The sequence below is a fragment of the Elgaria multicarinata genome, chromosome 5, assembly GCF_023053635.1.
Source record: "Elgaria multicarinata webbii isolate HBS135686 ecotype San Diego chromosome 5, rElgMul1.1.pri, whole genome shotgun sequence".
Taxonomy (NCBI): domain Eukaryota; kingdom Metazoa; phylum Chordata; class Lepidosauria; order Squamata; family Anguidae; genus Elgaria; species Elgaria multicarinata.
The window spans coordinates 33,242,776-33,492,649 of record NC_086175.1 but is presented as its reverse complement, the minus strand read 5'-3'; the positions used below and the strand labels follow the sequence as shown (position 1 = coordinate 33,492,649).

Here is a 249,874-nt window from a genome sequence, read left to right as displayed (position 1 = left end):
ATTATATATATATATTTAAATCCAGGCATCTACCAGGCATCTACAGTACAAATCAAAGGAAAGAGCCCTGTCATCAGGGAAGAGTTTTATGGCCCTTATCCAGCACCAGCTGTATTTAGATTACAAAATCATGGAATATCTTGTCAGGCTGTATATGGAGGAAGTGGCAAGTACTGCACTGTGCTTTTGTAGTGATGTCTGTTCCCTCTTGAGATAGCCAGTCTACTATGCAGTGGTGCTATCAGGGCAGAATTTTATTTTTATTTATTTATTTTATTATTTATTTATTACATTTCTATACCGCCCAATAGCCGGAGATCTCTGGCAGGTGGCCAGTGCCAGACTCAGCAGAAGGGTCCCCAAATGTGGCTTTACGTTGTCTTGCCATATTTTGAACGAAGTGAATACACTCAGTGGAGACTGGTGGCTCCGATGTCAGTGGGGTGGTGAATCCGCTCCGGGTTTCATTCAGAACTCTAAAGTAACTATCCAATGTACAAAGCATGACCTTGACCTAAACAAAGCTGCCTTTCGTCTCATTAATCTTTTGCAACCAGTTCGATCAGCACCAATTACTTTAATTGTGTAATAGTTCAGCTTGTGGGTGTGACAGAAACGCATGATAATTGGTTATCCAAGAAAAGAATGCAATTATAAACTAGTCAAGTGCTGTTGTGAACAACTTCACATTTGTCTTGGAATCCATGCAAATACATGGAAACCTACTGAGGGCAGGATCTAAACTAGAGCTCCTTTCATAGGCAAGTCACCACTATGTTTGTATTCCCCCCCTCCCAAAATGCTCTGAAGGCACACACTAATGAACACACTCATGTTTATGAGGTGACTGATTGCTACACACAAATGCACAGTGTTCTAATTGCAGGAGAAGTAGGAGAAGCTTGAAAGTGTTCACACGCATTTATATTTGTAGCATGAGCACACATGACACAAGCCTCAGTATAGTGCTGCAATTATGGAAGAAATGGGGGGGGGGCATGCTGCCATTTGTTTCCTTTCTCTCTCTTCTTCGTTTTTTAATGTTCTCTGACTATATGTGCACCTGCTAAAAAAAAAGGAGGAAGAGAAAGACATGAGGGCTGAGGAAGAAGGTGGGGGGAAATGGTGCAAAACTAGTTCTACAGCTTTAAAATCACTCCTACAGGTAAGAGTTATAATACTGCTTGGTTTGAACACACGTGTATTTATAGCACATGGAAGCTACAAGTACTAGAAAAAAACATCATAAAAGTAGTTTGGGAAACAACAAAACCTTGAGGGTGAAATAGCATCTGCCCAGTGGCCTCGTGCATGAGTCAGACATCAGAGTATCACGATAAAATGTTCATGTAGATTAGCCCATGGTTAGGTCACATTTTGATTATTTTGGCCTTCTTTATAAAATACTTGAGAAAGAATGAAAGCTCCATCTGACGAGTGTTTTATTGCACACCTGTTACTGGGCACTCATGGAGTTTGCTCAGGTCCCTCACATGACGTCGTCTGCCTCCCCCGTGCCTTCTGCCCCTTCTGGCCTTCCATGTGCGACAAAAAAAACACCCCTCAATAAGTCTGATGTTTTTTTAAAACTTTGAATTGCTGCTCTCTCCTGCTGTGTCCAGGAGAAGCAGCACCATTAGAACAGCGGACTCAACGGGCCTCGCGCTAGTTATGTACTTCCTCTTTTGAAAGAGGAAGTAACCTGAGGAAGGAAAACACTGGTGGAGAAGCGAGGTAGGGAGCATGTTAACCCCTGGTATGATGGAGCTTTTAGTGTGATTCTCTCTACCTTTTGATCTATACCTTTTTCCTTTTTCTGTTTTGTCCTTGCAGTGCAAGGTGAAAGAACCTTAATATCAACCAATAACAACAACAACAACAACAATAATAATTAATAATAATAATAATTTATTTCTTACCCGCCTCTCCATTTTGATCGAGGCGGGGAACAACAGTAAATATAAAATACTTAAAACTTATAAGCACAAAACACCCAAGACAGCAGCTGAAGTTTATTTTCTGCCTCTAGCCAGCTCGCTGGAGAGATTCTGGGAGCTGTAGGACTTTTTCAGTCTAAACATGCATAGGATTGCACCCTAAGGCAGGTTTGGAAATAGACACTTGCCTTTGTTGGCTGTGGTAAGATTACACAACCATCCAGGGAGGCTTTTATCACATGCTGACAAGGAAATGTGTGGGTAGGTGGGCTACTATTTCCCCCTCTTCCCTCCAAACTCCTTTTCCTTGTGTGTCATGTCTTTTTTAGGTTGTAAGCCTGAGGGCAGGGACTGTCTTCTTTGCTAATTGATTGTGAGCCACTCCAAGAGCCTTTTTTGACTGAGGAGTGGGGTAAAAATATGATAAATAAATAAATAAATAAATAAATAAATAAATATTTGCAAGGCTGAAGTAAGGTAATAGCTTGTTGTAGAATGATCTGGCCATCAAATGTGGAAGGGAATATATCTTCTCAGCAGGGCTGGCAGTTGAACCTTACTTCTATTAGAATGTAAGCCTATGTGGTAGGGTTTTGCTATTTTATTGTTTTACTCTGTACAGCACCATGTACACTGATGGTGTATATAAATAAATAAATAAATAAATAATACTTCAATACTACTAACATGATATACTGCTCCATCACATCACAGATGACTAGCTAGTTTAAGGAGTGCAGGACAGGCAGAGTGTCATACAGCTTTGTCCTCCAAGAGTGGAATGGCTGGAGGACTCAGGAGGAATAGCTGGATGGCTGCCCCGGCTGCCCCCTAGTACCTCCTCACTTGGCCTAATGAAAGGGCTGGTCCTGCCTCTCAAGGTACTTGTCCTTTAGCATGTTGAGGTGTAATAAGCAAGTTTGTTGAGAGTTTATGAGATTGTAACATCATTTTATTTAATTCCACTTGTACATCCTGCCATTAAATGGGAAAACCCTAACAAATGTATAATAATTATATATCTATCACATGCATCTAAATTGCATAGTAGCAATCTTGATGTGAAAATTCAGAATAATATAGCAGCATGACTTAACCACTGGGCAGCAAAAACATTTAGTTTGAAGTTATCAAGTCAACTGCAGGCAATCTTCTTGCATTTGCATGCAACCTACACAGCATGATGCACTAAGGCTGTAATTTACCTGGGAATAAGCTTCATTGTTATAAACTTCATTCTTATAAATCCAGGGCATTTTCCCTCCACAGATGGGAGGTTTCAGGGAGTAGGACTACATTCCCACCACAGTCTATTCTCCCATCTTTCCCTTCTGTGCCTTTTAATAACAATGCTTTTTAATACTGAGAAATCCCAGTCCTTTTTTTCCATCCAGTTAACTGCTTATTTACCTGACTCCCTTTTTAATTTCTACCTGTTTTTCTTTAACAGCTGAGCAACACAATCACCTGTTCCTGAATAAAATCATCTCAGATGAGTTGAGGGACAATCATTTTTTAATCACCCATCACTCAAATAAAATGGCTGATATATCTGCTAGCCAGGCAAATACCTTATAAATAGCAGCTAATTACCAGTTTAGGGAAAAGGTCCCTCTTGTTACTACGGCCTACTTCTAACACCGATTTCCTACTGCTGTGCTGGCACTAAGTCAACACTATGGGGGCAATATTCAGGAAATCAGAGGATGCATTGCAGTTTCTGGCATAAGTTGTGTATTACATTTCTACAGGTTTCTGAAAAAAAAACCTGATGTACAATGATATAGATGCCATGTTTGAGAAGTGCAATACCACTGGGGTTACTTAACCAGCTGCTTTTCTCCTGGCAGCAGACAAAATACAGCTGCTTTTCATTATCAAAGTCAGCAGGCTGTTACACTGCTGTGCAATGGCTAGTTTAGCCCTAAGTTTCTCCAGCGTTTTGAATTCTCTCTCTCCGCCCCAACCTGCTAACTATCCCGGAATGCCTGCTCTGTTTCCCCGCCTCCCTTGATATTAGTAACTCGCTGGAAGGACGGGAGGATCTAGAGAAGGGAGTGAATGACAGACTGATTCACAGATTTGCAGTTTTATGGACATAATGTACTAACGTTTATTTATAAAATCGACTCTTCCTTTCCAGGGGATGCTGGGAATTGTAGATATGAGGGGGAGGGAAGGATGTCTGTTACCGATCCTAGCGACTCACAAAACTACAATCCCCCTAATTCTTTGAGGGTAGAAGTATCCATTAAGGTAGTATAAATCAAATACCACCGCTCTAGGAGTCTGTAGTGAAGAGAGAGAGATTGACTGATTGATTCATTCTCCAATGCTATAGGTTTTAAGTGGAGACCATTTGTTCCTGAAATGTTTTGCAAGTCTTTGCCCACAATGGTTTTTAATGAACCACTGAACGGGGGGGGGGGGGGGGGGGCGCGCGCCACACACAAACACACACACAATTTTTATTTTTGCTATAGAGCCTCTGGAGACTGGACACCTTGCAACACTTGCAAACAGCTATGGATCAAAAATACTCGTGATTGCAGCAGTGTTTTCTTTCTTTCCCAGAGTAAAGGGGAAACACACATCTGTTCGTTGCAGGTGCTCTTAGGAATTGAACCTCAAGGTCAATGGCTAGGAATTTTCGCATTGGTTTTTCTTCCCAAATCTCGCGAAACAGCGAGAGCATGCTAATCAAATTGCCCAGAAAAGGTAAAGGGGAAAGCGGGGAGGGGGAAGCAAAGAAGGAACGGAGCGGGGGAGGGGCAAACAGCTTAGCCCCCTTCCCTCCGTTTCCTCCAGGATTGTGTGGCAGCCACCTAGTCAGCTGCGCCTGGCTCCGCCCTCTTCCGAATGGCCCAGGGTCAATAACAAGGGAGGGGCAATGTGAGGTGGAAACATGTAGGGTCGGCAAAACAATAAAAAAAATCAAAAAAATCCAAGCAGGACCGCTGACATATATAACACGCCTTTATTGGGACCTACAAAGCAGCGAGCTAGCTTTCGAGTCCCACAGAAATCTTCCGCAGGAGTCTCGACGCTATTTTTTTTTTTAAGTGTGTGTACCGGGGGTGGGGCGGGAAAGGGGGATAGTATGGGTGTCAAGGCACTGTGAGGAGGCGGGAGACGGCAAGCGAGTCGCCCACAGCCGCGGCAATAGGTCCAGCCGTCTGCGTGAAGAGCGTGGCCCCTCCTCGTCCCCGCCGACGCCGGACAGAGTCGGCTCCGCCTTCTCCTTCCCACCCGGCTGTTCTGCGCGCGCACGCAAGCAAGCCTCCGTCCGCACGTTCCTTCCGTAGTCCGTTGGTAGCCCTGGTGGTTTGGGGGCGAGGAGGTGCGGAGGGTGGCGGTGTCGTGGGTGATGGTGCTGAGGTGAACCCTTCCGTCCCTGGAACTGCCTGAAGGAAAGGAAGGGCTCGGGGGGGGGGGGGGTCAGCGGCGCAGCAGCAGCAGCGCTGCTTCTGCAGCTTCCGTCATCATGGCTCACTCCCCGGTGCAGCAGCCTGGCCTGCCGGGGATGCAGGTGAGAAAGCAGCTCTGCCTCCCTCCCCCTCCCTCCCTCTCCCCCTTCTCTCTTCCCCTCACCCCGCACATTTCTCTGCTTGGGCATGAAACCCCCAAATTAGAACATATTGATGGGGCGACGGGGTGTGGGGTTTGTTCCACACACTCTTCCCCCCCCCCGCGCCGCCCTGGAGTAGTTTATTGACATACAGGGGGGTTCTTTTCCTCCTGGGGTTGCTCTGAATAGGGGCAATTGGAGAGGGTTGGGCAGGGTCGGGAGGGGGGAAATCTGTGAGTGGCTGAAGGGGTCGATGGAGCGGCTTAAGTGAAGGGAGGGGGCAAGGGGGTGCTTGGGTGTGATGGAGTAACACCTCTTCAAGCAGCCAAGGAGAGGTGGATAAGCATTTTGCCCAACTTGCTCTGCTCAACTTACATTCCAAATAGGTTTATTTTTAAATTAAGGGACAATTCCTCTCCTCTTCCCCCCACCCCCCACAACACTTTAGGCGATTATTTATTCGGATCGTCCCCACTCCTGGGGACTTCAAGAGAGGCTAACAGTAATTTAGGATATATAGGGCCCCTTTCTTTTAAAGGGCTCTCCTTTTTTTGATCCACTATAGTCAAAAAGAATAGTTGACCTTCAGGGTGTCCTGTGCTGCCCATTTGGGTACGTGTGGGGGTGCTGCATGAGGAAGATGAAATGATTCTAATACAAATATAAGCTTATGGTGCATATATGTGTGTGTGCATTCCTGTGTGCCCCCCCCCCCCCCCGCTGATAGACAGAATTAAGAATTTGGATCTTTAGTTTTTCTCATTTGTTTTGGGGTTGTTGTTTTTGTTAGCAAAATCCAGATATGTTAAGTCAGCACTTTGAAGGCATCCTTGAGGTAATGTTTATTGTGGAAAAGTAAATGTACAATTTAAATGTTGCTGTTTCATGAATTCCTCTGGTGTTTTAATAAAGGAGTTTGGCTTTGATATCACTTTCAGATTCCCATGACTTTTTCACCCCGGGGTTCCAATAGCTCCCTATTATTAAAAACTTGTTTCGTATGTTTGTTGTAAATGTAAACACCTATCATGAAGACTGGATGACCAATAGCAAAGTTGCAGTTAAAAACTGTAATGTAGTTGTTAGTCTTCACTTTTACCTTGTATTCTAGTACATGCTGAATCCAGTTTCTCAAACTCTAGAGCACTGCATTTTTATGTGTTTTGGAAGGTAGGCCCCTGAGGATTGCAAAATTTGTGATAGTAAAGGCCCTCGTGTTCTGGCCTGCTTCATGCACAGAGAAAGCTGCTGCTGATGTGACTTAGCAAGTGGTGTGAAGAGGGCCTACATTCCACCAGGTGAGGGGATAGTGGCTGTTTAGGTAGGAAAAAATAACTTTGTTTTCACCAGAGCTGAGTGTCTGAGTTACTTGTGTAGTTCTCTGTCCTTCATAGTTTGCACCAATATGAATGGGTTCTTGGCTGATCTAGTGCGAGAGTGAGGTTACTGTGCAAGACTTGCCCAACTAAGACAGAAAATGCAAGCTGAGACTGGGTTGAGGAAAAGTGTGTTTCCTTGTTTTGGACATTGTGTTTATGGTGAAAGCATGAAAGGGGAGGGGTAAAATATTGATGCTACACTGAAGCTTCGGCTATTGGGCGGTATAGAAATGCAATAAATAAATAAATATTAGACCAGGCTGTCCTTTGGAACAGACAGTAGGGAAGAGAGAGTGTACTTGTAATGAACTCTAGGATTTATAGTTTGGGTAACAGAGTCTTGTGCCTTCTTAAGTGACATGCTTGCTCAAGAACTACATGCCTCAGAGAGGTTAGCAGGAATTAAGGAATTTCCTATGCATAGGCAGGAGGAAACATCAGGAGGAGTGAGAGAAGCACCATAATTATCTGGGTCAGTGGGGATCAGTTCTGCTGAAATCATCTGGGTGAGTGTTCTGGGACATGTAGATCTGGAAGAAGGGTCCTGCCAGTGTTTGACTATGAACTTGAACTTCTGAAGTGGAGGGGCAGATGCATGCTTCATGCTTTCTTCTCCTCCAGTGCCACCTGCCACTACTTCAGTGACTTTCTCCCCCACACTTTAGCTACACATGACGTGATGCTGGCCCTGCCACCTGCTCCATCTTTCCCTCTTTTCCCCACATTTAGCACTTAGCTTTCACCATTGACTCCATGATTCCTCTGCTGCTGAACAGATGAGTGGTGGGCTTAGATTTGGCTAAGGGGAGGAATGCGGTGGCAGCATGGGCATCTGTGCAGGCCGTGCAAAAGGCCTCTGAGGACTGTGGGTGACACACGTGTATATAAGAATTGATGCTAGATCCCACAGTTAAGGAACAGTGTTTAAATGGCAATTATAAGTGCACTTGTGTATACATAATATGCATACATGCCACATAGCCTTGTCTGGCTAGAAATACATATCAGGCAGCCAGAAATGTAGGGGATTTAAACAAAGAAGCTGAAGAGCACCAATCAATTTTCCATTTTTCAACATAGAGAGGGGGTTTGGGGGTAAGATGGAGAATGGAAAGGGGTTTTCAAGTTTGTGTTGCTCAGATATTCATGACTAGACTTTGGGAACTGTTCAAGGGCAGCCCTTTTTGAATGTCCTAAGTCATCAACATCTTGTGATCAACTGGATTAAAGACTGCAGAGGATTCAGCAGGATATAGTTACTCATTTTGAAATGTAGGTGAAGTTATTGACTAAAGCGAGAGTTACACTGGTTGGAGCGGAGAGAATTTCTGGTGTCCAGGTATAAAAGGTGTAAGTAGAGAACCATAGGTCTACAAACACAGGCTCAGTTTATTGAATGAAAAAAAATATTTTTTATGTTTTAAACCTATGAAATATTATCATTCATATTTAGTACATTGTGGCATATCATCATGAAATGGGATCCAAAAAAGTGACAACTATATGCAATATAATCCAAACCCAATTTCCCTTAATTTAGGCATCCTGTTTTGAATGGAAAACAAATTATAGCAAGCTTTAAATAGCAATATTTCTATTGGAACATTCTGATTATATCTATTCCAATACAATAGAACTCTGTACCATTCTTCTTGTAGCAAATCTTTATCTTATCAGCATTTTCCATATACTTGTAAAACCTAATCAAGTGTGTAAATTTCATCATACATAGCATACTCTAAATTCCTTCTAACCAATCCTCAAAAGGGGGCCTTCAGAATCCTTTCACTTCATGGCTATTCCTCTCCTTGCTGTTGCGATCAGGTTACAATATCTCTTTATATCTTTATAAAATTATATTCATGTATTGAGTTCACCTGGTTTATTGTTTGTTAGTTGCTTGCCTAACACAAATTTATATTTTCACCCTCTATGCCCCTCAAGGGCTGGTAGAATAATTTTAAAACTGAAACCACCAGTGCTGTAAATCCAAGGAAGTTACTTGTCCATATTTTTTTTTCTCCTAGCCTATCTGCCCATGTTAGTTATTTGGGATCGTAAAGGCAAAACAAACCCAAACAGCCCCAAATTTTGGAAAACTTCCCTAATTAGTTGCTGGGAAGAAATTCTTATTCACCACAGGGAACCAGATTAGTTGAAAACTTGAATAAAATGCACATAATTAAGGATTATATCTTCTCATCATTAATTGCCCTTTCAGTAAGTTACATGCGTCTATGTGATTCTGTATTGCTCTGCTGTAAAACTGGAATAGAAAACTTTATTGCTGCTCATAATAGAAACCTTGCTTGGCCAAAGAAGTTGTGAAAGCTGGCATTTTATTATGGTCTTTATCTGTAGATATATTATTAGCTAACTAATACTAGTTGGCCCATACTAAAACTTGGATCCAGTCTTTATATTCATACTCTTATGTTGCTAGGTGGGTATATGGGAGGCATGGATAGATTTCCCATTCCCTGTAGCACCCTTTCATGGTGCTGGTGTATATGCCTGTGGGTTCACGCTGCTGGGATTGGACCTTTATTGAACCCTTTTGGACTCTTCCATATGTGGCTGATGCTCCAATGCGTGATCAGATTGGAACCCTGGTATTTTTTTTAAATAAGATGCAAGATTGGCCCCAGAGCATGGTCTAAGGGTATGTAATGCAGGAAAGCTTGCTGAAGCTAAGCAGGCTTGGTTTTGATCAGTGCCTAATTCACCACCTTAAATTCTTTGAAAATTATAATAAAAAAGTTGAATCTAAATGTAATAAAATAGGGAAAGGGAACTTCCAGTCCATGGAGGCTTGAGCTCCCTTCACAGGCACCCCCCACCTCGCCAAACCGTGGCCCCTAAGGCTAGTGGGGCTTTGTGGGAGGTGAGTAAAGGAATCCCCTCTGTTGTCTCTGATCTGCGATGGGAGATAACAGTGATGATTCCCTTGTGTGCTTCTTCCCCGCCCAATTTGGAGGCTGAGTAGTGTACTAAGGGCTTCCCTGGCTGAGGCACTGAGTGGTGAAGCAATCTTCCACCTGGCACCTTGGCCGAAGAGGCTTTGCTTTGTCTGGGCTTTCTCTTGCTACCCTGCGTGCAGTGAAGCTGGGCATGGAGGGGACTGATTGCCTTGCCGAGGCTTTTTTCTTGGCTAGGGAAAGCCCAGGTGGCACAGAGTTGACCTGGCTCAGTCCCTATTGTTCTGTGAAGGGAACGCAGGGGATTGAGCATTCTTGGCTTTGCCCACCCATGTCCTCCTCAATGGGGAAAGAAGCGGGGTGGGCAAAACTATCCTGGCTGTATTGATGGGCGGATGCTCTACCTGGCACCTTGGCTGGGATGGCTTTGCTGCACGCTGGACTTCCCTGACAAGGGGAAGAATGGCCCCTGACCAAAGCATGGAGGATCTTGCATTGTATTCAGATTTGACAGATTGGATTTTTTTGTTTGCCAATATGTAAGGAATGTCAGTGCAAAAATCCATTAGACGAGGATCCTATTATTCATAGACCTGGTTTGTATGTAATGGCAGGAGTGAGCTTTCCTCCTCTGGTGTGCTTCTCACTTCCACTTTCTGTGGACAACCTATGATTGGCCCATTTGTAGATTGTGATTTTGATATTCAATCCTGGAGTGCTGGGTTGTAAATAACCCAGCAGTTAACCCATGGTTTGTTGTAGGGTTAACTGCTGTATTTTTTAGCCCCTAAACAACCCAGTGGTCTGGATTTACATGTCCTACTCAGAATCTATGAAAAGGCTGATTGTGGGTTGTTTATTGAAAGTGAAAGTGAGGAGTGCACCACAGGCAGCTCACTTTCACTCATGCCCAGTAAATTGCGGGCTAATTAACCCACAATTTGCTGTTACGTGTGAACTGGACCAAATAGTCTCTCTTGTGGCTTGTATTATAAAACTAGCAACTGCTTTTGCAGTTTCCCGCCTCTTCTAAACAGTTGAAATGTCTCTCCGAAGGCTTAGTTACATTGATGGTGCTATATAAATAAATAATAATAATAATAATAATAATGACAGTAAGAGCTTTAAGTTAAAATTTTGCTTTTGGACCCACCTACCACTGGAATACGGTCCCTATGAGATTAATGTGGTCCCTTGCATAGGTAGCTTAATTGTGCATGTGGGATCCCAAGACTGGGTTCAGGCAATGTGATGGTTTATTTTACCTATGATAGCTGAGCATGTTGTCTATGATCTCTTTTCCCACCCATGGTGGGTTATTTCCTCCAAATAATTCACCCTGGGAACCCACGGTCTGCAGTAAGTGTTATTTTACCTGTGGTGGGTTAGCATGTCATCTGTTGCTCCTGTGTGGGTTACGGAAATTGCCTGCGGAGCCACTCAGGAAGAGCGGCTAAAAACGCTGCTGCTGCTCTTCTCCTCTTGAATGATCTCTGAGCAAACTTGTTTTCCTGCCTCTAACTCCAAAGAAGTCTCCCCCGCCCCACTGCATTCAGTTCCCAAATGATTTCACATGTGGATACATCATCTCTTCTTCATGAAAATGTAAAGCAGGAACCCGTTTATTAAATTTTGTCCCATTCATGCAAACTTTCAAGAAGTTGAAACTGTCCCTCCTTTTTTGGTGCAGTATAATCATTCCTCCATTCTAATCAGGCCACCCTTTCTCAATTTAGCAGAACAGGAGAAGGTAGTAGTGGGAAGAGAAGCAAACTGTGTATTTCATATGTGGATAAATCCTCACATTTCCATGAAAATGCAAAGTCCTGCATTTATCCAGTGGCTCCCCATAAGGAGAACCTGTATATTAAATTTTGTTCCATTTCTGCAAACTTTCAAGGAGTCGTCCCCCCCCCCCGGTTTTGTTGCACATGGGTGGGAAAGGCAAAGGCTTATAAACCCGTAAAGGAAGCTGAGATGCTTCCCCAGCTAGGCGGTAGGACTGCAGGGGGAAGAAGGACTAGGAGGGAAGGAAATAAATTATGCTACATAGTTTATTTGTCTGATTGTCGGGACACAGTAGACTATTTGCAAAATAAACGACTGTGCATAATTTATAAACCACCATGGGTTAACATGATGCATGAAAAAATCCCAAAGGTTTCTGGAGAGGGTTGTTGAACAAGGGGTACCAGCTTCTAAATGAGGAATGTGAACATCTGTAACTCCTGCAAATGTAGGTGTGAAGATATCATTGATAGTGGGTAACACCTTGATATAACAAAATATGAAGGATGCCTCTTCAACATAGCATTAAACATGGAATATTTTACACAATAGATCACGGTCTACTGACTGGTATTCCAACCCCTGTTGTTCGCGTGCTGTTCTATATAGAATCCACATTATTACACTGTATTTCGTTTCCCATAATCTTGGGTGGTTTTTAAAAATAGAATCTAGACTATAGCTGTCATGATTGTAGAACAAAGGTTGTAAATATGTTCTTAGTGTATGTTGAAAGCTCAGTCATCCAAAATAACAGAGGGGTTAGAGTTGCAATGGCTAGAGCAGAAAGATTTTTCTCCCTGCATCACAGTCTTTTCTTCCCATCACCCATTGACCCCTGTTTCTGGCCTCTTGCACTCCCAACTAAGTTTTCTGGTCTGTTGCATTCCTAGCCCTAACATATATTTTCTCTGTATAGTATCTTAGTTCTGCAGCCCCGCAAATATAATAGTTATATAATTTAAGTAATTGAATGCAAATTGGCATTCTGTTTAAAAAAAGAATAATTTTAATGTGGCATTTTAAACTTTTTACTATTTCAACTTTTATATTCACTGCTGCAGAATTTGCTTAAGACATGGAGCAGTATACAAATGTTGTAAAATAAATAAATAAATACATTTCTCTAATTCCTTCATTTTATTTGACACAGAACTTTGGTTTCCACAGTGCATCATTTGGATTCCTTTAGATCTGGGTTTTCCTGCACTTCTGCCCACTGTAGTCTACATAGGGCTCCATTTTTTACCTTCAAAGAATGGGGAGCACAACCAAATTGCAATGGGAGAAGTCATTGGAAATAGGCTAGAATAGCATCAATTTTCCCCATTTCTGGTTGAAATAATGGTGGTGATATGAAAACTGTCAGCCAAACTACTTGTAATAAACTGTAAGCTGCATTGTAAATGAAAACATTTTAACAACAACAATAACTTGTTTTTGTTTTCTGTATTTCTGCCAGAATCTGAAAGCAGATCCAGAAGAACTCTTTACAAAACTGGAGAAGATTGGCAAGGGATCATTTGGTGAAGTTTTTAAAGGAATTGACAATCGAACTCAAAAAGTTGTTGCGATAAAAATTATTGATCTTGAAGAAGCTGAAGATGAAATAGAAGACATTCAACAGGAAATCACAGTACTGAGTCAGTGTGACAGTCCATATGTTACCAAATATTATGGATCCTATTTAAAGGTAAAAGCCTTTCTTGATGTTGAAAGATCATATTTAAAATATACATGATTTATGAATCAAGATATTGAGGTGCCTTGAACTCTAGACAAAATGACTTATCTTTTCTAAAAGTTGTAAGAGTTAAATGGAGAGTGTTTTGTATGTTTCTGATCATAAGTTAGAACAGTTAATGTGCGTGTTGAATGTTGAGCAAATCCAAAAGTGATGTACTTACGTTTTTAAGAAAATAGAATATGCTGGGTGTGTGTTATACATAATCTCTATCTCCTACACTGTTTTTATACCAATTGAAATATATCCCCGCCCCCCCCCCCCACAAAAAAAATCTAGGGAATTGTTATTTTGGGAGAATGCTGAGTGTTGGGTATCCATGGCTCCCTTTACAGAAGTATATTTCGCAGAACTCCCTGCATACAGGCAAAGACTTAAGAATTATGAGAGTAAAAGACTGATTGCACACCTGGGATTTCCCAAATCCTCCCCACTGCAGCATTGTGTACCATCCAAAGCCTCTCCTGGTGGTGGGGTCCCTTGGGTAACATTTAAGATATAGTGAGGGAGAACTGGCAAGAATCAGGTGAAGGCAGCTTGGAGAAGCACAGCTTGATTTTCATATTCTCACATGTAGGGGGTATGGAAGAATTACTAGCTAAGTTTGTAAACAGGGCTATTTAATATTGGTTTCATGGGTGTTATACAGGTACTAGCTCTCCTCTCACAATCTGCTTGCATTTGATATATAGAAATTTGTGATGTTAGAAATCCAAGTGAGGAATTGTTTCTGGCAACAGGTTCTTTTCATGTCATTAATGATGATTACCCCAACATGATACAGCTTGGAGAACTGTCACTTTTTATTCATCTCTTTGGCTTAGGTTTCTTTTGAGTGGTTGATGTTCAAGGCCTTGAGGCCTTGATTCAAATATGTACATGTTTCTTCTAAAAGACAAAGTGGAGCAAGTTCTATGTTGCACATTCAGGAAGTGAAACCTGAAACAGGAAAAATAAAGGAATCCATTGGAAAAGAGAGAAAAAGACTTGGTTCGAACAACACAATAGTCACCAGTTGCTTAAATAATCGACCGTTGCTTAAATAGTGCACTGTTGACTATTGTCTGTTGAGCATTTTACACACAACGGTTGGTTATTTCCCAGAATTGAATTCCCACAATTGATTATTGTGTCATGTTGCGGGCGTTGTCGAATATTTCACATGCCTACAGAGTTGCGAGGCAAGAGTGGCAGAAACCCCTATCACTCTTGCCCAGCAGGGCCCTATAGGTATGTGTCAGCCAGCCTGGAAAGCATGTGGGTAGACGCCAATTTGTATTTATATCCTGCCTCAAAGTGGCCTTATACAATTTAAAACGTATAAATTTTAAAACCTACGAATAGAAATATACAAAAGTTTAAAATATATTCCAATATTAAAACATTAAAAATACACGACAATTTTAAAAGACATTAGCACAGACGGAGGCCCAGATTAATCGACAAAGGCCTGCTGGCACAAAAAATATTTTGCCTGCCTCCGAAAGCACATCAAGAAGGGAACCAGTCTAGCTTCCCTGGGAAGAGAATTCTAGAGCACTAGAGCAGCCACTGAGAAGGCCCTCTCCCGTGTTCCCACCAAGCATGCCTGTGATGGTGGTGGGACTGAAAGAAGGGCTTCCCCTGAAGATCTCAAAGCATAGGCAGGCTCATAAGGGAGAATATGGTCTTGGACCTGAGCTGTATAGGGTTTTATAGATCATAATCAGCATTTTGAATTGTGCCTGGAAACAGACTAGAAGCCAGTGTTGCTGTTTTAACAGGGGAGTTGTATGTTCCCTGTAACCAGCCGTGGTCAACCATCTGGCTGCAGCTCTTTGAACCAGCAGAAGTTTCCAAACACTCTTTAATGGCAGCCCCACCTAGAGCGTGTTACAGTAGTGCCAAATGGGATGTAACTAAGGCATGTGTCACTGTGGCCAGGTCTGACATCTCTAGGAATGGGCACAGCTGGTGCACTAGCTTTAATTGTGCAGATGCACTCCTGGGCACCGCTGAAACCTGGGCAACATTTATATCCTGCCTTTCCTCCGAGTACCCCAAGGTGGTGTACATGATCCTCTTCCTCCTCTCCATTTTATCCTCAACAATCCTGTGAGGTAGGTTAGGCTAGAAGTTAGTGACTGGTCCAAAGTCACCCAGTGAACTTCATAGAGTCCCAGTCCAACACTCTACCCACTGTACAACACCGCACAGACTTTTATATTGCCAAAGATCTTTTCATATAACAGAAGGAAGATAGAGAAGTTTATCAAAAAAAAAATACTGTATTACTTGCTCTGTATCAGTTAATCTGTAGAACCACCTAGACCACAACTACTTGCATCAAATTACTATAGATGCATGTGTAGGTCTGAAGATATCACTGCAACTGGCTGCCTTAGAAATATGGAATGTCTGACCTGTGCCAAGTAATAGGTGCTGCCATTTTAGTAGCTTGTTGTATGATCAGGAGAGATTGGCTCAGAAGGTGGCTCACTTGTTTACAGAGACCTATTTGCCACTTAGGTAGGTCCCATTGCTTTTGGGTGCTCTATGCTGTGGCTGCTTTTCCTGTACAGCACCATGTACATTGATGGCGCTATGTAAATAAATAAATAAATAATAATAATAATAATAATAGAAGGTGCATGCAGGACCCACAGTTACTGCATTGCCAGTCCTCAGTAGCAGCCCCAGTTTCAGACTTTTTATATCTTTGTGTCACTAAGAAAATAGTTTTTCACAGCCCCACAGTACATTTTAGTGCATGTTTTCAAAAAATAATAATTCTTGGGGCGGATCCAAACTTGACTGTATTTAGAATTTCTAAAGTCCCATTGATTTCACTCTAAGTATGGTATAGATACTTGTACTACAGAAGAATTGTTCTCACTGAGCTGGATTTAAGAAATCTCTTTCTTGGTACATCAGATTAGTAGTGCTATTTCACCACTAGATGGCCCTGAATTGTCAGTATATTTTGTGCAACAAAGATATGACCCCCATATTATTGACCGGTTAGTTTTCTTTTAAACTCGATGGGCGGTATCCAATGCTGCGGGTGCTCCCATGGACATGACAGAATGAGTGGCGGCACAGTAGCAGTATTGAGATACTGCTTGGTTTATGCTCAGAAGGAGAGGAAAAAATCCTGATCTTTCTGTCCTTTCTTAAGTTTTAAAAGGAGTAAAATATTTTAAGTGTAACTTGTAAGTTATGAAAATTAGAAATTAAAACAATATAAAATTCCAGTAGATCTAAAGCTCTAGCTAACTGGAGCTAGATGTAACACCTATTTGAGAGGTTTACAGAGGGGGGCAAGGTAGAGCAGTGACACAGTTTTAGGATGGGAGAAAGAACCAGGGAGAGTGTTTCTTTTTTGTGAGTTGAGTCTGATACAGGGATGGTGGCCTTTATTAGAACTAATTTTCTTAAATTAGTATTTTTGTAAAATATGGGAATAAAGGGGAAATGTCTTGTCAGCCATTGTTCAGTCTCCTGTCTAAAGCATCTTTTTTGGAAAGAACTCGTCACTTAACTCTGGTGATGGATGCCCTTGAATAAGTGACATAAATAAATTACTCCAGTTATTCCTTTCTCATGAGTTGAGCCCACTTTGAAGTAATTCAATCAATTCCTACGTAGACCTAGTTTGCATGTCATGGTAAGCTACTATGGGTTATTTCACCTGTGGGGCTCTGAAACGCACGCTGGTCACCTTTTGGAAAGTACAAGCCATGGTGAAGGCACACCGCGGCTTGTTGTGTCGTGCAAACCTTGTCTTTGTGGGTTATTTGAGGGTTAAACAGCCTTAGGATAACCCCAGAACAAGCCATGAAAAGTCTGAAACTGGGGCTGTTACTGAGTACTGGCAACAAAGTAACTGTGGGAGGAAGTCTTGGTCCTACATGGGTTGATCTAGGATTATTCAAGGGTTATTTGACCCATGACGTCTGGGTTCGCATAACATGACAAGCTGTGGTGCACTCCTGCTGCAGCTTCCGTATTCAAAATGGTGGCGGGGGCAAATCTCAGAGTATGGAAACAATTCTGCATTTAGCTTTCTGAGCCACTTTTCTTCCTGGCTCCAGTTGGTGGACTTTATGTTTTTGCAAAAAAAGCAAAGTAAAACATACAAACCTAAAGTCTGCCCACACCTATATTAGTGACAGATTTCATGATAGTTCTGGTGACCTTTTCCTACTACTGTCAACCCCGTGTTGCCATGGGGGCTAGTAGTGTGTGAATGATTGGATAAAAATACATTTGCTTGTTTCCAACTGGAAGAACTGTACACTTTTATCTGCTACAAATAAACTGGCAAAGGTAAAAACAAACAAAAAATCTTTTTAAAAAGAGCATTTACCATTTCTTTAAGTTGAAAGGATAAACCTCCAGAACCACAATTCACAGAGTTCCTTGTGTGTCCCTTGGCATGGGATTACTCCCCGCCTACCAATGTGAATGGTTTGGGGTGGGTGGGTTGAAGCTTGTTTTCTCCTTTCATAATCCTCTCGCCACCCCTCAAAACTACAACTCCCACAGTTCTTTGCACTTGCTCCCTCAGACTGGCCCTGGACCACTTGTACCACAACTCTAGTTTCTCTTCCAGCTGCAGCTGGCCTGTAGTGGCTGCTTTCTTGGGGGCCTTCCTGTTCCAGCTGGGCTGGCCTTGAGGCTTTGGGGTAGGCCTGATCGGGTTTGGAAAGGATGCACTCTTGTTGCTGTGCATGTGTGAATGAGGGCAGCATATGGACAGAGCTCCTCTTCAGTGGGTGCAACCCTCTCTGACCATGCACCGTCTTATCCTAGGACAGTCTCAGCAGCAGGAGGGAAGCCTGGGTGGGGCTCATTATGATGGCTATGGGCGGCAGCAGCAGCAGCAGTGATGGGAATATGAAGGGTATCATGAGACTTCCATTTCAGAGGAATAGGAGACTGTTTGGTGTGGGGCCAAGAAACATAATGTTTTGCTATTAAAGCTCGAGCATTGAACGTTTTCACAGTTTCAACATTTTCGGCACAACTACACTCTCAAGCTTTAGTTTAAACAAAATTAGCAAAATTGATCTCGTAGATCTTGAGTAATAAGCCTTACACTACCACATTCTTATATAGATGCTCCCTCACTTTAAATTAAAAAGTTCTCTGCAGTATGTGTCTCAAATCTCTGTGGCTGTAGGTTATGTCTTGTCTTGCGATCAAATTGCTGTTACCATGCCTTTCAAATTTTCTTCTTCTCCAAACTAATCAAACCCATCTTCTTTGGTCCTTCCTCCTAATAGTTTTTTTTAAAAAATACTCCAGGTGTCTAGCCTCAAATGGATGTGACCAGAACCAAATTTAGTACTACAGCATAGATCTCAATTGTGAATATCATGGGAGAATTAGTGAGAGTAATCTCTTCTGTCATACTTGAAATAACACGGTGTTGTATTGCTTCCCCTCCAACCTTTTTTTTCAGGGGGGGGGGAGCTCAAGTTAGAGCACACATATTTTAAGGGTCCCAATTCCTCCTTGTAACATTTTCAGGATAAAGGACACTTCAGCAGGATCTACACTACTGCTTTATAACGGGTTATAACAGTTTTGACAACTGTTTGGGCCCAGGACACATTATATATACCATTTTCAAAGTGTTATATCCTGCTTGGTCTAGATCTGGCCTTCCTGAACCCTTTTTCCCCGGCATCATCATCCTATTTTGAGAACAAAATGTAGAGCCTCTTCTAGAAACAGCTGGGCTCAAGAACATATTGAGCTGCTAATAAGGAGGCTGATTTGATTATTAGACCCCAGTCTCAAATTTCTTCTTTGCATTCATTGAATAACAATAAGACATCCATGGGGTCAGCTGAGGTGGATGGTTATAGATAAACTGAGGGGGATAGTTAGTAGTAAGCTTATCAGTTGCAAATAACCTTTCACCCATTGACTGATTTTGGCCTCCTTCTCATGTAATGACAGCTCATGGGTTGTTCGGGCCAAACAGCTTTCTGAAACAACCAGTGAGTTCATTCTCTGGGTTGTTTAATCCTCAACAAGAGTACCAGGTTTGGATGTCATGACTAATAATCCAGGAACATTCCTGGATTGTTCAGGAAAGCAGGTGCAAAGCAGAAGTGGTGAGTGTGCAGAGTGCTCCTGTGAGGAAGTACTGTACTCCTGCACAGCCCTCACAATTCATAAGTTGTTCAACCCATGAATTGACGTTATGTGTGAACCAAGCCAGTGTATTCACAGACTGATAATATTCTATCCTTGACAGCAAAGCTTCATAATTCCTCCCAAGAAAGATGCATATAATAATTTAAGTGTATGTTAAGCAAGTTATTATATGTTTGCCCTCAGTGTTGATTCAAATGGATGTAGGAGGCTATAAATATATATACATAAATGTTCATGAACAACAGTGGTATTTCAAGTACATCTTTTGGGCATGAGACCACCTTTAGATGCATGCAGTAAATGGAAGTAATCTCTCCCCCCCCCTTTTTTTTTCTTTTCTGTTTTGAAATTGACAGCCTTGTGCTTGCTTTGTGGCTCCTGGAGAATTTAAAAAGCATGTTGTGGAGGTCAGGAACTGTGATAGGTTTAAAAATAAAAGATAAAAGCTCTGGACATGTTGAGTGGGTTGCATACTCTCTGGGATTGCAGCCATTGAGTTTTCCGAAAAGCCTTTACTTCTGTGATTGGAGTGAACGAATTGCAAGGTGACGGAAGTGCTAATGCTAAGCAAAGATTTATTGGCAGTGAATTGAGCTTGGATGGTATCTATCTGCAGGGTTGGTGAATTGAGCACTGTGGGCTGTGTTGAAGGAGCATCCTAAGCCTGAGACCTGATATTAGGGTCATGTGAAACAATATGCATGTCATCTTGATAAACCTATTGGTTTGCTGTCAGTGGATTCTAATCCAAAATTGTCTCCTGCTGAAACTAGCTTCTTCAAATACGAAAAGTCCTTAGTCTGTCTTAATGGAATGTATCAAAAGACAATAATATTGTCATAGTTTTAATTTCTGCAGTCATGAAGATCGGAAACCAATTAGAACCCTCAGAGTCCAAGAGAGAGTATGTAGATTTCACAGCAGTGTAAGCCTGTGCTTAGGAGTCACTTGCAATCACAGAGACAGTTTGATAATCTCACTTTCCTCCCGTGCCATGGCAAGGGAAGGAAGAGGTTCTGACGAGCAGGAATGAGCTTTCCTCTGTGCCTGGTGGGCTGATGGAGGCAGAGCGGGTTGACGTGCCTCGCCCCGTCCTCTTTGGCTTGGATGATGGGCAGAGGCATGTTGGGTTGCTTTTGTGCCTGTGGGATGCGCTAAGCTCAGAGTGTGCATTGGGTGCAGAGGCAGAGCAAACTCTCTGTCCTGCCCCATCCAGATCTGAGCTGCATTTGAGACATTGCATAAGGGCAGGTACAACACACTGTTCCTTGTGTGGGGGATGATCCTGGCAATAGCAAATATTTGGTTGGCTATTCTGACCATATCCTTTGTTCTGGCAACTGCCTGATCCTGCCAAAGTGAGACACAAGTGGGCCATGTGTTTAACCTTGCACTATGGTTTGCATGCATTTAGAAGCAGGTACAGCTCTAAACTGAGAACTTTTAATCCAAAAATTATGGAAATTTGTATGCCAATATTTAAGTAAAGCTGTCCTGAAATACTCATTTCTGGCACTCCTACTTTTGTAACGTATATAAAAATTAATGGTTAACATGATGTATGGAACTTAATTTATTTCATTCACATTTAATCCATAGAATATTACATAGTCAGACTTCGTACACTCCAGGTAACTTGCAGTGATATGGTAGGTTTGGAACAAGCACACACTTAATTTCAACATATATTAAAATAATTAAAAACATAATGAACTTGAATATTTTACTTTAGTTGCTAAACACATTCTAAATTACCAGACAGGTGGATCTGGAAGATTATAGTATCTTACACACATGCTGATGGGGTGGGTGGGAGGGAAAGCCAATATGGGTTATTTTGCTTTTTTTATTTTTTTAGAAATTCAGCATGTCAAAACATGATGCATCCATGAGAATATTGTAATTAAATGTGCTTGGTGAACTGATCACTAGTAGATGAATCAATATAACCAAAGCCATTACAGGATCTACTTCTAATGGGTGTTGACACTTTGCAAATGTTTAGCTGTTAATTACTGCTTTGTTTCTACTAATTTTAGTGCATGGTACTCTACATTTTTTAGAGCTCACGAGCTTCAAGATGAGCTTGCAGTTACAGTTATACATAAAGTAATTCAATAGCACGAGGAATGAGCACGCAATTTACTGGAAATACGTCTTTGAACAAATTATTGGAGGGCATGGCTCTGCCCTCTGTGGAAGAATTTGCCAGCAAATTTTCAGCAAAATCCATGACTATGAAGTAACCCTTCTGTGTTGATGTGGCATGAAATTCTGCAGTTGGGGTAAGGGGTGCAGGGCTTGTTTTGGTGCTTGACAGGTTAGGGCAGTTCTTCTAATACCAAAACAATTTCCAGTTTTTCTCTCCATCTCATAGATGGCAGCCTATGATTGTGTTATTATACTATCCCACATATGTGCTGTTCTCTGGAAAAGGACCCTTTCTCCCGCAGAGGGAGGAGCAAGCTCAGAGGTTTTGGGTCCTAACCTCTGCTCAGTAATATGTGCTCAGCATGGCACATTCTCCAAGTGTCTGTAAATTCTCTTTAAGAGTAAGTAGAGAACCCCGTCCTCTTCCACATACACTGGGTGTGTCTGTGTATACACACACATGCACAAATGGGAGAATAATCCTGTCAAACTGGGTGGAGCTCTCAACAAAACATTTTTGGGATGGGGAATGCCAAATTCCCATCTTCCCTCCCATGTGTTTTAGAGGTGGTTTCTTTCTTAAGTAGCTTCATTGTCTGCTCTGATAATCAGAAAGTGCAAAAGTAAGGAATACTTGATATATGCAGGGATGACTATTTATGAAGAGATGTGAGAGAAAGTGGTGCAACACTGGAACTAAGCAAGCTAGAAGCAGGTGTAACATGTGAAAATGCTTTCTGTAGTTTGATCTTGCTTTCTCTTTTTTGTAATTTACATATTATTTGAACAAAATATGCAAACTTAATTGGCTGTTATAGCAATTAAAACATTGCTGCTCAGAAGCAAAAGCTTTGATCATGCAGCTGAATTGTATTTTGCACTACAGAATTATACCTGCTTACAGTGAAGGAAACAGTTATGAATCTAATGGATTTCTCTGTACTAGAGATATAAACTTTCTGGAAATTTTGAGGCTGTGGGGAAAAACTGCATTTTTTTAGTAGGGGAAATGGAAATTTGGTGGGAAATTAAAAAGTAAGAATTTTTTTAGCCCTCTTTACAGATATGAAATCACTTTCCTGTTCTAAGACTGACTTCCCCAACCTTGTGCCCTTCAGATATTTTGGATTTAGGCTTGTTTAACCCACTGTGGATTATTGTGTTGTCGGTTGGGAGTTGTTTAACCTAAGATGGCTTATTTGGCCAAAATAACACACTCTGATAATCCATGGTCTGCAGAATGAGTTATTTAACCCATCGTGGGTTATCGTGTTTTGTTGCAGCCACAGTCAGTTATTTTGGTCACCTACAGAGTCGTTTGGCAAGAGTGGTCAAAACCGCTTGCTCTGCTCTCCTCCAGCCGACAGATCTCTGTTTCCATGATAGCCTAGCAACTAATTGTGCTTGTAGCCCAACCCCACCCTACTCTTTCCCGACAGTGCACTCTGCAACCTCCCCAAGTGCCAGACACTGTCTTGGTCAGGCAGAGGCAGCTGTGCTGGGTTGTCATTTTGCCTTGTGTGCATCCTTGCCAGGAGATGCTGTGTATGAAGTTTTGTCCCTCTCCTGCAAACATCTAGGGTGTTATAGCCGCCACACCTGTTTTTGGTGAAAAGGTGCTTTCGCATGTGTGGCTTTGTCAGTGTGCAGGATTTTCAGTGGGCCTCATGCACATCCCTGCTAGGGGAGACTGTGTATAAAATTTGGGCCCAATCTTGCAAACTTCCAAGGGCCCCCTCTTTTTGGTGCACCCAAGGTTTTTGCTCTTTTGTGTGTAACCGCGCAGGGTTTTGGTTGTGCATTGGGCGTCTCCTGACTATGGCAGGCGATGTATGAAGTTTAGTCCTGATCCTGCAAATTTCCAAGGGCTTATCCGTTTTTGGTGTACCTGGGGTTTTCACTCCTTTGTGTGTAATTGCATAGGGTTTTGATGCTGTATCAGGTGCCTCCTGGGGGAGGCTGTGTATGAAGTTTGGGCCCTACCCTGCATACTTCCAGCATTTTAAAGCTGTCATTCCCTTGTTGGGGAGATACTAGAAGCGCTGAATTAACGTCTCCCCTCTCACTGGGATATTGTGGAAGGATAAAACCGACTGCTGCGACGGGTGAACCAGTGCCAGTGCTGGGGCGGGAGGACTGCAGCAGGACAGGACAGTAGCTAATTTGTCTGATCATGTGATGGACCACAGCAATTTAGTTTAGCTTATTAACCCATCATGATTTAAAGTGACGTCTGAACACAACCACTTAAGACTTTCCAGAAGCAAGAGTTTTTAGTTAGTGGGCAGAAAAGTGTTTCGCCATAAAAGTAATTGGGTATTCTCTTTGGAATCGTAAATGTTCATTATTTGAGATTTACTTATTGCAGAGTTTGGGTAGAGAACATAATACAAGGTCCCCCAGGTGAAAATGGATGATGCTTGTGTGTAGTGCACTGGGTCCCTTGAAATATGCTTATGCTGATATGCCAGCTGGTCCGTTAGTCAGTAGGAATCTCACAATAATCTCACACCTTATCACTTAAATGATGACTTGAAACGTGAGACTAGAATAGGAGGGCAATGAAAACTGCGAAGTAGATATGAGTAGAAATTGTTCCTTCTGCATGCAGGAATTTACTTTTCTCATGTGATTGGTTTGATTATACAACAAAACTTATTTAATCCCTTGTTTGTCTGAAAATGTCACATTTTTTGAAAAAGGGTTAAAAAGAAATGTGCTATTTATGGCATCATTTGTATTTTAAATATGTCCTCCTTCGCTTCTCCTTAAGTATGTCCTTCTCCAAATTTTTCATGTGTCGTTACATACAAATGTAAGATGAAAGATACAAAACCTAGCCATTTTTTCTAATGATATGAAATAATGATTAGAATTTCTATCACTCTTTATGGAATTTTGTCTACATTAACAGGATACAAAATTATGGATAATAATGGAATACCTTGGTGGAGGTTCAGCTCTTGACCTTGTAAGTAATCAGATTTTATTGTATTTAAATATTCATAATTCATCTGAATTTGTAAATGATTGTTCTTGTAAACATGATGGCAACAGGAATGCAAGCTTCAGAAATGTATGGCAACTAATAAGGAAGTGAAATAATATACTTGAAGCATTAAAACATGATTGGCACAACTGTGTAGAAAATTTATTCTGCTGCTTGTGTAATAAATGGCAGCAGTTCTACCAGCCGAGAGGCTACTTCTCTGGAAGAGGCTGCATCTTTGAAAAGCAAAGGAGATGTTTGTAGGATTATGGGTTTGAATTACAGCTTCCATCATCCCTGGTGGAACATGGCAATGACTGGGGATGATGTTATTTGCAGTCCAACCTTCACAATCCCAGATAGAAGCAGATACCACAATATCAAGGCACTAGAAGTGTCTCCTTTGCTTTTCAAAGAAGCAAATGTGGGAGAAGAGAAGGCTAGCTGTCCTGTCCTAGGAGGAGCTGCCACATTGCTGTCCGTTACCCCTGAGGTAGGTCCCTCCCCCTCGGATGAGCTCCCCCTCGGGATTCGGATGAGCTGGGAGGTGATGGGTACATGAGCTGAATTGGGGAAGGTGGTCTACTTCAGGCAGGCTACTTTGCCCGCACCACAACTCTACTTGCAGAAATGGAGCAGGAGAGGTAGCCTATATGACAATGGGCAACAAGCCCCCCAAAGATGTTTTTGTAGTTTGTGAAGTTGCTTATGTATCTAGTTCTTCTCTCCTCTGCATGGTTATCCTATTTAATATCTATCTAATAAGTATACTTTCTGCATCACTTAAATTCCTAGAGAGCATTAGGAAAACTATAAATAAAGGTAGAAGAAAACAAGACATAAAATAATGGACTTTTTTTCATAAACTCAAGATTTATCTTCTGTATTTATGTGGCATTTTTTCCTGAAAATAATCAGTTGTGTTTCTTCTAGTTAGAACCAGGCTCTCTTGATGAAATCCAGATTGCTACGATATTAAGAGAGATTCTGAAAGGACTTGATTACTTGCATTCAGAAAAGAAAATTCATAGAGATATTAAAGGTAAAACTGTAGGGTCTTTGTTAATATTTTAAACTTTTCAAGCTTAAATATTCAACCTGCACATTTCGTTTAAAAAATATTTTCCAGCTGCTAATGTGCTGCTCTCTGAACAAGGTGAAGTCAAATTAGCAGATTTTGGTGTCGCTGGACAATTAACTGATACACAAATCAAGCGAAACACCTTTGTGGGTACACCATTTTGGATGGCGCCAGAAGTAATAAAGCAGTCAGCTTATGATTCAAAGGTAAGATTAATGATCTACTTAAAAATTTCTGGCACTACCCTGAACCCCATGCCTGGACCCCATTTGCATGGCCATTATTCCTCACGCAAGTGCTTAGTTAGAATAGTTTTCCCCGCCAGAGAAATTGTCAACATATTTCAATATTGTAAACATAAGAAGTAGATTGCTCACATTTAATGTTTACTCTGTTTATTTTTAATACGTAAAATTAAGATACAGAGAAGGATGTTCTTGTTGGTAAATGGTCAATACATTGAAGGAAAGATTTCAGTTGGTTTCTGGGGATGGTTTCCAGATGCCTTTCTTACTGTAAGATTCCTTGTGTGTTACAGGCAGACATCTGGTCACTGGGCATAACAGCCATAGAACTTGCAAAAGGTGAGCCACCACATTCAGAACTACATCCAATGAAGGTTTTATTCCTGATTCCAAAGAACAATCCGCCAACATTAGAAGGAAACTACAGTAAACCTCTAAAGGAGTTTGTTGAGGCTTGCTTGAACAAGGACCCAAGCTTTGTAAGTTATTTTGTTCCCCCACCCCTTCATTGTTTTGTGGCATTTTGCTTACTTGGAATACATTGAATGGTGTTTGTACTGCATATGCCATTTGAAGTAACAGAAGAACAAAAAAAATGTATTCTGACATTACCCTTATGTTTAATCCTGAAAATATCTGCCTTCCTCTTTTCCTTTTAAGATAAATATGGCAAAAGATTTTATACTAGGTATTTAAGTTAAACAACAAAGTAGTGTTCAAGGGGTTGTAGCAACTCCCGTATGTGGGAAGGTTATAACAACTGGGATTGTTCAGCTTGGAAAAAAGGAGGGTAAGGGGAGACATGATAGAGGTATACAAAAGTATGCATGGTATGGAGAATGTGGATAGGGAGACGTTTTCTCCCTCTCTCATAATACTAGAACCCAGGGTCATCCATGAAGCTGATCAGTGTGAGATTCAGGGCAGATACAATGAAATACTTCTTCATATAGCGGATAGTCAAACCATGGAATTCACTACCACAAAATGAGGTGATGGCCACCAATTGGGATGGCTTAAAAAGGGGGTTAGATATGCACCAGTTACAGGGGAATGTTGGTGGGAGGGTGCTTTTGCACTCATGTTCTGCTTTTTGGTTGCTCAGCAGCAGCTGATGAGTATGCTGCATTAGATGGAACCTTGGTTTGATCTAGGATGGCTCTTCTTATGTAGCAGACAAAGTGATTTTCACCTAAAGTGGTGCAGAGGGTATACGCTCTTCAGGGCCTGTTAAGGGCCTTTCTAGTTTATATCAGTTTCTAATATTTGTTCACACTTTGTCCAGGTTGAGTGTGATATTGATGACAGATTGGAGCTACTTTCACAAAACCATTACAGTGCAATCCTTTGTAGGTCTACTCAGAAGTAACTCCCATTTACTCCAATGGGACCTTCACCCAGGAAGTGTATATAGGATTGCAGCCTTAGCTACATTATCTGGGAACTAAATGTTATTGAGAAATTAGAGAAATTACCTACATTAAAACAAATTTGTTTCTAATCTCTCTGATCCTTCCATATTCCTAGTTGAAAACTTCTGTTGCTGTAGAATTACTTGGTTGGGATGAGGGATTGCAGTCAATGTGCTGCTTACTTTTAGCACCTCTTCCTTTTCTCTCCTTCCATCCTTAGCTGCCTTATCTTCTCTTCTTCATGTTGCCTGAAACGGTATTTTCTGGAAAAGGGAATGAGGAGCTATTGATTGGCAACTAGGGGTCCCCTAACTGTGTTGTACCCTGTGATGTATTGATAAATCCATATCCATAAGTATGAATGAATCTGTACTTGAAAGCTAGTATGGTCCATCTTTCCACTTAAATTATTTTAACTTAAAGCTGTATGCTGGGAAGAAAGAAAAGGAATATAGGAGTAACAAGTCTTCATTAGCCTCAAATCAACTTTTTTTAAAAATACCTTGTCTGATGTCTGTCTGCTGTAACTGCATATGTTTAGTCGCTTGGTAGCTGAAGTGTATTTAGTAAAGAAACTTATTTTTATTTTTAAGAGACCAACGGCAAAAGAACTCCTGAAGCACAAATTTATAATACGAAATGCAAAGAAAACCTCTTATTTGACAGATCTCATTGACAGGCATAAAAGATGGAAGGCTGATCAGAACCATGATAACTCCAGCTCTGAAGAATCAGATGGGTAAGTGTGAGAACAGGGGTGCCCTTGATTAAAATAATAATAAAGGAAAGGAAAGGAACCTCTCTTGCAAGCACTGAGTCATTACTGACTCCTGGAGGGCCGCCGGCTTTCACTGACGTTTTCTTGGCAGGCCTTATAGCGGGGTGGTTTGCCGTTGCCTTCCCCGGCTGTTATTACCTTTCCCCCAGCTAGCTGGGTACTCATTTTACCGACCTCGGAAGGATGGAAGGCTGAGTCGACCCGAGCCGGCTGCCTGAAACTAGCTTCCGCTGGGATCGAACTCAGGCCGTGGGGAGAAACTGCTGCTTTACTGCTCTGCGCCACACGAGGCTCATAAATGTAAATATAAATAATAAAACAAATGCATTAAAACACACTTAAAAACACCACAGTAACAGAAAAGCAACAACATCCAGCCTTACACACCGGCTTATATGCCAAAAGCCTGCTAGAATAAAAAGACCTTTGCTTACCGGTGAAGGGGCAGCAGAGAGGGAGTGAACCGAGCCTCTCTCAACAGGGGAGTTACACAGCCTGGGAGTGGCTACAGGGAAGGCCTTCTTCCGTGTTGCCGCCAAACATGCCTCTGAAGGCAGCAGTCTCAAAAGAAGGGTGTCCCCTGATGATCTTAAGAGCCAGGCAGGCTCCATATGGGAGAAGGCAATCTTTCAGGTGGCCTGGTCCCAAGTCCTATAAGCCTTTATAGGTCATAACTAGCACTTTGAATTCTTCCTGGAAACAGTCCGGTAGCCGGTGATGTTGTTGTAACAAGGGAGTCACATAACCAGCCCTGATCAGCAGATTGGTTTCTCCATTCTGGACGAGCAGTTTTTAAAGGCAACTTCAAAGGTCTGTTATTAGCTATGCTCAACATTAAGCTGCTAAAAGTAGTCTATTTTTAAGAGTATATTTTTAAGTAGTCTATTTGTAATTCCTTTTTTAATACTTTGGATAACCAGGAATACATGTGCTGTGGAGAAGCAGTCAGTGTAATATAAGAGGGGTAATCTGTAACTTGATTGTGTGAAAAGTGTGGGTCAAGAGAATTACAGGGAAACACGGGAGTGTTTCCCTGTGTTATAGGCAATCAGCGAAAAGAGCATTCCACCATGTTAAGGCCGAAATTGGGGGTGGGTCATTCTGACGTTCATAAAATGGAAAATGTTTTACCAATCTTTCTGAAACGGAGACCTACCAGAAAGAAATGCAGGTTTTACATACCCTGCGCATTTCAAGAAGATTGGTGAAATATTGAGGGCAGGATGGCAGTTCAAAGTACCAAAATGGGGAAGACCTCTCTGGCTCAAAATGGCTTTCTATTTCCGGGTGGCAACGATTTTTTTGTTCACTAAAAGCTCTGAATAGGGACCCTTACCCTTCAAACCAGTGGTGGGATCTTGTCCCCCTGTCCTTCTAGTTGGTGGAATGGCTTTTCTTTTTTCAAAATTTGCTTCCATTGTTTTTTAACTATGTGGGTCAAGAGGATACAAGACGTTGCTGTTACTACGCTTTGGAGAACTATAAAATCATGTTTCATTTACTTAGAAGCCCACAACCTGTTGAATGCGCTTTTATAGAACAGTTAAGGGGGTGGTACATGTTCTACCACTCTGCGTATCCCTATGGTTCCACTACAGTTCTGTTGCTGTTCTCTTTATGGAAATGATACAACTAGATGGTTGCCCAGCATCTTCCTAGGTCCTTTTGAAAAGGCAGGCCCCGTTATTAAAGGTGAAGAGCCCCAAAGGCCAACTCATCTCTGATTGCTTAGCAGTGGAGTTTAGATTGTTGTTAATTGCTTGTTTTCCTTCGCTCACAAATATCTTTACAAATGTCAGATTTCATCTTGAACAGACAGATACTATATACTAATAAAAGATCCCAAATAATGATGTTAGAGTAAACTGATATTTGGCAAACTTGCTTAAGTTCACAACAATGTGCACACTTTAGTTTGGTTTGTTATAGACTGTTGAGCTGTATAAAGGTAGAAATGGGCCATGGAGAGGGTTTGTAATATGAGCTTAAAGGAAGTAGTCCATACTCCCAATTATTGGAAGCTCATTTCAGACCACATTTTCTTTCTAATATAACTTAGAAATTTGCTATAAGGTTATTGCTTTAAAATAGTCACGATTGAGTTTGCCAACTTTGTATTATTGTTAATAAGCTGAGTGAAACCATTTTGTAATAATTCCTAAACGTATTTGTGTTAAGTGAAACAGATGGCCAAGCCTCAGGTGGCAGCGATTCAGGTGACTGGATATTTACAATCCGAGAGAAAGATCCCAAGAATCTAGAGAACGGAGCTACACAACTACACGAATGGGAAAGAAACAAGGTATTCTTTATATTAGAGACATTTCAGGAAACAAGAAGCCATAATATTTTAAATAGTAATATGTGTTTTTCAGTTTTGATTGTCATAATGTGAAGTCTGTTCTGAGTTGTGCACATTTTGTGTCTCTATGCACATTTAAAATTCTAATGTCCAAATAATGTGCCACCTACTAAGTCTACAGAAATTGCCCTGAAATGAATGGTAGCAATGCAGCGTTAACACTGGTAGGTTGTTGCACGTCTTAATATAAATATACATAGCTGTGCAACTTCTGTAATTTAACTGCAGTGGTGCACATCTTTTGTCAAAAGTTACCCTGTTCGTTGCAAGTGGGGACCGACGTAGCCCCCTATGTACTAATTAGTAATCTTTTGGAGAATGGATTGTTACCAAATTAGGGATGGAATCCAAAGAAATGTGAGGCTGCTTCTCTGCAGTCACCACAACATTTTGGATTCCTTTTGCCATGTGAAAAGCCATTCAAGAAGTTCAAAGGAATCACTTGTTCAGCATCTGACATGGTGTGAGGAGTTGCAGATGGAGGCAAAAATCAGCAAACTGCACGTTGCCCTTGGGATCCCATGTTAGGGTGTACTGAAGCAGCTATCTTTCTATTGGCTGAAATGCCTTCTAATAAGTTGGGTATGTGAGAAGTTCTCAATGCTGTCCCTACAGGTACCCTCTCTTCCCAAATCTGTACCACATAACAGTGTTGACAGTGATAGCATTGGTAGCAGTAGTTACTGTAGCATTACAGTATTGTTGATGTATATTCCTGAGTTGGCATGTGGCCCTGGTGCAGCAGTCGTGTGCCATCCTCAAAGTTTATTTGCTGGTTCACTAGCGTGACAAAGTCTGCATGCACATGTTTTCATGTAATTACTTTCCATGCTTTGTTTCTCATTCTTGTTAATAGTAAACCAACTTCAATCAGATATACATAATTGAATTGATTTGATAACGTAGTTAGGATTCTAAAATGCACTTTGCTACACAAATAGTTTAGTTGCTTATAACACATTTATTTAGAATGACTGCATTTTTGGGGGGGGTAGTATAATTATTTGGTAGATAATGTATTCAGGGAGCCCAGCTTCTTAGAACTCTTATTCCACCTTAACAGTGTTAATTTAAAAGTTACATTAATGGATACTGCGGAGACATGCATTTGGATGTTGAAAAATAATTGCAAGTCATTTGGCTGTCTTGTTAATATATGTATTTTCACTCTATTGTGGAATTCTTTACCTTTCTGTCTTTTAAGGAAAATACCATTCAGAGGCGGCCTTTGTCTCGGTGCTTATCTACAATTATATCACCATTATTCACAGAGGTAACTTATTTATTGTCATCAGTTTAGAGGTTGTATGGAAATGATGGAGGAAAAGAACGAAAACTAATGCAAGTAGGCTTGCTCTTATAAGAGCATATATCAAATAAGCTGAATGATGTTTGAAAAGAGAACTTGTTTAGTTGTATTATTTTTATCACTTCATATTGGAACAGTAGTAGTAATAGTATGCATATAGCGCTTCCAGATGTTCAAAGGGTTTCTCATGCATTATCTTGTCCTTGCAATAGATCTGTAAGAGAGATCATTACTATTTTTCCTTTATAAGAGATGGGAAGTTGGGAATGAGAGAAAGCGGCTTGTTTAAGTGAGTTCATGCCAGAGGCATAATTCAAATTATGACTTTCTGATTCAGTATGTTACACACAATGGCAGCTTTCTTCACCCCAGTGCCCTCCAGGTGATTTGGACTACAGCTCCCAGCATTCGTGACCATTGGCCATGTTGGCTGGGGCTGCTGGCAGTTGAAGTCCAAAACATCTGTTTTGGGGAAGGCTTTACTATGGTAATAGCAGGAATAGACCTGCCATCGTTGAAGTGTTATGCTCCCCTTCCCCTGTAGGGGGAGGTGGGAGTACACAAGACAGCATGTAGTTGCTTAGAAAAGGAGATCCGTCAGTATTTTAGCCTTTAGCTCCTTTAAGGCTAGAAAATGGGTAGAGAGCCATTTGTGCAAGCACCATTGTGAAAGTTTGCACTTTCCTTGATGTGGGAATAAAACCCTACTGGATGGCTCTTGGTGGGAAACCATACTGTGATGGCTGTCACGGACAGGTTCTGTCATTAAAGTACTGTGTGGGTGTGGGTGTGCTGATTTTCCACAGACAGAAATGCAGTGCTGTGATGACGGCATTTGTTGCTTCTTCCTTCCCTTCCCTCTATTCTCTACTTCTTTTCTGGCATTAAGACCCAAAGAGAACGGGGGTGTGGGGGGATACTGGCAGCTGTTGATAATGCCACATGAGAAAGCTTACAATAATGGCAGTTGCTATAGTATAGCCTGCATTTTCCCTATCACTGTTGTAGGGAGAGTGAGGAGTGTGAATGAAGCCAACTACCCCTGTCACACACATATGCAACTTTTATTTTACTGTTATTAAACTGCTGACCATGCTGAACTTTTAATATCGAGTGGGAAATCAATAGATGTAAACCATGAACAGAATTTCCATTATGAAAAGATAACCTTTAAACATCTTTCTGTTGCTCATGATAGGAAAATTTTACTTTCACATTTAATAATCTTTCCACAGGCATGATCCTGTTGTTTGAGGGCAGCTTTTATTGCAAATTTTTGTTTAATTTTTAAAATGTTAGTGGGATGTAGTGCAAATTCCTAGCATGCCTGTTGACTCACTAGATATGTTTCATTGCAGCTGGATCCAATTGCTTTCCCTTTTCTGGCATAGCAGCCTCCCTGTGTTGGCACACAAACCACATCTGCAACTTCCCAGTGCTTTTAAGAGGAGCTTGTAATGCAGGGAAAGTGGTGGTGCAGGGTGCAGGATGGGAGAGGCTGTTGTGTTAAAAATAAAGGAAATGGCTCTGTTTCATTTAGCTTTATAGCATGCATGCTCGGAATTATGATTGTTAAATCCTAGAGTTGCCAAGTTAAAGCCTTACTCTTGCCTAAAGTTTCATCAGAGATTCATATTTTTCTTAGTTGGATTCACTTGATGAGATAATATAATCGGAGTGTATTATATGGTTTGTTTTTATTTTATACACCCCTATACAGTCTCTGAACCTAAAGTGCAGTGCTTGATTTATTTTTTACACTTACGAGCCATTATATTGCATAACTATGTCAGATTGTTACATAACTAATATCCTTTTTAATTGTTTAGCTGAAAGAGAGAAGTCAAGCTTCTGGAGGGAACATGGGATCCATAGAAGAACTGAGAGAGGCTATTTATTTAGCTGAAGAAGCATGTCCGGGCATTTCAGATACCATGGTGACAGAGCTTGTGCAGAGGCTTCAGAGGTATATAGTAAATAACATTTAGACATAGAGGAGACTTCTGCAGAAATGTATATATTTTTCATAAAAGTTTTATTTTTATGAAGTTTAATAACTTCCAAGGGTGTTCTGGGTGGGGTGGGGTGCGGGTGGGTGGGTGGGTGAGAGAGAGAGGTTTAATATAGAACCCTCCTCCCTTGAAAACCCTGGTAAATAATATAGCCTAAAAGCAATTGGAGACCCGGACGATGAGTTGAGAGAAAGAAACCATAATGGCTTCAACTATCTGTCAGGGATGCTTTAGGGTGAATATTAAGTGGAGAAAAGGCATAATTACAATAAATGAGTTTGAAGGAATCTGGAAACAGTTCCTAATATTTGTGTTTACTAAGGGAAGTGGGAAACCGCCAGCAGAAGAAACGATAAGATTTTGGAATCAGGAATAGATCCCGAGGTGGGGGGTGCACTTTTATGTTAAGAATGATTATGCTGTGGTATGATATTTTATAGTTAATATCTATTCAACATATATGTATTCAATATCTATTTAGTATGTATGTAGTAGTTGTTTGATTTTTTTTTATTATTGTAATGTTGTATGTATAATTAATGTAGAAAAAAAAAGGTCTTACTTGAAATAGTCTTTATAAAACTTCCTAACTACAGCAATTGAAGCAGCTGTGTTATTGACTCTACAAAATATTTTGAAAATGTTTTTTGATTTTAAGAGACTCGTTTTTTTCTCCATTCAGGTATTCAGTAACTGGAGGAAACACATCATCCCACTGAAGTCCTTATCATGACATTTTCTGCTTCAGTGGGGCTCCTGTCTGCACCTCTTCTAATGTTGGTCTCCAACTGTTGGACAGTGGGGTGCTTCAGTGTATGGACATTCCTGAAGGTGCAGCAACAGAAGTGGGTGTCTTAGCAAGGGCATTGTTTCCAGCTCTGTATAGTTTTTTTAAAAAACAATAATGCACATATTCAAAGGAGGTATCTTTTTAAATTTCTGAGATGTATATTTAGGATTGCAGTTAGGAAACTAAAGCTATTGTGAAATCTCAGGTATCTTGCTTTAAGTCATTGGCCTTCACCTAATGGATCCAGATCAATAAGTGTTTTGTGTCTCAACCTACAGTGGGTGCACTAGTGGCACTGCCACCATTTTCTTCATTTTAGGGTTTTATTTTAATAAAAAGAGAAAGATGGGAAGAGAAATGGAAGGTGAAATTAACTGGGTACCATATTTCAGGTTAGGATTTAAGATGGATCTTGGGTCTGAAAAGGTTGGAGGCAACTGCTTTAAGTTGATGAATCTGTGAATTGGAAAATGTACTATTGGCTCTCTGTACAGATTTGTGTATAGTCACTTTTTTTACTGAAATCTGCCCAATGTGCATATGGAATCCTTCTGTACAAATTGCCAAGTGCTTCTGTAGATGATACTAGTGAGGTAAATATTTTGGCAGATCACAACTGATTATTGGCTTGGCTTTGTTATTATGAAAATTTTGAATTGTATGGCAACAGGTTTGGCTTGACCTTGTATTTACAGGTCAAAATAATTAAAGCTGTGCTATAAAATCTTGTTTGTACCTCAGATGCAGAATTTCCTCTTCTTTTGTTACACAGTGGTGTTCTTTGTATTAATCTAATGTTGGGTCTGTAATCATGGTACGACATTGATTATTTTAATTTACTGCATCATCTTGTTTAAAGTTCTCTAATTTTTGTTTTCTTTAGTAGTTTTATATGTGTTAAAATTGTGCCAATCCAAAGTTTGAATTCACTTTTACTAGTTTTATTTGAAACTACTTTGTAAAATCTTAACATCTCATGTAACTAAATTAAAGAACAATTCTCTTCTGAAATACCTCCTAGAAATCCTGGCTGAATAACGGCAATTTTTATAGAGACTGGTCTTTAAATTGATTGAAAAGATACCATGCTGTTATGTATATGAAAACCTTTAATCACAATCACTAAGATAAAATTTTGGTTTTAACTTGATATCCAATATCCTTTGTTGGGTTGAGGTAGAGGGGAGAAATACATAAAATGTCATCAACATTTAAAATGGAAATTCTCACTGTTGTGGTTTTAGTTAAATATCTTTATATATGGTTGTTGCATATCTTTGTGGTTCGTCTTTTGAACTTTCTCTTCTGTTGGAAAGAATTAGTCTCTTTTCTAGTGGCAGGACACATTTTATTAATATGGTATAATTATCTGATTGGTAACCAATTTGGATTTTTCTTAAAAAAAACTCCTGGAGGTGAATGGAGTATACAATTGAAAATGTATAGTTAAATTATAAAGATATGATTTACTTAGAGTTATTAAAAGGAACTTGTTCTTTCTCATAGAAGCGCACATTTTCGTCATTTACCTTGAGTGAACGGAATATCTTTAAGTTTTCAACAAAAATGAAATACAACTTAAAAGTCAAACTTATTCCGGAGATCTTACCCTTTTGAGCCAAAACATTCACGATCAAACCTTGAGTGAGGATTTTCTTCGTGACATTCTTTTGCTAAAAGCATAGAAACGGGCTAAGGATGTGTAGACATATAATGTCAGTGGTCAGATGTGCTGCCAGTATTTGTATCAAACAATACCCTCCTTAGAGCAGAGCATAGGGTTGATTGAGGCCACCCACCCACCCTTGCAGTTTTTAAAGTTTTAAGACAAGAAATCCACTTTTTAAAAGTGCTAAATACATGGTTAAGCAGATAATCATGCAGTTGGGGGTGGGGTGGGGTATATGGATGGGATACGTAGTGACATGAACAGCTTTCAGTCTGCTGACTGGATGTACAGAATTGAGGGAGAGTTTACCATTCTTGTTTTCAGGTATGTCTGTATGTAGCCTAATGGCATGTTCCAAACAGATTGTAGAAATTCTTTAGTAATGATCAATTGCTGTAAGAATAAAAATGGGAATTCCCTTCAGTTCGAGATTTCTTACATGAGAGGCAGAAAACTCAGTTTTGAGGATTTGGCCATTAGTCCACAAGAGAGAACTGTGCTCTAAAATTAAAATTTGAATTATTATGCTTTTGGTGCTATTTACATAATTCAACAGATTTCAGATATATCTTGTATAAAGGTAGGTTTTAAGAAATGTTGAGTTGGTTAAAACATGCAACAAATTTGCATCCTTATCCTATGTATGTTTACTCAAGCCTCACATTGAATTCAATTTACTCCCAAGTACTTAGGATTGCAGAACAATAATTCATTGTTTGTTATAGGGGATTATGTAAATGACTTCCTGAAAGTAAAATTACCATTCTTTCCTGTTGTAAATTCCAAACACTTAATTCCAAAGCTGTTACATTCAAATTCAAATCACTTAACTCCAAAGCATTTTTTTTCTATAGAGATTTTTATTTTGGCCTTTTAAAATCAGTGTTTATGATCCTTTAAATACTATTTTAGAACTGTCCTCTTCTAGGAAAATGCATAATTGTGCATAATGTAGCTAATGCAGCTTTTTGTCCCTTGACTAAGATGAGGGTTCTGTCTTAAATATTTTTGCTAGGGAGCACCAAACCTTTCCATATAGATTTGGAGACATTTCCCATATCCCATATTCAAGATTTACCATAATGAAGGTGCTAAGTAAGCTATAAAAATAAACCACATCTTTCAAACTAGAAAGACTTCCTATTTATGTGTGTCAGGTCACGTTTCAAGTATTTAGTTAGAAATCTATTTCTATTGCAGTTAACACTCCCGTAATTGAGCTAGAAGGTAGATGGCTGTTGTGTTGGTGCACAGAAGACCTGCTAAAATAGTGAAAGTTGCTCCTATTTTCTCCCTCCTAGGTGCCATGGACTTTTCAGTTCCTCAGTAGTTGGTTGTCTTGGGAGTTGCACTTGGTCTTGTTTTCATGTAGCATTTTGTAATTTTGGTACCTTGCAGCACTGATATTTTTGTAACCGTTTTAGGACTGCGGTTCAAATGTTTGTGTTCCCAGTAATACCCTACATGCACCATAGCAGACAGTGGGATTGTAGACCCATCTCTGCATATAGGTAAGGAATATACAAATGGATAAATGCTTAATTAACCTGATTGCCACTTCTGTTCTCCCTCTCCCCCTGCCCCACACCCATTTTGAAGAGGAAGGATCATGGCAGCTGGGTTGGTGCATGATGTGCCTTGCCATGTGTAGGTAGTTGGCAGAAGCAGAAACATCTGAACTGGCCCTTATAATTTTCTTCTGGATTTGCTACAAATGCACAATAAAGTGGTAAAAGCAACATCTTGTGGCATCTTAGATTTATTGTCACAGAGGTTTTATGGGATAGGGTCCACTTCATTTATATGATGAAATGCTATTAGTTAGCAGATCCACACACACACACACACATACACACACACACACACACACACACACACACATATATATATATATATATATATGAGAAAAACTGTAACCAGTGGGGCTGAAAGGCCATGAAATGTAAGCGGTAGCTATAGCTTGCAAAACAAGTAGTAGGACTTCTAGCTTTTTAGATTATGCACAAATATACCTGGCTCTGTTGTGTAATGTCCTTTTGGCCCCATTGGTTAGTTTTTCCTTCTGTACTTATGAGTGCATGCACATGTATGCTCCCCACCCACCCCAAATAACAATTCATGCATTGATGTAGTGGAAGTCCAATGATGTGAAGAGGAAATCTTTCCACTTCTAAAAATGTATTGTTTCATAAAATTAATTTACAACGTAATACATTGATAATGCACTAGTCAATTAGGCAGTTTCAGAGTTGTTAACTTGCTTTCAGTGGCTACTCCTGGTTAAAGGATGCATGCATATATAATACATAGCTCTTTGGATGCTTTCAGTGCCTTCATTTCCCCCACTAAAATGTAAACCATATAAGGTGCTTTATGCTGTTAAGTAATGTTTTAAAAATGTATATTTATTGGAATACCTATACATATTTTAAGTAAAGCTTTGCATTTGTTTTAATATAACATTTAAACCCTGTTATGTTTCCTTTATCTCCCCACCCCCCAATATCAAATATTTCAGTTCAACTATATTTGGCTATTGGAATTTTTTTGGGATATTTATAAAGTCTCATGGGTTGGATACAGGATCTGCCTTCTGTGGACAGAAGGGCTCCACACTCAGGTGTGTCTGCCTGATTTTTAGGAATTACTCTACACGCATGCACACACACACACACACACACACACACACACACACACACACACTGCACTACAGTTCACCCCATTCAGCAGGGTCTCCCAACCCTCTGTGTAACATTTTCAGTAGGCTGGAGGGGTGTTTATGTAGAGGAGGCAAAGAAGTGCTTTCACCAGCCTAGTTGCACATGCCTAAAACTGAATACAATCCCATAGATTTAGAGTGAATCATGTCAAAAGCAGATCCCAATAAATTTAGGGTATTGGAAAATTCTCCAGAAAATTTTCTGGAAAACTTTCCCATTTAGTCTTTCAATAAATCACATCACTGATATAGTCCACAATACATCTATTAAGATGCCACAAGACTCTGTTTTTGCTGTAATATGTTAAGACAGCTTTCCAATGCAGTCTATTACAATGAAGGAAAAGTATAATTAAACATTCACTAACAGTACAATTCTATCTGTGTCTACTCAGAAGTAAGTCCTCTTGAGTTTAATGGGGCTTATTCCCTAGTACATGTATAAGATTGCAACCTAAAGGTCTTTGAATATGAATTTACTTTATGCGGAAGGCAGAACTTAACATATCAGTCTATATGTCTTATCCAGTATCATATACTAAGGACATATTGCCTATAAGGAGCAACCACTTATCTGAGGAATTTGCAGTATCTTGGTCAAATATAATTGGGTTGCTGTCCTCTGAAGTATATACTGGATTATTTCTACAGATAATGAAAGCCCAGAATTTCCTTGCTGGATCAGACTAAATTTAGTCCAGCACTCTGCTGTAAGCATTAGCCAGCCAACTGCCTTTAGTGAATGCCCAAGTGTAGCATTCTGGTGATAACTACCCTACTTTTCCCCAAGCATCTGGTAATTGGGTATATTTTGGCTTGGTACATGGAGGATCCATTTTTAGCTGTCGTGAGAAATACCCAATGAAAGACCTTTCCTTTTATCAAGCTGTTTGTTTCTTCTGTAATATTGCTCTCTATTTACAAACCTGTATAAAATTTGCTATGTCACGCATCAAGCTATTCTCAATTCCTTGTACGTTACATGACACAGAAATAAAGAAATGCAACAATTTTGTTGTGTGGTCAGTGAGAGTATTTATGAGAGATATTTTGCAGAAAAACACTTCCAGAATTTAACAAAACCTGGGAGGGAAGGGACAATAATTGTTCTCTTAAACAGACTTTTGCAATTGAGATTGACCTGTTGTAAGTTTAATATCATTTTTATACAATAAAAACCATCATTCATGAGGATTGATGGAAAATATCTGATCAAAGTTGCTCAATTGTGTATGGCCAGCTAAGAGTTTTGAAACCTGCAGTCCTGCTTAGGCCAGATGTCTAGGTATTTGAAATACATTTTTTCATCACAAAGTACAGGTAAATTCAAGGGGATGTATCCAAACTTACACCTATTGAAATCACTTTGAGAAGACTGATTAAAATTAATGGGTCTACTTATGCATCTGGGTCCAACCCATATTCATTGTTTTTCTGCTCCAAGTCATTTTATGGATATTTCATACTTGCAAGTTATTAATTATCATATGGGAAATTGGAAGGGATCATTGCCCTAAGAGATGGGAGCTTGTAATGCTAGCAAAAGATGGTGAGAGTCCATGCATAGCAAAATCACCAGATTTCCTTGTTTTGTATTTTTGGGCTAGAGGTTAACTTTTGTTTTATTAAAATGTAATGCGAACAGTCTCTTATCAGCTAACTGAAATGTGTTCACCTAATCTGTTACCTAAGTGAAAAATCCTGGGGACAAGGAAATGGGCATGTCCTAATTAAGATGGGAGTGGAAGTAACTTCGCTAAGCACAGAAAGAAAACTTGAGTGGAAAACCGAGTAGATAGGAATGTCACCAATTGTACCGCTTGCTTAAACTGGGAGACTGCTTAAACTTTTCAACTACAAGTGAGAAAGCTTCTCAGGGTACCTTCAGAACCAGCAGGGATTTGTAACGTGGTTGTAATAACTGTTCTTAAAACAAAAGTAACCGCTGGTATTGCATACTTCTAAATGTAGGAATGTAGAAATATGTATTTTGTTATATCTGCCCAATAACCAGTGTTCTTTGCAGAAGATCTTATTCCAAATTATAGTATATTGACTTGCAAACTTGTCAGATGGTTTTGTTTATGAATCTGTGTGTAATAAAATGAGGGATTGTTTGCCAGTGGATACTGGTATACCAGCAGGTTCCAGCCTATTCTATGTGGTCTAACCATATCTCCTTTGCCATAGTGCTGCAGTTACTAATTTGGGAACCACTAACATAGCATTAACAAGGGGTGGGTGAGTTTTCACAAAGTGAAGTAACTTAACTTCCTCTCCCCTGTTGCTCTGAACAGTTTGCTAGCCTTAAATGGTTTAGGCCCAAGCTACTTGAAGGACTTCCCTCTTCTTACCAGCCTGCCATCCACAGAGGCCCTTCTCACTTGCCTGCCACCAAGGGCTGTTAGGCTGGTGAACACAAAGAAGAGGGTCTTCTCACTGGTGGCCCCACATCTCTAGAATCAATTTCCATCTGGGGTTTAAGCCCCTTCATTGCAGATCTTCAGGAAAGCTCTGAAGACTTATGTCTTTCACTGGCCTTCCCTTAAGTTTGGGCTGTTGGCGTTTACTGTAAAGTTTTATCTTGTTTTTTATGGATTTTATCGGAACATGTGTTTATGATTTTTTAAAAAAATGGTATGCACTTTGTGTGGTTTTTATCAGGTATACTGCATTGAAAGAATTCCACCCGTAAAGGTACCCTTGAAATAATTTTAGATAGAAGGATGTAGCTGGTAGTTTACAGAAAACACTGAGGATTGGAGCCAGAATCTGCCTTCCTTCAGTAGTGCCTCTGCCTGAATTTGGGTATCCACCCACCCACCCCGCATCTCGGCTCACTCCATTCAGCAGATCTGACCCTTATGTAGCATTTTCTGGAGCTAGAGGTGTTGCTGTAGGGAGGTGAAGGCAGGGAAGTCTTCCAACAGCTCAGTGGCACACACCTAAATCTGGATGTGATCCTGAATATCTAGACTCGGGGCATACATTCAGCCCTACCTATGAGAATCCTGTTTAACATGGCACAAATGGCAGGGGGTCACCAATAGTTTTGTGCCTGCAGCCACATTTGGAATGACTGCTGTTGGGGAGGGACAGCCACAAAACAGTCATAGCAGATGGAAGTAAACCCCTTTTGCATAGAAAAGATAAATATTTGTTCTAGTAAATGGCTTGCCATGAATTTTCATGATTTTTTTTTTTTTTACATGGAATTCCTTCAAACCAGCAAATTAAATGTTGCTTGTCAGTGCTACCAGGGCACAACAATATGGCACATGTCTGGAGTTTTTAACACAGGATGCCAACAAAGCCACCATCAAATTAGAACACTGGAAAGAGAGGTGACCTGTGATTTGATGTGGTTTCGTACCACAGCAGTTCTGGCAACACACCAGATGCTGGTTGTGAGGGGGTGGAGTATGTAAAAAGCATGCACATTCAGTAGAAGCCATTTTAATTCTATGGAATATATGATCAATATCCCATGCCATGGAAAAACACAGCAAGGGAATACACAGGCTTGCTTTCCTGTCTCTGCTTTCCCTCTGTGTGTTTGGAGGGGGGGGCAGGAAGCGTGCTTCCCTTGGCATTGGGGTGCTCTCTTTTCTTTCTTTTGATGCAATCTTGGAAATGCAGGAGCAGACTCTCAGCCAAGGAACTTTTAGTTGCAACTGAGGACAGAACAAGGAGTTTCTCTTCCTTGCTGCTGCCTTGCCAGGTGTCTCCCAGACATTTCCTGCTCTAATATTTTCTTCTTTCCTTTCCATCGCCTCCCTCTTTCTGCCCCCATCCTTTCACTTTGTCTGTTGGCAGCTTTTGAAGAAGCAAATCACCACCATCAAGCAGATCATTCCCGCCCCTGTCCCAAATTTAAGAAAAATCTGGTCTCATCCCACTTTCAAGTCAGGTCCGTAACTTAAAACTTGGAAAGTGTGCCTGAGCCACAGAGATCAAAGTGCATCCTGGGGAATGTAGGCCCATGGAAGGGAAATTAACATGCCCACATCACTTTCAACAGGTAGTGTGGGAGGAGGAATAAAAGTGTAAACATCTTGCTCTTCATAAGAATCTTGGAAGACTTTGCAGGAGGTCCCACGAGCATCATGTTAGGGACCTCAGACCTATTGGGTATTAAGAACCTAATCTTATGTATGTTTATGCAGAAGTTGGCCAATTGAACTTATGGTAAGCAAGAATGCATAGGATTGCAGCTATAAGTACACACACAACACAAGGTAGGTAATAGCAAAATTCAAACTGTTTGTCTTACCCCCCATAGAGTTAATAGCATTTGTAATTCATCTAATTCTAAGAAATGCAAACTTTTTAAAACAAAGGAAAAGAGACAAGTGACAAAGTTTTATTACCATAAAAGTAGGGTGTTTTTAAAGATGTTGAGGTATTTTATTTCCTGTTTAATAAGCAAATTTAAAACCATTTTTACATGTTGTAGAAAGGGGAAATCCTCTAGGACTGACAAATCAGCTACTAAAGCAAGATGGTGGTGGTTATTCAAGAGCCTTACAGTGTAACCCTATACAGACCTACTCATAAGTAAGTCCCACTGGGTTCAATGGGGCTTACTCCTACGTGAGTGGGTATAGGATTGTGCTGTTAATTCTCTTTGCATGATGTTTAATGGCTATGCTTTCTTCAGTTTTTCCTAAATGGCGGAATGGTAAATGTGGTTGAAGTCATAATGTAGATAATAAGTTCACAAGAAATGTATTTCAGCTACCAGAATGAAACCCTGTATTCTCAGTCAAATTCTCTTTACAGTATTGAGTTTTCTGACTGGGCTAAACTTGATTCCAACATAGCAAATTTCGATTTCTTAAGGATGTATCTAATTGCTTCCAAATTTGCACACACACATGAATTGGTTTGTAGTACCACTAGTAATAAAGGTGCAGAAACATACTGTATATTGTAACAAAATAGTAAAGAAAAAAGCAATTCCTCAAAACTCAGATGCATTATGTCTGCACCTGAAACACTAATTAGCTGGACCACAAATTAGCTCCACAATTCTTGTTGCACAAAGGTATTTTGTTAGACCAGTTCCCACAGCTTTTGGATTTCCCTTCTAAACCTTCAGAAGTCATCAGTATTCTAAATATTGCACGGAGTAATTGTGTAAACTGTTCACTTTGCAGGTTTTAATGTCTAGACATAATTTTCACCCAGGAAAAGTAGAGAAAACCTGACAATATTTGAAGTAAATAATTTCAGCTTCTAACAGAGAGATGAAATGAGCAAACTACACATTTGGTCGGTAGTTTTAATTTTTAGAAGCAAAATGTGTAGAAACACCAAGAATCCAAGAATAAGGTATGAAAGATAACCTCCTTGATTTCAGACGGCTTCTTATGCATGTTTATGTTGAAGGGTCTTAATGCAATACACAGGAAGTACATTTTTTTCAAAATAAAAATAAAAATCAGCAGTCTACTCCTTAATCATTTTGAGGGTTTGACTCCTAAAAAAAATGCATTTTGCTTTCCAGGGAAATACCAAATACGAAGTTACTACAAATTGTAATCTATTTCTGGTGCAAATCTTTGAGGCAAGGAAATGTCTTTTGGCATTTGGCACTCCAAGGACAATATTTTAATACTGGCACAAGCTAAAAAACCACACCGAAGGACAAATACGAGACATTAAACTGTCACTTGGCCGATAATAGTAAACAACCCTGCTGAGGCAATATTACAAAAAGCTGCTCCAAAACAATTTTTAAAAAACAAATTTGTTTTTGTTTGTGGTTTTTTTTTTTACTAAACTTTAAAAGGAGAAAATAAATTCAAATGTCCTCTAGAAAAGCAGCAACTGCTGGAATGAAAATTTGGAATTCAGTCATCAATAAACATTTGATTCTTCGTGACTTAAAACACGGATTCGTGAGGCAGGGCTAGTGGCACTTCGGATCACCTCCATCCACCTAAGAAACAGAAAGACAAAGGCCAATGAATTATCATACTGCATGCATGGGCAACGCTGGGCCTTTCCAGCCCACAGCAGGACACGAAACCCTTAAATTCCCCTCCATGTCTGCCACTCAGCTGTTCAGTGGGCAGGGCGAGCAGGATTGGGATGGGGAGGAGGTACATGGGGAAAATGTTCTCAAAGACATTTATTGGGCTGAGTACGATTCAGCTGAGGAAGACCTGTGGGGATCATTTTTGCACTTCCTCTCCATCCCCATCACGCCTAGACAGCCTGCCAAGCATCTGTAGGATGTGTTGAGAGTGGTCTGATTGAGCAGAGATGACTCTCCCCATTCAAACTGCACACTTCTGTCCTCCAACCAGCTAATTGGTCCCAAGGAAGAGCTCAGCATATAGAGACCTTCCGTATCTTCACATGCTGAGATAGGGGCCGGGAGAGAGAGTCTACGTGCATGTGTGCCTCTCGTCAGTTGGTGTATGTGTGTGCATGAGAAAGAGTTTGAGACTGTGCGTGTGAGTGGGGGAAGGCTGTTTGTATCTGTGTGTGAGAGAGAAGTCCCAAGTGTGTCCATGTGTGTGTTATCTGTGTGAGAATGGAAGGCAAGGGGGATGCGAGACCTGGCCATGCCCACCATCACCTTTGGCCATGCCCAGCAAAGGCATGTGGCCCCTGACCACTTGTTGCATGTGGCCCCTGCGGCAAAAAGGTTACACTGCAATGTACATTTGAATCACGGTTTTCAATTTATTTTGCTACAGAAAGATTCCTGTTTCACTATGTAAAGCTTGAAACACTCTATAAAGAAACCTATTTCTCTATGTGTTGTGCATCATGTGTTTGCTTCATGGAATGACTGATGTGCTTTAACTAATATACATATAAAATAATGTATAGAAATAATATATTTATCTACAGGTATATAGGTAATAGGCCTGTTTATAGGTAATAGGCCTGTTTAACCAACAACATCTATCTGTGGCCTGATTCACACATGCATGCTTATCACTTATTACAGAATATTTCCCTTTTGAACCGTGCACCCCCATTTCCCACACCTACTTAATGGTGCTCAAGGAAGCACAAGTAATCACACATTAAATACCACAGACAGAACTGTCATCTCTTCTGAAATGCTATGCTTCTCAATGGAGCCAGTTCACACATTTAGCTATGAGAAATCAGCTTCTAAGTCATCAAATAATTCACATGCATGTGTGACCTGACCCTCTCTCTGGACTGGTCAACAGATTTATCAAAATCACAATGGCATCGCTTCTGGACGCTACCAGTTTGGGCTGAAAGTGGAGTGTTGCATTTCAAGAACTCGTTACCTATAGGAAAAACCAATGCTCCTAGCCACACCACAGTCCCTTTTCCCCAGAATTCAACGTATCACAAAAAATGGACATACCTTTCAAATGTATATTCACTCTCTGCCCTGAAATAGTACACATGGGATTTGAAGTGTAGCTTAAAGACATAGTCTTTGTGAATGTTCTCAGATTCAGAAGGAATGGTAAGAGAATAACCCAGCAGGGGAAGGCTAGCTAAAGGATGATTGTCCTAAAAATAGAAGATGAAAGTAGCTATAAGAACAGCATTCCGTGCAACGGACCCTACTCCATAAACTGACAAGCTGTGTGTAGGGACATTTAAATGGCCTTTGTCCTCTTAAACCAGTTGTCTTTTTAAATACCAAATATGGTCCTCGCTCCATACCCAGAAAACTGCATGCTGCAGAAGGCTGTTCTCAATTTCCACTGGACTCTTGGGGTCTTGACAGCAGAAGCTTCTCATATCGCCAGTGAGCTCTGCTGTCAAGGGGAAACGGGGCACCTGGATGCAACCCAAAGGACCTCCAGACCTCTTCTACCATGTCAGATCAGTATTGTGAGAGGTGTCTCTCAAGGCCACATTGAGTTCTTTGTTGGACCCAAGGCTGCACTCCCTGTTGCTGGAGATGTATCTTTCCCCGCCACCAGGAGTCTGTCATACCCATTTTAGAGCAGTTAATATGAATGGGGCAACTAAACCAAAATAATCAGGAATGCATTGCTAGCCTCTCTTCCGCGCCCCACTGTGGAGTGTCTACTGCGAGCCTGCTAATTCCCTCAATTGTCCATACATTACCATCTCTGCACCAATTTTAACTTGGGCATGAAATTTCAACTGATCCTTTGTTCCTTAAGCCTACCTTTCCACCCCTCAACAAAGTACACCCTCAAAAATAGCTTTGGAGAGGAGGGCTGGTTTTTAAAAACCTGAGACTCAGCAGAGGTTCGGATTGCAAGGTTTCATTTTGTTGTCATCCATCTGCAACCAAGAGATGGAGTAGGGAGTATTAAGCACGCATTTCCCACTTAAAGGGTCTAGTGGTTCTGAAATACTGCAGCAATTAATGCCCTCAAAACACCCATCAGGTGCCTTTGAAACAAGCAGTAGAATTCAGCATTAAGCTTTTCTCTCCAAGTTAAAGTAATAGGCAGTGGTTATATTAATGAGGTTATTTTTCCCCTTATTAACCCATACAGAGCTGACCTTTTGACAGATAACACTGGGATGGGTCATTTGCTGCAGGAGGACTACTTGTTTTGATCCAAGTGTCTCTGGGCTCATATTTGCATGGGGAACTGAAGGGCATGAACCAAAGATTCTGCTGATACAGTAACAGCTTCCAGACGCAAACATGACAGCGTATTTTCCACCTCTCCTTTGTCTGCAGCCCAAAAGCTGTGTCTATATCCATGGTTGCTACGATTCACAAGCTTCAATATTCTCCATAGATGCATCCTTGGGGGTCAGTCAAGGTGCATTGCAAGGAGATGTTTGTAAACTTGAACACAAGGATTTTCTTCTGACCTTAGAAAATCAGTTACCTGGTGGGATTTGTAGAAAAACATGCAGAAGTTGGTGAATACCACCCAGAGCTTCTGCCACCCATTACTGTTTTTGAACTTTCTCAAAAGGTTTCCCGAGAGTTGGTTCTGAAAATGAGAGAAATAGTGCAACAAACTAAGTAAATCACATGCAGATCATAAAACTGGCTGATGGAAAGCAGGCAAGCCTCATGTAAAACAGTAGTTTTCTGTTCACACTGGGTGACTTTTCCCTCTTTTGGTAATTTTAGTATTCACTTCCAGATTCAGAATTCCCTATAATTCTTTAAATGAGGCTTGCTTGTAAATTGATTCTTCTAGGGAAAACAACAACAACAAATCTGCTGTTACCTTATTAAATGAAGAACTTATATTGGGATGGAAATGTTATGCTAAACTAGCAACGTCGTCACAGGGCCAGGTTTCTACATAATGTTTTAAAACTCCACAGTGGCCCACCAGTTGTTGCTGGACTGCCTCACTTCTGACTATGCTGGCTAGGGGCTGATGGGAATTTCAGTCCAACAACATCTGGTTTAAATCTATACAATTGCAGCTGTTTAAAACTGCAAGTAAAAAATGAAAGAGCTTCCTTTAAATTATGTATTTGGCTTTTCCGCTCAACAGGCCTGGAAGGGGTGCACTGCGGCTTCTGTGGGCTGGCATTTTTACTGTCAGGTAGTCCCCACATCTACCTGCAGCAACTTCTGCTCCCCCCCACTCCAAATTTCTTGAGGGAAGAGCTGGGAAACTCTGCTAGGTCATAAACTGCCAGGGCTGCATCAATCCCAGTACCTTGGGTTGGATCCAGATTTAAGGTGAATCAACCGCACTGGCAGAAGTCAACTTCCCTGCACCCTCCTTCCCACAGCAGCCCCTTCAGCTACCTGAAAACGCTGTACAGAGTCAGGAGACCCTGATGATTGGGGCGCACTGTTCTATGTGTGGGGGTAGAAATGAGGGATCCCCAAGAGTTGGGTGGGGAAACTTTCTGCAAGCTGAGCCCTTCCTCTCGCAGAAGGCCTCAACCTCTTGCGGAAGGCAGATCCTGGATCCAACCTCTCGCATTTTGGTTTTTTTAATTTTAATTAGTTTTCGGAGCTTCTTCTGGCTGAAAAGTGAGTTATAATAAATGCACATGCGTGGTAGTTTATCTCTCAAATATAAGCACATGAACTCCCTTTTTTTGGTAAAGGAATGAAGGAACTGACAGCTAATTTGAGGTGCCTTGGATTAAAAGTTGGCATATAGTAACTCTGGAGGGATGGTATCTTGTCTGATGCTGAAACATATGATTTATTTGATGTATTATGACAAAGGAGTGATAAAAACACACATTTTAACTTGAAAAGCCTGCACTGTCTCTGTGGAAAGTATTAATCATTCAGCTATTAGCATGTTTTATTCTGCTTGTGGTTTAACAACATCGTAAGCTATCTCCAATAGAAGAAGCGATATACATTTTCTCTTATCATCAACAATTAGCAATGCACCAATAAGCTTTTCTTGTTTTATTTTTTTATGCCTTCACTTTAAACTAGCCCAATTTTGAAAATCAGACAGGGTGTGCTCCTTTGAGTATTCCTTTAAATTTTCTAATTTCTCTTATGGTTACCTCATTACTCTGGAAGATATCATAAAAGGACAGGCTTTGCATTCGGTACCAGCAGACATATGAAATGGAAACAGACCGCTGATCACTGATCAGTCCAGCAGGTAGAGAAGGACAGTCACTGATAGTGAGAGGATCTTCTACCACAAGAAAGAAGGTGGGAGCGAGAGAGACAGAGAGGGAGAAAGAAAGGAGGGAGAGACACAGAGAGAAGGTATAAACTATAATGCCCATGTGACATTACCTAGAGAATTAGGAAAGTATGATTGTACTTTGCCTGCCATGGGGACAGCTGTGGAACTGAAGACAGATGTGTAAAGTGTGGGATCTGCTTCTAGGTTGCTTAATAGTTCGCTCTGATTATTTAAACTCTAAAGAGTTTAGGCACAGGGGAAAGCTTGCTTCAAAAAATTTAGCCGTGCTTATGAGGTAAGTATGCAGTCTAAGAGGAATATTTTTGTACCTAAAAGATTTAGTTGATTAGCTCTATTGAACCAGTAAAGATGCACTGTAGCTAAGGCATAAATCTCTTAAGTGTTCCTAGTAGCCCCATTACACAGTGTAACTAAAGCAACCTAGAGGCATTTTCTGAGGAAATGGGTGTCTGCAGGTACCTTGAAGAAGCTAAACCAATTTACAGTTTACTTGAAGTTCCATATTATCCTTTCCTTTATAACAAGTTTTATTGAAGAGATATTTGTTTTACAAGAAGTGTTTGCTCATTCCATTTTTAACCACATTGATATAGTCTTATTTTATGGAGAAGGCCTAACAACAGGCCCTTAATTACCATCTCTTCAAATAGCCTTTTTAAAGTGGTGGAATTAATTGTTGAAGTTCCAGATGAAAGCTGAAATTAGCTGTTATTAAAATGTAATATTGTTGCATGCATTCTGCATTTCAATGAGCTAGAGATGGAGCATTTTGATTCAACATCCCACTGATTTCTGTAAGATTGGTTTAGCTGTAGTCAAATGCATCATTAAAAATACACACAGACATTTCCTGTGATAGAGAAAACACAAGTGAGGAAGGCAGATGACACTGAGAAGAGAATATCCTAAGATTCCAAAGAAAAAGAAAAAAGCCTATAAGAAAACTGAGTTGCAGTAAAATACAGATTCCAAACTGCAGCAGCCAGAGTCAGGGTCAACATCCTTTCCAAATTTACTGAGGTAAAAGACTACTAATAGCAATAAAATTCTTGCAGGAAACTCTATCCTAAAATCTGGAAATTAATTTAGAAGTGTAAAAAAGAGAAAGCCACACAGTTATCAAAATGATTCACAAATTGCTAAGTAAAGATTTTTTAAAAAATGGTCTCATGTTTAATATATCATTTGAGCCAGCTTAATGCCATCTCCCAGTGACTGATAGTTCCTGCCTGTCACAGAGGAGGCAGAAAGGAAATTGCCCTTGAAGAACACTTCTTTCTGGAGCTGCAGTCCAGGTTGTTCTGAGGCAGATACCTCCACAGCAATACTAAAGTCGACCATGGAAACGCTGGTATTTCGGTGCCAGCAGACGTGCACCGTAGTGTTGCCACGGTGAGGAGCTTGACGTTCAAGCGAGGTGCGGGATGCATTGAGATCGTCTTCCGATTCCTGGTCTACAGTGGATTCCTCAGGGGACTCTATGAAACGCAGGGAAAAACCATCTCTTTTTTCCCCTTGAATTGAAATATATATGAAAATGTTAAGCAAAAGACTATCTCTGATCAGTGTTCCAAACCTGTGAAGTGGCATTGCTTTGCATGTGAATGGGTGCGAGAAAGAAACTAGTAGGATATTCCCATATTCCATAGGAAAAGACAAACTATGCCACAATCCAGCACAGAATTGGGCACTTCAGTCTGCTGCTTTCTGTAGGCTTAAGCACATGCAATTCTGTGCTGCAGTGCTGCCTTTGTAAATAAAAGCAACCCAGCATTCATTTCTTTCTTTTCCATATTTGGTTCTTAGATTTTTTTAAAACACATTTTTCTATAAAACCTCATGATAAATCAGACTGAACCTGTATGGATCATGATTGATTCTGTTATTCTGACAGAATAAGATCCTTCATGGACCTTATTCTGTAGTTACTAATGCTATGTGGGCTTGGGCCATTATAGTTCTGTGTTAAGTTTTATTTTGGAATATTTAAGGTATTTTTGATCTGATTCACACGACAAGCTGGAGTTCGGATTGAGTGTGGGATGTCACTTAACCATGGGTTGTTGTGTTGTATGAAACCAGCCATGCTAACAAACCATGGTTTATTAATCACAAAGAACACACAATTCACAACCCAATAAAAAACCAGGAGTTTTCTTCATGTGTTGTTCCTGGTTAACAAACCATAGTTTGTTAGCACTGCTGGGTCCGCACAACACAAGAACCCATGATTCAACAACAATTCACAGTTCAATGACAACCCACACTCAACCAATACTTTGACTTGTCATGTTGTGTGAACCCAGCCTTCCTCTCTAACTGCAGCATCTTCCTTCCCTCAAATGCACATTGGTAGAATTGTTACAGTTAATAAAAACTGATGTATTGCATTGAAAAACAATCGCCACACACTCTTTGGCCCATTTCACATGTATCGATAACCCATGGGTTGTTTAAACTATGGGTTGTCAGGAATGTGAGCAAGGGAACAATCACAATGACTCCCATGTGCTTGCTAATTCTGTTTTGAATCAGCTTTAATCAACAACCTAGGAATGCTGCAGTCATGGGATATTTGATGTGATGTCTATGTTTTTTTGCTGGGTTAAGTCTTGGTTGTTTTAACCCTACAACAACTCAGAGTTCTGGGTTCTGACATCACATCAAATAACCAAGGAATAGGATGTTCCTGAATTGTTGATTAAAGCTGACTGAAAGTGAAAGTGACAAGTATTGTGAGGAAACACGCTTGCTCCCTTGCTCGTGGCCCCACCAATTTGTGGGTTAAATAACCCACAAATTGGTAATATGTGAGAATAAGGTCTAACTGAACTGAAATCAAATACAAAAAGATAATGCCAAGGATCTGTTTTTTGAAAAGGACAGTTGAGATATTTATTTATACCTATATTGATAAGTGGTAAGATTTTATTCCACTTAATTATGTTTTCTGCATTCCACAGCCTTTCCTTGTTCTGTACTTACTAGTATCAGGTGGGCTACTCCCTAGGAACTCCGGAGCAGGGCCATTACAATTCTCTGCCAAATCAATTGCCATCTGTATGTCCTCAGTCCACTTGTCCATTTCCGTGCGGCTGCTAGAAAAAGGAAGGAAGACCTTGTTCATTTTACTGAAGCAGCGATGAGCTTCAGGAGTCTGTCACAATTAAGCTGAGCCTATTTATCAGCCCATTTTCTTGTGCCACACTTTATCTAACCAGGTTAAAAATAAAGTGGCATGGAAAAACATAGCCACGTTCCTTTATAATACCTAGTCCTCGTATATTGAAAAAGATGATTAAAAGTGCATCAGGAATAATCGGGATCATCTAATCTGGAGTAATTCTTTCACGGCACCTCTTCTATGGTGTGTGTGCCATTCTCCCAAATCTGTAACGAGGTGTACACAGTACAAATTACTTACCTTGCAGCGACGACAATGGACTGGTGTTGCCCTCTCAGCGTAAAGCAGTGAGGAACCCCCCATTCTTCTTCACTTTCTTCTATCTGGGGATACAAACATGAGAGGGAAGGAAATTAGCTGACACCCATATGACAAGAGTCTTTGAAGGAGTACAAACCATGGAATGCCGCACTATATGAAGACAGTAGCGGGTGATGTTGTTTCTGGAAAAACTAGGCTTGAAGCTAGTTTTTCCAGAAACAACATTGCCTGCTGCGGTCTTCAATACTAAGGAAATTATGGCAAGAGATATAACAGGATCAGAGCAATCCCTGTTTGGAGCCATGTTGTTCTACGGTTCTTAGCCATTCCTGGTAACTTCACAATTCCAGAGATTCAGGGTTACCCCAGATGGGAGGAAACACATAATTCACAGCTGCTGCTGTTGCTGTAGCAAATACTACATTTAGATCTAAGTAAGTCCATGAGGATTGAAAATCACAATAAAAACAAAACAATAATGTGAGTATGTGCACCACAAAATCCTATTAGCAGACCTCTGGCAGTGCCACATGTCATCTCTAAAATTAGAATGTATTGCTGAAGAATTCTGTAGTTTGGGGATGGGCAATGCATGATCCTCCATATGTTTTGGCCTACATCTCCCATCAGCCCTGGGCAGCATAGTCAATGGGGAGGAAGATGAGAGTCTTGGGCCAAAACATCTGGATGGTCCCAAATGGCTCACCCCTGCTATAGGTTCTAAGCCAATCTTCTCCAAGCTGGTGTCCGCCAGATGTTTGGCCGTCTACTCCCATCAGCCCAAGCAACACAGCCAGTGTCAAGAATGCTGAGAGTTGTTGTTCATAACATCTGGAAGGCACCAGGTTGGGGAAGGATGTTCTAGGCTTTGCTTGGTCTTTTTCATCAACTAATTCCACGTGGTTCCCAGTTGATGGAGCCACCATCTGTACAGATTCCTACTAATCAAAAGGATGGCTCTGATTTAACTCAAATCCACTAAAGTTTCAAGCCACTCAATCCCTGAGAGCAGCATGTCAGATTTATTTATTTGTTCTAATTTCTAACTTTCCTCTCAAAAATGCTCAAGGCAGCTCATGCTTCAAAAACCATAAACAAACAAACAAATTAACCACACCCTCTTACAATTTGAGAGTGATCAGCAATAGTAATCAATCAACTTACCATCATACCATATAGAGTAAGCTGCCCATGGACTTTAAACTGGTTTGATGCTGTTAGGCCTCTGCTTGTATACAGCAAGACATCATTGAACTAAAAGACAAAAAGCAAGAATTAATTCAACTTGGTTGAAACAGCAGATCTAAAGTCTGTTTCTTAGTGTTAAGGCCAAAACAGACATGATCTTAAATATGTATCTAGCAGCTGCATCTTCTTTTTTCATTATTAATCTAGAATAGGGGCAGAGGCATTGATCTGGATTGGGACCCCTGCATGTGGGTCAGGGGGTGCATTTAAGATCCAGATTGGACCTCCTGCATCTTCTTTAGAGTAAAAATGAAAGGAAAAAAGCAGCGATGCTGCTAGATATGGAATTAAAGTAACATCTGGACATAGCATAAAGGCCCTCAAATATGTTCACCACTCTGCATATAATGCAATGTATAGTAAATAATTTTTGTATGACCTACTATATGTTCCTGCAATCCTTCAATCATTTATGCCCAATGTGGTGACATGCAGGCATATGGGCTTGCATCCTGGAACATGTACATTATTTCCAGTGGGATAATCACATGACCCAGTACTTAAGAGTGTGAAAAAAACATCCAAACAAATAGATCCAAATTGATGTGTTTCTCCCTTTCCTTGCCTACAATAACCCAAATGTCTCTCAGCTTCTGCAGTGGTGATACTAGTTAGTATGATGCCTCAAAGTTCATGAAATAAATCTTCAGAAAGAGCCCTGTCAGCACTCACTAGATCCTTAAGGGCTCGTCTCTAAAGGAAGGGTTTTTGTTTTATTTAAGTATTACATATTAGCTATGTAGCATATTCTAGTATGATTGGAATTGGCTTTCTTCTATTCTCATCCTGGGTGAAAACTCTTCAAGTCATACATACATCATTTGCATTTTGGACTCAAAGCTGAAACACCAAAAGATGAAAGCATTAGTGTGTATATGTTAATAGATATTTGATCAGAGGGAACAGGGAATGCAGATTTATATTTATTTATTTATTACTTTTGTATATCGCTCCACAGCCAAAGCTTTCTGGGCGGTTCACAAAAGTTAAAACAGTAAACACTAAAAAAGTATACAAAATTTAAAAAACATCAGAAACATAAAAACAACAGTATAAAAACAACAGTATCCATTTTTTTTAAAAAAAGTTCTGGGGGCCATTAGAAAACAAGCTTAGCTTGACCTAGAGAAAAGTCTTGACCTGGCACCTGAAAGATAACAGTGTTGGCGCTGGGCGAGCCTCATCAGGGAGATCATTCCACAGTTGGGGGGCCATCATCAAAAAGGCCCTCTCCCTTGTTGCCATCCTCCGAGCTTCCCTCGGAGTAGGCGCTCAGAGGAGGACCTTAGATGTTGAGCGCAGTGTATGGGTAGGTTCATGTCGGGAGAGGCGTTCCATCAGGTATTACCGTCCCAAGCCATGTAGTAGGCTTTATAGGTTAAAATGCCAGCATCACTGCTAATGAAAATGTGCCAGTGCACAAGCATGGCCCTTATGGCCACAAAGGTTCAGCTGTTAGGTCTCAATTGACTTAGTGACTTTGTAAAGGAAAGGGGAGGGGAAAGCAGCCAGCAGCAACTCAGAACGTAACCCGGATTCTAAGAAGCCCAGAGACCAGCTGAACGTTAAAACAGTTTTAGTTATTTTTATGTCTATAGTTAGATTGTTTTGGGAATGTGCATGTGTAATGACTTATGGCACCTTGAGTGCATGCAGAAGGGGGGGGGGTCTTGGAATTAATAAGTCAGACCTGGTCACCTAAGAATCTCCTGCAGGCAACAACCAGGCAGGGAAAAGTCAGTACTGAAATAGTGAAGCAGGTCCTTTTTTTCCTTTTGGCCAACTTAGTCAACTTATTCAAAATTTCTATGGGCCAGTAACCTTTTCCAGGTTTATTTGCCAAAATAAATAGAACATCTTTATAGTCTGTGATGGTCATAGCATCACGTAAAGCCTCCATTTTCAAGGATTGCCCATAGCTAGAAGATGGTGATCCTAGCTAATAAAAGATTCTGGATTTAAGCTAAGTTAGTCAAAGGCCAGATCTACACCAAACAGGATATGACACTTTGAAAATGGTATATGGAGTGTGTCCTGGGCCCCAACAGTTGTCACTACTGTTATAAACTGTTTTAAAGCAGTAGTGTGTAGATCCTGCCCCAGTCATTTTCTGAAACCTAAGAATTTTGCCATCATCACCCTTAATCACATGCACTGTATTCCACAATTCTGCAGAAGTGCAGAGAAAGTGCAGAATGTGACATCAAGGACATACTTTAGCTTCTAGAGAATCTCAGATTTGCATGTGATATATTTAATCCAATGCTAGGTGCAATTTATTTATTTTTAACTTGGCCATGCCAAATTAAATGTGTTCTATTCCATGATTTCTCTTGGATTATTTAACAATGCACACCAAGCTCTTTCTGTGGATTCCTTTCCTCCCGTCGCTTGGCATTTATTGCACAGTTGTATTTAATTACCCACAATACAAGCCATTCCTGTCACTTACCAGGAAGAACATCCGCTGCTGTAAGCCTTTTCCAGACAACTTACTAAGGCTACCCAGTCTAATAAATTCCTGTGTACGAAAAAGAACAAACATGAAACATCAGTGCTCTATTCAAAAATCTGGCTGGAAGTCTGGGAGCAATTAATGAGGCATCACTGACTTAACTACGTTAGGCCTGCCGGCATGTATAATTCAGCTACATTCAGGTGACATCCACTTGAATTTTTGCTTTTCTGTCCACCAAAATCCGCTTCTGGTGTTACTACTGCCACACCCATCTTCTCCACACCACTCTGGCAATGTTGAAAACCCAAGATCAAATGGCAGGAGGCTATGATATGCACTCTACCCGCAACAGTGTAGTCTCAGTTTTTGGGAGGGGAGATAGTGGTGTGGGAAGCAACCTTGTTGCCGGCTCCTTGGAGGAACACAGGACATTGGAAGCTTCCTTAAGCCAAATCAGAGCATTGGTCCATCTATTGCTGATGCTATTAAACTGGCACAAGAACAGCCATAATATTTTAAGGGCAGTAGATAACATTTGACTTAATTCCAAGAAATCATATAGAGGAAACAGAGTATCCACTTTCTAACAATAAACATACACACACGCTCGTGCTGACAAGGTACAAACTCCTATGGAGCAATTCATAGCTTGATCAACCTTTCCTGCAGCCACGTTTGCCTTTTGCATCACCCATTTCTGCCATGCAACGCCTGGGGAAGGCAAGACAATGGAGGGAGACACCTGCCCCCTCATGGTAGGAGGATCATACCTCCTACCATGGTGGCTCAACCCTATGGGTTGACCAGGGCCCATTTCTTTAAAAATAAATAAATAAATAAATAAATAAATAAATAAATAAATAAATTATAATCTGGATCAGGCTCATGGAATATTGGGCATCTGTCTTTTGCAAAGCTAACTCTGGTGCCATATCATAAATGGCTTATGGAATAGCCCTTGGCTTCAAAAGCAGTTTGCCATGCAGCAAACAGCTTGTGCAGAACAAGTCTATGAGTCTTGGGGCTCATCTACACCAAGCAGGAAATTCCACTATGAAAGCAGTATGAAAGTGGTATATAAAAGTCAGAAGCCACACTACTGCTTTATAGAGGTATTGAAGTGCACTGCAGGATCTACGTACACTACTGTTTTGTAGTGGTACTGAAGTGCACTGACAACTGTTGGGGCCCATGACACATCTACACCAAGCAGGAGATAGCACTATGAAAGTGGTATGAAAGCAGTATATGGTATGTGTCAATGGGCCCCAACAGTTGTCAGTGCACTTCCATACCGCTATAAAGCAGTAGTGTTGCGCCTGCCTTTTATATACCACTTTCATAATGGAATATCCTGCTTGGTGTAGATGAGCTCTTGGGCTCATGGAACTAGTTCTTTGGATCCTGGCCTCCTGTATTATTGAGCAGGTAGCTAAAGTATTTTGCAACTAACTTCCGCCAATTCAGTTTTGCTTTACAAATATAATTATGCCCCCGTGGGAAAAGTTTGGTTTGGGCTAGTTTTGTTGCCACAAACCATTAAGGCAAAGGATTTCAAACTTTGTGCCTTCAGGGAACACATTCCACGCGGAGCTCCTGTGAGCCTGCTACTGAACCTCTGAGTGCACTGCAGACAGTTCTAAGGGGTGTGTACCTAGGTCCACGGGGCTTTATTATTGGCACACTGCAGGGGAAGACCAGTAGTGGTGGGAAACATCTGTCCACTATTGGGACCTTCTCATTGAGGAACCCCTGACAAACTAACCCAGTTCCTTGGAACACTGTCTGAAAATCACTGTCTAAATTATTTTATTTTATTTTTATTTTATTTATTACATTTTTATACCGCCCAATAGCCGAAGCTCTCTGGGCGGTTCACAAAAATTAAAATCATCATAAAACAACCAACAAGTTAAAAATACAAATACAAAATACAATATAAAAAGCACAACCAGGATAAAACCACGCAGCAAAATTGATATAAGGTTAAAATACAGAGTTAAAACAGTATAATTTCAATTTAAGTTAAAATTAAGTGTTAAAATACTGAGTGAATAAAAAGGTCTTCAGCTGGCGACGAAAGGAGTACAGTGTAGGCGCCAGGCGGACCTCTCTGGGGAGCTCATTCCACAACCGGGGTGCCACAGCGGAGAAATATTCTTGCTGAGAATATTTCATTGCTCTCGCTGAGAGCAATGGAAGATGACTGGGGAGATTGGACTGGCTAGAAACTGGTGTGGGGAATACAGAATAAGATCCCATTAAAGTCTTACTTAGAGTAGGCCCATTGAAATGAATGGGACTTAAGTTAACTAATTTAAATCCCATTCATTTCAATGGATCTTCTCTAAGCAGGGCTTATATTGGAGTTTGCTCACAGTGTTATATTTAAATTTATGTACAGGTATAAGAAGGTAGAGCAAGTTTTCTGTCTCTATGTGGACAGAAAATATCAAGATGATAACCGTCTGAAAGCACATGAAGCCATTCTTCTGCTGGAGGTCTGGTCCTGGAAGCTCCCTGGGAACCAGATGCAAACTGCTCTGAGTGTGGGGTGTAAATGCAACGAATAAATCAATGAGAGACAGTGAGGTGTAGTTGACACAGTCTTGGGCCAAGGAGACTTTGGGAGTCATAACTGCACAAAATTATGAAAGGGACGTTAGGGTACGGTTAGAGAAGAGGAGCAGAAGGTTGCAGAGCACAGAGCCAGCAAGCGGAACCACAAATTCTTACTCCAGGAATTGAGCAAGATGAGGAAAAAACCCTCAAGGACAGGATGCAATTAAAACACAAGAGAGATGGTAATGAGCAATAAACAGAAGCCAGGAACAGAGTTATTTCCACACAACAAAATGTAACTAACTAAGTCAGCGGGGAACAGAGTACCCCGTAATTCCTTCTATACCTCTGTGAGAGAATGGCAATAAAGTAGCTGGGAAGGCTACATAGAAAGCCTTGTTGAATAAATGCCAGTTCAATGTGGCGACAACCACAACCGGCTCATAAGGTGCACGTTAGCAGCAGAAGCACTTCTGTGTGATGCTCCCAGAATCACAGAGGTGGGATGCAAAACAGGAAGAATTGTGTTTAAAATTGTGTTTGTGGTGTAGGGGTTTAGAGCTACTAGGGCAGCCTTCCCCAACTTCGTGCCTTCCAGGTGTGTTGGACCACAACTCCCATCAGCCCCGGCCAGCATGGCCCATCCATAAGGAACCAGATAGGAGAAGGTTGTACGAAAGTGTTGGTAGCCAGCTCTGCCTTGTGTGCTGATTCTGATGGCTGATCTTGGTTAGCAGTGGATCAGTGCAGAACTCGCCTCCTCCCATCATTTATTCTGCCGGTCCAACTGAGACTGAATCTACCTTCTTTTTAACCCTGCAGGTGACTGGGCTTGAGAGTGTCAATCAACTGCAAAACTTGGCATGGAAACATCTCGTTAGTCTCAACCTCTGACATCATTTCCGGGCATCCTTGGACCAAGGACATCAAAGCAAGAGGCATTACCAAACAAGCAACATGACTTTCATTGGGGAATTCAAAAGAAAGGTTTTGTATCTGGGCAGCCTGCACTAAGCTTCAGTGGGATCTTTGGCCCAATTTATTTGTGGCACGATTGCCGCCCTGCTGTGGTTAAAATTGTTTCAACCATGCAGGCCCCACCGGCACACACATGAAGTTCATCCATTCGTTACATCTCTGTATCAATAGCCAAAGTTCTCTGGGCAGTTTACAAAGATTAAAAACCATGAAAATATTATATTTTAACATAATATAAAAAACATGTGCATACAGCATATAAGCACACCCACGTCCACACACCACACGCCCTTGTCAGTTGGTAAGTATTACACATCAATAAGTGAATGGCTGCAGTCTTGGTTTCGTTTTGCTTTTTTAAGTTGCCCCTTGGAGTGTTTTGAAGTTGTGCAAAGGCAAGTGGTTTGAGAAGCCAGCTCCCTTCCCATCCTAGTCGGGAAGATGATCTGTGGCAGGGCCCTAGGCAGAATAAATGAGGGAAGCGCTTCGCACCCCGACAAGCATTAAGGGCACAAGAATTGTTGTTGTTGTTGTTATTATTATTATTATTTATTGCATTTATATCTCATTGATCTCCTAGTGGCCTTTGGTACTACTGACCAAGTTCAACGTTCTGGGGCACCTCTCCCGTATGGTGCTGGGAGCACCATTTTATGGTGGTTTTGGTCCAGTCTGGTGGGGCACTCCCAACAGGTGGTGCTGGGAGATTATTGTTCAACCACTCAGGGTTCTATTCTGTCTCCCAAGCTCTATTGAAGCTATTGGGAGAGGTCATCCAGGGAGTCTGGGGTTGGATATAACCAATATACTACAACACCCATCTCTCTCTCTCTCCTTTCTTTCTGATGCCAAGGAGGCTGTGGAAGTCCTAAATCAATGTCTGGATGCAGAGATGGACTGGATGTGGTTTAAGAAGCAGACAAGATGGAAATTCTGGGAAGACACGAATAGGAATGCTGATTCAAGATTGGAAGCACAGCCAGTTCTGGGCAGGATTATGCTCCCTCAGAAGGGCCACGTTTACAGACCGCAAAGCTCCTGGATCCAGCACTGTTCCTGTTTTGCCCCAAGCGGCAGCTGTGGCTATATGTGCCAGCTATGTTCTAAAAACAGAAGCGAAGGGGCCATCAAAAAAAGGTAAGGGTGCCAGTCCTCTGTTGACCTCAAATTGCTTTGTGATATCCCAAGTTCATATTTTATTTATTTATCTATTTATTACATTTATATAGCACCCCATAGCCGGTTTACAAAAGTTAAAAACAGTGAGCATTAAAAACAAATATACAAAAATTTTAAACCATAAAAACAGCAATATCATTTAAAACAACTATTCTGGGGTCAGTTAAAAAAACTCAGCATATGTTTTTAACTGCCTGGGAGAAGAGAAAAGTCTTAACCTGGCGCCGAAAAGATAACAATGTTGGCACCAGGCGAGCCTCGTTGGTGAGATCATTTCATTTTTACATTTCTTAGTGAAAGACCTTCATTATTCCATCCCACACACAAAAAGCAGTGTTTTGTTTTTAAAACAATTTCTCCTAAGTCTATCCTGAATGCATTTCATCCCAAGGGTTATTCTGTCACTTACCCTTCCTGGAGTCACCAGATTGTCAATACCTATCAAATCTTTTTTCAATTCATGCAGCTTCTGGAAGTTTTCCATTTTCAGCATGCTGCTGTGAAGCTGAGCCACCATTTCTGAAATCTCTGCCAGAGCAGCTGTGAAATGAAAACAAACAAACATTAAAAGACAACAAAGAAATGCAAATTGCCTGTCCTGCATCCAATTGGTCCCACTCTACCAGATGTTTGAAGAACTGCATATAACAGTCTATGTTACAATTCTGGTAGCAAATTATTATTTTTTTGCCAACTCAATAATGGCATACAAATCCACAGGGTTTCGAGGATTAGGCTGGAAGTATTGCAACAAGAACAGACAGGAGATCATACACTTCTATTTTTAAATTTTATTTATTTATTACATTTCTATACCAACCAGTAGCAAAAGCTCTCCAGGTGGTTCACAAAACAGAAAACCATGAAATGCATTAGCATAATTAAAACATTAACAAGTTTTAAATCAGAACAATGCTCGCATTAAAAAACCCAAAGTAAAAGCCAGCAGCAGTGCAAGATTCATAAAACACACTAACCCATTCAAAACAACAACCCTGAAAGACTAAAAAGCCTGGGAAAATAAAAAGGTCTTCACCTGGTGCTGAAAAGGCCACATGGTAGGATAGCATTCCACAATTGGGGGGCCGCCACTGAAAAGGCCTTGAAAAGCATCACAGCATGGAGACAGTATGGAATGATGTCACCTCATGATACTGGTCTCCTATTCCCCTTGCCTGCTCACCTTTTTCGGCTGCTTTGGGACAAAGTCCTGCATGCTTAGTAGGCAGGACAGGAAGTGGGCAAAGGGACCAGTGAAACAACATGGCATGAGGTTCACTGGCTGCACACAGTCCCCATCTAAACCTGAAGACCTAGCAGCAAATTGTTACAGCAAATAATTTCAGACTCTGCTTTAGCTTCACCTCCTCAATGGCACTACAGCTTTCAAGCATATTACACTAGAACTCTCCACTTTTCAAGGAGAGTTAATTCTTCAAGCTGATAAAAGTGCAGTTCCTCCAGGTTTCAAGGTTACTTACTGTCCCCAACATGTGATTTTTAGCTTGCAGGTCTGCACTTCATATCGTAAAAAGAAAAAAAAATAGCACACACATTTCTTAGCAATTAAAAAAAAGCCCTGATGCAGCATTTTGGGCATGTTTCAAAATTGGACACATGGCTTCCATTCTATATTTAAACCTTACATTCCAGCTTTTCCACCCACCAGAAGCCACGTTATTCTGGATGGCTGCCTAGAAATATCATTAAGAAGCTTGAAAGCCTGAAGTGATATTGCCTGTAAACAATGATCTGCAGTGTGTGTGTGTGTGTGTGTGTGTGTTTAAAATGTCTTTGTAGAGACTGTACCTATAGGACTGCTATGGTGGAGCCATCACTGACACCAATGAAGCCCAAAGCATAATCCTGCTGTGTTCAAGTAGAAATTACTTGACATATTTACCCTGATTCCTGCATGACTGTTCAATTGTTTTCAAAATATGCCAAAAGTATGCCAAAATGGGAGACTTAAGCTGACATCTGATGCACACTTACCTGGTAGCAACTCCCACTGAGCTATCTGGAGATTACTCTGAGCAGAAATGCATAGCATTGTTCTGTTAAGGACTTAACTATATTGCATGCAAATACATGCAATCAGACCGCCAACCCCCCCCCCCCAAGTCCTTTTTCCAGAGAAAACAGCTCCGGAAGTCAGTTTAGAGTGAAGAAGTAGTGCAGCAAGTTGTGTTTAATCCTTACCCCTACCCTCCGGATCTCCCCCTTCTGAAGTAGCTTTCCTTGAAAAGAAGAGGCGGCTATACACATATTTGCATGTAACACGTGCCTTGGACCTAAGAGATTTGGATCTACTGCCAGAGAGCACAGAGAACGATCTCCCATCCCAAACGGTCCCTTACCTCTAGAGTCCCTGAAGTCCACGTGATTCGGTGGATAGTGTTTACAAAGCCTTTCCATTATCTGCTTGTAGTGCATAAGCCTATGCAGAGGCCTAAGAAGGAAGGTATTGAGCGGTAGGTAACAGACTTTCTGTGTCTCAAAGTCCCTGCATAAGGTTTCCAGCTTGCGAGAGTTTTTGATGCCATTCTCCAACTCAAAAAGAACCTCACTGTGCTTCCGCAAATGAATTGTCAGTTGCTGGAGAGAGAAAGAGAGATGAGCCCACATGGGACAGTACACACACTATGTTACTGTCTGAGCACAGGCCACGAGAAAGGAGAGCTTGGAGTCACAGTAACGGAGAAGAAAACACTCCATTCTTCCACTGGAGCATGCCCAGACTGGAATTTCATCCCAGTAGCTCTCCCTGCCCAGTCAAATTCCTAGAGATCTTAGCTGGGTGCTGCTTAAGTTGACTAGTAGCCTGCTGACCCAGATTCATATGTGTGGCCCAGAAACACAAATAAATTGCTGCTTTCATATAAAGGTATCTATTCTGCATGTAATAAAATAAAATAAACACCTTATGGCAGGAAGGTGACCTAGACATTTTAACAGCAGTATTTCTGTGACATCTTGGACACTTAAGACAATCCAGTTTTGTAACTGCGAACTCCAGTCTGACCGATTGGTTCAGAAATCGATTGACTTGTTTTCATTTGAGTGAGCAAATAAATCTGCATGTTCGAATTTGTAGGCGTTATTTGTACCTTCATACTCTGAATGTTCTTCAGCATAACATCCCCGATTCTTTGGTAATCTCCTTTCAAGTGGGCATTAGAGCGGCCTTCCCTGCCAGCAACAGAATTATCCACATCAGTCAAGCATTATAACTGTATCATCACTCAGAGAGAGAGAGAGAGAGTCTGTCTGTCTATCTATCTATCTATCTATCTATCTATCTATCTATCTATCTATCTACATACACACACATTTTAAACCAGGATTGCTCTGCACTGCAACTTAAAATGAATCTACTTAATATGCTGTTAATTCCTGCATGAAGTGCATGTTTTCGTCACAACAGCTTACACTTGTAACAATGCTGAGGCCGTGAACTTTACAAACCGATTACATTTTGAAGACAAAAAATGGCAGTAAGAGCAACCTTTTGAAAGCTATAAGTGCAGAGAAGCTAAGGTGGCTGGGGAGAGAAATAATGAATCTGTCATCTTCTGCGGACTAGAGAGTGGAAGAGAGTGCAGAAAAAGAAGAACAGGAAGAAAACTTAAACACAGCAGGACAGGAAGCATGCCTATTTCAGGAGTGGTATTATGGAGGGGTGAGAGACTGCTGTCCAAGATATAGCAAATCCAAGCTCTCTTGGGCATGTTGATCTAGCAGTGTGGTTCTTTGGACCCTGGCTGATTTAATTCCTACTCATTTCAACAGGGGCACTTTCCAAACAAATGCTCTTATGATTGTAGTGCAAGCAAACCTTCTGAATCTGCAGGGCTTTAGATACAGAATAAGGATATTCATGCACTACTTCTTGATGAACATAAACACCATTGTATTCAGCAGCATCCTTACCGCGTAGCCTCTTGTGTACTATTTTGTAGTTGGAGAAACACAAGCGGAAAAACAATTATCCCAACCAGAACCAGTTACTGAATTATCTCTGCACAACAGATATTTTCAAAAACCTAGAAACAAATCACGGTGCCAAACTGTTTTATGTTCATTGTAAGTGGACCAGAGAAGTTCCTTAAGTTGTCTTATAATTATATCCCAGAATGCTGTATCTTCCATGAAATACTCTCAGATCTGAGTAAGCAGAACAAAGCAAAGGATTTCCTCCCTGGCCAAAATCAAAAGTGATGCTTGCGCTACAAGCAAGGTATTAATCTACTGTGGAAGTTTTAATGTAAAAAAAAAAGTCACAAGCTTGGCATTAGGTTCAGTTCCACTTACAAACATGTGAGGTGGAACTGCCTACAGATGTTGAGTGAAGCACTTGAAAGACAATTGTAAACTTCCCTGTTTGGGCGATGAGATTTCATTTATGCCATGTTCTTTAGGGGCTTTCAAGTTATCTTTTCCATCCATTTGTCTTCCTCTTTGAAGGGAAATAGTGTTTCCTGCCAGTGGATATTTTTATGGGTATGCATAAAGATGAAAGTTACTTGAATAACAAAGGAATGTCCCAGGAAGCTGTAATAGCCCTATTGCCTGAGCGTAAAGTGGTGACTTGTTAGATTTCAACTACATTCAGTGGTGAGGCCAGGGTTGAAGGGGGGCAAGATGTCCCAGCTGCACACTCCTGGTGCTCACTTCCCCCCCCCTCCACCTGATGTTCACTCTCTCTTTGCTATTCCGCCCCCTTACCAGGCAGTGGTGAAGACGGTGGCAACTTCTTCTCCTTCTAAAATTTACAGAGGAATTTGGGTTCATTCCAGAGCAAAGCCAGAGTCACACCTGGCATCATGATTTCCTCAAAAGGCCTGTAGAGGCCTTCAGGGGGAAACAGGATACTGGGTACAACTGGAGTTTCACTCTGCAACACTCTTGACTTCTTTTGTAAGTTAAAAAAGAAGAAAAGAACATGTGGCAGCTGCATTTGGAAGCCCTCTGGGCTGCAGAGCCCTAGACCTGTGGCCAGTGAGTGGTCTTGCAACTCTTCATAAAGTTTGGTCAAAAGAACAATGGGCAGAAGGAAAATGGCTGCCAGTGTTGTTCTGCAAGTACTTGCAGAAGGGATTATGTAGTCCTATAATAAGTAGGTCCTACAGAATTCCTGGTGCTGATGCTTGTGCAAGAGGCTGTGCAAGTTGCTGTGCAAGTTGCTGTGCAAAGGGAAAAGCATCTTCAGATTTAGTTTCATTTTTCTCATGCAATGTTCTATCATGAGGTGTAAAGCGGACTTTCTGAGGAGAAGACCGAGCACAGCATGCTTTGCAATCACTCATAAGCTTCCGATGCTTCAAAACCAGAAGCAGCACGTTGTACATAGCAATTGAGCTGCTTTGTGATTGGTAACACTAGAAATCATGCTTTAGAGCCAATTCTACCTCTCCCCCACTTATTGGCATCTACATTTTCGATGCTAAATTTATTACATCAGGGGAGCAGTGAAACATTAATGTCTTGCTGATTTTTTTGCTGATATGAAAATGTCTTAGGCTGGACCCACTGAAATCAATAAAAGGCAGAGATAGGCATCCTATTGCCCTCCAGATGTTTTGGACTACAATTTCCAGAAGCCCCAGCCAGCCTAGCCAATGATCAGGGATTATGGGAGTTATAGTCCAAAACATCTGGAGAGCACCAGTTCGCTATCCCAAATATAAAGCTAGCCAGGAAGAAGTCTGCCAATGCAGAGATGTTCAAAGATTAGACAACCAGTTGTTTAAATGCCTTCCTCAATTTCCCTAACAGATTAGAAAGAAAAAAAACCTTTCAAAATCATTCTACCTTATAATTTGCCTTTGAGATAAAATAAACTGGCATTGATAGGAATACTACTAATCTATTTCTTACATTGATATTCAGCTCTTTTCCCGAGGAGCTCAGAATAGCTTGCGCATAGTGCTCAGCTGGTCTCCCATCTAATCAGCACTCAGGGGCAGACACTTTAGGTTCAGCAGACCAACTGCTTTGATGCCTTCAGACTATACTTTGAGCGTATTTGACAGGATTTTGTAAGGACTACTGAGATAATGTGAAGTGCTCTGAGCATTATAAATACAAATGCCAGCTAAACAAGTTTTCTGATCCTTTGAGCAAATACAATGGCTTGGTTCCAGAGGAAAGTTAACTTAAGGAAGATAACAGAAGGAGGGAAATTTATCTTCCTTGAACTTCTCTAAGTTAACTTAACTTGCCTGATTTGGGGCAATTTTTCTCTCCCCCAGCAGTCCCCTGTGCACCATCCTACATTGTTCTGAAGGGTTGCCTGACTGTCCAGAAAGGCTGTTGCTGGGTACGGGGGGTTGCAAGCGATGAGAAATTTCCTTTCCATGAACTTTCTTAAGTTAACACGTCTTAGGATCCAAGCCAACATAAGTAACTGTAGCCAGTAGGGTAGCCAGTAGCAGCCCAGATTACTCCCATAACCCTACCCGTACCTCAAATCGGACAAGCCACCTACATCAGTAACCAAATTCTTTAGACTTCCTTCTTGTGATATCATTTTATCCCATTCTGTGGTCCCTTGATGCTTGCAGGGAAAGATAGCAAGATCTGGCAGCAAGATAAGGTAGATCAAGGACCTTGAATAGATCCAAGTTGTCTGGGTTTAGACACACAATAACCAATGGTGGTTTAAATAGTCGATGGTTGGTTATTTAACCCACCATGGGTTATCATGTTGTGTAGAGGGAGTTTTTTAACCAAGAGTTGGTTATTTGGCTGAAATAACCAATGCAAATAACGCTGTCCAGAGTTGGCCATTTGAACCACTGTTGGTTATCGTGTTGTGTGGCAGGCACCTTTGGTTATTTCATTGGCCACTGAGTCATAAGGCAAGAGTAGTCAAAGTAGTGGCTGCTGCTTTAGCCCAGCTGGCAGGATAGTTTTTTGGCAGCAATGTCTGGTGGGAAACTAGAGGGAGGACTGAGGGGGGCGGAGAGGGGGGATGAATGAGTCAACTCAGCATGGATTAATAGTCAACTCAACACTGATCCTAATCTACACTATGGTTGATTATTAACATGTTGCTTGGGGAGTACCCCCTAGATTAAACAACTGTTCCATTGATTATTACCCCACCATTGACTATCATGTTGTCTGAACACAGCCGCTGTCTCAGCAGGGAGCTAAGGCCAACAGAAGCCTTATATAGGCTGATAAGGCCTGTAGGGTGGTCAACTCTGCCCCTCCTAGATGAGCTGACTGGATTGTTAAAGCACCCTTGCCTGATTTTGTAGCCTAAAATTTCTTGAGGCTGGGGAGATGCCAGTTCTGCCAGGAAATCATCCTCCTCTGAGCCAGAGGATGATGGCAAGGCAGTGTCCTCTGGCTGGGGATTGTCCTGCCCCTAAGGAAGAAGCCTGTGCCTCATCCTCATCAGAATCCTCCACTGCTAGGTGTCATGGCAATATCCACTGGAACAATTGTTACAACAGCACTTCCTTTCAACATCAAAGTGATCGCATTATGTTATGGATGGGCCGCACAAGATGTTTGTGAGATACCATGCCAAGAGCCTCAGCTCTCAGACTATGAAATCAGAAGATACATACTCTCAGTTAAAATAAAATATAACAGTAATATCCTCAGAGAGAAAAAACCCACACACAACCCAATCTGAAACAAATAATTAACATGCTGAATTGAGCTGTGAGTTTAAGGGATCCCATAAATTGGGAATAAAGAGAAACAGATCTGAGTCTTTTAATTGAAATAGCATATGTAAAGACAAGAAGCACTTCAAGGTTACGTTTTGTCATACATGAGACTTTATCGAAGGAGAAATAGTCCACAGCCAGCCTAAGTTTACTAGTTTATGGCCTAAAAATTAAGCACATACAGTCTTTTAAACAGTGCAAACATTCTCCTTGTCTCCTATTCATTTTCTTAGCTGGTGTCATATGTTTGACCTTGTAGCTGCCCCCTATTTTACTGCGCATTCTGAAGCAAGTGAAGCTCTTTGGTAGTATTATAATACTTAGTAAGTAGGCCACTGGGAAGCTTCACAGGAAGAAGCACTTGCAAACCTTTGTTTATTGTTTACTGGCAAACTGTAGTAGTTCAGGGGATGGAATTAACCCAAAGTTCATTGCACTTTATAGGCCTATCTTGGAAGAATGTGATTGCAAGCAGGGACAGTAACGATATGCAGATTCGTCTTTCTAGCCTGTGACTTCAGGATTTTATGTTTACTTCAGGAAATCTTGTGTTTTAAGATTCATCCTGGTTATTTTTCCATTAGCAAATTCCTTATTCTATTGCAATCTTTCCCAACCTGGTGCCTTCTCTGATGCTGGATTTGCCAGCTGGAGTTGACGGGAGAGCTGTTCTAATATCACAATTTTTGCTGGCAGCCTAAAACACTACAGCAAGGGTGGGCAGTTTGTGGCCCTCCAGATGTTTTGGCCTATAACTTACATCAACCCCTCATCATCGGCTATGCTGGCTAGGGCTCATGGGAGTTGTAGGCCTAAACATCTGGAGGTCTACAAGTTACCATCTCTACACTACAGGGTATCTTACTAATTTTCATTCTTTGCTCTGAACTTGTGAACTGGCAAGCAGAATATGGAGAGTGACATCTTTTTCTAAAACTTTCACAGACATATGTTGCTACTTGGTTTCAGCATCCTATGTCAAATTTGTTCATTGGTATAAGAAGTCAAATTATTCCTATTTTGACACTGCATTCTTATATGCCTCTACTCAGAAGTACGCCCCACTGAGTTCAATGGAATGCTACTGCCAGGCAACTCTATATACATGTTTACGTGGGCATAAGTCCCATTGAACTCAATGGAGCTTACTTCTAAGTAGATGTGTATAGGATTGCACTTATGCGTTAATTTGTACACTAAAACCTCTGTTGCTAGGAATGAAATTTAACAGTTTTTTTTTAAAGGGGGGTCAGGAATATATTTCTTCCCATTGTTCTCTAGGATGTTAAGTTATTCTCTCTTAAAACCATTTTTAAACCGGTGCTATCATCAGATGCCATGCCAAACAATCCCATGTCAGTGAATAGCATGGTCACCTAAGGCTCCCTTTGAAAAATCCTTAAAAGTGGCAAGAGAGGAAGCCCTAGTGACTCAGGGTGGCTACAGAATGGACAATTTGGCCTATAGAAGCCATTCCCAATTTCTGCTTATAAGTGAAATGATTCTACATAGGAAAAGGGTGTGGCATCGATTTAGCCCAACTGATCTGGAAATACGGTCATTGGGTGCCTTTTTTTTTGCTTCATTTAGGTAGCTCAGTGGTAGAGTGTGTGCTTTGCATGCAGAAGGTTCCAGGTTCAATCCCTGACATTTGCAGGGTCCTGCCTGAAACTCTGGAGAGCGACTGCCAGTCAGTGTCAACAATACTGGGCTGGATGGACCAATGGTCTGACTCAGCATAAGGCAGCTCCCTATGTTCCTGTGACAACCCAAGAGGTTTAACCCATAGTAAGGGAGGTCTTAACTCGCTTTGCACAATATATAGGCTGGTTTGAAAATTAGCTTGTTGAACGTGTATACTTTCCTTTCCAACCCAGACAAAAACCTACTTTGGAGATGTCTTTGTCCACAAGCTATTGTGGGTTGAGGATAAACTTAAGCAGAAGCAAATGAACAGGTTGTCTCTGATGAATGCAAGGATGAAAATGAGGAGAGTCATCGCTCTCAACTTTAACTAAATGAAGAAGGAACTAAGAAGTGCAAAGTGAAGGCTACACTTCAAATAACTCTTGTGGGTTTGGTTTATGAAACACAATTATGCAGACAGTGACAGCGTTCATGCCTAACACAGGGATGGGAAACCTCCGGCCCTAGGAATGCATGTGGCCCTCACAGGGCCGGTGCTACCATAGAGGCCACTCAGGCGGCCGCCTAGAGAGCCATGCTAAGAGGGGCGCTGGGCACAGCACAGCACTCATGCGCGTTGGCTGTGAGCCAGCCCGGCCCGAGGATTCAGCTGGGCCTGGGCGGGCAAGATGGTGCCTCGCGCCCACCCAGCCAAAGAGAAGCCAGGGACGGCTCCACATTCGGACTTCCAGAACGCGCCCGGAAGAGAGAGAGAGAGAGAGAGAGAGAGAGAGAGAGAGAGAGAGAATGTATGGGTGAATGGGGTCTTTGAGTGAATGCATGTGTTCATGCGTGTGTTTGTTTGGAGTGAGTGATGCTGAGTATGTGTGTGCACGCGCGTGTGAGTTGGGGAGGATGATTTGGAGGTGATATTCCTATTAAATAATGCATTTTAGACCCATAGACGTTCCTTTCCAATTTGTTTGCTATAATTGGCATGACATATTTCTTGCACTTTAAAATAAATTTAGCAGTTTCAAGTTTTGTGCTTCTTATTTTTTCCAGGAAACATATGTTCTTAAAAATCAAAGTTGGCAGTTTTTGGGTGTGTGTGTGTGTGTGTGTGTGTGTGTGTGTGTGTGTGTGAGAGAGAGAGAGAGAGAGAGAGAGAGAGAGAGAGAGAGAGAGAGAGAGAGAGAAAGTAGCTCACCTTGCCTAGGGCGCAAAATAGTCTGGCACCGGCCCTGGGTCCTCAACCTAATTTCAAAAGCTCTCTGCAAGCAATCAGCTCAGACTTTTGGCCAGAGCAATCTGTCCTTCCCTGGAACCCCTCTGGGTGGGGGTGGGGTAAAAGGGAGAGACAGGAAGGAGGAGGGAAAGAGGTAGAGAAAAGGGGGTGGCAGAATGAGAGAAAGAGAAAGAAATGAGGGGGTGGGCTGCCTACTTTTGTCTTTCGCCTTGCTCACAACCAGCATTCACCTCTTGCACCAAGCTGATTTTAAACCAGCCCATATACAGTATATCTGTAAAAAGCAAATGAAGCCCTAGAAAAAGAAACATTAAACATTTCTGAATTACCCATGCAGGCAAGCACACACATAACCCCCACCCCCAAAATGAAGTTTAAATGGTCAGTTTATTCTGAGATGTCGCCAGATCTGCTTCTTACTGACTCTGGTTTTTTATAAGTCAGGATTAGCTGGAATCACACAGTGGGAAATAAACTCATAAAACCCACGAGCTCCTTCTGGCACCATTTCACTTCCCTTTTTAAAAGGCCTTCTATGATCGTGCAACTGAATTCCTTCTGTGTAGTAGATCCCCCACACATTTAGGCTTAAATATACAAAACTGCCTACATTAAAAGTCAAAATGGGTTTTAAGAAGTACATGAGGTGATCCGGTTGCTTAAGCAAAGTGTTCAAGGTACAAAGGGAGGAAGTTGCAAACTTGATGGCTGAACTGTAGATGCCACCTTGGAGTAATGTTTATGCTTTGAGTACATAAAATTCCAGACTTCGTTTCTGGCAGATGTGAAATGGCAATGGTGCACGCCTGGCGTGCACTGTGGCAAATCTTGGGTTAAGTACCCCACAATTGGCCACCGTTACATGCGAACCGGGTCTATGTTTAAAGGATTTCACGGTTCAGGAAATAATCTTTCCCGGACAGCTTGGAGAGCTGCTGCCAATACTGGGATGGAAGATGGAGCAATCATCTAACAAGAAGCAGAACATTAATGCAACAGCTACAATGGCCTACATTAAAGATCCAAATGGGTCTTAAGACGTACATGAGTTGATCCAGTTGCTTAAGCAAAGTGTGTTTTCCCAGGAGTCAATGTTTTTACCTACATCTAAAACTATTGTTTATGGTCCTGATTTTCTAACATTCTACCATCAGGGTAATCTTCTGATCATCTGCTTAGTTCCCTGAGCACGTGCTGTGTAATATCTGAATATTGCAAATGATAACCTTCTAGGGTGCTCACTGTTCATTCAGAGGACATTGGGTTTCCCTGTTGTCCAGTGAAATGAACCGCCTAGTGCTCTCCTGTTGCTGCATCTTACAGTGGAAGATTGGAAATGGTGGATAAGTGGTCTTCTAAGCAGCTTTTCCAACATTACCGAGTCTCTAATTGAGAAACCCGTGATAAGCAACCAGGAAGTCCAAGTTTCCTGGGGAACAGAGCTTAAAACACTGACTGAAGGTTACTTGACAGCTATGGTGGAAGCTTTAAATACAGTTTGCTTTTTAATGGGCCCTTCCAGCAAGACTCTAGCACCATGTTGCACAGCACGCTTTTGGAAAGATTACTAGCTGCTTCTTGGCAATCAGATTGCATTTTTCAAGCATAACATGCCAATAAAAATACTTCCATAGGCAATTTTTATCTAGCCATATTGCCACAGTGTAAAAATATTCCTTGAGACTATGTAATGCAAAGTATTATTTCTGGATAGGTATTTAACATACTGCAGTAAAAACTGCAACAGTTGGTGGGATTTTAATTCAGTTTTATGTATTTTACCGCTTACTGTTGTTCCCTGCCTCGATCAAAATGGAGAGGCGGGTAAGAAATAAATTTATTATTATTATTATTTACCCAGGCATGCCCTCTTCAACCGTGTAAAGGTCCAAATTGTACTCCATGTTCTTGCAGGAGAATCCAACCAGATCTCAGCAGGATTAGCTTTGCACTGCCCCAGAAGAGGATGCTTGCTCCTAACTGCAGGCTCCTCCTTTATATCGATGTAATGTAAGACATGTGGCTACAATTAATCTAACTCAAACCCTCATCAATCAGCACCTAACTTCTTAAGACTTAGAAAATCCTTTGTGGGTTCTGAGAACTCACTCACTGGAAAACAATGCCACCATTACATGAAATTAAACTTAGATACAACAACGAGGCAGACATTGATAAGTTTACCTTTGTCAAAAATTTGACATTTTTGCCAGGAAAGGGGGCATGAGATTTGTGAACAATCTCGTCTGAAGATTACTGGATGAGACACACTAACCTTCCCTTGCCAGTGGCACAAACCCCGCCCCTGCAAAAACACTTTGTAGAATCACTTTCCTTAAAAACCTTTCAAGAATAAGTTGGATAAATATTTGGCAGAAATGACTGAGATGTGATTAAATCATCTTTTTTGCTAACTTATGGCAGTGCGGGTTATTTTGGAACGTTGTCATGCAGGTCAGATTTCTCTTGCAAAATTCTTTGCAAAGGGCTAGCTCACTTGCGCAGGGCTTGTCTGAGAGAAGCTGAAAATGTTTTCCTTTGATCTAGTAATGTAGACTATGACATATAAAAGCAAATGCCACAAGATCAACGGGAAGCCTTACCCGTGCTTACGTTCCTTAGGAAACTTCAGTTAAGGTAAGTAAAACTGACAAGAAAATAACCAATGTCTGGAGATCAGCAAAGTGGGGAGGGAGGGAGGGAGGGAGGCACATCTTCAGATTGGGAAAATGGGCAGGACTGAATATGGCCACAATACAGGAAGTTGAGATAAATTATCCTTGGATAAATTATCCTACGGGCAACACACGCACACACACACTTCTTTAACTGTGTTACAGCAGAAGACCATATTAAGATGATAATACACCCCTCTCCAGCCCCTGGATTCTAAACTCATGGTCTATACACTATCCTCACTCTCCGCATCACAGAGAAGTGCATGAACACCCTGGGATTGATTGATTTTACAGTATTAAACAAATAATTTTGGTTGCCTGCTGTGAAGGGAGCAGGGGAGAAGTGGGTATGTCTTCTCAGGACCACTTCTGATCTCTCTCTGGGTACAATAGAGAGCAGAGTGGAGACATAGTGACAGTTTGCGTGAAACAATGACCCTCACATAACCCTAAAACAGACCATGGGTTATGCAAGGCTTGTTTAACCCTCAACTAATCCCCACTGGCCGGCTCTGCCCGACACAACAGACCATGTCATATTCATAATGGCAGCAGGCACACACCATGGCTCCTCAAGGGTAAATTAACTTGTAACGGCCTTTGTGTTGCGTAAATCAGATTATTATCTGAGCAGGACCTAAACAGCATTCAGGATGGAGGACAGAGTTAGTGCTCCATATTGTACTTAAGTCTCAGTTGAGCTGAAGGATCATATATTTATCTATTTTTATTTATTATTAACATTTATATACCACTTTATTTGCTAAAAGTAAATAAAGGATTCTATCCTTTAAAATGGGATTGTAGTGTAGAAATGCGTAGAAAAAATATTCTCTTAAAATGCAAAGCCCCTAAAAAATGTTAAAGATTTTTAACACCTCTATTCAGTCTCTTCATGTTTTACTTCCATCCCTTCATTTGTTTGCTTTTGTTTTGAATGACTGATTAAAGCAGAATTAAAGTCAGGTCTGACTGCATGATAATCAGCTCATATGACAGTTCATTTCCAAAACGAAGGAAGCCAGCCTCTCCTGTCCCATGGCCACACCAGAGGCAAAAGAATAAAGGTTATAAAGAATGATGGGATTCTTAACAAGTTCATGATAATTGATTAGATTTCTGCCAGCTAAGAAATGTCTCCTTTGATAAATGTTTCATAGAAGTACAATGTCTTTCTGGATAAATATTATTTTCTTCCTATGAGGGCTAATGCTCCCCCCACCCCCATTGATTAACAGCTTTTAATCAATACAATAAAGAAATAATTAAACACAGCCCCTTTATAAAGGCTAATTTGAAGATCTGCCCAAAGATAACTGTTTCGGTTGGTTTATCAACAATGGAGGTAAATATTGTACTCCTTGGAGGGGTAGATTCAATACAAGACAGAATGTGAAAAATATTTAGCACCGAAGAGTCATTTTAATAAAATAACCACTGGCATTCTTACCACAGAGCGAGGCGCTGCTCTATTTCCTTTAGAAAGTTGGTGTGAAATTTGTGCAAAGGTTCAAAGTTGGGAAAGATGAGATTCTTCAGTGCTTCTGGCATGCAGTCATCTTTATTTACTGTGCTCTGGAACCACTACAAAGGCCAAGCAAAATAATAAGGCAGGCCCTTAGGACCATTCTCTAGCGTATACTTGCATGAGACTAAAAGAGCATGCATCCTACTTAAGTCTTTCTCCCTGGTGATATAGTAACATCACAAATTTGCATTTTGTTGAGCTTAATGCCAAAGGGTGCCATATATAATGGATAAACAGACACAGCAATCCTCAAAGAAAAAGTAAACAAACTTCTACATTTAGGATGTCTTAAGCTTCAGTTCAGTTGACCCCCCAAAAATGAAAAATACCAAATGGCCTAAATTATCCATCGTGCCTTCCTGTCCCAAGGATATAGTCTTTGGCTTCTAGACTTCTTGGCTAGAGTGATTGTCGTCAAGCCCAAAAATTATCCAGAGCCAAATTTTACCTGCCTCATACATGCAAAACCCCAACTATGTTCTCCAGAATTCTCTGTATGCATTACAAGCAAGTAGGGAAGGTTCCATGCTACAAATACACATTCCAAAATGGGGATAACACACAGAAAAGCAAGGTCTGTCATAATTTTATTTATACTGGGGAAAGGGGAAGCTGTGGCCCTACAAATGTTGATAGACTACAACTCCCATGTGCGCTAGCCAGATGAGCAATTGTGGGAGTTGAAGTGCAATGACATTTGGATAGCTGCAGATTCCCAAGTTCTGGTTTAAACCATCTCCTTGGGGAGTCTGGAATCCATGAATATTTACTACTACTGCAGGTACCCTCAGTTCCATTTCATGGTAACTCAGTTCCATTTCACGGTAACTTTACCTCAAGAAACTTGTTAAAGTGTCACTGTACTGTGTGGGCCTACTGAGGTAATAGTTTACAGTGGGATTCCATGAGATGTGCATTTGTGAGATCAGGAACAGGCCTTTGGCTCACACATTGCTGTTCCAGTGGGGAGAAAATACTGAGCGAAAGAATAATTTAATCTGGCATTTTTCCTCTGCGAGAATTGTGCAGAGGAGGAAATGCACAAGCCCACATAATCCTGCTTAAAAAGCATTGTCTGAACAACCCCTGTGACTCTTGGCTACAAGTAGGCTAAACATCTTGGAGCCATTAAGGTTTGGGAAGTCATTGTTCAATCATTCATCTATTGACATTCTTCTATTTCCAAATGTTTCAGAAACTGGCCAAAGTTTTCCTTATAGAAGAGTTGGCAGATAGACTAGTATCATTGAAGGAGAATGCTACAAAGACTGCCCATTTGACCAAAATCCAAGGTTCAAAATATTAAGCAACAACATCATCATTAGTGAACAAAAAATGAACAGGAATTAAAGCAGTCCATCTGCACAGAGTATGGACTGTACACACGTGCACACACACGCACAATGAAACATTTGTCTCCTGCAGCTTAGGGAGCTGAAATTCCTACACCCCCACAAGCTGTTTCTGGCTGCAGTGCTCATGATCACTGTAAGACAAATGGACCTCTACACAACCAGCTACTATTTTGTGTGTAACTGAAAAACAAACATACCGACGTGATTACTTCAAGATCTTTCAGGTAAGTTCGTTCTGTGGTGGAAACTTCTTTAGCAATGAAATATGCTTTGTCAGTTGGAAACCTCTGAAAATGGCAAGAAAGGAAAATAAATAGTGCTGATCTTGATTTGAAGGGCAAGGTCTCACTTGAGTATTAATAGCTGGCTATAGCAAAGTTCTGGAGAATGAAGAAAAACCTTGTCCAATATTGACTAATCAGTAGTCACTTTATTTTTCCAGAAATATGAAATCTTACAGAGCAGTCTTAATTGGGCTTGGGGAAAAGGAGCACTTCCTGGATCATGCTGGCCAGGGCGGGACAGGGGACGTTGTGAGGCTTTTCAGCATGGCAGATCTTTTGAAACAATTTCTCCCATTGAAAGGAGAGAAACTAGCAATGGGAGCTCTAGGTTGGCATAACTGAGGGTCCCAATCCAAATCTCTCTTGGGAAGAATAGAGGGGATTTGGATCCATTTTTTTCTGAAAAATTGGGGAAATTGAACAGCTTTAAATTATGAAATATTTCCTGTTAGAATTTAAAGTAAGGTGTTTATATATTGTTTCCCCGTCTTTACTCCTGCAAAATGATTTCTAAAAACTATGTAATGAAAATACTTTTATAAAAAGGCTAAAATGTAAAATGTCTGGAAATAATGATGCCATGTGGATTTTTTTTTAATTCTCTCTGCAAGATTCCCAGTAGTTATTTCTTCCATTCCTTATTAAAATTATTGATCGAATATATCTTCTTTTAATAGATATTTAGGGATGCTCTAAGTCATGCACAGTTTCCCAATATGTGACTAAAGAAAATGTGCATTTTGACAATTTGGGTTTTATTCTACAGAGTCCTGTGTTTCTGGACTTATTCTGGTTAGATGCTGTAACAATCAATTTTTGTAGTTCTAATTTAAAACCCACATGTGGAAAAACACTGTAGCTTATCCTAGCTCAGTTACCAGATGCAATAGAACACCCATCTTTCTTTCTTCTTTTAAAATTAACTTTGTGGCTTCAGTCTATAGAATTCACTGCCACAGTTTTAATAAATTCTGAATTAGACCTCACCCCTAGGGAATGCTACCTCAGCTATAAAACCTTTTTATTACTGCCACTACAATAAACCCAATCTATCTAAAAGAAACTCAGTAGCCTGGTTCCAGTATGTAAATTACGATGACTAAAAGCTTTAAACTTCCTCCTCTGATGCACAAAATAAGGAAGGGGAGGAAGGAGCACATTAGCACAAGGCTCATATGTGTTCATTCTCATCAACACTAAATCATGGTTTAGCATTTTATCTGGACTGGACCATAAAGTCATGAGAATTGGCCTTAGTAAATCTACTGCCAGTGGGGCATATCAGAGTTTCCCCACATTTTTCTGGGCCTTCACATCTCTATCCAGCCCTGGTGTAAAACAAGAGCCAATTTGTATAGATCAAAACTCTGCCCTGGGAAGCCCATTTTAAACTATCTCCAGCCTTTGAAAGGTCACTGCTTGAACCCCTTAAAAGATATTAAGTTTGAAAGGCAACAGTGGACACTGGTATGTGTTCTTAATAAACATCAGTTCCTGATAATAAATGGACGTTGAACGGAGTCCAGCAGGAGAAGAAAGGATTGCTAGAGTTAAAATCCTAGATATTCTAAGCATATCAAATATCATAACTGAAATGGTAGAATCAGCATCGGTACCTTTCTCCTGACCTCCTCTTCATCATCAGTCCGAATACCAGTTTGGTCATTCAGCAGAGGGCTAACCAATGGTGAAGCTTGCCTGTTATCAGGACTCAGATTAGGAGATAAGGTCGTATTTGCCATGACTGGTCCACCTTGAGAATTGATTGACAGTTCTGAAAGGTGAGGGCTGCCAGCAAGAGAACCTGCTGAAGGAACAACACAGTGAAATTCAGAAATAGTACTCTTACCATGTATGAAAATTATATCCCAAGATTCTTAGCCTGTTCAACTGGACATGGTTCCATCAAGTTCAATGGTGCCATTACCACTTAAATGGCTTAAGCTCTTTTTAAGACTGAAAAGCTAACTTGCATAATCGTTTATGTGCATGGAGAACTGGCTTGAATAAGATCCAGATTGCATGTGGTGATGGAGAAAACATTGTCTGCTTGTTTCATCAACTGCTGCCTTCCCAGCATATGATGAATTGAGTCAGAGCAGCTTTAGACATTATGGAGAAGCAGCTATGGAGGATGCATGAGCTTTTATTACTAGATCTTATTCAACTAACACTTTGTTCTAGACAGAGGCCCAGTTCAGACATCACAACAAACTATTGTTGTTCCTACCTCCCTTTCCCTCCTCCATGAATGACAGAAAAGTTTAAAGCTTCTGGTTGTGATTTTGAACAAACCAACATTTCCTGTTATGTATAAATATGGAAACTGATTTACTCTAACCAAAAACTAGGATCAAACTATGCTTTCAGATCCTGGTTTGTTAATTAAGTGTGGTTAGTACCAACTACAGTTTTGCATATTGGACTTAACAGGAAAATGTGTTTTGTTAAAAACCATAACTAAAACTCTTAAACTTCTTCCTCTGATGCACAAAACCGGGAAGGGAAGGAGGGAGCACATGAGCCCAAGGCTCACAACTGTTCATCCTCATTAACACTAAACCATGGTTTAGCATTGTATCTGAACTGGACCATAGTCGTGAGAACTTGGCCTTAGTTCAATGAGATAATAACACTGGCTGATCTATAGCCAGTTTAAAAATAGTAAACTTTAGCTACAGATGGATTCAAAATGGTATAGTATGATCATCCGTTGATATTAATGTCCAATTTACAATACCCAAAAAAACAGAGAGTGTGTCTCGGCTTGGACTTTAGTCTGCTCCCACCCCATCACTTCTACGCATTGAGAAATGGGCAAAGGGTCACAAGATTTTTACACTTCCTCATGGCTCTACTCTATCCCCACATCTGCTTTCCTTTCTTTGACAATGCAGGATCTCCCTCACCACCTGATTTATCCCTGGAAAGAAGGGGTGGGAGCTCTATTCAGATGGTTAAGGAAATCCCATAGTCAGCTAAAATAGGATATTTAGTTTCAGGCAATACCTTCTATGCATTGTGAGAAGGGCAGAGAAGAAGCACTGGCTTGGCCTGTGTAAAGTTATGTGGGAGGGAGGAATAATGTCCAAAGAGGACCTCTGCCAAAGCTGTTAATTTTCTCAGCTCTACTATTAGTTTTAGTACATAATAAGTATCAAAACAAAGAGACTTATGATATAGTTAGTGGGTTTGTTTGTTTTCACCCTCCTACAAACTTAAACTCCAGAAATGCAACTCATTAAGATTACTTCCCAAGGTGCTAAAGAAGAGGCATTAGAAAGAACAGAGTCTAGGGGAGCGGGGAAGTGATTTGCTATGTCAAAGTCACATCTAGAATGAAGGGAGGAAACTACTCAGGCCCTCTTGCTACGTACAACAGAAGTAAGTACAGTGTACCTTGTCGAGTTACTCCATGCTCCTCTGATTGTTTGGGGTGGAAATGCTAGCATTACGTTCACACAAAAGGTGTTATTTTTTAAAAACAACAACAACCACACACACATGTAATAGGACAACTTCAAATGTTCACCATTTTCAAGCCTCATTCAATTCAGAAGACAAGGGCACAATAGCCACCGACGTGTACTATGTGAAATACAATGTTGAAAAATGTTTTAAACTCTATCCCCCTTTCTTAGAAAACAGCTGGGTTACTGACTGCAAAAGCAGAACATATGGCTCTGTGTTGTCATAATGAAATTAAGCCTATGTGCCCTATATATTTTAAGCCATGTATTTATACCGTTTGCTTTTTCTTCATACTTCTCAAGATGATTTTAATTTAGAAGAATGCATATGCTGTCAGCAAGTGCAGCATTCTATGATTCTCTGTGACATGCCTGCAATGCTAATTGCTCAAAATGGCAGGTCTTGCTTTGTTGCAAACACATTAAGAGTTTCATCTGCACTTGATCTTGGAAAGACAAGTAAAAGTGGCACAATACCTAACATCTACACAAAGAATGTGGATTCCATTTATTTTTCAATAAGTGTATAGATCTGAGTAACCTGAGCAGGATTTATATTTATCTCATCTTTATCAGCACCAAACAGAATGTTATATGTTTAAGAAACTATGTCAACACTGCTTCTTATGATTATGTAGACCAAATGAGATACTTGCCTGAAGGTTGTTGGGTTTGTGTTTTTTGGCCCTTAATGAAATAAATTTACCCACAGTCCCATGCTAAATAGATGCTCAGGAAAATCTGAGAGAAAAGTCACAGCTTGTTACACAAATGTCAATTTTATTGACACTAGTACACAACTGTATACAATAATTTCATAATAAAATGAATGCAATTATAAGGAAAATAAGAGGAGGAGGAACCCTTAGTCATGAAATTGTACTTTCTACGTTTATAACTGGTACGTTTTCAAACTATGTTTACAAAAGAACTACAGTAATTCTGTTGTAATCTCAAAATATGAAGTAAATACAGAAATTCTGGCACTGTGCCTGTCCCATGACAGAAGAGGAGCATCTGTGTGTGAATAATACTTTGTTAATCATAAGCATTTAGAGCCAAACTCTCTAAGCTTTACAAACTTGCCAAAGCGAAGTAAAAAGAAATGGGAGATATAGGTGACCAATACCATTTCTTATTTATCTAGACTGTGATCAACATTTGTAGCAGTGTATTTGCCATGATTCAGGACTGGGTCCACTTTGCAACTTGGATCAGATGCTTTGTCATGCCTCATGCAATCATCTGCAGGTGAAATTGTGAAATTCAAGACCCAGCTGAGATAGTACGGAGGATTCAGACAAATGAATCATTGGCTCCACAGAGGGCCTTTGTCACAATTTACAGTCCTAGATGAAGTTAAGACTAGGTGTTTAGTAGTTATCTGAATCAAAGGTCTACTGAGATTTGGGGAGAGTTCATAACAATCCAAGTCAGTAGATTCAATTCTCTTGAGTAGATTTAATTAATAGTACCCAGTGAACACTAGATGTATCCAACCTGTGTTTCTAGATGCTCAATATAATATTTAGCTCATGTCAAAATATCAGGGAAAGAAGAGTGTAAAAGAATATAAAACTCAAAGCTAAGGTTACTGCATGTATGAGTACAATGAAACTTTATAAGTATCCTGAAGGCCAAAAGCTAGAAATTAACGAGCAATGTAGAGAGCCTGTCTGCCAAGGAACTCCGCTCCCTCAAGCTTCATTTCTCTACATAAGCAAAAACTCTGCTGAATCCTTGAAGAGAGCAACACCTTTATATAAATTAACATTTAACTCCAAGCAGTTCAGAAGGTTAACCTACATGTCATTACATACAGGATTCCAATCTCATTGTTTTTAGGCCTGCCTAACATACTCCCCAAAATCTGTTTGATGTCCAGCTGGATAAAATAGGTGAAGTGTAATGCATAACTACTCTTTAGAAGGATTCTTACCAAGTTTATGAAAAAGTTTTCAAATAAAAGATTTCCTTTCAGCTTCTAAAACTGAGCAGTTTACACCATTCTACTTGAACTGGGTTTCCCTCAAACTTTCCTAGATTGCGCTTCTTTGGATCTCATGAATATTTAAATTAAGGTTATTTCAAATTTTACTTGGCATTTGCTAGAATCAGAAATGGAAATCCTTCCAAACAGAATCAATGCATTCCATTTTTCTCATAATATTAAAGGGAGAGTGAAGAGTAACTTTAGCTGCCAGTTAGGCATACAGTTTGGCTCTAGAACATGAAAAATAAAGCTGTGTTCTCATCATTCCTTGTCTCATCATCAATATAATTGGATTTTTTTTTCAATCAAAATTTGAAGTGTCAGTGCTGGGAGGCTAGAAAAGGATCCAGCGTTCCATGGCTATCTATATTGTCTTAAGCATAGAATCACAGAATCATAGATAGTAGAGTTGGAAGGCCATCAAGTCCAACCCCCTGCTCAATTAAACAACCATTCCAAAATTTTTTTTAAAATGTTGAAAACGGACCACATACTCAAAGACCAATGGAAAGCAGACACATTCAGTAAGAATGTGTTAGAAAACTGCAGGTGCAAAACTAGCACTTGAAAATGGAGAAGTGCTGAATAAAAGGTACCCTTGATGGTTGTACTGTTCATAGATCTCAAGGTAGTTAAATTAGAACGAATGTTGAGTGTCTATTTATTTCACAGAGTCCCTTTTCCCAATATATAAAACAGGACTCTGCAGGAGTTATATTAGAAAAGAGAGATGGTTTATGGCTGACACATGTGCCCCTGCTTAAATCCCATTCTGGGTCTCACACAAAGGTGGGGTTGGGGCAAGAAAGGAAATAAATGCATATGTCTCTGGGGCAGATATGCATTCTGTCCCTGAATCAGGAGGATGTGCAGCTCCCCATGGAGAATATATGTATTTCCCCACCTTTACGAGAGCCAGAAAATGTGGGATAAGAGAAAGTCCAGGTCACTCATGCTTCCTTTCTCACCACTTCCAAGGAACATACAGTGACACAGCTTCCTCTTGGGCAAATTTATTGGGCAATATGCTATCAAAAGGGAGATGAACGGAGTAAAGTGAACACCCCTCACTGTAACAAGAATTAATGATAAAAACAATTAATGCAATTCCAGCAAAGGTAAAGAAGAGGAAGGAAGAAAAGGTTTGCTTGGATTCTTAAGAAATGGATATATATGACAGTGGTGATGGTGAGTGAATTTGCGAGAATGGATAATCATACCAATGAACATGTCCCCCTGTACTTGGATTAAACATTTCAGCCAGCAGCTGGATAATACAATTAAGCAAGGAAGAGTTTTACAGCAAGGTACCAGTTAGAAAGGATAAAAGCCTTCAGTACAGGTAATAAAAAAAGCAAAACAAAATTAATGTCATGCATACATAGGTAAATAAATAACTTTGGCTTGACATGCTTACAAACAGTCACCAAATTCAGCATTAGATTTAGTAGCCAGGAACCCCTCCTCTTGGGTACAAAGTCCATGCTAAAGTGATATAGAATAGTATTAGACAGTGGCAAGTACAAAACTGGACAGTAACTGCAGCAGTACCTTTTGGTGGGGGGAAAAAAGAGAGAGGATATTACAGATGCTGTAATAGCAGGATAAGGGTGGGGGAATGTTAAAAGTATGAGGAGTTGCTCTTTCCTATCTTTGTTCTTTCCATCACTGGGAGGGGGGGGAGGACAGAAACTTTGAATACAGATCCCTAAAACATATATGCATATAAAAAGTTACTTTTTCTAAATAAAATGCATATTAAACAATGCTAAATATAATTGCCTACATATCCTGGAACATTGGCCCAATCCATATGCAAGTTCATGCTACAGCTACTGTCCATTTTGGCTTAACATCTCCCCAAGATAGCAGTGATCCTGCTCAAAAGCAATTTTGTAATTGATTCAATTGTCCTAGTTGTTTACGTCACTGGAAAGCAAAGGGCAGAGTACTTCCATATCAGCCCCGTGTGGTCCAAATATTTCTGTTGAAAGTCACTTTTTGCCCATCAGTTTCTCCGTATTTGTTTCTATTTTTGAGATTTGCAAAGTTGGGTCCTTGCAGTAGGTGACCATGAAATAAGAATTTGTATAGATGAATGCAGGATCACAGTAACAGGAAATCTTTCCATTTGCAACTGGGTTATTTCCTCCCTCTAGTAAAGGTACATTGGGGTGGTGTAGCAAACAATGCAAGGAACAGAAGATACACCATGCTTTGAGTATAAAGACAGAACAGTGGGGAAAAAAAGGCTTTTTCCTCCCATAGAGGTACATGCTGACAAAACAGTGCATACAGTGAAGTAAAAAAATTCTTTATAATATTGTTAAACAAATGACAAGAATGAGAATGAAGATCCCAGGAATTTTTGAATGGGTCTTTTTCTAAATTTTGCATGTTCAGACCTCTATTTTAAATGTATAATACACACCAGAAAAGTGCTGGACAATAGAAATATAGCCAAAGTTTGTATATTAGATGTTTGTAAGTGGTTTAACTTATTAAAGTTTAACTTATTATCAAAACAACATTAGAGACAAAATAAATAATAAAAATGTTTTAAAAATGGTGCAGTGTTGTGTAGCGTGACCATATGAAAAGGTGGATAGGGATCCTGTACCTTTAACAGTTGTATAGAAAAGGAAATTTCAGCAGGTGTCATTGTATGCATGCAGCACCTGATGAAATTCCCTCTTCATCACAGCTGTTAAAGCTGCAAGAGTCCTGCCCTTGTGACCAGATACAAAAGAGGGCATGGCTCCTGCAGCTTTAACTGTTGTCATGATAAGAGAATTTCACCAAGTGCTGGATGCATACAAATGACACCTGCTGAAATTCCCTTTTCTGTGTCACTGTTAAAGATACAGGAGCCCTGTCCTCCTTTTCATATGGTCACCCTAGTGTTGTGGGGGAATTGTAGTGAAATGTTTCCTGCCCTTTCTGAGGGAGCAAGAGCTCTGTCATAGTGGGCTGTTTCATACATTGCTCTTTCTTTCCAAGCCAAGGATTAATACTCATATTAGAAATTCTACATAAAATGTAATGTATGAATGGTGGCATGAACATTTTGTTACAGGTACTACAGCAGTAAATAGCCATAAAAATCTGCTTCCTGATGTCCTCAAAGGGATAAAACAGATTTTTTACTGCCATTCCCATATGCTCTTCTATATGTACTTCCAACATGAGTTTTATTTTCAATGTATAGAACAGATGATTGATGCTGGGGTGGGGTCCGTTAAACAATCCTTATATATGAAGAAAAGAAACCCTCTCCAAAGAACTGAGGCATAACATATCTTGATCTCCACATACTATCACAATTATTTTTAAGAGGAATCTTAAAAGGAAGTGCTATTTTTGACAAAATTAGCTGGAGTGTAAGGAGAAAGGAAATAAATGTGCAGGAGGAAATGAACGTGCAGGAGATTCTTTCTCCAAGAACTACAGAGCATGTCAGAGATTCAAGGGGGAAATTGTGGCCCTGTTCAGAAGACACCTTAAACTGTGGCTTTAACCATGGTGAATAAGCCAAAAAGCCTTATTCACCATGGTTAAAGCCATGGTTTAAGGTGTCTTCTGAATAGGGCCCATGTCACTTTTGGGAAATGATATTTGACTGAGGGCCACTTTGTATGTTCCATAGAAGCAGCGAGAGAAAAATTGTTGAGTTGCGGTACCATGCCCGTGTTCTTTGGATTCATGTGAAGAGGAAGCTGTGCATTCTCCACATGGGTCAAGAATGCGCATCTCTCTCCAGGGCATGCCTGCATCCGTCCTTGACACACAAGGCCCAGAAGACTGAGGACAGGGAACTGCCACTCACTCATTCTTCTCCACTCCTTCCATAGAATAGTAGAAATGGCCCTCAGTTTAGAATTAGTCCTAGCATCAAATATTATTTTTTTACTTTGCTCTAGCAGGAAATGTCATGTTGACCCTAATCAAATGCATGTCACAGGAAGTAGGCTGAATACAGATAAGGAGAATTACAATTGTCAATATGCTGTCATTTTCATATTTAAAAGTTACAATTACGGATCTGATGTGCTTCAGTGGGTACAATTCATAATTTTAGGCAGGCTGTAATGGTTAATGTGATGGCATATTTAAGTAAACATGGGCATGATGAAAAGGCAGCTTTTCTCCACAGCCAAGTACCCAGATGCTACATGCTCCATTTCTCCAAGTGCTGTTCCCAAGATGGGCCACATACTTGGCCATCATTCATACATGACACAATACCATGTTTTTTATGCATTTCCTTATCAAGAAAATGTGTAAAGTAACTAACATGTCAGAAACCCAGGACAAAGAAGTAGGATGTTAAACAATTAACTGGCCTTCACTGTAGTGATTGCAGCTGAGGTTTTTAAAAGCCCTGATGACAGCATGTGTGAAGGAAAGGAAAACTGGTATATATATCAACACTATATTGGAATTAATGATACTTGAATGGAGACTGTGCATAAAAATGGAGAATGTGTATGTATTCTGGTCAATCATGAACAGGGAACTGTGCACATTGTCTGGTCAATATACATAACCTCCAAATGATGTTATGATTATCTATTTCACACAGTTACTAGTCAATGTGAGCAGCCTCCAAGTGGAAAATATGCATAGAACTGGATGATATATGAAATACCCCATTTATGCTGTCAAATTCTGCACATCCCTCACAACACCATTTGCACTCTATGCACATAGATCAGACAATACATAAAATCCTGTTTCTGCTGCTCATTTCTACACATTCTCTACAATGTTTGAGGAATATGTACAATGTCTGGTGCTTATGCACATTCTCCATTCAGCTCGCATTAACCACAACGTATGCATTTCACAGACTAATGACCACTTCTACTCATTAAACTGCATTTTTGTAAGAAGGGAATTGCTATATAATCTCCTTGAGAAGAAGACACTGATGCAACTAGTGCTGATGTAAGACATCAATAGGCTAATGCTTTACTCTACAACACACTATATACATTCTATCTACACTTTCTAAAATAGGTTACTGCTTAGCTACATTTTAAATTAAACATTTAGAAGTTAAAGGCAATGATTTGACAAACTATTTTAAACCCAAAATACAGTTCACCTTTTCAGCACAAATGGAATTTAAAACTTCCGTTTAATCTATTAGCCCATGCTGCTGTCTAACCACAGAGTCACAGATTTGATTACTTTTTATCTTGCCTACTGTCTAAACAAGTATCTGACTTGCATTCATGTCTACATGGAAGCACGCATTAGTATAATAGGTATTGGGGGTGGGGGTGGAAGGGAGAAGAGACCAGATTAAATCTGGGCAGGTTAAATTTTCCTGTGTATACGTGGATCTTCCAAAGGAGTTGGGAGCATGTGGCAATGGCCTTATAAGAACCACAGCACCAATCCCTTTGGATTTTGTTAGAAACCTGATAATCCCAGCTCCCATGAAATAAAAAGCAGCTTTCTAGCACTCATAGTTACAGGGATAAGTTTGCTTATGCAGTAGTAAACATTTCTGATGCAGGCTTTAGTGCAAACAAGTTGCCTGCCCTTCATCTACCCTGTCCCAAGAACATCTGAAATAATGAAGAGCACTAGGCAATGACAGATTAAGTTTGTTCCAAATATCGGTACCCTCAGATTTACCACTTAACATGTCTTGATTCAAGGCATCAGAAGAAGTTATAGACATTTCTCTATTTGTTCTATAAAAATCTAAAACCATTAAATGTAGAACTGCTCAGCTTTGATGTCCTGTAAATGCTTTCATGTGGATAAACAAATGGTTAGAATCAACTGTGTTCAGCAAAAGTCTCCTCTCCTTTGAGTATCCTTGCTTACAACCATTACCTCTATCCCAATAAAACACATTTTATGATAGCAGTAAGGCTACTGGGCAGGTAATGGGTATATCTTGCTGCCTGGGCATAAATATTTACTTCAAGAAACCTGAAAAACACTGGCTTTTGCTTTAAAATTGCTGCTAATTTCACTTATTAGAGAACAAGGCCTTAGCTAGACCTAAGGTTTATCCCAGGATCATCCTGGGGTTGTCCCTGCCTGCTCCCGGGATCTCCTGTGTGTCATTTAGATGCACAGGGATGACCCTGGGACGATCCCGGGATAAATCTTAGGTCTAACTAAGGCCCAAGATTCCACATCGATTATTCTGTTTATGAGAACTCCAATTGGAATATTCCACACTTTGGTAGATACACAACATTCAGAAACTACCTGATGGAATTGTGCAAGCACGCAGCAGCTATCTGGGGCTGCCTTTGCAGAGCCCTTTCATAATATCAGCAGTAATGCTGAACATCTATAGGGGAGATGAGGGGAGGGCTAAATCCAACATGCTGCTCTCCTTCCAACCAGCTGATTGGCCTTTTTCCCGGAAAGGGCTGGATTAGGATACGAACCCTATGTGCAGAACTGGTATGTATATATGGTTCCTCGTCCAGCTAGGGATGTACGCACAAAAGCTGCTTCCACACAAGCATTCCCTTAGCTGGATTGGGGTACCTATTTGGTACCATTATTAATGCTGACAAAAACCAGAAAAAAATGGCATGTGGGGTCAACTAAGCTGAAAGTAAACTTGTAACAAACTTCTAGAAATTGTGGTTATTGAGGACATTAATGCTTGCAAGTATATGTCACTGAGCTCCTTTCAAAGAGTTGGTTCCATCACCCCCCACTCCCCTTCAATCTTCTTCATTTTTTCAGCATTCCCAAATAGAAAAAAAATGTTCAGCCTACAAAAGAAAAATTCATATTTTAAAATACTTCCCACGTATTAATAATTTGTGGTGTTGATGAGCAAAATATAGAATTAGTACTTGCAAAATGGTGGCACTAAGCTTCTTTCTTTAGTTCTTAATTTTTAAAAAAGGATCTGCCTAGATTTGATATTGAATATCAAATTTCTGGCATTATGATTGCAGTGTAAAACTTTAACTCTAAACTGAGGCACTGATAGAAAGCTCTCCCTTGGAAGGAGAGAAAAGCACATATTTATACCATGATTTCAAATCAGGTTGCTTTGCAAATGAAGGCTGCAATCCTAAGCACACCTACTTGGGTGTGAATCCAACTGAAAACAGTGGCATTTACTTCTAAGTAAAAATTGAAAGGATTACACTGCAAGTCATCTGTCTATGTATCTATGCTGACTACATTTCATTGAATATATAACATACAACTAGAGCATTTTTCCCTTAATGAAAAAAACTAGTCCCAAGGTTATCAGGTCAGGAATCAGATTTCCTGTCTTTGAAAAAGCAACATGCCGCCATTAGATTTCACTGCAAACTGCTATTACCACCACCACTACCTCTAGCAATAGCTCCTTTTATCATTTTCATTGGATAATTTTGATTTTAAAAGGCTGACATGTAATTTTGTTTTGTTTGTACTCAATGAACAACCCTCTAACAGATAACCTGATGGGAAGAGTCCTTAAGTCTATTCTTGGAAGTGCTGCTCATGTTTCTCAGCAATTGAAGACATGAACACCATCTTCGTCACTGAGGCCCAAAGGCACTTCCTCCACCTCCTCTTCTAACTGGAGGCTGCCAAAGGAATACTTGTTCCTAGACATAGGAGATGAATTCACCACTATGGGATTCCCAAACACAAGAGGATGGGTGAAGGGATTAACCATTTCTGAATCTGAGTCACTAGACTCTGTCCCACTACTTGTAGACCCTTCCATCATTTGGAGAGTAGACATGTGTTCCATCATGCCCCTAGCATACAAGGATTGGATAACTGGACTTTGCTTTGACTGACTAGTAGCTGGCACACCATTTGACATACTTTTTCCTTCCAAAGGGACCATTTTAATCATTCCTCCTTTATAATACCTATCTGATACATGTTCTTGACTTGGAGTTGAAGAAACCTGGCTCAAGATAAAGGGATCTGTTTCAGATCTGTTACATGCGTTCTGAATCTTTTGCAATTGTGGCCTCTGCAAGATTGGGGAACACTTGCTATAACCATGGCAGCTGTATGAATGAGTATCATCATCTTCACTCCTAGGCCTGCAGTCATGCCCATTTTCAGAGATATAGCTCTGAGAACCTGCTCTACCAAAACTCATGTGAGGACTTGATCCTTTGCTACTGGAAAGCAAGGGAGTAGCCAATGGACTGCGGGTATCTGGACCCCTAAACATTTCATCAACCAGAGTGCTGTGCCGTGGGGTTCTGGGACTCCCACCCACATAGAAGGTCATACTGGTTGGGCTGCCATCATTATAGTCTTCAGTGATACTGTAGGATGCCTTTATAGAGGAGATGGAGGAATCCCTATACCTATTTCTATTATGATTCCCACCTCTATAATCAATATAGGCACCACTGGTCAAATCACCCTCATAATTGTCATTTGTTTGGGAATGTGACCGGGTTATTTGTCCCCTGAGGAGGTCGTACTCGCTATCTACATCACTGCAGTCAATGAAAGGAATTGATGTGCTACTGCCACAAGTAGCCCGGGATGCAGGACCTGTGCTTGGTTGTTGCGTCTGAGATCTACTGTGTTGAGTCCTGTCCTTTACGACCTCCTCTTCTTCCTCCATTGCTGCCATCACGGCACCATCCAGCCTCCTGCCTTCCTTGGGGCTCTTTTTCAGGGAAGGGGTTGTGCGCTGTCCACCATCTTCCACTGAAAGTTTTAATTCCTTTCCCTGTCGGCAGCTTTGCACTACCAGGGAATCAGCACCATCTCCATATGTAAAACTACAGCTCTGGAAAGAGAAAAGGAAGACAAAGGAAAGTGATGAAATGTAAGATTGGAAGGAAGGAGACAAATCAGCACCAATCATCAGGTGCTTTACAAATGCATCATAAGTAGGGGGCTATCAACCTTGATAGCACTATAAATTGAAACTTACAATGGGCTAGACAGACAAATAGTCAGACTTGGTATGAGGCAGCTTCCTACATTCCTATAGGGAACATACTCAAACATCCCACTGTGGATTGCGGTCCATAATCAAAATAACTTGTCATACTAATTTATCTGCATATAAGAAGTTGCAAAATTTGATCCAGTTGTTCTAATATGAAACTCCAAGTCACTTAGTAAAACTAAACCTAATACGATGCTTAGAACACTAAGATACTTAGAGCACACGAAGGATAAACGCCTGCCAAAGCTACTTCCCCCTGCAATAGCAATGCAATAATGTATGTGAGATATAGCTGAAGTATTCGAACAAAAAATAGTTACATGGTGCTGGATATGCTGAAGCACTGTATCAGGCAACTCAACTTAAGAATTATTGTTTTTTTCTGAATTGAGACTTTTTAGCCAAAATACTTACAAAGGCCATTATTGTTCCTTGTCTCAGATGTTCTATTTTTCATCTAGAGGGAACTGGAATTTCACCTGCAACTCATTCTCTTCCTTGGAGCTGCTTCTAGGCATCAGAACTAACTGCCCCCAGAAGGAGGTCTTGACTACAAATTGTTAATAGGTTGGCCTTCCTGGTTTTATTCCCCCCCCTTTATTTCCCCCCTTATTTCTATCCCTTGTGGTTGGTTGAGAAAAACTGGACAAATTTAACATCAATTCCTTCAACTCTCTCAGAAACTAAAACTGGACTGCTTACACGGATGATAAATACTGCAGTCAGTCCAGAAAGCTTGTTGCTCCTACTCCTTGCCATTCATTGCCCCTGCTTCAATCTCTGTGTTGTTGCCCTATGTGTGGTGTGGTGTAGTGGCTAAGGTGTTGGACTGGGAGTCGGGAGATCAGGGTTCTAGTCCCCACTCGGCCATGGAAACCCACTGGGTGACTTTGGGCCAGTCACAGATTCTCAGCCCAACCCACCTCACTGGGTTGCTGTTGTGAGAATAACAAGGAGAGGAGGATTATGTACACCGCCTTGGGTTCCTTGGAGGAAAAAAGACGGGATATAAATGTAATAAATAAATAAATGTGTAAACCCTAACCCTTCCCCCAAAACCCTAGAGGGAAGAAACCTAACTCTGATCAAATTTGCTCAAAGTATGCAGATTATTTGCACCAATGTAATTATATATCTGTACAATTTATTTACAGTGAAATTCTATGCATATCTTCTCCAAAATCAGTCCCACTGACTTCACCAGGACTTGCTCCCAGATAAGTGTGTATAGGATTTCAGCCTTAAACCTTCAGTGAGTAACACATGAATTTGCTGGGCATGCAGCTTCAATATTTTTATCTGTACAGCTTGCCTAAGTTAAATCTTTCTCCATCTTTTGCACTTCCTATTCGTTTGGGAGCATTCCAAACCAGAGGAAAAGAGAAGGCTGCTTAAAGCCACAGCATTGCTATTCATTTGGCCTCTCCTGATGGTGAGTTATGGCGCATGGTATTGAACAAGGCCTGGCAAAGACAAAAAGGGCTATTGGACCTTTTGCTTGTAAAAGCATGAAATATAACTGACTTGTTTTGGCACCTCTGAATGCTGTTCTGAAGGCTTTGCAGTCAGGCTCCTGATAGAGTGGATCTTGCTGTGTTTCCTAGAGAGGGGGAAAAACACATTTTGTCAAAAGTAAAATAATAATAATAATAATATCCATATAACATTTCCCAGGCTCATTAATAAACCAATGGCAGACAATTGTGTGTCTAACCAGAAGTTCCAACTTCAAAAAGTCTTCTTGCTCAGAAACAGATTTTCTGTTTCATTGCATCTGCGTGTGATATTTCAGTAAACGTGTTATATAAACTTCATAAAAGGAAAGGACAGAGCACTAAAGGAGCCCTCCAAAAGATGACTCAGAAGACAAACCCGTTGCTAGGATCATTATACAGCTTTGTAAAAACACTGAACTCACCATGTCACAGATGGGTTTAGAAACAGATCTGGCGCTAGCATGCAAGAATCCACGCTTACAATGCCTAACATTTCAGTACCACCAGTCAATTGCGCCAACTAACATGATAAATTCACTCTTCTTTGCTTTTTTTTAAAGTAAGAAAAAAAAGTATATATAATTAACTAAGCATAATTACCAACTTCCTCCATGTAGGACTTGAAAATTAAAAGTGTGTGTGTGTGTGTGTGTGTGTGTGTGTGTATAGCTGCTCACTGGGAAGTGCTATTCTACCACTACCACATCTGCTGTACTTTCATAATCATAAGAGCAGCAATTTGAACAGATTTCTTGGACCTTTGACAAAGATAAAGAAGGCCCTGGTCACAGCTAGTTTTAAAGTGCTTCAGCCAGAATCCAACAAGAAACTAGCAAGTACGAGTTATTCTACTTACTTTGAGTTATTGACATAACCCAAACAGAGGGGGAAACAGGAAATATAATTAATCAGTAGGTAAACATAATTTGTTTTCTTAAACTAAAAAAAAAACCCCAAACACCTAAGCATATAACTGGAAGAGCAGGAAGAAGCAGGCCGGTGGCTGGGTGGGGAGGTGTACACAGCACACTAGTTTCCCAGGCATACGCTGCTGTTTTCCTCTTATACACTGTGTAGGCCAAGTTCATCCCCCTATTTCCTGCAGCTGTCATTTGGCTTAACTGAGCTGAACGATGATATTTGAGACCCAAGAAAACCCTTAAAAGCAAATAGACCAAATTATTATAGCAAAGTCTCTCTAACCTTTCAAACTGTACTTTTTTGTGTCCTCCTTCTTTAACGTAATCGAGAACCTGCTTCTGAGTTCGGCCACTGGAAGGGCGAAAAAACAAACAAAGTAAAAATGGCCCAAAGAGGGTTAATAAAAATGCATTTCTCTTGTAGACGGCTTCTAATACCAGGCATGATCATTTGCTATTGGAAACAGTGAATGAAAGCTGCAGCACCTGTTATGATCACTATGGGAATGCCCCTGAAAATGCTCCTTCTGATGCCAGCTCATCCATCCCATCCATGATGACTAGAAGTTGTCAGTGCTTGTAGAGGTGGGGCTGGGGACCACTCATGATGGGGAGATGGTTTGGGTTGCATCCCCTTGGCAACCATAATACATGTTCTGGCACTGAGGTCATTTCTTATCTTATACCAGTCACTTCTTACACAGGACAAAACTGAATTTGCATCTTTATGCCTGGTGTAAAAACAACCCACAATTAGATCTGAGTTTTGTTACACTATAGTAGGCTCCTGGCCATGTTTGGTGGCCCACTGGGATGGGGCTCAATAAACCTCCTGTTTTTGTGATCTGCCTGAAAAGGCAAAACAAAACAAGATGGCTGTCAAAATGCATGAATGATGAGAGTAGCATCACTATACACTCTAGGTTTTTCCCCCCAGCAGCATGCATTAGTATAGCACAACATATATATCTTTTACTGCATTCATAATTCACAAGATCAAATGGTCTGTTGCTACAAACTAAGGTAGGGTACAGTCCAAACGTTTACAGAGATATAATCTGCCATCTCTGAAACAGTGAGAGTGAAACTTGGGAGCGCTGCCCAACCACTCCTAAAAGCTGGAAGATTTAAATCAATCTTGCAGGAAAAGGATAGGTTGCTTACCTGTAACTGTAGTTCTTTGAGTGGTCATCTGTGAACTCGCACATTTTGGTTATGTGCCTGCACAGAACAGCCAATCAGATCATTCTAGAACTGAGCAGAACTTTAGGCGGCAACTCTGCCCACCCACTCTGCACACGCTCCAGGGTGTTGGTCCTGCTTGTTGTTCAGTTTCCAGTCCGCTGCAGCAGAGGATTAAGAGCAAGACATTGAAGTGGGGAGGAGGGTGGGTTGTGTGAGTTCACAGATGACCAAAGAATTACTGTTATAGGCAAGCAACCTGTCCTTCCTTGTGTCTCTGTGACTCATACATATAGGTGACTGAAAACCAAAAGAAACTTACCAGAACAACCAGTACACCTGTCTCTTGTTTGTTTTTGGATTGGAGGTGGGCAGTAACTCAGACCACTCACTGTGGTGAGGAGAACAAGATCGGCATTAATGGGAATAGTATTGTGGGGCATCTCTCTCCCTATAGCCATGGTGCCACAGTGAAGACAGGTGGTACCATCATGATGGTGACCTGTCATCATAGTAGTAGGGTGGAGATCGATTGTCATATCAGTGCCATTGATTGTCCCATGGAAGGTCATAGCAGTGATGGAGAAAACTTCCAGAGGAAGCTTGTGCTGGCAAAGTTTCTTGGTATCAAGGAAATCAAGACCAGGGAGTGTTGTCACTGTGACTGGGAGTGGGTCTGGAAGATGGGCCTAAGGGCCACTGATGGGGAACTGCCCTTGGATTCATCCTTCGATACCCATCCCACGCACTGGATATCGTCACAGGAATGTTGATCCAGGTAGGAGGGTGGGTTATAAATTCTCCAGAATCGGAGTAGGTAACCTTAGACAAGGTAGTTTGGAGACTGTTGGTGGCAGGACTGACTGACAGTGTCAGCAAGGGTGATGCCATAGGTTCAGCATTGGACTTGAACCTACACGCATTCTTCTTGGTCTTTTGTCTCATTGCCTGGGAATTTGTGGGGTGTCCATTTCAGGCTGGCTTGAATTTCTTGGTCTTGGTCATCGGCACTGAAGTTTTGAGGCTGGGTTAAGCTTCCTTGACTATGGTAGGGCTAAGACTGATGTCATACTGAGAGCTGGTGCATCTGTTGCTCTGCAGTCCCTTCCATGGATGGGGGAGCTGTGGTGAGCAGGAGTGAGCAAAGGGGAGTGAAAATGAGGTGGTTCTGTGCAGCAGAGTCTGTAGCCTTTAGGGCTTGCTCCCACAATAGGGTGTGGAGTTAAGCCATTCTGTTTCTTCAGGCCTGCTTGGCAAAGGCCTGGCAGTAGGTACAGGACTCTGTGTGCCTTTCCCAGACACAGCAAGTCATTTTTGAAAAAAGCCTTGGAGGCCATTCACCCACAAGGGGAGAAGATGAGGACAATCAGAAACAACTGTAGTTACCTTACTAGAAAAAAAATGTGAGATTCGGAGAATGTTCCAAACACAGCTAGTCATTGCAGCAGACAAAATGGAACTGAGCAGGAGGCAGAAGAAGCCATGCCCTGGAGTATGTGCAGAGGAGGAGGGTGGAGCTCTGGCCTAAAGCACTGCTCTAGACTGTTCCAAATTACTGTTCTTGCACAAGCACATAACCCATATATGTGAATCGTAGAGACCATGAAGAAGTAGTCTTGGTTCTTGCCATTCAACTCTCTTATTAAGTTAGGAGTATACTTAAAGTGAACATCAATGCCAGCTAGAATCATACACACAATGTTTTGTGGACACAAAGTGTTGGGTATGGACCTGAGAGGTCTAGACTCAAATATTAACTGAGGATTGCTTCGCATATGGGCCAAGTCAGACATGACAAATTTCCTATAAGAATACAAATTCAATGCAAGAAATGGTATTACCCCACATTGCTCATCATCATGAAAGATGAGTGCACAGGTGCAGAGTTTACATGGCAACCCAGTTCTTTTTCAAACCTTGGGTTAGTTCACCCAATTCAGTTGCTCCTGCTTTGCTCCTTCTACCAGTGGGATAGAATGTCCTGGGTTGTTTAGCGTGATGTCCAAACTCTGGCTTTTCTCCGAACAGGCCAGAGTTGGAACCTGAGAATAAATCTGTGGTTGCAATTCTGGCTTGTTGGGGGAGAGACAAGCCAAACTTCCAGATTTGGATGTCACAATAAACAACCGAGAGCTGCAGTGTCCCTGGATTGTTTAGGTCCACCTGTTGGCAGGAGAAGCCAGCTTGAGCAACTGAGCCATGCGAATTAGTATGCTTGTTCATGGTAACCCTGGGTTGTCATGATGTGTGAACTAGGCCACTGTGTTAGTACAACAGAAATAAAATCAATTTTCTATTTGTATTTTTTTTTTTAAAAAAAAAGGTCACCTGGAGCACTGCTAATGTCAGGCTCTTATGAACCTCTTCATAATACTTGAAATTACTACAGTACTGTTTTAATCAATTGTCTTAAAGACAATGCAAATACCTAGACTAAAATAATTTCAGTAGACAAGGAGCTTAAGACATTAACACATGGTGATGTCTTAGAAGCAGCTCCTGAACTAGCAATGGACTCCAACATCTCTGGAGGAATCTTTGGCAGCAAAATTTCCTTTAACTGGAGATGCCAAAGTTGAACCTGGGTCCTTCTGCTTGCAACATACACTGAGCTAAAGCCCCTCCCCTCTGGCCTCTCAAAACAACACAGCAGAATACTTCTCTGAGATGTAAAATGATCTAGCAGCCAATGAAATAGTCCCTACTTATTAAAGATGCTTCGGGCCGACCTTGATTATGAGACGGAATAATTTCTAGGATATTCAGTGAGAAGTGTGGAGATCAGCATAAATGGCTACCACAAATTACACGGTCGGGAAACTGCATTCTCAGCTATCCCGAAAATAAGCATGAAAAGCTCAGTATGCAGAGGAAACATCACATACAAGTCAAGCTGCAGATATAGCAGGAGAAAGGAAGGCAATGTATATGTGATGACCTACAGAGCTGAGATAGCAAAACTGACACAGAGAAGTGACAATTTTATTTTTAATTAGAATTTTTATTATGCCTCTTATCTAGGGCACAGGCTAATTTAATTTTTTTAAGACCTAAAGCATAAAAATAACTCTTAAATATACTGTACATAGCATATAAACTCTCCTTAATAAATGAGATTTAAATCTGCAACAATTTCTACTCCCCACCAGCCAGCTGAAGCCCAACCGTAAATGAAAGCCTAAAGAAAAAGGTCTCATACATGTTCAAGATCTCAGGCATATTTTAGTGGGAGAGAATAGCTTCGTTATTATATAAATTTACAGACAAGTTACTGTGTTAGTCTATTGCAAAGACTCTTTTAAAAACCTAAATTTCATTATCAAAATCATAAACATTAGCCAAAGATGTTTGAAATCTTGTTGTTTCAACCTTTGATAATGTGTTTAGTGAAATCTAAATATCAATATTGAAATTGATCTTATATTTTCAACGTATTTTATTCCATCTCTAATTCAAATTAAAATGATTGATTTAAGACATTTTATCAAAGACATATTTTTTCACTTCCCATATCAACAACACTAGAGTTTCTTCCCTCCACCCCAAAGCTAGGCAATTAGCAGGTAATAAACTATATCTCAGTATCTTGTGGCAACTTAAAGATGATGATGATGATGATGATGATGATGATGATTTATTGCGTTTTTATACCACCCAACAGCCGATGTTTCCTGGGTGGTTCACAAAAATTAAAACCATTCAAAGTATAAAACAAACAGTATAAAACCATGATATAAAATACACATTAAAATTGATTTAAAAGATGATTTAAGGTGCCAAAAACTGTTTGTTGTATAAAGAAAGTGCAAGGTTTGAGATGGTGATCGAATGACCATTCAATTGTCAATTGGCTGATCACCTAATTGACAAATATAGCCTTAAATCCCTTGGCTTTGACTCTGCTCTGCATCCTAATTCTCCCTTCTACTGCTGCCAAAACTGTGACCCAAATTCCCACTCCAGTGTTGAAAACTGGAAAAGATTCCTGATATCATATCTTTGAGATACTATGTTTGATGAACTCCTTCGCCAACATTGCTTATGACTGCCATTTTTGATGTGGCTATTTGTGTGAGAACACCAGTATTCCATATGTCAGAATAAATGATGCCAGTCCTTAGCTCAAAACTTCTGGTTGGGGATGTCAAAAGCAAGTTGAATCAATCAATCAATCAATCTCTCAGTGGCTCTCTTCAGACCATAGTTTGTTGCAGTGAGAACATACAATGAATTCAAGCACTACTGTACCTGGCCTCAGGCAAAATTCCCTGGTTTATCTCCTGCCTACTAATGTGTAGGTAGCCAGGTTTGTTGGGAGCTGTTAAACCACTGTTTCTGGGTTTGACTATCATGGGAAACTGCGGTTTAATCTTTTCTGAAGCCAGATACATGCGGGGAGGGGAGCTTCCAACCTCATCACTGGTTTCCACTTCAACAAACCCTGATTTCTTGGAGCAAGAGCATGATGTCTGAACCAAGCCAGTTAACTCAGGATAAGTAAACACATTCCTCTCATGGATTACTAAAGTGAAGAAAGCTATATCCTACCTGAACCTAAAAGATGAACCTCTGGTAAAGAGAACAGGTTTAGGCTTTGGTTTGGGTTCCTCAAATAGTCTGAAGAAGGCATGGTGTTCTACACAGATCTTCCAAAAGGCCTTGCAAAAATCCCGACTGGCCATCAGGAATTCTAGTGTGTCTTGGAAGTTACTCTGAAAAAGAATGCCAGTAGGTTTTACATTGGAAAAAGGAGGGGAAATACAGACTTGTACATAGTCATAGCAAAAAAGTGGACATTTCCCTCCAGGCTTTCTGGCCTATCCAGATTTTCTCATATTTATAACCTTCTTGAACAAAAGAATAACATTCATATTGCATAAAGTACAGACAAGCAATGAAGGCTGCATCTACACTACAGATTTGCAGTGGTGTTGAAGTGAACTGATAGCTGTTGGGGCACAATCCACATTCCGTATATCGCTTTCATGGACCCTTTCTACATCTAAGGATTATCCCAAGAAAATGGAGGGATTGTCCCTGCTTGCTCCCGGGATCCCCTAGGTGTCATTTGGGTGCACAGGGACAATCCTGGGGAAAAGGCAGTGTAGAAACGGCCATAGTGTTATTTCCTGCTTTTTATTCCAGATTCATAATGATTTAAAACAAGGTGTAGATCTGAACAAAGTTGAAGCATATGTATTTTACATCATTTGTTTTTAAGAATTAAATAGCCTTTGAATATACTTTTATTCTTTACTGCCTCTTCCAGACTGTGCAGCATCCAGACAAAAAAGAATTATTCCATTGAATTATTTGTTTAATTCTTTAGCGTGTAAAACAAGAACACATAATGGGCAGTAACTTTCATGTTGTTTCATTATAATGGGAATATCTTATATGAAGCCCTTAAATGATAACAACTATCTCCGTTTCCATAAAGTAGTGCTTAATCATTTCTATTGCTGACCTACTTCAGTCTTTCCCAAACCCTTTAATCAGATTTGATGCCAGCCTGAAAAAATTTGTTTTGTGGAGTGCTACAGGAGAAATGACAGGCAATATTTTAGAATGGTGAGAATGCCGTAAGTCATGAAGGCTGACTGGAAGTATCTACTGAAGAATCAATTCGCCATATTAAAAACTAAGGGGAGAATACAGTCTAGTTCCTACTAAAGTGATAAAGCTGTGCCTGGGCTATTCCATTTTGGAGTAAAAGTAGGAATTCTTGTGACCAAACAATTCCCTCAAAATAGAAAGGAAGACACAAGACTTCTAGGTTATCTTTCACCTAGATAGATCTAGTTTCATTGTGCAGAGATATTTTTATGGATGCATATTCAATCACGTGAGCTCCCATCTGCAGTCTGAAGAGGTACAACTCAAACACAGGTTTACCAGTTCAGTGAGAACTATTTTAAAAAAATATTTCTTACCCGCCTCTCCCTCCAGATGGAGGCGAGGAACAACATCGAACACAAAAATATAAAATACATAAAACTGATTAAAAACATAAAAACAACACATTATTAAAATCCTAGAATCTTTTAAGACATTTTAAAATTAGGTTTAAGGTCTAAAATTAGGAACTAGGTCTAAGTCAGTGCACAGGATTGAGTATTTGTAGTCTGATTTTTTGGGGTGGTGGTAGATCAATACTAACAGGGGAAATAGTAACCTATTTTGGGATCTCATAGATAGGGATCTGTAGCTGAGAGACAGTGACTTTCCCAGAGCTACTAAAGTGAATTTTCATAGCCATGTGGAGACTTAAAACCCAGATCTCTCAGAGCACCAAGTAGAAGTACTATAAAATGTAATAATAATAATAATAATAATAATAATAATAATAATAATAATAATAATAATGTGTCATTGGGGTAAATGATGCCTTTTCTCCACTGAAACTGGAATATTAACTCACCTCACCACTCTTCCTCTACTCCCTCTTCACCCATTTATCAAGTTTATTCCTTTCATATCTGTCCCTTCAATCATCCCTCTCCTGAATTTATCATTGCCAATGAGCATCCCTCACCAGGGAACTTTTTGCAAGCGGGAATAAAAGCAACAGGTTTAACAGAGCCATCTGAGGGAGAGGACACTGATATTACAGGAACAACTAAGATCACTTTGAGATGGAGGGAAGCAGCACATCCAGCCCAGCAAATGTGATTTCAGTAGCACAGAAAGAGAAGCTCCCACGGTAAGTGGTGCTGAGGGGGATGGCTTTTTGGTGAAAAGACAATGATCCATCTCCTGTTAAAGTCTAGAGCCCATAGGATGAAACAAGATGCAACTTCACATTTGTATGCAGATATGAAGGTAACGTGGTTTAAAGCACCAGTATGAAACGCTAAATGGTAAGCATCCATTTTATAATTCTGTCAAGTATCTGAACAGTGAGTTTTTCCAAGGAGCACCGCCATTTTGAAATTGTCTTGTGCCATTCCAGAGACTTACATTTACATCTTGCCGCAGCTTAATAAGAAAACGCTTCCTCTTAAAGCTCAGTTTTCGAACCTTAGCCCAGTTGAAGGCATTGATCTTGGTGTGACCCTAGAGATGACAAATAATAAAGAAAAAGAAGATATATGATTTTTTCTCCCAAATACATATTCAACTGTAAAATTAATTTGCACTTTTATGTGCATTCCATTACTGGTATGCTTTTATTTAGTCTTAGCTGACCAGGACACAGAAGACATTTCCACTTTCAGTGGTACAATAAAGGAAACTCTAGTTGTAATGACTTATTTTCACTTTTTGCTCAACTAGGCAATAATAAGGCAATGATCTGTGCCAATCTATCCACTGGACAGATGGGACCAGGCCTTTATAAAACACAACAACACCCAGAGATGACCAGGAGCAGAATGCTCATTTGAGGCCCCACCCATTCATTCCCTCTGTGTCAATGTAATTTTTTTAGGAGTATATACTGTTTGCCAATGTAGATGTGGCCTCTCCATGTGGAAGTCCCAGGGCAATAGTTTCCAGTGGCCCCACCACCACAAAATGCTTAGATGGTACACTTGCAGATGGACACAGGATCTCCAGGTTGCTTCAATCACCTCCAAGCTAAACAGGAGGTAAGTTTATGAAACCTTTGCAACAAGAGAGAAATGTATTCCACGCCATGAAAAGTTCTCACATCATGATCTCATGACATAGCAGGTATGAGCCAAGCTCTGTTTTTTGAAATTTATACTGAACCATAAATAGAGCCACTCACATACCTGAAACACCAGAATGCCTGTATGGGCAACTGCCAAGTTGATCTTTGTTCCTTCTCTGTCCTTGGCCGGATGCAATCGGATTCCATACATTTCCAAACGACGGGCAATCTCAAGCAGCTGGAAATCTGATTCTGCTGGTGTTTGTCCACTGGAGGAATGCAAACTGATTTTACACAGAGGATGAAGCAGGTTTGAAGAACCACTAGGGCATTTCAAGGCAGATGTTTCCTGCTCAAGCTTATATACCTGTTTATTCATTGTAAAACCGTGAACTGCCCAGACAGCTTTGGCTATTGGGTGGTACAGAAATGCAATAATGAAAGAAATAAAGGAAATAAAAGAAAACAGGTTCTAGCAGTGACTTTATTATTTACGTCAGGGGAGGGCAACCACTTTTGGTCCAGGGGTTGGACTATCCCTTGGATCAAGCTGGCAGTCCAGAGGACATCAAGGGGGCAGGATCCCATTCTTAAGCCCCACCCCTCTGATGACATCATCTGCCCACCCCACCCTCTCTTTAAAAAACGTATTTTTTTTCTCTATGCAGAAAGAGGCACAGAACTCTATACCTCTCTCTGCATGGAGAATAGGACTTGGCCAGGGTGTGAAGGAGCCAGTTCCTGCAGGCCCTGACTGAGTTGGGCTGCTCCTTGCCACACCACTCACATCTTGCTTGGGGTGCAAGCGGCATGGGAAGGCAGTTGGCTAAGTGTTGACATGGAATCCCCAACTTATCTCCATTTTGGATAACGAAGATATTCCTCTTTGTGCTGCTCACTCTCTGATGGAAGGGGAGAGGTACAAAGGGGAATCCCTTTGTTATTCTCCGATGAAGATCCCAGGGGGCAGGGATTAGCAAGGGCAGGATGCAGGGAATTGGGGAGTGCAGGGTGTGGGGTTCATGGAGAGTGCTCAACCCTCTGTGGGGTGACTGGACCTCTGCACAGCCCAGATTAGGTCCATGTGCCAGAGGTTTCCCTCCCCTGATTTACCTGACTTAGTGCAAAAAATCAAAACAAAAACAAATCCCACACCAAAAAAAACCTCTTGCATCTCCCTGCCTGTTTCTTTTTTTAACTGTATACTAGTGCAGCAACTGGCATACCTTTGTGCTTCTTCCCAAACCTGGAGGTTGTGCAATCTCCACCTTAAGAGATGAGCACTCTTCCAGTTTTTTGCATTAGCAATTAAATATTATTTATGTGATGCCACACCTAAATACGATTTTTCCAAAAGGGTGAGCACCTCTGAACCAACATAGAAATGGGTGCACCATGGTTTGTTGGGGTTTGACACATGCATAGTTCAATTTACACAAACATAGCTGCCTCGAAAGTCCATTTATAAAACAGGTAAAATAAATAAAAAATAAGTAAGATAAACAGACTCACCTTCCTTTTGTTCCCTACTCCAGATCCAACTTTTGCACTTTCTATCATGCAGGTCCTGACACCACGAACACTGTCTTCCTTCCCATTACTTCTACTTTATCTGTTCCCAAATCCATTTCTTCAAAGGCTTACCAGAATCTCTAAAGCTTCCCTTTTCTGTGCAGACATTTAACCTTCCTTGTCCCAACTTTGCTACTCCATTATAAAGCCCTGTCCTTTCCCTTCACTTTTTCTCCTAGCTTTCTCAGATGATAAGTCCTCTGGACAAAAATCCTACTACTTTATATTCCCTACAGCACTGGGCATGTCATTGGTACTTAAGCATTAAATGGTAATACTTACATATGATTACGATGAAATTCCATGATTTTGTCTTCTAGTGCTTCTTGCTGAGGTATATACTTGTTCTTTGCTAAGTGTTCACGATCAATGGTTTCATCAAAATCCCCAATCTCAGCTAGGGGGGCAAAGAAATGTGTGTGCTCAGTGGGGTGGGTGCAATCCAGACACAGAGAGGCAGACTAAAGTTCCTACGAGGTAGGAGACAGCCTACTGCTATGCATATTTATTCAGCAGTAGATTCTGCTGCCTTCAATAAGATGCACTTCTAGATTGTTGGTGTTCTCATTCTCATTGTGGAGAACAAGACAACTGGAAGGATCCAAAGCCTGGAGGCTGGATAATGGGCTACAGGAGCTACTGCGAACGAGTAAGGTTGCTCTCATGCTTTGTTTTTATGAACCCATAAAGGTTTCTCATGAACATCAACCTATAGCAGTGAGCTGTCCAAAGATTTAGGAAATTATACAGTCATCTCTTGGTAATATGCAAAGTGTTCCCATTTCTTACAAAGCAGGCACTTTCATATGGTTGCTTCTTTCAAATCTCCTCTGTTTCTTCTTTTTTATGATTGGTACAGAGACAGCAAAAGATATTTTGGTGCCTGAGGTAGAAATTCCGAAAGGCAATCCCTCCCTGATCCACTTCATTGGTGGCAAAACTATAATAATGAACGAAGTAATTGACTATGTGGCACCATGGAATAGTACCCCAAAATCTGCTGATGGTAGGCCTGGCCTGGGTATCTATCCCTGCCTACTTCATCTTACACAGCAGACACATATGAGATTCGGGTTTGAATATGCTGAGGAAAAATGAGCCTTATTGGGAGAACTAGTTAAAGATACTCTAAGGAAAAGAAAAGAAAGGAATGCTTTGAGAAATACAGGAACATTGATGGAAAAAAATAGTGGCATATGGATCTCAATGTAGTTCTTTTGCAGGGACATGCCACTATTACATTAATAAGAAAAGAAATATATACCATTCAGTCACACATAGGAGAGCACAGACAGTCTCAAATTCAATTCCATAAAAGCCGTATGGGAGCGCAAAGTAAAATGCCTCAAATCAGACATCAGAATGAATCAGCTGCAAATCTAACAAATACATTATGAAGGATGGAAACCAGAAAAAAAAACTATCTACACCAACCTTCCCCAACCTGGTGCCCCTTAGTGTTTGGGTCAACAACTCCCATAATCCCAGACTATGCCATGATGACTGGGGCTTATGGGAATTGTAGTCCAAAATATCTGAGGGTACCAGGTTGGGGGAAGGCTGACCTACACCAATTAGCACCTGTGCCAAATTGAAAGGGAGAGGAAAGTAAAGAAGGTTCTAAATACAACAGTATTATAATAGCAATGAATATTGAAAATAAACAACTGGCAAGTTGCTCCTACTGCAGTTTGAACCTTGATGTTTTGAAATACAATCTCTGAAGAAGAGTGAAGAGAAGGCACTTCTTGACGCCATCCATGTTTCAATTCCTGCTTAAGCAGCCTTAACTACAGTCAATGCTATTGCTGAGGGTCAAACAAAATATTGCTTTGCTTTTATTTACTCTTCTATCAGTCTGCGTGGCCCATTTAGGATCGGGACTGTGGTCTTTCAGGAGAGGAGGGTTTAAGTTCCCCCACCCACCCATTTTTGTCCTGAAAAAAGTTTCCATTGGAATCAAACATACTGAGACATCAGTATTCTATTACAACTTGGCAACAAATACCTCATTCTTCAAAAAGGCAGAACTGGTTAGGGGATGAAAAAACTTTACTTACACTGTACAATGTGGGAGATTAAGAGAGCAGCACTGGTGTCGTTACAGGTGAGTCTTCCTTGTGCTAAATCCTGCTTTACTTGCAATGCAAATAAGTACCTAAAAAGACACAACAAAGAAGAGGATGGGTGAAGGGAGACAGGGACATCTGTACAATCAACATGTTTACTCCTTACTTATGAATATGCTTCCATGGAACCTGCCTGTGCATTAAAATCTTCAAAAGAGGCTCCTCTCAGAATACCATCAGTAGAAGAAGGACATTATATGCATACAAAGGAGAGGGCCTTCCTGCGCTGGTGCACCATCTCTGTAATCTCCTCCATAAAGAAATTTGACTAGCACCGACATTTCAATCTTTGGGTCAAGATGTGTTGCTGTTGTTTTTAAAAAATGCCTAGGCATTTTAATTTAATGCACTGCTTCTCTGTGTGGTATTGCTTTATAGTTTGTCGCCTCTGTGTTTTCAATGCTTGTAGGATGGGTAGCGTTACTGTTTTTTATTTGTATCTGAACTTTTTATGTATTGTTCACCACCCTAGAATCCATTTTGGAAGAAAGATGGTTTAGATTTTTTTTAAAAAAAAGCAATCCAACTAAACTCGAAGATCTGATCCTGCCTGTCCCTGCAGTTCTGCCTGCCTCTCTTTCTGCGCACAGAATTCAGTATCCACAGACCAAATGGACACAGTTGTTGACCTGCAAACATCTAAGTGGGGTTGGTGAGGCTTGCTTGAGGGATAAATTGGCATAATCCTGATCCCCCAAACTTGTTGGCTCTCCGGAGTTAATATAAACAAGCTAAGATTGTCATTGTACAAATGATGCAATCTAGCCTTTTCTGCTTTGCAGAATAATCAAGCCAAACATTTTAATATTTGCTGCAGAGCCTCTAAAGATAAGCAAACACCACGGTTGTTATCTGGGTAGCTTTTATTGCCTTCCTTGAATACAGGTACCAAAAATAGCTGTTCTTCAGTCATCAGGCCACTGCCACCACCTTCCCACTTCTCTCAGTTAGTTTACTTAACAGCGGGTTATTTTAAGAAGTGGGAAATCACAAGTGGGAAATCAGAAGAGGAAATTTAGGGCTGATGAAACTGCAAGGCGATGCACACACGTAGCAGAATGCAAATTACTAAAGCACGACGATGGCTCAAGATTAGATGATATCAAAATTCATAATAGTAAGGAGCACTGACAGCACACTGTCAAAAAGCTAAGATATAGCAATTTTAAAAAACCACAAAAATATGGAATTTACACACTAATGGGGATCTTTGCTTGAATACTTTGACGCAATTTTTTATTTAAAAAAATGCAATAAAACTCGGCATAGAAACGGAATGCACAAAGAGCAGTGCAAATGAACTACTAGGGGGGGTTAAATTGCTCACACATACTACTGAGCCAGATTCTGGATCTAAGATCTGTCCAAGGTGGAGGTTGCAAAGAGGGCTTGAAGTATGGCATGAAGACCATGAAGATTGCAGTAAGGTCTGAGGTTTCTAGGCCCCATCAAGTGGCAATGGCAGTGCAGCCTTGTAGCAGGGGCAGAGCCTAGAGATACCAGTCAGGGGCCTGACCTACCACATTTCTTCGATTGTAAGACGCACACTAATTTCAGTACCACCAACAGAAAAAAAGCTTTGATTCTAAGAAATAATAAACGCACCCGCGATTCTAAGACGCACCCCACTTTTAGAGATGTTTATATGGGGGGGGAGGGAAGTGTGTCTTAGAATCGAAGAAATACAGTAGTTCAGTTTCAGACCAGACACAGAACAGTCTACAATTGAATTCAAGATAAACCCCTAGTCTCCCACCATACTATGAGCTGTGTTGTAATTCAACAGTAATTCTACATTAGGGGTGGGCACTTTGTAGCCCTCCAGATGTTTTGACCTACAATTCCCATCAGCCGTAGCCATTATAGCCAATGGTGAAGGATCACAGGAGCTGTAGGCCAAAACATCACCCCTGCTCCACACAGATACTTGCAGTATTTGTTCATCTAATAAAATGAAAACGAAAATGATGGCAACACTAACCTTGTTAACTCTTCTTGCAACTGAGCATGATCAGGTGGGAAGAATTTCACCACAAATTTTAGAATGACATGTTTAGGTCCTAGAAGAAGAAAAAAAAAGGGAGGGAAACCAACCCTTAACTATTCAGAATTAAATGTTTGCATACTGTCACATACAAATTTCTTGGATTGAATTCAGATGTCATCATACACTTTGCTACTTTAAATCCCACTGTGACTTTTTTTTTAGCACAATAGCATTAAATGTAACAGAAACGTCGTTTAATATTTTCTGAACTCGATGAAATGGCCACTGGCAAATGATTGCAGTCATGTTAGGAAGATGGGAAATTGTATTATACTGAATCAGACCATTGGTCCATCTAATTCAGCATTGTCTACACCAAGGGTGAGCATCTTCTGGTGGATGGGGGACACATTGCTCCTTGGAACCCACCAGGGGCTGCACCCTTCCCCTGCTGAATTTGCCAGCAGCAGCAAAAACCATGCCAATTTAAGCAGGAAAACAAGGCATGCAGGGCGCATGTGCCTCGTTTCCAAGCAGAATCAGGCTTCCAGGAGTGCTACATTGCTTGGAATGTTTTTATATTTTTAATCAGTTTGTTCCCCGCCTTGATCCAGAGGGAGAGAAGGGTAATAATTTTATTATTATTATTATTATTATTATTATTATTATTATTATTATTATTATAGGATGCGCTCCAGTGTGCCTTGTTCTTTGGCTAAATTGGCATGATTGTTGCCACTATGGCAAATTTGGCAGCCGTGGCAATGGTGGGGACCACAAAAATGACTGGGGCACCCCACAAAAATGGCTTGCATTGACTAATAACAGCTCTCAATGGTTTCAGACAGGGGCTTTTCCCAGCCTTATTTGAAGGTGCCAAGAGTGAATTTGGGACCTTTTGCATGCAAAGAATGTGCTCTATTGCAGAGCTATGACCCTTCTTTATATGTTCATAGTAAGTGTAGGGAACCGGTTTGGACCCATGGGCACGTTGGGCAATTTGAGAAACTGTCCTGGGCAATGCCACAAAATGGCTGCCATAGAATACTTGGCTAGTCACAAAGGACAAGCAACCTGCCCAGAAGACTGAATACCAGGCAGAGGTGGGGTCTGAGCCTTGAAACCCTAAACAAACACTTTGAACCAAGAGAAAAGAAAATGTATTAATCTAAATCTACTCAGCCATAGATATCCACACATGGCTCAAGACAATTCATCAACGATGATAAAAGTAAATTCCTGCTATAGTTTGACAAAGAATCACTTGCTTTAGTGGGCCGTGAGCATCCATAACACCCTCACTCTTATGCATGCATAACAAGGTGCATGGTAAACATTCATACATCCTCACACTGCCTGTCTTTCATTTATTTGCTTATGATACCGATTTTGGATACCTGAAGACCAATTCACACAACCACTATCACCCACATGTGCAATTTTTTTTTGCATATTGTATGTGTGAGCCACACAGAACCTAAATAGTTCGTTGTGCTGAAAAATGTGCTCATGGAGCTAAACTGCTTTTGGATCCTTTACCAGTTCTGATTTCATGTGGCTATTGTCCTAGGGTGAATGGGAAAAAGTCACCATGTTCTGAGAGACAACAATCAGTCATTTGGATTTTAAAAGCTCCCTCCCATGCTAGGGTCCCAGTCTCGATCGGGGGCCTTGTGCCTACTCTAGAGTAAAAATGACACACATATGAAGCAATATCTGTTTCGGTCCTCACTCAGGAGGAAGCAAGTGCTTTTATGTGTTACAGCATACTCAATTTTAAAGGCACATTGAAAGGATCTAAACCAGGATAAACTAATCAAAAGAAATCAATGTGTCAGTATTCACAAGCAAATGTTTTGGGGAAATCAAAACAAATACACATAAAGAAATGTTCTTTGTGTGAAATAAATTTCTTTATGTGAAATGAATTTGGATAAGCAGCTTGTTCAACAAACTGAAAAAAAAGTCTGCAGGAAAGGTAGTATATCAAACATTTCACTATCTCAAAGGCAAGATAATGTATAGCATTCAAAAGAAACTCGAAGTCACCTTCTCCAAATCAAGCAAAATATGGTCCAAATCCGATAATACTTGTCCCTGGATCTGTCCTAATTAGTGGTGAAGAGTGAGGGTGCAGGCCTGTCCCATCTCCAACATCCCTGGACATTCACATGGGATGTAACATTCAGACAGGGCCTACATATGTAGAATCCAATGCTGGTTATGCCCATTTCACGCGGCCAATAACCCAGATAAAATTCTGGACTTGACCATGCAATCAGTGCCTACATGTATTTATTTATTACATATTTATACTGCCCGACAGCCTAAGCTCTCTGGGCAGTTTGCAGCTTGGGATTTTATATATGTAAGTGCTTTTAGGAAGTTACCATGTGGATATCCAGGGAAGTAAGGCAGATGTACCAGGGTGCGGGAAGAGAAAAGCATGCTTTTGCTCCTTCTGGGACATAGTTGTGGGACAGGTATTATCAGATTTGGGCCTATTTTTATTGCAAAACAGCAACAACTAGGCAGTACATACTTCTGATCTGTTTCACAATAGGCTTCAAAAGATCCAGCCACACCTGAAAACAAAAACGAAAAAGCACATCATCATCATCTATGCAAATTTAAGAAATATAGCTATGCGGTGTGGACCGTGACTAAAATATTCAATATATGCAGCGTTTTCCACCCCATTAACAGCCTGTCTCTCTCCCAGTGGTCTACCACACACTTCCAACTTTCATATTCTTGTTTCTTTGCCAAGAGAAACGAAATGCCTAAACTATCATTATGCCTCAACCAAAGGACCTTAACATGTATGCAGCGAAAAGCATTCAAAATGTGGAAATTTAAAAACGCAGCAAAATGTTGGCTAATATGGAATGAGTCTAAGTCTACCATTGAAAAAGGAACAAGGCGGCTTGGGATGGCACAGTTGCTGCTGTCCCATAGCTTCATTCTGCACTTCTTTGGTAATGTAAGAATTTAGAAACCGTACAAAAGTGATGCAATCAAAAGTGGAAAATCATAGCAGTGTCAGACACCAGATTGATGACATGGGAAAGGAAAGTGAGCATGATTCTTCCCCCATGCTGCTGCTCTTACATCATGGCTTGTACTATTGAAGCCAGTGCCTCACTTGCTGGCTGTGGGGATGGGTCAATTAAATACACCGGGCCAGTTTGCACGTCATGATAAGCCATGCTGAAAACAAAGCCATGCTGGGCCGGTTAATCATTCCCTAAGCCATGCTGTTGCCAACAGATGATTAATCACTCGGTAGCTTGACATGGTTTATTTCCCACTTTGTCCTCTCGCTTTCTCTCAGCACGTACCTGAGAGGCCTTTGAAGCACAAGATACTCCTGAAATTCCCCCCTCCCATCATTCTCTCTCTTTCTGCTTTTCAAAACACCTGCATGGACATATATATGCCTTATCTTTGGAGTGGAAGGGGGCGTCCCCTTACTTTTAGGCTGAGGTGGCTGAGGGTTTTATTTATTTGCTTTCTTTAACCCAGTTAATATATGTAAAATATATTACAGAAAACACATATAATATCACCATGTTCACTTATGCTTTGATTCAACTTTTATAATTTCCAAAGGGGGATTCGAATTAAGTCTTGTTGTACCAAAAATAACAAAGAGTCTTGCTTAAGGACTAACACATTTATTCTTTATAGTTCAATCCTATACATGTCTACTATGAATTAAGTCACGTTGAGTTTGCTTACTCCCAGGTAAGTGGGTTTAGGATTGACACCTTAAGTGAGCATAGTAAAATAAAAAGCTTTTAAACTTAAAATCTGTTTCTTACAAAGAGAAAAATCACTTTTCTCCTGGAAACCAACAATGAACAAAAGGTTTTGAAAAGGAACACACATGTTGTGTACATTTGACCTTGAGTAGATTTTAATTATGAAGAGACAGGAAGATGTCCTTGTTATAGAAGCATAGCTCCAGGAGACACAATTGAAGAAAACAAGAAAAAAGGAGAGAGATCTTAATTATTCTGTTTAAATTTAGGTCTCAGCAATATGTTTTCATGATTATATTGTTAAAGAGCTAAAATAGCAATTTAATGACAAACACTTTCTTTTCAAGGTTCTCTACTTAAGCATGTGAAAATGTATAAATAAGTCCTTTGGGATGGAATTTAAAAAGTAAGTTTTTAAACTTTTTTTCCTCGGCCAATAAAAACTTTTACGCCTTGGTCATTTATTTATTATCCGACTGTGGGAAAATAGAGTTTTTCAGACATTTTTTTAAAAAGGTCTTGATGTTTCTTGGCATTCCATTAACTCTACGTCTTGTTTTTGAACTTCACACTTGGCACAATGTAGGATCTATGGACTGCCAAATATCTGAAGAAAATGACTAAGATATAACCAAGCTACAAACGGCTGGGCAGCCAGCACAGGAGTAGGTGGCTCTACACTTATTTTTGGCACAGAGATTATAACCTTACGAGTGTAACAAGCAGCTCAGACCAGAGATTCCTCAACAGTAATTTGTGATTCTACCCGAGTCAAAGGTCAATATATGGAGTAGTTGCTATGCTTGTTCAATTTTTGCAGCAATATTGTGCTAGCAGAGATAAACTAAAGGCTAGACCTAATCAAGATAATTGGCTGGCATGTAATGTGGACAAAAAACATTACAAATTAAATGGAGATCACTCAATCCACAGTATATCATCTTATGTATCAAAACAGGAATGTACGTGTGGACATGCACATTACACAATTATTGTGGCGGAAGGTAAAGAAAGGAAGATTGCAATTACATTGTTTCAGTTTTATGAACAATTTACATGTTCATCGGAACTTCTGAATCATACAAAAGTATACATTCGACTACATAGGCCTAATTTTCAGTCACCACTCCTGGTTTCAATAGAAGGAAGTTAAAAAAATTCTTGGAAGCATTTTAAATACAACTGCTGCCAACCTCTCTCCCCACACCATGTTTTCAAAATACAAGAGGGATGAAATCTGTCAGATGGAGAAAATGTGAATAAAACAATGAATTACATAAAATGCTTCTTTACATACCGTGATCTTTTTATGATCCAGATATTCAAGGCCAAAATAGTCACCTTCAACCAGATTCAGGTGATTGCAGACTGCATCCAACAAAACCTTCCCTGGAGCTCTTTGCTATAATAAAAAACACAATGAAGTGTTATGCATTGTCTGCCCATACCAAAAAAAGCAAAAAAAAAGCTGTATTTTAATTATATATTTTTTTCTAAAGCCAAGCTATCCAAGCCACCTTATGGGCTCCTTACTCAGAGATAAGCACAAAACCAGCATGAATGCATAATCATGTTTTCATATGAAGGTAAGTAGTATTCCTATTTTTATTTGGTTGCCAAAATGCTGGGATACTGATTCAGTTGTGAGTTTGTCCTAATTTATATTTGAAGGAGACTGTTAACAAAGACATGGGTAGGAACTGGCCTGGAAGGCAAAATATGTGTTTCACACTTCAAGAGTCACACTGCTAAGAAACATGCAAATTAAATGACTCCCTGAATATATCAATGGACAGCTATTCTGCCTTTAAGAAATTTTCAAGTTAAATGACATCCTAAATACATGGATGAACTAGCAAATCATGATGTATTCTACATTATTTTAATTGAGGAAGGCAAGTCACTGATAATAGATTTCTAGATCCATTCTCAGATAAAGTTTTGCTTGTAACTATTATTTCAAAACATATCCTCACTTTTCTTAAGAAGCCCACATAGTTTTGCAGAATATAAAATACCAAGCTGGGGCTCCCCATGTGTAAATTATAGGGAAGTAAAGCTGGTGACAGACAATACAAGCAGCATATCAACTCAATTCAGAAAGCAGTCTGGAAGTAGGTAAGTAAAATTGTCTATAACTGCATTACATTTCTCATAAATATACTGCATTATTAGGCCTATGTAAATGCTGCAATTCTGAGAGCCCACACAAGAGCCACAAAAGATGGTAGTTTGCAGAATTCAGTTTCCCAACAATCACAAAACACCGAGTAGTTGAATAAGGTGCACAATGACCAGATACGGCAGTTTTGGTCCTCTGTTCTACCTCTCAATGACTAACAGAAGCAGAAAAAATAATATGTGAAATAGTAAAAATGGCAGAGCACTTTGCAGAGAGATAGAAAGTGCGTGTATGTATGCATGCAAGTATGTCTGTTTATATCCATCTATCTGTATATATTATGTTTGTATCTAGATCAGTCACTTAAGAATTTGATGACTTCTCAACTCTTGACTATAAAGAAAATTTACATTTTTAAAATCTAATTAACACTAGGATTCCTGTGTTTGTCAGTCACTTTTCCATACACATTCCCATCTTTTGGTAGGCAAAGAAAGAACAGAAAATAGAAAGAATTTGTTGGACCTAAAAAGAATAGAAAATATTTTTTACACCAAAGAGCACTATGCAAATAGGCAAGTTTTATTCAACTCTAAAAAAGGCATTTTCATTTTATTGCACTAAACATAAACTAAATTCTTTCAATAGGCATATCTCCAATTAAGGATCCACAGTACAATTCTATGCTTGTTTACGCAGATGTAAGACCCACTGTGTTCAAGTGTGCTTACTCCCTTGTAAATGTGTTTCGGATTGCAGCCTAAGTTTCACATTCAACATTCTTTATGTATGATAGCCATTTCCACTATGCCCAGTTGCTGCCTCTGACTTCCGCTTAGAACAAGGATATGCATTCTTCTGTCACTGAAGAAAGTTTGGGGACTCTTATTAGCTTTAACAGTTGCCTGAATGTAAAGAAATACCCAATCAATAAACAGATTATCTTCTTCTATAGTCAGAGCTGTGACTACACCATTCTTTAACATGACATTTTAATAAGGAAGTGGTTGAAGAAGAAAAAAAGGTTCTGTAATGTTTGCAGAACCCATGTCCTACAAGTTTATTTTTAATGTGTTTCTAGCAAATTGAAATTAAACAGTCACTTCATCAACTCAGCTAGAATTAGCTATCAACACATAGTCAAGAGATTTAATATTTCAGACCTTTTTAATCCAACAAAGTGAGTTCAGATCAAGATTTTGTAAGCAAAGCTTTTCTTAAGCTACTGAATCCCCTGTGCTTCAATTAATCTCTGAAAACAAAATCAAAGTTTCTTAGGAACCTTTTTTTAAAAAAAGTTTCCCAGTCACCTTTCTTAGCAGAGATACAAGCCGATTTTATTTAATAATGGAAGGGATGTAGGCATTTACATTGCCTTCAAATATATTGTTGATTGTACTTTTAACGTTCTTTGTTACTTTATCATTCATTAATCACTTTTATATTTACAATCCACAGCTTTTTCTACTTCTATCTTCATCCATTCTTTTGAATATCTGTTCTTGTCTTAAACTATGCCTTCTCATTATTAATGCTATTCAGGCTTTTTCTAAGTGAGTAAACCAAACACCTGACCAGAAGGAGTGTGATAGCCCTGCTCACTCTGGTTGTTGTATTTGTTGCCCTCTATTTGTGGAGAGCAACTTTCTGAAGAGGACAGCCTCTTATATCTGTCGAGGCTCTCCACGTGATTGGGAACCCTGTTTTTCCAGCTTATTCTTGTTGTACAAACTATGGTTTAGTGTGACAGCTGAATGTGGCAATAATGGGAAAGATCTAAAGGTGTGCTAAAGCTAGCACTATTGGCATTGCACTAACAGAAATCAAGACTTGTGCAATAGCGTCAACAATGCTTGCTAGTGCAACAGGTTTCTCAAGAAACCTGTCATGCTATTGCATATTAAACTAGGTGTGTACCCACACTGTTATAAAAATAGTGGAATACGAACCAATTAAATCCAATAAAAAGGCATCCGGATGCAGTTTTTAAAGAAAGGTTTATTTTCCACTTCAGGTACCAAGGAAATCCTTTGCGCAAAGGGTCCTCCCTCCAGACCAGATGATGAGAGAGAGGCCCCGAACGGAAATTAGCTTCCAGTTTTATACATGGCAAGAACATTACACAAATACAATTGGCTAATAGCCCAACTTGTCACAGCTGATGTCATTTCCAGAATCCTTGACATGCTCAGATAGACCTTGCACATACTCCACTGCTGTACGAACCCCTTTGCAATGCACCTTGGGACATACCTGTCCCCTTTCCCATTGTCTGGAGAACGTTTCCCACTTCAGCCCCCTCCAGCCAATCCCAAACCATTATCCCTCTCTGGTTTCCCGCCGAACCGAGGGAAAAAGAGAAAAGGGTGAAGAAGAAGGGGAAGGTCCCAGGACAAAGCCCGTCCCCAAAACATGGCGCCCGACCAAGTTTCGTTACTGTCTGTGAGTTTTCCTCCATTACCTGAGAGTAAGTGGACTTACTCTACTAGGTAAATGGGGTTTTCCTCTCTACCTGGGAGTAAAGGTCTACTCTACTCATCTAAATCACTTAGAAATCACCCAAAAGATGGCGTTTCGGGGAATGGAGGATCTTAGACAGAAGAAGGGGGGGGGAGAATGGAGGAAGGGAATCATAGGAAATTAGCTAAATGTCCATAACAACACCCACAAGTGGAGCTGTGTGGTGTAGTAGTTAGACTGTTGAACTGGGACTTGGGAGAACGCTAGTCCTAGTCTCCACTCGGCCATGAAGCCTACTGTTTGACTTTGGGGAAACCATGGACTTTCAGCCTAACCTACATCACATGTTTGCTTGAGGATAAAATGGAGGAGGAGAATCATGTATGTCACATTGGCCTCCTTGGAGGAAAGGCAGAATATAAAATATAACTGTAACCAACAAACTAATAAATATGACAAGAACAAATGATACCATAATCTATCAAGCAGCAGTTATTATTCCCATCTACCTGGCAGGACCAGAAAGTTTTTACACATCTAAAACTACAGAGTTATGGCTAAGTGGGACACCCTTGGAGGCAGATCCCTGAACTGACTGGATTCACATGAACAAGCTTCAGTGGACATGAAATGGAAAACCACATAAAGGCTTCTCCATCTGGCAAATTGTTTGCACAGAAGAACTTGGCATACAGATGTGGGTTGTTGAAAAACTGCCTGATGCACATGGATTGCCTTGCCACATGGTATAGCACTCACATGGACCTAATTTCAGATGACAAGGCTACTGTTTGTGGCCACCAGAACTAGTGACGACAACAAAGTTTGGAATAAGAGGAGTCTGGAAATCCTATTCCCATTAAAAGCTATGCCCCAAACCCCTCCAATATTATGGCCCATCTTTTAATGTGCTCACAACCAGCTAATGTTCCCCTGCAAGAAACATGGAGAAACAGCAACAGGAGATGGCCTTATAAGCTTCATCCTTAAGGCCTGGACATTCCTGAACATTCTCAAAAGCATCCTTTCCTATCAGGATGCAAAGTCAGGTCACCAGTTCAGGAAGCACTAGAAACTGCAACTCCCATACATCCTAGTAGAAAAAGATGCTCTTGCGCAACTTTATGCCTCCCCTGTCATCAGCCAACCATCTGCTCATTTCCCTCTGGTCTCTGCTCATTTCCCTGTGGTACATTTACTTGACAGCAGCAGAACAGAAGGGTGGGAGTGAGCTCCTTGAGCTTGGTCTTGAAAACACTTGGAAGGATCTCTAGTCTTCCTGAGGAAGCTTAGAAAGCCTGAGCTAATTGAAACCTGTGGAATTCTGGTGGTGCCACATGACCCTGAGATTTGCCGCAGAAGTACCTGTAATAGAGCACTTCGGGCATGTCTACACCATGCCTTTTTACCAGCATAAAGTGATATTTTGCATCTGAACGGAGAGAAATTTGCTAACCTCCAGGAGGCCACCTGCATAATTTCACACAGTTTAATTTTTGAAATTGGATTCTTTTTCCAAAAAGCTAATTTCATAATAGGCATATACAAATTCAACAAAGAACTGACGTTATGTTATTCCTCCCCAATATTTTATGCAAGCACTGAATGAAGTGTATTTCCCTGGCCTCCAAGCTATTCAGAAGCACACTGTGTCCCTTGTTTCTTTACAGGGGCTGAGACGAGCTTCAGAATGCTCATTAAAAATACTTCAGATTGAATTTCATAGACCACAACTTCTGGAGAGCAATATAATAGTGCCATTCAGATGAGTTTAGCTATGCAGCAAACACTGTGTGTAATGAGGTATGGGCAACCCCACCCCCTCCTACCCCCAAGTTGTACCTCCAGTCCTGGAAAGGAGAAATGTTCCAGTTTTATTGCTGTGAATTTATTTTATAGACAGTTTATAGCTTGACAAAATGTTCATAAATAATTTCTGCAGGTTTTTGTTTAAGCCTACCTCTCTCTCTCTCCTGCTTGACTCTCTTCTTTATTTGATTCCACTATGAGACTAGTCTTTATTGAAATCATCAAGACATACTAATTAAATTATCAAGGGAAAGCAGCAGAGCATTAATAGCAGAGAGACTAAAGCTAGACATCAGGGAGATTGTGTAGCTGTTGCTGAAAGTAGAGCCACAAAACTCCTCTTCTTCTATTCCTTTTCCACCCCTGCCTTAACAGCTAGTAAATGAAAATACAAGTTGTGATGTTTTTGCATTTATTTATTTTTGCAAGCAATAACTGATGAATTCCTGGGATGATTTCATGTCACATGTTTTCTTTAATATATAGATTACAGGAGAGAAAAGGAAGAGATGCAGGACTATCTAAAAAGGACCACAGTGGGTGGGGGTGGCATACATGATAGAAATAGAAGTACATGGATCTCCCATCTTCCCATAGAATCATAGAATAGCAGAGTTGGAAGGGGCCTACAAGGCCATCGAGTCCAACACCCTGCTCAATGCAGGAATCCACCCTAAAGCATCCCTGACAGATGGTTGTCCAGCTGCCTATGCAAACTCCATGTGCCTATGCAAACTCCAGTTATGGTGCTGGTTGTCTTCCCAAGTATCCATGTTCAGACTGGTGCAAAGGAGGAGGAAGGAATTTGTGTGTGTGCGTGTATGCATCGTATCTTCTCCAAAACAGATGCCTTAAAGCAGCCTTCCCCAACCTGGAGCATTCCAGACATTTTGGACTACAACTCCCATTATGCCTGATCATTGTTCATGCTGGCTGGGGCTGATGGGAGATGGAGAACAACAAACATTTGTATGGCCACTGAATCCCCACCCTGGCTTAGGGATAAAGCTGCCTTCTAGGCTGCAGTTCCAGCCTGAAGACATTCAGCTAAGCATGCCACTTAAGCACAGCTAGATGACACTCCAAGCCAACTGGGACACACCAAGTCCTTGCAGTCAAGCCAGATTAACAACCTGAACCATTTGTCTTGACCATGATGACTCTTTCTGGAGTGCTGCCCTGGATTGGGGCCTCTGCCTGCAATTGTCCTTGCGTCCACTTCTGGTCCTTCCAATGCTCTATTCTTGCCTTAGAACTTGACTCTGCACTTGGCTTTGGCCCTTTGATTCCCATTTGTCTGATCCAGTACCTGACTTCCGACTCATCCATGACCACAACTACTGCTCTTCTGGTCCTAGTTTGCCTGTACCTAAACTGCTCCAGCCTGACATAAGCCAAGAGTGAACACACAGCATTTCATCTCTTATGTGACAACTAGAGTATGTAGCCTTGCTTGTACCTGTAAGATATGCCTTGCTGGTTGGATCAGACCAAGATTCACCTAGTGGATTTTATGCAAGAATCTCAGAAAGAATGTAGTCTACCAGACGTTGCCCAGTGAACCATTGTTGGAAAATATCCTCCCTATACTATTGCACAACTGAGTAAAACTGATCATAAGATATTGCTTCAACCAACCAATAATGAAACTTTTCATGCTTTTCTATCAGAGCAAGTGAAATGGAATAACCAAAATGTTGAGATTTGCTTGATAACAATACACAAAAAATATATTCAAGAACGAAAACTGAACAAAATGGAGTGATGTTTCCTGACAAGTATACATCTGCCCCATACATAAATCATACCATTTTATGATTAAAATAATAGCTTATATTACAGAAAGATATCATTAAAATGTTTGTCCTTATTTTATTTGTCGTTTCTTTTTATTCATTTGCATGAAATTAAGGGGTAAAAAGAGCCGACAGCAGAACACACACTGGGAACTAATCAAATTACTTCTGACCTTTTCACCCACACACGTTTCATACGCCTGGGATTATACTTCAGAAAATGACCTTTTACAGGCTGCAGACCACTGAACTAGAACGCTAACATAAAACCTATTTAAAAAAGAAAAGAAAAGAAAAACGATGAGCTGCCTGAAATATTTCTTCTCAAAGAGGCTCACAACTCTTATTATTATTATTATTATTATTATTATTATTATTATTATTATTATTAATTTATTTATTTATATAGCACCATTAATGTACATGGTGCTGTACAAATTATACACAGTAAATAGCAAGACCCTGCTGCATAGGCTTACAATCTAATAAAGTTGCAGTAAACAATAAGGAGGGAAAGAGAATGCAAACAGGCACAGGGAAGTGTAAACAGGCACCGGGTAGGGTGAAGCTAACAGTATAGAGTCAGAACAACTCAATATTTAAAAGCTATAGGGAAAAGAAAGGTTTTTAGCTGAGTTTTAAAAGCTGTGATTGAGTTGGTAGTTCTCAAGTGTTCTGGAAGAGCGTTCCAGGCATAAAGGGCAGCAGAAGAAAAAGGACGCTGCCGAGTAAGGGAAGTAGAGGCCCTTGGGCAGGCGAGAAGCATGGCATCAGAGGAGCGGAGAGCACGAGTGGGGCAATAGTGTGAGATGAGAGAGGAGAGATAGGCAGGAGCTAGACCGTGAAAAGCTTTGAAGGTCAGCAGGAGAAGTTTATATTGGATTCTGGAGTGAATTGGAAGCCAATGAAGAGATTTCAGGAGTGGAGTGACATGGTCAGAGCGGCGGGCCAAGAAGATGATCTTAGCGGCAGAGTGGTGGACAGAGACCAGCGGACTGATGTGAGACGAGGGAAGGCCAGAGAGAAGAAGGTTGCAGTAGTCCAACTGAGAGATAACCAGTGCGTGAACGAGAGTCTTGGCAGAGGAGACTCTGATAAAAAGGATGCAACAAATCCAACAGATCTACCTTGTGCCCATCTCTGCCCAACATGATGCTTCCCCGTACAGCCTCTTATCCACCCCACCCCTCAGCTGCTTTTCTTCTAGCTGCAGTTCTGGACGGATTCTCTATCAGGGAAAAGCCGCTGGGGTTGAAGAGGAGAAGGGGGAAGTGGTGAGCAAGAGATAGGTTTAGCTCAGTGACAGCTGGTGCCTATTGAAACTCGTGGGGCAGAGAGGCGGCCAGCTAATGGTAGGCAGAGTTAACAGGCAGATTCAAAACACCTACAACAACCCACCTCCCAGCTTTCAAGATCAAATGTTGCTCCTCCACCACAACCCTGCAGCATTGCTGGTGCTCATTGTCTAGTTTGGCTCATAACTCTTAAGTGGAAACAAGAGGCACAAAGCTGCTTTCCAGCTTTACCACGACTGCTGCTAATATTTCCACATTAGAAAAACCTCTCACGTAAAAGTAGGGACAGCTCTTTCCCGTATAAGGCCTAGCTAGCTGGTGACTCGCACACATCCTGACAGACTGAGGCTCCAAAGATGTTTCAGGCTGAAAGTATGAGCTGTTGAAATAGTTTTCACAACATGCTGCAATTTAAAGTCCAGGAGATCAGAAGAAAGTGCTGTTCCCCACCCTCCACCACATAGATTTTGGGAATGAACCAGACACAGCATACTAAACTCTGATTAATAAAAACCTGGGGTCTACGGATGACAGCAAAATTATATTTCATCATGCTGTAACCATCCAGAGAGCTTTTGGGGGGAAGAATAAAAATGAAATGGATGAATGAAGAGCACATTTATCTGCAGGCATCTATGCTCATTAATCATTCACTTTTGTTCAAATGTACACTTGTAATTCAGTTTCTCTCTCATTCCCTCCAACTCTAATAAAAACAAACTATATTCCAGCAAAGACTTAGATCATTCTTCAGAACTGGCTTCTAAGGGTTACCTCAGAAACAGTTAATTCTAACCCTCTTCTGCATGGGTCAGCAACTTGTGACCCTCCAGATGTTTTGGTCATCATCCCTCAACATTGGCTATGCTGGCTGTGGCTGATGGGAGTTGTTAGGCACAACATCTGGAGGGCCACAAGTTTCCTACTTATGCTCTTCTGGGTCTTCCTTTGTAGTCAACTTTTATATTGCAAGCCTATGCACACTTACCAGGGAGCAGGCCCCATTGAACACAGTGGGGCTAACTTCTGAATAAACATATATAGAATCATGATATTAATGTTTGAACTAGCTCTTAGTATTAGGCTTCAGTCTTTGGCTGGGTTTCCAAAATAGCAAGCCATTTTTCAGTAGTGAGACAGAAGCATATATGAATTAAACAGCAAAGCTGTGGGGTAGGACTTTACTCCCCACAGGTGTGTGGAAAGCACTTCCACTCATGCAGGGAGGGATGGGGGAAGAGGCTGAATTTCCTGCTGGTGGAAGCCCCTTGTGCTTGACAGAGTGCTATTTATTCTGGAGGGCTGCTAACTTTCAACGTTCTGTAGAGGTGGTGGTGAAAACACTGGGATTTAATAAATATCCCCAATGACCAATATCCAACCTTCCTGTGCATTCAGCTTTAAAAAAAATTCTGCGTAACTTGAAAGCTTGTAGATTTCTTCAAGAACTAATGGTACAATTAAATTTGGGTATCATAATTGCTTGCACAGAGTTGGCAAGTATTCTCTATTGCATGTGTGAAGTAGGCTCTAACCTATGAAATCTCATGCCCAAAATGTAACCATTTCCCATCCTCCATTAAACTCTATAGGACATCAAGTGTGTGAGAGTGTGTGGTGGGGGAAGGGGTTTTCATTACTGCTAGAGAGGTTTATAAAATGTAAGGCTATCCCATTTTCTTTGGCGCAACAAGATGGCATAGTTTCTATGGGCCAGCCATATGCTTTGTTTATGATATTGGTGTTTTTTTTAATACTTTGGAAACACTTGGCAGCAGCAGTTATAGCCAGAGCAACCATGAGTGATAATATCCAAATAGTTAACATACTTTTAGCAGTTATGCATTTTAGTAGAGACCAGTAACAATCATCTATACAAAGTAGTCATTGGATTCTTTCTGTAAATCTCAAATAAAGATGCATTGGCAGCACTGTAACAAGCAAATTATTACTACTTATGTGTAGATTAAGCATCATCTTCATAGCTGTCATATAAAGATAAGTTTAGCAACTAGATAGCCAACTTCTCATTTCATACAAGATATAAATAATCTTCTTTCTTTTTACTGTTTATTCCTATGTGCACCGCTCCAGAATCTATTTTAGAAATGGAGCAGTATATAAATATTGTACATAAATAGTTAGGCAATATTGGGCTTCTTTAACGTAGTATCCAATGTTAGTTCTACATAGAGTAGACCCATTGAAAGGAATAGGACTTGTGATTAATCTGTCTCATCATTTCAATGGTTCTACTCTATGTACAACTAACATTGGATACTACTCTTAGAAGTCAACATATTCCAGATTGAACCAGTGACTTAAAAGTGATGATTCTCAGGTAGAGTCTGTTGATTCTATCAATCATTAATCAATGAACCTTGGACTAATTCTGGGTAATTTTCCACAACCATGACTAGCAATTGCCTTTGCCATGCTGAGAAAAGAGACAAGTAGAGTGATGGGTGAATGCAAGCAGCAGAATAGCCATTACTCAAGTTCCAGTTACAGGAACAACACGAAAGGCCAGGATAAAGCAGTGAATGAAAAGTACTTGTGAAGTTCAATCTAGTCACGGTGAATTCAAATGTTATTCAGGCAACATGGGAATTGCTTTGGCATGTCTGGCTCCCACACCCCACAGTTTTGTATGTAAATAGGAACAGCATTACATGGAAACTCATTAATTCCTTCTTACACTTGGGTTGCCTAGTGGTATGGGAGGGAATTACATTGACCACCCAGCCCACATAATTGCTCTCTACAACTGTTACCAGAGTGTGGTCTTGAATCCAGCCATGTATATGTAGCTTCCACACCACTCAGGCAATGTATGAATCTGCCCACAGTCCTAAAAGAGCAAACTAACATCCAGCAATGTCCTAACAAGGGAGGTGAGGCAAAATCTGTTTACATCTTATACCTGTTGGGCTTTGTTTTGACTTGTAGCCCAGTGCCTCATACTAAGAGTTTCAAAATACAATAGATGTCTGGCACTCAGGATTTTTTAAAATAGATTTCCAAGCTATCAATGTTAAAGAAATTGCAGCAAAAGAGAAAACTTTTCCAAGATTAAAAAGAAAAAAGTCAGTTAACCAAAACTATACAAGACTTGAAAACTAGAGTTTATTTTCCCAACCCCATGAACAGAAAACAAATGGAACTGGCTACTTCTTTGAACCACTAGAGAGGGGGGAGCTGTTTATATTATATAAACATCATATTAACCCATAGTGGCTTATAAACTACACACAGCACTTTGCAAATAGCCTAATCTACCTCAAAAGATGATCAAACAAATAATTAGTTTATTTCCCACCCACCCCGTAGTCCAACCGCCCAGCCAGGCAGGTATCCCAGCTTCCTTTGTGGATTTTCAAGCCTTTGCTGGGTCTCCTTTCTCCACCTGTGTGCAATAAAAGGGCTTCCTTAAAAGTTTGCAGGAATGGCGCAAAATTCAATATACAGGTTCCCCCTATGGAGAGCCACCATGGTGGTGGGGATAACGACAAAGCAGCTGTTCAATCTCCTCCTCCTGTCCTCCACCTACACAGTGAGTGAGTAGCAGTGGCTGGGATCAGATAGACCTGCTTCCAATTGCATTGCTATTCATCAGGCCTATACACTTTGGTCCTGATCAGACAACACACTAAGCCACGGTGGTTAAACATTTTGAGCTAAACATTATGAACCATTCCTAACCATCATGGCTACATAACCATGGTTTAAACATGCTCACTAACCATTTGCTGCAAAAAGGTTGGCAGCCTAACCATGGTTTAGTATGCTATCTAAACAGGCCCTTTGAAAGGTAAACAGAAATGTTTGGTCAGAAATCAGCAGTAAGGCAAACATACCTTTAGTCTTTCTCAATCTCACTATTCCTATGTATGGTGAGCCCTCTTGGAATCTAAGGAAATTTACAGTCCATTGGTTTTGCTATCATTCATTTCTTAAATCACTTTGAACTGGCCCAGTTCCAATTTGGCTGGATTGGCATGAGCAAATGAAGATACAACTGGCTGAATGATTGTGCAGTCAGCAAAGCTTGTAAAATGTTCATAAATGCTCTCTACAGAATGCACAACCCCTTTTAAATGAAATCATTAATGTCAGTACGGTAAAGTGGCTGGAATTTGAAGCGCTATATAAAAGCATTAAGTGTCATCATTAAGGTACAACAAAAGATGCAAAGCAGCACTGCCTGAGATTTATGATTGAAATATATAAAACAGCCTCTCACCATTTCCTGCTTATTAGAGCTGTATTTGCAGCACACTCCTATGCGTGGTTTCTCAGAAATTACACTGAATCCAAGCAATTGTGCATAGGATTGCTGTGTTAAAGTATTTTGTATACCAAGCTTTTCAGGTAACTGGCTGTTTTTATTGGCAGAGCAAATAAAATTGGCTGTTTTTATTGGCAGAGCAAACAGGATAGTTTATTATTTAAGTGTGTGGTCAAGATTAACATTTTAAAAAATACACATACAAGTTCAATCAGTGCTAAATAATTTTGTTTTCATCCTGTTTTCCATATTACTAGTGCACATTCACAGTACCACAAAGGTTGAGGTCATTCCTTTTTGAGACTTCAAATCTACAACTAGTTTATATACTTTTTACTACCTTGTTAAAAAATAACCACCCAATTACTGCAGACTTATCAACAGAACAGAAGCTCAGCTGCTAGGAATGTATTGATCCTATTTATATGTGGAATCTCATTCAAGATTGGGGTGTTAGTCCTAAATACTCTCCTGGGGCTTGTCTATATGCTCAAAATATCCCATCATGGCTATGCATTTGCACCTCGTTGTTGATACGACACAGCCACCAACTCACAGACACATCAAGCTTTTCACTGCAAAACTGCCGTTTTTCCAAGTGTTGATTTATCACAACTGTGGCATTACCCTAGTTCTGTTCCCTTAGCTATGTCTGAGGCTTTGTATGTCTACTGAGTATGTAATCCAGAATGTTGAACTGAGTGGGTGTGGCTGAAGATGCTGTGAAAGGGGGGGAGGAGTATAAATGTGGGAGTCTAGAGCTTGGGGGGTTAGTTGGTTGGGAGTTGGGAGTGTCAATTAGGATTTTCAGTGGCGTGGAGAGTGAAAGGAGATACGATTTTAAGAGATTTAAGATTACTGCTATTATTAAAACTAGTAGATTAAGCAGGTTAACTTGAATTTGAAGTAACTAAGATCTGTTAAACAAAAATAAACATGTTATTTTGTTTTGTTACCTCAAACCACATGTCTGCTTGGCTTTATCACCTGCTCTACAGTTACTATAGCAAACACTTTATATATAACCTTCAGCTTTTTACATACACAGTAAAACCTTTTCAGATTCTACCCTTTACTCTCTCATATGAGGGAAAGGTTGTGTTTTACCGTGCCCTCAGGTTGTTCAAGTGGTTGTGCTTGGCTTGAGGAGGGTTTGTGTGCAGCAAGGCCTGGTGTGTGAGGCCTGTGTCGTGACAACAACTTTTACCATTGTTCCGATGACACCACTGTTGTTTTTTTGTCTGTCAGTGGTGGCTTCAGTGTGGGTTTAGAAAGTGGGTGTACCAGGGGCGAATCCCAGCACAGGGTAGGCACAGGAATACAGGGCAGGGCGTGGGCTTGACAGGCCTAGAGGAATGGTTGCCATGGTTATGTGAAACTCTGGGGAAAGTAAGGCCAATAATGAAGAAAGTAAGGACGTAATGAAGAAATTAAATAAACTGCAGCGGCGCATCTGCCCTGCTACAGACTTTCAAAGTTGTATGGAGTTGCCAGAAAAAGAAAAAGTTTTGTGGTTTTCCAGTACCTCCCCATTCCGTCCATCTAACAATGGTGCTGTGGTATTTCCTGGCTGGATAGCCTGCACACACCCTCTTGCTGTGTAAGTCTATCGACGTCACCTCACAGCAGCGATGGTACGGGGTTTTGGGGGAATCAGTGAGCAAAGTGGCATCATATAGATGCCTCCTGGGATATAGAGCTCCATTGTTATAGTGTGTTTTTGCTGCTTAAGAGCAGCTGCCAGCTGTCATGTGATAATTTCAAAAGGTTTTCTAAAACAGCAAAAAGTCTGCTCTATTAATCTCTTCAGATTCCTTAAGGCAGCCTCCCCGCCCCCAATTTGGTGCCCTTCAAATGTTTTGGATTTCAACTCCCATCAGTCCCAGCCAGCATAGCCAATGGTCAGGAATTCTGGGAGTTGTATTCTAAAACATCTGGAGGAAGCCTTGGTGAAGGCTGCTTTAAGGCAATTTGTTTGGGTGAATATTCAGCATGATACAATTCTTCAAAACCTACTTGCCCCTTCTTCCTTTTTCTTTCTTTTCTTTTGCCATATTTCATACAAGAGTCACGAAGCAATACACATTTAACTGCTATGAATGTCAGAATTATTTTCTAATAGCACAGAAAATTAACAGACCAATTTATAACAACCTCTTGACACAAATTCAAATAAGTGAGCAACATTCACTGACAAACACCTAATACAGGTCTTTTTCTCAATCGCTCAAATGTAAGCACTCCATAAGACTTGTTTTACGTTGCATTTGTTCCTTGTTCCTGTTAAAAGCAATCTATTTTTATAATAAACATATGCAGAGGAGGTTTTCATTGACTGAATAGAATTTACCAATCTACTGTATGAATCTGATCATGTACTTTCCCCAGGAAGGACAGTTAATTTTTGCTATAGCTTTCATAATCCCTTTCCTTAAAAAGAAAACTACGTTGAGTTGAATATTATTTATCAAAATGTTTTATCATCCCACCTTTTGACTTCACTCCTCAAAGCCGCTTACATTATTATTACACTATAATAATAAAACAGAACTATAAAAATCACATAAAAGCCAACACGCACACACACACAAACACACCAGCAACAAGGTTCACCTGACACCTATGTATGTTGTACTCTTTCCAGTGCCAGGTGAAGACCTTTTTATTTTCCCAGTATTTTAGAAATTTACTGTCCTAGTCTTTGAACTCTGCTGTTTTAAATTTGCATTTTAAATCTGTATATTAAATCTCTGCATTGGTGCTTGGTTTTATTCTGGTTGTACTTCTAAATTGTGGTTTTAATTGTTCAGATTATATTTTGTGCTGTATTTATGGTTTTAACTTTTGTGAACCACCCAGAGAACTTCGGCTGTTGGGCGATACAGAAATGAAATAAATAAATAAAATACAAAAGCAGAAGAAGGGACTTCATTGGACCAATTCTAGAAGCGTTTATCTATTTACTCACAGCTAACATATGGGTCTTCACAGTTCTATGAAGTCCCTTGGTTAGGGCATTATCATCTGTGGCAAAAAACACACACAACAAAATAATTTCCCTGAGTGATGTTCTGTTTCTAGGAGAAGAAAATAGGGTAACAAAAAATCCTGCCCAGTACTATGTTAACCCATGTTTAATGTTTAAAAAGGAGGCTTGACAGGCAGTTCATACAAATGAGAATGTAACTCAGCAGTATTTCATAAAGCAAATATAATGCCAGTTTGGAAAGAGCTGCTGCCAGGTTTTTTGTTTTTTGTTTAAACAAGGCAGGGGAAAAAACAACTTGCTTGGAAAACACACACCTACATACAAAATATTTATTCAAAGCTTTTATCACGGTTTCACAAAGCAGAACAATAGAGCTATTATACTCACAGCCAGCTTGGTGGCCTGAATTGCCCATCTTTTCATAATGAGCACAATTTTCAACATCTGGATAACACAAGACACACTGATTACTTTCTTGCTAAAGGAATGTATTTAGATTAAAGGATAAGGGGGCTGCATAAGTGACAGGATATATGGGAATTGTATATTGTGTCTGACATCTACAACCCTGAAGTGTTATTTTTCTCTGGTATCTGGGCTAGGCTCTATAATCTAAAATCCCTAGTGGTCTGAAGGGGCCAAACCAGACAAAGGTTTGTCAGGTTCACAAACTGATTTAAGAACACAGTGGCATACAAGCATCACAGAAGGGTGACCTGATGGTAGAGGTTATAGCAATATCAAGGAAGGAATGTGGGAGCAAATGGGAACAAGCTGAAACACAGAATGAGAACAGGCCGAACAAAATAAGAAGATGGCTGGAAAAAGGAGAGTTAAGGAGGACAGTGGTGCAGCTAAGGCTGAGCTTTGGGGCCAAAATCCAGGGCCCCAAAATACAGGTGTCAGGGGAAATGACCACCCAGAGAGTGGGGGATGTTAAAAGCACCAGAAGCAAACTTCATATTATTTCTGTAGTCACAATGGTGCTATGATTTAAGTGAGCTCAGAGTGCAAAATTGCATATGTTCAGAGGTTGTTGTGTTTTTGTATTTTTTTAAAAAACAGGGTTGGAAAACAGTTTTGTTATTGTTGTTATTCTAACATACCAAGAACGTAGGAGGAATTTTAAAGCATTGGAGGGGGGAAGAGAAATGTTAGTTGTGTACTTCACAGCTGAAGTAATACACATGACCATCTAAAGCCCCTGCTCTCCAAAATACCATTTAAGCACAGGGTCTAAAATTACTTAGCTGCAGGTTCTAAAATTGCATAGTGGATGCATAGGTGGAGCATTTTTCAGGTGTGCAGTCTGAATATCCATGATGGGATCTACAGCCCAATTCTCTGACTACGGCTCTACGTGCAATTTGGATGACAGAATACAAGTATTTTAGCACATGGATGTGAAAGGGCTGAAGTGGGGAAACTAGTATGAGTGGGCTGAAGTGAGCATGGTTGGTTTGGGGATAGTGAGTGCAACATCAGAAGTTTCACATCATGCAGCTAATCATATGCTGTGCTGGCAAAACAGCCCAGGTTGAGCTGCTTTAGCAAAATAAAATAAGCAGGGTTCTTTGCCCACACAAATATTCTTAAGAACACCTTAACAATATCATTCAGTTTTTGAGGCATTCATGTGAACAGTTTGTCCACCAAGATGACTAAACTAATTTCTTTTTTTAAAGCTAAAAACATCTCCATAATGCAAAACTCTGCAGTAAAGCTATCACTTGAAGACTTGAGGATTTTTTTATATATATGCATGCACACACATGCACACACACACACACACACACACACACACACACAGGAGTGGGGAAGAGAATACAAGATGTCTAAGGCCTGCGGTTGCACTGAAACCCAACAATAAACTATTGTTTTAAATAATAATCTATAAAACTGAGCCTTCAAATAAACATATTCTCATATTATATTTTTTTTCGGAATGCCATGCTGCTACCACCCAGAATCCTGTAATCTTTAAGTGGGCTACTGGAGTACAAGCTCCTTGCTAAACTCCACCAAGATGATTTTACAGAAGTGTTCTGGCCAGACCTGGCAGCTCCTCTATCCCAACCAGAGCTCTGTTTACATAAGCACTTTTTTTCCTAGGATGCCACTACCTGAATTCACTGTAGGCTTAGATCTGATTGCACATTAAGGAGCAAATTAGAAGCTGAACCAAGTTGAAAGAGAATCAATAAGCCCTGGCAAGATTAGGGTTTTTGAATTAACCTCTTTTTCACTCTGGGATAATACTGATCATGTAAACAATAGCAAAGTCATCTCTGGTGAGGAGAAACATAGTGACCTCTGAATGACCCAAGTCAGTCAGCAAAGAGATGTAACTTTAACACCTTAGTATTCACTTGTATAAGGCAGGGGAAGTTATTGCAGAACTACACTGAGTGAACTGAATCCTGAGTGTACACAAGTCCATAAGGAAGATAATACTGTACTCCTCTTCCAGTTTAAGAGTTCGGAGTATCAATGGATTTCCATAGGCACACTTGTTGGGTGGAGGGAGAAGGTCTGTGGGATTCTTCTCTTAAAGGCCTGAAAAGAATATAATGCTGTCTTCCCTCAATGTAGATTTTCTGTGCAAAAGAATGGACTCTACATGACAGGATGTTTGCATTTCATGTTAGGATTGCATCCAAAACATACTGGAGAAGTCTGCATGAAACCTACATGCAAGTGGCTACAATTTTCTATTATCTCCTTCCAGACAGATATTCTTCAACACATGAAGCAGCTTTTAATGACACTTCTCAACTTATTTCTGAGCATGCAAAGATTCAGAATGACTCCATTTGATATGCCCTGGGTTTAACCAGTAAATTCTGCATAATTTTGCTAGGAAAAAACCAGCAACAGAGAACAGGTGCTACCAGAAGAAGAGTGGAGAAAAGCCTCAAAAGGCTGATTAAGCATGAAAGAAGACATCACTTTACCCTTGGCTTCATCCATTATTCCAACCTCAAGGAACCATTATTTCAACATGCAGGAATTAAGTGTAAGAGGTAGAGTGATATTATCAATGGCAAGTGGTGTCACAGGAGGACAAATTGCCTGCTGTTTGCAAAAACCGAATCTAAGTAAATTAGGTAATTAACAAAGCAATCTGATACGTCTACTCAAAAAGCAAATTCTATTGAGTTCAATGTGGTCTAGTACCTAAATGGGTATAGGATTGCAGCCTCAATGATTACACAAGGCTTGCTACTACTTCAATTTTAAAGTATGCACACACTCCCAAATCCTTACAAGTTCTTAAGGCTCCTTTAAACTGACCATATTATCACCCAGACTACCAGCAACAATCTGGAAACTGACTTAGAAGGAGAGAAGCCAGCTGAGAAAAGATGGTCAGTAGCACAAACTACATAGGCAGAGGATCAGGTCCCTAACGCAGAGCTCTGGCAACCAGGGACAGCCCTCCAAGCCGGGACCCACAGAGACTCCAATTAGATCCCATCAAGGGGCCAGCATCCTTGCTCTGCCTCCAAAGGCTTCACACTCTACTGAGCTTCTGTGATACTGCTGGCAGTTATGCCTAATAAGAGATTGCAAAGAGTTGATGTAGTTCCATACTCCAGGCCAAAGCGGTGCTCCTCTAATGTTCCCCATGCCTCACCAAGGAGGTGGAATCTGGGATGGGAAGTCAGATCTTGGGACTATATAAGGGTAAGCTTAGTTAACACCAAGCACTCCTTGGAACAAGTCATCTGCTCCGTGGGACCACCCCCTTGTTTCCTGATTCTATGTTCTCAGATTTTGAATGGACACACAGGGCAGAATCCAACCATGTCATTCCATTAGCACAAATGATATTGCTCAAGCACAAACCAGGTTGTTTGTGCAGGAGGAGGATCCATCTAAAGTTACATTTGTGCAAGTGATTGTGCATTATGTTTGTGCAAACTGTTGTGCAACCGGTTGCACATAACTGTGCAAATGGTTGAACAATGGGTTGCACAACCAGTTCCTCAAGCATAATGGGCTTGCACAATGGAAAGTCTCGGCAGAGCTCCGCTAGTGCTATTTGAGTTTACAGAATGACATTGTTGGATATCGCCCATGGTCTCTGCACACTCTTGCCATAAGCTCTCAGCCCTTTTCATAGTCCTCTGACAAATCCAAATCCACCAGAGGGCTCAACCTTGCCAGAATTGGACAGACTGGTTCTTCTTCTTCGAATAAAGAACTCCAAATTTCCAAACATATGCCCACACACACATGCAAGGACTAACTGCTAAAGGATTTTGTCAAAAGATGCTCTACTTCCAAATAAGTAATAATTCTTTGTTAGTAACAGAACACCTGCAAAACAGTTTTAAATGGTCAACATACAGAAGTAAAACTCAAAGACCAGTGAGGTTAAATAGATTTATATACAAATCTGACATCTGATCTCCAGGATTCTGGTTTGTAGCCCACTTCCTGTCCCAATATTCTTTGTGCTGCCAAATTCTAAAATACAAAGAGGACGTCCATTCATGGGTCAAACATGTCATAATTCTGATAATAAATATAGACTTCCATTCCAAACTTCAAAGCACTGTTTTGACTTTTCTTTGAGATTAGGGTTACAGCAATTTCTCTTCTAGTTTTATACCCTTGTTTGCCATTTTTATTATAAGAACCCTAGCATGGAATTTCAACCATGCAACTGCAATTACTTTTGAGAACATAGAGAGGAGATAGCTGTTAATTTAGGCTATTCACTCCAAAAAGTGTAAACTATCCTAGTCATGCAACAAAACCTTTTAAAGTGTAAATATGGGTAAGTCAAATTCCCTCTTGACATCAATTCAAACAGGTAAAAGCGGACTTCCCTTTCATAAGAAAAAGAGGATTGAACAAAATCAGAGAAATAAGAAACACAAAGAGATCAGAAATAAGAATGCACATTTCAGGTGATAGGCCTCTGTTGTAGGGTAGGAATTTTATTTTCAGAGTTTCTCTGTCAATATAACAGCAGAAGACCACTTGTATTATTTGACATTGTATATAAGCCATATTGATTTTATAAAGATGGAATAACATAGGTTTATCCAATAACTCTTTGGAGAGACTTAATAGAAAAGGGGCATTTTGATTAACGGCATGGTCATTTCTGAAACAATTTGGATATTTACAGATTTGATAGATAAAGAAACTGCTTTCTTCTCATTAGTACAGCTAATGGAAGAAAGGGTCATCTATGCAAGAATACTCCCTCTGTCACTTTGTTAAAAAAATAAATCTGAGAAACAACAACAGGACAGAAGTTAGAGCATTATATCCAAGACACTCCAGTTTTCAGCAGTGAAACACCACTAATGAAACAAGATATTCTATGTCCTACAAAAGCAGTCTGAACACAGCTTTATTTATGCAACAGAATTATTATTATTATTATTATTATTATTATTATTATTTATTTATATAGCACCATCAATGTACATGGTGCTGTACAGATAACACAGTACATAAGACTAGCAGGAACAGACCCCGTTTTCTTGCTTGCCATCAACAAAGAAATCTGAAAGCTGTCGATCTATCTTCACTTTTGACCCAGTACAAAAAAATCAAGATAAATATTTACTAATCTGTTCAAAGCTTGCAAACTGTTCAAAAGGATGTTGCCAAAGCAAGAGAGGCAATCCACTATCTATCAGTCAGGGGGAATTCTCAAGATAGCAAAGGTGCTTCAAATATTTGCAAGACAGATAGCATCACGACTCAGATTTTATTTTCTGCTAATAACAGGCAAAAGTAGGTTTCACCTCTTTACTTCACACATGCAACTAACCTATAAATTAAAATTTAACTTTGCTGTTTTAACTTCGTATTTTAAAATTGTATTTCTGCACTGCTGCTGATTTTATCCTGGTTGTGTTTTTATATTGTATTTTATATCATGATTTTATACTGTTAGTTTTATATTTTGAATGGTTTTAATTTATGTGAACCACCCAGAGAGCTTCAGGTATTGGGTGGTATAAAAATGCAATAAATAAATAATATAAATAAATAACCTACCTTTATTACAGCCAAATGCGGAGGGTGATAATAGATTATCATACATGGGTTCATTCATTCATTCTTTGTAAATGAGCCAGAGAGCTTTCACTAAGGGGTGGTATAGAAATGCAATAAATAATACTAATAATTCATTAAACAAAATCCTATGGTTTACAAAACAATGTTAAAGCTCTACAGTTTTCAACCAAGCATGAAAAAGCAAGGAAATTGGGAGTTAAGGCTCACAAGCCTTAACGCCACATCCTCCCTAAGGAGGCAGATGAGCTGCTAGCACGTTCTCCATCCTGCTGCCCTCCAGATGTTTGAGATTACAAGTCCCAGCTTTCCTGACCATGGAACATACTGACTTGCAATGATGGGAATTGTAGTCCAACACCTCTAGAGGGCACATGGTTGGGGAAGGGCTGCTCTAAACAAAAAAAAAAACAAAAAAAAGAGAAGTAGGTGGCCTTAAGTTGATCATCATCAGTTTTCCACAACCCCACATTCACCTCAAACTTTTTTTAAAAAATCTTAAAAATCAAGGCATGAACCAATCTACTTCCAACTTGGCATGGCTCAATTCTTGCACAGGCTGTATTTCCATCCCTAGATATTTACTTAAAGTAAGAACCATTGAATTTCCTTGGTTCTTGAAAAGCAATATACTTGGTTTTAGATTTTCCAGTCTCAGCACTCTATGTGTGCTATGAATGCCTGCTCTGTTTTCTGCAAGGCCCAGCCGGGGAGGCCATTAAATTAAAACCGTAAGTGGAGGGTGGGATTCCATCAAGTTCATCTGAGAGTGAGTGTTGTAGAATATGGACCTTCCAGGAGTGTTGAGGCCGGATTTCTAGCAGAACCCGCCAAGCAACTTTATGGCCTGTTAGTCCCTCCGTTTGGTAGCCTGCAGGAACACCTGCCTCATAAAGCAAATAGCCACATGAGAACTGTTATTATGGTCTGCTACTTTGCTTGTCTTTAGTAGTCTGTGGTCCAATCTCTTCAGGAGGAGGAATAATGTTATGTGGTTGGGGTCAGTCTAAATTATCTCCAGGGGTGCCTACTAAGCTGAGTGCCTACTCAGTGCCTCTGTTCGCAGAGAGATTGAGGATTTCCCCCCAACTCTGTTACCCTTGAAGTTACTAGGCCTGTTGAAACTAGATTTTATAACATAAGCAGGAAAACAGTGAATACCCCCTTTTAACTTGTTAAACCAATGAAAACATGCCACACAAGAAGTCTTAGAAAATGGACATATATCCTTAAATCTCTGGTTGGAGTTGGAGAGAAGGTAGCTGTGGCACATCCTGACCAGTCGTTGATGCTCAGTATTTATGCTTTTAGGATATTGCTTTTTAGTTTAGTTCAAACACTTCAAATCCCAGAAGCTTTGTAAAGTAAGAGCCAATGTTATACAATCCTTAAACATTTTTAAAAGTTTGTTCCTTTGTTCCCACGTCTTATCACCCCAAACAGTTGGAATTTTCCAGGAGACCTGCTCTAACATAAATAGAATTGTGTTTTTGCACAGAGTAACTGTTTTAGATTTTAATATGGCAAAAAGTGACTGAAGAGAATCATCCTACTAGTCATTTAAAATTTTAGTTAGCAGGTCTGTACAAAGAGAGCTCTTGCACATGGGCCAGGCTAAAGCAATAGTACAGAAGTAATTTCATCTTTGAAGGATGGAAAGGAAACTGATATGGTTCCACTTATATACATCATTGAATTCTAAATGTCATCTAATTGGTCTTTCTATTATTTTCCTAACAACAAAAAGTCATTGGTGGCATGTAGCTTAGAATAGTGCTGGTGGGCAAAACATAAAAGAGAGTGCACTGTATCTTCTGCTTGGTTATTGCCTCACTTTTGAGACAGCAACTGAATAACAATTTCCCTGCTAAATATAGCTCCTCAGCTATGTCAATTCTAAGCTTCAAGTTGAATTTTGGAACTTTAGAAAACTTTTCTCAAAAGATGAAAGGAACAAAAGCTGCCCTATTTTATCTAAAATATGGAGACAGCATGGGAAATCTCAGGCTAAGGAATGAGAGAGATTGAATCTTCTAGTTTGCAGGCTTTCTTTTGGCCAAAATATCTACCTGAAAACAAGATGCTTCCCTTATTTTATTTATTTATGTAGAGATTTCCATCCCACCCTTCCAGGATCTATGCACTTCTACGAATATTATTCAACATATCTATGGAGAGCACATGGCAGACACTCGAGATTTTAGTGAATCTCTTACTGATACGTTATAGTCTCTACAGTATGGTGTGTTAGCAACCTTATGTTGTGTCCACCCCCACCTCATGACGAAAATGTATAGAGTGGGGAGTACTCAATGAAGAACTATCAGTTAGCACTACAGAACTTGGCTTTAACTGCCCTGGTCTGCATCAATGAGAATTGCTGCAGCATAGCTCCTCTTAACCACATGGGTTGGGGTCTCCAATGTGGTGCCTATGGACACTAATGTGCCCAAAGACACCTCTCTCGGTACATGCCAGGCTTCCTCCCCTCTTGATATATAATTTAAAATATCTATTTATCTATATTTAACTGAGAGGGTGGCTTGTTGCAAAGTGAAGGTCTCCAGTGCCATCTTTATTTGGATTCAAAAGAGTGATTTTCTGTTTTGCAGCACAGAACACAACTCTGTCTTGTTATACTTAGGTTTTGAGGCAAGTTACTTTTCTTTCAATTTCACCATTTTTTCTTCTGGGAAATGTTTTGTGACTGGTCATGCCCACTAAGCAGCCATTTTATGAATGGACATTGCCCCCACCCAGGCAGTCATTTTATTACAGTGCCCCTGACAGACTTACAAAATTCTAAATGTGTTCACTGATCCTAAAAAGTGCACTGGGGAGTGTGAATGGCCTTGGGTCATATGACAGGAGCTCAGATTGGAACTCCTCTCCATAGTATAGGAGGAGTCACAGTGTGGGTTCCTTCCACATGACCCTTGGGATCTCATGTCACCACTGGGACATGGGAGGAAACTGCACTGCACCAGTTCCTACACTACAAAGATAATGTAAGAAGAGGCCTCAGATAACCCTTATGTGGAAGCCCAAATGAAAGCCTTTGCTTTAAAAAGTGAAAACTTAAAAGATAAAGTAGACTCAAAGGCATATCAAGGTGTTAAAGTGTCATACTATTAAAGGTTCTAGCTAGTTTTCCCCAATCATCAAGTGCTAACACTGACCTAATTAGTATCTTATGTGATAACGTATTTGCAAGTAGCACTTTCAAATGATTCTTCTGTATCCAAAATCTTGCCATTCTCAATCTCTGAGGAAGGGACAAACATTCTGCAGAAAACGGTTGAGGGACAAACATTCAGGGGGGAAAGGTTACCAATACTGAGCTTGGTCTTGGTGGGTCAGTCATTTAATGAAAAAAGTGTTACCTTTTGTTATGTCCTATATTTATTTCCTATAAATCCAAACTAAGCTAGTTGCAGCTAGTTCCCAATAAAATCAATCATTTACTTGTTGATCTCAATGAGACCTAAGTTCATCTAACTTAGTTTGGATCCAAGACATCCATTATTCAGCAGCATTTTACGCTGCCTATGTGATAGCAATAGCCAAACTAGCACTTCCAGAAACAAGAGACAATGCTAACTTCCAGAACGAGGCAGGTCAGAGAAGCTCCCAGAAGGGAGCTCGGCTGACCTGTCCCGTTCTGGAAATGAGTGTTTCTGCACAGCTCAGGAATTGCTAGTTCCTGTTGCAATAGTGATTCCCTTGTACAAGGGAACTAGCAGAGACACAGTGGTAGCCCATTGTGAAGCTGAAACACTATTATACTTTGTTTATTCCATTTGTCCTATCTCATTCATTACTGATCTGCATTCTACTTAATTTTATAACAAACTACACCTGAAAAACGGCATTCATCACAGCTCTCTCTTATGAGTGAGTTCTTACAATTCTCAGTGTTACAAGTGACATTGGCCTGGTTCAGACAACACGCTAAACCATGCTGCTTAACCACAAAACGGTTACTGGAATGCATAGGGGTGCAATGTGGCGCAGAGCGGTAAAGCAGCAGTTTCTGCAGCTGAAACTCTCCCCACGGCTTGAGTTTGATCCCAGCAGAAGCTGGTTTCCAGCAACCGGCTCAGGTCGACTCAGCCTTCCATCCTCCTGAGGTCGGTAAAATGAGTACCCAGTTAGCTGGGGGAAAGGTAACAACGGCTGGGGAAGGCAACGGCAAACCACCCCACTATAAGGCCTGCCAAGAAAACGTCAGCGAAAGCTGGCATCCCTCCAAGAGTCAGTTATGACTCAGTGCTTGCACGAGAGGTTCCTTTCCTTTTTCAGCATGGTTTAGTGTGTTGTCTGAACCAGGCCATTGTGGACAAAGATTTTACTGTGCCTGGTTTAACATGTGCGAAGGCTGCCAAGGGCCAGATAACACTGCAATGGACCAGACTACAAGATGGCTATCCCTAATTTATATCATTATAAATATTTTATATACCCCAGTTATTTTGAATGGGACTACAGGGAGAACAACTGATAAAATGAGCTTTTTCAAGCCTACATGTTAATTGTTTTTGCTCAAGGCTTTCCTCAAGTTATATTAGAAACTGGGCTTCATAAATGTATTACACTTTTAATCTACCATTTTGATTAAAACTAGAGAAACGGATGTTTGATTATTAGACACCATCTTCAATCCAGCGGGTTGTGCAACTGGGCATGCTCACAGGAACAAACTTTTGAAAAGAACTGTTTTAGTTCCTGGCATTCACTCAAAAGAAATTTTGAAGCCAGTAAATCACTGGATCTGACTCAGATTTCTAGCACACCTTGTTTATACAATACGATTTCGTGACAACAGCAATTAACCTTAGTCTTCAGAATGAGATCCTGACAGTTTTTCTCATGTTCATTCCATTTAGGCAAATATAAAGAGCAGCTTACAGCCTGCACATTATTCTCATTATGCTGTGAGAACATCATGAAATACGAAGGTTTCACCAGAGCTTCTATAGCTACATTTTTACTTGTTTTCCACTTTTTAACTGCTGCCCGAAATTTGCTTTCAATACACTTTACAGGTTCTCTCAGCTTGAAATACAAACTGTCATGAAAGATACATCCTGCCAGCTTAATCCACTCATGCAGCCAAGCTGAATAACCCTTCTGACTGTTTTGAAATAGTACTTTTCCACAGTATGAAAAGGTGGCCTTGTAGCTTCAGCTTGGCCGTCACTTCCAAGCTGCTGGGAGCATTTTACACTTGAATAACACAACCTCATCTCTTACCTGTAAGGTTACCTACATGTAAACATGTAACATCTACGTCCTCTCTTCGCAGTTTATTTACATTTCCTAGTTCCTTCTACTAATAACAGAAAGAATGTGGTCTTTGAAAACACTTCAAGAGGAAAGCAGTGAATTCTGTTCTAATAAGTCACAGAATCACAGAGTTGGAGAGAGCTTTGTAGGCTATCTAAGTCCAATCCCTTGGTCAATGCAGGAAATCCAAAGGCAGAGCATCCTCAATGAATAACTGTCCAGCTGAAGACCTCCAGCAATTACCATCCCTCTAGGCAACTGATTCCATTGCTTGAGAGCCATTTTAAGAGAAAGCCATTGCAAAAATTATGTATGTCCATATGGAGATGACAGTATCAAAACACTGGCTCACATACTGCTATTTTTTTCTATACAGATGTGCAGAGTTAATTACTCAATTATTATTCTCTCTCCCAGGGTGGTGTTTGGGTTTTCATGTGTATTTTCTCTCTGCAGATCAGGAGAATCTGGTGGCAGTAAAGTATGATTACTTTTAACAGCTTTTACATTAGGTTTGTGACATCTGCAAACTTTATAAGGATACCTTCGACCTTTTTATGCCAGTCTTTAAAAAAAAAAAAACTGTTGAAGACAGATTTAACAGTCCAGAACAGAACCCTTCAGTGCTCCACTTTAAAAACTCTCCAATCTGAAGAGGAACCATTGATGAGCACTTTTTGAGAATGGTTTGCAAACCAGGTCTGAATCCACCTGATAGTATTATCATCTACCTTGCATTTAATCAGTTTGCTAACCAAAATATCATGGGGAACTTTATTAAATGCTTTGCTAAAATCAAGATAAATCTCTTCCACAGCATTCCCACAATCCACTAAGTTGGTAACGGAATTTTAAAAAAGAGAGAGATAAAATCAGACTGGCAAGATTTATTCTTGACAAATCTATGCTGGCTTAAACTAAACACTACAGTGTTCTCAAGATGCTTACAAATTGATTCCTGTATAATCTTTTCTAGTATCTTCTCTGGTCAGTAATTTCCTGGATCTTCCTCTTTTACCTTTTTGAAGGGTGGGATATTTGCCTGTCTCCAATCCTGTGACACCAGGATTTTTCAGAGAAGACAGTCAGAGGTAATAGCCACACTATAAATGTTTTAAATATATGTGTGTGGTGTGTATAGATGCAGTCATTCAATAGTTTTCCTCCCCCAAAAAGTAAGAGAGAAAACTGAAAAGAATATGAACCATAGCCACATTTTTTGGGGTGACAAACACTCATTACATTAAAAAAAAATCATATGATCCATAATTTAAAAATGTACTTTAACTGGTTGATATCCCTTCATGTTACTCTTTTCAACTGCAATACCATCCAATACCATCTCAGCCTGTTGACCACCTCCTAATATCTGCTCTTTCAAGACAAGTTCAAGTGATGCTGACAGTAGGGAAAAGGAAGACAGAGTTATCTCAACCTAGCAAGGCTGGTCCAGTATGCCTGTACTTCATCCCTCTGGATCCTATCTCCTGCATGCAAAAAGGTGCTGTTGGGAAGAGGATATGTATTCATATCCTGGGTGTAGCTTGACTTGGCTCAGTGTGAACAAGCATAGTTGAAGTATCATATTGCATGCCGTTGATCAAAGTGGGGAGATTATATTTGGATCTGCATAACATCACCAAACATCTTCAGAGGGAGAAACTCTTGCATGAAGTAATGGGTATGCAGCCCAGAGCTGAACGCAAGAATGTCTGAATTAGGACCAATGGATTTGGATTACAAGGAATTTCAGATTACCAAAGTATGGACAATAGGGTCTTCGTGAACTTCATAACCTCAGGGTAATTACAATATCCAGATCATGGGGTAATTAAATAGCACAACCATACATGCCATTATAGTGCTCTGAGGAACAACAGCACCCTCAGAATTATGACATTGGATTTGAGAATTAGCCAGACAGACATCAAAGGGAAAACTGGAGCCCACTCAAGTCCACTAAATCCAAGCACTGATCTAATATTCTGCCAACTTCGTAACACTTCATTAGTTGTATAAAAGCTTAACCAGGATCAGTTCACAGAGCTCTCCCAAGTCCAGTTTTTCTGAAAAGAGGCTTAATGAGAAAAGCCTTCCAAGGAAAAGCTCTGAGGGAAGCAAGCAGTCTTGGTTGGCTTTGGGAAGAAGAGATTACAATGCCTGAATACTCTATTGCTAGTGTGGATTTTGCTGCCAGACTTCAGTGTAACCCAGGCCTAATTTATACTAATCAGCAGACTCAGTCAGGTTTTTTGGGGGGGAATGCATTACTCCAGGTGGGAGTGACACTCCATGTGTTTGAACGCTCTCCCAGAATGGAAAAGGGGGAGAAAACCCATCACACAGATAGGAAATCAGTGCGTCAAGAAGAAATCTAGACTGAACACATCCCTTGACATGCTACAAGGCATTTTTAGATGGGGGAGTTTTAAAGGATGCAGTCATATACTTGCAGCCTGATGTGGTACAGTCCAGGAAGTTACCATTCACTTCCGCTAATTGGATACACTCAATCTCAGTGTATGATCTGTAAACATGACAGTCTGCACTGTGTATAAAACTGTACCCTTTTCATGATGTGTAGTTTTCAAATAGCTAACCATAACTTCAGTTTGGGTTGCAATCTGCATTGGTAATAATATTAATGAAGACATGAGTGCAGTGCTTGTGTGTGATGGGTTTGCAGCAATGAACAGAAAGAAAGAGAAGCAGGGAATTTCCTATTTTAAAACTTGCAGTTGGCAATAGTACGGAAACCCTTTAAACTCTCAATCTTAATATCTACATGAAAAAATAATAAATGGATCCAATCATGTGGTTGAAAACCCTTTAAAAATTGGATTAATGATTTACAGGCTCTCTTTCAGTGAAGGTAGTTTTTAATAATTAACAATCACTGAGTAGAACCGGTTGAACAATAGTGCTTAATTTGGAAAAGTATAAAACAAAGAAATGCTAATTGAAGATCACAGGTGATCAGAGTGATATTATCCATTACTATTTCATCAAATTAAGACTTCAGTTCACAAGGTTGGGAAACAAACTTGGCACATGAGCTATTCACGGCAGTGTTTCATGGTAATACAAATGCAGAAAATCCTTGCCAAGAAATTAAAATAACAACAACACTGGCCTTGTATTGGAACTTCACACTACCCGCTCCACAGTTTGTGCTGCCCCATATTTGTGGGTCCTTTGACTGACAAAATATCCCAAATAAGCAGATATGCCACATATGACTCCATGATGATTGAAGGACATTCAGTGCAGATCTTTGCATTTCAGCCTTATGGTCTGCTGTAGTTAGAGAGATCCCACAGCATGAGGTGCGAGACAATTACAAAAAGAAGTGGCGCGATTTAGAAAGCAAACGGCTTCATTGGTGAAGAAATCACAGCAGCTTTTCCGAGTTAACTGTTTATACCCATGATGGATGTGATTTCATTCTCAAGAGGTTCTTTTTCAACAAGAGAGGCTACTTTAAAATGGATATTACTTGATTTGGCATGCATATGAACACACATGTGTGAACACACACACACACACACACACGTGCACATAAACACATAAGAACTAAGTTTTTGCAAAAGACTTCAGTCTACAAAACCATTTAACAAAGTGCTGCTATAAAACCATTATCCTGCTGAAAACAAACTATATTAGCAAGGACTGAAAGAAGAAGAAGAAGATACATTTCCACCCACAAGGATTTTCTGCAGAACCAGTCAGGACATTTACCCTGTTTTGTTGGGTTTGCTTTGTGTTTCAGCACAAAATGAGTGAGTCGTGAGTTCTCAATGCTAAAAAGCTCTTTAGGGAGGGAGAGTCTTGGTATGGTCTCCTCCATGAAGAGCCAGATCAATTGAAGTGTTTACTTCTCATATGTGTTGAATTTCTTGCTTGTGGTGTTGGAACAAAATTTCACAAACTGCACATTACTAGGATCATAAGAAACTGCCTTATGTCAAGCTTGACCATTGGTTATTCTATCTCAGAATCAATACACTGACTGACAGGGTGTCCAGCAGAGGTCTTTCCTAGCTCTACCTGGAGATACCAAGGATGGAGCCCAGAATCTTCTGTATGCAAAACATGTGCTCCATCAATGAGAACCAAACTACACATTGCCTTTCAGATGCAGCATGCAAGGAACTATGTCTGTTCCTTATTCCTACTCAAAAATAAGCTGGGAGGGGGAGCTTGAACTAGGGATGTAAATCCATTCTGTTGTGTTTCATGGATTGTCAGGTCATTCCGTCTTCCACTCATTGACGGAATTGGGATTTTTAAAATCAGAATTTCATCTACTTCTGCTAATTTGCGTTAGCACTAATGCACACTTGCACAAATATATTAATGCAAATTAGCACAAGTCCCGCCCCACCCAAATTTGGGTGTTTTTTTTCACACCCGAAGTGAAAAACTGGTCTGCAAATCCAAGGAATCGGTGTGATTCGGGAAAAAGCTGGCCTGCTGCGGAATCTACAGGTTAGATTCATAGAAGTCTCAAGTCATTTGAATCTATTTTGGACTTCTCCAACATCCCTAACTTTAACCCTTTGTCCCCTGCTGTGGTCCCTGCAATTTGCAGGACTTCTTTCTTCACAACTTGCAGGTGCACACTAGGTTCCCAATCTGGATAATGTCCTCTGGGCTTACTCTTAAGTAGGAAAAGCAAACAGACCTGGCTGTATGCTATGTAATGTCTTGATTGGGTCTGAACTGCAGCTCTTTCCCTAAATACTCTTTGAGTATTTTCACACAGGAAATGTTCTTAAGTAAAGTGCAAACCAAACTTTTTCTGTATGATGCCAACTCGTGGTGTTCAAACTTTGATTAGCAGCAATTATGCAAAGCTACAGCCACTGTTCCACAGTGTACAGATGATTCCTGGGTGTACCCTATTGATCAGGCAACTCCTCTTGGTGCAATTTGGAACTGCCTCATTTGCCTAATCCCACCCCTGCAGTTCTTCCATGGATAATAAAATTAATACATGCATGCTGATCATGCTATGGGCATGCATCAGACAGTTGTCATTCACAGCACCACTGCTCTTTACAAAACAAACACACCTGGGAACATGAGAGGTCCTTGAATCTAAATGGGAGCAGCAATCTATAAAATGCTTGCATGAAACAGAGTGAGATAATTGATTCAAATATGCTCACTAAACAATAGACTTCTTGGTTAGGTGATTTGGTCACAGGAAATGTTGACGGCATCATTGAATAATGTTTACCGTAAAATAACTTCTGCACATGCACCTACAAACAGCAGGTTTGGGACACTGGGTTTGTTGACTGCTGATGTGCAGCATCTCATTTTATATTCCAAGCTGGAGAAGATATTCTAGGGATATCACTCAATTTGTAATACATCTGAGCTGAATTAATTTTTATTATGACCTAGGGAATTCAGAGATAAACCACTAACTACACAATTTTATGCACACTCATTTGGAAATTCCCCTGTGTTCAATGGGGTAGACTTCCAAGTAAGTGTACACAGGAGTCTAAAACTGTAGCAAAGCCAGCTTACCTGAAATGTACAGTTAAAAACCTTTAGTATTTATGAGGTTGACCTTGGTGACAGTCTTGGGTTGGTCTTAAACAAGTTTACGCAGAAGTCCCACAAAGTGGAATTTACTACCTAGTATCAATGCCAACAACTGCAGCCCTACTAGGACTGAAGTCTATACCACTGGACTCTTATTCATTATTTACTCTTGATGGCAGACAAACAGCAAAGCTGCATCATAACAGAAAAAGACGTACTACTGTTAGACTGCAGAGAGATATTAAAACTAGGGAGGGGGTGGGGGATTTTTCATTAAGTTTCCAGTCAAGGTGTAAGCACAACACTGTATCAAGAGACTAAGTACATGTCAATGTATTCATATGCATTTAAATGCAATTTTACTGTATTTGTAGTTCTGAAGAGATATGGAAAGGGCAACTAAGGCTTACTTCTAAACAATCGATGCACTGCATTGACTGTGAGGAGAGCCATGTTGACAGCATCATTTTTCACATGCTAGGGCTAATGACAGACACTGAACTTACATTGTATATCAGGTCTAAGTTTATCAGATGTTATGAGAATGGGCCTAAAAACAATGGTTAACATGAGAAGCAAGTATACTTATCTCTCTTCTTTTGCAATTTTGGCACAAGCATTATTTTAAAAATGAATACTTCCTGTAACAGCATAACTTCTGGTTTAGCTTGTCATGATTATTTTTCAAGTTTGGCATCCAGTTTTTGCTCTGAAGTTTGGGAACTTTGAAATTTAATCTTCATTCAGCAATTAATTTATCTGTAGTCCTAGTAAGTCTGCAGCAGAAAGTACAATTCTGCTGCAGAAAGTACAATTCCCAGGAAGTAAATCTCATTACTGTGGGAGTTCTAGGTAAATTTAATTTTGGCCAGTCTAAATACAGGCTCAGAAAACCTTATGCCCATCTCCATCTCTTCCAGCACCAAAACCTTACGCAATAGTGAAGCAAGCAAGCTAATATTTTATGCACACCAAACCAGGTATGAATGGTAAAGCTTCAAATGGAGATCAGCTTGGTTACATTATTTAGACTTCACAAATTATTTATGTCATTACTGGTTAAAAACCTTCACTGCAATGAGAAGACAACATTGTGATTGAACACAAACAAGTGCTGAATATAGTTCTCTCTCTCTCTCACACACACACACACACACTCTCACACACACACTAGCTGTTTTCTTAAAACTAGCATGCATTGCCTACTCTCTAGTTGCTGGTCTTACCATGAGGGCTAGTGATAATTTTATCTCATCTGAACCTCTCTTTAATAACTGTTGACAGCCCCAGATGCCAGGCCCCTGGTGAGAGCATCTGTTTGCCTATTGGGGATTAAGTTAAACTACTTACTACTTAGCCTTCAGTCGAGTAAATCCACATCTCCTAAAGAATACCGTAAGTATGCTAACCATATAAAAAAGAAGACAGGCACCCAAAATTGTAGTGAGATCATTTCAATGCTGAACATTTCAAGAATTCTCATGAATGAACACACACACACACCTTCAAAGCATTTCAACTATCTTCTAGACTCTGTCTCAAACCCTCAAAACTGCATTTTATTTTATAAATCTGTAAAAAAAATGATACATGATAAAATGCCTTTATGTGGCCAACATGGTCTAGCCTCACTTCTCAGGCATCTGGGGAAGTGGGTAAGTCAGGGCCACATCACAAGTTACATTTTTAGCAAATGCAGGATAATAGTTGAGGAAGAAAGATGCTGGAAAGCGTGTCTGATAATGTAAGAGACTGGTACACATGCCAGGAAGATAGCAGTTGGAAGAAACTCTCTGCAGCATGCACAAATCTTTAAAAACAATCCTTTGTTTCCCATAATTTATGAAGCTGCTGTTAGAAGCAAATATAATGTTTACTGTTTGACCTATATAACACCATTGCACCATTTTTGCAATCCAATTAGAGCAGATTTTTCCCTTGTCTTTGAATAAATAAGCATTCCAGAATTAAATTCCTATGCCACAGAGAGGTAACTGGATCCAAAGTAGATTAAAATGGATTAAACTCATTCATATTGTATCTAACAACTCCCATAGGATCCACACCCGATACATTATTAGAGTAATTAAGGTAAACTTTATATTCAAGGAGGATTTGAACAGTGAGCCACCAAGGCTTTGTAACGAAGAATGCACACTTAAAAGAAAATGGCAGCACAGGAACCTAATTCTACCTTGAAAGAGATTCACATGACAAGTGACGGAAGAGCTGGTGTAGTCTAGGGATTGGAAGAATGAGCTGCACATCAAAAAGGGCTGGGTTCAGATCTCACTTCTGCCATGAACTGACTAGGTGGTTTTACACAAGACAGTCTCAGACCCATCTCCAGTATGGGGGTGATAATATTATTGACCTACTTTGTAAATTTGTTATAAGAACTACCCTCCAAAAAAGATTAAGTGCTTTGAATACCAAACGTGCTATTAACATCCAAAGTATTATTTCTACATTATATATCTGTAATCATTATTGCTCTCAGAAATGACTTCTCTAGCCACCATCTGCTGCAAGAAAAAGCTGAGCTAAAACTCAAGCACACTCCATTGGCAAGGTATATTGATTTAAAATTAAAGCAATTTAAATTACAAAGGAAAAACAGGGATTTCATTTGAAGTTCCCCACTCTGCATTTCCTGAACAGGAGTGTATACTAACTGGCCTTAGTCCATGCATTACAGACTGTAATGTTTTTACCACTGTCTATGAAAGGCATGCATGGTCAGAACCTAACCATGTTTCAATTAACACATCAGTCAGTTGAGTGACACTGTTCATACATGCAAAATGTAGTTGATGAATTAGTACACTTTATGTACTCAATAATAAAATGTATAGCCACACGATCCCAGATTTTTCTATCAATAAATGTCAAGCAATTTTCAACATATTTTTCAACAGAGTAGTACATGCTTTTCTTTCTTTCTTTCTTTCTTTCTTTCTTTCTTTCTTTCTTTCTTCCCTTCCTTCCTAGATTTGGTGTAAAGATTTATCCATCCTCAAATCTGAAACAATACCCATATCTCCCCCTAATAGTGCCTTCCCTCATCTAAATGTAACTAGCTTTGCATGCCAGTCATAGAAATAATAAGTTTGTATTTGCTTTTTTATATATACCACACACATACACACAGAGAGACTATATATTCCATAAACAAAAAACCTACGGTTTACAAAACAACGTTATAGGCTGTACAGTTTTCAACCAAACTCCAAAAAGCAGGGAAATTGAGAGTTAAGGCTCACAGGCCTATAACGCCACATCCTCCCTAAGGAGGCAGAAAGTGCCAGTGAAATTCTCATTCTCCCAAAGCAGATATAAACCATGAGGACAGGATGGAGAATAGGATATGCAGAGGTGACTGTGGGGTTGTGGAAAACTGATGACGAACAACTTAGGGCCACCTACTTCTATTTTTTTTTTTAGTGCAGCCCTTCCCCAACCTGGTGCCCTCCAAAGGTGTTAGACTACAACTCCCATCATTGCAAGTCAGTATGTCCCATGGTCAGGAAAGCTGGGACAGCAGGAGAGGGAATGCTGTTCTATATCCTTACCAAATACAGGGGCTGCGCAATATTTTTTTCTCACACACATCTCGCATAGAGCAGCACGACTGATAACAGAAGGGGCACTATTTGTTGGAGATGTAGAACCAGAGCAAGAGCTGGCACTTTCAGCTTTTCGTAAATACCCTGCCCTTCAAAGAACCAATTTTTTTCTTAAAATGTGTTCATACAAAATATACTGTTCACTCCCCACAATCCCTCCACAATACATCATCTCATCAGCGTGACAGTGGAACAGAAAAGGATTAGTTTGGGTGTCTTGAACTCCTTTCAAATGAGATTAGTTTGCAATCCTATACCACTTGGGGGGAAGCCCTAGTAAACTCAGTGGCACTGGCTTCTGAGAAGACATGTATAGGACCCAAGTATAAACCATCCTTCTCCAGCCTGGTGCTGTCCAGATGTGCTGCGCTGCAACTCCCATGTTATGGTGAGGACGAAAATCATTTTCATCAATAGTTTTTAAAATAATCCTTCCTTACACATGAATCTATTAGGTGGTAGCTCTGCCTTTGATCTCACACTGCTGAACACTAAGAAAAATCCTCTGCGGTCACAGCATTCTTCTGCGGTCACAGCATTCTTGATCACTGTCCATGCTGACAGAGACTTTTATGAATTGAATGCTAAAACATCTAGAGAGCTACATTTTGCCTGCCCTTGCTCTAGAACAGTGGTTCTCAACCTGGGGCACTCCAGATGTGTTGGACTGCATCTCCCAGAATGCCCCAGCCAGCTGGCTGGGGCATTCTGGGAGTTGTAGTCCAACACATTTGGAGCGCCCCAGGTTGAGAAAGGCTGCTCTAGAACAACATTCCCCGATCAGTTTTCCAGAATCCCATAGTCACCTCTCCACATGTTTGAGAGTACAAGTCGCAGCATTCCTGTCCATGGGACATACTGACTTGCAATGATGGGAGTTGTAGTCCAACATCTTTGGAGGGCACCAGGTTGGGGAAGGGCTGCTCTAAACTGCCCAGAGAGCTCCGGCTATTGGGCGGTATAGAAATGTAATAAATAAATAAACAAACAAAAAGTAGGTGGCCCTAAGTTGTTCGTCATCAGTTTTCCACAACCCCACAGTCACCTCTGCATATCCTATTCTCCATCCTGTCCTCATGGTTTATATCTGCTTTGGGAGAATGAGAATTTCACTGGCACTTTCTGCCTCCTTAGGGAGGATGTGGCGTTATAGGCCTGTGAGCCTTAACTCTCAATTTCCCTGCTTTTTGGAGTTTGGTTGAAAACTGTACAGCCTATAACGTTGTTTTGTAAACCGTAGGTTTTTTGTTTATGGAATTTCATGGTTTTGTGTAACGGATGACCACACAGGAAAGAAGCCATATAAATGTATGGGCTGTGGGGAAAGTTTCAGCTCTAGTGGGACCTTGAGTAGACATCAAAGAACCCACACAGGGGAGAAACTATAAAAATGTGTAGAGTGTGGGAAAGCTTTAAAATTATGTTCACCCTTACTTTACATCAAAGAGAGCTTCGGCTATTGGGCGGTATAAAAATGTAATAAATAAATAAATAAATAAATAAATTCACCGAGGTGAAAAACCATTTCTGTGTACTGAGTGTGGAAAAAGCTACAATCCCCTACACACTTTCCAGGGAATAAGACCATTACATTCAATGGGACGTACTTCTGAGAAGACACTGACAATATTTGCTAGAGGAGGCAGCCATTTTCTCTCAATGTTCCAATATAGCTGAGGCAGGTGGGGGGGAGGAGGCACTACTGAGCATGCTTACAAATCAAGATGGCCACCCTATATATTATATTCAATAAACAAAAAACCAATGGTTTACATAATAACATTGAGGCTCTAGGGCAAAACAATAATAATTAAAAATCAACCGAAGGGATTTTTTAAAAAAAAGAAAAGTCATTCCACCAACTACAATGAAGGCCGAAGAAGACACCACCACTGGATTAATGAGTAAGGGTCTCATTCCATCAATTGTCATGGTTCACATGACACTCTAAGCCATAATGTTTAGCTCAAAATGCTTAACCACTGTGGTTTAGCATGCCTTTTGAACAGGGTTAGTATGTAATAAACGACACACAGGAATAAAAGCCACACAAAAAGCTAATGCAGTTTTTGGAAGCATTACTTTCTAAATCTTTTAAATATCAGATGTGCATATTACATATGACTTGGGTCTGCTGGAAAGAAGGTGACCATTTTTGATCAATTTCTCAATGTGAGCCAATAGTGTAATGTTGCAGCATAAAAGGCTAATGCAGTTTTTGGAAGCATTACTTTCTAAATCTTTTAAAAATCAAATGTGCATATTACATATGACTTGGGTGTGCTTTCAGATAGCCTGCTGGAAAGAAGGTAACTTTTTTGCTGGCAGTTAGAGTAGAAAACATATAATAGCGGAATAGGTGATGAAATCATCTGACCTGGCGTAAGGCATCTATGGTACTTCTGTTCCTTCCCAGGAGCTCAGGGCAGAAATAACATCTCCCCTTCCTAGCCCCCCCTCCAACAACCCTGTGAGGTAGGCTAAGCCAAAATTGGGTGGGATAGCTAATACCCTGGAACACAGAATCAAAGTTGAAAGTGAACTTGATAGGCTGCAGCGCTGGGCTGGAAACAACAGCATGAAATTTAATAGGAATAAATGCCAAGTTCTACACCGAGGAAAAAGAAACCAAATGAACTGTTGCAAGATGGGGGGGGGGGGGGGGATACTTGGCTCAGCAATACTAAAAATGAGAAGAATCTTGGAATTGTTGTAGATCACAAGCTGAATATGAGCCAACAATACGATATGGCTGCAAAAAAGGCAAATGTTATTTTGAGCTGCATTAATAAAAGTATAGTTTCCAAATCAAGTGAGGTGCTGGTTCCTCTCTATTCGGCCCTAGTTAGGCCTCATCTGGAGTATTGCGTCCAGTTCTGGGCACCACACTTCAAGAAGGACGCAGACAGAGGAGGCAACCAGGATGATCATGGGTCTAGAAACAAAGCCCTATGAAGAGAAACTGAAAGAACTGGGCATATTTAGCGTGGAAAAGAGAAGATTGAGGGGAGAGATGATAGCACTCTTCAAATACTTAAAAGGTTGTCACACAGAGGAGGGCCAGGATCTCTTCTCGATCCTCCCAGAGTGCAGGACACGGAATAACGGGCTCAAGTTAAAGGAAAACAGATTCCAACTGGACATCAGGAAAAATTTCTTGACTGTTAGAGCAGTGCGACAATGGAATCAGTTACCTAGGGAGGTTAAGTGCTCTCCCACACTAAAGGCCTTCAAGAGGCAGCTGGACAAGCATCTGTCAAGTATGCTGTAGAGTGGATTCCTGCATTGAGCAGGGGGTTGGACTCAATGGCCTTTTAGGCCCCTTCCAATTCTACTATTCTATGATTCTAAGTGAGGTAGGCAACAGAGGGTAGAATCCCACATGAGTCCTATGTAGTGCAGACCCATTGACATGAATAAGACTTATGTAAGTTTTGACCAAGTTAAGTTCCATTCATTTCAGTGGGTCTACTCTAAGTAGGATTTACCTTGGATTTTACCCTCAATATATATTTTGGACTACAACTCATTGGCTGTGTTGGTGAGGGCTTATGGGAATTGTAGTCCAAAACATGAGAAGCCAGGATCTAATTTGCAGTAGACCTAGAATCCAGTTTTAAAATCAGCAGGAAGCCTAAGCAGTCTCCCCCCCCCCTCCCCATACTTTTAACAGGGCAATCCTGTGCAGGTCTGTATGAGGCTTTTTTCCAGAGAGGCATGCCCAGGATTGCAGCCCCAGGATTGCAGGAGGCGGCAGCAACAACAACAACAAGCAGCAGCAGCAGGTTTGCTCGGCAAGGGGAAAAAGCCCTGCAACTCCCAGGGAGCTGCTAGACCAGTCTAAGGCTTGGAGATGCTGGGAGTTGTAGGACTTTCTTCTTCCAAACACGAGAAGGGCCAGGAGGTGAGCTGGATCCAGGCACTCACCCGAGGAGAACTTTCTTTAAAGTAAGCACCATGGAGACCTCGTGGCGCGCTGATCTCTCTCCCTTGTGCTCCCTCGTGCCGAGGCCCTGCATGGGAGCCTGTTTCCCCGGGAGAGCAGCCGTGAGGAGGCGGGGCAGCCGTTTGTGTTGTTGTCGTTGGGTTGCTGCTGCTGCTCCGTCTGGTCGTTGTTGGGTTGCTGCTGCTCTGGCTCTGCCTCCGGTCCTGCTGCTCCGCTTCCGCCCGGCTCCCCCTTCCACTCCCCAGCCGGCCGGGGCTTCTCAGGTGTTGCTAGGCTGCTGCTGCTGCAAGGCCTGCGCTGCCATCTTGGGGCAATTGCCGGGTCGCGCTGACAGGGAAGGAGGGGCAGCGGCAGCGGCAGCAGCCACATTTTGTGTATGCTGGACTGGGCAGCGAGCCCCCGGGCTGGCTCCTACCCCCGATAGCCCTCAAGACAGGAGGGAGGGGGGGAGAGCGCCGCTACTGCGCATGCGATGTGTTATGAGGCCTCCATTGACTTTAATGGGGCAATTTTTTTATTATTAAAATTCAATGGAAGGGAATTTTAAAAAAAGAAAGGCCATTCCATCAACGAGATGGACTGGGGAACACGATCCCACCAATGGATTGGAGGGTAAGGGTCCCAATTCGGAGCTTTCCCTGCGCAAAAAAAAAGTCGCCAACCCCAGTTTTCAGTTTCACTTTTGAGTCAGAGAGGATTTTTTTACTTTCGTCCTTTCAACTGCCACCACCCCTTCAATATTTCACCAAACTTCTTGAAATTGCCAGGGTATGTAAAACCAGCATTTCTTTCTGGCAGGTCGTATTTTCAGAAAGATTGGTGAAACATTTTCCATTTTATGAACGCTAGAATGACCCACCCCCCAATTTACAGGGTAACATGGTGGAATGCTCTTTTTACTGATCGCCTATAACACAGGGGACACTACAGTGTCCCCTGTAATAATCCAGTGAGACACTTTTTTTTTGCAGAATGCCTTAAAAAGAATTCTGACTAGAGGTTTTATGAGTGAAAATTCTCATTCAATGTTTACATGTCTGGACAGTGTAATGTAGTGGTTAGAGTCTTGGATCAGGATTGGGGCTATTCTGTCATGAAGCTCACTGGGTAATCTTGGGCCAGTCAGCAACTCTCAATCTAACCTACCTCACAGGAGTCTTGTCAAACCCACCTCAAACTCATTAGATGAAAAAGAGAGAGAGAGAGAGATTCCATGTGACATATCATTTTTTGCAGTCTGTACAGACTGTATACAGTTTCTGTCCTATGACAAGTCAGAAACTTTGAAGATGGTTCGGAAACTTCAGCTAGCACAAAATATGGCTGTAAGACTTTTAATGGGGAACAGTCATTATGGCCATTCCTTTCTTGCCTTCACTGACTTCCAATTCAATTATCAGCCAATTAAAAATGCTGGTTGTGATGTAAAATATCTTCACAGTCTAGGTCCATCATACCTGAGGGGACATCTCTTCCCAAATGCACCTACTTGTACCTTACCATCATCTATGGAAGTCCTTCTTTGAGTGACCCTTAACTCTGAAGTTTGGAGGGTGGTGACGAGAGAGAGAGAGAGAGAGAGAGAGAGAGAGAGAGAGAGAGAGAGAGAGAGAGAGAGAGAGAGTTTTTTAAATGGTGGGTCTCCAATGTTGGAATGCACTCCCTAGCAAAGGACCCTTGGGAAAAATGGGGTTTCTCACTGAAATCAATGAACTATTTTTTTTCTGGTTTCTGCCCATTTTTTTCCATCTGACAACTTGGAAAAACTTTCATGCTACTGAATGAACATTCTGGAAGGTAATTTTAAAACAATAAGGAAAATGGTGCATATCTGGGATATTCGCAGCCCTTAACGAAGCCAAGAAGTTCAGTGTCCTGCCACTTGGCATGCATACGTTCTAGTTCCTCTCCTTGGTATCTTCAGTTGAGTTTTCAGATTAATCACCAATTCCATATTTCCATTGTCTGAGACATTAAACTTTGTTGAGTGTCCTTTTTGCATCTCTAAAGCTATTTGCATTGGCAAGGGGAGAGGCGAACCTAAAGCTCTGTCAAGCACCTTCATATGCTTCATTTGTTGTTCAAACCTGAATTTTATGTTTACATGTTTTCCAGTACATAAATAGCATATGGAATAAAGAAGGTGTCAAGATAACCTTGGTTTACAAGAGTTATATATCTTTTGTACCTGATTTAAATCTGTTGCTCTCCCACCCCAAACAAACAGGAGATATGCACCCATACAGATATGGAGCAGGTATGCATTAATTTTCAAAAGAGGATTGTATAGCAAAATCAATAGCTTTATATATTTCCAGTTTGGGTATAGTGCTTTATGTTGCTCTTTGATTAACCTTTCATTGTTTTTTTTTTTTTTTTACATTATGCATCATGAGACATTACTTTCCAGTTTCTGAACCTTCATTTAAAATGTTTTAAGGCTTTTCCAGAATCAAGGCAAAAAGCATTGGGAGTGGGGGGAAGAGAAGAGATTCACATATTTTGCAAGTGATCACACCACACCTACAAAGAACTGAAGTGAAGCAGAACTTACTGCCAGACAACAGGTTTCCTGTCCAATTATTTCCTGACATGCATAAATGGGTGTCTTCCTATATACAAACAATGATCGGCATTTCCTATGCATACTTCATAAACAGAAATCATTACAGGAAAAACGTGTTAGACTTTGCATCATAAATTGACACTGTCCCAACAGAAACAGACAAGTCTCTCCCTTGTTTCTATTTATAAATATTTATATATTACATTTTGGTTATTTTCAAACTTTGAAGGGACTGTCAACATGACATAGATTTAACTCTCCACACATCACGATTATAATAAAGTTATGAAATTGGCTGCATGAGAGATCATTGTACAGGACAAGATACTTTATGTGGACAAGGCATTAAAACCAAGAGAGATTTCGAAGGCTAAAGTGCAGAAAGGAATTTGATTAAAGTTGTAATACAGGTAGATTCATATCATTAGGGGGGAAAAAATCATAGGTGATGCCACCTAGAGATTCTAGACATGTCCCAAGTCAGGAAGGTTGATCTCCAGAAGTTTTATAATTTCAACTGCCAGAAGCCCCTACCAGCATGACCAGTGGTCAGGAATTCTAGGAGTTGAAGTCCACAGCATCTGTATGAACATTAACACCGCATCCTCTTTTGTTTTCTTTTTGCAACAGTTTTTCATGTAGGGATGGTATAAGGAAAAGATGAAATTCAACTCTTTATCACATTAAGAACAGGACAAACATGACACACAGTTTCCAAATCAAATTGCACTTGCGCAACTCCACCAAAACTATACGTTGTGCAAGTGGTTGTGCAGTGCAGTAAAGAGATGTGCAAGTGTAACCAAGACACGCTAGCAGATCTTGTATAAGCAAAGCGCATTATGAAAGAGGAGTGTACTGAGCTAGTGGAACGTGCTATAGTGCAACGCATTCCTAAAGCAAGAAGAGTGGAAGGAGATGTGCTAGCAGAGTTTGCAAAAGTGGTAAATGTGCGAGTGAAGCTTGCACAAATGGAACCGCGATCTGTTAGATGGACAGTTGTGCAACCAGCTGTGTATTATTACGCACCTAGTTTCCACTAGTACAATGTCACCTCTGCTAGTGAAATGACACTGTTGAATACTGCTCCATGTATAACCCTTCTGTAATAATCCCACCAGCATTAAAATCAGAATACTGACAAGAATTTACACTAATTAAGATGCTCTTAAAGGTAACGTGTAAATCCAAAAGCAAAGGTGTAAATATGACAGAAGAAAATATTGTTAGTATATTATTATGAGGGGGGAACCTTTATCACTGATCCTAATCATTCATTAATTAGAGAGGCGGCAATCAAGGTTTAAAGAGAAATATCCCCCCCCCCAAATACAATCATGATGCATAAATTAATGCTGCACTCTCATAAATTACAGACTTCACATCAAATGCAAGGATGACTTAAAACTGAGATCCCTCTGTTGCAGCAATTTGATGGCTTGGAGGACCACCTATGGTTGCAATAATAAATTATCACAGAGTGAAAAGTGTTAATGGTTAAAATGCATATTTGATTATATTAAGTAATTATTTTAGACTGTATTGTCCAACAGGGATTATAAATGCCAGACAACTGCTGCGATATTTTCTGGATTAGGATTAATTACAGTGATGAGAATTGTCCGCCACAGTTCTTTCCCCTTCCCCCCCACCTCTCTCTCTCTCACACACACACACTCACACATACATACATGACAATTTAGCGGTTCAACATATAATTATACGTTTCCCATACTTTTACTATTCATCCCAATAATTCTGACCCCAAGGTCAGGTTTTCTGTCACAGCAGCTAATGAACAGCTGAGTCCTTCTGCCCCATCTTTTTATCATCAACTCCTCTAGCTGGTCATTAACTGACAGGAACTTCCAGACTAGGAGGTTCTTTTTCAAACAGCCGGAGGAATTTCTGGACAAATTTTAATTGTTTCAGATTAACAGGGTAAGTCATTCTGGTTGTGATGACCTTAGAATTGTGAAACATTTGCCCAATCAAAAAGACCTACAATTTCAATTTATATTTTTACCCAAACAAAATGTAGGATTTTGTGACATCAAACAACTCATGATATGGGAGATCATGATCAGTTCTTCACAACAACAACAACAACAACAACAACAACAGCTTTGAAGCGGGTGTTTTGGCTTCTGAATTTGATCAGAGCTGCAGCAGTGGAGGAGGGGAGGCATGTAATGCTTTCCCTACATGCCATTTTTCTGATCTAAACTCCTAAATGCTATTAACACAGGGGCAGGGGAAAAGAGGCAATATAGGTATAAAACCTGTACCAAAATTTCCTCTCACATTGCTTGTAGTAGGTTGGTCAGGTGTTTAGACAAGGGGGTTAAACCAGGGGTAGGCAACCTTTTGTGTCCATGGGCACATTTGGAAATTTAAAAAACGGTCGAAGTCACAGCCGTAAAATGGCTGCCATGATTGGACATGGATAGTCACAAAGGACAAGTAGCCTGCCCAGAGGCATTCATGGGAAATTAAGATGGCAGCAGCTAGAAGCTTCCACTTCACTTTAAAGTAATCCCAGCTGCCAATAAGAAAATATTAAAATATTTTAAAATAAAAATTGGGAGGCGTATGGCCCAAAGAAAGGGTGTCTGGGGACACACTTTCCTTACCCCTGGGTTAAACATGACCCTACACACATACTGCAGCCCAGATCAAATTTAAATCTCCTTCCCTCCATTTTTCAAGTAACCCCTTTCCCTGGGAATTCAGTTGCAAATCTCCCACATCATATTTGGTTTGCCCCTAACCAATATTTTATTCTTTTGGATCTACTAAACTGATAATCAAATTATAATTTACTAGTATCAACCTTTAGCAACAATGTTATCTTTGTTTTTCTACCCAAATTCTTTCTGATAACTTTTTAAAAAATCCATCACAATCAAGTCAATGTGCAATAAAAAAAAATCAATGGGAAAAAAGAAAGTTCCTTTTCAAAGCTCTAATTCTTCCCAATACAAAATAACGAGGCTCTGTTAGAACTGCAAAGTAGCAGAGAAGGGTTGTTACAAGAATAAAAAAAGTAAGTTCACCTTTTACGTATACACTCAGGTTTTTAAACTGAAAAGGTGTTCATTCATTCATGCATGTTACATGTATTCATTACATTTCTTCTTTTATCAATTTCACTCCCAAGCAACACATTTTTAACATCCATATCAGAAAGGATAATGTTTGAGAAGATTTTTGATCAGTAAAATATGATGGTGGGTTGTTTTTCTATGGTGCCATTAAAAAAAAGAAGCTAAATCATGATGTATACTTGAATAAAGGATGTTTTGTTCACTAGAAGAGGGTATAAAAAGGAAAGTAGTAAGTAACTAAAGCACTTTGCCTGACCAGAGAGAAAACTGTACTTGAACTAAATGGCAGCTAAATACTGAAATGTGGAATGCACAAACTTTACACATGTAACAGTGACACTGGATTATAAGATCTATGCCATTAAAAATTACCTGTCAGGAGACCTGGGTGAAATGTGTTTTAGGATTAGAAAATGGAGCTGTCAGTCATTTAACTTCACTACCTCCCTCCCTCCCTCCTCAGCATTTTTGAGAAACGAAACCAAAAGACAGTATTTGGAGAGGAGGCAGAATGTTTGCTCTTCAAGCACAAAATGGCAATGAAACCTCGTTATGGACTGGCTTCAGTTCTGGTTGCTTTGGAGGGAATACCACTTCACCTCAGGAAGTACCAGAAATGGTCTGAAGGGGCACAATTCTGCTCAGACTTTGAACATCATCTGAGTCCAATGTACATCCCTAATATATAGACCTGTGCTTCTAACTTGATGCACTTTGCATTAGCAAATTCACATGAATTGTTCGGGTCTCTGGGCGGTTTACAGCAATTCAAAGAGACACAATTTCCTCAACAAAAAAGACCAGATTCTGAGGTAGGTAGTATCAGGACTCACTCTACTGTCACATCTTTGCTGTCATGGCAACTAGATCCAGCAGCAGTCTCCTTAGCTTGGTTTCAACTTCAAAGTAACACTATATGATACTAGCAGTGGGTCAGCACTTGCTGTAAATGTGTGATCTTGCCTGTTCTGTCCTTGACAATCTTGGACAGCTTCTTTGGACATGGAACTTTGTTTGTCCTAATTGGTGAGTTGCTTCTGATCAACCTGCTCTGTTGGTCTAAACCCTGACTGGGTTCAGACAACACAATCATCAACAGTGGTATAAATAGTCGACGGTTGGTTATTTAACCCACCAAGGGTTACCGTGTTGTGTGGTGGGAGTTTTTTAAACAATGGTTGGTTATTTGGCTGAAATAACCAACACAAATAGCCAACGCTGTGCAGAGTTAACTATTTTAACCACCATTGGTTATTGTGTTGTGTGGAGGGCACTGTTGGTTATTTTGTCAGTCACAGAGTCACAAGGCAAGACTGGTCAAAGTGGTGGCGGCTGGCAGGATAGATTTTTGGCAGCAATGGCTGATGGGATACTAGTGGGAGGACAGAAAAGGGGAGAGAGGGTGGGGGATGAGTGAATCAGCTCAGCATGGACTAATAGTCAACTCAACATTGATCCTAATCCACACCACAGTTGATTATTATCATGTTATGTGGGGAGTAGTCCTTAGATAAACAATTGTAGAATTGATTATTACCCCACTGTTGACTACTGGATTGCTGTGAGCCAGTTTTGGATCTATTCTAAGTTGTATGGGAACTTTGGTTGGATATCTTCCAAGCCTGATGCTTAACTGGAGGAAAGCATCTTGTCTATGAGAAAGATTTTCTTCTTATTGTTTTAAAAAAAGAACAGACCCGCCATTAGCACCTCGAATACTGGGGGAAATGTTGGGGTGTATGTGACCCAGATGGTCCACCATGGCTGATACTGGCCTCCCTATTGAAAACTTTTTTCATTACCCTGAAATGTGGAATGAAGCATCAGGCAATGGCAGCCACCGCCACCTTCCTTACCTTCAATGTCTCTGGGCCCCACCCCCAGAACCCTGAGGTAAATGAAGTTGGCAGCAGCAGCTGTCCTGAGAGAGTACTGGGCAGCTGGCTCTGTGCCTCCTTTAGCACCACCACCTGTCCCCACCACGGCCTGCCACCCAGCCACCTGCATCGTAATAAAGTTTTGTGGGGCACCAGGATGCTGCTGGGTCCCCCACTAGAAAGCAATTTACACAGGGTCCCCTCAAATCTAATGTTGGCCCTGAAAAAAGACACTGGGTATTCAACCAATAGACTTTTGTCTAAAAGTACATCTAACATATTGGCTAAGAGACTGGTCTATGGATTAGGAAGTCCCAGGTTCAATTCTTGACTCTGCCATGAAGTCACTATCTGGTATTAGACAAGCCTCAATATCTCATTTCCCCCCACCCCATCTGCAAAATGAGGATAATAATACTGACTTACCTTAAAAGACTAGTGTAAGGAAACAGCAACAACAACAGCAACACAGTGTATGTTAAGTGGTTTGAACATTTGAAGACAGAAGCAAAGCATTATTATCAACAAGGTTGTTAACATTTTAACTACTTGATCTTTTACTGAGATAACAGGTGTGAAGTACCTGGGAGTAAGTTCCATTGAACAGGCTGCGGCTTACTTCTAAGTAGATATGGATAGGATTGTGCTACGAAGTAGTTTATATATTGTTGCTATTTCATTTGTTTCTATTTTAATACCGGTTATGAAATGTTTTATGTGTAAACTACATATTTTAAAAGAGCCCTCCACATTTCTGGCCTACATTTCCAACATTCCTCACCACTGGCTATGCTGGCTGGGGCTGATGGGACTTGTAGGAAAAAACATCTGGAGGGCCACAAGTTGTCCACTCCTGGCATGCTTGGTTCCTTACCCATTATTGTATTGTCAAAACAACCCAGTGAAAAAGCTAGTCTGTTTGTGATCACCCAGTGAGCATAATAGCTGAATGGGAATTTGAATCAGGGTCACCCTACTCTAAGACTAACACTCATGGATGGGGAACTATTTTGGGCCCAAGGGCCAAATTACTTTCCAAATTTGGCTCCAGAACATTAGGGGCAATTGTCCAAAGTGAGCAGAGCAACTGCTGGAATGAACCCCACCACCATTTACACACACACACACACACACACACACACACACACGTACATCTGTCCTTTTCCATTGGGAATCTCAATTTAAATTATAGTAGGTTTTGTTACCTGGCTGAGATGTAGTTACTCAGCTCCAGTGTATGATGACATTCGTCCCAAACTATAAGATTTGGTTACTAGATGGGACCAGAAAATCATTCTCCCTCCTTCCCTCACTGGGAGAAGCTGGTTTGAGCCTTTCCAGGGCAAGGAGGGCCTAGAGACCATGCAGTTAATTCCGTTTTTCACTTTTGAAATACCTTAATTAAAGGACTTGGGAACTCTAAGGCAGGGGTTCTTAACCTGGGGTTCATGGATGGGCTTCAGGGGGTCCGTGAAAGTCAAATAAATTTATTCATACTTTGTGTATGTCATACACTGTATTTATTTATTTATTTATTTATTTATTACATTTCTATACCGCCCAATAGCCGAAGCTCTCTGGGCAGTTCACAAAAATTAAAACCATAGTAAGACAACCAACAAGTTAAAAGCACAAATACAAAATACAATATAAAAAACACAACCAGAATAAAAACCATGCAGCAAAATTGATATAAAATTAAAATGAGTTGAAACAGTAAAATTTAAATTGCCTGTATGAGGCAATCAATTTTCAATAAAATAAAGTATATTCATTGCATGCAAAGTTGTGTTTATGCGCTTATGTGCATTTTTCTAGGGAGAGGGTCCATAGCTTTCACCAGATTTTCAAAGGGGTCCATGACTCAAAAAAGGTTAAGAACCACTGCTCTAAGGTCTGAACATTGCTTGGTGTTTCATCCAAGCCAAGCAGTATCTATTTTTATTTTGCTACCATTTTATGCTATATTTTCTAAATTATGTACTGATACAGAAGATTGCATTACCCTTTTAAGAAGGTCTACAAATGACATTAGTAATCCAAACTACATTACGCAGTTGCCCTTAACACTGAATTCCTTGGCTCCCTGCAGCAGCAGTCAACACAAAATGCAATGCTGAACTATTCTACTGAGCTCCCGGGCTTTGCAGGTGATTCCTTTTCAACTTGGTTATTTACGTTCACATCTTCAGCAGGGGCAGATTTGAATAATGGCATTAGGTCTAAGCAGTGGCTATTGATAGCTTTGCACCCAGTTGCACATCTCACCTAATGTCTTAAGTGGACATACAACATAAAATCACAAAGCAGAAGAGACAACAGAAAAGCAAGAGACTTTAAAAGACGGAGAGGCTATCATAGAGGGTTTTTTTCTGTACAAATTTACCTGGAATTAGGTATAACCTTCAGAGATATGATTTGGAAAAGTCTAGAATGTAAATGCCCTGCAGCACTACTCAAAATGCAAAGCAGACATTTTAGTTCACCATGCAATTTTGGTGTGCTCAGAATGAAATTATTTGGAAGTGGGAAAGTTGTCTAGACAGTTAAGCTCTCTCTACTATAATCCCCATCCTATTTTCATTATGCACCTTTCTGTTAAACATATATATTTACATCATCTCTACTCTGCTAGCAAAAAACTCAGCTTCTGCAGAAATGTGATGCCAGCTAAGCTATTCTTTATTAGTGCAGAGTGGTTCATTAAACAGTGATCTTCCCTTGGGTTTTTATACTACAGCTAAATGCAATCTTGCTTTTTCATCAAATAAAGACCCTTTTCCTTTAAAAAAACGTTTCCTTATCCATTGAGTTTCTTGAAAATTCTTGATGCTGATATAATGATTGGCTGTAAATGGTTTTTTTAAACTTTGTTTCAGTTTAAAATTTAAACTAAAATTGAAATTTAAGAACTTAAATTTAAAAATTGTTTTGATATCTTCGCTTTTCTACTTTAGTTTTATTGTAGTAGCCACTTGTCTGTAAATACCAAAAGGACAGAAGTTTTGACGTGGGTATATAGTTCTACTGCATGCTGTCATTTGTGGAGGGTTTGTTTACCTCCCTCCCCCTTGTATGACAATCAGTAATTATGTGCCATTATTTTTACGTAACTAATTTTAAATGTAACATTGATAAAACATTTTACAAAACATTATATAACTTGGGCCTATAACAACACTCACTGTATGGACTTAGTTCTAACTACCTTCCCTGCAGTATATGCATGCTCTTGCTTGCTATAAGTCCACAGAGTGTTTTCTCCTTTGTACTGGACTCACTGACCCAGTGTAATGGCTAAGTAATCATGGCCATGCAGCAGCAAGTGAGTGCGCTATCTTACATGTGCTCCTTACTTCCGGTTTCCTAAACAACACAGGAATACCCCATTCCTGAGTTGTTATAATTATGTCCGATCCCAGAAACTCTGGGTTGTTTAGGGGTTAAACAACTCAGAGTTAACCCAACAAGAAATCACGGGGGTTCCTGGGTTGTTTAGGAAAACAGAAGTGGGGGAAGGGTGGGCAGGAATCAGCACACCTGGGTGCTCACAAACAACCCATGGTCACTATGATTCATCTTCGTGGTTAGAATACGATCACAATAGCTTGCACAACCAAGGGCTCCACTGCTTTTACATCCCAGGATAAGATATTGTTATGCTACTGTTTCATAACAGACCTTTCTACTTCTTCTTGAAACTCTATTATTGTGAGTTTTCCTGGTTCCCATGCTCAGACCACAGATTATCCATTGGTTCTAATCTTTACGGACTGTCAACAGCAGAAACATACTGTACTGCAGCCTTACTCAACAATGGTGCCCTACAGATGTTTTGGATTACAACTCCCATCATCCTTTACCATTTGGGCACACTGGCTGGGAATGACAGGTGTTGTCACCCAAAACATCAGGACGGCACCAGGTTTAGGAAGGCTGTCCTACTGCATGGCACTCATAACTGCTCCTGAGATCACATTAGAGCTAAAAATTGGGGCACTCATTTCTATCAAAAAAGCTGCTTGTGTCGCACTGACTGGGTGAGGGGAAGGGCTGTGGCTCAGTGGTAACGCACACGCTTTGCACGCAGGAGTTCCCAGGTTCAATCCCCAGTATCTCCAGGTAGGACAGGTAAAAATGCCTGCTGGAAACCCTGGGGAGCCACTGCCAGTCAGTGTCAATAATACTGGGCTAGATGAACCAATGGTCCAATACTGTAAAAAAAATGCTTCCTACGTGTCATGTCTAGCCATGCCCCCCTGGGTTGGAAGAAGGTGTTTCAGATGATCAATCAGAATCAGACTCTGAAGTAGAGGAGTCGGCGCCAGAAATATGCCAGCCTGTACCAGTGGGGGAGAAAGCTCTCACAGGCTCTTCACCAGCTGGGAGTGAACCCTCTCCAGAGCTTATCTCCTCAAGGGCAAACAATACACAGTCAGTGAGAAGCCAATATTCTTCGGAGGGGGAGAGCACGGAGAGGTTAGCCGATCCTAGAGTAAGCCACGATCCTAGAGTAAGCCACGGACTAAAACAGGCGGAGCTGAAGGAAGGCGAGAGAAAGTCGGTGCGGCTGGCGTCCCGTCAGAAAGCTGCATCACAACCAGTCTTTCTGAAGCTAAAGAAGAATGGAAAGCTCTTGGGAAAGAGCTTTCCATTCTTCTTGAAAGGACAATTGTCTCGCTTAGTTTGCATAGTTTTGCCTAGGGGAAAGTTCTTAGACTCTTTTCAGGTGGGAAGAGATGTTTATTGCTTGAATAAAGCTTTGTAGATTACTTAGCAGGCTTCCTTATTTCTCCTAAGAAGGCAGGAAGTTATGAGAAACATGACACTAGACACTACCTAGTAGTGACATTCTTCCTCCTTTCCTATTTATAAAAAGGGGATGAAGGGATTACATGAAAGAAGGGGAGCGGGGCGGTGGGGGGAGTCATCTCTCATATATTAATTGCATTACATTTGTGAGCCACCCAGAGAACAGATGTTATTGAGTATCCTTCTATAAACATGGTAAATAAATAGACTCCTCTGCAAATTCTTAAGACGGCCCACATTTGAATTTAAAAGGAGGACCTATATTCTTGTCTACCAAATTTGGATGTAGATTCTGAAGTGCATTTCAGGCACACTGACAGTGAACATAATAAGTAGCACAGAAATGCAGACATACCTTGCAGGGGGAATATTTAAAAGCTTGTCATTTGATATAGTACAGCCCTAATTAATGATACAAATGAAGCTGAGCAATGCAGAGTCCAGCTGTGGTTAAAGCATGACCTATTTTTTTGCATTCCAAATCGCTAGTGTGGGATCGCGCAACTTTCCACTACTGTCATCAAGCCCTCTTTTAAATTTAGCAACCATTACTTGTTGATTTAAAGACTGCAATCCCAAACACATTTATTATGGAAGCAAGTCCCAAGGTGTAAGATGAGTGAAGATTGGTTAGGCTTTTAAAAACAGATGGCAAGAAATTCAACAGAAAAAAAATAAGGTGAACATAACACTTAGCTACAAATCAATCAAGTAAGATTTCTAAATTGCCTTTGGGTTATTCATGTGGGAAATTATGTCTATCTGCATAATTTGTAAGGAGATTCCCATAGGTGAGTATATGAGAAATGGAAATATACACTATGATTGGCACAGAAGAGGCCAATATAATGCAATGCACTCTACATGGGGCTGCCTTTGAGGAGTCTCCAAAAGCTTCAGTTAGTCCAGAACACAGCTGGCCAAAGACATTTTGTTGCTTGAGGTGGTGCCTCCTGCCCCACCCCACGCACAACAAGGCGCATAATACCCAAAGCCAATCAAGTTATTTTAGCATCTGAGGCAAAAGAACACCTCTCCCACTCCCTGGCAGAAAAAAATAATACAACAATAAAATAATAACTAATAATTTGCTGCCTTTTCATAATATAAAACATTTGCTGCCTGAGGTGGCTGCTTTACTCAGCCTAATGGTAGGGCTGGCCCTGGGCCAGAAGGCAGCAACAGCAAGAATGTTGGTGGGGCCTCATCCCTCAGAGCATGCAACTTACAACAGCTGCACTGACTTCCAGTTAGTTTCCAGGCACAATTCAAACTGGTAGTTATTTCTTCTAAAGTCCTAAATGGCTTGGATGCCACCAGGATGCCTCAAGGGACCACCTCCTTCCATATTCATCTGCTGGAGAGGTTATCTTTGATGTCCTGTCAACTGCAGAAGTGCAGAGAGAAGACCTTTGCTGTGGGAGAGGACCTTTGCTGTGGTCACAAAGGCCGAGGGTGGTGGTGGTGGTGTAATTTGGCTTCCTCCTTGTTGGCCTTCCATTGGCAGGCCAAGACACTTATTTTCTGGGAAGCACTTGGCTTGCCTGGTTGAGGTATTGTTTGAACTGCCCCACTGTTCTAATATTGTTTTTCTTTGATGTACCATCTCCCATTTTCTTTGCCTTTATAATATGAGAACTTAACACACATCAGTGACCTGAAGGAAAGGGAGGGGGAAGGGAAACATGGGAAATCGAGGCTTGTTGTTATATGTCTGATGCCTACAACTGGGAAGGGGGGGTTCTTTTAGAAAAATAATCTCAAAAAACCTTTCAAATGCACCATAAAAAACAAAATAAAATCAACAACATAATATGGATTGCTTCAATATGACATGAACATTATTATTTTTTATGATGGAAGGCCTTCCCATGCAACAAGTAAAGCGGCCTGTTTTAGATGGCACTATGCTGGTGGATGGAAAATAGAGGATGGCAAGAATTGGTCTCTAAATGGTATAGCAAGAGATTTATTTTTTTAAGTGTTGGCCTTAGTCAGGGCATGTGGGGGCAGGGGAGAGGATATTTCAGCCTCGTTTCAAGCCCCCAAATGTCTTGGGTTAATGCTGATGGGCAGTTAAGACCTAAAGATTGTCAATAAAATAAACACATATGTTCCAATTTGGACATTGGAAAATATATTTCATAGAAATATAGGAGAACCAAAAATCTGTTAACTCAGTATTTTGCCTTCATAGAGCCATGGTGCAGCCTAGACACATTGAAAGACAATTAGCAAAAGCAAATAAAAACAACAATAACAATTTTAAATTAAAAATACTGCCACAATGCAATATATGAAAATATGCATCATTGTTTTGAGGAGGAAAAGCCAACTCAATCTTAAACCAACCCTGACAACAGCTGAGTTCATAATACCTTTAATAATGAAACACATTCTTGGGCTCCCCTGGGAGTGCTTCAGCAGCAAACAGCAGCGTTCAAGTGAACTCTTTTGATTCTTCCATAGCAAACAAATCTGAACACGCTCTAAGCTATATTAGTCTAATTCAGCCTTCCCATTGGCCATGTTGTCTGGGTGTGATGGGAACTGTAGTCCCAACATATCAGGAGGGCACTTGGTTGGGGAAGGCTGTTCTAACTAGAATAATGGGAAACTATCCTGCACAAATGGTAAATTCTAAGCTATCCTGGAGATTGCAGCTTCAGATTTTACAAATAAATATCTGAGCTCCAAAATGTGAGCCACATGGAACACATCTGTAATGAAATCCTTCCAGCAACATTTCCCCCCTTGGCATGTGATCAGTATATTAGGAGATCCTATGAACAGAGCACATTGCAAACCTAGGGGCACACTAAATTGTTGATATAAAAGATCCAAGGCAGATATCAGTCTATTAACATGAACATAAGAACGTATGTAATTTGGCTGCCAGTTTTAATTCCTCCCATTTCAAAACATACCTTTTTATATGGATGGACAGGAAAAAAGTTAAGGGACGTTTCAATGAACTTTTAGGTTTCCCCAACTAAATTTGTTAAAGAAAAAATAAATAGCCATTATAAATATATAAATTGGTTTGTAACCAACTTCTATAAACATTATCCAAATAAATTTATAATCATTATAACATGATTGTATAGCTAAAATGTAACTACATTCAGCTACAAATTAACAAGAGGCAGCTGGAAACCTTTATATTACACATCTTAGTGATTTTAGCAATGTTCCAAGGCACCCTGGAAGTCCAAAGTACCCAGGAACTTCATCGTGGGATTCTCAACTAGAAGATTATTAATAGCATAGGTGATGCTATTCCCAGCATCATATGCAGTGATAATGCTGGCCTTGTTCTTCTTCTGTCATACAGCTTTCAAAAGTAAAGCAGCCCTGCTTGAAGAAGGTTGGTAGACATGTTTTGAAGTAACTCAACAATGCTGTTCAATAAAGCTTTGCTTCCACTCACACAACTTGGGGCTCCCTATTTTCCATGCTACCTCCTACCCACTTCTATGCCCTCTTCCCCCCACAAAGCAACTTCTGAGGGATGAGAGTTCCTCTTAAACAGAATAAACTGGTTTTCACATAAAAATAACCCAGAGTATGGACTGTTGTTGAATTGCGGGTTGTTGTTACATGTGAACCCTGCATTACATTTTAACTCTGGATTGTTAACCATAACCAACCCAGGAAGTTGTTGGGTTGTGAACTCTAGGTTGTTTGTAGTTAATGAGAGTGTAGTGTTTGCACATAATGACAACCCATGATTAAACAACTTATACTCTGGGTTATCATTATGTGTGAACAGGGTCACTGAGATATGGTACAGAGGGCTGTAGTTTGTAGGTAGGAATTGGTGAGTATTGTGTGCACCAAGTTAAGCAAGCCCCTTCAGCTAAGGCAAAGCCACTGTTGGATACAACCCATAATGTTTTCAAAAGCAAAACATTTAAATTTTTAAAATGTAGATTTTAGTACCTCCAAATTGTACAATGTGAACTCCAAGGTAAGCATATATTTTGCGGTAGACTTTTACCTGCAAGTGGAAGGGGCAATGGAATAATAATAAAAAATAAGCTTGTCTGAAACTTGTTCTTTCTTGGGTTGCAAGAAATTATAGACAATGAATTGGATCCAGACTAAATTAGTTCAACTAGATTCCCATTGAAATCAATAGGAACAATTAGTCATTACTTAAACTTGTCTTGATTGATTTCTATGGGACTGTACAGTGCAATCCTGTAGAAGTCTACTTTAAATTAAGTTCCATTGGGAATTACTCGTAGGTATAGGATTGCACCTTATTCTGGATCTACTCAATGGTATCTTCCAGTTTCTCCAATGGTTAATCAATGTAGCTTATTCACAGAGGCACTCTTATTACATGGAATTATTTGATATGTTCTTCTTTTGATGCCAAAATCTTTTTAATATTGTCATTTCCATTTTTAAAAAAACATTTCCTATCTGATATGCTTTGAGTAGATACATTGATTCTAAAAACAATCTCCTTTTCAAACTGGCTTTGCAAGTCCTCCCATGGGAAAGCAAATAGAGAGCACGGGCGTGCAACGCTGTAAGAAAGATAGCCTGGGCTACACTGCCAGTGGCAAAGAGCCAATTAAGGCAAGCTCAGTGCAGCTGTGAGGAGAGTTGATTGGTGCTGGTGAATGCAAAGTACAAAGGAAATACTGTATTTGAATTTGAAGTTCCTGCCGTCTGGCAATCTAAGTTTATTTGGAATAATTAATATTGGAGGTTTTGGGGTTTTGTGTTTTTTTGTAAATGCTTGTACTTACAGTTCTCTGTCCTGGCTATTCAAGTGTTCAGTAGATGACATTAGAAAAATGGCGCTTACTGAAAGGCCGGTAGAATTGCTCTGGGTGGAGCCATATAAAAGGCCATGGACAATTGGAGGGTGTGTGTGTGTTAATCATGCCTTAGCTAGACCTACCTTTTTTCCGGGGCAGAGGAGGGGAGATCTTGCGTTGGGATTAATGCGAGCTCTCTGTCCCGTTTACACGTAAGGCGCAACAACCTCAGGAAGAGAGGCGTCACGCCTGCCATTTAAAAAAAATTGTTTTAAAGAGGACGCAGCGCATGAATGCTTGTGCGCTAAAGGTAAGTCTTTTTTAAAATTTAATTTGGTTTCCCTGCTCCCCCCACCCTAACCCCGATAGGCGCAGCTCCTAGCTCCGCGTGACTAATCGCACGGAGCGGGGTCAAGCCGCGGAAAAAATGGGCCCAAAGTGGAGCGTGAGATCCCGGGGCAAGGGAGGGATGATCCCTCCCTGATCCCGGGATCCCCTGTGCATCATCTGGACACACAGGGACAATCCCGGAGTTCGCCAGGGATATAGCCTGGTCTAGCTAAGGCCTCTGAGTCCCAGGATAATCCCCTCTGCTGTCATGCACTCAGCCACTTCTTTCTGAGCTGGGGCATAACAAAAGGACTTGTCCAAACCACCCACCCAGTGCCCATAGTGCAAACAGTAAGAGAGGTTCTTCCAGAGAAATCCTGGCAGCTCCACATACAGGCCTCGGTGGCTTCAATCCTGCACATCAGCCCATGCACAGGAAGTGGGAGTGAGTAGCTGAAATAGTTGAGAGGAGGAAACCTTGCTAAGACTATAGTGGCTGACCATTCCTGGAAAGGGGTGGGGTACCTTTTTTTTTTTTTTTTTGCACCACACTCCTTCCCTCCCACAGACCCAGGCAGTGCTGCCCATTTAGCCCCTGCACAGTTAAAAATACAGCCCTAGTCAAAACAAAGACTTTCTGTAAACCGCCCAGAGAGCCCTGGCTATGGGAGCGGTATATAAGTGTAATAAATAAATAAATAAAAAATAAAATAAAATAAAGAACCACCATTGCTGACCAGTGCTGTAAACTCTGCCAGAGGAGCAGTTTACTGTTTTATACTATATGCTTTTATCTGTACCTGACCCTGAGATCTTATTGATATAGGGCGGGATATACATGTTTTAAATAAATAAATAAATAAAGTATTTGCTTTGTCCCTCTACTCCCCCTGGCCCTTGCCCTTAATGCTAAGAATAATTGGCTCCCTGCTGCTTAGTAGAATAGGAATGAGAAGTATTGAGTATCTATTGATATTTTCTCCAAGGGAATCACGACCCCAATTGCTGTCGCTCTTTATTCCTGCAGGCTATTAATTATGTTAACATTGGGTTCAAGCAAGTTGGAGGTCGGGAGAGCAAAATTTCATTTGAAGACTTCAGTCATGCCTTTTTTCAGCCTTTCAACAAAACAGTTATACTTGAATTCATGTGTTTATTATGTAAACAAACACTTCTATGATCATGCTATGAAAACAAATACTTCTATATGTGAGAAGGGTTGTTTTGCAAACATGTTTATTTATTTGTATAGTTCTGGTTACATAGGCCAAATAATACATCGCATGTGTACATTCGGAGTCAATACAAATATATATATACTTATTCCCACCTGGGTTTAAGATTGTTTAACAATTAATTTAATTCAATTCAATTTAGAGCACCCTGGAATTAAATTTCTTTACTCGTCCACCTATGCTTTCCATAGCTCTATATATGCCAATGGAGGTGTTCACCCATTTTCTTCTTTATTCACATATTCAATAAATTTCTTCTATACCCACTGAAATTTATCATCACTTTGTTGTCCTCGTACTTTCCTCAATTTTTGTGGAAGAGGGCAATCTGCCAAACCCTTTGATACCAATCATCAATTTGCCATCCTTCCAATGTTAATGCACAAGGCAAAGAAATCAAAATGCAGCTGTTTTGTCCAATTGCATGAGATGGGTCCATTCAGCATCTTTTCAAAGTAATATACAATACTGAAGGAAGATCATGATTTCAATAGACTGTTGGACAGTAAGCTCTCTTAATAGAGCAGGGTGGTTTTCAGTGACACCTGTTTTGAATGTTCCATTTGATGAAAAACAATTATCTTAGTTTCCCACTCTTGTGCCAACTTAATTATTAGGATGGGGCATTCAAAGTGCTGCACCAAAAACACAAAAAAATAAAATTAAAAAATTGCCATGATCCAAAACCTTTTCATTCTCATTCATTAGACTGAAACGCCATACATGAACAGGCACATCCATTGCATATGAAATACTTCCTTCAAAGATAACGGGAAGTTCTAGTACAAGCAGGATTTTGTGCATACATCTGAACTACTACTACTGGAGCATGATGTTACAGCAACACTGCACGGATGTGACACTGACGCTGCAGGAAGATGTATTAATGTAAATGTTTAGGACCCACCCCAGTAAGTATTGATGAGAGTTTAAATTCTTATATTGCTTTGATTCTGTAAGCCGCTTCAAGAGCTTTGACTGAAAAGCAGTTAATAAGTCTCTTAAATAAACAAGATTATAAAAGCTACATTTGATCAGACAGAAAACCAACATCACAGCTGTGCTGAAAGGATACATTTGCTATCACCTAGTAGCTGTCATTTAACATAGGCGCCACATCACAGATTCCTAAACTGTAAAGCTGTGGACAAGTGTAGTAACCACACTCTCCTCCTTTGCCTCTCCCCTCCCTGCTTCCAGTTGTGCTCTAACTTATTTTCATTGTTTGCTTACTTCTTGGTTCAGACATAATGGGGAACTCTGGCTTACTACAAGCTGAGATCTCTGCACCAAAGCTAGCTCATAATCAGAGGAGAGGACGGGAACGGCAGGTGCACAGCACAGCACAGCTTCATAAACCATGGTGTAAGAAGGTGTGGATGAACGTCCAAATGCAGTCCAAGTACATGGCCTAGTCCAGTTGTGTTAAATAGCCGAAGATATAAGACAGAACTGGCAACTATTCATGCATTACTTTCCCTCTAGAAATGACATACAACAAGGTTTATCTGTTCATTTATAAATATTTCATTCAGTAACTTAATTGCCAATTAGCAGACAAATTCTTAATTAATATCAAGTTAGTAGTTTACCCCTGAATTGATTTTCAATTAGCATGTTTTATCCCAGAACTGCTCAGTGGTCATTAATCAATCTCTAGTAGCGTTTTCATCTACTAGAGCAGGCAAATCAGATCACAAGTAGGTAAGTGGGAGAAAGAGAGTAAACTTCCAAATCTCTCTCATTTGATAACATGGGAATTCCTGGAATCTGTTGGAATGAAAGGTGGTCTAGAAATGTCCAAAATAAAAATGCAAAATTTTGTACAGAAACAAGAAAATATTTTGTTAGAACACCTTCACCTTCTTCCGTTGAAACAATTTAAATAAAGAAAGTTCATTCAGTGATGGCAGAGGTATTCATACAATCAAATTTAGGCTTGTAAACAGGTGCTTGCCTGGTTACTCATGGGAAAGGACACAGCTCAGGGCTGAGTGCTTTCATATAGATCAGTGGTTCCCAATTAGCGAAGTACTGCGGACCCCTTGTTTTTCAAATGCCAAACCATGGACTTTTGAAAAATTTGTTATCTCTATAGTAGCTACCTGTGTGAAGCAATTTTTTGGAGAAAATAAGGGGTAGCCCCTAATAAGCAAAGGATTTTAGGTATACTAAAAAACAGACCATAAAATTTGTGATATTTGTGACATTACCACGCAAAAATGACAATGGTTTAGTTAGGAATACAAAGACGAATTTAAATTTACTAATGTCTAGTTTACAATTGAACAAATTATGACTTGTCTAGCAGTTACTAAACCTAAATGTGATGGGAGAAATCATGTCTCTTTTTGTCCCGAACAATCCCTTCCACATGCAGTTCAATATTAATCTCAAATCTGGATCAACATCAAGCCAATTCCTATGCTTGTTCTTCATATAACAAAATGTCGAAAATGTTTGTTCACAAAGATAAGTGGAACAAAAGGGAACTACATGTTTCAAAGCTTTTTCACCCAACCTTATAATCAGGAAAACCCTTCACCCAGAATTGGTCCAGTCTATATTCTTTGAAAAATGATTTCCATGAACCATCACAAGTCATGTCAACAAGTGCATCTTGCTCTTCCGCAGACAGAGTTGTTGGTTGTACATCACCACATTCAAAAGGATTCCTTATCCATGCGTTTTCAGGATTAGGTGCAGGGAAGTAATCTCTGAAGCTAGTCGCTGAATCACACAGGTGCTCTTCTGGTAGGAATTCATCATCAGTGTACTCCAGAAATGAATGGTGAATATGTGAATGGTGCCACAGACTTCCCTGGGTGGGTTACGTGGACCCTCTGGGGTCCGCGGACCACCAATTGGGAACCACTGATATAGATCATCCCAGATTCATTAACTGGTATCCCAAGTTAAAATGTTTTTCAGAAGGCAGGTCTGGGAAGAACCTCTGCCAGAGGCTGTGGAGAGCTGCTGCCAAGATGGGCAGAATGCCACGCCTGCAAATTGGTGATGCACCACCAAATTCAGCATCAAGGGTGGGGTGGGGGGAATAATGGGAAAGGGATGGTAATTTTAGCATGCTAAAACAGTCACATTTACCATATTTGCAAGCTATATTTGGCAGAGCTCTGCCACCAGTCAGGCTGCAATCCTATCCACACTTAAGAGAATGCCCCAATGAATGCAATGTGCCTTCCTCCTGACTAAATATGCCTTGGAGTAAGTTGTCAGTTTCTCAAAACCCTTTACCAGAAAGCTGTGCTGGTCAGCCCCTCACTTCCCTATCCAACGTCTGCACGTGTAAAATAAATTTAGTCCAAGTGAGTTAAGAGATTCTCCTCAAAAAATATTTAAACTGTAAGCAAGCAGAGGTGAAGGGAATACAATGCAGCATGCACCTACTTTGTACAGGAAAGGAAGATTAAGTCACATCTTCTGGTCTTGTAGCATTTCTCTGTTGTGCTAATGAAGCAGATAATGGTTTTGCTAAGCTAAATGCACACTCCTCTCCAGCCTTCACCGGGTGCCAAGGCCCAGAAAGCTGGAGCATAAGATGCTTCTGTTTTTTCAGATCTGTCTCCAAGATGCCTAATTTCAGTTAGAGGTTGCAATTCGTGTTTTTTTAATTCAGTAAGACAAAAAATAATAGCTTTAGATGAATCTAGTTAGGAAATGAAAATGAGACCGTGGGACGGGATGATGAGTTCACTTCAAAAAATCCTACGATGTTTTAAATAATCCCTAGTGTGCCAGAATGCTCAATTTAGGGCACAAACTTATGGGATGTGCCCTGGATACTTGTACACCCTCAAACTCAAGGACTTACAACTATCCAATGCAGGGCGGCCACAGCTCAGAGGGAATCCTCTCCTCCATGCTCCGTCTGCTCTGCTTTTTCAACTAGATGGCCGATATTGGCTGTCTAGATGAGGGCTTCGGGGTGTGGGGAGGCCACGCAAGCTTAGGAAACTGTCTAATCCAGTTTCCGTGGTCTCCTTCCCTCCCTGCCTCCAGGACCACTCCTTTTTTGCCCTCTCTGCACTCAGTTTAATGAGCATGGCCAGGAAGCTGCCACAGTTCACTCCACCTTGACTGCGAGGGCGAGGGGAGCATGGTTTCTTGGCTCCAGTCTCTGAGCATTGCCCCTGAGCTTGGAGCCAGAAAACCAAAAAATCCTATGTCCCCCAGATGCTGCCTAGGGGACATGGGATTGCTCTCTAAATTAGAAAGTAAATTCAGTGCTTTAAAAATGTGTTTGAGTATGATATGCTTGTTCACTCTCAATAACCCAGTCTCTATGGAAACACCAGTAGCATTCATTTGCAGATCTTCCAACAGAGAAATGTGTGTTTATTTGTGTGTGTAATCTGTGCTACTGTCTGAAATACACATGGAATATAACAGAATAAAAGTTTAGGTGGGTGAAAGGGGTCATTTGGGAAGAAGCTTTCCTTTAATTTCCTTTTCCACATGCAATTCAGCAGTCTGCAGTTTTATACCATTTAAAAAACAAAGCAAAGGCTTGTTCCTGAGGTGATTGCAGCCAATGAGAGATCACATAGTCATGTCATCACACCAATAAGTCTGATTTGGCTATATGACAAAGTCACAAACCAAATCAGAGCGATGAAATGCTTACTGGTCTCATTTGGATAGCTGGATATCCGCCTCATTATGCAATCCCTTCCTTTTATTGAAATAATAATAATCACCCTCCCCTTTTTGGCTCAGCCCTTGTGCAGAGCATATTCAGTTCAGCAACTGCTCAGATTTCAGATTGTTTGTTTCTCATTTATTATTGTCATTTCAGCTCATAAATGCTGCAGCTAAAACACAGTTTAGAAGCCAAGCCTTCTAACTAAACATTGCTTTTAAAACCATTTTTAGTCAGCTGTGTTTTACTTACATTATTTTAATTATTAGCATAAGTATTTGTCATCTTAAATGGCCCAGATAATTTTAGTAAAGCAGATCAAGTGAGATTTGGCAAGGGGTATGGTTCCAATACTCATAATGATTTGGAGGTACCATATTTCCTTCCCACCAAAAATGATTGTCCATCAATATCACATCTTAGTGGCAATTTGCATAAAGATGGCCTTGGGTTCAGTCCCTGGATCTCCAGTTAACAAGGATTTCAGTTAACAAGGATTTCAGTTATCAGGCTTGCAAAAGACCCTTGCCCTGAGACCGTGGAGAATAGATGGACAGTTACTAAGATAGATGGATTAATGGGCTGACCTGGCATGAGGTAGATTCATAGTGTCAAAATCTTACTAAGGCGCAATCCTCTTTGAACCATTTTCAAGTGAAAAATTGGAACCATTTCTACTTGTGAATCATCATGCACAAAACCATGTGCATTTGGCTTTTGGAATAAATTGCTGTACATTTTCAAGCTTCATTCTACAAAAGCCTTTACAAACGATGTTTCACTAGCACTTTTTTTTTTAAAAAAAAAATGCATGTAACCACAAGCAGCTGCTCACATTCAGTCTTGATATAAATAGACTCAACATGAAAACATGAATTCCTAAACTGCTGAGAATTCACAATCCTGCTTCGCTGCTGGGATTAATTTCTTTTCAACAGACTGGCTGTCTAGAGAATTCCCATGATTCTGTAAATGAAAACATATGGATGTGTTACAGCCAACAGTGGGACCACGTGGACTATAACTGATGGATATTCAAAGAACAGCTCCATACAGAGGAAATCACTGGTTTGGCAGCTGCTAGTAGACCGAACAAGACCATATAGTAAAAGCTTTCCTGTATTCTGTTGCTCTGTCATTCTTGTGGAAAGTAAAAGCTTTCCTATGTACTGCCATGTACTGTCATTCCAGAATACTTGCTTATTTTCCAGAGAAAAGCAAAGGAGAAGTGGCTATCACTCATAAGTAGAAAGACGTTTTTGTATATGAACTAATCCAGGGATAAACAGCCTGGTGCCCTCCAAACATTTTGGACTACAACTCCCATAATCCCTGACCATTGGCCATGCTGGCTGGGGCTAATGTGAGTTGAAGCCCAAACATCTGGAGAGCACCAGGTTGCCATTCTCCAAACTAAACACTAAAAAGGAGAATAATTATATTGACCTACCTCTAGTCCCCAAACCAGCAACAACTGTATGTTTAAAGCATCCTTCTTCTGGCATAAAAATGAATTAAATGTGAAACTGAATAAACAGGTGATGCATGAGAAATAAATGGGCATGAAGTGGTGCAGCATAGTGGATAAGGTCACTTGCCGAAAGTCTCTAATGCAAATTGAAAGGGGGGAAAATCTACTACCTGGAACAGAGTCCAATGGGTTTTTGGGGTGGGGTGTTGGCAGAGATGTGGTGGGGTCCAGAGCAAAAGCTTTCTATTCATTTGTGGGGTGAAGCTTTTTAAACCCAAAGGATGTTTATCCCGGGTCAGTTTCACTCAAAATTAGAACACATTACACCATGGCTATCCCATTTTTCCTGATCAGTTGGCAACCTGGTTGCTGCCACAGCATAATTAGGCAAGTCCTCATTCTCAAATCTCTTATTTGCTATAAGACTAAGAATGGTTTACCTTATTGGTTTGTTGCAAGGATTACGGAGATAATGTATGTGAAACACTTTGAATGCTTGAAGTGCATTGTACAAATATTAACATTCCAATTCAGTCAAACTGAAGCACTTATTTATTTATTTATTTATTACATTTTTATACCGCCCAAAAGCCGAAGCTCTCTGGGCGGTTCACAAAAATTAAAACCATAATAAAACAACCAACACTTTTAAGCATTCGCCACACTGTTTAGGCCTTGGACCTCTCATGTGGAAATCATTTAAACAGTGCATCACTTTGTCTGGATCCTGTGCATCCCTAAATATTGGCAACCTGGTTCGCACGTAATAGCAACCATGAACAACCCAGAATTCGCAACCCAACAACCAACCATGGGTTCTCCTCCTGGATTATTCATGGTTAACAACCCATAGTTAAACCATAGTGCAAGGTGAGCACAATGTCAGGATTGACTCCAAAGATTTTGATTCCAAGGCAGGGATAGGAGATGAACAGTTGGGATTTAGGGTTGGGGAGGAAATTCCCCAAGACTCTCCATGAGTCAGGAAAGGAGAATCTTTCCAAGAGCATAACAATCACAAGGGTCAGGTACAGATACCGCATTCCCTTACTCCCATGAGAAATCAGCTTCCCACAAAGGAGGAGGGGGAAGAGGAGGAGGGGCATGACTTGGCAGACACAAGAGTCTACTTTTGATCCAAGACGGCAGACATTATGAGAGGAGTGAGAATATCTGCCAGGTTATCCACCCACTGGAGACAAGGGAGGGAGGGGGCCCACCCTGAAGGTGGGGCTCAAAAGCCATTCAGATTCTTTGTAGTACCTATTGTTAGTTTAGCCGCAACTCTCTTCCTTACTAGAGTAGGGGGCAGTCTTCAGCCTATACTGAGTCTAATAGCTTGAAAGGCCACTTTTAGCACAAAGAAGGAATGTTGATTGGAAGTTCAAATCTCTGCCTGTTTTAATGCATAGCTGGAGGGCTCGTATACCTGACACACATAATACAACCTATGATTTAATAACAACCCATTATTTACCCCATACTCTGGGTTGTCATTACATGTAAACCATGTTTGGAACCTGAACATCAGCATGCATCTGAGCATTCTTTTAACAGTTTGTTTGATCATATAAGATCCATCACCTCAGAAAGCCTAAACAAAATCCTGAAGATACTTCACTAAAATGGGGTAGAGGGGGGGAAAGATAAAAACTCTTAAGAATGATGCACAACCTGGCTTTAATTTCTCAATTCCAGCAGTATTGCTATTTAAACTAAAAACAGAAGCAACCATTGCCTGTCTTTCATAGCTCTAGGCTAATGAAAGAAGTGAACTTTTCCAAAACAGGACAGGACTCTCGATTGGCATATTTGGCATCTAATTCTCAAGTTCTACTGTTTGGTTTTCCTAATGAAGTCATCATGTCTTTACATGTTCTACATTATTAAAAACAGTATTCAGGTACTTTAGAATGTGGTTCTAAGTCAACAACTGGCAACTATGAAAATTTAGTGCACATTCCCAATGATATGAGCATCTGGTCCTGATGTGAATACAGCTTTTGCATCCATGCGTCAACAGCATAACATACAATGAGAATCCTTCGAATGGATATAGCCCATGCAACATGGAAACTGCTATTAGTGGCATGCTGTGTGTATCACTGATCCTGGATTTTGACTAAAGGCTCTTTGAAAGAACATGTGCTATTATAAGTTGCTTTTAAAATGAATAGAGTGTAATGATGCTATGTTCTACAGCCACTACTAAATTCTGCAGTTTTTCTGGGTTTATGCAGAATTGCAGAATAAAACTGGAACACACCAGTAGCCATAATCAGCTTGACACAATCGTCTGAAACACAGCAATGTGCTATGAAAGAAGGAGGGCTTTTATAACTGCAAGTAATTACAAAAGGCCTGCCACCCTGGTTTCTCTTTGACTGCAAAGATGTTAATTTGAACACATGTGAGATCTAAAGAGATGTGTTAATCTCTTTTAATACGTTGTGTCAAGTCATAGATCAAGATTTTGTTTCCTCACTAAATATTTCATTACTCAGTGGGAAGGAGGAGGGGGAGGGGGAAGCTCTCCGAAAATAAGTACACAATTTTCCAAGAAGGCTTTCTGGACAGCAGCTGTGTTTTCATCTTCCTGTGCAATAAAGTAGCCTATAAAAGCTTCAAAAATAAAAGACAAATTTGTAGCAGGAGGGGGCATATTATCTGAAGGAGTATGCATTTCCACACAACCCCCTTCTCAGAGAGCATCAAACACTGCACACAATTCTATTACTTTCTTCCACTTCCGGAGCAGAGCAAAAATAATAATAATACAAAGCTTTCACATCAAAAGAAGCTTTAAAGATATTCTGCTCTCTGTTCTTAAAATACAAATCAAGAGTCAAGTCTCTTGAGGTGCTATGCTTTTATGTTCCTTCCTGAAGCCAAAGAACTCCTAAAATTAAACAGAAGCTAAAAATTCTTATTTTACTCTTGAGTACTCCTAGGGATTGTTTGAATTATCTAGCACTGTAGTTACTTGCTATTTCACAATATTGTGCCGTTGTGGATTTTTCCCCTCCCCACAGGAGAACCATAAAATTGGTATTCTATTTTAAGCAAAATGCCCAAGAAGGGTTCTCACTGTTTGAATTTGTTGGGGAGGGGGATTGTTTAAAAGACCTGCATTCTCTTTTAAAAGCAAGATCATAGTTTCTTTCGCTGCCACAAATCCAGAAAGCAAGCAGTGTTGAAGGAAGTAAAACGCTAATGAAACCCAGCTAAGAATTTGAAACATCTTCTGATACACATAAGGGCCAATTTTCTCTCAGTCCCATACATGTGTTCAATCAACAGGTGGAGAGGAACAGGATTGCACATGCTGGCCCCATCTCAACCTCTACATGCAGGACGGAATGTGAAAATGGGCTGTACATGTGTACACTGACAGGAATCCTGGCAGTGCAAGAATTTCCAGTTGTACATGCGTAGAGCTCACGTTCACATTCTGTGGCCAAGATCCTGCTCCTCCACATACACACAGTGGTTTAATGCATGGATGGGAGCAAAAGAAGAGAGACACATTCCAACATAACTAGTAAATCTTGCATGGGGTGGGTGGGAAAAGATATGGTAGTCCCTTGTCAGCTAGAAACAAAATTATATTTTAAAAGGTTATGATATTTTTATCTAAATCTATGGATTTAGCCCACAAGGACTGGTTTTTTTTGATGAATCCAAACCAATTACTGAAATTCAAATTACGCTAGAGTGCATTTTTAAAACACTTCCTTGTCTCTGGTAAGTATTTCTACAAAGATGGCAAGTCTGCATGTCCTGAGCTTTGGTTTTCTCCCTCTGCCTCTTTAAAAACACACACACACCACCTTTCCAGTTGATAGCCCCAGGCAGCTCAGTTTTCCTCTTGGAGAAACTTGATCACTATTCAGGTTGAACTGAACCTGCATAGCAAGACTTTGCTGACTTAGGTTAGCTAACCTTGGCCCACACACTGCTTCGGTAAATCTGTTTACAAGCACAGACAAAATGGTTTAAAGATACAATTTATGTTCCAGTGGCTTACTTGAGATTGCAAGAACACTGGGTCAAAAGAGCAACACAATATTGTTTGTAAACTCTAATCAAAGTTTACAGTTCTTGTGTTTAGGACACTGGGGTTTAAGCTGTTCATACCAGATCAATGGAATAAAAGAAAATAAAAGAAAATAGTGTTTTGCTTTAAGGAAGGAAATAATTTGGACAACCTGTTTGATGGCCAGCAATATGAAAGTAGTTCAAAGATTAACTTTCCTGGGTTCAAAGCTTATGTGGCCAAAAATAACATTAATTTCATATTCACTTATGACAAGATACTTTCCCTACAAAGGTGCAAATATTTGTTCAGGAAAGGTAAGATGCAAAGGAGTACCTGCTTTCACCCCCAAAAAGGAAGAGGTATTGAATAAGAAACCTGTGCACCTAGGTTTGCTTAGGAAGTGAGTCATAGGCCTAATCTACACCAAGCAGGATATTGCACTATGAATCATAGAATCATAGAATAGTAGAGTTGGAAAGGGCCTATAAAGCCATCAAGTCCAACACCCTGCTCAATGCAGGAATCCACCTTAAAGCATCCCTGCCAGATGGTTGTCCAGCTGCCTCTTGAATGCTTCTAATGTGGGAGAGCCCACGACCTCCCTAGGCCATTGGTTCCATTGTCGTACTGCTTTAACAGTCAGGAAGTCCTTGATTTGAAGCTCACCTGTGCCATGAACTCAAGCCATGCTCTCTCAACCTCACTCCCACGCCCCGCAATATGGGTGATAATAATAGCGAGTTGCCTTACAGGCTTGTTGTAAGTATTTCAGCTAGAAGATGATAGGGGAAGTGCACTGAATGCTTTAGGAACATAGAAAACTGTCTAATTCCAAATCAGCCAAAGGTTCATGTAATTCAGTGTTATCTACTGGTAGATCTTTGGGTGATTTGCAGCAGAGTTCTGAATCCTAATTGTCTAGTAATAACAATTAACCTCACCCACCCTGCAAAAAATAGGTTGCTGAAAAATAACACTTGTGGGGGAGAAACTTGAAGTGGATTTTTATTTGAAAGGACTTGCGAGCTTAATTCTGGTCCCGAGCACAAGCTCAGAGGTACCCTGTTCCTTAATTCTTCAATGCATGTCTCCCTGCCTGAGGTCATGTGCCTTTTTCTATTTGGTGGACCTCAGATCCTGCAAGTGGTATATAAAAGGCAGGAGCCACACCAAGCAGGATATAGCAGTATGAAAGTGGTATGTGTCAATGGGCCCCAACAGTTGTCAATGCACTTCAATACCACTGTAAAGCAGTAATGTGGCTCCTGCCTTTTATATACCGCTTTCATAGTGCAATATCCTGTTTGGTGTAGATTAGGCCAGTCTCTCCCTTCCCTCACCACACACACATTCCTATTACACCTCCAGGCATTCTTTTTTTTACCCTTCCTCTTCTTCATTTCCTCATTTCCCACTGGAAAATTGGACGCCTGCAAAAACAAATAAAATCCCAATCTTGCCAAATGGAAGCCTAACAAAACCAGTGAAGCAAATTAAGTACATATTTTTGCATGTTTGCCTAAGCATCAAAACAGGGTTTGGGTAGGATTTTTGTAGCGTTCTTGACCCTGAGTTGCTGGTGTTTGGTTTTATTTTTTAAATATGCCAGACTATTTTGAGCTAAAAAGAATCCAGCAGGACTCTGTCCCCTCTTTTCTCCAGTGACTGCTCAAGCTGGCTTGTTACCAGACCCTCCTTCCTAGTCATGAGGGAGAAAAAGTATATCCTGCAGTTATCAGCCAGTTGGCTGCCTTCTGCCCCCTCGGAGGCTTGGCTTAATAAACTTCCATAAAGTGTTCTGCTGCAGCTGGACCAAGGACAATATTTGGCAGGACATGTTTTTGTCTTCAAATTTAGTTCTCTTTAGCAAGCCTCAAAACATGGCATTGCAACAACACTGGAGAAGTTAGTTCACTGTCAGAGCAATTTCTAAAGGAAAAGAAATCTGGAAGGAATACGAAAGATGGTGCAAACAAAAAGACTGGGCCTACTTTCAATATATTATTACATCCTTTATCCTTAAACATCCCTCAAAAATATGATGACTGAAGAGCATAAAAAACCTGTGTATATCTGGACCCTGAATTTTCTGCAGATGGATTATGTTCAAGAACCTTGAGCACGAAGGAACAAACCACATGTTATGTTAAAGACATAGCTTGCAGCTCTGCATTAGCTGGCATATCAGGATTCCCTGAAAAATACACAGTGCCAGCTAATGCTATTGGCATTGCACTAGAGTTCCCTTACCCCGAAGTAATTTACGTTGACGCTAGTATCAAAATGGATACTGCCCAATGGATGCAACTTATAGAAATTGCAAAATAATGCCACATGTAATCCTTTTAGTGCTAAGAGTGCTCAATCTAAGAAGACAGGTAGCTTCTCTCAAGTTTTTAACCTTGAGTAACCTTGTCCATAATTTAAAACATCTTCTTCTAAGGTGATCTAATTATAGGAGCACCATTTCTATTCCAAAGATCACCTCTGTATGTACTCCCAGGCTCCTCTTGTTTTTTCCTATATAAAGTTTGTTGCATGGACATTGTTATCACATATCTGATAAAATGAGAGACACAAAGTAAAATTTCATAAGAATACATTGCAGCCTTCCCCAACCGGCTGCCCTCCAGATGTGTTGTTCTGGAATGCCCATGATTTTCACCCAGCATGGCCACTGGCCATCGTAGTTGGGAATTATGGGAGTTGTAATACAATGTATCTGCAGGGCACCAGGTTGGGGAAGGCTGATAGATATTTTTTGGGCAAGAGTAGTGAACATTGGCGTGCGCACAGGGGGTGCAGAGGGTTCCATTGAACCCCCTAATGTGCCGCCGCCGCCATGTTTGCCCCGTCCTTGCTGAACCCCCTCTGAGGCCGCTGCGGGCCGAGCCAGGCGCCGTCACTCCGGAGACGGGTCAGAGGGAAATGTGCAGCGCCGCCCGTCAGAAGCCGCTCCAGCGGCTGCGCCCGCCCCACTCCGGTTCCTGCTCTTCCTCCGGCTCCGCGCCTCGTTGTGGTCACAGCTGCGGTTCCTGCTGCTGGGCCTGGCGGGGGCGGGGCCTGGCTAGGTGTATGGCGGGGCCAGTAAGTGCAGTTTGGGCTTCCCTGCGGAGCGGAGACCTTTGTGGGTGCGTTTCTCCACTGCTTTCCCCAGTTACCTCCTTCCGCCTTTCTCTTTCCCCGCGAAGGGCCAGAGCAGGGAGAGTGGCCGGCGGGCGGGCGGGCGGGCGAGGGGCTGCAGCGCTTCCCGCAATTCACTCGTCAGGCGCGTTCCTTCAGGGGCAAAGACAGATGTTCGGGGAGAAGGGCTGCTCTCCCATTTCCAATTCACAGAGATCACTGGAAGAGACCTGCTGCCAGCTCTCCTCACAGAGGAGAGCTGGCAGCAGCAACGAGGAGGAAGAGAAGAGCACCACGTGCGAAGGAGGTGAGGGGGAGAAGGCCGGCCAGCGGTGGGGCTTACAGTCAGGGGCCTACACTGTTCCTAGCTCTACAATATTTATTTTTCAAGCAAGCCATTCTTTTGGTAAATATGGTATGTGTGTCTCTTGTGTCACTTTAAAACAGAGCTGCAGCACAATCCTATGTATGTCTACTCAGAAGTAAGCCCCACTGAGATCAATCAAACTTACTCTGAGGTAAATGTACACTGGATGCAGCCTGAAAATGAAGAGAGGATGAAGAAAGGACAGGAGAAAAAGAACTGTAGAAATAGAATAGCAAGGTAACTGTGGGATATTTAACCATATTTAAAGACAATAAGTACATCCCACACTGGGATATTTAACCATATTTAAAGACAATAAGTACAGCAAAATTAGTGCCCTTCTACTTCAGTCCTAATCAAATAATTACAACAGTGAACCAGCCAGGTCTTCCATAGGAAAACTCTGTACCAGGTGATAGTTATTTTTAAATTTTAATTAAAAATATATTATCCTTTCCTATAACAAAATGGTACTTACTCCTAAGTAAGTGTGTCCCACTGAAGAAGGAAATCCTATTTGATTCCTGTTAGTGTGACATGATAAGTTAAAGGCACAATTTTATGCATGTTTAGACAGAAAAAAGTCCTTCAACTCCTAGAATCCCCTAGCCAGCATGGCTGGCTGGCGTATGCTGAGAATTGTAGGACTTCTTATACAGTATGTGGGTATGTGGTGTGGTTTGGCTTGAATTGCTTGTGTCTGGATTTCCTTTCTGGACTGGACTTGCTGGTTACATGACCCACAAGGCCAGGTTGTGGTATAGTCCTCTTCTTCTTTTGTGTTCAAAAGCTGTAAAGTATCCTGTGAGATCTGGAAGACTCACAACTTTATTATGGCATAATAAGCTGTTGTCCACTGGCCTCAAGTGCCAAAATGACTTTACTGGCTTGGCACTGTGAGTTTGGGGGTGGGGTGGGGGGTCATGTCATTTGCTATTCCGCTTTGGGCAGCAAAATGTCTTGGACCAGCCCTGGCAAGAGCTGGCTATAATTTAGATACTGAACAACATGCATTGGGTTTCCTAGGTGTACAGGGCACAGGTGTCTCAGGCAGGATCTACACTACTGTTTTCATAGAATCATAGAATAATAGAGTTGGAAGAGGTCTATAAGGCCATCAAGTCCTGCTCAATGCAGGAATCCACCTTAAAGCATCTCTGACAGGTGGTTGTCCAGCTGCTTCTTGAATGCCTCTAGTGTGGGAGAGCCCACAACCTTCCTAGGTAACTGGTTCTACTGTCATACTGCTCTAACAGTCAGGAGGTTTTTCCTGATGTCCAGCTGGAATCTGACTTCCTGTAACTTGAGCCCGTTATTCCATGTCCTGCACTCTGGGATGATCGAGAAGAGATCCTGGCCCTCCTGTGTGTGTCAATCTTTCAAGTATTTGAAGAGTGCTATCATGTCTCCCCTCAGGCTTCTCCTCAAGGCTAAACATTACCTCTGTTTCCTTTCCCCTCCGGGACACTCATACCTCTCCTGTCTGCACCCTCTCTCCCTCTTCTACCCCACACATAGGGGCATTTCTCTCTCTTCTTTCCCCAGGGCTCCCCCTACGCCAATCCTCTTCTTTTGCCCTTATTTTATTTAGAGTATTTTTATTTAGAGTATTTTTATCCCGTACCTCAGCCTAAAAGTCTCCCGGAGTGGCTTACAATTGATCAGTAAAGAAGACTGATGTGCCCTTGTGACGGTTTCCCATCCTCTCTTTTCTCCTTCATCTCCTGTCTTCTGCCAATAGCCCCTTCGCGGCCTTCCAGAGATGCCCCTAGTTCCAGATCTCCTACACTCCCCCAAGTTTTCCAAATCTTGCCAGCCAGCCCTCTCTTACGCTAGGCTCGCAGCCACCCCTCGTCCTCACTATATTCACCCCAGAAGTCTCTCTCCTGGACCTCATTCCAAATTCTTTGCTCAGCAGCACACAGGGCAATCTTTTAAAATCATTATTAGGGCATTTGATGTATGGTGTATTCTCTGTATGGTGCTGGAACTTAAGATGACACTCATTGTTGTTAATGTGATGGAATCTGTTTTAAATGTGAATCTGTTTTAGTAAGTTTGGATTAGGTCATTATCTGATTAAATTTAAAGATGGTGAAAATTGACTGTATCTTTATATATGCCTGGTTATCACTACAGCAAAAAATAGTATTCAGAGTCTCCATTTTAAAATGTGTATTTTTAAAGTACAGATTACTTGTTAATTAAAAAAAAATACAGTTTACTTCAGTTTTCGTTTATTTTGTTTGTTTGATGAATGGAAAAAAGTCCTATATTTAATCAATGTTTACCTTAAAAAAAACAACCCCTGGCTGAACCCCCTAATGAAATGTGCTGCGCACGCCTATGGTAGTGAAGAACTTTTTTTTCTCAGTTTACTATGTGTGCAGTTACCATATGAAAAATAACCAATAGGTAGGCCTGCTCCAGACAAACCTGGCAGATAGTAAAGTTGTATTGCTGGACTAATCTGTTCCTTAATATTTTCAAATAAGATGATGTGGTTATTATAATTGAATAGACTGAAACAGATTCTAGTTATTGCAACACACTGACAAGGCTGATTAGCGCAGATATTAAAGCTGTTGGAGTAATGGGGAAAATCAGTCTAGCACGGCAACAGTGACATTAAAGAGAAGTACATACAAACCGCATGGTTTTTTTCTATCAGGAAAAGTGAAACAAAATGAACAAGCAGGTAGGATTGATGAGATTGGATCCCATCAAGGCATTTATTTATTTTTGTACTACAGAAACAGAACACCAAGTTCTGTGCAGACCTATAAAAAAGTAAACTCCCTGCTGAATGTAAACAGCATACATAAAAACGACTGTGCAACTAAACAGTCTGAGTCAATCTTGCAGATGTCACTGTTTGTTTTAAAAAGAAACCCTTTCCACAGGCTGTACACATTGTTTTGGGCTTGGTAACAACTCAGAAAAGAATCCTTCAGAAACAAAAGTGGGTAGAAAACCATGAGAAATACATGACATCAGAAAAGAGGTTTTTATTCACATGTTAAAAATGGACCACATATCCAGGCCTAATCCATATCAGCCATTTGTTCCAGAATAGTATCGAGGTTGGCCCCCCTACCTGCCACATGACACACAGCTGATCCTGCGGTGATCTAGGGAAGACCCCTCAGTTTGCCCGCAATATCGATGACAGCCTTTGCCCCATTTTTCCTCCCGCTCTCGCAAAAATCCCGAGGTGTACGGCTGGTGTGCCCTCCCCTCGCGAAGCTGTTGCTGTTCCTCGTGAGTAGCTAGCGGGGCTCAGTGAACAGGCAACCAGCTATGTAGAGCGAGCCCATGGGTAACAGAGGTAAGGGGGAGTGCATTGTCAACTCATTCTGGATGGGTCTCGGGGTCTTTCAGCACCGAATGTGTTGTTTTAAAAAAACTCATCTTCGTGCAGGATCGCAACTCTGCTCTTGCGTAAGAGTCAGGAGTCATTAAAAAAAAAATCGCCCCAGAACGGCTCTTCTTAAATTGCGGGTAAACTCACTGGCATGTGCCCCGTGAGGGACAACCACTGAAGCAGAAAACTTCACGATCACCCCTCCTTCCTCTCAAAAGGGCTCTAGGTGTAGACGAGGCCCCCCTCTCATCTGTTGCACAGATCATTACAAAGCATTAAAATCATTAAAAAATGTGATCCAATTTTCAGCCTTTAGGGAGGGGGAAGGAAGAGCAAAGACACACTAACATGGGAGGGGGGATATGCGGCTCCTGCTGTCCAGCACCACACCAAAATCTGCAAGGGTGGCAAAAACACTGATGTTTTTCCAGAAGGCTAAAATGGCAAAATTTAGCTTGTTTTCAATCTACCTTGGGCTATTTTTGCTGTTGCTGCCGCCACCAAATTCAACAGCGCAGCACCAGGAGCATGGACCATAGGGGGCCCTGGGGATCCAAAACTGGTCCCCACATCCAACCAAGTTGCCCTCCAGAGATAGTGACTGAGCCAGGGTTGCCCAGTGACCAAGTGAAGATTTGGACTACCTCCAAGTCTGCCAAGCTAACCACTATACGATATGCTTTCCATCCATATATTCTTACTTGCAACTTCGGTCTGTAGTTCTTTCACTTCCCACTTCTTTTTTTTTTTTACATAAGAAAATGCAATTAGTCCATTAATCTTGATCCTTCCCCTCCCTACCCCCACCCGTTACAAGGCACCATTCAGTCCACTTTGATACAAAAGCTGAATATTGAGTTGTTTAACATCTGGCATTCATTCAGATGTATCGTATTACAGAGGCTGTTGTCGCAAAATCCTGATTTTGGAGGTCATTATTCTTGAAACAGACAGAACAGCAGCAATGTACAATTGCAAATGCTGGCAGTAATGCTGGCAATGTGGTTCCCGCCATGAGCCCAACCCACATGGGTTCCCCTCTACATGGCTAGCCAACTGTAGGAATAGGTACCACTGTGGCTCAGAACAACTGTAACCACGGCACTCATTTCCCCCCAGGTATAGTTATAATCCACTTGAGCCATGTGTGCTTCCATAAAAGCAGATAAACATGTGGAAAGCCTCCTACGATAATTAAATTTGGTTCTAGCCATGACATTTTATGCCTTTCAGCTCTGTACAATACAAAGTTAAGACAACATTAAGCATAGGATGAATTGTATATATCAAACCAAATCAAATTTTATTTGCACCAAGCCACTGGCCATTGCAATTTAAACATATATGAAGCTGCTCCCCTATAAACAACAACCTGATGCCTTTTTGCTTCTGTGCCACCAGGTTTACACTAGAAAATAAAAGGTTGTTCTAAGCTACATATTCCTAAACGTGAATGAAATCTGTCAAGAACACACATACACACAACTTCCAAAAATGTCTTGCTATCTTATCTGACAATAAATGGCTTTTTTTACATCCTTCCCATTATGCTGCATATCCTGGAGCTGGTTTTTGTAGTGGGAACAGATACCCTTTGCCAACTTTCCAGCACCAGCGTTGGTCCTTGGGATAGAAAGAAGTTTCCTGGCATGATATTAAACAACCAGCAAATCAAACAATATGCTATTTGTATATTTTTTATTGTTTCAACATAAGCAAAGTAGCAGAAATTAAGAGAGCTATAATTTTAAATGATCACTAAATTTTATAGGTAGGCAGTTTCAATATATGGTCTGATCCAAGCTGTGACTGACTGCTTCATTAAGTCGTGATATTAGATCACAGGCAGCGCTATGATAACATTCTGTTTTACCAGTTATAGCACAAATAACGGATTGAACTGCAGCAGCTAAATTTAAATACTACTCTTGGCATCTGAGATGGAGACAGTTGTTTTTGGCCCCTGCCAGGGAAACCACCCAAGCAGTTACTGTCAGGAAAGCCATGCATAGGATTGTGCAGGCTTTCTATTGATCTCAACATCTGAAAAAAGCACCCATTATGCCCATGAAGTGGAACACTACATAACAACACCAGGGAGGTGAAAACAGATTTATAGGCTCTACTCACGTACCTGTGAGGAATACCATACAATGAGTGTTTACTTCAGAGGGGTTCAAATTAAAGTTTCCAGGTTCAGAAATAAAGATGCATGGCCCAAAGGATTTGTTCAATTTGTTTGACAGACCAATCCTATACATCTCTACTCGGAAGTAAGTCCCATTGACTTCGGTGGGTCCCAGGCAAGTGGATCTATGATTGCAGCCTCAGTAATTTCTGGTGCAACTTTGTTGCTGTTGTACTGAACCGCTTGCAAGTGTGGACTTCGGGTGCAGAGAGGAGAGGAAAAACAGCCAGGCACATAGAAATGTGTTGCTGACAGCTAGGAATGTAAGGTATTTATTTAGCCCTATACAGGCTTGGTATTCAAAAATACGATACTGGCATCTAGGAATGCGAAATATTTTTCCAGACCCATTGTAGGCATTTTTAAATACTATTAAAAGCTGAGATGTAACACGGAGATAAAAGAGCCATAAATAATAATGAAAAGTTGTGTGAGATTTAATTATGAAGAGCAGAAGTCCAACACACACACACACACTCAGGAAAGAAACTAAGCTGTTAAAACTTGAGATGGCTGAAATGAAGGCAAGTTTCTGGCTAAATGTGAAAATTGGCCAACGAAAGTACAGGAGGAAAAAATAAATCAAGCTCAAAAACAATGAGCCCAGTGAGGTTTCTCACTCAATAATACCCAGTATTCACATAAACAAATACCCTTTTTATTAAAGAATACATTTGAAAAAGAACACATGAATTAGGAAAACAAAACCAAGCGGCAAAATCATCTGGAGAAAAGTCATTAAAAGGCCTGGCTAAGATATAGGCCATATGAGAGGAAGGGCACAGCAGAAAGAAATAGAAAAAGATAGCTATTGCTTTCCCCCATCTCATTTCTCTATCTGGTACTAGGCTGTTGAATAGCAAACTGGCACAAGTCTCAACTGAACATGTGCTATTTGTACTGCAACAGAGACATTGTTTCACAAATTCTGACAATCAATGCTTGCTTTTCTGCAAAGCAGGCATGGGGAACCTCCAGCCACAGGTCAAAGGTGGCCAATGGGGGTTCCCCATCTGGCCTACCAAGCTTCTTCCCTAGATCCTTCCCCATCTCAAAGGACCCGCCACTTTCTCCTGTCCCCAGTGCAGAGAAAGGGGAAAGGGCAAATCTCGGATCTGCAGCAGATCAGAAATAATCCCTTTCCCCTGTCCCAGCTCTGGAACAGGGGGAAAGGGCTCATCTCTAATCCGCAGCAGATTGAAGATGAACTCTTCTCCCTTGCCCAGAGGCAAGAAAGGGAGCCCCTCTCAGTGCTGGGCAAGGAAAATTGCTCCCTGCCCCCTGTATGTGTGTGTGAAAGTGTGTGGGGCGGGGAATGCATGCCAGCATCGGCTGAATTCACATTGGGCAGTGCCCTGTGCACTGCTGGCATGTGGCCCACAATGTCCCATCTTAAGGCCAATGTAGCCCTCAGTCTGAAAATGGTTTCCCACCCTGCTGTAAAGAATTACTTCGCTACCACCTTCCCACCACCACACACACGAACACAGACAAAAGTGTGTATAAGAAATATTTTTGTAAGCCGCCTTGAGAGCCTTTTTGGCTAAAGGGCAGAATAAATGCACTATAATAAATAAATAAATAAATAAATATAAACCAGTCTCTCTCATTTTCAATGTTTTTCTATGAATATGGGAGCTGATTTTTTTTAATAGTTCGATGTGCCATTTTACCAGGCACACCTTGCATAATGCAAATAGCAATGGCAACAATTTGCCTACTGATGCAGACACAGCCACCCTGAAAGGAAATGGCCTTTAAGACAAAGAAAAAGACAACTTTTTGTAACACAAAGAAATGCATGTGCACTGAACATTTCGTCATACTGCTGGCTTTCAAACCTGTTTGGCTGCTTCTGTTCTTTTGTTTTAAATAACTACGTTGTTTTTATTATTTTGTTTATCTTGACATTTGTAAGCAAGCTTGAGTGTATTTCAATATTTTAAAAAATGGAATAAAAAATATAGAAATAACAACATGAAATGCTACAGCATTACATACAAAGGACACATTGGCTCAGTTTAGACAACATGTTTCTCCATGCAGTGGGAAAACTTATTTCAACAGTTGAGTTTTTAGGAGATACTCACCACACAACATGTTCTAACTCCACCATTGTGTAACTGTGGGCTACCGTGGAGTTGAAAAAAGGTAACATGACATTTGATTGACAGTTCCTCTGCCCTCTCTCCTTCCCCAGTCCTCCTGATGATATCCTATCAGCCATTGCTGCAAAAAACCAATCCTGGAGGCTCTCCTACAAGGGCACTCGCTCCTTTTGCCACTCTTGCCAGACAACTCTGTAGCCAGTGGGAAAAGTCACAGCGGAAAACTCAACGGAGCCCGCCACTCAACACAAAGTTGTGCAGGAACTCTCCTCTGCACAGCATGGATATTCAGCGTGGAGAGTTTTCTTAAAAAATTCCACTGTGGGGTAGAGTTTTCCCTCTAGACAACACATTTCTCAGTGTTGGTATAAAAACTGTACTGCAGAGTTCTAAAACCACCATTGAGAAATGTGTTGTCTGAACTGAGCCATCATGTATAAGCTCCAAGTGTGGATGCATATTCTATTTCCACATTTCATTCAACACCAATGTGCATATGTCTGGGAAATCTGGGCCATTCAGACATGTAGATACATTTTACTTACATATTTCTTAAGTATCCTGCAGGAAAGATAGTTCCTTCCAGATCTAGTGTGGGCCTTACAGCACAATCCTCTGCACGTTTTCTAAGAATTGAAATCCAACTGTGTTCAATGGGGCATTCTCTCAAGTAAACATGTTTAGGATTACAAATGTAGACATGTTTTGAGAATGGGAAGAAAAAAATAGGGTATATGTCTGATATTGGGAACCAAGATGGAAAGGTTTTAAATCTTTCTCAGCTACCAATTTTAAAATTTATTCTTGCTCATGAAGTTCATTTAGTATAAGGCTGTATCCAATGAAACAATCAAATTGCTCGATACTAAGACCATGTTTTCTCATTCTGAGAAAATGTTAATACTATAAAAGAAGAGACACAAAATCCCCGCATTTCAATGAAGACAATCTAATTATCTTTCAGCTAAAAGTCCTTTAAAAGTCTGTGCCAAATGTCTTCCACTGGGAATTAAAACTATCTCAGTTCTTAGTTATAAAAGAAAAATGTCACTGTCTCTCTTCTTAATTTCTCAAGACCCAGCTTGGCTGTTGGGACCACTCAGTGAATATTTAAATATCCAACTTTCCATTGGGAATAGTCTTGACAGTGACTGCCACATAATTTCAGGCATGGAGAATAAAGCCTTAGAATGATGAATAGCTGACACTTGACCTGCTGTTCATTTCCAAAGTTGGAGGGAAGAGCAACTCACATCACAGTTAATAGCAGGCAGAGAACGCTCAAAACATTGCTTTGTAGTTTCTATTCAGCTCCCTTGCCTGATGCTTTCCCCTCTATGTAGAACTACTGATCTTGGAAGAAGAAGAAGAAGAAGAAGAAGAAGAAGAAGAAGAAGAAGAAGAAGAAGAAGAAGAAGAAGAAGAAGCCGACAATGACGACGACTTTTTTATTTTATGGACATCTCCCTTGGGGTCCTGTGGTTTGAAAACTGTGGTTTTGCATTTTGAAGCTCAGACCTCACCTTCCTTTTAGTCTTAGCAGTTTGTCTTCAGGGAAATGGGTGTTTTGTGACAGATCATGCCCAACATGGCAGCCATTTCTCAAGACTGCCCACCACACTCTTGTCAAAATTCCAAATGTGCCCACGGACCCAAAAGCTTTGGAGACCCAATCTTTGGGTCAATTTACAAACCACCCTTCGGTAACAGCACTTTCAGCATGGAGTACAATATAAGAACAGGTGCAATAAAAGCATAAATACAAATCAGAGCTACAGAAACCACAGGAAGAACTACTAAAATCCAAAGCTTTAGAACATACATTAAAACCAGCTATAAAACATGCTTGAAATCTCCTAGGTTCTTACAGGACTTCAGAGTTGCACTTGGTAAGCTTCTCTGGGGATGACACTCTATATTTGAATTATTTATCTATATTAATTGCTTTTAACAGGTTCCTATGAACCCCTCATATGCCTGAAGTATGTTTCCAGCTTTGTTAGAGGCATGTTATATATTTTTCATCATCCTAAAACCATGTCACCTCTATCCCACCAGTGCTTTCCCCTAACTATGCAGCATCAAAGCATCTGAGCCAGGAGCCAGGGGAGAGGAAACCGTTAGGCCTGGTTTGTGCAACATGCATACCAGGCAATATTTTGAATATGCAACCCCTGATCAGGGGATTGCTGTGTTGTGTGAACCTGGCTACCATGGTTTATTACTACAAACTGAGGATTATGTAAGGGTTTTTAACCCTCACATAACCCACAGTGGCCAGGTTTGCATGACACAGCAACCCCCATCTCCCCAATCAGGGGTTGCATATTCAAAATGTCACCCAGCACATGCCACAGCTCACTGTGGGTTAAACAACCCCCAATGTGCCAGCATGTCATATGAGAGTCATTCCCTACGCCCTGATCTATTCTATATGTGGCGATCTTTAATTTTAAAGTTATATCCATCACTGTGTTCTTAGCCTCAGCAGTCAGGTCTGAACAGAGGCATATAGGAAATAAACACGGCCAAAGCCTTGGAGGGCTGAGGGGCAAGGGAAAGAGAAGAGGGACCAGGTTGGGAACACACAGCAGAGCATCCTCTAGGGAAGAATGCTTTTGTCCAACACATGTCCAAAATCAAAACTTGAGAAACTGTATATTGCTCCATGATCTAACTTTTGTGCAACAAGTTACATAGAGAATTAGCCATAAAGACAGATGGATTAACTGTATCTTAATAGGAGGGAACATACCCATGTTGGAGGCTAATGAGCACACAAGTCTCTCTCCAATATGACCTTTGCACAGAAGAGTAAAGGAATACAGAAGAGAGAAAAAGGCAGCTCTACAAAGGGGCTTGTCTGTTGCCGTCATGAATCTTAGACCTATTTTCAAAAGGAGAGGAGATGTGGTAGCAGAGTAACTAAGAGCAGCCAAACAATGTATTTAATATTAATAATCTATGAGCTCAGTGAATACTTTATTTCCCCCAAAAGTGGAATAAAAGGGGAAAAGGTAATTACCTTTCTCTCACATGCTGCTATAAAGCCTTGGAAAAAAATATTTAATTAAAAACCACCCACTTCTGACAGGTAAAGAGAAACTACCACCTCTGCTATTTCCTTTAATACAATTTAACATCTCCCAAAGTCTTCATAAAAGAAGGAAGTATTGACCTCGGGTAATGTATCGCCATCCTAGTTCCAATCAAATCAGTGTCAGCAAATCCATGGTGTGTAATACAGTGTTCTGTGAGGAAGCCATCCGTTAAATATGTGTTTCATCCACCAAATCCCAGCATCATTGTTAGGACTGGCAGTCTAAAGGCAAGCTAGTTGAGCTTGGAAGCAGAGAAGCATACAGGAACATAGGAAGCTGTGTTGGACCATTTAGGCCAGTACTGTCATCACTAACTGGTGGTGGTTCCCCAGGCTTTCAGGAAGGAATTTCCCTGCCATACTTGGATTTCCTGGTTTTGAAACTGGAACCTTCTGCATACAAAACATGTGCTCCTCCACTGAGCTATGGTCCTTCTAACATAACCAAGCAAGAATAGCAGCCAAGCAGGTAAGAAGGGATGGGCAGTGTGAAAGTAGCACCATCTACACTTGAGCAACAAATTGCTCAGGCTAAAGAGACAATCCAGGGTTGGTAAGTTCAATAGGACCAGGCTGAATCCTATTGGACACCGTGTCACCTTCTGAGAGGGTAACAGCATTTCTATGGCAGTGCAGAGAGTAAGAGGCTCTCAGTCCTGCTGCCAGAGTATCTGGTTTGAATCCTCTAGAGCACGTTGACCTGGTTCACACAACACAACAAGCCGAGGGCTATTGTTGAATTGGGTTGTTGGGTTGTATGGACCCAGCTGGACTAACAAACCATGGCTTGTTAGCCACAAACAACCCACCGTTCACAACCCAACAACAAACCATGGATTCTCTTTGTGGGTTGTTGTTGGTTAATTAGTAGTTTGTGACTCAGTTCACACAATACAACAACCCATGATTCAACGACAAGCCTCAATTCAATGAGAATCCATACTCAACTTGTACTCTGGCTTGTCACGTTGTGTAAACCGAGCCATAGAGGGTTTGTTTTTTGTTTTTTTAAAAAAACCACCTATGAAACTATATAAGGACAATATTGCTCTTCAGAATGACACTGGGACCTCTCTGAACCAGGTTCACACTAAACCTATGTCAATCCTAGATGCTAGACTTCACAAGAAGAGTCATACAAGCCCAGAGACCTAACAGTAATGAGTAGCACAACTTGACAGCTTTATCCTGAAGGATAGGAAATGAAGGAGGACAAAATAAGGATTTTATAAACAGGTCAATCAAGAAGTGAGAGAGCAATTGCTAACTAGAGGGAAAAACAGCTCTGTCCCAAGGCTAACCAGTAAAGACAACAATATCAAGAATTAGCACTGATGTCACCTGATAATTAATGAAGATTTGAATGACAAAGCTAAGTAATGGAGGTGGTGGTGGTGAGAGAAAGATAAATTGTTCAGATTACAGATGCTGCTGAAAGAAAACCCTGGGCAATAACCCATATAGATTTACAGGCACCAGTACAAGCTTGCTGTGCGCTATTAGCATTGCCTGTGTGGAATCACTGGCACCCCAGCAGGATTTCATTTTTTTTCTCCTGGTAAACTTTGTCACGGTCATCTATCAGTCAGAATATGCTCATGAGGAACACTGGGTGGGTCCTAAGTAGGGTGTCATTCCTTTTAATGCACATATTGACTGACGGCGCCTTCTTGCATCATCAGTGAGCAGTTTCATGACTGCTGTGTGGCAACAGATCCAGGGACAACCTGGAACGGCTGCATCAGGTTTTGTTTCTACAGCTATTGTGTGGTTGACTCTGCTGCAGGTTGAACACAGGACTAGGAGGAATTGTTAGCAACCGATGGCATAGCGAGACCATGCATCGCCATGTTAAAAAGTGACAAAGAATGCCTTAAAATGGCATTCAGCACTACACTACAAAAGCAAATCCCTGTTTAGAACAGATGGAAAGTCAATCCTGTAAAGCTAATCAACTGCCCTAAGGTCACATGGTAAGCCAGCAACAGAGAGAGTGAAAGATTTCAGTAACTTAGAACCATGCCAACACACAAAAACCTATTTGGATACAACAACAACAACAACCACCACTCATCATTTTTTCAGACACATACATACACAAAATCTAACTCTGTCGGCACAAAAAATTCCAAACATTAAATTGTTTACGCCAAACAATTAAGGAAGGCTAAATCCATCTGTTACTATAAAGCAGCCTTCCCCAACCAGGTGCCCTCCAGATGTTTTGGGTTTTGAATCCCATCTGCCCCAGCCAGCATGGCCATTGGTCGGGAATCCTGGGAGTTGTATCCCAAAATATCTGGAACGCATCAAGTCGGGGGAGACCTGCTATCATACTATGTCATCATTCACTCTGTGAGACTGGGAGCCTAGCTGTGGGATGCAGTCCAAAAGTGCAATTCTATGCATGTTTAGACAGGGAAAAGACCTACAAGGCCCATCATTCCCTAGCCAGCATGGCTAGCTGGAGAATGCTGGGAGTTGTAAGACTTTTTTGTCTAAACATGCATAGGATTGCACCCTAAACTACCTTTGCCAAACCAGCTCCAGTCACAGTCATTTCCCTGTGATACTTGAAATAACCCTCTTTCCTCCCACCCCCATCATTTGCCTCAGGAAGGAGGCTGAATTCCTGTCCCCTCCGGAATGACCCGGAAGAGTGAAAGTAATCTCCCTCTCTTTCTTTCCTCTTCCACAAAGACATCATTGGTAAGGAAGGAGAAGAGAGAAAAATCAGGGTCCTCAGCTCCCAATGTTCAGCTCCACCTCACCCCATGAATTCTGCAGAAGTCAACTCTTGTTGAAGTTATTCCAAACTGTGTTTTGAATAATTCTGTAAATTTATCCCTTTACACATAAAGTAATAAAGGCATGATGCCTGACACTATTACTTCTAAGGACCACACATGTTTAAAACACCACTTGTCTCAGCCAACGGCAAAGAAGTAGAAGGGCAATCTTTTCCAGATCAACACATGTTCCATTCACAACTAATTCACAATGTGCGCATTTTGTATCTGTACCCAAATACAAGGAGCATTGTAAGACGCGGCCCTCAGAACACTAACGTGTTATGTAACCATCTTTGTCAGGGCAATGAAAACCAACTCATTACTGAGCCGCTTATGAGAATGCAACTATTATGTTAACAACGGGGTGGGGTGGGAAAAACCCCAAACCCTACAATGCAGTTAAACTGAAGTAACTATATTTAAGCCAGTTCTACTCCATTGCTGTCAAAGCATGAAAACAGTAAATATATGAAAATAGTCAATATTCATGAAAATAGTAAATATTAAAAATATTAAAAATAATAACATTAATACTAATGGTGCTTATTACTCCACTGTTTTGCATTTAATTGTTTGCAACTGATGTGCTAGACCTGGAAGACAGTGCACTATAATAGCAACTTAAAAGTTTATTGATTTCAATGACTTCATGGACTATCACAGAGAATAACTAGATTCTTATTGCAGTTTCAATACACTGTTAAAGAAATACCTTAGAGTAATACTAAGGTATGATAGCCAGCCAACAATGAACCACAGACACTGAATAACATCTTACCGGAATTTCAAAAGTTTCCTGTGTATCATCCAGCATCTGGACTTTGATAGAAACCAGTTTTCCTGTAGGTGTCGTGGGCAGCTTTTGTCCATGTTCCAAAGTACTGATCCCAGCATTCTCCTGAACTCCTAAGCGGGATCCTGCTGTTGGCTTCTGCTCCACTTCACCCATGTTTGGAGAAACAAGCTTCTATTTCTGATAACAGGAGAGGGACAAAGAAAACATGAAGCCAGATTACTAAAATGTATTCAAAGACCTCAAGATACAGTTATTTACTAAATTGCATGATATTGTAGGTTTTAAAAAGGCATTAATTTTTCTCTAACGCAGGGATGGAGAATGCATGGCCCTCCAGTACTGGTTGGACTGCAAATAAGACTTGGAGTCCAACAACAAGGTTCCTCACCCCTGCTCTAGAGCACTTCAGGGATGCACATTTTTGCACTTTACAATGGCATTTGAAGTACCTGGCATTTTATTTGTGTTGCCCAATCCTCTGGCAGATTACTTGAAAGCTCTTCAATGGAGCTTACTTCCCCAGTAACTTGAAAGCTCTTCAATGGAGCTTACTTCCCCAGTAACTGTGCTTAAGATTGCAGCCTTAATTTCTCTTTTATTTCTGTTTTTAAAAAACAGCATTATCCAGATTCTGACCCGGTTCAGATGCAATCCCAATTCCTGGGTTAAACGCTGCCTCGCACCCACTTATCACTTCCGTTTGGAATCAGCTTTCGGAAACAACCCAGGAACACTCCATTCCCTGGGTTGTTGTCACAATGTGTGAAACCAGCACTCTGGGTTGTTTAGGGTTAAACAACCCAGAGTGTCAGGTTCACATATCACAATATCAACCCAGGAATGAGGTTCATGTGTGCTCACAAACAACCTATGGTTTGTTAACCATGGGCTGTCTGATCATACGAACCAGGCCAATAACAGCTGATATAATTTCTGATGGTGAAATTAACAGGAATGGCCACTTCCATCTCACAGCTCAAACTGTTTTATTGATTTCCCTGCACTCCAAAAGCAAGAAGAACTAAGAAAATGTATATGTTAGATATTAGTCACACAGATCCTCAAGAGGTGAGTGTAAAGAGCTAAAGCAGGATTCAGCTAAAGGCTCTCCACTTTCCCCAATTGAAATAGGGCTTAGGGTCACATTCTGCTTGGTCAAGTTACTCAGAATTTTGGTACCCCCCCCCCCCCCAACATCACCCGCAAAAGAAGAAACCCATAAGGCACCAAGAGAGCAACTATTTGTATAAAATGCTGATTAATTATGGAGATTTTCATCTCTTCACTAATAAGACCCTTCACAGCAAAAGCTATTCAACAATATATAGACTATGTTGATTCAAAAGCAAGGTAGCTGGATATAATAGGATTCAAACTGCTGGATGTTGGCACCATAGAATTAGCTCAGAAAACTGAAGTAGTTAAATCAACAAAGAGGCAGCTTGGCTTTCTCATGCAGACGTATGACACAAGCGAACATACTGAAATATAGGCTGCTGTCCCCCACCCCCATCCCGTTTGCCTCTTTTCCTAAGTAATGCAAAATTGATTGTTTTATACTTAAAAGAAAACTCAAAGCCGGCAAAATAATCCAAAGACTTAACTTGAAATGAATTGCTACTTGAGCTTTCAATTGTTCAGCAATCTCACAGTTCTTCTATCCTCTCTGGAAAGGACAATCTTTGAGATAATGTAACACAGCATGACTTCCGTTAATTTTCTTGCTTTATGGTTTGATACCAAATGCAAGGGCAGTTGGTCAAACCATAGACATCCTCTCAAAGTTTTATATCACTCTTTTCCTTTGTTCATCTTGAATCCTGACTGCATTTCCAATTCTGACCAAGCCTGCTGCTAATATTTGTCTAGTTGGGTAATTGCCTTTCCACCCCTCATGCCATTTATGCCCTGATCGATGATCATTAACAAGCATGTAACAAACAGAAGGGACAGGAATGCAACTTTCTGGCTGAACAAGCATACACTAATAACAGTCATTCCATTCATCCATTTCAACGCACATGGTTAAGATCATTGGAGATAATAAGCAGGGAACAGCAGAAAGGATTTATGCTGCTAGAATTTTATGTAATTCATTATTTTATATTAGCATATAAAATTAATAATGCTACAAAATATCAGGAGAGAGGGGGGTGAAATCAACACTGGCCTAAGACACAGATTCTATCACTCAAGTATAAATACCATCCATGCTGATCAGGGAATTCAACGGGCTAACATACATACCACAAATTCACCTTGAGGCTTCTTAGAAGCTTGGCAAGGCTTCCCCACTGAGGAAATAGTGAATAAGCTTCCCTGATAGAAAGGTTGTTCAATACTATATACCTTCTCTCTAATGCACAGCTACTTGGAGCATTGGGCTGTTGTAAAGTGCAACATTTTTATTTATTTATTTTATTTATTATTATTTATATCCCTCCTTTTTTCCTCCAAGGAACCCAAGGTGGCATACATAATTCTCCGCCTCTTCTCCATTTTATCCCAACAGCAACCCTGTGAAGTAGGTTGGGCTGAGAGTCCGTGACTGGTCCAAAGTCACCCAGTGGGTTTCCATGACCAAGTGGGGACTAGAACCCAGATTTCCCGACTCCCAGTCCAACACTTTAGCCACTACACCACCACACTGGCTCTCATATTGTGAGGCCCAACAGGTCTGACCAGCAAACTCCATGAACTGTGTGTGTGCATGTTCTAAAATCCTAAAATCTAAAATCCAGAATCCTTTGCAATGTGCCCATGGATGGAAGTATCAATATGCAAAGAGTTACACAAATATAGAAAAGATCATGCAACTCCCAATCTAATATCCAGAAATTGACAAATATGGTGACCAGCTCACACTGGCATGTGCAATTTTTTTCTGGAGAGATTCTGGCTCGGTTCAGACAACACATTGTTCAATGGTGGTTTTACGACTTGGCGGTGGAGTTTTTACACCGCTGTTGAGAAATGTGTTGTCTTGCAGGAAAACTCCATGGTGCAGGTTTTTTTTTTTGGAAAACACTCCACACAAAATATCAACACGGTGCCGAGCAGAGATCCTGCACAACCTTTGTGTTGCGTGTCATGTGGAGGGCTCCATGGAGTTTTTCTCATGTCTACAGAGTCGCCAGGCAAGAGCGGCTGAAACCTCGGCTGCTCCTGCCCAGCGGGGCTCTATAGGCATGGGAAAGAATTCCATGCTGGGATGTGCTTGAGGAGCCCTGATCATACCATCCCTGGGTGGGGCGCTGCGATTGCAGTGCCCCATGTGTTCCCAGGGAAGTGCACATCCCTTCGCTCACCTCTCCGACCTGTGATCCATGTAGATATCAGCTAGAGGGGATAGAAAGAGCTTACCTGATGCTCTCATGGCAGAGCCAGAGCTCATTCTATCCCCTCATACTGATTTCCAAATGCTTCACAGGGCAGGGTGCGAACGATATCTCCTGCGGCTGGACAAGTAATGTCAAACTGTGGGACAAATACATCCAATGATATTGCGGAGGGGGGTCATGAGCGAGACAGAATCCTGTGCCTCATGTCTCCATTTGCCAGAAGAGAAGGGGAATCGGACACAAAGGCATCTCTCACTGCAAAGGATTCCCCTTCTCTTCTGGTGAATGGGGATGGGATGCGCAAGGATCTGACCTGCTCATGACAGCTGCAGGACAGATCATTGTGCCCAAGCAACACCCCTCCTTCCCCATCAGGCCATGGCAACAGGGAAGGGGGCAACATTGCTATAGCCGCCCACTTCCCTGTTACTATGGCCCTGATGGGGAAGGACACGTCGGCACCAAGCCCTGTGATCGGCACTGACACGTCCTTCACTGGCAGATGGATATGGGTGGAGAGGGCGGGGGAGAGACAACTACTCAACAGACTACTCCATGGAGCACTACTTTCATGTTGCCAAAGTGCAACACGCAAATAGTCATCCTATTCACACTCTGTGGACTAAAGTGTCATCCGAACGCACCCTCCCTGTCCTTCTCCGGGCTCAGAAGTAAAATATAGGATCACCATGACTCCATGTTGAGCCTCCTTTTGCTGCTTTCTGAGTCTTTCTGAAGTCAGCACAGGGTCTCAGGGGCCCTCCTGCCCTTTCCCTGGCTCTACAAGGCTTAGTGCAACCTTCCCCACACATTAGAAATGGCGGGAAAGGGCATGATGTGTCCCCCAGTTGCTCTCAACGTGACATCACAATCAAGACCCTCCCCTTCAGGAGAGCAGCAGGGTTGGTGGAAAGCACAAAGGTTTCATTGGCTACCAAAGCCAGCCAAAGTCTGTGGATCTTGACACTATCCATCCTTTGAATAGTCCTAGAAATTAGGTGTGGCTAAAGGTGACTGTCCGATGTAGTTCATCAAGTGATGGGGAAACCTGTAGTATACACTATCCTTGAAAGTTACAAGCTGTGCCTCAATATACCAAAAATATATAACTCCCCAAAACATTTTATTGTATATTACAAGATGTCTCTACTTTACGTAGAAATGCTTTCAGATTTTGTATCAATATAAGCAAATACAGTATTAATTTCAAAAACTAAGCACTGCATTGTGGTGGCTGTTTTCTGCTTAATTTACTATGCAGGCGTGATTTCTTTTAAAAGGGACAAAGGAAAAGATTTCTGATCAACAGGATATGAAACTAGAATAAATGTCTGATGGGGTATTTAATGATACCCAAGGCTACAGAATAAATACTTGTTTATTTCACAAGAGCCATCAATAAGGATATCACTGGAAGAATGGCATCCTAATCAAACCTTGCACTATATAACCCAGAAAACCTCCAGAAACTTCAAATCTAGGAGCCCAATGGCATGTTATTTTTTTTCCTCCCCAGGTTGGTCATGGGGGATGATCAGGAGAGGGCTACAACCTCATCCACTTCCTCCCCAAGAAAAAGTGAACAATTGAAGAATGAGATCCCAGTTATTGATCTCTCTTGAACCTGGCAGATTAAACTCTTACTTAGGTCTGTTTAATCTTTCTGGGTCAGGAGGGATCAATAACCATGTTCAAAGAACCATGGAATCTCAGACTCCAGTTATGCTCTTTGACCTAGAATGAGCGAGGTAGGGGAGAGTCTGGCATCTTCAGGGCCACTTTCAATCTCTGTACACACACAATGCAGACTAAGGGGGAAATAATGCCTGAACAAGCCCTAAGATTCAGGGGATCAGAAACGCATGAATAAAAGAAGTGGATAAACATGAACAAATGGTAGATTTACCTGTTCTGGGAAAGGGTCTCACTAAAACACCAAGTTTGCAGCTGGAGCTCCCGCCTTGCTTTCCAATGCTCAGGTGGTGGAAATAATCAGGAGTCTGTTCCATCAGCTCTGGTTTGTGGGCCAGTAGCATCCCTTCCTAGCTAAGGACCACATTACTGCATTGCATGCCCTGGTGGCTTCTCAGCTTGGCTACTGCAATGTGCTTTATATGGAGCTGTCTTTGAACATAATTTGAAAACCCTTGGCTCCTTCAGAAGACCAGACTATCTTTCTTTATTAAGTCTTTTAAGCTTCACAGGCAGTTGACTTTAGGGAGTAGATTTATCTAGTTGACTGTTTCATTCATTTTTAAATTCTTGTTTATTGTAACCTAAATGACCTGGACTCCTCAGCTGCCAATCATAAGCTTATCTTATCCAGATTACATTTCAGTTTCATCACCTTCCTTCAGTCAATTACAGACATCAGAATCCATGGATCTAAATGCAACATTTGGACCTGATGAAAAAGAGAAATAAAGCAAAATGCCATCCTTGCATAAGGCCTGTACCAGCTGCATTCCATCTTTTGGCATCAGTTGTAGCACTAACTCCAGATCTGGGTGATTCTTGTGACAGCTTCTACACCAGATTTGTTTTTGCTAACTTCGCTCTAAAGTCAACATTAGTGCCTGCACAACTTCTGAAGTTCCTTCCATCCAACTCCACAGATCAAAGAAAGAGAAAAAGGGGTGTTCTGGCTGGAGTTTTCCCAATAGCTCCCCCCTGCTTTAGTGATATTTAACTGAGTTACACAGGTATTGGTATCTCAGAAGTCTCCTAAACTTGCCCTCCACATTTACACTTGAGATTTCAACCTCAAGGCTAACTGAGTTGCTTACTAATAGGTTTCCATCAGTTTATATTACAAAGATCCATTATGCAAGAACTGCCCTCCCCAGTCATTCATCTTGGCTGACAAACAAAAGGGATAATTCTTCAGAAGTTGATCTATTGGGGGGAATCCTGCTTAGTTAATAGAACAAGAGAAACACTGGGACAAGAATAGTGACAAAGATCCACAAATTGCAGCTGGGCTTAGTAGCAAACAATTATTTATCATAGCTAGGAGAATTATACTAAAAAGTTCCTCTGAGCACATGCAGAGTAAACTTCCTTCCTATTCAGCAAGGGCAGCATATGCTCTCTCTCACTACACAGTTAAAGAGAAGGACTTACAGACAGATGGCATAGGTTCCCCCTGCACGTCTCTCTCTCTCTCTTTTTTTTTAGTGATTAATCATTTGCTCCCATTTTCCTTGCAGGACTAACGAATATAACCTTCCTCCTTCAGAAATCCAGTCCTGTTCCCCTGCCCCACAGCTCTGATCCATCTAGCAGCTCTTCACAAATATAACTTCCCCCTACAACTCTTTGACCTCCAATCCTCTTTGTCCTTCACATTCACAGGGCTTCATTTGTCCCTCAAAACAGCCCAACATGACCCTCATTTTCAACACCATAGCAAAAAGGCTAGTAAACACACAACCTCTCCTTCCACAGAAATCCACTCCAAGGTTTTCTGGCCAACCTTCCTTCCTTGTAGCAAATTTGTTTTTCACAAATTGGGGTCCTAGAGCAGCTGGAGTGAGTTGCTGTAAAACTACCACCTTCTCAAGATAAAGCCAGGATGAGTGGGGAGAAAGTAACACAGCGATGGAGACAACTGCTGTGAGTACTCGTTGCAACAGAGGGCAAGTCCAGGGAAGCAAGAGGGGGCTGGGCAAGGGAGAAGGACTTTCCTGAAGTGCAGGGGCAGGCAAGAGCAGCAGCAAAGAGCATGCACAGAAAGGAAAGTTTTAAAATTGTGCTCCCCACCAATCAGTCAATTAGGAGACTGGAAGCAACTGCAGCCAGCCTTGCTACACACTTTAGCTACTTAATAGGGAAAATGCTTGAAAATTTCTAGAAATTTTACATCTCTACTCAAGAGTAAGCCCCATGACTCTCAGGTAAACAGATACAGATTTGCAGCCTAAGTGCAATATATACTGCCCCCCCTCACTCTCACACACATGTTCACGTGGCAAGCCAACCCATCATGGATTGCTGTCTGGGTGGGTTAAGTTTTTGAAACAAGCCATGGCAGCAAGCAATGGCTTGTTCTGGGGCTTATTTTAGCCAAGATGGCCCCACACCACCCTTGAACTCTCTGACTGAGCCTTCATGGTTAATAATGAAGCCATCTATGACATCTGTCGTAGGAACCTGGACATTGAATGCCCAACCTACACTAACCTTAACCATCTCATTGGTCAGCCAAAATTGATTGGCATGTTGTCTGAACCTGGGACACCCAGTGCATCATGGATTGAAAGAAATGGTGAGCGAGTCACTTGGCAAGAGCAGCAAAAACCTCTGAAGCTCTTTTCTTTTTTTGATGGTCTTTTGCTATAGCGTAAGAGTGCTATAGCAGTGCGCAGACATTTTAAAGGTGTTGAGAGTGCGGAAAACAGCCAACAAGAGAGGGGATGAAACTGACCAAAACATTGACAGAATGGGGAAAGTAGTGAAAACATCACCTAGCAGCTGTCAGTCGCTCCATCCGAATAGCACTAAAAAGGGAAAAGTGCTTCATGTTATCAACTTCACAAACCAGGATTTAAAGAATGGACCCAACCAGGGACGGGGTGGCCTTCTAGTCCCTCCCTCCCTGAGTTGGCATCCCCTCTTTTTCATAGAAAACTGTGCATCATCCCATTTTACCCTCCTGATGGGAGTGAAAAGGAGGGGGTACATCTTTCTATGAAAAAGAGGGGATGACTTGGGGAGGGATGCACTACAAGTAGGACACCCCCAAGGGTTTGGCCCATCCTTAAAATCCTGGGCCTCCCCTTGCAAGTTGGTAAAGTGAAGCACTTCCTGTTTTTCTTCTTCTTTTCCCTCCACTTTCTACATGGTGCTACAGCACTGTTTCACTATAACACCATTGTGAAGGACCAACCCAAAACGACAAAACAAAACAAAAAATGGTGACCAAAAATGGGTAGCAATCAGAGCAGGGGGAGTGTTGGGATAGGTAGATAAGATAGGTTCTCCCATGCAGGATCCTGTATTATTGGGTGGAAGACCAAGATGGAAGGAGGAGCGAAACAACTCACGGCAAACTCGATCATCTATTGGGTGCACAAACCATGCACTGTGGGTTGTTTGCAAAACAGCCCACAGTGCATAGGTTGTCACCCATAATGGGTTGCCATGTCATGTGAACACAGCCACAGTCAGCACCAGAAAAAGGTATAAGGTCTACAAATTACAGAGCTGTGACTGGAACTGCCTCACCTTGCTGTCTGAACTTGGAATATACATGCTACAGTTGAGTTCTCAATTCATTCAAGAGCATCTTTAAATGTCCTGGAGAAACAGCAAAAGCAGATGTGTACATGACTCTATAATAACACCACTGTTTTTGCACTTCTTGTATAACATTCAAAAGGGATATTTGTGCAGAGCAAAGAGGCAGTGTATTGGACTCTGATTGGAAAGACACATGTTCAAATCCACACCTGGCCATAAAATTCACTGGATAACTTTGGACCAGTCGTTGTCTTTCAATCTAACCTACTCACAGGGTGGTTGCAAAGATAAAGTGGGGAAATCTACTTCTGGTGCCCAAGCATTATATTACGGGCACAGCTTGTGAATCACCCCTGCAGGGAGAGATATAAACTCTTTCCTCCAATTTCCCCTCAGAAACACAAAAAGCAAATGTACCACTCATTTCTGCATCCATTTTTGCCACTTCGTTCTTAGAGATAACAATAAGACAAGTCAAAATCATCTCCTTGAATTATACCTGAAAGACATAATTCACCAGAGAACCAGAGAGCACTGTTGTAAAACGCTCTCCGTGAACCACCTTGCCAAGAGGCAGGTCGCCACCTTCTGTAGCTGCTGACGCTTCCAGAGAGTCAAATGTAGTTCAGCCTCAAGGGTACACATGAGAATAATGAGGCGCAAACACCAAAAGGAATAATAGGCAACATAAGGGACCCTGCTGTGTACTACCAAATTATGGGCTTGATTATCCAGAAAGGTTTTGGTACACAGTCAAGGAGAAATATGAAAAGGTGCTGTGGCCAGAATCAGGATCTGTGTGAGTATATATATTCCAGTCCTGCATATTCCTGACCCATAAAGGAGAGAGACGATGGTGGCACACATGCAAATGTAGCATTGTCCATCGCTTTAGTTGACTCCATCTTGCATTGCCCCTGAAAGTCTTTAACAGTGCATACAATGATCTGGTCCTTCTACTGCCCATACCCTTAGCATTCTCTATTGACCAAAGCTGCCAATATGGCCACTGTTCACTGTAGGGGCATGTCTAGATGGGGCAATATCCCAGGGATCATCCCAGGATCATCCCGGTGCGTCCACATGACACACAGGGCATCCCGGGAGCAGGGAGGGACAAACCCTCACTTGCCCCGGGATATTGCCCTACCCTTCAATTCTGATTTTTCCGTAGCGGTTTTGTCTCAGCTCCTCGCGAGTAAACATGATGAGCGGGAACCAGGCATGGAGCTCCTCAGCAGCTCAGTGCCCATTTAGGGGTGGGGTGGGGGGAGCGTGAGGTTTTTTTTAAAAAAAAACCAACACACAACTTAACCGTTTTGTTCGAGTGCTCGTGTGCTCATTTTCCTTTAAAAAATAATCCAAAATGGTTGGTGTGACTTCTTCCTCCTGGGACATTGCGTGTCATGTGCAGACAAGGGGGACAATCTCATGGTCATAAAATCACGAGATCATCCCCCTCAACCCCCCTCATCTAGCCATGCCCTAGGACAGGATTAGAGAGATTTCTGAGCTGCAGGGGACTTTTAGAAGATTGTAAGGAATGAGAGCTCCAAACCATCTAGCACAAAGGGAGGGAACCTCAGGTCTGGGGGCTAAATCTGGTCTTCAGTGCTGCCCTTGGCCTCATCTCCATTCCCCAAACCACAAATCCTTTGGTGGCTTCCCAGTTTTGGTGCAGTTTTTACCTTATTCTGAAAGGGTGAAATGCCTTTCCTAAGGCTCAGTTACTTGCAGGAACAGCTTTAAGCTACAATACCCTGGTATTATTATTATGATAATGATGATGATGATGATGATGATGATGATGATGCATTCTTGCTCTCACCCTTTTTCCCTTTAGTCCTGCCCCCTTTCCCTTCAGCTCCATCCACCATTAGAATGCCTCACAGACAGAGGGTGCTTCTCCGAAAGTGAATTTGGCCATCAGGCTGAAAAGGGTTTCTTACCCTTGGTATAGCAACTTGGCCCGGGTCAACCCAGCCCACAACTTTCCATAAATCTGTATGCAGATGTAGAACACACTTTCCAAAGCCTCAGGCACTCAACACCCTAGCCTCTGTCAATTGGAACCTCATCAAGGAGGAATGCTCCTTTCCCACAAAATATTTGGCTTCCCTCCCTCCCTGTCATAAGGATAGGCATTTCAATAGTCTGGTGTGCTTAAGTGAAATTATGCAAAACTGGAAACAATATAAAAAAGAAGAGTCACATTAGTTTAAAAAAGTTTGTGGTGGTAAGGGTATCCATACGGATGGAATCAGCTATAAGAGTATAAAAAAGTGGCAAACATCCAAGCAACGTTACATGAAGGGACTGATTATCTATGCAGAAGACAGCTAAAGAAGAGATAAGCAACCAATGCTTATCAATTGAGCCCGTGTCATCACTCATCATGTAGGAGCAAATATGAATGGTTTGGCAGATTTGTCTTTACGAGATGAACACATGCACACTTTAGAAGTGGCTTCATCTTGCAACAACCTTGATCGATGGATCAACCTTGATCAATGGATCAGGGTTGTGGCGTGATGAATAGATTACGGTTGGCTAACATTCCCTGGGTCAGGGCCAATGCTTTTGAGTGGAGTCAGTTCACCATTACAGCTGCTAATAATCAAGCAACATGACAAGAAGTGATGCCCATGGTTTTTGTGAATCAGCCTTCCTTATGCTGAGCTTCCCTGGAAGCAGAACCCACTTAGGTCTCATTCCCACTAAGGTGCACTGGCAGGGATCTGTGGCCACAGATCCATGGCCAGCAAGACAATGCATCAAGGATTCTCTACTTAAGTCACTGCTTGGCTTTCAGTTTTATGCACATGCATTCCCAACCGATGGGCCCCTAAGGTATTTTTAAAGGCATGTCCATTTAGAGGCTTCCTTTACTGCCATTTCAGTGCTTCAGCGTTAATGTGGAAGTGGGCTGTGTAAGATACCCTATAATATGAATGGGTGCTGTGAATAGGGCAAGCCCAACATATTTTAGCAGCTGAAGTGGAAAACCTAAATGACACTTTAAAAATTTCTAAAAACTCAAGGGATGAAGGGATCTGATTCAAACTTGGCATGGCTATATTTCTCCTTAAGAGCTATCATGGTGCATCTCTTTATCTTTAAAAATGTCAGAGCTGTAAGCATTTTGCTTAATTCCCATAGCCTATAATGAAACAGTTATCCAAAAATGGGATGGAGCTCCCCAAGAGTATCCAACAGTTTTAAAAACATCCCCTAACCACACTGAAAGTTCAAAGCTCCGTCAGAGCACCATCGGACCCTCGTATTTTCAGTGTGGAGGCCAAACCTAAAGAACAGCTGGGAGGCGGCCACCACAGCCCCCAGCATCTGCTACCTGGGGCAGTTTCCTCACTCTGCCCAATGGAAGGACTGGCCCTGTTAAAGGATACATTACTAAGTTGTAAATCTTTATATCTGCCTTTGTTATCAATTTGTTTAAAAATGGGTACACTTAAAAAGTAACTGGAATGGCACAAAACAGAAATACACATTGTGTAATCATCCATCCACCAATCCTAAACATGTTTACTTAGGATTCATTCCCACCAAATTCAATCTGAGCTCTGCCTAAAACATGTGCTTAGGATTTCAACCTAGATCTCATATTTCTACTTTCAGTCAGTTGACCAATGTTAACCCATATGCTACAATAAAAGCTCCACAGTGGTTTTACTTTAGCTGGTAAAGATGAAAAAAGCCTTGTGTACAGTCACAGGCAAACTTTTCAACTCAGTGTTTATATGACTGCCTTTTAACGAAATTAGCTAAACCTCAAGCCCATGTGAACTTTGGTGCAAGCATTTTATATAAATAAAACTATTGTACCAGCTGGAAAGCTTTGTGCTCACTCAACCACATAACCCTTTAATGTGAAAGTCAAGCAAGATGTGTTTAGAGAGTAATGTAATCAGATTTCTTTTTAGGTTTCAATGAAAGAATTGTGGGTGTATCCAGACATGCATGCCCAATCCTTAAGAATACTGTAGACACCAGTGCAAGAAGGAGAAGAGGAGGAAGAGGAACAAGCCAGACACAGATTGTACATAAACCATTTAACTTAAGACTTTTTAAAAATATATATTCTTGTTCACTAATAGTAAAGCATCACTGCAAACACACATATTCTGTAAGGCTAAGGCTGTAGTGAAAGGATAAGCAACACAGCCCCCATGAGAACCAATAGAGTGACCATATGGAAAGGAGGACAGGGCTCCTGTATCTTTAACAGTTGCATAGAAAAAGGAATTTCAGGTGTCATTTGTATGCATGCAGCACCTGATAAAATTCCCTCTTCATCACAACAGTTAAAGCTGCAGGAGCCTTGCTCTCATTTGTATCTGGGCTATACTATGGTGACCATATGAAAAGAAGGACAGGGCTCCTGTATCTTCAACAGTTGCATAGAAAAGGGAATTTCAGCAGATGTTATTTTCTATATATGGAGAACCTGGTGAAATTCCCTCTTCATCACAACAGTTAAAGCTGCAGGAGCTATAGTAGAGTGACCAGATTTAAAAGAGGGCAGGGCACCTGTAGCTTTAACTGTTGTGATGAAGAGGAAATTTCACCAGGTTCTCCATATATACAAATGACACCTGCTGAAATTCCCTTTCAATACAACTGTTAAAGATACAGGAGCCCTGTCCCCTTTTTCACATGGTCACCCTACCCAATAGCCAAAGCTCTCTGGGCGGTTCACAAAACAAAACTCAAAAGCATAAAATACAATAGCATAAGAAAACATAATATAAAAACATTAAAAAGTTCAAAACAGAATAAAAATTAAGTTTAAAAAATCAGAATAAAAGCCAGCAGCGGAGCAAGGATCTTAAAAACGAGTACATTGATCAAGTATTCTCGCTATACTATAATACTACAACAGCAAAATATATGCATGCTTAGCTGAGACAGGGCTTCAGAGTGTACTCTGGCTCCGCTGGTTTGATAGGCTATAGAGAATGCAAATCCCTGCTGCTACATCAGCTATGCTAGAACAATAAATTTTAAAAGGGTTAATCTGATATATTACACGGTCAGGTCAGTCACACTTCATACAACTCAAATAGTAGGCCAATTTTCATTCCTAATGGGGTGGAAGAATTCTTGAACTGGCGAGCAGGAGATACTAACGTAACATTAAGAGGCACACATCTAACCCCCAAAGGCAACATAGAATCCTTATTCTATTCTGCATTTATCAGAAACTGCACAAGCAGCTCTAATGAAAAACATCTCCCAAGATGAGAGTGGTTCTGTACCTTAAAGGTTGGAGGATAGAAAGAAATTGAGTGTTTCCTGCCTGTCATACACCTCTTAAAGACACAGAATTCTGCCTATTAGCAACCCTATGAATACATAGTTCACAGCATGATACTTTCCCTGGCTTTTCTCCTTTCCATTTCTTACATAAGCTTTTACCTTTATTCTTCATGGATATAAAAAAAAATACTGCAAAAAGCAGTATTTCTTCTACCCACTATCCCCCAATTATATCTAAGCAATACAGAACCTTACCGCTTTTCATCAACAAAGAAAGACTGAAATCGCACATCTACAGCAAATACAGAAAACTGCCTTACACAGAGTCTGGCCACTGGTCCAACAGGTTCAGTATCGCCTACATTGACTGGCATTGGTTCTCCAGGGATTCAAAAAATCCTATCTGGAGATGGTGGGGACTGACCAGGGACCTTCCTTCACGCAAAGCAGGTGCATTGAGCTATGGCCCTCAACAGACATAGGCCTCATCTACACCAAGCAGGATATTGCAGTATGAAAGTGGTATTTAAAAGGCAGGAGCCACACCAAGCAGGATATATTTCTTATATTTCTCAAAGCTGAAAACCGATGCCCAGATCCAAAGCAATCGAAATTCAGGCTTAGAATAATTAGAACTATAGTTAATACATTCATTACAAGACTGTTACAGGAGTAATACATTCATTACAAGACTATTACGAGCTAATACAGTCATTACAAGACTATTACAAGCTAATCTATTCTTGGCTTTAAGTTTTGCAATAAGACACAGTTCTATTAAACAAGTTATGCATAACCATTTTTCCTTTTAAGCAATGGCTTCAGAATCCCCTTTGCATCTTTCATGTACACCAAAAATGCACCTGTTCCATCATTCAATGTAGTCACACGAGGCAACAGAATATCTTGAGCAAGGTTTTTTCTTTATCAAGTAGCTGTTGTGTCACACATCTTAAAAGATTTTGAAATAAATTCCAACACATCTTCTGCAAAAGTGTGCGAGTATTCAGAACTAATGCTGAGAATCCTATTTCACCTAATTTTCTTCAAATATGTAATTATAATCAACAAATGAAGACAGGCCCTATCAACTCCTAATTTAAAGGTTCCATCCAGTCTGATATTCTATCCCACACACCATGTCAACCAATTTGTTTCCAAATGTCTAATTTGGTAGTAATACCCAGCCTTTCTTTTAGATTCCTGGAAAATAGCACACAGCAATATTTGACCTCAAGATATGTCAGCATCCTTTGGCTAAACACAGCTGTCACACTACAGACTAAATAGAGAGTTATTTCTCAGTGTGCTAGTATAAAAGTAGTTCTCAACCTCTATTACTACCCCTCCAAACAAAACAACAAACAAACAAACAAAACCAGCCTACTAAAGAAGCTGAAAGAAACCAGATTCATCAACACTAGACAATGAAACATAGATAATAGTTTTAAGAGAAATGTAAGTGGTTTTAGAGAGATCACTTTCCATGAGATGCATATATATTTTCTCTTGTCCCACTGCCTAAACACATTTCTGAAAAACAAAAAAGCCTTTACTAGACCCAAAAGTAGGATTAGCATACATATCATGAACAATGATCCTTCTTTCAAGCCACCTTCAACTCTGAGAAGCTATCATCTGTCTACCCCAGAGCTTTCCAAACTGTGTGTTGTGACACGTTAGTGTGTCAGCTGCAGTGTGTAGGTGTGTCACACGAATGTAACGAGAAACCTCTGAGTCTATGTGAAATAAGCAATACCAACTTGCATGCATTTTTACGCAGCAAAGGTGCCGATTAGTATGGTGCACTAGTATATTCCCCTTCCGTCCTATCCGTGTATGCCTGTATATCAAGGGATCATACAGGTACTGCGCATGTGCAGTATGCATAATCGGGTCGAAACAGCTGATTCCGTGTCACTCTTGGTGTCGCGGCTGCACCTGAAGTGATGCATTCGAGAAATTCCATGGGTTCAGTTTTTTGATAGAACACCGTCTCAACCGCCGCTCGATCGCAGCTCAACAAAATTGGTTCAATATGAAAAGTCTTGGAAATGTATGTTATTATCTTGCAAATAATATATTTTTAAAAATATAAATGAAAGGTTTTCATGAGATATGTTGTGTCCCCATACATTTTGTTATTACAATATATGTCTGTGTCCGTATCTCTTATAAGGGGTTAGTTTAACCTCCGGTTTGCTAGTAAAACTGAATTACTGTGTCGTGAAATGATGCATGTCTAAAAAGTGTGTCACCAACATGAAAAGTTTGGAAAGTTCTGGTCTACCCTATAGGGTCATAATGACAGATATAGCTTTCTTCCTCCCATGAGAGGAGGAGTATTACATTGCATTTGCATCTGTGCAATCTTTTTGTTTAAGTATTATATTATAGGCTGAAATTATATTACATTAGAGTAGAATTAAATCATTTGGCTACAAAAGAATCTCTCAGGCCTGTTTAAAACCAACAAAGCTACAATCCTTTCCAGGTATCTGAGGTTCCCAGAAACATAAATGGCCAGCATTTCTGTTCAAAGAATAATCAAACACTATACAAATACCAGTTTAGGTAACTAAACAAGTATTTGACAAATCATATTATCTCTGTAATAACTGGCTTCAACATAGTTTGAAACTTGAACTGCAAGAGGAAAGGGTACAGGGAAGTCCATGTACTACAATGGAAAACCTCAAAGTTACTGAGCTGAATTTCCCCACGTCTAACATGCCCATCCAAATATTGACCCCTGAAAATGAAGATCTGGAATATATGAGAATAGAATGGATTTGAGCCCAATTCCAAGATCGTACACTGTACAGTCACTCATACTCACTTTTTTTGTCATACAGCTCAATATATTGAAAAGTTTCCCAGAATAAGGAAACCCTTTGCTAGGGATACAAGACATGTTTTGGCAGGTAGTGATGTGCTATGATTGAACAACTTGTTTTACTCCTACTGTCTAAAATGTGCTAGGGGAATAGGAAAATAAGGGCATTAATTAAGTTTTGCACAAGTTAACAACAAATATTGAAGACCAGATTAAAATATCACATTTATTACATACATGCCAGATAATGTGCATATGTATGTGTCCAATAAACTGTGTTTATTGTTGAAGCCAGTTATTACAGCGATAATATGATTTATTAAATACATGTTTAGTTGCCTAAACTGCTATTTGTATAGTGTTTGATTATGTTTTTAAAACTATTCAATGAATAACTAATTACTATCAAAGAGAAGAGCATTTTGAAATTTCAACAGGGGTATAATGCGTAGCAAAGGCCAAGTCTTTTAACCCCTGCACATTAGTTATCACATATAAGATGCAAGTGACATCAGTATCTATTGCTTAGCAACATAGTTCTTACTTTACAGATAGTTTCAGAGGAAAACAGTTAGGAGCAAAGCCATTAAAAAAAACCCAAGGAGAATCTACTGCACGTGCAAAGATGACTAAGGATCTCACAAACAACACACGTTTACACCTACGCACCCATCGCAGGAGATAAGAGATGGTAAAATAAAGAGAAACGTACAATTCAAAATATAAATAAGTAACGGCAGTGGAGGAGACAATTCAATGAGAAATTGGAAAGAAAGGAGAGGGAAGTTGGCTTCTGCAGGTGTTCCAAGAATTCAGAACAGGAAATTTAGGATCAGATCCAGACTCAGAGTGCAATTCTAACACTCCCCCACCCCGACCCAATGTTGTTGACGAATGGAAGGGTTTAGAATAATGCATTGTTGGCTCTCTGTGGCCTCCACCAGTGGAGAGGTGTACCATGGTGGTGAAGGAGGGGCTCCCCTGCATTGCCCACTGCACCCCGATGGACAGAAAGCTACTGCCAGCCATCTTCTTGCCCACAGTAGCTGACAGAAAGATCTGAAAGCTCCCCATTCCCAGGGTGGGGGTGAGCAAGTTTTCAATCTGCTGTATCCAAAGCCACTTCGTTCCCCGAGATGGGCCTACCAGCTAGGCCTGCCCTGGCATAGCTAATTCCCCCCACCCCCATTGCTGTCAGCTGGGGAGAAATTGTGATCCATTGAGCTGAAAAGCCCAGCAAAATCACATGTACACATACACCTTCTGCCCTGGCCAGTGCAAGCCAGGCAGGGCTTGAGATGTAGCAGGAGATCCACTGCTCTGCTTCTCCATGGCTCTGCTTAGGATTACTTTGTAAGTTAGCTGAACTTAGTTCCCATTGAAATCAATGAGAAAATAGTTCAACAAAATTAGTCAGAATCTAACCTGTTATCCATAGTGAAGATGATGTCTCCTGCAGTTCTTCCCCTAGAGGTGGTGGCACCCACCTTTTGGAAAGTGATCTCTAGCCCAATCCCCATTACCTGTACTTTATCATTCCATCCCAACTCCATATCCCCCATTCAAGAGCCAGTGTTACTGTGACATATTCCTCTAGAACATCCAAAGAGGACACAGGAAGAACAAGTCAGCCTTGGCGTATTCCACTGAAAGACTAACAAGTGGAAGAAATCCAAAGTTCATGCTCTGATGGCACAAAAATGCTACTTAAAAAGAAAAAAAAGCAGCACACAATATCCTTATTCAGTTCTCGGATACCACAGTAATGCCGTGGGAAAGAAACATTCTTTGCCACAAATGGTAGCATACAAAGCTGCCTATAACTTGTTACAGTTGCAGAGTCTGCCAAAATGGTATTTCAGTTCAGGAGTATTTGTCAAAGGCCTGCTCACAAAAGAGTTTGCTGAAAACAGCTTGGAAATTGCAGAAAATTACAACATGCCAGAGCAAGAAGTCAGTTCAGTCATTAAGATTCAGAAAAGCAGATGCTTGGGTCTAAGTTTCTCCTCTGTTTTATGTAAGAGGGGGATCTCTGCCAATTCCCTCTCTATTGGCAGTATCCCCCACTCTACCCAAAGCATTCCCAAGGGTCCCTTAACCCACAGGAGCAGCCTTTCATGGGGGCACAGGGGGTTACAGAGCTCAATTCCATAACTATGTACTCTGTTCCATTCTATCCAAACCAGCAGGGCTACCCTTGTCTCCCAGATGAGGAACATAAACATCACGTCTTCTGCATTCAATTTTGTGCAACGAAGCTCATCCTGAAGGTCTCAAATGATCTCACCATTATCAAACATAATCATCAGTGCTAGACCAGTCTGCGAACTCCTTAAAAACACAAAGCTTGCTCTACAAATTCTAACCATGTTTGACATCTTATGAGAGTAAAAGCTGCAGTAGCGCATAGCTTCTCCTCCACCTTTCATAGCTAAAATTATGACCTATACTTTCAATCTTTAAAATAATGATTCAATTTTTTAAAGGGGAATCATTGCTATAAAATGTATAGATACGAGGGAGGAAATAGCCTCTACAAAAAAGGAGAATAACTGATGAAAGAACAAAGTAGACAAATGTAAAAAAAGTAAGCATTCCTAAAAGATTTAAAGAAGATATATCAAGTATATCTTTGGGGAGGAAGCACTGAAGTGCACAAACAGAGAATCATTCAAATTAAAAATGAATGGCCATGCAAGCCCTTTTCAAGAGTCCAATAAACTCAATTCATCTGTGGATAAACTACCTCAAATATTACATATTGTATGATGAAGCACTTAGAATGAAGTCACCAGGCAAGAACAGAAGGTTTCCAGCAAACATTTATGAGAGAGTGGGAAGCAAGATATGTTAACAGACACCACAAGTATTTGGAGCATTTTAAACTCTGAGGACATCAGTAGAGATTAAACAAGGAAGCTTGAATAATGGAAAAGAGGAATGATTCCACAACAGTGAGAACCTACATGCAGAACAGATTCCTGAAAATAAAATAACCTTTTTACAACGTACGGAACCATGGGGAAACAGTTTATATATTCTTGTGAAAGTTTACATTTATATATGAATCTTGATAATCCTAGAAAAATCGAGTGAATGGCAGAAAATTCCAAGAAACATTGAGGGCACAATTGTATGGACTGTGTCTTCTTTGCTCATAAGCCCCCAAACTCCAAGGCTTCTGAGATTTATATACCCTACTGGATGAAAGCCAGCAAGATGGAAGGAGTTGTGGAAGCAATCATTCCCTCCCTGTCCTCCAGTCTCCTATATTTATGCTAGATGGGCAGCTTGTCTAAGTGAGGGTGCTTTGGAGGGGGAGGGAAGGAAGCTGGGGAAGGCTCAGGATAAATCGTATCCTGGTGTCTCCAGTCTCCGCCCCTCCCCACTCACTGGAACGCCCCTTTCTCCCTCGCCAAGATTGATCTTCTGACCTCAGAGAGACACCCAACATGGTTTGCTCTGTGCTAGCTGCAAGGGGGGGGGGGTTGGATCTCTAATTCCCCCTTCCAAGGTCAGGGTGCTGTCTCTGACTTTGGACCAGTTTTCCTGAGCCATCCTATGGGGTGCATGTGCAGAGACCAGAGGATTGCTCTCTTGGAGGACTATCAACAATCAAGAATGTGACTGCTATCGTTCAATGATGTGTGTCCAAACAGCAGGTAAATGCATACCCCTTGTCAAACATTCATGAAATTCACTTGTGAAAAGTGAGCAATCCATGATGAAAATCAACATGTATAAAAGCTCCAATCAATAAATAGAATCCTAGAATTATAGAGTAATATTTTTAAGAATAGCAATAAATGTATTCGTTTCCAAACTTGACTTATATCCGACAAGACATGACCTAGAGAACATCTTCATTCCTATGGGGTGGCAATTCGTGCAGGGTGGTGAGGGGTCTAACTCAGAAAACCTCCCTACCTGAACTCGATTTTAGAGCCTTTGGTAGTTTACTGTGATGCTTTTAACAATCATTTCACAGGTAAAATCTCTCAGATAAGAGCCAACTTAGATGCCGTCATTATAGCAGAAGCTGACAATGGAGCATCTAGCAACTCCACGAGTAGGATTACACTGGATCATTTTCAGTCAGTGAGTACTGAGGATGTGGACAAGCCGCTCGAACAAGTGAGAAAGACAACTTGCCCTCTCGATCCCTGCCCTTTTTGGCTGGTTGCCCAGGGAGATGCAATTAGACTACAACTGCAGCATATTATTAATGCATAGCTCAGGGAGGGGAGTTTCCCACCTTGTTTAAAAGAAGCGGTGGTACAGCCGCTTCTAAAAAGACCTTAATAACTACAGACCAGTATAAAATCTTCCATTTGGGGGCAAGGTGATCGAGAGGGCAGTTGCCTTCCAACTCCAAGCAGGGGCACTTATGTCCCTGCCTATTCCTTTCCACCCCACTGATACCCTTCCACAAGCAGTGGGTCCTGCTGAGTCTGTTGTGTAAGGAGGACCCACTGCGTACGCAATGGAGATTTAGGGCTTCCTAGAGGAAGCCCTGAAACAAGTAGAAATGCTCATTTCTGGATCGGGACAGGTTGGCACAGCTTCCTTATGCAAGCTCCACTAACTTGACCCATTCCAGAAATGAGCATTTCTGCTTGCTTCAGGTTGCCTCCAAAAGCACTCAATCCCCACTGCGCAAGTGGTGGGGGCCCCACACGCACAATGGAATTAGTGGGGTGCAGAAGAATTGGCGGGGGCATAAGTAGCCCATTGGATACTGCTCTTAGTTTGCATTATTTGCATAAATCATAGAATTTGGATCAATGCAGAGCATACAAGTGGAAGTGTACCCATTATGTCGTAAAACACAACAGTTTAACAATGAACAAAAATATACTTCTGCAAATTGCAGCTGATTTTACTGTATAGTTTAGTTCCTTATTTAAAAAATACAATACTGAATAGCAGATATTTTATTGTCTTGAGTAGGTACATCAAATCATTCATATACACAGAAAAATCTATTGTAATACAAAAAATACTTCTTTCTTCCCCACAAATGCAGCAATCTTTGTTTGAATATCACATCACTGCAGGTCCTATTCTTGTAAAAGTGAGCTAATTTAGAAGCCGATAATCCCCAAAACATTTCAAGTATTCAGAGGTCATGGCTTTATTTTTGCCTTTCAACCCAGACTGCCAATTGTCATTCTCTGTGGAAAGTAATGTGTCGGTTTAGTATTACAGGCATTGACAGTGCAGCGCTGCATCAAGAATTATTAATCTAGCCTTCAAGAATGAGATATGTTGTATACTCAAGAAATCTGAAACAGAAAAGTAGAGCTTCAAAGAGAATTCAGGTAAGAAAGGAGGTTCACTAGCACTAATTGCGGCCTATTAATCCATACACATAGCGATATGCCAGCCATTAGCATCATATAACTAACAGCTTCACATAAATGACAGCAAACTCAGTTATCTCAGTGCCAATCTTTATGTAATCAAAAGAACACTATCCTCACACCAGAAGACTGAAAGAAAATACAAAAAAATATTTAGGGGGGAAATGTACCAACCAACCAACCAGCCCAATAAGTTCTGAGCATGCCCAATGGCTGCAGAATCTTGTTTGGCTGTTACGAAGGAGGGAAATAGAATGGAGTATTCTGGAAAAGGGCATGTCTGGCTGGCTGGCACCCTGAACAACAGCACTCCACACTGTAACATTTTGTTGCAGGTCCCAATTGTCCTTCTAAGTACTCTTTATAAATGACAGAGTGGTCAGAGTTCTCTGCAACGTGAATTTAAACAGAACTTATTTATTCCGAGGTACTAAAACGCTAACAAACAAATACCATATTTTTCTGCACTAAAACACGCACATATAAAACATGATGATCCCAGCATACGAACCCAAATGAGGAAATATTTCAGGAGTCCCATGGAGGGTTAATTCACAGAATACACTTCTTCATGAATCCATGTGTACATACCGAGGAATTTGTCTGCCAGGTGACCATGCTTATAGTCAACAGCAATTTCCATGATCATAGGAGCTGAATCTTTTTTTTCTTTTCTTTTCTTTTCTTTTCTTTTTTGAAGTACAAAAATGTCTGCTGACAAGGCCCAGTTCACTCACTACATTTGTCCATTCAAGCATGTGTATAGGGAAGGCTGGCTTTGCTCAAATGGACACACACACAAAGCACAATATGTCCTTGATCAATGTTTATTATCAAATTACATACCATAATGAAAAAATAACATAGAAGAAACCAATAGCATGAAAAAGATGAATAAGCTGCCTCAATAGAAGAAAAACAAACAGTGTATGTTGCACAAAACTAGGCTGATGATCTAGCTGCAATTGCTTCCAACTGACTGGAGTCATTGGCTGCAGCCTTGTGCATGGTTACACTGCTTTAATCACATTGAAATCAAGGAGATTCATCGCCTCAAGCTTCAAACTGGTGCTGGTTTCAAGTTTTTGTGAGTCCTTGGGCAAGAGATGATCAATGGGCGCCCTTAAGCATGACCTTCACCCAAAGAAAAAGGCAAAATTCGTGGGATTTGGGGATGGCAGCAATTATTTTACAAACTGGGATTTTGAGATTGATTGTAGCTGAAAACAGAAGTCTCATGACAAGTTCAGTGAGCTAATATCTCAATCAATGTGCAGGCACCTCTCCCAACCACAGTAACTTTAGCTACCCAAAGACATTAGCCAGGTTATTAGTGCCTCTTGCATTTATTTGTGTGTGTGTGAAGCAAGACACATAAAAGAGGGAAGAGAGGTATTCTATAATAACTATCCCCCCATGGTTTTGCTTTCAATGACAGATTAGAGCCTGATTACAGAAGAGACAGAAAGAAATAAGATAGCTCACAAAATTTATTTATGTATTTATTATATTTTTATCCTGCTTTTTTTCCTCCAAGGAACCCAAGATGGCATACATAATCCTCCTCCGCTCCGTTTTATCCTCACAACTCTGTGAGGTAAGTGAGGCTGAGAGTCTGTGACTGGCCCAAAGTCACCCAGTGAGCTTCCATGGCTGAGTGGGGACAAGAACCTGGATCTCCCAACTCCCTGTCCAGCACTCTAGCCACTACACCACACTGGCTCTCTACTGAGTTACGGTGAAGGGAGTAGGAAGACGAATTCAGCAGGCAGTCTGCACTTTAAGAATTGATGATATATGTGTTGATTTCTTTCCTCCTTCCTTCCATTCTTCCTTCTGCACGGTGCTACCAGGTGCTACTCTGTATTTGCTGCCATGAGCATTTGTCTGACTGCCCTGCCTCTGGAGTCAACAGCACTTCTAACTTCATAAACAAGAAAGAAAAGCCATACTTTAGTTGATGAATGTGTCCTACACTCACAGTGACTGAACTAAAGATTTTTTTCTTGATAAGTGTTCTTGCTAAATTAAATTGGTAGTCTGATACTAATCATCATATTAAAACTAAAAAAAACCAGTGAGGGTCCCTCTGCCAGGTATACTTCCTTCCCAAATTTTGTATGATTCTTTCCTTCTTTGTCTTGTACTAGTCCCCTTGTAAGTATGGACCTATCACAAACAACATGCTAGTTTTTTCTTTCTTGGTATCCTTATCTTAGTGTAAATCTGGATAACCAGAGTGGCACAGATATTAAGAGGGAAATGAATGGGGCGCTGCTAGGACATGACCGGTGGGTATAGTGCCTTAAATGGCAATGATAATTTAACTGTGATAAATCTGCCAGCCCATTTGAACTATTAAAAGTTTGGTCAGATCCCTGAAAGAGCTATGAAGCAGAGGTTTCTTTAGCAATCTGGGAAGGTATGCAACAGTGGTTTTCAGAGAGTTCATAAAACTCCTATAAGAGCCATCTCCCAAGCACGCAGAAGGTCAAGGCAGAATACAGCATCTTTGACTGATAGTGCAGTGGCTCTCCTTTCACTACAAGACATTTTTCTGGGATTTCAACTTGTTTCTCTACAATCTAGAACCCAAGATACATTTCTAGCTTGTGTATCCATCTGCTGTAGTTAATGAGCAAGTAAAACCATCCTTCACAGATGCATATTTGATTCATCTATATACTTATTCACACAATTATTCTGTTCTTACATTTTCCCCCATCTTGCCTTTGGCAAATTGCTTTAAAATTCTTCTGAAATAAATTAGTCACCTATCAGAGGAAACAAACAGATGCAGAAGCCTGGATCTTATTTAAAGAGGTTGTTTTAGTTGTTACCAATAACCTTTGAACAATGACGTATTATGCTGTTCTTCTCGTTTGCGTCATCCAAATTCCTCTTAAAAGGTTCAGTAGCTCCAGCTCAAAAAAAGTCTGAACAGTGAGAAGTAATTTTTACCACTGCCCTGTCAAACTCTGTCTTTTCTGTGTAATTGCAGCATGTTCTTTCATCCTGCTGTCTAAAACCAACTGCTAGGGAATAATTTACAGGAACGTATCTGCCAGGGTGGATTTGATTTAAATCAATTTGATTTAAATCATGATTTATATCACTATTCAGAAAGATTCGATTTAATCATGTGAGTCCCCCACCCCCAAAAGTGCGCTTTTCCTTGCAATATTTTACACAACACAGAGTTACCAAAGACTCATTCTTGCTGGTATAATCTTAATTTTTATAACCAGATGAAGGTTTCATTTTTAGAAGAGCAACTTTTCGGATTAGTTTTACAATTATATCAAAGAAATACTGATTTGGTTATACTATTAGAAACACATCATAGATAGATAATTATGAAATTATTGCGAGGTGAACTATCTCCAGTTTATATTTGGACAACTTTTCTGTTGTACTTTATTGGAAGGAGAAAAATAATCTTACAGAAACCTCTGGAAGAGCATGACATTGTGAATGGATTAATGGAATTCATTTACCAAAAAATTTAACAGCCTCATGCTACATAATTAAAAACTAATCCTTATTTCATGATGAATAACCTTTGGACTATAATGTATTTTAAATAGAAAACTATCTTTAGATAGATTTTTCCTCAAAAAGCGTTTTATTAAAAAAAATCCGATTTAAGTAAAAAAAACTGATTTAAATTTAAAAAATGATTTTTTTTAAAGAAAAAATCATTGATTTTTATCCACCCTGTTATGTTCACACATATTCAACTAAAAGAAGAGTGAAATGAATACAATGCTTACCCATGGCCAGGATCCAAAGAACTTGTCCAGCCAGTTTTGTTCATGCACTGGTGCTTTGAACATGCTTCTTGATCAGTAGTTCCGCCCCCCCCCATCACCCACCCCACCTGCCTTCTGTTTGAAAAAGGAGGGAGCTATAAACACAGTTTATGATATGGTACTGTGATCAACTGTTCAAAGAAAACAACTCCAAAATCCCACCGGGTAAGCATGAACTCTTGGGCTAGACCAAAGTAGCTCTTTTGTTCAAAGTCAATGATTTTCATTCCATTTCCTTTCACTGTTTATGATCAGTTCACATATTACATGGCAGCAAATTCAAGTTTGCTAACAAGCATACACTTAATATGAAACTGTACTCCATCCCAGACATCCAGCCAGCTTCCTGATAAGCACATTGGTATAAAACATTTTTAAAAGTGTTACTTAGCATCTCTAAATTGATCTGTTAAAAACATAGATTACAGTATTATCTTTTTCCTAGTGGTAATACAGGTGGCATTAATGCAAGCCTGTTGCCCTACTGCAGCTTTGGGCATCTTCAGTAATTTCCACAGGTTTATGAACAGGGCTGGCTCTACCATTAGGCAGAGTGGTGACGTGGCGGTCTCAGCCCCCTGGACTTTTCCCTCTGTTGGAAGAGCCTGCTCTACCTCCCCTAAGCTAGCCTGCTGCCCTCAGGTGAGATGGAGGATGCTGTCAGTTGAAATAAGTTTCAAATGGCAGTCTGGTCAGCTTCTACATGTGGAATGGGGTGGGGGGCATTTTGACCTTTGCCCTAGGCAGCAAACTATCTTGTGTTTATCGTGTTTACCTTTCCTCCCTACATTGCTTTAGAGTTGTAGACAAGAGAAGATTCATCTTAAAGCTGAGAGGGAGGGGAAGTAGTAGTCTATGTGGAGAATCTTCAGCCTTCCACTTTAGAAGGAGCTCTCCAACTCACTCTTCCCCTTAAAGAGCAACCCATGCCTTTAGCAACAAATATCCACCCTCATGTCAGACTCATTTGCTTGCCTAGCTCCCAACACCCACCAGAAAAGTGTCTCATGCATGAAAACACGAGTCAAGAGTGAATGTTGATACACAGGGGTGAATAACAAGCAACATAGCTACTCCACACACATTTTCACAATTTGTTAGGGTTTTTGGCTAGTCAATTAAAAAAGTTGGAGACCCATGAGAAAGACTTATATGAGTATAACCAGATCATTATGGTAGGGAAGAGCTATTTAGTGTAGGCAAGGCTTCTGCACAACTTCCTGTTCTATCAGAGTTAGATTTAGTGACTAAAAAAAAGGCCTAGCAAGTGCAAATACGAAAAAGATATGCCAGCCCCAAATGTACTCAGGAGTAAGGGTGCAAACCATAAATAAAAATTCTCTCCATATGACTGCAGCATTTAAAGCTAGACCAGTCATGATAATTTGTGTTAACTTATTTTTGAATGCTAATACAACAACTGCCATGGAGGAAGCAATCCTAAGCTCCCAGACAAGGTAGCTGAAGGATAGAGTTGGATGAGTGGACTTTCTGCAGGCAGAGAAGGAGTTTTGCCATAGGCTACTGTTATGTGCAAACTCACCCAGTCACTGCTCTGATGGCCATTGAGGAGGGAAGGGGGAGGGAAGGAATGGGTGTATTGGAGGAGCCCTGGATCCAATGAAGCATGCCTGTCCTGGAGCTGGTGTACTTGTTTTCTCTTCCATTGAAACCAACAGAAAGAGAAAGCGTTAAAAAGGATCAACCACCAGGGGAAAAAGTGGTGATGGCAGGGAAGGTGTGCCCTAGCTTCTGCCCTGGCTGGAGTGAGCCCAGAAGGGCTTAGGAAATGGTGAACTCTCTTGACCCGTCCCGATGGGATTAATCTGTTAAGGTATCTAAATTACTTCTCCGTGACACAGCCAACTCAATTAGCTACAAACTTACTTTATGAAACAACCTTTAAATCCTAGCCAACTTTTTCGGCAAAGAACATATTTCCTAACAATAGGGGAGGCCCAAGTAGCAAGTACTAGCACTAAGATTTTGCACAGCCCACTGAACAGCCTCAGAAAAAACGTTTTAAAGGAAAGATCTGGCTCAAGAACTATGGCTCTCAGCATTCAATTCCTCAAAGTCACCAGTGAGCTTCAATGGCTGAGTGGGGACTAGAACCTAGATTTCCTGACTCCCAGTCCAACACTCTAGCCACTACACCACACTGACTCTTTAACATGACTTGGGCCATAGCTAGACCTAAGGTGTATCCCTGGATCGTCCAGGGGTCAAACCTGTTCATCTAGGTGACACACAGGGGATCTAGTGCTCGGGCAGGGGCGAACCCTGGATGATCCCAGGATAAACCTTAGGTCTAGCTGTGGCCTAACTATAAACCAAAGATGTCCTTTACCTTTTAGTGGCAGACTCATATTTTGAATGGGAATAAACTACAACTAGCAACATATTTATCAGTACAAGACTTTGGAGGGATTGTTAAAACACAGCATAATTTCACTTAAATTGGATTGACTCCAGTATCAATAGCTTCTCCTAAGATTTATACTGGATGTGTTACAAAGAGTATGTCTATGTGTCTAGAAGATAAAACACTAAAACATCCAGATAGTAGATACCTAAACAGTTATGTCCTCATTCTCCAGAGACCAATCTATTTGAAAGAAGCCCTGAGAAGAAAACATGATTGAAAAACATGTTATCTTCAATATATCATAGTACAGTTATAAAAATGCCAAATACAACAAAACCTTAAGAAAACTGGGTAAGACTTCTATCTTGCTTACAATTTATAGACTGAGGAACTAAGAGTTTCTAAAAATTGTTACCAAACTTGTGCTTACTAGTACCAAGGAATATACACTGATTAAAGAGTTTCACATTGATTTGCTGCCAGCTTTTCTGCCAATTAAAATTAAATCAATCACTGACATTTTACAATGCACAGAAGGCACTCTGAAGTTCCTGAAAAAAGGACATTTCTCTTAAGTGTGAGATGGCAAAAATGAAATGAATGAAAGCCATGACCTTATCAGAAAATAAATATATGTAGCATTCCCAATAGCAATAAGCAGTTTCAAAAATGAATATGTTCAAGGCCCATATGTAACCATGAATGAACCAGATTTAAAAGATAAGGGCTCCATCCAATGTTACATGAGTGGACTTCCACTAGTGCATTGAGTTTCCCTTCCCCATCTCCCCTCTGCTGCCCACCATACACTCCCAAATCTGCTCCAGAGGGTCCCGAAACTCAGGAGCAGATTTGAGTGCATCTGGGGGCCTGCAGAGGGGAGGGGAAACTCAATGTGGCAGCAGTGCCTGTTCTGCTAGTGGAAGGAAACTATTGTATACAACCCATATTGACCCTTGCTTTCATTTTTTACCTTTCACCTTCAACTGCTTGTGGGTCTCCCCTCCCCCATGCATATATATATATATATATATATATATATATATATATGAAGTTGAAGGGTTGGGTCTAACTTAAGAGCAGACCCACTGAAATCCATGAGACTTAAATTAGTTGTGACTAACTTTGCTAACTGATTTCAATGGATCTACTCTAAGCACGAGTAAGGCTTGATCCAACCCAAAATAAGTTCATCCTCTATGAAAACTACATACTAGTTTTGGATAAATGATGAGAGGGAAAAGTTATTTTCCAAGGAATTCTGTCAATTTTGGCTCAGGGAAGAGAGAGATTTGTGACCATAATTATATTATGGAATTTGCTACCACAAGAAGTAGTGAGGGCCCCCGCTTTGGATGGCTTGAAAAAGGTATTGATCAAATTCATGGAGGATAAGGCTATCAATGGCTACTAGGCCTGATGGATTTATGCTACCTCCAATATGAGAGGCAATATGTCTCTGTATAGTAGTTGCTAGGGAACATGGAAGAGTGTGCCCTCATGTCCTGCTTGTGAGTTTCTCGTGGACAACTGGTTGGCCACTGTGTGAACAGAACGCTGGACTAGATGGATCCTTGGTCTGATCCAGCATTGCTCTTCAGGTTCTTAACCAGGCCAGTGGCCTACCCTTCAAGTATCCCAAGCCTGACTATTGCTTCCAATATCAAGCTAATCGAGGCGCAAATTTTAATTAGCCAATGAAACGTTGAGTGGATAATCACACTGATTAAAATCAATTATAACTAGCAGTCCTAATTATACATAACCCACTACAGGCACTACCAATTAAAATGTTAAATAACCTTGGAGAAACTTTAGTCATATCCACACCTCAAAAAAAAATAAATAACAACACCCAGAATGGCAGATTATGTTTCTGCCTAGTAGGGCGAGATTATAACACTAATCAGCAGCTGTATTGGTTGGCAGGGCAATCTAGGGCAGCAGACAGTGGGAAAGAAATAGGACAGAAAGCAGTCCCCATGGATCACTGTGTTCTGCCACAGGTCCTATCTCAACATCTCCAGTTAAAAACTAACTCAGATAGAAGGTCTGTGAAAGACCTTTCACTGACAGTCTGGAGAGTCATTAACAATCAAAGTGAACAATACTATCTGGCCTCAGTCAATATAAAGCAGCTTCCTATGACTTGGACTCTGCTGCCAACCAAACCTGCTACTTAAAGGTGCCTTCTCACCCCCACCTCCATTTTGGACTGGCCAGGCCTCGTGTCAGTTATTTTCTACAGCAAACTTTCTCACTATGGCTTGGGCAGGAAGCTAGGGGGGTTGGGGTGGATGTTGCAACTTAGAACTTTTTAGAATAATCTAAACTTGGGTTCAAAAGCATTTTATATTGGATTGATTCAATATATTAGATTGATTCAATATTTTATTGAAAATAACATATTTAACAATACGTTTTTACAATTCAAAAAACATATTTGAAAAAGGAATACTTTTAGAAAATCACTCAACAAAATATACACTAAAACCTTATATCCATCCAACTTTCCCCCAGTCCATCAAATGTCTGTCCAAATTAATAAAATTTATAACAATTAAAAGAAGAAGATTTGGCCTTCATCAGGACTCCAGAGAAACAGAACGGCATACTTATGAGGCAGCCACTAAGAATACTGCACTCGCATATTCTTGCTGCCGGAACTGGGCTATTCCCAGTTGATACAGGAGATCATAAACAGGACATAAGGGAGGATAATTCAATGAGACATAAGGGGAAAGCTATGCAAAGCCCATTTCACACAAGACACAAAGGCAAATCTGGGTTCCCGATTGAGTATAGTCAACAGTGAGTTGCACACAATCCTGACTCCCTGACTAAGGGCATGTCTAGGCCTCCCAGCTTTCCAGGAGGGAAGGGGAAGGATCTCACGCTATGGTGATCGTGGGATTCTCCCCCTGTCTACACGTGGCGTGCAATGTCCCCCGAGGACGTTGTGCCTGCCATTTTGTTATTTATTGCAACTGAGCACAGAAGTGCTCCTGCACAAAGGTAGGTTTCTTTTTTAAAAAAAAATCGTTCCCACCTCCCTCACACCTGATGGGAACCAAGCTCCTGAGGAGCTCCATGCCCTGTGCCCGGTTACTCGCGGGGAGCTGGGACAAACCGGAACAGACTGCCACACGTCTCGTGGTCTCAGGATCATTCCCGGACGATCCCCGGGATTTTGCCCCATCTAGACATGCCCTAAGTGTTTCTGTATGATATACATGTTAGTGAACACATATTTATGTCATTCACGCCTTATATTTTTAAGTGTACATCAAAACGCATAATTTGTGGAGTAGGCCTTCACAAGCCCTTAGGACTTCTGTGCTCTCAAATGTGTCTGGGAGGAAATGGCAGATGGAAAAGGTACAGTCTTCTTGTAAGGAAGGTTTGCTGAGATGTACTCCTGGGTACTGCTGCTGCACGTCAATATATACGAGCAACACCAGGGGAAGACATCAAATCCCAAGACACAGGACCTGCCAACTATCACCATCTCTATCTTCAGGTTCAGTTGATTCACATCCAGTTCCCCATCCACAGATGAACACGGAACAAGAACCAAAACAAGCAGAGCCCAGGTCAGATAGAAAGAAGGAACCGAATAGCCTTGCTGGCTGCATGCCAGCAATAAGATTATCTGAAAAGGAGAAGGGTGACTGAAGGAACTACAAATGTGGTTGCTTAGTAACACAGCACACACATCCCCTCTGTCTTCCAGTCTGATCTAGATTTTTTTATTTAGTATTGTATAACGCCCTTCAATTATATTCCCAGGATTGTTTACCAAAAAACAGCATCAGCAATACTAAAAGGACAGCAAGCTGAAACCCACAAAATTAATAAAAGTAGCAAAATACAGACAACAGTATCAAAATCACATATAAAAAGCTGTGGGAAATAAAAAAAAGTCCTTTGCCCGGCTCTGAAAGGAGAATAAAATAGGCATTGGGAAAACCTCTCTGGGGAGAGAGCATTCTACAACGGAGGTTCCACCACCAAGAAGGCCGTCTCTCTGGCAGCCATTTGCTGCATCACAGACAGGGCGGGGAAGGGGGAGGCATCCATTGGAGGCCCTCTGGTGAAGTACCCAAGTGCAAGGATACTGTTTTACCACCTCCCATGTGGTTCTACAGTTCCTTTTGTCCTTCTGAAGTAGTGTTCCTGTTCAAATGGAACCAGGTATGAGGATGCAGAAACAGGAGCCAGACAGCTTGCAAGAAAATGAACAGAGGTGTGTGTGATGAAAAAGAGGAAGGAGTTCCTTGGCTGCTCCACCACCTGAAAACAGTCCATTATTTTGAGTATCAGCAGGGGGTGGAGGTTGTTTTTTTTACAGAATAGCACACAGGGAAAAGACCTGTGACTGCCAGGAGTTTGGGGGACAAGTCATCAACCAGGTCCATCAGTTTATAGGTTTTTAAAAGCTCTTGCTGGTTTAGTGTTGCCATTTTTCCAGGGGTGGGTGGGGAAGGAGGGCAACAACTATGCTTAGCACAACTACATGGGATTTCAACCATGAGATAGACTGGCTCACAAATCATTTCATGATTCAGTAGAATTGGCATTGCACCATTTTGTTTGTTTAAACAAAAACACCCTTGGGTAATTGACCGATTGAATGTTGTGAAACAGCAACCAAGAATGTAAAGAATTTATCTGAATAACAAAACACAGAAGCATACTAATTACAAAGGTAAAGGAGGGGGTTTGTAGTTTGGATAGCTTTTAGCAAAAAAGTTCTCAAAGCCATTCACAAAAATTTTAAAAGAAAAGTATGTAAGAACTACTATCTTATAGAAGATTCCAGCCCCTCCTACAAGCTTTATAAATCACAGCCTCAATCACAGATGTCCCTCCTCCCTACAGTGTCTCGCATAGGGTGTCGTAAGCGGAGTACTTCTGAGCATGTGTAGAGTTCTTTTCCAAATGAAAGCCTATCAAAATGGACTCAAGGGCAATGTGTGTGTGCATGGGTCATGTAGCATGTGAGAGACAATGCAGGTAGTCTCATGGAATGTACCTCCAAAATGTTCCCAGTCATCTCCACATTCCTGTTATTAAGGAGCAGAACTGAATGGATCATTAAAATGTGCATGTATTTGAATATGCAGTGCATACCTGTTAATTTTATTATTTATTTATTCAATGAATTTCTTAGCTGCCTTTCAAGACTGCAGTCTTTCTGACTTACAATACCATACAATTCTATCAGTATAACAAGTCCATAACACCATAAGTGAATTTTAAAACCAATTTCAGAACAGACCAACAACAAAAACAACATGTATCATAAAAATCCTTTCAATTAAAAGTCAAAGAAAACAAACAAGTTTTTAAAACCCTCTTAAAAACAACAGATGGAGCTAGCCATATATCTCTTGGGACCAAAGGGCAGGGGTCACCACCAAGAAGGCCCTATCTCTAGCACCCACCAAATACTGCAAATTGAGCCACTAACCCCCAGAATTCTGACTATACTAAGCCTGTGTTACTGTGATGAGGTGAGACGCCTGTGTATGTTTGTTTCATACTCCTTTGTACACTTTACATCAGTTCAGAGATGCCTACAGTTAATCAAAAGACTATTAACATGAAACTGACAATATAGTTCAACTGGGAGGAGAGGCAGAGCTCTCCCAAAAGTGTTGTAGAGCAGGGGAAGCCTGCTCATAAATGATATGCTGGGGGGTAGGGTGACCATATGAAAAGGAGGACAGGGCTCCTGTATCTTTAACAGTTGCATAGAAAAGGAAATTTCAGCAGGTGTCATTTGTATATATGGAGAACCTGGTGAAATTCCCTCTTCATCACCACAGTTAAAGCTGCAGGAGCTATAGTAGAGTGACCAGATTTAAAAGAGGGCAGGGCACCTGCAGCTTTAACTGTTGTGAGGAAGAGGGGAAATTTCACCAGGTTCTCCATACGTACAAATGACACCTGCTGAAATTTCCTTTCCAATACAACTGTTAAAGATACAGGAGACCTGTCCTCCTTTTCATATGGTCACCCTAGTGTGGGGAGGAACACCTACAGGGCTTGGAGGCAAGGGGAATCTCATACCTGCTATCACTATCGGATGACACCAGCTATGAGGTAATAGGCTGCCATTTACACAATGTGGATTTTCTGGTAACATTAGGCTTATTTGCATTTTTTAAGAACTCATTTTACTTCACAAAATGTTCTCATGCTCTAGAGTGATCTAATTTAGCATGTTTATTTTACTTGTATTTATTAAACAACAAAGCAAAAAAAAATACCCCATGTTATTTTTTTATTTTTTTTTGCAAAGCACAAGTATTTGACTTGAAATGTTTGAGGGGGAAATTAAAGCACACTTAATGTGATTTAAATGCTGTATTACGTAGAATAATTATACAAATTTGAAGACAAGAACATGTCTTATACATTGTTTAAATTTAAGGTGAGGGGGACTGGTACTGAAAACTATTGAAACACTAATAAATTTTACCAACCCAAAGAACTGTGCATGATTCATTGACAACCACTCATCTATAATTTGAAACTGCCAATCTTACTTAATATTGTATTTGCAATTGGCAGCCATTCATTGTTACTACTTAACACAGTACTGTTTACACAACGGCTTTCTTTTACTCTATGAAATATTTGACCTCTGTCAAGTATAGTTAACTGACTAGCATCCCAACCTTAGACTGCAGTGATAATTTGCACAAATGAACAAGGCTCTGCATGTTTACTCAAATGTAAGTGTCATTGTGAACAATGGGGCTTACTCCCAGGAAAGTGTGCATAGCCACCACATATGATAACAGAACTTTTGTATCACTTCCCATCACTCCAAACCTAATGCTTTCTATACTGAGCCAGTTCACACATTCAGCTGTGAGTCATCAAGTGTTAAGTAACCAAGTGATAAGAAAGCAATTTATGTAAACACATCTGTGAAGCAGCCCAAAGAGAGTACACTATGAAGTATTTCTGCTGCACTTGCTGATCAAAGAAAAAAGGTCCGCTACAATGCAGAGTCCCTAAACTGGTTTGGATCATTCCGGACTGAAGATTGGGGCTTAATGTCACAGTGCAAGGGATCGGTTGTAACTGCACCTATGGCGAAGGGTTCATCATTTATTGCAGCCTTCACCAACCTGGTGACTGGGGGTTGCTGGGAGTTCTGGTCCAACACAGCTGGATGTCACTAGGTTGGGGGAAATGGATTTATTGGATGGAGAGCAGAATGATATATTATTATTATTATTATTATTATTATTATTATTTACATGTTCTCAGGCCCACTGAGATTTAGGATCTATAAGAACATAAGATCTATGTTCGATCAGACCAAGGATCCATCTAGTGCAGCATTCTGTTCACACAGTGGCCAAACAGCTGCCCACAGGAAACCCACAAGTGGGACATGCGTGCCACAGCACCCTCCTGCCCATGTTCCCCAGCAACTGGTGTTCATAGGCTTACTGCCTCTGATACTGGAGGTAACATATAGCCATCAGGACCAGCAGCCATTTATATCTATAAATCAGATTCTGACTGAATGGTTGTGGGTATAGCAGGGGTAGGCAACTGGTGCCCTCCAGATATTTCAGACTACAACTCCCATAATCCCTGACCATTGGCCATGCTGCCTGGGGCATACCAGAACTGTAACCCAAAACAACTGGAAGGCATCAGGTTGCCTGCCCCTGGGGTACAGAATGCCCTTCTCAATAGCAGGATTATTTAAATCTCTTCCATAACGTCCCCACCTTTTCTGCTCAATATTCAGAAGTGATTCCTTTTGCTTGTACTTAACACCTTGGGTGAGCTAGGGGTGGCGACAGCAGTCAGAAAGCTCTGGCGTGGGCTGGTCCATGAAGTCACGAAGAGTCGGAAGCGACTGAACGAATAAACAACAACAAACACTAGCCCTACATATCAATGGTTGAAGTGGGCATCAGTCCCACTTTTAACCCTGAATCTGTAAATCCACCAACATACATTACAGGGCAGGTTGGGGCCATGGCTTCTAGAAAAGGGGGAGGGTTTCCCCGCAATCCTGCCAAGGTCAACCCAAAATGTTTTGGTTCTCAGACGCGAAAGGCAAAGTGGAACTCCCTCCCAATAATTAACATATGGCACAATCCATCAGGTCATCCCCCTGTGCAAGACTCATTTAAATTGAACCTCCGTGCTCCAGCGCGGCTCCCTTTCATTTCAATGGGCCTCCTGCAGGATTGGATTGCGCCCAACGTGTCAGATTCCACAGAGCCCCCTGCCCTTAAAGGCACTTTAGATCTGCCACCTTAACGCAAAAGCCTCACCTTGGCCCATGGTAAGCAACCTCTGATATCATCCCCCCCCCCGCTACCTTAGTTGCTTCACCCGCCCCCAACTTGGGTGCGCGCACACACACATGCTCCTTGCAAAGTGCTGCTCCACGCCCACCCATCCACCCGGCGACGGGACTCGACCCTCCCGCTAATCTGAACGGTCCCGGTTCCAAATGAGAAGCAAACCCGGTGACTCCCTAGATCTGTTCGTCCCGCCCGCTTGCCCGTCCATCCCAGGCGCTCCCTCCTTGGCTTCCTTTGTGCACAGCCAGCCCCTGCCTGGTTCCACCGCATGGCAGCCAAGGCAGTCAAACAAGGAAAAGGTTGGCCGGGAGGATCATATAGGACGATCCAGGATCTAGAATATTTCAAAGCTCCCCCCGCCCAGTCCCGCCTGGGGAGGGATTGTGGTGGCGGCGGGCGGGCGAGCGAGTTCCTCCCTCCTCGCCGCCCCCTCCCCCGGCGACAGATACTGCAAAGCGCGACGGGGGCGGGGAGAGCGAAGTAAGACGAGAAGGGAGCGCGATGCCCTTTGCCCGAGCAACTTCCCAATCGCCGGAGAGACAAAAGGCACCAACTTCTGGAAGTCGCAGCGTGGAAACCCAACCGGGGGCGGGTGTCAGGTGTGGGGGGGGAACCCAGCGCCACACCGCGCGCGCGCGCACACACACCCCTCAGCCCGGCCAAAGCGGCTTTTCCCGGACGGAGCGTCTCCTCCGGCCGCTGCGTAGCAACAGAAAGGGCTTCTGCCTGCCTTCCCCCGCCACAGCCCGACCCCACCAAGCGCCCCCTGGACCCGGTTGCCGCCCCCTCAGCCGAGCCGGCGAGCGCCACCGCCCCCAGCCCCCCCAGCGCCGCCTTCGCCTTCCCATTGTTCCCCGGTCCGTGCGCCCTCTCACCGTGCGCGGCGGCGCTCCTCTCGGGCTCTCGCTCGCTCTGGTGGCGCAGAACAAGTCGGGCTGGTGGGGCCGCCGGAGGGTCCGAGCCATTAAAGGTTCCAGCGGGAGACGGAGGAAGAGGCAGCGGCAGCGGCAGGGGGAGGAGGAGGAGGAGAGGGCGGGAGGCAGGGGGAGCCGCGAGGGAGCGACGGGACCAAGGTCGCCATGGCTAGAGCTCGCCCGCCTTGGCGCGCGCGGAGGGCAAAGAAAGGGGCGCCCCGGCCAAAGCGCAGGGGCCAAGAGCCCCGCTACGTCCCGCCGACCCAAGGAGCGGGAAACGGGCGCTGCTGCTAAGGCTCTCTCTGCCGGGCTCGCTGCTGCTGCTGCTGCTGCTGCCGCTATCGCCGCCTCCTCCTTCTCCTCCCACTACCCACCCGGCCCCCGCCTAAAGGGGAGGTGGAGAAGGGAGCCGCGGCGGTAAAGAGCCCCCTCCAGCGTCCGTGCGCGCGTCCTGCCCCCGCTGCACAGCCCGTCCGCCCACCCCGTCTTTCTTCTCGCAGAGAACCACAGCCCTGCAAGTCAATGCCCCCCTCCTCCCCACAGGCCGGAGAAGGGAGCGGGGGGCGGCGGGAGGAGGAGAGCCTCTCCTCTTCTCCCGGGCAGCCGTTCCAACCAGCGCGGGGCGGGTGGTCGGAGGTCTGGCGCGGGCGCCTCGCACGGCGTGTGCGTCCCCTGCGCAAAGAGGCGTGGCGGCGGACACAAGTGTTCAAAGGTCTTAGGGGGGCAGCTGCCTTCAAGGAGGCACGAGAGGTGAACGCGGGGTTGAATCCGGCACGCGGAGGGAACAAAGGGAAGGAGCGCCTAATGGTCAGTGCAGGGAGCAGCTCGGAGGACTAGCTGGCTTGGATTGTGACCTAGCAAGCAATATTCTACTACAGAAGCTCCCAATCTTCTTGTCAACAGGGTAATTAAATCAGGGGTGTGTGGTCTTCGCCTTGTTGGGGACCAAAAAAAATCCGTTAATGGGGGAATAACTCCACAATGTCTTCTGAGCAGTAGTGCTAGGAGCCCTCGATCTGGAAGCATCCCTGGCCTAGCGTTCCTTTTCTGCAATGGTCACTGGCATGCCACAGGGCGGCCTCACTGCAGAGGAGCCCCATCTCCATGCTTTGGCCAAATGGAGACCTCCCCTGAAGATCGTAATGGCCTGGGAAGTTGGTATATAGGGGGATACTTTCCTTGAGATATCCAGGGCCAGTTCTTCAACTCTTGACATATTGATACGATCCCATCATGATGACTGTAACATATATAGATTGCACCAAGCCATTGGCCATTGCAATTTAGAACAATTAAAAGAGAGAGAGAGAGAGAGAGTCAATTGTGACCAGGGTAGGATAGGGTTTAGGGATTGAAGAAGCAACATCAAGTTAGTGTAGTTTGTGAATAGGGTTTTAGAAGGGGTAGAGTAAGTAGGGAATTTAGGACCAAGCATTGATTAATATTAAATGTATGTATTTAAATAAATATTTTTTAAATAAAAACTCCCACATGTTGACTGATTTAGTCAAAGTCAAAGTTTGTTTATTTCGGTCATAGACCAGCACAACAGAACTATTATTAAATGTTTTTACTTGTTACTTCTCCTGTAGTGGGCTGAGGGAACCAATAAGGGATATTGGACGTCTCTGGAACCTAGAGAGGGAAAGTATCTCCAAATCATTATCTTATGAGTCTCTGTCACATTCTTTCCAGACACACTTTCTGGGTTCCTCTACATTAAGCAAAAATCCTGCAGCCATAATGGGGTTTTGTCTTCTGGAGATTTTGTAGGTTTACGGTTGGCACAATACACAGGCACACACACCCTCTTTGTTTTTGTCAGTTCCTTCCCATACATTTGATCTAAACTGCCTGCAAATGGCTCTACTATATTGCATGATTTAGATTTATTACCGCATTATCTGTGACTTATAAAATGGCGGATTCCTGCTTGAAAATGATGGGAGTGGCATCGGAGGTTGACAACATTGTGAAAATGACCCACGAATCTCTGTGAGTGAACAATCATGAGCACACGATAAATGCCTCATGTTGAGACAGCCTCTGCCACTTTATCCACCACCACGCATCCCGCCTGCCCTGCCGCTAAACTGAAAGCTCCAAATGCTTTAACCAGGCTTTCCTTGTTGGATTCAATTTGATTGCACAATCCTGGTTTTTTCCAATACAGATGACCAAATGCTAGACTCTGCACCACTGAGTTCTCAAGTCCTGTAGGACCTTGCATGAACAAGGAAGGAGTTAGCTTGGTGGAAATCCCTTTGGAATAGAACAACACCATAGAATGACAAACTTTGCTGGTTATTTCATATCAATACGTATATTACAGTTTATCCTCGTCTCTGCAGCTTTTGTGCTTCCAACTGCATCTCTCCATTCTCTCTCCCCATTTCCTTCCCCTCTGCGAAGGAGCCGTCCTCATCCGTTTCCCTCATTCTGCTCTCTCTTCTAGCCTGCCTTCTCTCATCACTTCTGAGCCTCAAGTTCCTTCCTTCTTTCTTAAGTTTCTTTTACTGCTAACTTCCTTCTCTACCTGCCGGCCCCACCCTTCAAAAATACCTCACAGCAGTCCAGCCAATAGCAGCTACCTACCTACCTTACCATTCTGTGATTGGTAGCTCAGCCAATCACTCCCAGAGAGTGCATCACCGTTGCCACTAAATTAGGATGACCATATGAAAAGGAGGACAGGGCTCCTGTATCTTTAAGAGTTGTATAGAAAAGGGAATTGCATCAGGTGTCATTTATATGCATGCAGCAACTGGTGAAATTCCCTGTTCATCATAACAGTTAAAGCTGCAGGAGTCCTGCCCTCTTGACCAGATACAAAAGAAGGCATCCTTCTGCAGCTTTAACTGTTGTTATGAAGAGGGAATTTTACCAGGTGCCGCATGCATATAAATGACACCTGATGCAATTGCCTTTTCTATACAACTCTTAAAGATACAGGAGCCCTGTCCTCCTTTTCATATGTAAAACAGTGCTGAAGGCATACAACTAATAATAATATCAAACTGTCTGATATTGTATTTTTCACATTAGTAGCTGTGTGCCTTCAGCGCTATCTGTTTTACTTTGACCTTGACAACTATTGCCTTCTCTAATGATTTGAGTGTCCTCCTTTTCATATGGTCACCCTACACTAAATCCCTTAGGACTAGGATGACCATATGAAAAGGAGGACAGGGCTCCCGTAGCTTTAACAGTTGTATTGAAAAAGGAAATTTCAGCAGGTGTCATTTGTATATATGGAGAACCTGGTGAAATTCCCTCTTCCTCACAATAGTTAAAGCTGCAGGTGCCCTGCCCTCTTTTAAATCTGGTCGCTCTAGAATAGCTCCTGCACCTTTAACTGTTGTGATGAAGAGGGGATTTCACCAGGTTCTCCATATATACAAATGACACCTGCTGAAATTCCTTTTTCAATACCATGGTTAAAGATACAGGAGCCCTATCCTCATTTTCATGTGGTCACCCTACTTAGAAACTCATTCAGCTCAAGGGCCAAATGCTCTTTTGAAAAACCTCTCGTGGGCTACATTCCAGTGGGTGGGGCCGAAGGTAAAGGTGGCAGGACTGAAGGCAAAGGGCCAAAGGCATTTCAACCGCTTTGAATGGGGGGAAAGTGCACAAAAGCTGAGAAGCCACATTATTATTATTATTATTATTATTAATAATAATAATAATAATAATAATAATAATAATAATAATAATTTCTTACCTGCCTCTCCGTTTGGATTGAGGCAGGGAACAACAATAAGTATAAAATACATACTGAATTAAAAATATAGTTTTTGTTGTTGTTTATTCGTTCCGTCGTTTCCGACTCTTCGTGACTTCATGGACCAGCCCACGCCAGAGCTTTCTGTAGCCCGTTGCCACCCCCAGCTCCCCCAAGGTCAAGTCTGTCACCTCCAGAATATCATCCATCCATCTTGCCCTTGGTCGGCCCCTCTTCCTTTTGCCTTCCACTTTCCCTAGCATCAGCCTCTTCTCCAGGGTATCCTGTCTTCTCGTTATGTGGCCAAAGTACTTCAGTTTTGCCTTTAATACCATTCCCTCAAGTGAGCAGTCTGGCTTTATTTCCTGGAGTATGGACTGGTTTGATCTTCTGGCAGTCCAAGGCACTCTCAGAATTTTCCTCCAACACCACAGTTCAAAAGCATCTATCTTCCTTCACTCAGCTTTCCTTATGGTCCAGCTCTCGCAGCCATAGGTTACTACGGGGAATGCCATTGGTTTAACTATGCGGACCTTTGTTACATTATTAAAACGTCCTAAAATTCCACTGGATAGGCCTGCCGGAATAGATCAGTTTTTATAGCTTTCTTAAATGTGAAAAGACGATTAAGTTGACGAGTCTCCTCCGGCAGGCCATTTCACAGTCTGACTGATAGTTGGAAGAAAGTGGGTGGAGCCAGGGGAAGGGGGCTTGGCCTTTTGGGAAAACTTGAAAGGCTGGATTGGGACCCTAGGAAGGTTGGATTTATTCTGAGGTTTCCCACCTCTGCTTTAGGATATCACATTGTATCTATTAGGTAACAAAGTTGCAACTCTTCCTCCCTACCCCACTCCTAACAAGCTTTACCAATGAAGAGCAGGGCACAATCATGTACTGCTTTGAGCATGAACAGATAAAGACTAGGTTTGCTAAGGGAGATGTCCCTCCACTCAATCATACCTTAAGCATCTGTCTGAATTGCAGAGGTTCCAAAGAAGCAGAAAAGGAGGTTAATGGTCTCATTATTTTTGCTGTCGGTGAGTCCCCTCGTCTTATGTCATCTCTACAGCCCACAGAGCTGTAAAATGTATTGAAACAGCTGTAATGCACATTGCAAGGGAAATGAGAAAGGAAACTCAAAGGTCTCACCCAGAACAGCCTTGAGACAGCATGGGCTATTGAAAGGATGTAACGACTGCAAGTCTATCTATGGGTGGGTGGGTGTTGCGTACACACCACACTTGAAAGTAGCTTTATCCTTAGTAATGAAGACTGTAAGAATTAAAAATGCTGGATATCAGCCTGTAAATAAGAGTTCTGAAGAAGCTTTCCCTTAGCAGAAGGGCAATACTGCTAGGCCAGGGGTGGGCAATTTGTGGCCCTCCAGATGTTTTGGCCTACAGCTTCCATCAGACCTAGCCAATGTAGTAAATGGTGAGGTATGATGGCAGTAGTAGGCCAAAACATTTGGAGGAACACAAGTTGCCCAACCCTGCTCTAGAGTTGTTTGTATTATTGAGGACGTTACTGGTCAGTCTCCTTCCTTTTCTCAATGTTGCCCTTTTTATAAATATGTTTGTTCCATGTCTTTTTGTCTTCTCTTCATGGGATTTACACAGATTTTTTTTTTTTAGACATTGGCAAGATTTGAAGGGGGGGAGATCTTTCCCATCACCCAGAAAGGTCTGCTAACAGTGCAATCCTACACTGAGGGACTACACTGATCCATCATTTGAGGAACTATAGGATATGGATGAAGTCCTGCTCAACAGCAGAAAAACAGACAAGCCAGTAGAATGGTTTCAGTGCGGCAGAATCAATGGTAGAATGTGGCTTCCAACAATGGAAAAACAATGTATTTATTTATTTTAGCACTTTTATCCCGCCCGTTAGCCAAAATGGCTCTCAAGGTGGCTTACAAAAACATTTCTTAAGACAGTCCCAGCCCACAGGCTTACAGTCTAAAAAAATGTCACAAAAGGAAAGGGAATTGGGAGGGGGGAGGGAGGGGAAGAAGAAGCAGCAGCAGCAGCAAATTCAGGCACTAGATTCTTAGTTGACAAATATATAGTACAAATATAGTACAAGCAAACAAAAACAGTGCAAGATAAAACCAGCAACAAAGAATAAAAGTACTATAACATCATAAATGCCAATTAAAACCAGCAGCAGAACAGAGTACTAAAAGCATTAAAGACAGTTCTTAAAATGCCTGGGAGAATATAAAGTTCTTCACCTGGCAGTGGTAAGTCAATAATATAAATGCCAGGTGAGCCTCTCTGGGGAGAGCATTTCACAAACAGGTGCCCCACAGAAAAGGCCTTCTATCATGTAGCCACCTGTCTCACCTCATTTGGCAGGGGCATCTGGAGGAGGGCCTCAACCAATGACTTAACATCCAGGCAGGTATGTAAATATGGGAGGAGACATTCCTTCAGGTAAGCTGAATGTCCTTTAGGTCAGCGGTCCCCAACCTTTTTGGCACCAGGGACCGGTTTTGTGGAAGACAATTTTTCAACGGACCGGATGGTGGTGGTTGAGGGTTTGGTTTTGGGAAGCCCCCACCCCTGCCCCCACACTCCAGCGTCCTGGCTTTGCTTTGGCTGGGTGGGCACCCAGCCGAAGCAAAGCCAGGATGCTGGGGCGGGCGGGCGGCTTTGGAACGCCGCTCCTGGAAGTCGCTCTCCAAGAGCGGCTTCTGGCCGGGCACGCCGTTCCGAGGCCGCCCCAACCCAGCGTCCTGGCTTCGCTTCGGCTGGGCAGGTGAGAGGGCGCCCCGCGCCAGCTACGGTGGTGTGTGTAAGCGTGGCCTGGTTCCTAACAAGCCACGGACCGGTACCGGTCCGTGGCCCAGGGGTTGGGGACTGCTGCTTTAGGTCTTCAGATCTTAGAACTAAACTAGAAATTACAGAAGCATAACCTAATATGGATCGTGCCATAGTAGGAGGAAGAAATGGAGAAAGGAGAGAAAAATATGTTTCAGGGTATGATAGAACAGTTCCATAGTTCTGCAGCTTGTAACAGTCATAGTAAGATGGAGGACAGAAGATATTATACTATCCCAGTGCAATTTGTTATGTGAAAGCTGCGTAGCGAAAGGGGAATTTAGGGTGGAGAAGCATTAGAGGACCAAGGGTTGTGTAAGCCTTTCCTCACCTATGGTTTCTCCATTTCAAATTCATGTCCCTCCAGCAGTTTTCATCTCCACCTCCCTCTGCTGCTCCAGAAGTATAATTGTTCACAACACAGTCGGCAAATTCGTTTGAGAATTCATAAGGGAGAACTTGGTATATAATGCTGATGAACTAACATAGTATTTGGGAAGTCTAAGAGTTAAGAGTTCTAACTTCTGGAACAATGACATTTCCTACAGGAATAGAATTAAACCACAAGGAAATGCAAGACAGGAATTTTTGGCTCTTGGTTGGGATTTTTCTTTGTTTTTCTCTATTTTAAATACAAATGTTCAATAAACAATCCAATTTAAAGGGACTTGTGTATTTAAGTCTGAGTTTTCTGAAGAAGCAAAGCAGACGTAAGGAAATTGCACACGCACTCTAAGAGCTCAGTCAATAAATTTCTATGCCCATAAGCCTAAGGCAACCCACAGAAGCTAACTTTTTCAGACAGAGGAAGCATTGTAAAGGATCATTGCCCACAAATATACACAATATGTTTCTGTCGCTGCTCAGATCAATTGCCTTATGTTTCCGTAACACTTCAAGCGGTACCTTGGGAAAAACTGAAACAAGTGGTGTGGAGACAAATGCCGTGTCCTTTGATGTTGACACCATTTGCTCACTCATTTATGCCTGGGAATCCGTATACTATTTCTCCCAGACCACTGCATCCCTCACTTAGTACTATCCTAGTTGTTGTTGCTTTTAAAGTGCTGATTTGTGCCAATTTTTGGAACCTGGCTTGCAATTGTAATGCAATAACACAGCATTTTTGTCCCATTTTGTTTGGAGGTGTGGCTTGTCATGTGCTTCATGATGTTGTGCAGAGTGGAGATGATTAAAGGAGGACACAACAGATTTATATAAAGTTAAGGTGCATAAAATTGCTTTTCCTTTTGCCCTCCCACTTAACGGAATTCAAGGTTATGCAATGAAGTTGACCATGAACAGGTTCAGAACTGGCAATGCGAGTACTTCTTCATGCAATGCTTAACAGGGCAATCCTAAGCATATTTACTCAGAAGTAACCCCCCCCTCCTCAATTCAATAAGGCTGTCTGCCCCATAACTGTGAATTGCAGCCTGGCTTATGGAATTCACCACTATGAGATTTGGTGATGGCAAAAAGCTTAGATGTTGTTTTCAAAGGATCAGGGCAATTTTGGATATGATGTTTTCATAACGATGGAAGCTATTTGATTACACTTCTCCTGCTGCTCTGTAGTGAAAACCACATTATTGCTCCTGAAAAAAGTTCTATGAAAGTCAGTTTTGCAGGACTTTGGAGTGACTGAGCTTGAATTGGGGCACACATGGCAAGGGACATGGGGGATGAATGAGCTATAGAGGGAGGCCAGGGCTTTTGCTTAATGGTATCTGAATCGCACTTCGCCCTGAGCAGTGTTGAAACTTTTAAATAAGTATCTGTGAAATGGTTCTTTTATAAGGTGAAGCGTGGACATTATATACACATTAGGAGTGTACTTTAGATTTGACCAAATCCCAAATCAAATTGGAATGATTTGGAAAGATTCAGGAGATATCTGAATCAAAGCAGGGCTCCTCCAAAGCAGACTGAATCTGAATCCTCACAAAACCTTGTTAGTGATTCAGAGACACACAGAATGGGTTCAGAAGACACAATAACCAATGGTGGGTTAAATAATCAATGGTGGGCTATTGTGTCATCTATCGGGACTTTTTCACACCACAGTTGGTTATTTGACTGAAATAACCAACACAAATAACCAACAACTGTTGGATATTTGAACAATCGTTGGTTATCGGGTCATGTGTCAGGCACTGTTGACTATTTAATCGCACACAGTTGGTTATTTTTGGTGACCACAGAGTCCCCTAGCAAGAGCAACCAAAGCAGTGGCTGCTACTCTAGTCCAGTAGAACTCACAATGTCTGATGGGATACCAGTGGGAGGACTGATGGGGAGAGAGAGGGCAGGGGATGTGTCAATCAGACCATTGATTAATAGTCAACTCGACACTGGCTTTAATCCGTACCATAGTTGATTATAATCATGTCATGTGGGAGTACCCCCTTGAGAATCAACCGTGGAGTTGACTATTAACCCACCGTTGACTACTGAGTTGTCTGAAGGCAGCCACAAAGTGTGTTGCCATTTTTTTTTTATTCATTACTCCCAAATCTCTTTATTTAAGGATCTTCCCCAAGGTTGGGGAAGAGGAAGGGGGTGTAGTTTTGTGACGAACAGCTCTAGCTTCTTATGACAGTGAATGGTTTTACCAGCTTTCTCCAATCCCTGCGCTTTGGGGCAGGGATATTGAAGTAGGACTGATCCAATATACTGTAGGACGGATTCAGTGCTTTTTTGCTAATTCTCTCTCCCTGGCGCACAAATGCCTGAAGAGGTTTGGTGAAGTTTATGGGACCTGGGAGGGTGTAACATGGGATAGTTGCTTGGAAAATGATGTTCTAGTCCTCCTGCTTCTGCCACTGTATGCTCCATGTCCATCATCCACCCCTCTTCTACTGGACTTTCTATGACTTTGCTGCAAATTGAGCAGAAAACAAAAAGGCCATAAACTGTTTTCATACATCACCATTCACTAGCCCCTGCACCTATCCTTCTGAAATTGTGCAGGTTTCTTGCTGAATAACACCTTGGTGATGTATGCCATTTTCATATGAACTGCCAAAGACACACACAGGGAAAGGAAAAGAAATCATGCTATTTGAAGGCCGCCCTTCCACAAAAACTGCTGCAACTTTTTGCTTGTTTCAGAACTAGGGTCACTTTTTTGCTTTATGTAATTTTCATAGTGATTGGGTGGGGTGGGGGTAAATAAACCCATTTTTTTGGGAAAAACAAAACCCAACTGTAAAGTAGGGGAGGGCAACCTCTGCCCTGTACTGGTTCCCAAGCCAGCCAATGGAAAGTTGAGCAACCACTGTGGACCATGCCCCTGGGGGAAAGAAATCCTCATGTGATCTCTGATTAGAACTAACAAAGGGATTCTCATTTGATCTGTTCACCCCTTAAGATCACCAGCACCCTTTGATTAGAGCTAATTTGGGGATTTCCCTCCACTACTCAGCCAGGGATTGAAGGAGTTTGCTCCTACAAGCACCGGCCGTTTCTTCCCATGCCACTTCTACCCTAATTGAGATGTCAGTGCTGCAGCAAGGAGTTGGCTCCTGCAAGCCCCAGCAGATTCTTTCTCCATGCATTATTTGAAATTTGGCAGCCTTCATCCTCTCACAAGCAGCTACTAAGCTGCAAATTCCATCTGATTCTGCCAAAACAGTGACAACTTTCTAATCACTCATTGATTTTCAATTGATAATCAGTGGGAGTAAAGAAGTTTCAGATTTCCAATCAAGACGTGGATTTTAAACAGGCAGGCACTGAATTAATCAAAAGCATTAAAAAAAATTACATATTTTTCTATGTTGAAATTTGCATGAAATTCTGGAAAGGGGAAGGAAAAAAAAGCTCCGCAAATCCACAGAATATATGCGACTCAGAAAAAGCCAGCCTGCAGCAGCAGCCGTGGGTTGGATTTATAGAAATCCACTCATTTGACTCTGTTGCAGATCTGTCTTACATCCCTAGTCTGTGCAGTCCCATAATACAAATACTAAAAAAAAAGTATACTACTTTAAAGAAATATCTATCTTAAAGATTATGGATTGTTTTTCTCTTAATTTTGCTGTGAGCCACTACCCAGAAAACAAGTGTCCACCCCAGCAGCTTTCCCCACAGTCAGCTGGCTAGGTAGCCCACTCCTGTTTCAAATCTCCCTTCTCCAAAAGCAGACTATTGTAGATGCCAGATGATGCTCCTCCTTGTTCTTCCATAAGAGGAAGTTGCTTTTTAAGAACTTACAGTATTTGCAGACTATAACTAACAGGAGGCAAATTTACCAAGACAAACACCACGGACTTCCTTTACTCCTTGTTTTCGTGACATTTAAATAATCAGCTTGCAAAGGCCTGTAAAATTTTATGTGGTTGGGATAGGCGGAATAGAATTGCCACAGGCAGAACCAAGCATTTCAAAACCAGACCATGCCCCTTCTTCACCAAAAATGCAACCCAGTTGTCACCTGCTGAAAAAGGTGAAGAACGTTTCGTCTTGATCCAACAAATACATTCCCCCTCCTGAGGCCAGAGAAAATAGATCTTCAGGAGGGATACTGCTTCCTCTCCTGCTCTTCCCCCTGAGCAGTCAAAAGGATTGAGGCGTAGTGTCAGGGATAACAGACAGGTAGTGTACCTTGCCCATAGGCCTTGCCTTAGATGGAGAAAATACAGCAAGGTGTGCTTGCTCTCACGCTTGCTGCCCAGTTATTGACACAGGTCCATACTGGATCATTTCTTCATCAAGCACTATTCAGGTGTTCTCAAAATGGTTTAAGTAAACACCTGAGGGAGCCTACTAACTGTATCACACTCAACGGACAGAGGAATGACTTTCTGAAGAGAACCTCCTGTATGCATAGAAATTCCCCTAGTGTTGGAGAACATTGATTTCTCAGCATTCACAATCACATGGAGACCCTCCATGGATTCAGAAGGCTGTCCTCTTCAGAAAGTCCCTTGAGGAGGCAAGGCTAGTGCGCTCACTCTCCTCCCACATTTAC

The 249,874-nt window shown here is 41.1% G+C and overlaps 2 protein-coding genes across 8 annotated transcripts; one reads left to right on the top strand and one right to left on the bottom strand.

Annotated features, from left to right (window-relative positions):
* The first annotated feature begins 5,352 nt into the window (after positions 1 to 5,352).
* STK24 (serine/threonine kinase 24) lies at positions 5,353 to 35,624 on the top strand. Of its 2 annotated transcripts, none has more exons than XM_063126081.1 (11): positions 5,353 to 5,466; positions 13,053 to 13,283; positions 24,550 to 24,606; positions 25,558 to 25,666; positions 25,781 to 25,911; positions 26,244 to 26,429; positions 27,956 to 28,101; positions 30,319 to 30,442; positions 31,707 to 31,775; positions 33,641 to 33,777; positions 34,506 to 35,624. In XM_063126081.1, exons 1-11 carry the CDS (start codon positions 5,422 to 5,424, stop codon positions 34,540 to 34,542), a joined length of 1,272 nt encoding a protein of 423 aa, XP_062982151.1. In that variant the 5' UTR covers positions 5,353 to 5,421; the 3' UTR covers positions 34,543 to 35,624. The 2 variants fall into 2 exon arrangements, with proteins under 2 accessions (XP_062982151.1, XP_062982150.1); XM_063126080.1 differs by having other exon boundaries at positions 5,354 to 5,466; positions 25,754 to 25,911.
* Positions 35,625 to 44,353: 8,729 nt separating this feature from the next.
* On the bottom strand, positions 44,354 to 238,646 carry FARP1 (FERM, ARH/RhoGEF and pleckstrin domain protein 1). Of its 6 annotated transcripts, none has more exons than XM_063126101.1 (27): positions 238,312 to 238,646; positions 200,833 to 201,027; positions 114,217 to 114,321; positions 111,698 to 111,740; positions 109,150 to 109,228; positions 107,100 to 107,197; positions 105,322 to 105,436; positions 103,589 to 103,736; positions 102,813 to 102,908; positions 100,401 to 100,564; positions 94,954 to 95,022; positions 93,779 to 93,854; positions 91,849 to 92,089; positions 79,491 to 79,678; positions 77,788 to 77,877; positions 76,158 to 76,291; positions 64,577 to 64,658; positions 63,827 to 64,064; positions 61,876 to 62,006; positions 56,742 to 56,810; positions 54,206 to 54,295; positions 53,021 to 53,103; positions 52,582 to 52,694; positions 50,911 to 51,110; positions 47,830 to 47,937; positions 46,365 to 46,516; positions 44,354 to 44,945 (listed from the first exon to the last, which is right to left on the bottom strand). In XM_063126101.1, the coding sequence occupies exons 2-27, from the start codon at positions 201,001 to 201,003 to the stop codon at positions 44,864 to 44,866; spliced, it is 3,165 nt and encodes a 1,054-aa protein (XP_062982171.1). In that variant the 5' UTR covers positions 201,004 to 201,027; positions 238,312 to 238,646; the 3' UTR covers positions 44,354 to 44,863. The 6 variants fall into 6 exon arrangements, with proteins under 6 accessions (XP_062982171.1, XP_062982175.1, XP_062982174.1 ...); XM_063126105.1 differs by having other exon boundaries at positions 50,911 to 51,074; XM_063126104.1 differs by having other exon boundaries at positions 93,791 to 93,854.
* Between the last annotated feature and the right edge of the window lie 11,228 nt (positions 238,647 to 249,874).

Bases quoted from the DNA above. Each gene is read 5' to 3' on its own strand.
- FARP1 (XM_063126101.1), bottom strand. From the start codon at position 201,003: ATGGGTGAAGTGGAGCAGAAGCCAACAGCAGGATCCCGCTTAGGAGTT. The intron at 109,229-111,697 runs GTATGTACTGCC...TTCTTCTTCTAG, and splicing joins TATTGTGAAACAGATCAGAA to GACCTAAACATGTCATTCTA. The intron at 93,855-94,953 runs GTTAGAGAGACT...CCCCCTCTCTAG, and splicing joins AAAAAAGTACAGTTTGAAAG to GAAACACAGCAAGATCCACT.
- STK24 (XM_063126080.1), top strand. From the start codon at position 5,422: ATGGCTCACTCCCCGGTGCAGCAGCCTGGCCTGCCGGGGATGCAG. The intron at 24,607-25,557 runs GTAAGTAATCAG...TGTTTCTTCTAG, and splicing joins GAGGTTCAGCTCTTGACCTT to TTAGAACCAGGCTCTCTTGA. The intron at 28,102-30,318 runs GTAAGTGTGAGA...ATTTGTGTTAAG, and splicing joins AGCTCTGAAGAATCAGATGG to TGAAACAGATGGCCAAGCCT.